The sequence below is a fragment of the Bubalus kerabau genome, chromosome 16, assembly GCF_029407905.1.
Source record: "Bubalus kerabau isolate K-KA32 ecotype Philippines breed swamp buffalo chromosome 16, PCC_UOA_SB_1v2, whole genome shotgun sequence".
Lineage (NCBI taxonomy): Eukaryota > Metazoa > Chordata > Mammalia > Artiodactyla > Bovidae > Bubalus > Bubalus kerabau.
Window position 1 is genome coordinate 64,641,118 of NC_073639.1, and position 286,883 is coordinate 64,928,000.

General features: G+C 50.4%; 1 protein-coding gene and 1 pseudogene across 5 annotated transcripts; both read left to right on the forward strand.

The window, feature by feature from the left end:
• The first annotated feature begins 116,544 nt into the window (after positions 1 to 116,544).
• Positions 116,545 to 237,955, forward strand: RBM19 (RNA binding motif protein 19). Of its 5 annotated transcripts, XM_055549499.1 has the most exons (25): positions 116,548 to 116,716; positions 118,975 to 119,157; positions 119,532 to 119,657; positions 119,845 to 119,883; positions 120,154 to 120,346; positions 121,500 to 121,717; positions 123,376 to 123,474; positions 125,611 to 125,689; positions 126,997 to 127,068; positions 127,998 to 128,201; positions 128,732 to 128,862; positions 129,605 to 129,726; positions 130,168 to 130,264; positions 130,810 to 130,920; positions 135,125 to 135,325; positions 136,941 to 137,069; positions 143,282 to 143,479; positions 144,317 to 144,377; positions 148,488 to 148,567; positions 150,415 to 150,470; positions 153,804 to 153,920; positions 202,142 to 202,247; positions 216,870 to 216,990; positions 236,595 to 236,705; positions 237,380 to 237,955. In XM_055549499.1, the coding sequence occupies exons 1-24, from the start codon at positions 116,681 to 116,683 to the stop codon at positions 236,690 to 236,692; spliced, it is 2,877 nt and encodes a 958-aa protein (XP_055405474.1). In that variant the 5' UTR covers positions 116,548 to 116,680; the 3' UTR covers positions 236,693 to 236,705; positions 237,380 to 237,955. The 5 variants fall into 5 exon arrangements, with proteins under 5 accessions (XP_055405476.1, XP_055405473.1, XP_055405475.1 ...); XM_055549498.1 differs by lacking the exons at positions 236,595 to 236,705; positions 237,380 to 237,955 and adding an exon at positions 219,844 to 220,041 and having other exon boundaries at positions 116,546 to 116,716; XM_055549500.1 differs by lacking the exons at positions 236,595 to 236,705; positions 237,380 to 237,955 and adding an exon at positions 219,844 to 220,040 and having other exon boundaries at positions 116,546 to 116,716; positions 136,941 to 137,070; positions 143,307 to 143,479.
• A 9,204-nt stretch (positions 237,956 to 247,159) lies between these two features.
• On the forward strand, positions 247,160 to 247,330 carry LOC129629750 (60S ribosomal protein L39-like; annotated as a pseudogene).
• Positions 247,331 to 286,883: the final 39,553 nt, after the last annotated feature.

Sequence of the window (286,883 nt, forward strand, 5' to 3'; positions counted from 1 at the left end):
GTCCATTGATTCAGTGATGTTATCTAGCCATTTCATCTTCTGCTGCCCTCTTTTCTTCTTGCCCTCAATCTTTCCCAACATCAGGATCTTTTCCATAAGTCAGCTTTTCACATCAGGTGGCCAAAGTGTTAGAGCTTCAGCAATAACATTCAGGCTTGATTTATTTTAGGATTGACTGATTTGGTTTCCTTGCAGTCCACGGGACTCTTGAGAGTCTTTTTCAGTACCACAATTTGAAAGCATCAACTCTTTAGTGCTCAGCCTTCTTCATGGTCCAAGTCTCACATTCCTACATGACTACTGGAAAAATCTTAGCTTTGACTATACGGACCTTTGTTGTAGTGTGAAGTCAAGTGGGCCATTGACTGGGTCACTTCAAATGGCTTAAGCATCATTGGACCAAAAGAGTAAACTTTGGGATGAACTGTCTCCCACCCCTCCCCCACCTTACACCTTGCAAGACCCAGCTCATGCAAGAGCGGAAGTGATAAAGGAAACAGGTACACTCAGATGGGGCAGGAAGTCCTAGCCAAGAGGTGTGCAATTATCCAGGTCTCTACACACCCTCGGGGCAGAGGGATGGCGAGGAATGAGGTAGAGCTGTTCCTTGTCCGGGGCAGGGTCCCCATCCCAGCAACTCCTGCCATGGCTTCTGAAGCAGAAGGGCCCAACAGAGGTCAACCAGACTTCCCCTCCACTGTCTAGCATCCTCACTTCCTTTCATCATCCTCAGAAACCCTAAACCAGCAGTCCCCAACCTTTTTGGCACCAGGGACCAGTTTTATGGAAGACACTTTTTCCATGGACCAGGGTGGGGGTGGGGGATGGTTTCTGGATGATTGAAATGCATTCCATTTACCGTGAGCTTTATTTCTGTTATTATATCAGCTCCAGCTCAGGTCGTCAGGTATTAGATCCCGGAGGTTGGGGTCCCCTGCATTAGACAAGGCCTAGCATTATCAGCTGGGTGATCGCATTTTCCCAGGTTTGAGAACCAGGGCTGGAGGGTGGGCAGAACACACGTGCATCCTTCCCTTCAGCCATGCTCAGGAAACACATTCATTTCCAACCTGTTGGCAATGCACTGTCAGAGGAGCCACAGCTGCGGGTGTGGGAAGGCTGCAGGAGAAACAATTTCCCAGCCCCAAGCCGCTACGGAAGGAGAAATTGAACACTCGCTGGTAATTGCCCTCCGGAGGCCTGTCGGGGCCTAATCTAAGTAGGCACTTGGGCTGAAAGGGCAAAGACTTGGAAGCCGTGACTTTTTCCAGTGGCCGAGTTCAAGCCCGCCCCCCACACAAGTCTTGCCATAGCTCAGTAACTGAGGTTGCTAAAGTCTTGGATCCTTTCTTGGGGCTGAGTCCCCTCTTCAGTAGTTTTTAATTTTTTTCCTTAAAAGTCAAAAACTGAAATCTGGGCTTGGCTCTTACCATGTGACTTCTGACAAGGTCTTAACTGCTTTAAACGTCAGTCTCCCATAGAACAGTTGCAAAGATGAATGAGACTGGACGTGCAGGTCACAGGCCAGGCCTGACGCATAACCCCCAATAGCCTCTGTGCCTGCTCCTGAGATGAAGCAAGACCCCATGCCCTCCCTGTCCTCAGCCTGCCTTTTATCTGGAAAAACTTTAGCCCAAGAATAAGTTGAATAAGAGAAGTGAGAAGATGCAGAACCAAAAGAAAACAGTCAAAGGAGACCAAATAATAATTTAGTCATTAAGCATAAAGGAAAGGAGGCTTCTTTCCTCCCTTTGAAATGTTTGAAGACCTAAGATATTTTCATTTACTGTTCGTACTTGGATCTGAAGTTCTGTGTCTTTATAGGGGGTTTTCTGAGAGACTGTATTCTTGTATTTAAGGGAGTGTCGGATGAGGACTGCCAGGTCTATGAGTGTTTTAACTCTGTGTTCTCTGTGATTTTTGGCCATTTTGCTTTGTCTGGCTACCATTTGGTTTAGACCTGCTGCCATTTTGTTAGAACTTGATTTTCTTTCCCTGTGCCTTGAGACCAGGGCTCTGGCTCTGTTCTCAGGAGCACTTATCTACGCCATCTCTAATCCCTGAGACTGAGGAAAAATGGGAAAAAGCCTTTAAAAGTTTTACTTATTCCAACTGTTTGTTATAAACTAGTAAATTGTATATTGTAATACCTAATTCATGACTAAAAACTAGAAAATGAAGTGCTAGATCTTGCACTGTGTCTGTCTAAATATGTCTTGGTATGTCTTTGTCTCTGGGTAATATTTTTGAGCCACAAGGGCTTTCCTTGTGGCTCAGATGGTAAAGTGTCTGCCTACAATGAGGGAGACCCGGGTTTTGATCCCTGGGTCGAGAAGTTCCCCTGGAGAAGGAAATGGCAATCCACTCCGGGATTCTTGCCTGGAAAATCCCATGGACGGAGGAGCCCGGTAGGCTGCAGTCCATGGGGTCACTAAGAGTCAGGCACAGCTGAGCGACTTTACTTTCACTTTCATGCATTGGAGAAGGAAATGGCAACCTACTCCAGTGTTCTTGCCTAGAGAATCCCAGGGACGGGGGAGCCTGGTGGGCTGCCGTCTATGGGGTCGCACAGAGTCGGACACGACTGAAGCAACTTAGCAGCAGCAAGCATAATCAAGGAGCTTTAGTTCCTTCTCAAGGGCTATAGATAAGCTGCTGCTGCTGCTGCTCAGTCGCATCAGTCATGTCCGACTCTATGCGACCCCATAGATGGCAGCCCAACAGGCTCCTCTGTCCCTGGGATTCTCCAGGCAAGAATACTGGAGTGGGTTGCCATTTCCTTCTCCAATGCATGAAAGTGAAAAGTGAAAGTGAAGTCGCTCAGTCATGTCCAACTCTTAGTGACCTCATGGACTGCAGCCTACCGGGCTCCTCCATCCATGGGATTTTCCAGGTGAGAGTACTGGAGTGGGGTGCCATTGCCTTCTCCGATAATATTCTGAGCCATTGCCTATGAGTTGTCTTATAGATACTAAAACCACCACCAGGTGGAATAAATAACTACATGAAGACCAGGCTGTAGCCATGATGTGAAGTGAAGTGAAATTCACTCAGTCATGTCTGTCTCTTTGTAACCCCACGGACTATACAGTCCATGGAATTCTCCAGGCCAGAATACTGGAATGGGTAGCCATTCTCTTCTCCAGGGGATCTTCCCAACCCAGGGATCAAACCCAGGCCTCCCACATTGCAGGCGGATTCATTACCAGCTGAGCCACCAGGGAAGCCCGTAGCCATGATGTAAGCTCCCCTGGTTTTGAGATCTGGCCTCAAGAAATGGAACAAACTGACCCTGAAACTGACGGCTAACAGTACTGAATCAAGATGACACTGGTCAGATGACCAATGACCAATTTCAAGTGACCGTCAGAGCCTGGGGTTGCTCTTAGCTGCGCTGCTGGCTACGGGCTGTACCTTAGGGCAGCGGTCCCCAACCTTTTTGGCACCAGGGATGGATTTCATGGAAGAAAGACCATTTTTTCCCATGAACTGGGGTCAGGGGGATGGCTTCAGGACGACTCAAGCGCATCACACTTATTGTGCACTCTAGTCTCATGCTGCAGCTCATCTGACACGAGGTGCCAGTCCGTGGCCCAGAGGCTGGGGACTCCTGCCTATGGAGTCAAGTGTGGTCGTGGAAAGCCTCGCCCTACCATGAGCTGAGTGACCGTAGGCAAGGAGACGGCGTTCCCTGAGCCTCGGGTTCATCTGGAAGCAACACCTGCCTCACAGGACTTCTGTCTAAATAAAAAGTGTTTGACACAGAGCTGTCTGTTCTTTGAGCCCTTTAAGAACTGTCAAGACCCCAACCAGCTTCTAAAAGACAAATAAAAACTCAGCAGTTGAGTCTGCCCTATTTGATTAGAGAGAGATTAAGCCGTAAATCTAGATTTGGCTCAGTGTTTCCTTTTAAATCTTTTCATGCTCAGAACTGTTGCTAAGATCCCATGGCCTCTTCATCCAGCATCATGGAAGGTGGCTGGCCAGGGGCATGAAGGAGATCTAGTAACCAGGTACTCCTTTGTTTTTTGCCAGCTCATGTAAAAGAGGGAGGAGGTATGTTACTTTGTACTCGGTTCATCTAGGAATGATTGTTAAACCTAAAAGAACAATGGCTTAACCAAATACGTGTTGCCTTATTAAAATCTAGAGGCAGTCCCTCTAGGGTGGGCATGATGTAGGGACCCAGCCTCCTTTAGTCTTATTACTCCACTCAAGGCATAGCTTCCTAAACTCACCTCATATTACAAGGTGGCTGCTGGCATGCTGGTCATTGTCGGTATCCCAGCCAGTAGGAAGGTGAAAGGTCCCTCCTTTAAGAACACAGCCTAGAACCTGAGCTCACCAATTCCACCTACATCCTGTTCGCTAGAACCTTAGCAAGAAAATCTTGTCCTACTTGGGGTAATCATGTCTACACAACTAGAAGTGAGAAGATCTATTACTAAGACTGGAACTGATATTTGGGGCTAAATAGACATCTTTTTTAGAATACCAAAGCCCTTGACCAAGCAGTAGTGTCATCGGCCATGTGTCTGCAGGCAAGCTAGTGTGCCCATTTTACAGATGTGAAAGTACCTGTCAACTTCATAGCTTGAGGGTTGACTTCCACGATAGGAGTGTTTCTCTAGTTGCCAGCACCCAGCCGCTACTCAGATCCTTCCCCTAGGAGTTGTGCATGCCGGCTCGCACATTCTACTGATATACCCCCAGTGAAAACCTAGTTCTCTAAAAGTCTTCATGGAGAAATGCAAGTTACATATTGACATCTGGGCCTGATTTAGACAGTCTTTGAGAGATGCACTGTTCTCTGCAAGGCATCCCTTTTGTCAGAGGCCGCCAGCATCGCAGGGACACTTAACGGCTAAGTATAAACAGCTGGCCCACATCTGCAGGATCCATTTTCAACAACTGTATACAGTAGATACTGCTGATAATGAACCTGGGTCCGGCAGGGCTCAGTTCATCCGGCGTACAGATTGGAGTGCGCTGCTGGGGTTGCAAGGTGCAAATGATGATTCCAGATAGCAGGGAGGCCCTGGGAGGCTGTATTGCCTTCAGACTGGGTTTCTTAGTTGAGTAAAGTGAGGCTGTTTTTCTACTAAATGTTCTTGGTTTGTAAAATAGAGTGGAACTGCATGATGGCTGCCCGGTGAGTTGGAAAGCAATGCCCACCCCCACTCACCCTCAAGAACTGATACAAGCAAGATCAGTATCATGAAATGTTAGAGCCAGGAGAATCTATAAACCCACCTGATCTGTCACCCTGCCTGGGCAGGAAGATGCACTTTAGATGTTTGACAAATATCCATCCATCTTGTCGAGGATCCCGTTTTGGTATCTGTTCTTGTCCTGTCTATGACCCCAATAATAGAAAGTGCTTATTAAGGTCTCAGGTGACGGAGATGCTGGGTTGCTTCAAGGTTGAATTTGGGTTTCTGGGAGCTTATTTCTGCACCAGCTCCTCCCCCATGGGCAGCCATGTCTACCACAGTCATCTCCACTTAGAACATGAGCTCAACTTTCTCTTTCAAAGATGCATAAATGCTCCCCACTGCCAGCCCTCCTGACCCTTGCAAACAAGGATACACCTTCCTTTTATCAAGAAGTTGTGATTGTCCTCACAAGGGTAAAGGAAACACATTTAACATAAAAGGAATACGATGATATCGTTTAAAAATGGTTTTCCAACTCTAAAGCAATTAACACTCCTGCCTTTTGACATACATCAGCGCCTATGACCCACTTGAACGTCCATGATAAGAGGCAGTTGGATCAAGCATAGCAGTTAGACTGGGGCTGGACTGAGAGAGCATCTTGCCTGACCATAACCTGTGGACAAGATACTTAACACCTCTGTACCTCAACCTCCCTAGGTATGCTCAGTCATGTCTGACTTTGTGACCCCATGGACTGTAGTCTGCCAGGCTCTCTGTCCATGGGATTATCCAGGCAAGAATACTGGAGTGGGTTGCCATTTCCTCCTCCAGGGGATCTTCCCGACCCAGGGATTGAACCCACATCTCAAGTCTCCTGAATTGGCAGGTGGATTACTTACCACTAGCACCACCTGGAAAGCCCTTCTAAAATGTAGGTGAGATTAGAAATAAGTTTGCTTAGTCCTCAAAATACTTTGAAGTTAAAATTGCTTAGAACCATGCCAGATGTGTAGTAAACTGAGTAACTTTTTATATACTTTTTAAAAATACCAACTTGTTTGTAAAATCGGGGGCTTTTCTGCTGGGGTGTTGCCCAGTCTTCCCCAAAAGGCATTGTTATGAGGAGTTAATTTTGAAACCTGTCTACACAGATATGAGCAGAAAGTTGTAGTGGTATGACTTGGGACTCTAAAATGTCTTTGGTATAAGGATTATTTTAGGCTGGTAATTAAACAGCAGACATGGAAGAAATGGAAAAACTGAGTAGAAACTACCCTTCCTAAAATGCTTATTTGTGATGTTGGATCACATTGAGATTTGGAATCTCCATGGGTTGTCTCCCTCCTATACCAGGGAGAAAATACCCAGTGAAGTGAAAGCCACTCAGTCGTGTCCAACTCTTCGTGACCTCCATGGACTATACAGCCCATGGAATTCTCCAGGCCAGAATACTGGAGTCGGTAGCTGTTCCTTTCTCCAGGGGATCTTCCCAATCCAGGGATCAAACCCAGGTCTCCCACATTACAGGCGGATTCTTTACCAATGGAGCCATCAGGGAAGCCCAGGGAGAAAAGGATGACCTTAATCTCTAGACGTTTTGACCAATGCAGAAGGGAACAACTTAAGCCTGCATAACTGCTTCACTCTTATTTACATGTTTTTCCTGGTCACCTCCCACTGCCTCCCCTGCCCTCAATTCCACTGAAAGGGAAATAAGCATTTGTAGCGTCTCTCTCTGGACTTCACTTTGGGAGCCATATGTAATCCTACTGGAGTGTTTTATGGAACTCATGCCTCTACCTGAGCGAGATCTACCATGATCTGAAGATGGAACAGAAGGGAAGAGGCACCGTGCTTTCTGAGATATGGGAAAAATCATCAATCATGTTCATGATGAACTTTGACTGTAGCTGCCCTGCTGGTGGGGCTCATGTATTTTGCTTCATTAGGAACCTCCTCTGAAATCATCTGCTCTTGGAAAACGAGCTTGTCGGTTTCCTTAACCTACCTTTTCTGGGCCCCTTTCCTGGCCACCATGCTGCAGGGACCACACTCTCTAAACTCCAGATGACTTTTGGCTACCCTGACTTATATTAATATTTTCTCTCAAACAATCAGCTTATCTAAATGGCCAAACTAACTAGATGCTCAGAGTGTTCCAAGCCTGTTGCAACGGAAGGGGGCGCATGCCCCAAAGGATGTATTTTAAGAGAAATCACTTTGGGGAAAACTCAAGCTTAGTCTTCCATGCCACTTACCATTTTTTTCTTCCTATGGGGGCTCTGCATTCACCAAGATGGAGCCTCCCGACTCGGGATCAATTAGTTTCTGGGCCATGATGAGGGACCTGAACAAAGCTGGTCATAATTGCTCAGTGCATGGGGACAAGTAGCATCTCCTGGATCTTAATGAGCCTGAATACTTGGGCCAAGAGGGCCCACCCCGACCCCCTGTGGAGGTGATTACCCCCTCATTGCCATCTTAAGAATGGAAGCAAGGATAGTGGGCTCCTCTAATGAGAGCTGACAGTGGCTCCAGCCTGTGGCTTCGGGAATGAGGGGGAGGCCAGGGGCTCAGGAGCAGGCCATCCCCTGAGTGTCTCCTCCCTGACCCGGCAGAGCAGAAGTCTGTTTCCCTGCTGCTCAGGGGCGGACGGGTAGGATCTCTATCTCTAAAGAAGAAAGCGAGCATGGTGTTTGTTTTGCATCAGCTTAGAAAGGAGGGATTAAACGTAAAGGCCAAACCAATCAGACCCAGAGGAGGTGCAGAGATCAGGGCAACATGCTCTTGGAGGCTGATCTGAGAAGACCAGTTGCCTTAAAGATGCCAAGCCTGCTCCCCACTCTCTGGGGATGGGGTACCTGATGAGCATGTGCTCATGGGAGTCACAGGACCCTTGCTGATGACTTTTCTCACTCCTTCCCTTTTTCTTTTTCAATTTTGTTTTAATTGGAGGATAATTACTTTACAATATTGTGATGGTTTTTGCCATACATCAATATGAGTCGGCCACATGTATACATGTGTCCCCCCAATCCTGAACCCCGCTCCCACGTCCTTCCCCAGCCCCATCCCTGTAGGTTGTCCAGATCACTGGCTTTGGGTGCCCTGTTTCATGCATCAGACTTGCACTGGTCAGCTATTCCCCTCCTTCCCTTTTAACAGCAGGCATTTCAGTAGCCATGATGGAGAAGGATGCCCTGGCAGTGAGCACCACCTGATCTGCTAGTCGCTCAGGAGTCTTCCCCCGGCAAACACAGACTTTGGGAGAGTGAAGGGCACTCAGGATCTCTCCTCTTGCTTTCTGATGCTTTATCTTCTTAGATACTGGATAACTTAAGGTTTATCTTGAGCTTGTTTGGAGCTGGCTCTGTCTGCCCAGCTGGTGGGGCTGATGCATTTGGTTATCCCTGTGAACCTCCTCTCTGGAATCTTCCACTTTTAGAGAACAAGTTTTAGTTCCTATTCCTAGTTACCTCTAGATTTCTATTTATTTCTGAAGCTTGATTTCCAGATCCATCTGTGGACTTGTTTTCTCTCCCAGATACAGAAGTCACAAGCTCCTCTGTTAGCTTAACACTAGAAACGCATTGTTCCCCTGCTGTTCTGTGTATCGGTTCACGGTCAGCAGGAGGCATGTATTCACTCTGAGACCCATTAGTTTTATTTTGCGGCTCTATCACCTAGAGCCTGGGGCATCCTCTGCTGGGGAGAGGGGACGGGCAGGGCAGGGCAAGAGGGTGGGACCAGGACTTTGATTCTTTCACGAGTTAGAAGTGCAATTGGTGGCTGAAACTTCTTTCTGCCTGGAGCACTCTTGACTGTGAAACAGACCACCCCTCTGAGATCTCCTACGTGTTTGCCCAAGGCGGAGGCGACCTCAGAAAACAAGAAAGAGGAAGCCAGGGTAGCAGCAGCAACCAGGCAGGAGGACAGTAAGGCAGGCATCCTTCAACCTTCAAACTTCTGGGTCTAGATACCTCATGGTGTCTGGCACCTCACCAGGCAGAACTTAAGGTCCCAGGAGCTATTCAGCAAGTTGTCATTACCACCCCTTCCTAATTCCTGTGTGTGTGGAGTATGGGGAGAAAGCGTGGCTCAAATGCTCTGGGACAAGTAGGTGACAGTCATGTCAACGTTGGCACACCTGTAGCATGCTGTTAGCACCAACATCCCCGCAGGCTGCCGGCAAGCTTGGGTAGGTGCATTTGAAATGGCAGGACAGAAGCTTGTGCAAATAGCCCTGCTTACTGAACTGAGAAAACCACTCAATCCAGAGGGGGACACATTGTACCTTGAGGCTGACTCACTTGCTTCTCTGCTCACAGCTGTGTGTAGGTCTGATCTGCTTTGCATGTAATAGACACCACTTGGATGCGCTGCCGTTCTGGCTTTCTGAGGTCTCCCGAGGCTGCTGGCTGGTACCTGCCTGGAGAAGTCTTTCGTGGCAGAAGGTGCCAAGGTTTTCAGTTCTCCTGCTCTGGAGCCTGATTCTTGCTTAGCCTCTTAGATTCTGGCTTTCCCTTGAAGACACTTTCTCAAATAGAGACCCTGATGCTTTTTTTCCTCTTCTCTTAACCTGGCTAGCTGTCCAGAGTGACCTTGGGATTAATACCTGTGGAAGCCAAGAAGGAAACAGGATTGAGTGGGTAGAGAAGTTGAACTGTCCATCTTTCTTTTGGTCCAGCAAGCAGTTCTAAAGATGGAAGACTCCATAAAACCCTTCCTGAGTAGGGACAAGCGCATCAGACCTCTCTATCTTGTATGCATTTGTCACCGGCAGGGGTGATGTCAGGAAATGGGCAAATAAGCTGGGAGAAGGCAGTTCTTCAGGGGAAATAATCTCCCCCAGGAGCTGACTGCTAGCAAGTAAAGTCAGCAAAATGAAGTCTGTTGGCTGGCAATGTAAGCTTCCTCAATCGGCTTGCTTTATCCCAGTCTCCTATATTGTCAGTGATGGGGTCAAATCACTTTTTCTACCATTTTAGCAAGTGAAATTTGTGAAAATAGAGATTATGTATGTACCAAGTTGCTTCAGTCATGTCCACCTCTTTGCAACACTATGGCCTGTAGCCCGCCAGGCTCCTCTGTCCATGGGATTTCCCAGGCAAGAATACTGGCGTGGGTTGCCATGCTCTCGTCCAGGGGATCTTCCTGATCCAAGGATCAAACCCGTGTCTCTCAGGTCTCCTGCATTGGCAGGAGGGTTCTTTACCACTCCTGCCACCTGAGAGACCCCAAAATTAGAGATCACAGCAAATTCATAATAGAATTGATTTTTTATACTGAATCTTAAGATCCACATTCAAAGTAGACATCAATGTCTTTGGCTGAATATTGTTACCTCTCAGGAGGTATTTCTGATGCACAAGGCTCTGTTTTCTTGGGCAAAATAGCACTCAAATGCTTTTATGGACAGCCTGCCAAGATGAGTGTTACCACTTATGGAGTCGATGTTGAATGATGGCTTTCTCTATACATTGTCATTGTGTTTGAGTGCCTTTATCTGGTTCTGGGTCAAAAAGGGACATGTGATCCCACCCTGGTATTCCTTATAACTAAACCAGGCTGGATTTCTGAGAAGTGCGAAGCCTTGTTCAGTTTCTGCATAAGCTTTGTTCCTCTTTGCCTAAAACTGGAAGAGACTAAGCAGCTAAAATTGTCTAGACTGTAAAGTTGCACGTTCTTGACTGTCCACCCCCAGCTCCACGTCGTCATGCACATGTGGGCAGTGCCAGGCTCTACCCAACTGACTGGCAGGGTCTAGTTTAGTCACTTTCTGGTCATCAGTCCTGAGTCAGTTGTGGCAAGTGTGTCTCATAAGTATCTCATAAGCCCCATGGAGCCCTCAGATCCAAAGCGGTCATTCAAGGCTTGCTTGTTGTACGTTCTAAGGTTCAGGCCCCCATGGAAGAGACAATGTCTGACTTCAAGTGGAATCTTAACCCTGGTCACCTCTGAGTGTTTCTACCACATGTCCAGAAGGTGGGTCCCTAGAGGAGATCTACACCAGACCCACTCACTGTCTTTCAAAGTCTCATGATGCGTTCATCTGGAATGTCCGATAATCTACAGGACAAATAATTTGGTCTCTTAAAGGCCAATAATTCACCTTAAACCTGATCATGGGAGTCTTACTGTTGGTCCCTTCTGGAAGTGTGGGTATTTCTTATGGCCTCATGTCTGGAGGACATGGCCCACATCCATGGATGCTGAGATATCTCACTCTAACATCTTGGAAAGGTTCCTCTCCCCACTTTGATTCACATGTGAAATAAGTGTGAGATCCTGAATAGTTTTCCATATATTTCACTCAATTCCTGCCCTATATTGATGGGGCTTGTAGCCATGCAGTCTCCTAATCCCATCATTCAGTCTACACCTATTAACGAGCAATTATTATAAAAAAGCAAAGCACAACAATGCAAAAAGCAGATTCAGAGTTCTGTCCAAAGGAATCGCTCATAGAGAAAAGACTAAGAGTTGCCATTCTTTCTTTGAACTAGTCAATAGAATGAACAGATTCAAAGGATATGGGGAAAATATTCTGGAGGGTCTTATGCAAAGATAGCGCTCTACATTCATGTCCTTATTCAAAAATTATCTCATGATAAGTCTTATCTATACTCCGTCTACTTTCCATTCTATATTTTGAAGCAAACATCAGTGTGTATGCATTTCTTTAAACACACACACACACACACACACACACACACACACACACAGAGGTCTACTTCCAGCATGACAGGATAAGGGGTTCTGAGATGGACTTGTTCCCTGGGGAAAATGTTAACCATTCAAAGTGTCAGGAAATGACCCAAAGATCCTACAGCAAATGAACAAATATTTAATCAAGAAAACCTACAATTTAGAACTACAGGGCCTTGTTTTGTTAGTGGTGATGGAGGCAAATTTTTTGGCCATGCCACACGGCACGGGGGAATCTAGTTCTAGTTCCCTGACCAGGAATCGAACCTGTGGCCCCAGCACTGGAAGCATAACGTCTTAACCACTGGACCACTAGGGAAATCTCAGTCTGTGGGTTTTGAACCAGGACCTGCAGACTCCCTTCCCCCTTCGTAGCTCAGCAAGAGTTTAAACTCCACTCCAGCAGGGAACAGCCAGCGACCCAGGGCCCCCTTTTCCCTCAGCCCCTGGCTTTCTTTCAGAGAGAGGCAGGATGTCAGCATTGCTTGCCCTGCTCCAGCAACTTGTTGAAACTAAGTCCCATATGAATATGGCTCAGATGTGGGGAACCCCTCCTTCCACGGGACCCCCACCCATGGGACGGAGATTCTACCTTGGGTTCCATGCTGCTGAAAATCCTGGGACTCATGGGGCAGGGGTTTCATGGTGAGAAATAAGCCAAGGGGATCTGGATTTACTGCCCCCCCACCCATGCACTGAGCTCTAACCTCCTAAAGTGCGGATGTCAGAGATGCTCACCTGATCCCCACCTGTCACTGGAGCCACAGCTCAGACTCTGCTCTCTGGGTCTAAAGTCATAGAGCAGAACTTCAAATCTCTCCCCATGAAATGAACTTCATATGCAAGACTATGGAGACCTCCAGACCCAAGGACATGGACAGCTTCACTGGAGATTGAGGCTGAACTACAGCCTGGCTAGTGCAGCAGTAAATAGGAAGAAGAGCACCTCAGCTAGGAGGGCCCATCTTGGGGGCAAGACAAATCTTAAATGCTTCACATGGGCATCTAGAAGAGAGGCATTGATCTCCCTTGAGGCTGATGGATTTGGGTAACTGATAAACAAACTTCAGATAAGCCCAACGAGTTGTGTCTCCAAAGGTACATCCACCATGCAACACACCTTGATGGATTTAGAGATTTCTAAAGAACTCACAGGACTGGAAAAGGTCAGTTTTCATTCTAATCCCAAAGAAAAGCAATGCCAAAGAATGTTCAAACTACCGCACTCATCTCGCACGCTAGTAAAGTAATTCTCAAAATTCTCCAAGCCAGGCTTCAATAGTACGTGAACCATGAACTTCCAGATGTTCAAGCTAGATTTGGAAAAGGCAGAGAAACCAGAGATCAAATTGCCAACATCCATTGGATCATAGAAAAAGCAAGAGAGTTCCAGGAAAAACATCTACTTTTGCTTTATTGACTATGCCAAAGCCTTTGACTGTGTGGATCACAGCAAACTAAGTGGAAAATTTTTGGAGATGGGAATACCAGACCACCTGACCTGCCTCTTGAGAAATCTGTCTGCAGGTCAAGAAGCAACAGTTAGAAGTGGACATGGAACAACAGACTGGTTCCAAATAGGAAAAGGAGTAAGTCAAGGCTATATATTGTCACCCTGCTTATTTAACTTATATGCAGAGTACATCATGCGAAATGGTGGGCTGGATGAAGCACAAGCTGAAATCAAGATTACCAGGAGAAATATCAATAACCTCAGATATACAGATGACACCACCCTTATGGCAGAAAGTGAAGAGGAACTAAAAAGCTTCTTGATGAAAATGAAAGAGGAGAGTGAAAAAGTTGGCTTAAAGCTCAACTTCAGAAAACTGAGATCATGGCATCTGGTTCCATCACTTCATGGCAAATAGATGGGGAAACAATGGAAACGGTGAGAGACTATCTTTGGGGGCTCCAAAATCACTGTAGATGGTGACTGCAGCCATGAAATTGAAAGACACTTGCTCCTTGGAAGAAAAGTTATGACCAATCTAGACAGCATATTAAAAAGCAGAGACATTATTTTACCAGCAAAGGTCCGTCTAGTCAAAACTATGGTTTCTCTAGTAGTTCTGTGTGGATGTGAGAGTTGGACTACAAAGAAAGCTGAGTGCAGAAGAATCGATGCATTTGAACTGTGGTGTTGGAGAAGACTCTCGAGAGTCCCTTGGACTGCAAGGAGATCCAACCAGTCAATCCTTAAGGAAATCAGTCCTGAATATTCATTGGAAGGACTGATACTGAAGCTGAAACTCCCAATACCTGATGCAAAGAAATGACTCATTGGAAAAGACCCTGATGCTGGGAAAGATTGAAGGCGAGAGGAGAAGGGGATGACAGAGGATGAGATGGTTGGATGGCATCACTGACTCAATAGACATGAATTTGAGTAAACTCCAGGAGTTGGTGATGGACAGGGAAGCCCAGCATGCTGCAGTCCATGGGACCACAAAGAGTCGGACACGAGTGAGTGACTGAACTGAACTGAAAGAACTCAGAATGGGGTTGAATAAGTTAGTCCATTGCAATTCTTTTAACAAATTTACTCATGTCCTTTAAAGATCTAATTGGTCTTAATCAAAAAAGTTGTCTTCTGGCGGTGTCTTTAATAATAGACGAGATATCCATGTTGCAAGCTGAGATTGTCTTCATTTTTCTAGGGTACATTGGAAAGAGATTGTTCTACCCATACTTGGTTATTTTTAATGGAAGTTATTAGGTCTTTGCAAGATTGGAGTATCTCAATCAAAAGAGGCAGGAGCCAAGGGCACTGGGCCTCTTGGGACTATCTCAAAGGGGGAGAGTTATTGAGTTTCCAAAGGGGTGGATCTGAGATTTAGAAGGACCAACAGTAATGCTTTTGGCCAAGGTAGTTGGAAGACCTGTAGAAGTGTTGCCCATTGAGTCTTAATGTCCTTAGTGCATTTACCAGGGCAGAAGATTGAGGGCAGTAATCAACAGTGAAAGTGTTGTCAGACCAGCCACATGGTGCAGACTTCAAGTTGAAGTACTTACTGAAGTACTCAACCAGTAAAATGGGTGCTCAGTCATTGAAATTAGATAGGAATGTCCCAGGTAGGGATGGTCCTTTTAACAAAAGGACATTAACCATGCAAGAGATAGTAGCCTGTCTGCAAGGGAAGGCTTTGGTGCAGAGTAAAAACATGTTGGCCATGACTAAAATACATTTATAGCCACGAGATTGAGGAAGCCATGTGAAACGCATTTGCCAGACATCAAAGGGTCCGTTAGGCATGAGGGTCCATTAGGCTGCTAGTGACTGGGAACAACACAAAAGACTACCCCAGGTTGTATTTTGCACAAGGGAGGTAGGCAGTTTTCCAGTTTCATTCATTTCCTCACCAGTACTCATGAACGTTATTGTCAGTAGACCAATGGTTTAATGTGGGTACAGTGGTGAGGGGTGGGAATCTGAGTCTCTTGTAACTCTGGTTTGGACTAAATAACCCAGTTCTGTTGTTGACCAAACCAACAATGGAATGGTTGCATTTCCCAACTTGTTGTTTTTGTTTTGTTTTGTTCCTGTAGAGAAGCCCGACCAACCTCAGAGCCATTTTTTTTTTAACTTATCACTTGGAATATATCCCTCTGGACCATGACAGAAATTTGGCTGCTATTGGTTCCTTTAAGGGTAGCATTCTTTGTGGAAATGTCAACAAGGCGATTTCCCTTAGCTTCCGGAGAGTCAAGTTTAGAATGTTCCAGAATCTTATAGCTAAAGCAGCAGGTAAAAGTACTGCATCCTAAATAATTCCTAAATATAGGGTTCCTTTTAAATATTTCCACTGGAAATAAGGAAGCCACATTGCTTCCATGACATTCCCAAACCATGAGCTTTTCAGAAAGCATGTGTGTGCATGCATTCTCAATGGCTTCCGCTGGGTCTCTTTGTGACCCCATGGATGGTAGCCCACCAGGCTCCTCTGTCCATGGGATTCCCCAGGCAACAATATTGGAGTGGGTTGTCATTTCCTCCTTCAGGGGATCCTCCCGACCCAGGGATCAAACCACATCTTTACAATCTCCTGCATTGGCAGGCAGGTTTTTCACCACTAGCGCCACCTGGGAAGCCCCGTATCTATTATCAACACCAATATTGGCAATTTTGCCCTTGGCTACAGTACAAGCCTATGTAAGAGGATGTAGTTCAGGCTGTAGGGCAGAAGTATCCAGAGGGAAAGGTGCTGCCTCGATATCCAAATGAATTGCAATAGCACATCCGGCACAGGACTTGCCACTGTCACCTTCTAAGTAAGAGCCACCCGTGAACACGGAGAAAACAGCATCACCCAGAGGATTTCTCTTCAGATCATCACAAGGTGTCAGGAGGTGATCTGTCAGGATCAGGCAGTTGTGAGGCACCTCACTGGTGACAGAAGAGTACCAGGGTTAAGGTTATTGCAGTGGAAAAGTTACGTAAGGAGAAGTTAACCAAAGGGGCTACTTAGGAGGTAAGGTAGGTGACTGAGAAATGTTGAGTGTGGTGAGAACTCAGGGGGGCTTCTACTGCATGAGGTACAAATACTGTGAAAGAGGGTCCCATGATTTTCTCAGTGGTCTTAATTAAATGGGCAGTGGAAGTAATGGCTCTAATGCAAGGGGGATCTTCCAAGTCACAGGTCCCCTTGCTGGCTCTAAAATCCTGTGGATTGATGGTGGCCCCTGTGTGTGTTGAATGAGTACCCCAAGGGCATTCTCTTCTCATATATACAAAGGAAAAAAGAATCATGACAATCGGGATGCCCAAGAGTCGGTGAATTCATCAAACCTGTGTTGTCCAGATTTTTCTCATAAAATTCTGTAGAAGTGAATTCTGTAAAACTCTGTAGATGATTCTCTAGTTAAAAAAAACAAACAAACAAACTAGAGGTTTGGCCATAAGAGAACGTGGAATGCAGACTCAGCAGTAGCCAACTAACCTGTGAAAATCTTGCAGCTGATGTTTAGTTTGTCGATCCTAAATGAAACCAACCCTGAATATTCATTGGAAGGACTGATGCTGAAGCTCAATACATCGGCCACCTGATGCCAAGAGCTGACTCACTGGAAAATGCTGTAATGCTGGGAAAGATTGAGGGCAGGAGGAGAAGGGGCAACAGATGAGGAGATAGACAGTATCACTGACTGAGCAAATCTGTGCAAACTCCAGGAAATAGTGAAGGACAGGGGAGCCTGGCATTCTGCAGTCCATGGTGTGGCAAAGAGCTGGACATGACAGTGACCAAACAACAAGATCCAGACAGGCTTTTAGGCATTCTAAGTGTAGCTCTTCTTCTGATATAAGATGCCCTAAATATCAAACCTGGGTTTGGGCAAACTGCAATTTCAATGAAACCACTCCCATTCCAAAAGGAATTAGGCTGAAGGCTAACACAGTTCCAATTGGAACAACCTGATATCAAGAGTCAGGTTGAAGTGCTAAATGAGTACTTGCAGATACAGAAAGCCTTAACCGGAAAAGATGAAGCCTTAAAATAGATTCTGAATAAGACCTGGAGAGCTTCAAAATGCAAAGAGGGTGGAAACTTGGATCCAGGAAAGAGACCTACCCTCAAACCCCAGGGTCCATGAGAAAAACAGTGAGCGTGAATTGAGATATTGTGGGAACTGAATCTGTTTGCTTGCCCACCTCGGAGCCGTCAAGGGTTTTCTCTGGATCTCTATACAGGCCATCAAAATGTTAGTCTTAACTATACTGCCAGGGATTGCTCCAGAAAAAAATGGGTTTATTCAGGATCAGTGTACATGTGCGCTCAGTCGCTTCAGTCATATCGGACTCTTTGAGACCCTGTGGACTATAGCCCGCCAGGCTCCTCTGTCCATGGGATTCTCTAGGCAAGAATACTGGAGTGGGTTGCCATGCCCTCCTCCAAGGGATCTTCCAGACCCAGGGATTGAACCTGAGTCTCTTATGTCTCCTGCAGGTAAGTTCTTTACCACTAGCGCCACCTGCGAAGCCCTACTCGGGATCAGCATAGACGTGCAATTCTGGGTTTGCATCCATGGCACAGCACTGCAGGTCCCGTGCAACAAGGAGAGAACTCTTGTAGAGGTAGAAAGGAAGTTGGGAGGGCCATAGAAAACAGTCCATTGGAGGAATTGAATGACTTTTCATTAGCTGAGTTATGAGAGTCTCTCACTGGCTGAGCTCTTGCCAGGCAAAAAGTGTCCTTCCTTTTGGGCTGTACTATCATTGTAGGGCAAGAGAGATTCCCCTTGTGGTGCCCCAGATCTAATTGAGATTTTTTTTGTTCTTTGTTTTACCAGTAGGAAGGGTCTAATTTTTCACATTATGATCTCCAGCTTTTTAAAAAATTATGTATTTTTGGCTGTGCTAGGTTTTTGCTGCTCTGCATGGGTTTTTTATAGTTGCTGCCAGTGGGGGTTTCTCTCTAGCTGTGATTCGAGGGCTTCTCATTGAGGTGGCTTCTCTTGTTGCAGAGCACAGGCCAGTCATACCTACATAATGAAGTCTTGGTAAAGAATCCATCTGCCAATGCAGGAGATGTGGGTTTGATCCCTGGGCCAGGAAGAACCCCTGGAGAAAGAAATAGTAACCCAGTCCAGTATTCTTGCCTGGAAAAATCCCATGGACAGAGAAGCGTGGTGGTCTACAGTCCATGGGGTCACAAAGAGTCAGACATGACTGAATGAGTAAACAACAACGGAAACCCCAAAAGAATAGTATTAGACATCCAAATCGCTAATTCTAAATTGGTTCTCCTGGCAACCGGCTCTCAGTTTGAGTTATCCAGAAGTCACACCATTAACATAACAGTATGGTTAAAGGGGGCTTGTTATGAATAACAAAAGACACCGCTTTACCTGTGTAGCTCTACAACTACTCAGGAGCTGGAAACAAAACTAAATACTACAACAAAAGATGCTCCAATGACTCTTGTAGTTTCTCCTAGAAGGGTTTTAAAAGCTATGTGTTAGGATGAGGATTAAGATGGAATGCATATTTTTATTATGATAATCACAGGGCTACCTTTGCAAGATATCAATGTAGACTTTTCAAAATGTCATTGGTTCTTCCTTCCACAAAGGGTTCAGCAACAATTCTTAGAGAGACCCCCATATCAGAGGCTGGAACGCTCTATTGTACATTTTAGGCTTTGTCTTAGAAGAGCTTCTTGTTTTTGCTATTGCTATTTTATCCTTTACTGGCATCTTTCTCCAGCTTACCTGGCTCCGTGGAGAAACTTGGAGAGACCCCAAGAGAAGAGCCAAGGGTAAGCTTTGTCAGGCCAAGTAAAGCCTTTCTTTATGTTAGTGGGAAATGATTGGGGGCATTTCAAGGTCAAACCCAGAGAAGGTCAAGTTGGTGATTCTTCCATGTCTGCAGTGCTGACGATTTATGGGCAGAATAAGGGGTCAACTCCGAATGGGTGGGGACTTGACTCTGCAACTTGATCCTGTTGTAGCCTTATCTGAGTGCACTTTTGGCTATTTGTACCTGATTTCTTCTGTGTTCTCCTTTTCTTATTAAAATCTAGTTTCTGAACACAAAGAGCATGTCATACCATCTTTAGTCTGGGAGAGCGGGGATCACCTGTGGGTAAATTCTTCCAGAATAATCTATTTCCCTTGATGCTAGATTGGTCTAGTTACCTGGTAATCAGATTTTAGGTGGACTCAACCATCAGAGGCTTCTATTGTATAACACATGCCATCTTGGTCCAAATTCCTAAATGAAAAACTTAGAAGGGGTACTCAAACTCAGAGGCCACCACTATTTGGGTATTTCAACCTTCCTTTTTTTTTTTAAATATTTATTTTTGACTGTTAGGTCTTTGTTGTGGTACACGGGACCTTTCATTGTGGGGCATAGGCTCAATAGTTATAGCACTCAGGCTTGGTTGCCCTGAGGCATGTCGGATCTTAGATCCCCTGACCAGGGATTGAACCCAAACCCCTTGCACTGGAAGCTTGGAGTCTTAACCACTGGACTTCCAGGGAAGTTCCCATGTTTCTATTTGAGTCTAGTAACCAAATAATATAAACACTACACCCCTAGTTATTTAACATTTAATGATCTACTTAATGTGTATGTGTGGGAAGTCCATAGTGGTGCAAGGGACTGAATCTGTTATGAATCATGACTTCCTTCTGTATTACAATAAAAATACTGCAGATCAACAATAGTGATGGTAAAGCGAAGAACACACATACTTCAAAGTGAAACTAGAGGCTTAATAGAAAGTAGAATGGAGTCTATCAGGATTTCTGTGCAGGTAGCTGAAGAACCAATGAATAGTCCATGACCAAGAGTCAACCACGTCTGAAGCCAAAGAACTGAGGGACTATCTTGTGGGCCAGAGGAGATGTGAGCCACTGTTTGAAGCCATAGATGGAGCAATAAAATGAAAAACTCAGAGAATGCCCATTTTGTCCTCCTCTTCACTTATAGTTTAAAGGTTAAAAGACCCCACGTGCCCTTGCAAGTGAGTGAGAATGACAAGAGCAGAGAAGTGGCATTTAACCTACAATCACTTGGCAGTTTTTAAAGACTTGGCCCTGAGACTCTGGCTCTTTCATGATGAGTGTTGGGTGAGTTCCTCATTGGCAATTTCTTGGCTCCCACTGAGATGACTGCGTGCTATGTGCTCAGTCGTGTCCAACTCTATGTGACCCCATGGACTAGACTGAACTGAAGCATTGAATAGTCAGCACTACTTGTAATTCTGCAAACTCTGGAGTTTTCAGAGGGGTTGGTAGGATTTTCCAGAAGCAGAGGGAGAGACCGCACTTAGAAAAAAATGAAGGAACAGAAGTCAAAGCTTATCATTCTCTAAGTCACACGAGGAGTGAGCTAACCTTAGAAGGTACTAAGACTTCAAACTCGGGCCAATCCTGCAGGAGTGTGGTGAAGAGAGTGTAGACCCAAGTTCCCAGGAGTGGGGCCTTGCTAGCAATGCTGCTCACAAGTGAGGTTAGGCTTCTTGGCAGGACCTAGGGAATCTCTTCCTCTGCGATCCTGTGGGGCCCAGAATGGTCCTCAGTGGGCCTGGAAATGGACTCTAAATAAATGACTCCTCTGGCTCTCTGCCTGGGACCCTTCCCAGGGTAGATCAGGAGGATGAACTTGCCTTTGCAATGAGGCTTGGACAGGAACTCCTCTCCAGAGAGTCTCCTCCCCCTAAAGAGGCTAAGTCTCTTATTAAGGAGATTCCTGCATTTCTTCAATTGATGGAATTCTTGCTCTCCCTGGAGAATCTCAGATTTCTGAACTATGTTCCCACGTACCAGAGCTTTCATCCTGATTAAGCTGGAAGAAGGACCCCCTTTGAGTCCCAATTTCTTCATGCAGCTATGCCCTATTCTTCATCAAAAAGTCTGCAGGTCTATGAGCTGACCCAGTCATCATAGGAATCCACTCACATTATGACCTTCTCTTACCAGCCTGCACACTACCAGCCTTGAATCCTGAAAACTGAATGTCCTTCCCCATAAGAATCCCAACTGGAGACAGAATCCATGTCAGATGACTACTTATAGACATGGGATGCATTGAGAGAACCAATGAGACTCCCTCCATTGGAGTCTCGGGGTTCATCACTCCCAGAACTGAAGGGACAGGGAACACAACCAGTGCTCACGGCCACCAACTGAACTGGAGCTATGAAGTTGCAGTCTGAAAGACATGCAGCCACTGGCTGAGGGGACTAATTACCCCAACCACTCTCCTCTTGTCTATCATTTACTAGTAACTCGAGTCCATCAACTGATTCTTTTGCCCTCTGTCTTCCAGATGAGTAAAAACAAATGATCCTCTAAGAATCCATAACCAGGTACAGAATGCTAGAGTGGATCTCTGGAGGCAAAGCAAATAATCAAGCTGATAGCAGGATTTGAGTGGGTGTGTTTTCTTGGTTTATGCTCAACTCTGAGGACTGATGGTTTCTGATATATGGAGCAAGGTATGGTCCTCCACTGCAGGCTGGCCATGGCATACTTGGGGCATTTTAACCTTATAGTGCTCTGGATGACCCAGTCATGAGGAGATTGTCTCCAGAACGCTTCTAATACTCTGCCCTTTCTGCTCCTGGTACCATTGTTATCACAGCAAGCCTTCTCGTGTTTCTCTCAGGTTCCCACGGCTCTCACTGCTATTGCCATTACCTCCACACCTGCTCTCCCTGACAACAATGAAGGTTAGGAATCAGGTGCATAGTACATCTTGCAGTAAGATTATCCCTGGTTCTTAGTTTTCACAGAATATCCTTCTTTGGCTATAGTTCTCAGCACAATGAAAGACACATGTAAGAGAGCAAGGCTCATCAATGGCTCAAAAAGCTGGTGGAGCAACAGGGATCTGGACTCCCAACCCCAAAGTAGCCTTTTCATGAACTGTAACAAATTATCTAGCATCTCAGAATTAACTTCAATCCCTGTCGTGTGTCCTAGAGGGGGCAAGGCAGATGCTCCAAGTCAGTCTCTCTCCTGGGATCTCTTTGCCATTTTCATGCCCACTGGCTCCTGAGGCACTTCTAACAACCAACGTCTGCATCTTAATAACTAGAACTCAGGAGGTTCAGTCAGCACACACGTGAAGTATAAACACCTTAATGACCGGTGGCAGGAGTATAAATACCTCAGCTCCCTCACTACCATGAGGCCAGCTTGACATCATATATGTGATCTCCAGATTTCACCTGTAGAACTTAACCAGTTACCTTTTGGGAGACTAGACTTGGTATCCAGTCTTTAATACTTAGAAGCCTCCCTAGTCCCATTTCCTTGCTCCCTGACTGGCAGGTCCTGAGGCCACGTCTTAACAACTTCCCTTTCCTAATAACATCCCCTCTGAGGTTCAGGTGAAAGCTAAGACCATAGACTACCTAGGTTCTCCACGTGGTCTTTTGGCTTGGAATGTAGCACTTTGGAAATTAAGTCGGGGGTAGATGCAACTGTCAAATTCAGTGCTCTGAATTTTAATACGGGCCTAGGGCTTTTAAGACAAGAAGTGGAGATGGGCTTCAAACTTGGAATTCTCTAGATCCTGGCATCACATAACATGTGTGACAGGGTTGAGAAGAAAATGGAAGTGAGGCAGCATCAGGAGATGGCAGAATTGCTGACTAGAATGCCAAAGAATCCTAACTCCAAGCAACCGCAGGATGTGACCAACTCTGGCTTCTCTGTCACTCCTGCATCAGGTGGCTAAAAACCTATCAAGTAAGTTAAATAAACTGGGTGAGATTTTCTGCATGTAGGAAGGAAGTCTATGGTGAATTCTCCTGGAAAGAAGACCTTTAAAAAGAACACTCAAAAAAACCCACTCATCTCAACACATAAGGATGACTTGCTTCAGTTCAGTTCAGTTCAGTCGCTCAGTCGTGTTCGACTCTTTGCGACCCCATGAATCGCAGCATGCCAGGCCTCGCTGTCCATCACCAACTCCCAGAGTTCACTCAAACTCACATCCATTGAGTCAGTGATGCCATCCAGCCATCTCATCCTCTGTTCTCCCCTTCTCCTCCTGCCCCTCAGATAACCTCAGATATGTAGATGACACTACCCTTATGGCAGAAAGTGAAGAGGAACTAAAAAGCCTCTTGATGAAGGTGAAAGTGGAGAGTGAAAAAGTTGGCTTAAAGCTCAACATTCAGAAAACGAAGATCATAGCATCTGGTCCCATGACTTCATGGGAAATAGATGGGGAAACAGGGGAAACAGTGTCAGACTTTATTTTTTTCGGCTCCAAAATCACTGCAGATGGTGACTGCAGCCACCCAGCATCAGTCTTTTCCAATGAGTCAACTCTTCGCATGAGGTGGCCAAAGTACTGGAGTTTCAGCTTTAGTATCATTCCTTCCAAAGAAATCCCAGGGCTGGTCTCCTTCAGAATGGACTGGTTGGATCTCCTTGCAGTCCAAGGGACTCTCAAGAGTCTTCTCCAACACCACAGTTCAAAAGCATCAATTCTTCGGCCCTCAGCCTTCTTCACAGTCCAACTCTCACATCCATACATGACCACTGGAAAAACCATAGCCTTGACTAGACAAACCTTTGTTGCCAAAGTAATGTCTCTGCTTTTGAATATGCTGTCTAGGTTGGTCATAACTTTCCTTCCAAGGAGTAAGCATCTTTTAATTTCATGGCTGCAGTCACCATCTGCAGTGATTTTGGAGCCGAAAAAAATAAAGTCTGACACTGTTTCCCCTGTTTCCCCATCTATTTCCCATGAAGTCATGGGACCAGATGCCATGATCTTCGTTTTCTGAATGTTGAGCTTTAAGCCAACTTTTTCACTCTCCACTTTCACCTTCATCAAGAGGCTTTTTAGTTCCTCTTCACTTTCTGCCATAAGGGTGGTGTCATCTGCATATCTGAGGTTATTGATATTTCTCCTGGCAATCTTGATTCCAGCTTGTGCTTCTTCCAGTCTAGCGTTTCTCATGATGTACTCTGCATATAAGTTAAATAAGCAGGGTGACAATATACAGCCTTGACGTATTCCTTTTCCTATTTGGAACCAGTCTGTTTTTCCATGTCCAGTTCTAACTGTTGCTTCCTGACCTGCATACAAATTTCTTAAGAGGCAGATCAAGTGGTCTGGTATTCCCATCCCTTTCAGAATTTTCCACAGTTTATTGTGATCCACACAGTCCAAGGCTTTGGCATAGTCAATAAAACAGAAAGAGATGTTTTTCTGGAACTCTCTTGCTTTTTCCATGATCCAGAGGATGTTGGCAATTTGGTCTCTGGTTCCTCTGCCTTTTCTAAAACCAGCTTGAACAACTGGAAGTTCACAGTTCATGTATTGCTGAAGCCTGGCTTGGAGAATTTTGAGCATTACTTTACTAGCGTGTGAGATGAGTGCAATTGTGCAGTAGTTTGAGCATTCTTTGGCATTGCCTTTCTTTGGGATTGGAATGAAAACTGACCTTTTCCAGTCCTGTGCCACTGCTGAGTTTTCCAAATTTGCTGGCATATTGAGTGCAGCACTTTCACAGCATCATCTTTCAGGATTTGAAAGAGCTCAACTGGAATTCCATCACCTCCACTAGCTTTGTTCATAGTGATGCTTTCTAAGGCCCACTTGACTTCACATTCCAGGATGTCTGGCTCTAGGTGAGCCAGACCAATCACACCACCGTGATTATCTTAGTCATGACGATTTTTTTGTACAGTTCTTCTGTGTATTCTTGCCATCTCTTCTTAATATCTTCTGCTTCTGTTAGGTCCATACCATTTATGTCCTTTTTCTAGCCCATCTTTGCATGAAATGTTCCCTTGGTATCTCTAATTTTCTTGAAGAGACCTCTAGTCTTTCCCATTCTGTTGTTTTCCTCTATTTCTTTGCATTGGTCGCTGAGGAAGGCTTTCTTATCTCTTCTTGCTATTCTTTGGAACTCTGCATTCAGATGCTTATATCTTTCCTTTTCTCCTTTGCTTTTTGCTTCTCTTCTTTTCACAGCTATATGTAAGGCCTCCCCAGACAGCCATTTTGCTTTTTTGCATTTCTTTTCCATGGGGATGGTCTTGATCCCTGTCTCCTGTACAATGTCATGGACCTCATTCCATAGTTCATCAGGCACTCTATCAGATGTAGGCCCTTAAATCTATTTCTCATTTCCACTGTATAATCATAAGGGGTTTGATTTAGGTCATACCTGAATGGTCTAGTGGTTTTCCCCACTTTCTTCAATTTAAGTCTGAATTTGGCTATAAGGAGTTCATGATCTGAGCCACAGTCAGCTCCTGGTCTTGTTTTTGCTGGCTGTATAGAGCTTCTCCATCTTTGGCTGCAAAGAATATAATCAATCTGATTTCAGTATTGGCCATCTGGTGATGTCCATGTATAGAGTCTTCTCTTGTGTTGTTGGAAGAGGGTGTTTGCTATGACCAGTGCATTTTCTTGGCAAAACTCGATTAGTCTTTGCCCTGCTTCACTCCGTATTCCAAGGCCAAATTTGCCTGTTACTCCAGGTGTTTCTTGACTTCCTACTTTTGCATTCCAGTCCCCTATAATGAAAAGGACATCTTTTTTAGGTGTTAGTTCTAAAAGGTCTTGTAGGTCTTCATAGAACCGTTCAACCTCAGCTTCTTCAGCGTTCCTGGTTGGGGCATAGACTTGGATTACTGTGATATTGAATGATTTTCCTTGGAAATGAACAGAGATCATTCTGTCATTTTTGAGATTGCATCCAAGTACAGCATTTCAGACTCTTTTGTTGACCATGATGGCTACTGCATCCACTTAAATTCATCAAGCTCTGTACTTATGATTTGTGCACTTTTCTGTATGGATGGGATAAAAATTTATAGTAAAAAATATAGATTAAAAATACTGACTTGGGAATTCTGCCCACAATCTTATTGCTGCTAAAAAGGAAAAACAGGGTCCAGGATTCAACTATGGATAAGAGAGTGGGACCTCATATGTTGCCTTGTCATGCCACTGGCCCAAGCTTTGCTCTCCCTCTTTTCGGGTCAACCGACTTAGGGGAGAAGTGAGGAGGATGCAGAAAAGACTGGTTTTTGCCCTAAATACTGGGTGGGCCAAAAAGTTCATCGGGGTTTCTCTATAAGAGGGTCTGGGAAAACCTGAATGAACTTTTTGGCCAACCCAGTGAGAGCTTGGTCTCTGTCCTTTCCCAGGCATCAGCAAAGGCTGCAACTTTGAAACCACCTCCCTGATGAAGCCCATTGCCTCCAGGCCAAGAGGGGAGGCTGCCATTTCTCTTGAAGCAGTTTCCTCCCAGGCAACCAGACGCAGCGGCTAAGAACTAGCCAGGCATCTGCTGGTGAGGCCATAAATCAGGAGGCCTCAGGTGGGGTCAGGCCTGGTCAGATTGCTGATGGCATTAGGGTAACGAATGGGGAGTGGGCTGTTTATGTTGGTTTTGGCTCAAGTTGGGGAAAGAATGTCAGCGTTTAACTTCGTGATAAACTCAGCACCAATGCATCCCGGGTCAGCAATTTATGTTTTAAAGATCCCTAGGGAGGAGCTGGGGCAGAGCCTCTGTGGGAAATCGTGGCCACCCGAGCAGGCCTGCCCTGATGTAGGAGGTAGACAGGGCCTGACATGGATGGAGGGAGACGGGCTGGAGTGTGGACTGGAGTGCAGATTGGGCAAAGGCACCTGTAGGGAGGGTGGGCAAGGCCAGTGTGAAATAAATGAGAGGAAGCAGAAGCAGGCAGAGAGCCTCAGATCCCAGTGAAGATGGGATAAGGGCTAAACTCCATGGGCGCCCCTGAGAAAAGACTGTCCATTTGAGAAGTGCCAGAGAGGGTGGCAGTGGTCAGACCCCTGGACCCCACAACTCAACCAGCAGCTGGGGAGCCCTGGAAAGACCATGGCAACAGCATAGGGAAGCCGTGATGGGTCCCCCATCGCATTGCTGCTGTGTCCACTCAAAGGGGGCTGGGCCTCCATGGCTGTCACATGGAGGTCTCTGTACACACCTTTATCCTTCCAGGAATTCAGGTTCTTTGGAGAACCTGGTTGATGCATCCAGATAAAGTGACCATTTAAATTAGGCCCTCGGAGAAAATGTACCTCTAGCTCTTTACAACTGTATCTGCCATCCTAGTGGTAGGCATAATTTTTTTTAAAGGCAGCAGACTCTGTACCTGGTGAAGGTTGCTCTTTTCTGAAATTTATTTTTGGCTGCACTGGGTCTTTGTGGTGTGACCGTTTCTCACTGTGGTGGCTTCTCCTGTTGCAGAACATAGGCTCTAGGGTGAGAAGGCTTAGTTGTCCTGAGGCATGTGGGATCTTCCAGGACAAGGGATCAAACCCCCATCTCCTACATTGGCAGGCAGATTCTTAAACACTGGACCATGAAAGAAGTCTGGCATGCATAATTTAAGAGGTACCTTAGTCACCTGGTCAAACAGCTGCAACCCCACCCCCACTTATAACTCCTTGAAAAGCCAAAAGTCAAAGTGTCTGAAGCTATGCCATTTGCTAAACCTTAATATCTTCAAGTGTCTGCTTTGAAGACCCAAAAAAGCATAAGAGGGGCAATGGGAAGGAGGCAGAAAGGTGACCTGGTAGTTAAGGTTGCACGCATACATGCTAAGTCACCTCAGTCGTGTTCAACTCTCTGCGACCCCATGGACTGTGTCCTCCCAGGCTCCTCTGTCCATGGAATTCTCCAGGCAAGAATACTAGAGTGGATTGCCATGCCCTCCTTCTCCAGGGGATCTTCCCGACCCAGGGATCAAACCCAGGGATCTCTTATGTCTCCTGCATTGGCAGGTGGGTTCTTTATGACTAGTGCCACCTTGGGAAGCCCAGTAGTTTGGGTCACCCTCTGTCAAATCCCAGTGCTTTCAGGTTGGTGCTGAGTGCTGGCTCAGCCCAAAGCCCAGCAAGGCAGAGAAAGGTGCCAGGCAAAGAGGCAGAGATGCCAGTGCTCGATGTGGCCAGCTGAACTAAACACAGGACATCGGAGTGACAGGTCGCATTTTCCCAAAATGATTGTAATAATACTTCCTGTCTGTCTTGTCAAACCCAATCAAGAGGTGGGATCTGTTAATACATCCTTAATCCTGAACCTAAAGCAGTCTTTGACACATGTATGCTTGATACTATATATAAAATAGATAGCTAATGAGGACTTACTGTATAGCACAGGGAACTCGACTCAGTGCTCTGTGGTGACCTGAATGGAAGGAAGTTCAAAAGGGAGGGTATGTATGTATATGTATGGCTGATTCATTTTGCTGTACAGTAGAAAGTAACACAACACTGTAAAGCAATTATACTTGAAGAAGTTTATTTTAAAAAAGCTTTTGTGGCTGCCCCAACTGATAAAATACGGCTGAAATGACCATGTGTCTTCCAAGACTAGATCACAAAGGGAGATACAGCTTCCACCAGGCACTCTCTTCTAGGATGCTTGTTCTTAGGAACTGCAGCCATGGTGTGAGGAAGCCCAAGCCTCCCTGAGGAGAGGGCCATCTGGAAAGCAACCGATAATCAGCACCAACTCACCAGCCATCTAGATGGGGGGAAAGAATCCACTTTCAAGACTGTTCAATCAAGTTGCCCCACCTGATGCCATGGGAGCTGTTGGTCCCACCCTCAGCCCATACATGCAGATCCATAGACAAAATCAGTGGCTCCTGTTTCCTTAAGGAGCTCAGTCTGGGCAAAGGATTACAAAGAGCTTTCCAGCTTTGAAATACCAATGGTGAGGTCTGGGAAAAGAAGACCTCATTTTACAGATGGATAAAGGTTCAGCATCTTGGACACTTTCAGAGCTGGGGGACTCATCTTTTGGGGTTATATCTTTTGGGCCTTTTATACAGTTCAGGATGTTCTCATGGCAAGTATACTGTGGTGGTTTGCCATCCCCTCCTCCAGTGGACCACGTTTTGTCAGAACTCTCTGCTGTGACCCATCCATCTTGGGTGGCCCTGCACTGCATGGCTCATGGCTTCATTGAGTTATCAAGCCCCTTTGCCATGACAAGGTAGGGATCATTCATCCCAATTCCCAAGAAGGGTAGTACCAAATCCCAAGAAGGGTAGTACCAAATCCCAAGAAGGGTAGTACCAAATCCCAAGAAGGGTAGTACCAAATCCCAAGAAGGGTAGTACCAAATCCCAAGAAGGGTAGTACCAAATCCCAAGAAAAGTGAAAGTGAAAGTTGCTCAGTCATGTCTGACTCTTTGCGACCCCATGGACTATACAGTCCTTGGAATTCTCCAGGCCAGAATACTGGAGTGGGTAGCCTTTCCCTTCTCCAGGGGATCTTCCCAATCCAGGGATCGAACCCAGGTCTCCTGCATTGCAGGCTGATTCTTTACCAGCTGAGCCACAAGGGAAGCCCAAGAATACCGGAGTGGGTAGCCTATCCCTTCTCCAGCGGATCTGCCTGACCCAGGAATTGAACTGGGGTCTCCTGCATTGCAGGCAGATTCTTTACCAACTGAGCTATCAGGGGAGCCCAATTCCCAAGAAGGGTAGTACCAATTCCTGAGAAGGGTAGTACCAATTCCCAAGAAGGGTAGTACCAGAGAATGTGCTAGCCATTGGATAATTGCACTCATCTCCCATGCTAGCAAGGTCATGTTTAAAATCTTGCACGCTAAGCCTCAGTGTTATGAAAACCAAGGACTTCCAGATGGCCAAGCTGGGTTTAAAAATGGAAGAAGAACTGGAGATCAAATTGCCAACAGTCATTGGATTATAGAAAAAGCAAGGGAATTTCAGAAAAACACCTATCTCTGTTTCATTGACTACTCCAAAGCCTTTGACTGTGTAGATCATGACAAACTATGGCTAGCTCTTACAGAGATGGGAATACCAGACCATCTTACCTGTCTCCTGAGAAACCTGTATGCGGGTCAAGAAGCAACAGTTAGAACCCTGTATGGGACAACTGATTGGTTCAAGATTGAGAAAGGAGTATGACAGGGCTGTCTGCTGTCACCTGTTTGTTTAACCTATACACTGAGCATATCATGAGAAATGCTGGGCTGGATGAGTTACAAGCCAGAATCAAGATAGGTGAGGGAAACAACAAACTCACATATGCAGATGATACCACTCTAACGGCAGAAAGCAAAGAGGAATTAAAGAGCCTCTTGACGAGGGCGAAGGAGGAGAGTGAAAGAGCTTGTTTAAGACTAAATATTAAAAAACGAAGATCATGGCATCTGGCCCCATTACTGCATAGCAAATAGAAGGGGGAAAAGGTGGAAGTAGTGACAGATTTCCTCTTCTTGGGCTCCAAAATCACTGTGGATGGTGACTGCAGCCATGAAATCAGAAGATGATTGCTTCTTGGCAGGAAAGCAATGACAAATCTAGTCAGTGTGTTGAAAAGCAGTGGCATTACTCTACCGACCAAGGTTCGTATAGTCAAAGCTATGGTCTTCCCAGTGGTCACATATGGTTGTGAAAGTTGGACCATAAAGAAGGCAGAATGCCGTAGAATTGATGCCTTTGAACTGTGGTGCTGGAGAAGACTCCTGGAAGTCCCTTGGACAGCGAGGATATCAAACCAGCCAACCTTAAGGGAGATCAACCCTGAATATTCACTGGAAGGACTGATACTGAAGCAGAAACTCCAGTATTTTGGCCGTCAGAATCAAACAGACAACTCATTGGGAGAGTCCCTGATTCTGGGGAAAATCAAGGGCAGAAGAGGATGTCAGAGGATGAGATTGGATGGCATCACCGATGCAATGAACATGAACTTGGGCAAACTCTGGGAGATGGTGAGGGACAGGGAGGCCTGGCATGCTGCAGTCCATGGGGTCGCAAAGAGTCACACCCAACTGGGTGACTGAACATCAACAACAAAGTTTCGGTGTTGTGATGTCATATGTTTGAAGTCACAGGACTAGTAAGAGAAAACTAATATTCGAAGCCAGATCAGCCTTACCCTAAACACTGTTCTTCCTCATGCTACTAACAATCCGATTGACTGTCTTCACAAACAGAAGTCAGTCAATGTCACGTTTGGCACGCAAAGTATTGGGTTGGCCAAAAAGTTCATTTGGATATTTCTGTGAGATGGTTAAGAAAAACCCAAATTTTTTGGCCAACCCAATACCCCTTGGCTTCTCAAGCAGGGCTTCTTAGAACAGAAGATATATGAAAGACACCCTCCCTCTGTGTAGACCTCATGTTACTAGAGGAGACACCAGTTTCTACAGTTGCTCAAGCCCCAGTAAGACACAGGATTGCTGAGAAAGATGTGTGTGCATCATGCAAGCTGTGAATCAGAGGTGCTTCATCTTCGAGACAGAAGACAGACAATGCCTGCCCATCTCCTAGCTGAGCCTTAGTTTTCTTGGCTGTAAAATGGGGGTAAGGAACTTGCCCATCTACAGCATTCTGGAAGGACTAGTGACTAAGATCCTGACCCCCTAATCCATTGCTCTTCCTGGCACACCAAGAGCTGCCCCCAGTGCCGAGTAGAAAGGATGTGCCAATAACATGAAACTTACTTCTACCTTGAGCCCCAGAGGATCTCAGCCTATAGCTTGCTAACAAAGCCACGGGATCCTCATTGCCAGATCAGACCCCAGGACTGGTCGCTTTCTCTCCTACATTCAAGTCCCTGCAAGCACAGGTATCTTGGTATTGTTGAAATGGAAGTGAGGCCACCCCAGTGCTCCGTGATGGCAAACAAGCCACACCCCTTGTCTCAGATCCTATAATCTTTACAAAAGGGTATGCTGGCTCATCAAGGGGTAGAACCTTCCACTGTAACAGATGGTGGTCATGAGGTCTACACTGAGAAGCATGGAAAGGATCTGTATGTATCCACAGTCCAGGGAAATTCATAAAGATGGGACATGAAATGACACCAATGAAACTAGGTAACAGCTATTGATTGGCTGCTGGTGTCCATCCCAGACTCGCAGGTACCCTGGAGCTTTGTAAGTGGAAGGCCAAGTCAGTGACCCACCCTGGGATCAGGAATGAGATGGAGATAGGCCAGCCAAGAAATCGAGAGCTGTGTTGACTAGTGCTTGAGGAGATGGGTTTAGTGTGAGACCCTAGCTTGCCACTTTTTTTTAAGCCCCTAGAAACTCTTGACTTTTTTTTTTTTTTTTTTGGCTGTGCTGGGTCTTCACTGTCGAGCAGGCTCTTTTCTCTCCTTGCAACAAGCGGGGGCTCCTGTCTAGCATGGTGCTCAGGCTTCGCATTGCGGTGCTTTCTCTTGCTGTGGAGCATGAGCGCTAAGGAACACAGGCTTCAGTAGTTGTGGCTCCTGGGCTCGAGAGCCAAGGCTCAATAGTTGTGGCACATGGGCTTAGTTGCTCCTCAGCATGTGGGATCCTAGAGGATTGAACCTGTGTCTCCTGCATTGGCTGTTGTTTGTTGATTGAATGGGCTGCTTGTGCTCAGTCGCTTAGTCATCTCTGACTCTTTGTGGTCCCAAGGGCTTTAAGCCTGTCAGGCTCCTCTGTCCATGGGATTCTCCAGGCAAGAATACTGGAGTGGGTTGCCATTTCCTTCTCCAGGGGATCTTCCCAACCCAGGGGTCAAACCTTCGTCTCTTATGTTTCCTGCCTTGGCGAACAGGCTCTTTACCACTAGTGCCACCTGGGAAGCACCCCTAACTTGCCTCTTGTATGGCTAGGAAACGCTGGACTAGCTACTTGATTCCTTTTCCCCTCGATCTATAAAGTGGGAGTAAGTAAAGTTACCTAACTCCAAACACTCTTTGCAAATCTCTGTAATCACATCAAGTCCTTATCAGACTGCCTAGCATGCCGGATGCTGCATAAACCCTTATCGAGGCTGCAACCGTCTACTTGTTCATGGGTGCTACTATTTACCATGGACTGGGACAAATAACATCGGAATATCACAGGCTGAGTTTCCTAGAAAATGGACTGAAGTGAGGTTTAGAGCATCCAGCCATCCCCAACTGTTTTGGCACCAGGTACTACTTTCATGAAAGAAAATTTTCCTTGGACTGGGGAGAGGGGGATGGTCTCAGGATGATTCAAGCACATTGCATTTATTATGTACTTTTATTCTCTATTATTACATCAGATCCACCTCGGATCATTAGACATTAGATCCCAGAGGTTGGGGACCCTTGTTTAGAGGGTGACCTTGGGATCAACCCCTGGGAAGGAGGGAGAATTGATCTCCACTGGGAACCAATTACAGGGTCAGCCAATCCCATGGGGGCCCTGGCTCTAGAATGGCCATTGTGAGGTATCCTGGAATGGTCTGGCCTTTATAACCCTGCACAAGTTTGTCCCTGGTTGTGAGCTACATATACAAGAACATGACCTTGGGTTAAGGAGCTCTCTACAGTTGATGTGATCTATGAAAGGGGATACCTCCCTGATATCTGGAGTTGGGGTGAGCCAGGGAGGGCTTCCTGGAGGAGGTGGCATCTTAGCTGAGTTCTTAAAGATCCTGGAAGATTTGGCCAGTTGAAAGATCTTGAAGGGAGAGTCTGAAAAGACATCACAAGTGAAAAGTGGGGGGCAAGTGTGAGAAGAAAGCAGACATACCAATTCCATTGGTGACCTTGGACATACAAAGCATGTTCCTATTTCAAGCCTCTGCCCCCGGAACTCATTTCTCCTAGATGCCTGTATGGCTCACTCCCTGTCTGCATTCAGGAAGCCTTTCTAAGGAGGCAAACTTCAAGCTGATGGCTCTCTAAAATGGCTCCTGCTGCCCTCTATCCCTTACCCAGTTAGGCTTCCCAGCTCTCACTGATCCCTGATAGGGAGGTAACTTGACCTGTCTTTTCTGATGCTTATTCTCTCCAAGAAGAGGAAGCTTCCCAAGGGCACTGCTTGAGCATCCACTTCGTGTTTTCAGCATCCCCAGTGCACACACATACTTGGCTGAAGTCAAGAGTTTTGACCGAGTGAGTGAAGAGACTGGAGAGAAGCAAGGGCTAGGTGGTAAGCTGGCAGGTGACGTCAATGTGCAGGGAACTTGGCGTGGTGGAGCTTTTTTAGAAAACTCAGTTCAATCAGATGCCTTGCCAGGTGTGCTGACACCTGGAATGGATGTCCTGAGAAGGACAGGGGGACCTTCCTCCCAGAACCCTGGAGAATCAGGGACTTTCAAGGCAGCTGATGAGGTCCATCTGCCTGTCTCCAGGCCAGATGGTACCGTAAGCCATGCCAGGTGTGGACCCTGCCAGACTCCCCCAGAGAAGCTGCTTTCAGAGGTCTCTCATCAGCTCGCCTTGAAGTCTCACACCTTCCCCAGGCAGGATGTTCCTTTATTGCAAACTCCCCAACTGATTGTTCTCAGGACCAAGGCCTTTGATGGTTTTATTGTCCCTAAATTCACACCAGGCCCCAATAACTTCAGAGCAGGTAGAGAATGCAGAGCAGCAAGGGCACGGGAAGTGAATGGCGCAGGATCAAGGCAGGAGATTGCAACCTATAAATCTGCGGGCACCAGACTTGCCTCTGAAGGCTTCCACGTGTAGGGTGGAGGCGGCTTCTACAATCTCCAGTCCAGGATGGCAGGGCTAAGTGGATCAAAGTGGTCCTTACCTTCCAGAGCTTCTGAGCACACCTGGTTTGGCTGTGTGGGAAATGGTTGGCCCACTCAGTCAACTGCCATGATCAGCTCTAGAACCAAGTGTCATCGGAGACTTGAATCAGCAAGGCTTTGAGTTCATTCCCCTACACCAGGATCATGCCTGGACCAGCTTAGCCAATTTGCCAGCAAAAGGATCTGTTTGAGGGGTCCCAGACTGAGACAGGAATTTGCATTTTGCAATCACATTTTCCTCCCTTCTCTGTCATATTTCCCCACTCCATTATGCTTTTTAGAATGACCTTCCATTAAAGGGGCTGTTAATAAGATGACCACTCTGGGAAACTGGGGTTTATCCTATTGGGAACCTCTCATGAAACTGCTTAGACCAAACCTCAGGATCCTTCTCTAAGAAGGAAGCTGGGAACATTTAACCACTAACCCCAGGCTTTTATTGGCTCAGAGGATCCTCTGGGTATTAACTTCTCAACACTTCTGGACTGTTTACAATTTTTGTGGTCAGAGAAAGCCCTCCGAGATGCAGGAGTTTTAGAAGTGGGAAGGCCACGGGAAGAGAGCTGTCCATTGACGTTGCAGGTGAACTTTAGGGTGGGCCAGGAGGATATACGTAATGCATGCTACATTTGGAAACGGGTTGATGAGTTCTTGTGTAGGATTCCAGGTCCACGAACTCCAGCTTGGACCATTTTAGCAGCCTTCATTTGTTCAGCCCACAAATACTGAGGCAACAGCTATGTTCCATCACTGTTTGAGGTACTGAGATTGTAGACCTAGAGACTATAGATGGGATCTCCTATCTTCAAGAAATAGCCCCAGTTTTCCTGACCCAATAGTATGTAGCCTCACTTCATCACACCAGCCTACTTGGCCTCCCTAGATCTTCAGACAAATAAGAAAATATCTGAGGTGGCCTCCTTCAGCTGATTAGGCTGAGATCTGAAGAAGAGGAAGGCAGATAAGCCAAAAGAAGGTGTGAGGAGCATTTCAGGTCAAGGGGACAAAGAGGAGTAGAGGGTAAGAGGTGACTGGGTTTGTCGTCATACTGTGGGAAAGTCAAATACGGCTGACAGAGGGTGGCTGGGGGATGTGTTTGGAAAAGACAAAGGGGGTGGACTGTGTGGAGCTTTGTGGGTTAGGGAACGGAGTTTAGCTTTAATTTTTAGGCCAGTGGGAAACTAGTAGAAGCATTAAGGTGAGATTTTTTTTTTAAGTTTATTAAATTTTTTTAAAGGTTGTGTGTTGCATTTTCATTTTTTAAAACGCAGTTCAAGAAATTCTTTTTTTTTTTTAGGCTGTGTGGCATGTAGGATCTTAGTTCCTGGATCAGGGATTGAACCCCAGCCCCCTGCAATAGAAGCATGGCATCTCAACCACTGGGAAGCCAGAAACCACTCAAACCAGGGAAGTCCCAAGATGAGATTTTAAAACACCATCATCATGGGTGAAGCTACCTGGTCTTCCTACATCCTCCCTAGGATAGTCAACATGAAGGAAGTGGGCAGATTCAGGGTGTATTTGAGTTTGTGCCCTGTGAACAGATGGAATGTGGGAAGAGAACCTCGTAAGCTAGAATTCTCAAATCTTGTTAGTTTGGTCTTTCAGAAAGTTAAGCAGAGATGCAGTGGAAAGGGAAAAGTGGCTTATTTAGGGCAATTCCCAGGGATACGCTGTGGCTGACATCACTTCCCAACTCTTCGTTCAGCGATGCCCAACAGATAGGCTCAAACTAGTTGGGGTGGAAGTATTTATGCCAAAGAAATCTGGCAAGCACCGTAAGTCAGAGCCAACAGTTAACCATTTTCTGTCACACCACAGATAAGCCTGGGAAAGAAGAGGGGGGAAGAAGAATTGGCAGGGAGAGCCTCAGTCTCCAAAACAGAGCTGATGAAGTATTAGTTAACCTAACAGGGAGCTTGAGCGAAGACTGCGGGATGCTTCTAGTAGCCAGAAAGGGCCAGTTACCCTAGCTTGCTGGGCCATTGTCAATGAGCTGCCCAGGAAGAGCATGAAATCAGCCTGAAAGTTGAGGCTGACCCCCAAACTGTCAGCTGAACCACATTTCTGCAGCTGAATGAAAGTTTGTTTTGTTTTGTTTTTTTTTTTTGAGACCCAGGAGATGCATCTCCACTGTGGCTCTGCTCTGTGTATGTGTGTGTGGTGGGGGTGGTTGTCAAGTGAAACACACATACACAGACCTACACACTAGGTCCTGCTATTGGACAACTGGGTATCAATCCCCATGTCTGTATCTCCACGTCCTCTCTGGACTAGATTGCTTTCACTTTCTTCCTGTGCTGGTTCCGCTCTCTTCTTTTGCATCCTATGGAGTCCAGTCAGTGGAGGCAGGAGATGAGAATGTGAGAGAGGTTGGGGTCATTGACGATTCAAACAGCAGAAGTTGCCCCAGATACTAGCATGGTGTATGCTTGTTTCAAGTCTTTAGTCATGAGTCCTTTTCTAGGCATATTTTAAATTGATACCCTATGCACCCCTCCTCCTCCTCACCTCCTCACCTCCTCACCTCCACCCATGTTCCTGCTTTATTTTTCTTCATAGCTCTTATCACCAACTAAATTTGCATTTGTTTGGCTGACCTGTCTCCTCCAATATAGGGAATATGAGCTTGGAACATGAGCCCCACAAGGACTGAGATTTCCTTGTGTTCACTGCTGTGTTCCCAGCACTCAAAGCTATAACAAAGAATAGGTCAAAGTGGACATTTTTTGTGAAAGGTGCCTTGGGTGTGTGCCAGGTACACTTGCATGGCCTAAGAGGGTAGACCCATCAGCAAGGTCCCATGGCAGTGGGGGAAGATGCCAGATAATTTAATATAGAAAATCCATTTCAAAGCCCCTAACACACTCTAGTATTCTTGCCTGGGAAATCCCATGGACAGAGGAACCTGGCAGACTACAATCTATGAGGTTGCAATGTTGGACACAACTGAGCACACACACACACACTCAAAGTGTTACTTACCCTGTTTGCTCTAGCAAGACAACTCAGGCATTAGTGATAGTGGGGGCCCCTCCTGGGGAACATGGAGGGCAGGAGAGGTAGACTTACCTCTTCCTTTGATTGGAGCCATTGGGCTGAATCTGGAAAGGCACTGAATTTCCCCATCAGTGGCTGATGACGGGAAATAAGGACGAGATAACACCTGAGGGAGAAAGGAACAGAGAGAAGTAACCTGGGCTCCCCATCTCCTCTGCTCCCATTGGATGAACCCAAACCAAAGCCAGCTGCCAAGGAGCCCAGGAAGTCTTCAGCTGTCTTTACATGCAGAGCTGAGCAGAAGAAAGGGAGAGAAGTGATGAAAAAGCAAACAGGTAATGATCAGCAAAGCAGTCCTGGCCTTGCACACAGTAGGTATTCAGATATTTGAAGATGGCAGTTTCTATTCTCTCAAAGAGGAACAGGATGGAGCAGACTGCCTGGGACGAAGAGGGCAAGGCCATGTGGACACAGGGAAATGGAAAGTAGCCTCTGTCACTGACATCTTCTGACTCCTAGCAAGTTCAGACATTTCATTTCTTGTCCTTTTGAGATTGAGATCCACATCCTTAAAAAAAAAAAACCCTCTCCCTCCCCCTACTTTTTAAAATTGTGAGCTGGCTTGAATGAATGTTTCTAGCAGCCAAAAAAAAATCTTGATTGGAACAGTTTGATTCCAAAAAGACAGTGTTTGGGGGGAATACTCTTGCTCAACAACCTTCTATGGCTCACTACTACCTTCAGAATCATGTCCATTCTTTTTTTCTGAAAGGCCTCCTATACAGGTTATTGAGCTCAACTCTGTGGTTCAAGCATGATTTCTACTGAGTCTAGGGACTCAGCTGGGTGGGTATTTTGGTATTGCCTGGGCCCACTCATGCATCTCTCATCAGCTGGGCAACTCTGGGCTTTCTCGTGTATTGGCGTGTGTGTATGCTCGGTTGCTTCAAGCATGTCTGACTCTTTGTGACACTGTGGACTATAGCTCTCTAGGTTCCTCTGTCCATGGGATCCTCCAGGCAAGAATACTGGAGTGGGTTGCCATGCCCTCCTCCATGGGATCCTCCCTACCCAGAGACTGAACTTACATCTCTTACATCTTGTGCATTGCAGGCGGATTCTTTACCACTAGCGCTACCTGACAAGCCCCTCATGTACGGGACCAACTGGTTATAGGTTGACCATGGCTGGGACAGCTGGGCCTCATGGTCATTCTCTGAGGTTCATCCACACCATGGTGGCATGTCTACTTCAGCTAAAGTAGTAGATGCCCCAGTGTGCCACCCAGATCTCCCCTTTCCAAATGGAAACATTCCCCTGGGTGCTCTGAGTTTGGACTGCTAATAGCTCACAGATCAATTGTCGTCTGGGAACTGACTTCTGGCCAAAGAGAACTCCTCCTCCTAACATCCGCTACCATCTCAGAGGCAGTCTACCTTAAATGGCTAGTCTATGAAGAGCACAAAGCTCACCTCTTCTCCACTTTGAAACTGGGATGGCTTTTCACAGTTGAACCAAATCTCCCCCATGGGGTCCACTGAGGCCTCTGCAGCTGCATTTCAGTCCTGTTTCTCCCAGGAGAAGCACAACCCTTCTTCCTTGGCTTCCACAGGTACTAATGCTAAGGGTTCTCCCCAGGATGAAAATCCACCTGCATGCAAATCCCAGGAAACAGCTGACAACACATGACTTTGTTACTACCTAATTGAAGAGTTCAACACCCATCCTTAACACCGAGCAGTGTGCCATTAGTTACGTGTAAACAACCAGCTCTCTGGGGGAAAACGTTCTGATGTGTGTGTTTGCCAATTTCCGTGCAGTAAATGCTCCCACCATGACCAATGTCAGATTATCATTTTGAAGTCATTGAATGTGGGCTTGGCACAAGATGGGCAAAGGTGTGTAGGAAGCCACCTCCAGGCCACAGCATTCCCATACATGTGTGCATATGTAACAAGTATCTTGGAGCAGTACCCACCCTTATTATATGGAGGGATTCTGATTTCTCTACCACTTTTTTAAAGCCCATCTCAAATCACTGAGTTTTAAGTCCTCTAGTGAGTCCTGATCATAACATCTGGTCCCATTACTTCATGGCAAATAGATGGAGAAACAGGGGAAACAGTGGCTGACTTTATTTTGGAGGGCTCCAAAATCACTGCAGATGGTGATTGCAGCCATGAAATTAAAAGATGCTTACTCCTTGAAAGGAAAGTTATGACCAGCCTAGACAGCATATTGAAAAGCAGAGACATTACTTTGTCAACAAAGGTCCATCTAGTCAAGGCTATGGTTTTTCCAGTGGTCATGTATGGATGTGAGAGTTGAACTGTGAAGAAAGCTGAGCGCCGAAGAATTGATGCTTTTGAACTGTGGTGTTGGAGAAGACTCTTGAGAGTCCCTTGGACTGCAAGGAGATCCAACTAGTCCATCCTAAAGAAGATCAGTCTTGGGTGTTCATTGGAAGGACTGATGTTGAAGCTGAAACTCCAGTACTTTGGCCACCTGATGCAAAGAGCTGACTCATTTGAAAAGACCCTGATGCTGGGAAAGATTGAGGGCAGGAGGAGAAGGGGACGACAGAGGATGAGATGGTTGGATGACATCACTGACTCAATGGACATGAGTCTGAGTAGACTCTGGGAGTTGGTGATGGACAGGGAGGCCTGGCGTTCTGCAGTTCATGGGGTCGCAAAGAGTCAGACACGACTGAATGACTGAACTGAACTGAGTGAGTCCTGACCTGCAGTCTGAAATGTGTGTGTTAGGAGTGGGTAGACCTGGGTTCGATTTATGACTTGGGAAGATCCCCTGGAGGAAGAAATGGCAACCCACTCCAGTATTCTTGCCTGGAGAATCCCATGGACAGAGTAGCTTGGCAGGCTACAGTCCATGGAATTGCAAAGAATCGGCTATGACTGAGCAACTAACTCTGCTTGTCAGAGTGTGAAGGAGGGTTTGGGGACAGGAATCTTCCCACCCCTCCAAGGTCATCCAAGATCTCTTTGTTCAGGAGGTGGGGAGAGAAGGATGAGTGGAAAGTTAGGTTTTTTTTTGAAAGTTGGGTTTTTTAAAGCATCGAAACTCTTGCAAATAACCTCTCTTCTTGGTATGAGTCCTTCTACAGAACTGGTTCCTGCTGGACAACCTGATTCTCCCTACCTGCAAACATGTTTCTCAGCACATTGAGACTGAAGTGAAGATTTAATTCCCCAAAAGTATCCAAGTCTTTCCCTCATCCAGTACCATCTCGTCCCCTCCCCAGTTGTATAAAACTCTTGGGTTCAACGCCATGGGTTAGGGAAACAAGCCAGGGGTTCACTGGATAAATAAAGCCACATTCTGCCAGTAATGCATGCATGCATGCTCACTCAGTCATGTCCAACTCTCATGACCCCGTAGACTGTAGACCTCCAGGCTCCTCCATCTGTGGGATTTTCTAGGCAAGAATCCTGGAATGGATTGCCATTTCCTCCTCCAGGGGATCTTCCCCACCCAGGGATTGAACCCATGTCTCCTGCTTTGGCAGGCAGATTCTTTGCCACTGAGCCACCTGGGAAGCCGCTGCCATTCATATCCTGGCATTAACTGAAGTCACCTCCCTCAAGATGGTGTAAGGCTTCCAGTACCTTCAACAACTGGCCAACTGGTTACAGCAGGGCTCTGATCAGGGGCAGGCACGTCATTTGGCTTGTGCAAACCGGGGAAACTGGACACAACAACCTGGAGTTGGGCTTCTCATGAGCAGAGCCTGGCAACACTGAGCCTGAATTCTTGCATGGCCAAGACCGGATGGAGACATAAAAGCCAGGAGAGGGGCGTCTTGAGATCAAAGCCTGGCAGTGGTGCGTCTGTGTTCTTGCCTGGTAATGACCTGATGGCCTTCAACGGGAACTCTGCCCTGAAGACCAAGATCCTGACAGGGAGCAAGAGTTTGAGACCCCAAAAGAACAGGGGTGAATGTCTGGGGCATGACGACCCTGGGGTAGATGGGAAGTCAGCCCCTTTCCGCAACACATGGTGGGATCCTGAAGCGCAGCACCCAGTGGGCAGCAGCTGACTGAGTTCGGCCGGAAGAAAGCTTGTTCCCAGCCCAAGTCGGTCCACCAGCTGCAGCCCTCGCTTTAGCTGTTTGCAGTTGATTAGAAATGATGCTGTCTGCCCCAGAGAAGTTTCTCTCTTCTCCGGGCAGCTGAGCCTCCTCTATCTCTTTGAAGATTATGGGGCTTTAGCCTGCCTTTAAAGTGAATTTTTCCCCCTGTGTTTTATTATAATTAATGACCAGAAAACTCTTCTCTCTTTTCCCCCCCGCCTTTATCTCTTAAATATGTTTCTTTCCTCTTTAAAAACGCAATATTTCTTTTAACCCAGGATATAGATGAGCCTGTCCCTAGCAGGGCAAGCCCGGCTTCATCTGTCAACTTGATTATGCAAAGCCTGTCTCTTCAGCTGGCATCCGAGGTGGATTTCAAAGCCATGACTCATGTGCGCTTCCAGGCTCAGGACCGGGGCGCAAGCTCCAGCAATGAGCCCTCCACACAGGTTTCCCTTCTGGAGAGAAGGTTTCCTCCAGGGCCCTGGGTGGCTAAAGGATCTGGAAGGCTCTCTGAGTACACATGCGGGCAGACACACAACCATGTGGCAGGCAGTTCTGCCCACCTGAAGCAGCTTTCCTGTTAGCCGTGTTCCAGGGTCCTGTCTCTTGAATCCAAAGAACACATCTGCAACAGCTCAGACAACTGGGATTCAGTGGATAAATGTGCAAAGATGTAGGTAATAGGCCTGAGATTATTTCCAGTTTTCTACGATGCTCTATGGGATGTGCATTCATCAGAACAATAGACAGATGTCCTCAATATTAGGTGTAAAATAGCAGAACTCAGAAGAGTTAGAGTGCAGATGCCCACATCCAGGTGCACAGAACAGATCTAGAATGAGGTTTCTCCATCCCAGCACTAGAGGTGTTGGGGACTGGATAAGTCCTTCTTTGGGGCTGTTCTGAATGTACATTGTAGGATATTTCACAGCATTCCTGACCCCTACCCACTGAGCCCAGTGGCAGCCTTCAGGTGGATCTCTAGGCATTGCTGAATGTAGAATAGTGGTTATCTTTAAGATATTTATTTTTTTGCCACTCCATACAGCATGCAAGATCTTTGTTCCTGAAACAGAGATTGAACTCATGCCGCCCTGCAGTAGGAGTGCAGATTCTTAACCCCTGGACCACCAGGGAAATCCCAGAATAGTGGTTCTTGTGTGTGTGTGTGTGTGTGTGTGTGTGTGTGCTTTGTCACGTCGGTCATGTCCCACTCTTTGTGACCCCATGGACTTTAGCCCCCTAGGCTCCTCTGTCCATGGGATTCTTTGGGCAAGATTACTGGAGTGGGTTGCCGTGCCCTCCTGCAGGGGATCTTCCCAACCCAGGGACTGAACCTGAGTCTTTTAAGTCTCCTGCACGGGCGGGTGGGTTCTTTATCACTAGTGCCACCTGGGAAGCCCATAACAATTCTTAATGGGGGTGATTTTTTGCCCTGGAGACAAAGATACACACCAAGATATCAACAGTGAATTTTTTGGGGGTAGCAGAATTAGGTGAGTAGGATATTTTACTAATTGACTTTTTAAAGGTTATATCGCTTTGGTTTGGGAAGAGGGAGAGATGTTGAGACATTTGCATACTTGATTTAATAGATATAATTTAAAAACTAAAGATCAGGTATTTAACAATGCAGAAAGTCCACGTACTTAAAGGTTCTTGCCCACACTATTAGTATCCAAATGTATATGTTACTTTTGGGAGAATGTGATTTCCATACTGAGCCCTATGCATAGGGCCCTTGAAGTTTTTATTCAGGGCCCAAGTGTCCTGAATACCAGGCAAAATGACTATATACATTAGTCATACTGTGCACTCGACAGGCACGCACTTGACAACAAGCTTAACTTGGGTGGAGGGGCTTTTACAAAGTTGAATCTTTTATATTCTCTCTGCAAAGCACCATCATTTCATCCTCATTGTTTGTTCCATAGGTGGGCTGCAGTTTTTCATCAATACATGTTTGGGACTTCCCCGGTGGTCCAATGGCTGAGACGGCGCACTGGACTTGTCGACCTTAAAAAGATGTACAACATGAGAGTTTTGACTTAAGTTTTATTTGGGGGCGAAATGAGGACTGCAGCCTGGGAGCCGGCACCTCAGATAGCTCTGAGGAACTGTTCCAAAAAGGTGGTGGGAGAAAGTCCATATATAAGACTTTGGTGAAAGGGGAGTTCAGTGCAATCAAGCACTTACTTTACAAAAGGTTTTCTGCTAGTCACAAGGAGCTGATGTCACCATGAAGGGATTTAGTGATTTTCTAGACATTGAAGAGATGCAAAGATTGGGATCATGAAATCAGTTCCTGAGAATATCTGTTCTCTAACCTGTTCTACCATGTTCCCTGGACCACAGAGTGCCTCATTCTCCACCCTAAATTCCCCTCGGGGGCGCTGAAGGTCAGCAGCTGCAGCAGCACAGGGTCAATCTCTGCAAAGGCAGATGGCAAATGCCCTTGTTGTTCAGTCGCTGGCAAATGCTCTTGGCAAGGGCCAATTCACAGTTGACAGACTCCAATGCCAGGGGCCAGGGTTCAATCCCTGGTTGGGGAACTAGATTCCACATGCCACAACTTAGACTCAGGGCAGTCAAATAACAAATAAAAATATTTTTGTAAAGTGACATATTTGCTCTGCCTGCAGTAGGAAACCCTTAGTGGGAAAAGCGATGAGAGGCATGCCTCAGTACAGGAATAACGCCAAGCAGAGGTCCAGTCCACATGGCACACTCAAGGAGGCGCCTCTTCCCAAACCACTCCTTGAAAAGACTCCTGTAATCTTGGGAAATATATCCAGCATCATGGCTCAAACAGGCTTTGATCCGTCATTTGGGAGATTGTAAAAATCCAGAGGCCAAAGCCCCATTGCTGGAGACAAAGATTTCACTGGGTCTGGAGCGGGGCCCAGGCCTCTGGATGCTTTAAGAGCATCCCAGGAGATACTAATATAACCACACCCCATGTCTTGTGGGCCATTTTCTGCCCGAGCCTGTGGTTAGAAGCTCTCTGTGATAAATGAGGGGTGGGACTGAAACCACAATAAAATGTTCTTCCGCTATGACAAGCCACATTGAGGGTGCCCGGGGTTGGGAGTTTTACGGGTGGCCTTTGGCCATCTCAAAAGATGGATCAGGGTGGAGGGACCGCCTCATGCATGCTGGGCAGTCAGCAACAGCAAACGTGCTTCTGGAGGGTTTGCAGACCCTGTATCTGAGCCACATGGATGAATCGCCAGCTGAATTTGATCAGAAGCACAAAGATCTGGAGGTCTGAAGCTTCTAGGCTTAGGGTTTCTCAGCTATTAAGTCTTACTGGGTCTAAAACTGTGCTCCCTGGAGCAGGGAACATAGGAGGTCTCCAGCCTAAACCAATGATGGCTCCCGTGCCCCACCCCCTCCAAATCCTGCCCAGTCCTTAAGGCCCAATTCTAATCTCCCTCTTCCAAGAAGCCTTGCCTAATTCCTATAGCACAGAATTACAAGCATATCATTACCCCAGCAGCTGAGACTACAAACACCAGGATCGCTCAGCAAGGTCAGGTCACAGCCTGGCTTTGGACAGGCCTGGGTTGGCGAACACAGTTCCCCAATACTCCATCCACCCTTTGTAAAATGGAGCAAATACCTACACACCTGAGCCTGGTCCATGGTGGGCAGTGATAAGGACAAGACAGGGAACACTGCTGAAATCCAATTAAATTCTGGTTTTCAGTTAATAGTAATAATGTAATGTGCCCTGCTGCTGCTGCTAAGTCGCTTCAGTCGTGTCCGACTCTGTGCAACCCCATAGACGGCAGCCCACCAGGCTCCCCCGTCCCTGGGATTCTCCAGGCAAGAACACTGGAGTGGGTTGCCATTTCCTTCTCCAATGCATAAAAGTGAAAAGTGAAAGGGAAGTCGCTTAGTCATGTCCAACTCTTAGTGACCCCATGGACTGTAGCTTACCGGGCTCCTCTGTCCATGGGATTTTCCAGGCAAGAGTACTGGAGTGGGGTGCCATTGCCTTCTCCGGTAATATGCTCAGTCATGTCCAATCTTTGCTACCCTATGGACAGTAGCCCACCAGTCTCCTCTGTCCATTTTTCATACAAGAATACTGGACTAGCTTGCCATTTTCTCCTCCAGGGGATCTTCCTGATCCAGGGATCGAACCTGTGTCTCCTTGCATTAGCAGGCAGATTCTTTACCACTGAGCCACCTGGGAAGCCCCTATAATGGAAAAGAAACTGAAAACTTGATATAACTGAGGGCTTTCCAGGTGGGGCTAGTGGTAAAGAAACTGCCTGCCAATACAGGAGATGCGAGAGATGTGGATTCGATCCCCGGGTCGGGAAGATCTCCTGGAGAAGGGCATGGCAACCCACTCCAGTATTCTGGCCTGGAGAATCCCATGGACAGAGGAGCCTGGAAGGCTACAATCCATGGGGTCAAAAAGAGTTGGACATGACTATAGCAACTTAGCACACATGCATGCATGAATGACTGAATCACTTTGCTGTATACATAAAACAACACTGTAAATCAACTATACTTCGATAAAAAATAAAAATGTACTGATGGTTAAAACACATTAGGTAAAAATGTGAGGTGGTATGTAACCTACAATATTTATCTCCAACTCAAGGCATGTATTTAAGTATGTATCAGTATTTGTAGGAAAATACAGCAAAAGATCTAGGATAACGCTGTTTAACAGAACCTTAGGTAATAATAGAAATCTATATATACCTCTGCTGCCTGGCGCCATGGCCACTAGTAACATATACTGTTGAGCACTTGAAATGTAGCCAGTGTGACTGAGGAATTAAGTAGAATTAACATTGAAATGGAAATTGCCTCGTTGGCAAGCGGGTACCATATTGAATGGCAGAGGTCTAGAAGGTATAGAGGAAACCTAACAGCATGGGGGCAGGAGACCAGTAGTCACAGGGGAATTTTCCCTCTTTTTTCCTCTGGCTGATTTAGGAAATATACTACAGTCCTGTATTATATTGCAATGGCCAAAAAGTTCAGGTTTTTCATAAAATGTTACAGAAAAACCCGAACAAACTTTTTGGCTAACTCAGTACAAACGAACACTCTTCTAAGTGTCCTGTAGTGCCCTGGATTGGATCCTGGGATGAAAAAAGGATAGCAGTGGAAACACTGCTGAAATTTGAATAAAGCCTGGAGTGAGTTACCATGAATGGACCTGTGGTTTTCAGCTCTAACAAATGTCCCGTGGTGATGTGAAACGTTAAGGAAAGCATGTATGGGGCATGGGTCTCTGGACTATTTTTGTAACATTTCTGAAATACTAAAATTACCCCCAAATAAATGCTGTTGTGTCCAGCTCTTTGAGACCCAGTGGAGTAGCCTGCCAGACTCCTCTGTCCATGGGATTTCCCAGGCAAGAATACTGGAATGGGTTGCCATTTTCTACTCCAGGGGATCTTCCCAACCCAAGGATCAAACCCTCATCTCTTGGGTCTCCTGCACTGGAAGGCATGTTCTTTATGACTAGCACCACTTGGGAAGCTATCCCCAATAAGCGTTAGTGGATCAGTCATGTCTGACTCTTTGCGACCCCATGGACTGTAGCCCTCTAGGCTCCACTGTCCAGGGAATTCTCTAGGCAAGAATACTGGAGTGGGTTGCCATGCCCTTCTCCAGGGGATTTTCCCAACCCAGGGATTGAACCTGGGTCTCTTGCCATTGCAGGCAGATTATTTACTGCCTGAGCCAGAAAGTTTACAGAAAACTTTACTTATCCCCAGTAAAGCTTGTTGTAATACTGGTAAGTTTGGTGTTCAGTCTTTCCTAGATGTTAAAAAGTTAGACACTTGCAGCTTCTCTGATCAAGGAAAGAACACACACGAGAACCCTTCTTGGTTCTGGGCTCAGGAAGTTTTGGGAACCTTAGCTGAGAAAGAGGGAGGCTGTCTGACTGCTCAGGAGCTTGGTGGAAATTGTGGTACCTGCTTCTGCCAGAAGGCTGGTCTTACACCCCTACAGTGGTTACACAGAGATGAGGGTGAGAACCCAAGACACATTTGTCCTGATGGGCACACTGCCATGAAAAGATGCCACCAAAGCTGGTGGTCCCTTTTAGCTCATTCTGAATGTACCTCAAATTATGAAAAAGCCCTGGATGTGGGACCCCACCTTCATCACCTGGGTCCTCGTCAGCATGACCTGGTGGTAGCTGTGAAGCTGTTTCGCAGCTTCCATTCTAAGGAAGAACTAGAACCCCATCACCTCTCTGAGCCTCCAGATCCCAGGCTGAGATCTCGTGCGTGAGCTCTCTTGTGTCCACCACTGATCCACAGTGTGGAAGACAGGCTAGGTCCCTGCCCTTCATGGAGTTACAGGGTCAAGAATTGCTGGACTTCGGGATGCATCCTCTGCAAGGATGTAAGGATTTGGGGGTAACTCTTCCTCAGGAGCTTCTGGGAGCCTCCGTCTTTTCGCAAAATGTGAGTGACGATGCTCACAGCCACTGGGATAAGAATTCACTGTGATTAAAAGGAAAGCATCAATTTTTAAGACCCAATCCATCGTGACTGCTTCCATTTCTGACACCCACCCTTATTCCCCTAAGTGGGAAAGTCCTGAATCACATCCCTTTCTGGAAAGTTGCCTGGTTGAGCTAGGAAAAGGGGAAGGAAAAGGCTGTGACTCTTGATGACTTAATTTCTGACTTGATCCTCAAAATAATGTAGCAATAGTAAACTCAAACCTGAGAAACACTGGAATCTAATTCGAGTCCCAGTTTTGTCATTGGTAGCAGACCGGGCAGATCCCAGTCGTCAGACCTCAGAGGTGGATTGTTCAGTCTGGAAGGCGGCTGGAGGTCCGTATTTTCCTGAGAGGAATAAGGACATCTCCTGAAAAACTTCTGTTGCAGTAGGAGCATCATGGGGATTTAACGAGGTCTTCCAGACACATCGGGACCATCTCGTAAAGTGGAGGCAACATCGTGACTTTCTGGGCTGGCAGAGCTACCGCCCCCCCACCCCAGCCCGTGGGTCACGTGACATCTGCCTTCCCCAGCATTGTTTCTGCCGCAAGTAAATGATGACTTTTTAATCAAAACCAGACCCGGCCTCTCGCCTGACCGAGCACCTCACCAGCACCAGCTTTCCCCCGACCCCCGCCTGGGGGCTTTTGGGCCGGGGGTCTTTGTCCTTCAGGGAGCTGCTTCTCACTCGTTTCCTCCTTAGCACAAAGCAGCTGGGCTGAGGATCCATCTGCTCATCACCGCTTCACAAAGTGGGCTTCTGGCCATGTCTTGTCCTGCTGCTTCTGCAAGGACGATCCCAAGGCTGGGATTAGATGATGCGAGATGTGAATAAGAAAGTCTGAGATGCATTTGCTCCCATGGTTCCAGGAATACCCATAATGGCAAAGAAGATTGAAGACATATATGTCTGTTAAAAAAAAAATACCATTGACTCCACAGTGCTAAAATCTCTTGACTTGATGCCAGTGGGTTCTGTTGTCCTGGTATTGGTGGCAGGCTTGTAGGGGAAGCCAGGATGGTGTGAAGCAGGTCCCAGCTCTAGGCCACTCTAACCAGAAACTCCAACAACCCCTCCAGCTCTGGGAAATCCCTTGTCCCACCCCTAAGAGGTCCTAGCAGGTCTCTGGGATCTGCTGGATCACCTTCCCTGCTGCCTCTGAGAATGAAGGACCCAGGACTAGACCTGCTTCTCTCCTGAGGAGCAGCCTGACAGCACCTGTGTATCCCAGGGGAGCCTCCCTTCCTCCTGGCTCCCTTGTGCCTCTGAAGTCTGACAGTCCGGATGTGGCTGGTCCCAGCCCTTCCAGCGGGACTCTGGTCCCTGCTGCTGCACGAGGGGAAGTGGACAGGCTGGGTCACCTCTTCACTGAGACTTGAATTTCCAACCCTCATCTTCTCATCACCAGTCCACAGCAGAGGACCTTTGCAGCCTCCTATGCCTCTTTCAGGGCAGCTTCCCTGATGCTTCAGACAGTAAAGAATCCGCCTGCAATGCAGGAGACCCAGGTTCAGTCCCTGGGTTGGAAGGATCCCCTGTAGAAGGGGATGGCTACTCACTCCAGTGGGGCTTCCCTGGTGGCTCAGTGGTAAAGAATCCACCTGCAATGCAGGAGCCATAGGAGATGCAGGTTTGATCCCTGGGTCGGGAAGATCCCCTAGAAGAGGGCATGGCAACCCACTCCAGTCTTCTTGCCTGGAGAATCCCCATGGACAGAGGAGCCTGGAGGGCTATAGTCCATGTGGTCCCAAAAGAGTCAGACACAACTGAGCGACTAAGCGCACGCACACAACCTCTTCCAGAATAGTCCTCTCCCCCTCCTGTTTGTGTCCCCAAGTGCCCTGCAGATAATAGTACACATCTCAGAGGCTTGTTCTGAGGATTAAATAAGCAGATATTTTATCAATCAGTGAGAACACAGCCTGGCGCATCATATTCTACAAAGATTTAATATTTAATAAACTATTTTTAGTTTATTTATATATAATATTTAATAAGCTATATTTAATAAACTCCCCTCGAGTCTTCACAGAAACCTCACAGAGGAAGCAGATAGCATCTCCCACTTACCAATGTGGAAGCAAGAAGCTGGGGGCTCCGTGCCTCATGGGTCACACAACCAGCCCACGGTGGCCTCCAAATTTTGAAGCTTGGCGACCTGACTCTGGTCTTGGCCCCAACCTCCAGCTTCATGCTGCGTTAACTGATTTGGTGACTTGACCCCAGATGATTTTTCTCCTTGAATCTGGGCAGTTTGTGTTGGTAGCCTCACTGACCACCTTCTTCAACACTATCCATTCAAATTGCCGGCTTTTTAGCCCACAGCTTCTCAGACTATTGTCTTATTGAAATGGCTTATGAAATCTAGTCTTAAGCTGTCTACCAGTTAACTATAAATTGGGGGTGGGGTGGAGAGAGCTGATATTAGCCAACCTCTGGGTTTCTTTTTAAAATTTTTTATTGGAGTATAGTTGCTTTATAATATTGTGGGTATTTCGGCCATATGGAAAAGTGAACCAGCTATGGGTTTACAGACGTCCTCTCTTTTTTGGACTTCCTTCCCGTTTAGAGTCCCCTGTGCTATATGGAGGCTCTCATCAGTGATCTGTTTCATACATAGTGGTGTATGTATGTTGGTCCCAATTCCTCCTGCCTTCTCTTTCCTCTCTTGGTGTCCTTATGTTTCTTTGCATTTCTCTCTCTCTTTCTACTTTGCGAAGAGATCCATCTGTACCATTTTTCTAGAGTCCACATTTATGTGTTAATATATGGTATTTGTTTTTCTCTTTCTGACTTATTGGTTTTCAAATCACATTTATATTGGACCTCCCAGGTACTGAACACACATCTAAGTTCTCTGCACGTGTTAACCGCTTTGAACCACCGTTTCCCCATCTGTAATGTGAGGAAGGAGAGTTGTTTTGAGAATTAAAAGAATTTGCTTGCCCGTGATTGCTGCAAAAGCTACTAAGAGAACCAGCATCTGAAGCCCAGAGTTCTGGCCCCTGACCTGTGATCCTCACCAGTGCTCTTGAAGACGAGGGGCCAAGAAGATGCTCGGCTCAGCCGGAGGCTTCTCTGAAAGCCAAGCGCACCAGGGGGCGGGAGAGACGGGCGCGCCTGGCGGTGGGCAGAGTGCGTGCCAGTCCCACTCTACCTTCTGGAATGAAGGCCTTTGGTCTACAGAGGACGTTGAGTAATAACCAGAGAAAGTGCCGCTCTGGTTCCCAAATAAACAGGCTCATGAGTGATGAGGGGATCCCCTCCCCGCTCCCAACCCCCACCCCGCCCCGGGCAGCCGCCCCGCCCGCACTGTGCTCACGTTTCGGACACGAAGGCGAGTAAACACCACCAGGACCCACTTCAAAAGGCTCCGTGGGCAGCCGCGGCTGATGGGACCGACGTGCCTTTGGGGGGCTGGGGTGGCCTCCGTAACAGACGGCCCCAAGATGTCCAAATACATCAGCGTGGAGGCCTCAAAGGCCCAGAGCCGGAGAGCAGGAAAAATAAATAATTTCGTTATCTCTGATGAATTTTTGCCTTTGATCTCACACCCGTCCCCCCCAACCTCCTTCCATCGCTCTTTCTCCCCACCCCCTTCCCTGATTTTTCTCTCCTCACTACCTCTCTCTTTCTTTTTTTTTTCTTTTCGTTTCCTCCTCATGGTTTGATTTATGCCCCAAACCGCTCGGTGAGGCTGACGTCCCCTGATGAATTGATGGGGTTGTTCTGTTCCTAGACCCCAAGCAGGCGGCTGGGAAGGGGGCAGGGGAAGAGCTGGAGGGCTCATTGTGAACAGGGAAAGACCTGCTCCAGCGGGAGGGGGTACCATGTAGACACATGTGGGCACATGCGCCGACCTGTGGTCCATTGGCACGTCCGGGAACCTGCAGCTGGGGCAGCCTCTGTCTTCCTCTTGACTACTGGGTTTGAGGCCACCTAGGGGTGGAGAAAAGGATGCTTTCCTGTCTTCTCTTCCTCCCTTGAGGGCTATTCATTAAGCCATGGAGTGCTTACTGCGTGCAAAGCCCTAGGAACTGAAGGGCAGGGCAGGACAATGCCCAGATCTCAGGCTCTGGGAGCCGGGCTGCCCAGGTTCAAGTTCTAGCTTTGCAATCCACTAGCTGTGTGACATTACGAAAATGACTCAACCTCTCTGTGCCCCAGTTTCCTCATGTGGAAAACAAGTGATAAGGTCCACGTCATAGTATGAAAGTAATACTGAAGCCCCTGAGCAGCAACTACTGGGTGCCAAGCACATTTCTACGTCCTGTGAGCAGGGGAAGCCCCGGAAAGAGTGAATGATGCCAACATGGTTTCCAAAACAGGCTGGACATTCCACCCACAGTTTATGAGAACCACTCATCCACACCTCTGCCAACGCTTGTTTGCTTGGAAGCGACCGGTTACTCTATCTCAGCAGGTCCTACACTTTTTTTAAACTCTTCTTTTAAATTCTTAATCTCTTTTAATGTTTGGCCATGGAGAGCCACACACAAGATCTTAGTTCCCTGACCAAGGATGGAACCCACGCCCCCTGAAGTGGAAATGCAGGCAGAGTCTTAACCCCTGGACTGCCCTGGAAGTCAATACTTTTGATACCTTCTCCTGCATAGCCCTGAACATACCTTCCTTCCATGGTCTTCATTTTATCCCCAAACTGATCCTCGTAAGGGAGGAGGAGTAAATAGCATCCCCATATCATGAACACACAAACTGAGGATCAACCCAGGTCACAGTGATGGGAAGGGATCTCATTTCAGTAACGATCTCAGCCTTCAAGAGATCACAGTCCCTTGGCTGCATACGAGCGTCCTCTCTACCACCCTGGAGTATATAGCACAGTGGTACCTTCTCCAGGTAGGCAATAACTTTCATGCTAGGAGCTGGCATGTGTGCCTAGTCACTCAGTTGTGTCTGACTCTTTGCGACCCCATGGTCAGCCCACCAGGCTCCTCTGTCCATGGGATTTCCCAGGCAGGAAAACTGGAGTAGTTGCCATTTCCTTCTCCAGGTAGGAGCTAGACTCCATTCTAAAAGCTTGTGGTGGTGTGGTTTCAGAAATTCCAGACCAAGGCTAAAATCCCACACTTCAGACTATCAGGCAGGCATCCAGGAGCCGTGAGGAGCTCACACTTTAGAATGAGACTACGTGATAAGTGCTGCCTCCGTTAACGAGAGCCACGTGACTCTGGGCAAGTTTCTCAACCTTGCCGAAGCTTCTGTCTCCATCTGAAAACGGATACACACTTTGCTGCTAGAGCCAGTGTGTAGGTGAGACACGACTGTGGCACGCGGTATATTTGCAGATGTCAGAAACTTTAATTAGGATCTCGGGATCATGTAGGATACAGCACCATGACCTCGACAGAGAGAGAGAAGGATATATTTGAGAAAGTAATCTAGTTCCAGCAGTTCAAGTATAAATTCTGAGAAATTTGTCTTCTTGATAACTCAGATCCCGCAGAATTCTGAAGAGAGTGTGTGTGTGTGTGTGTGTGTGTGTGTGAAGTTACTCAGAGGTGCTGGGCCACCTTGATTAGAGTGTGGACCCTCCTTGCCGTGGTCACCTTATATCCACACTTCCTGCCTGCTGCTCCATCAACTAAGAGTAAAATTCTAAATGGGTGACATTCCAAACAAAGGATAAAACAACCCAATTAAAGAGGCGGATAAAAGTAGAAGAGGTTAAAATAACAAAATTAGAGTAAAACAACTTCCTTGAGTGAGTTAAGACCCTTAGCTGTAGGTTCTTAAACACCCACACTCCCCTCACTAGAACTCCTCATGGTTATAATGGACGTATATTTGCTGACCCCTTCCTGGTGCCTGGGGGAGGAGAAATGTAGGGACAGCCTGCCGCCTTCAATGTAGTATTCCACACAAAGATGCTAACTAGGCATCTTCACAATTTCTCTGCCGGCAGCTTTATTCAATGAGCCCCCGAGACCCAAAAAGCTCCAACAAAGGATAAGCTAGAGCTTAGAACCTGATAAGAGGTATAAGCTAAGATGACAAATGATGCCATTATGGTCTGAAATAAGGAGAAAATGGGTGGAAAAATTCTAAATTTAAGAAGCTAAGAACTTAAGGGACTTCCCTGGTGGTCCAGCGGCTAAGACTCCTCGCTCCTAATGCAGGGGACATAGGTTCAATCCCTGGTCAGGGAACTAAGATGCCACACGCCCCAGCTAAGAGTCCACATGCCCCAACTAAAGATCCTGCATACTGAAACCAAGACTCAGCACAGCCAAATAAATACATATTAAAAAAAGAAGAGCTAAGAACTTAGTCAGCTAAAAGGAAGCGTGATGTCAGTCTTGAGATCTTTTCCCTTTGTGTGCTTAAGCTCATGCTGCTGCTGCTGCTAAGTCGCTTCAGTCGTGTCTGACTCTGTGTGACCCCAGAGATGGCAGCCCATCAGGCTCCACCGTCCCTGGGATTCTCCAGGCAAGAACACTGGAGTGGGTTGCCATTTTCTTCTCCAATGTATGAAAGTGAAAAGGGAAAGTGAAGTTGCTCAGTCTTGTCCGACTTAGCAACCCCACGGACTGCAGCCTACCAGGCTCTTCCGTCCATGGGATTTTCCAGGCAAGAGTACTGGAGTGGGGTATGATCATCTGGGTTCAGATACCTGGATGTCTTCAGACCAAGGTAGCTCGACTCCAGAAGGGAAATGCTTTTACTTACCCATCTTCCCTGGGTTAGAGTTGTCAGCAAGAGGCCACAGAAGCTCTTTCCCCTAACTTCCGGTAAGCGGGACCCTACACCACTCTCACTTCATGCCCAGGAGTGAGCTTGGGGGTCAGACTCTCAGGCTTGGCTTCTGAATGGGGGAAGAGAGGTCCAAGAGGGAGGGGATATGTGTATACATATGACTGATTCACTTCATTGTACAGCATAAACTAACACAACATTGTAAAGCAATTCTATTCCTATTTTTAAAAAAGAAGTACTATTTCTAATATTCAAAAAAATTAAAAAATAGGCACATGCTCACAATTCTTCAGCATAGCTTCCTTCCAGCAGCCTCCCTTCTATAAAATCTCTTGTCCTCCCTTCCTGATTTGGTTGGTGTAGCCTGTTACAACTATTCCCTCTTTAAGAGATGTTTTCCCACCTGAACCAGTTTGCGCCAGCCTCAAAATGTCCCTGTGGTTTCTAGGGGCCATATGTGTGGTGTCTGGACTGGTCAGAGCAGAAAGATGAAGGAAGAAAGGTAAGTTGGTACGTGACCCCATAGGATCTGCTATAGCTAGGCATCCAGAATCGTTCATCCATGAACACCAGGTGGCCCCACAGGAGAAAGACCTTAATGTTGGAGGCCCACTGACCATGGTCTGCATAGGAAGGTTTGATGGTCAAGGATGATGTAGGGCACAGGTTCAGGTGGCTGCAATTTCAACCAGTCTTTACACCCACCAGCAGTTTGCTCTCGGACACATTTGATATCCCTGAGCTTTCTTCTCTCCTGTAAAATAGGAATAACTGTACCATGACATAGTATGTCTTGGGTCAGGAAGATCCCCTGGAGAAGGAAATGGCAACCCACTCCAGAATTCTTGCCTGAAGAATCCCATGGACAGGGGAGCCTGGCAGGCTACAGTCCATGGGGTTGCAGAGAGTCAGACACGACTGAAGTGACTTAGCACACACGCACCTGTGAATGTTGGGATTAAAAATAAATTCAGAGACAGTAAAGGGTTCTGAATCCCCCTGTGCTGTGAACTTTCTAGTATTCATTATTATATTATTGTTCCTCTTGTGCTTGACATCTGCTGGCTGTGTGACTTGAAAAATAAAAGTGACATCCTGAGAATCATATCATATGGGGAGGGTCCATTCCTCCCGCCACTGGTATCACCAAATTACTGTAAGGATGAGGCAAGTTTACTCAGACCTGCCTCATGTACAGACCTCAGAGTTCATGGTGCTATGTTTGGACACTGGACCCTCACTGTGCATAGCTTTGGGCAATGACTCTGCCTCAGTTTCCTCACCTGTAAAATGGGAATAATAAAACCTCAAGGTGCTGCCCTAAGGATTAGCGGAGACGATGCTGGACAAACATAAAAAAGCTCTGCAAACATAAGCTGCAGTTAAGTGCAGGTAAGAACTTTTTCTGAAAGTGCAGTAATGAAGACTTATGATAATGCTTCAGGCGTTATAGTCATTAAGTGTGTGTTCTGCTTTTTCCTCTCTTCTCTAGGGAGCTCTACTCCACCCCATCCTGTCCTGTCATTGTCTTCCCTTTCTCTCTGTTCCTTTTCATTGAGAAAAAAGGGATACCGTCCCAGAAACTCCCAGCCCATCTGTTTCAAAATTCAGGGAAAGATGCCAAACAGCCTCCCCAGCTGGGGACTGGCTTGCCTCTGATAAGGATGGAGAGAGGTGAATTCTGAAAAATTAAACAAATCCCGGTGCCTTTGAAAGGTCACCCGGCTCTAAGGTTGGCCATCTTGTTGGTGACAGACTGCAGGGCTGGCCAGCCGGAAGCAGGGAACCTCAGGAGCAGATGAAACCAAAGTCTGGGGCGGCCATGGGGGAAGAAAGTTCCAGAATGTCACTCTGCAGGTAAGCTGCCCAGAGACGAGGGAGGGAGCTTCCAGGAAGCTGGGTGTTCCTGCTTTCGTTTGGAGCACCTACATCCAGACACAACAAATGTGGGAAGGGCTCACTTTCTAGCAGAAAGTCAGCACTTTTCCACTGCCTTGAGGCAGACAAGAGTGCTGCCTCCAGAGGTGGGGCTTCAGATCTCTCAACAGCAGCACAGAGAGTGGTGCAGAATTGTGTGAGACTCACGATGCCCATTGCTTCCTGGGGTTGGACGAGGCAGTGGGGCCGTGCCTTGTGTGCAGCAGCCTTGCCCCCCGAGGACAGATTAGAGGGTGGGCTCTGAGAGACCTGCTGTGCTCAGGGGGTCAGGGTGGAGAATGGGGACCATACAGGCAGAGCAGGGAGCCCTGCTCTTGGCCACAATGCATTGAGAAGCTCCCATACCCATAATGAGGTATCTAGAACAACAGATTTCCTTCAAGAATGTTTCCTTTGCATTTACAACTTGGCCACCTGTTGGGCCAAAACTTGTGCCAAACTTGGCTTCAGATGTGCCTTCCTCGCTAAGCTTGGGGCTTCCCCTGTGGCTCAGATGGTAGAGAATCTGCCTGCAATGTGGGAGACCCGGGTTCAATCCCTGGGTTGGGAAGATGCCCTGGAGAAGGGAATGGCAACTCACTCCAGTATTCCTGCCTGGAGAATTCCATGGACAGAGGGCCACAGTCCATGGGGTTGCAAAGAGTCAGACACGACTGAGCGACTAACACTTTCAGGTTCCTCGCTAAGCTAATCGGTCCTTGCTTTTTATCTCAAGTGAGAGGCATGCAACTCTGCCTTTCACTTGAACGTGTAGAGGCCACCATAGGGTTATGAACTGGCCTAATTTCAATATTGTTGTGTCTTGAGGAATAAAGAGACCCAGGGAGAGGGAAAAAGACCAGGTGGGTGGAGAAGTCAGAACAGACAAGACATTCATCAGTTAAGTTCACCGTCGTATATGGGTGGGGACTGTGGCTCCCCAAAACAAGTACAGTAGGAACACCAAAGATCCTGGATCATCATAATAAATAGAATAAGGATATAAACATTTGAAATACAGAGAAAATATCAAAATGTGACACAGACAAGAGAACGAGTAGGTGCTGTGGGAAAAAACGTGGCCAATAAACTTACTCAAATGCAGAATTGCCACAAACCTGCAATTTGTTTTTTTAAAAAATGCAATTATCTGTGAAGGGCATAAAACAAGATGTGCATTATATATGTGTATGTGTTATATGTATGTATTATATATGCTATAGTCATGTGTGTATATGATACACAACACAACATGAAATATATGTGAATGTATATCCATACACATACATTCATATATACACATATGTATGTGTAACTCTGGGCTTCCCTGATAGCTCAGTTTGTAAAGAATTGAATCCACCTGCAATGTAGGAGACCCCAGTTTGATTCCTGGGTCAGGAAGATCTGCTGGAGAAAGGATAGGCTACCTACTCCAGTATTCTTGGGCTTCCCTGTGGCTCAGCTGGTAAAGAATCCACCTGCAATGTGAGAGACCTAGGTTCAATCCCTAGGTTGGGAAGATATGCTGGAGAAGAGAAAGGCTACCCTCTCTGGTATTTTGGCCTAGAGAATTCCATGGACTATATAGTCCATGGGGTCACAAAGATATATATATATATATATAAATCAAAGATATACATATATATAAATACATGTATAAGGCATTTATATATTCATTCACAGGTATATCATACTTATGAACACATGTATATTCATATGAGTCCGTGCTAAGTCACTTGAGTCATGTCTGACTCTTTGTGAGCCAATGGACTATCCTCTGTCCATGGGATTCTCCAGGCGAGAGTACTAGAGCGGATGCCCTCCTCCAGGGGATCTTCCCAACTCAGGGATTTAACCCACATCTCTTATGTCTCCTGCATTGGCAGGTGGGTTCTTTAGCACCATCTGGGAAGCCCTCCCTAAGTTTGAGACTTCTCATCTGGGATGTAGACTCATTGAGCATACAGCATCTACCTGGATCATTCTTTGAGGGACAATGGGAACACCATGATCCTCCTGCTTGCTGTGCTATGAGTAAAAAGTCCTTTGTAACTCAGGAGTCCCATGACCTTTGACAATAAGTATTCAAAGTATGGGCTTCCCTGGTGGCTCAGCAGTAAAGAATCCGCCTGCAACGCAGGAGACCCAGGTTTGATCCCTAGGTCAGGAAGATACCCTGGAGGAAGGCATGGCAACCCACTCCAGTATTCTTGCCTGGAGAATCCCATGGACAGAGGGCCCTGGAAGGCTACAGTCCGCAGGATTGCACAGAGTCAAACACAACTGAAGCAACTAAGCAGCAGCAGCAGCCTTCAAAATACAGCTTGGAAGTAGCCACTGTAATAATTACCATTTGTTTCCCATTGCAGATATGGCCAACCTGAGACAGTTTTCATCCACAGAGATGGACATGTGAGGTTTAATTCATGCATCCCTTGCGGATTTCCTTTGTCCTAATGATGGCATCTGGTCCCATCACTTCATGGCAAATATATGGGGAAACAGTAGAAACAGTGGCAGACTTTGGGGGCTCTAAAATCACTGCAGATGGTGACTGCAGCCATGAAATTAAAAGACACTTACTCTTTGGAAGGAAAGTTATGAACAACCTAGGCAGCATATTAGAAAGGCAATGCCAAAGAATGCTCAAACTACTGCACAACTGCACTCATCTCACACGCTTGTAAAGTAATGCTCAAAATTCTCCAAGCCAGGCTTCAGCAATACATGAACCGTGAACTTCCAGTTGTTCAAGCTGGTTTTAGAAAAGGCAGAGGAACCAGAGACCAAATTGCCAACATCCGCTGGATCATGGAAAAAGCAAGAGAGTTCCAGAAAAACATCTCTTTCTGTTTTATTGACTATGCCAAAGCCTTTGACTGTGTGGATCACAACAAACTGTGGAAAATTCTGAAAGGGATGGGAATACCAGACCACCTGACCTGCCTCTTGAGAAATTTGTATGCAGGTCAGGAAGCAACAGTTAGAAGTGGACATGGAACAACAGACTGGTTCCAAATAGGAAAAGGAGTTCGTCAAGGCTGTATATTGTCACCCTGTTTATTTAACTTATATGCAAAGTACATCATGAGAAATGCTGGACTGGAAGAAGCACAAGCTGGAATCAAGATTGCCGGGAGAAATATCAATAACCTCAGATATGCAGATGACACCACCCTTATGGCAGAAAGTGAAGAGGAACTCAAAAGCCTCTTGATGAAAGTGAAATAGGAGAGTGAAAAAGTTGGCTTAAAGCTCAAGATTCAGAAAACTAAGATCATGGCCTCTGGTCCCATCACTTCATGGCAGATAGATGGGGAAACAATGGAAACAATGGCTGACTTTATTTTTTTGGGCTCCAAAATCACTGTAGATGGTGACTGCAGCCATGAAATTAAAAGACACTTACTCCTTGGAAGAAAAGTTATGACCAACCTAGATAGCATATTCAAAAGCAGAGACATTACTTTGCCAACAAAGGTCCATCTAGTCGAGGCTATGGTTTTTCCATTGGTCATGTATGGATGTGAGAGTTGGACTGTGAAGAAAGCTAAGCATTGAAGAATTGATGCTTTTGAAATGTGGTGTTGGAGAAGACTCTTGAGAGTCCCTTGGACTGCAAGGAGATCCAACCAGTCCATTCTGAAGGAGACCAGCCCTGGGATTTCTTTGGAAGGAATGATGCTAAAGCTGAAACTCCAGTACTTTGGCCACCTCATGTGAAGAGTTGACTCATTGGAAAAGACTCTGATGCTGGGAGGGATTGGGGGCAGGAGGAGACGGGGACGATGGAGGATGATGGCTGGATGGCATCACTGACTCGATGGACATGAGTCTGGGTGAACTCTGGGAGTTGGTGATGGACAGGGGGGCCTGGCGTGCTGTGATTCATGGGGTCACAGGGAGTCGGACACGACTGAGTGACTGAACTTAACTGACTGAGACAGCATATTAAAAAGCAGAGACATTACTTTGTCAACAAAGGTCTGTCTAGTCAAAGCTATGGCTTTTCCAATAGTCATGTATGGATGTGAGAGTTGGACTATAAAGGAAGCTGAGCATCTAAGAATTGATGCTTTTGAACTGTGGTGTTGGAGAAGACTCTTGAGAGTCCCTTGGACTGCAAGGAGATCCAACCAGTCCATCCTAAAGGAGATCAGTCCTGGGTGTTCATTGGAAGGACTGATGTTGAAGCTGAAACTCCAATACTTTGGCCACCTTATGTGAAGAGCTGACTCATTTGAAAAGACCCTGATGCTGGGAAAGACTGAAGGCAGGAGGAAAAGGGGATGACAGAGGATTAGATGGTTGGATGGCATCACTGACTCAATGGACATGAATTTGGGTAAACTCGGGGAGTTGGTGATGGACAGGGAGGCCTTGCATGCTGCAGTCAATGGGGTCACAAAGAGTCAGACATGACTGAGTGACTGAACTGAACTGAAAGGATGTTTTGAACCTACATACTTCCAATTATCTGTCATTTACCGAGAATCAAATTTATACCCATAAAATGATGGTAAAGGGATCATGAGGTGTTGAGAAGAGTCTGTCCCTTTGGCTACTTGGGTCAATTAGTGGAAAAGGAAGATTTCAACAAATGAGTCACAGATCTGTATCTGAAATATTATCACAAAAAGCTCTGTAAATCGGCTTCCCTGGTGGCTTGGTGGTAAAGAATCGGCCTGCCAATGCAGGAGACATGAGTCCAATCCCCGATCCTGGAAGATCCCACAAAGCAACAAAGCCCATGTGCCACGGGCTATTAAGCCTGTGCTCTAGAGATGGGAATGGCAATTACTGAGTCCTCACACTGCAACTACTGAAGCCCAAGCACGCTAGAGCCTGTGCTCAGCGAGAAGAGAAGCCACTGCCAATGAGAAGCCCACGCACCACAACTAGAAAAAAAGCCCACACAGCAATGAAGACCAAGCTCAGCCAATAAATAAATATTTAAAAGGGGGTGAAGTCATGCTCTGTTACCAAAACCTAGCCCTGCCACTAACAAGCTCTGTCACCTAAGTCATAGCACCTCCCTCAGCCTCAATTTCCTCAAGTATAAAGGGACCCAGGGGTCGAACCCAAGTCCCCTGCATTGGCAGGTGGATTCTTCATCAGCTCTGGGTCCTAAGAATAGGAAGATCGGAAGGGAAGTAGTTTCTGCTCACCCAGCCCCTCAGTGCTTTGGAGAAAGAAGCTCTGGACAAGTGGTGAACTAAGGAAAGAGATGCCTGGCTTTCTGTGGCAGCAGCTGCCTGCCCCTGGTCTGTCCCCCAGCATCAGATCACTGCCCCAGTTCCCCTGGCCAAGCCTGACAAGCTTGTACGTTAGCACATTTCAAAAGTGGTGTCCACTTTGGGAACGGTGCTCGGGCCCGAGAGCAGTCACTTCCTTTGACAAATGCCAGTGCTGACAGCTGGATGGTGTTTTACAAACCCTGGCCTCCTGCTGCTCCCCGGGTGGTGCCGGGCAGAGCAGGAAGGAGCTCAGAGGCAAGTCGTTCACCAAGGGCAGTGATACTTGAGAGGACATCCACTTGGTGGAACTATGAGCACGTGGATGGGGGTGGACAGTTAGCAACCAATGCCTGACAGTCCTTGGGCTGCCCATTCCCCAGCTGTGTCCTCTTGAGCAAGTTAGTTCACGTCTCTGAACCTCACCATCCTCACCCATAAAATAGAGGCCGTTATCTTGCTGCATAGTTATCTATAACTGATGACCAGGTTGTTGCAAACCCAGCTTAAAGTAGCAGATGTTTATTCTCTCAGTTTCTAGGGGGAATTGGTAAACTGCTAGGCTGAATCGTCGGGGACAAGATCTCTGGCAAGACTGCAAAGGGTCAGCCAGAGCTGGGGTCTCATCTGAAGGTTCGACTGGGGAAGGATCCACTCCCAAGCTCCTGTGTTGTTGGCAGGACCCACTTTCTTGAAGGTTGTAGAATGGATGGCTTCCATTCCCGACTGGCTGTGGACAGGAGGCTGCCCTTGGTTCTTGGCCACGTGTGCCTCCTGGTGTGTCCACTTGCTTCATCAGAGGCAGCAAGGGAGAAAGTCTGCCAGCAAGATAGGAGTTACAATCCATGTAACATATCACAGATACAGCATCCCATCCTCTTTGCCCTGTGATATTGCTCAGAAATAAGTCCCAGGTCCTACTTACACTTAAGGGGGTGGGGTGGTAGTTTTACAAGGGCATAAACACCAAGAGGTGGGGATCACTGGGGTCCGTCCTAGAGCCTGTGTGCCAGGCCTACCTCACTCACAGTGAGGGAATGAAGCAGCTGATGTATGTGAAGCACTTAGTGTACAGGCTGGGTTGTCTAATTCTCCTAGCATTCAGGATCCTGGCAGGACACAGAAGGCACACTCAAATGATTAAAATTTCCCCCAGAGAGGTGGAGAGGGAGCATAGAAACAAAAGTCTGGGGTGTGAAGTACCCCAGGGCTAGCATCAGCAGGTGCTGTTAATGCCCCCATACCTGAAGAATATACACTTGTAGACTGAATGATTTTATCCCTGCAAAATTCATGTGTGGAAACCTAACGCCTTAAGTGATGTTATTAGGAAGTGGGGCCTTTGGGAGTTGATCAGGCTATGAGGTGGAGCCCTCATGAAAGGGATTAGTGCCCTTATAAAAAGGACCCCAGAAGGACTTCCCTGGTAGACCAGTGGCTAAGACTCTGTACTCCCAGTGCAAAGGGCCCAGGTTCAATCCCTGGTCAGGGAACTAGATACTTCATCCCACAACTAAACATCCCACATGCTGCAGTGAAGGCCGAATGAAGATCCTGTGTGTTGCAACTCAGACCTGGCAAAGCAAAATAAATCTTTTGTTTTCAAAAAAAAAAAGGGGGGGACCCCAGAGCACTCCCTCACCCCCTCCATCATGTGAGGTCACAGTGATCAGATGGCAGCTGTGAACCAGGAAGGGATTCCCACCGATCACGGAAACTGCTAATACCTTGATCTTGGACTTCCAGCTTCCAGAACAGTGATTAACAAATGTCTGTTGTTCAAGCCCCAGGTTGATGGTATTTTTGTTACAGCAGCTAGAACTGACTAGGAGGGAGGGTGAAGTTCCTGGAACATGGAGGAAAGAGCCATATGGAGAAGGCTGCTTGGTGGGGGCTGTAGCCTTTGGTGAGGGAGCAGCCACTGGCCACCCAGTGGCCCAGCTTGGGGGAAGCCCAGGGGGAAATACAGGGCCCTCTCTCCTCCTCTTCCCAATATGCGGCCTCACCTTCCAATAGCAAAGCCCCTATGGAAGTCAGAGAGGAAGGGAGCCCAGGTGATCAGACCCCACTGGTAACCTGAGCAAAGAGGTGCAGAGCAGATCTGGGGGCCAACAGAGCGTCCCCTGCCGTCAGTCACACCAGCCCGTTTCCTTGGCAACAAGTGAATGGAAGGCGAGTGCGAGTTTCCTGTTTCCAAAGATTGAAGCACAGCTTGGTTCTAGGGCCATGGAAATTCAAAGCCCAGCACAGAATAGTTCATAATCTAGTACAGGGTCAACATACAACAGCTGGTGGCCCAAATGTGTTTCTTCAAATAAAGCTTTATTGAAACCCAACCATGCTCACTCATTGATGTCTTGTCTACGGTATCCCTCCACTACAGCGGCAGCATTGACCGGTTGCAATAGAGAATGTACAGCCCTCAAAGTCTAAAATGTTTACCAATTGGCCCTTCACAGAAAAAAATTGCCAACCCCTGGTCTAGTGGATAAAACATATTATGATTAGTAAAATAAGTTTAAGCTGTTGAGAGGACAGGGGTAGGGAGAAATTAAACATAATCCCTGTTTTTAAAGGTAAGCGTATGGTAGGTGATTAATAACGTCCAGTGTTTGAATTAACTGGAACACAGTATGAAAGCCCCTACGTGACACTCTTTTAGAGGAAAGAGTGCTTGTGCACTTCAGAGGTTCCTATTTTATTTTTATTTTTGGCCACGTGTCACACCTTGCAGGATGTTAGTTCCCTGGCTAGGGATTTAACCTGGGCCCCCAGGAAGTGAAAGAGCTGAGTCCTAACCCCTGGACCACCAGGGAATTCTGCGGCATCTATTTTAAAAGGTAAACATGATATGGTTTCATTGAAGGCATACTGAATCCCAATATCTGCTTAGCACACGCACACACACAGCCCTGGGTGATCAGTGACAAGCATGGGAGACCCAGCAAAATCTCAGAATGCCTTCTGAATTTACCATGAACTTGGTTTTACTAAAGCCACCGTGTTTCTATTACCCTAGCTTCCTTGAATAGATTCCCCATCTTGTCTTAGCAAACTCATTCTTATCAATAGTTAAAATGGGAATGAAGAAAGTCTACATTTAACTCACTCATCAAACATCTGAGCATCTTTTATATGGCAGGTACCAAGGCAGGTGCTGGGGAGATTTAAAGCTGGGGAGATTTAAATCTCTCAGAGACCTGAACTTGGAGGTGACTCCCCCACCTCTACACATGCCCTTGGTTCTGTTCCTTTCTCTTCCAGCCCGCCTACACAGTGGGTGCATCAGAACATTCTGCACAGAGTCAGGATGGTCTCCTGGACTCCTGACTCTCAAGCGTGGTACTTACTTACTAGATGTGAGATCGAGGGCCAGGGATTTCACCCCAATCCTAAGTTTCCTCATCTCTACAATGGGACTAACATTCCCTGCTCCATTTGGTTCAGCAGGCAATCATGAAGCTGGAAAGAGATTCCGGAAGAACAGATGCTGTAGGATTCCACTCATATGAGGTTCCTGCTGCTGCTGCTGCTAAGTCGCTTCAGTCATGTCCGACTTCCAGCAACCCCATGGACTGCAGCTTACCAGGCTCCTCCGTCCACGGGATTTTCCAGGCAAGAGTACTGGAGTGGGGTGCCATTGCCATCTCCTATGAGGCTCCTAGAGGAGTTAAACTCAAGAGACAGAAAGTGAAGTGGTGGTTGCCAGAGGCTGGGGAGAGAAGGGGGTCTAGGGGGTTATTCTTTAGTGGGTACAGAGCTCCAGCTTTGCAAGATGAAAACATTCTGGAGGCAGCTGGTGGTGATGGTTGGGCTATAGAGTGTAGGTATTGAATGCCATTGAACTGCAACTGTACACTTAAAAAAAAAATTTTTTTTTAAGAGATAATGGCGGAGTAGTGAGCTTTTGTGAACACTGCTGCGGAAAGAGAGGAAGGCCTTCTCTCTCGTGGTTGTTGGGCTCTGCTGCCACCCACAGTGGACTCTTGAACCTTGAGCCCTTTGCTCCTTGCAGCTGTCAAGCGGCCTCCCCACCCCAGCTCATCCATCACTGGGTCCCGGCTCTCAGCCGTCTCCTCAAGGTCATCCCAGGCACCACGCTCATCTATCAGTGGTGCTGATACCACCCGCCTCTCGCCCACCTTCCCCAGCCCTCCAACCCTCTTCCAGTCTCAGGCTTGTCCCTGAGCCTTCTTTCGGCTCCACCTGCCTCTCCCCTCTTACCTCTGTGACCCTCACTTCGGCCCTTCCTAATCGTCTCCTCCAACTCAAGTCACCAGAGCCAGAACTATGGCAGGTGTGGCAGTGACAGAGACGAGACCACCCTTACTTGGAGCTGATCCCCCTGCCCAATTCCTCTGGGCTCTGGGATTCTAAGACAGCACTTCTCAAATCATGGACCTGTGTCCCAGTTACCTTGGGTGACTCGTTTGCATGCAGAGTCTGAATCAGGCAGTCTCGTTGGGGCCTGAGATGCTACATGTCTGACCAGCTTCCAGGTGATGCTGAAGCTGGTCTAGAGACCACAGTGGAAGAGGCCCCATCTAAGATGCTACCAAGTTCCCCCTCGGATGCCTGACCCCAGATGGATTTCTGGGGACCCTGAGAAGGAGCTCGGGGAATATTGGGGTTCTTGCTTGAGAGCTTTTGAGGAAACTCCAATCAATCAAATTGAATGAAATTGGAGTGTGGGGTGGTGATCTTCAATTCATCAAGCATGCAGTTATCCATCATGGAGAAAGATAGGTATTTTGGTGGAATTTGAGAAATTCTCTTTTCACAAAAGTGATTGATGAGGAAAGTGGGACAAACTCAGATTACAGGAGAAACCAAAGAATAAGAAGTAGATGCCTTACTGTCCGGGAGGTGGAGTTTAATCCCTTCTCTTTCCTCCCCCCGACCTTCCCCACAAATAAGAGAATGTGGGAAGGAGGAAAATGGTGGCATTACAATGAGGAAACCCGGTGGACACCACCTTGACCACGTGATGAAGGTCACCGCCACCTGAGAGGGCGGGTGACCGATGGGGTTCCCACGGCTGGGGTCTTCTTCCGGGAAACCCATTGCCCCAGTCTGATTGTGAGAACAGTGCCAGAGAAGCCACAGTGCAGGGACATTCTACGAAATACCCGACCAGTGAGTGGCGCTCCTCACATCGGCCAAAGCCACAAGCAGTAGAAGAAGACTGAGAAACTGCCACAGATTGGAGGAAACAAGATGAGTAAGTGTACGTGTGAGCCCAGATGAGACATTGATCAACCAAAAAAAGGAAATATGATTGTGTAAAAGGTGTGGAATCTGAATTAAGTTAGGATAACTTTTTGATAACAGTGGAATGCCGAAGTTGGTTTCCCAACTTTGATGAAAGTTCCATGATGTCAAAAGATGCCAATATAGCACTGAGCTGAGCTCTCTGTGCTATACAGCTGCTTCTGACTAGCCATCTATGTTACACATGCTAGTGTGTGTGTGTGTGTGTGTATATGAAAGGCGCTCAGTTGTGTCCAACTCTTTGCAACCCCATGGACTGTATAGTCCATGGAATTCTCCAGGCCAGAATACTGGAGTGGGTAGCCTTTCCCTTCTCCAGGGGATCTTCCCAATCCAGGGATCGAGCCCAGGTCTCCTGCATTACAGGCAGTTTCTTTATCAGCTGAGCCATAAGGGAAGCCCAAGAATACTGGAGTGGTTAGTCTATCCCTTCTCCAGTAGATCTTCCTGACCCAGGAGTCAAAATGGGGTCTCCTGCATTGCAGGTGGATTCTTTACCAGTTGAGCTATGAGGGAAGCCTATATATATCTATATATCTATATATCTCAATGCTACTGTCTCAGTTCATCCCACCCTCTCTTCCCCTCACCACATTCACAGGTTTGTTCTCTATGTCTGCATCTCTACTTAGCTCAGTGCTCTGTGATGACCTGAAGGGGTGGGATGGGGTGGTGGTGGGAGGGAGGCTCATGAGGGAGGGGATATTTGCCTACTTATAGTCGATTCCTGTTTTGTACAGCAGAAACGAACACAACATTGTAAAGCAATTATCCTCCAGCTAAAAATAAATTAAAAAATAAAGTTAAAGAAATAGAAAGATGTCAACATGAGGGGTGAGGGGATATGGCAATTCTGTGTATTATCTATGCCACTGTGATATAAATCTAAAATAATTCCAACAGTTTAAAAAAATTCTTTAAAGAAAATAATTAACCTCTAAGATTGTAGCCAGAAATATAACTTGGAACCAATACTGTATTGGAGAGGGTGGTATGCACAACGGCAGAAAGGAATTATTTTATCAAGGACATTGTTTTACCATCTCCTGCCAGCTCCTCTCCAAAATACTGTGTCAATCACTGGAACACTGTTGGGGGCTGAGGGAGGGGTGCGGTGAAGTGGCTGCCTCAGGCAATAAGAAGGCACATGTATCTGTAAAGAAAAACAACAATAAAATCGATGAACAGTTGGTCTGATTTTTTATTACTGCTATATGCTGGTAGTTCTAAGCAGCCATACTTTTGATGCAAAAAATTCACCTTGCAGGCATTGAATATTGAAACCAACATCAATTGAAATGCTGAGGCCAAGTAGAAACAACCCAGTTGCTGATTTGGGGACATTGCCCCTAGAAGAAGAGGCTAGATAATGTACTTATCAAGACAATTTGCACATCAAGATTCACCCCAAATCCCAGCCTCGCTGTGTTCACCCATCCAGAGCCATCACGTCATCAACTCTACCAAATGTCAACCCACTTCCTGCCTTCCAATCATCCAGCCCAATGTTTAAAACCCTATCAATACTCTGCCGGACTTCCCTTTTGAGACATGGCTAATATCATCCCTTACTGCGGTCAGTCTAATACACTTAGCCTTCTTGGTTTTATATCTTAAATCAACAAGGACCTACTGCATAGCACAGGGAACTCTGCTCAATATAATATCCTAAATGGGAAAAGAACTTCAAAAAGAATGATGTACGTCTATACTATAACTGAACCACTTTGCTGTAACCTGAAATTAACACAACATTGTTAATCAACTACACTCCAATAAAAAGTAAAAATTTAAAACGAACTTGGCCTTCCTGGAAAAATATCTTAACATCACTTATATGCAGAATCTAAAAAGAAATGATACAAAATGTTTGTAAACTTATTTACAAAACAGAGGGTTTCCCTGGTGGCTCAAATGGTAAAGAATCGGTCTGCAATGCAGGAGAACCAGGTTCAATCCCTGGGTCAGGAAGATCCCCTGGAGAAGGAAATGTATTCTTGCCTGGAGAATCCCCATGGACAGAGGAGCCTGGTGGGCAACAGTCCATAGGGCCGCGGCCATACTTACAAACAGATTTACAAACTTAGAGAATGAATTATGGTTGCCAGGGGAGAAGGATGAGGGGATGGGATAGTTAGGGAGTTTGGGATCAACATGTACACACTGCTGTATTTAAAATGAATAGCCATCAGGAAATTATATTAAGCAGCTACTTTCAAACTAATCTTAACTCCCTTGAGGAAATATTATGACTTGGCTATTTCTATTTAAATTAAGAAATAAAATTCTTTCTCCCCAAAAATCTAGAATTAGAGTTAAATTGAAATACATATATAATACATGTTGTTTTATATTCCTGCACATTATCCTGGGTGCTTATTTCATTTAAAAATTTTTAAAAATCAAACGATAAACAAATGAATAACCAATAAGTTCCTGCAGTATAGCACAGGGACCTCTGTTCAATGTTATGAGGCAAGCTGGATGGGAGGAGAGTTTGGGGGAGAATGGATCCATGTATACGTATGGCTGAGTCCCTTTGCTGTCCACCTGAAATTGTCACAACACTGTTAATCGACTATACTCCAATACAAAATAAAAAGTATTAAAAAAAAAAAACAGCTTTCTTGACCTATGGTTTTCTCAGGGGCTCTTTAGGGGGAGTCAGCAGATGTATTATATAAAATGACGACCACAGTTGCACAAAGAAAAACAAGCATCAGATGTTCACACATAGTATGACTTCCAGTGGAGAAAGTGGGTAGTAACCTAGGTGTCCATCTGAGGGGGAGTCATTAAATGAACCCTGACTACTGAGTGGTATTTCACAGGACAGAAAGCTAATGGAGCCATAGGTATTGATGCTGAGATGTTCTACCCTATTCTGAGATACATCACACAAAAATCACTAACTTGAAAAATAGGTAGAATATGATCCATACTTCCCAGATTATCTAGGTGTACATTTATGTTTGAAATATAAAAACTCTCCAGAAAGACTGGAGAGGTACCCAAACTAGTCCCAGGGGTAACCTCTGGAGAGGGTCCGCAGAAGCTTTTTCTTTATATTTTTGTTTGGCTTTCTCTTCTCTTTCATTAAAACTATTGCTGCCTTTGTTTTGTTCTTTTTCATAGATTATCTGATTTTCTCTTCTGGTGGCTCAGACTGTAAAGAATCTGCCTATAATGCAGGTGATCTGTGTTCGATCTCTGGGCTAGCAAGATCCCTCAGAGAAGGGACTGGAAACCCATTCCAGTGTTCTTGCCTGGAGAATTTCACAGATAGAGGAGCTTGGAGGGCTACAGTCCATGGGGCTGCAAAGACTTGGACACGACTGAGTGACTGACACTTTCACTTTCTCCTGGCCCTACATCTGGAATGTCACTAGGTTGTCCTCTTGTGCCCAAGTGATCCCAAGTGTGAGTTATGACATGACCGAGAACCTACTCCAGGCAAGGCCATGGACATAACTTTCCGTTTAATGTTCGTGACAGTCCTGATGAGTAAAAGTCCTCCCTGTCCGAGTACCAACGCCTATCTCTCCTGTTTCCCCAAAATAACCAATGCTAAGAGTCCTTTATATTCTTCCAGGAAAAAAAAATCCTACTTAATAATATGCCATCATATTTATTATGATGATGGCAATTAATAAGAAATTGCCATGAAAGTGAAAACGAAAGTTGCTCAGTCATATCTGACTCTTTGTGACCCCATGGACTGTAGCCTGCCAGCCGCCTCTGTCCTTGGAATTCTCCAGGCCAGAAGACTGGAGTGGGTAGCTGTTCTCTTCTCCAGATTTCCCTGGATCTGCCATGCACTTTCATGTAAATTTCTTATTAATTGCCATCATAATAATAAATATGATGGCACTTTATTAAGTAGGATTTTTTTTCCTGGAAGAAAGTAAAGGACTCTTAGCATTGGTCATTTTGGGGCAAACAGGAGAGGTAGGTGCTGGTATTTAGACAGGGAGGGCTTTTACTTTGAATTTATTTCCCTTTTGTACTGATATTCTTAAAATTAACAAGAGCATCAGAAGGTGTAAAAACCCAGTGTCAGCAGGGTTACCCAGGTGATGTTACAGGGCTTGGTTCATGGTAAGTGTTGACAGTTTATTAATTCCTGAGTTTGGAAACATAACTGCCCACCATGTGGTGAGCAGGATCTACACCAGCATTTATTTAGAATTTACTCTTTACCCAGGCCCTGGAATATAAGCGGTGAAATGCATTATCTTGTTTAATTCTCACTGGCTTATGATATAGACACTGTTACTGTTCAATTTCACAGATGAGGAAACTGAGGATTATAGAGAATGAGCAAACTGCTCAAGGTTACCCAGCTAACAAGTGGTGAGCTGAGTGACAGCTCTTTTTTCAGTCTGCATTCTTAGATGTAGGATAGCAAGAGCCTGATGCTGGGGAAGATTGAAGGCAAAAGGAGAAGAGGGTGGTAGAGGATGAGATGGTTAGGTAGCCTCACGGATTCAATGGACATGAATTTGAGCAAACTCCAGGAGATACTGAAGGACAGGGAAGCCTGGCATGCTGCAGTCCATGGGGTCGCAAAGAGTTGGGCATCACTTGGGGGCTGAACAACAACAAAGAAAAAGAGGGATACAGCCTTTAATTTTCCTGATTCACACTGTCAAACTCGCTTTGAGAGACTGACTCTACCCATTCTGCTGCAGCAGAGTTTGAGATCTGGAGTTTGGATGACAGTAGAATGGAGACATTGCTCCCAACAGAGGGCTTTGTAGAATTGCTATTGTCCCCATGCCCAGGTCTGCAGAGCCCAAGACAAGACTTGTGTGCCAGGCATTTATTAATGGACTGTCCCCAGGAGAAACCTGGGAGGAGAAGCAGAAAAGGGGGTCCCCTGAGGATGCAACTTCAGGCGAAGTCTCAACCCGATCCCACAGGGCATTCTGCAGTGTGAACTATGCCTCTGAATTTGTCCCAGCTCAGGGGAGGGAGCTGGGTTTCTCTACCTCCCACCAATCCATCACAGCCTAAGTAAGAGCTGCCCCGGGAAAACAAGAAGTTCCAGAATATTCTCTCTCTCTGCCAATGAGGACAGAGCAATTCCAGTGCCCCAGGGGCCACCTCCCAGAGGGAGGGAGAGATTCAGGCTAATAGAAGAACAAGGACACAGACACCAGCAGCAATGGGAACTCAGGCAGAGTAAACGGCACCCCAGGGACCTGGGGAGGGAAACTCAGGGTCTTCTCCACAGGGCAACATTCACTGCTTCCATCCTGGGCATCTTATCCACCGTTTGCTTTTTTTTTTTTTTTTTAGCCTGCCCACAAGGCATATGAGATCTTAGTTCCCCAACCAAGGATCGAACCCATCACCCCTACATTGGAAGTACAGAGTCTTAACCAGTGGACCACCAGGGAAGTCCCTCATCCAGCCCTTTGGATCGTCAAGTTGATGGCAACGCACACCTGAGCCCCCCACCCCAGGCTGCGTCCCTTCTTCTGGACACCACTGGCCTAGTCACAGGGTCAGGTCATTCCCCTTTGGATCACAGTCTCCTCTGTGATTGGCTATGTGACTACAATACCATGTGACTTCCCTGGTGGCTCAGATGGTACAGCATCTGCCTACTATGTGGAAGACCGGGGTTCAATCCCTGGATTGGGAAGATCTCCTGGAGGAGGCAATGCCACCCTACTCCAGTACTCTTGCCTGGAAAATCCCATGGACGGAGGAGCCTGGTAGGCTACAGTCCATGGGGTCCGAAGAGTTGGACATGACTGAGCAACTTCACTTTCACATTACCATGACTTTTATCTTCTCCCCTTAAAAATGGCAGAACCTTTTCTTTCAAAGGCATATGACATAAAAGTCTTAAATATAATTTTTCTTTCCATTTTCAGGTTTCATCTACCAGATTTATTGATCCTAGGCATCCTCGTCTCCTCCCTCACTCTCTCCCACCCTCCCTCTCCCTCTCTCTTTCTCTCTCTCTCTCACACACACACACAGATAACACTCAGGCTGTATAGAAACACACACCTGAGCAGACCATTGGAGGCACTGTGAATCGCAAGAGCCCTTATCTTATGATTACTCAGCCACTAAAAAGAATGAAATAATGCCATTTGCAGCAATGTGGATGGACCTAGAGACTGCCATACTGAGTGAAGTAAGTCAGACAGAAGGATGCTCCTATGACATCCCTCATATGTGGACTCTAAAAAGAAATGATACAAGTGAGCTTACAAAAGAGAAAGGGACAGAGAATGAACTTATGGCTGCTGGGTGTCGGGAGGAAGGATTCGGGGAAGGGATAGTGAGGGAGTTTGGGATCGACATGTACACACTCCTATACTTAAAATGGGTAACCAACAAGGACCCACTGTATAGCACAGACGTTGTTATTCAGTCGCTCAGTCTTCTCCAACTCTTTGTGACCCCAAGGACTGCAGCACGACAGGCTTCCCTGTCCTTCATCATCTACCAGAGTTTGTTCAAACTCATGTCCATTGAGTCGATGATGCCATCCAACCATCTCAACCTCTGTCATCCCCTTCTCCTCCTGCCCTCAACCTTTCCCAGCATCAGGGTCTTTTCCAATGAGTTGGCCCTTTGCATCAGGTAGCCAAAGTATTGGAGCCTCAGCCTCAGCATCAGTCCTGCCAATGAATATTCAGGATTTATTTCCTTTAGAATTTGGGGGAGAATGGATACATGTATATGTATGGTTGAGTCCCTTCACTTTACCTGAAACTATCACGACATTGTTTGTTAATCGGCTATACTGCAATACAAAATAAAAAGCTTTGGGGGGGGGGGTGGGAAAAGAGCCATTATGGCAAGCAATATGATAAAAATCTACTAGAATTCCAAAATTCTGTGGTGTCTGACCCACTTCTGAAACTCTAGAAGTAGCAGTCAGGGCTCAAGGAACACATACGTGGGGTTTGATCATAGCACGTTTTATAACATGCAACAAAGCTGGTGTGACCTTTTCATCCATCAGTTGGGAAATGTCTGAGTGATGGTACAGCCACAGCATGGAATATTATGCAATGCCTAAAAAGAATGAGGCAGACCCAGACATTTTAACTTGAAATCTATCCAGGGCCTATCAGTGATAAAGGCACGCTGCAGAGTAACAATGGGGTGTGATCTAATTTTTGCAAAAGGGGGGAATCCTACATGTCTGTATGTTTCTTATCTGGAGGGGGAAGAAAGTGGGGAAGATCACATATCGTCATTCTTGTTGTTTAGCTCAGGGTGAGAGGATGCTAGAGTCCCTCTACCTTTCTCATTTTTCTTTAAAGATCGTGAGCGCCATTCAGACTTATAAGATGAAGTGTTGACCCTAAAGCCTTGGGGACTTCCCTGGTGGTCCAGTGGTTAGAACTTCGCCTTCCAATGCAGGGGTACAAGTTCGATTCCTGGTTGGGAAGCTACGATCCCACACGCTTCGGAGTCAAAAAACCAAAACCATAAAACAGAAGTAATATTGTAACAAATTCAGTAAAAACTGGGCCAAGTCAAAAAAATCTTAAAAAAAAAAAAAAAAAAAAAAACAACCCTAAAACCCAGAAGACAGCTGGTAGAAGGAGCATGAAGAGGGGCAGGACCAGCCTCCCGTCTGCCCCTCTGCCCTCATCTGCTGTCCCAGGCTGGATGGTGGATTGCAGGGCAGGGTCTCCCCACCGCTCTGCCACCCCCTGAGCCCACCCCACCGGTTCTCCTGGGATGTCTCACGTTGACAGGCCCTCTGCCGCCCAGCCCTCTAGCCCCTGGCAGGCCTGCTGCCCCGGCCCTGACCCCAGCCCTCCCAGAGGTTGAAAGGCCACCGTGAGATAACCCAGCTCCGTGCCCCCACCCACAGAAGGTCAGTTAAAAAAGCATCAACCTGGAGGAACACTCTAGGCTGCGTCTCTGGACCCTTCAGAGCCTCCCAGGGTAACAGCCACCAGGCACTGAGCCCTTGGGTGCCAGGGACTCTGCTGAGCCCTTCAATGCTTCCCTGGGTCTCAGTCTCCTCTGCAGAGCGCACAGTTAAGAGCTTGGACTCTGAAGACAGTGCTGATGTCTCTGGGACTTTGTTTGCTCATCTGTGAAATGGGATGATGATAATAGTACCTTCCTCAATAGACTGTTGAGAGGATCAAAAGACTGTGTGTCAACCATGAGACACAGCCCCCCCAAAAAATGCCAGGAAAGAGTAATGAATAACATAGTGCTATCTATAGTGAGATTCTAAATTACTCTAAATTACATTATCAGACTCTAGCCCCTTATCTTGCTTTATTTTATTCATAGAAAGTATTATTCATTGTTATTAGTAAAAGTACAATCAAACATTTTTTAAAATTTGTGCATGGGGTGTAAGATGATATCTGTGCTTGCATGCTCAGTCATGTCCAAATTTTTGCAACACCATGGACTGTAGCTCGCCAGGCTCCTCTGTCCATGGAATTCTCCAGGCAAGAAGTCTGGAGTGGGTTGCCATTTCCTACTCCAGAAGATCTTCCAGACCCAGAGATCGAACCTGCATTGACAGGTAGATTATTTACCAGTGAGCCACCTGGGAAACCCTAAGATTATATGTATACATGTATTCATATATTCATTGATCTAACCTTTTAGCTATAGCCTCATATATAGATATACATATGTATTTATATATATTCGCTTACCTGGATTTCTCAGGTGGTACTAGTGGTAAAGAACCTGGAGACGCAGGAGACACAGGTTTGATCCCTGGATCTGGAAGATCCCCTGAAGGAGGGCATGGCAACCCACTCCAGTAGTCTTGCCTGGAGAATTCCATGGACAGAGGAACTTGGCGGGCTATAATCCATAGGGTCACAAAGAGTCAGACATGACTGAAGCAACTTAGCACGCAAGCATTCTCTTATTTATATTTATATACATATGTTTTTTATATATTATATATATTTCATTAGCTCTTTTCTAATGTATCCAATTTATATATTTTATTTATAAATATATTGTATATATTTTATTTAGATAGATTAGAGCAGAATCAATATAATAGAGAGATAAATAGGTATATAAAGAAGAGAGCCCATATTTATTAAGTACTTACTCTTTCCAGCAATTCTCTTTCAAATAGTAAATAGGACAGCTTGAGTTGAACTCAGACTGGACCTGGTCTCAAACCACAGCTCCCTCTTAGATAATAACCAAGTCTCCTCAGATGATTGCCAGGGGGAGGCTGGGAAAGTGTTCCCCATAGTGCTGCCCCTTGGAGACCTGGGGTCAGGTTGAAAGTGTCCCTGCAAAATGAGGGGCCACTTGGATGAACTTTCCCAGCAACAGAAGAGGGTGTGGGCAGGACTGTAGATGGAGTTGCGATGCTTCAGGGTGGGTACCTGGTCTTCTGTGGGGTGGGCAAGGAGCTGGGTCCTTTTGCAGCACAGCTGTGAGGGGCACGACTTACACTGCATGCCTTGGGCGGGGGGTCTCTCAGTGACCTTGGGGCAGCTGCTGCTGTTAGGGAAGCCAACACGGGAGGACGACCAGGACATTTTTCAGCAGGTGCCACTTGCCAGTGAGCTGAGAATGAGACGGTAATGGGAGATCAACTCCTAGGCCCCCAGAAAGCTCACTGCCCCATCTGACCTCCTGTCAAAGGCCTAGCCTAATTTATCTCCTACATTTTTCTGTAAATGGGGACATTAGTAGACTAGGACCGTACAATAATAAAAACAACAATATTATTTATTAATGGTTAAAAAGGTAATGGGAGATTCTGGTGGCTCAGACGGTAAAGAATCTGCCTGCCAAGCAGGAGACCTGGGTTTGATCCCTGGGTTGGGAAAATCTCCTGGAAAAGGGCATGGCTACCCATTCCAGTATTCTTGCCTGGAGAATTCCATGGACAGAGGAGCCTGGCAGGCTACAGTCCATGGGGTCACAAAGAGCTGAACATGGCTGGGTGACTTTCACTTTCACTTTCAAAAAGGTAATAATTCAATCAACTGAAACTCTTGATTGGGTACATGATGTGTACTATCTCATTTAATCCTGCCCATGACCCCCATGAACTGGGGACTCTTTTAATCCCCATTTTCCAAGAACTGAGCAGCAGAGCCTGTTATGAAGAGCTGCCACTGATCTAGTGCCTACCCTGCACCGGATACCACACCGAACACTTTTCCTGCAAGGCTGCTCTGATGCTTAGATAATGTGGTTAAAAGGGCTGCTCTCCCCAGTTCTCAGTCAGGAAAGCAGAGGGGTGCAGAGCTCAAATCCCTTTTCCAAAGCTTTGGGCAGAGCAAGTGGCCGAGCTGGGATGTAAACCAGAGTTTCTCGGGCTCCAAATCCCTTCTGTTTGAAACAAAGACTTGCTTCAGCTGAAAGAGTACGAGGGACCTCTTGTGGCAAAATTTCGCCTCACGTGAAAACAGCTCCCAACAGAAAAGTGCAGGATTGATGGGGAAGAGGCTGAGAGATGAGCAGGAGGGACTTCCCCACCAGGCACACACTGTGGGGAGAGAAAGGAGAGACTCCCACGAAGGCAGCCTCAACTATTTCCCTTGGCATCTATAAGAAGGTGAAAAATGACAACAACCTAACCAGCCACCACAAGAGATGGGTGAAATAGATTCATTTATCTGATGCAATTCAAGAGGCCGTTCAACCCCATGTCACAGATCGTTAAGGATTTGGAAAGAGGATTTCAAGAGGTTCATGAAAATTCGGCCTGGACAGGCATACGTACGTGTACACACACAGCACACGTATAGTGCACACACATAGACAGAGCAGGGGCACGCACACGTACACACTTACATGGATCCATCTGAGGTCGTCTAAAGAGCACTTCTCTACTTTTTGCATAATTGCCGAGAAGACTCCTTGTCCCTTATTCAAACAATAAAGTAGAGGAAATTTTCCTCTTCACATTAACTTATTCATATTTTTTTCTTTAAACAGTGTGAATTAGCACAGTGCCTGACACTTAGTAGATCTCAGCAAATGAGAAAGGGATAAATGGAAAAAAAAAAAAAGAGGGCTGGAAACAATCATTTTTCGGCTGATCCATCTTTAACAGACACAAACTACATTTTACATCCTTTGAGTCATATATTAAATCAACGTTGCATGGTTATACCCGAATGGTAAGATTAATTATAGGCAAGTTTTATGAGTTTTCTTACTTGCATTTTCCATATTTAATAAGCCTGCTGCTGCTGCTTAGTCACTTCAGTCGTGTCCGACTCTGCGACCTCATAGACGGCAGCCCATTTGCAATATTTTTCCTCTGGAGAGAAACACGGTTCTACAAAAAGATTAAAAATGCATTTTATCATACTATTAGAGAAGAAAATCTCTACTGGAGAGGGCTCAGTATACCCACCTTTAAAATGAGGTTGGACTAGATGACCTTCACACAATCAGTTGTGTCTTACAGAAGGTGAGTCACTGGCCACATGCGCTCTGGTTCCTCCAAGCTCGCTCATGAAGAGCAGCTAAAAACCCTTGAAAGTAGGAACTCAGAAGCCCTTGTTGGACATGGAAAGGCAGAATCATCTGGGGACATTTTTCTGCGGGCTCAGTCAGTTCTCTGACCTGGGTCAGTGCTGCCAACTTGACGAGAATTTCTAAATCTTATAGACACATTGTGCCTTGATGTTGCTGTCTGTCAAATGGGCAATAGTTTGCCTCTTGAATCCTACCCACTGTGAGGTGAAGGAAATAGGCAAAACTACACTGTATGTGGCTCAGGGCAGGTACCAGTCCTTCCTCTGAGCCTGTCCTTCGGATCTGTGCAGAATCTGGGGAGAGGTGGGAAGTCTGAAAGCCCCTATGGGAAATACTTGAGTGCATTTTTGAATGCCCCCGCCATGGGGCTGAATGGGTGAAACAGGGATGAGAGAAAGCCAACTCAAAGGTGCATTTCTGAGCTGGGTGCCACTAGGGATGCCTGGGCTCTGTCCCACCTGGGCCCATCTGTAAAACCACATAGAACACACCTCAAATGCTTTCCCCCAAGATACGAAAAGAGAGAGTGGGAAATATTCACCCACCAGCTTCTGATCCCATGAGTCAGGGTTTTCCCAGAGAATCTTCCAAGTATGTGTAGGTGTCCACATGGTAGAACTTTTTGCTGTGGACAGAGAAGAAAGCAAAAGTTAGGAAATACAGATGAGGTGAAGTTCTGTCTGGCTACTGACATATGCAGCTGGTTTCCATGGCAACAGGATGCTGGCGCAAAAAGAGATAGAAAGGAAACGAGACGGGGCTAAGTTGCATTCTGTACAACATAGGTAGGTGAGTCACTGTGCTCTAAGAAGACTTAGGTTTAAACCCTAGCTTTGTGTCTGGATGGCCATGTCCCCGAGGGTAAGACACATCACCCCTTTTCTGCCCCATCTGTTATATGGGGATGTCAATGGTGCCGGTTTCATGAGGTCATTACAAAGATGAGATGACATGATGTATGTTAAGTGCCCAGCAGCATGTGTTTAATAAAAGGAAATGTTTGAGGATGGAAGTCAGTAGTAAGGAACCTACCTGCCAATGCAGGAGGTGCAGGAGATGCAGGTTCAAGCCCTGGGTCAGGAAGATCCCCTGGAGCAGGAAATGGTAACCCACTCCAGTACCCTTGCCTGGAAAATTCCATGCACAGAGGAGCCTGGGTGGGCTACAGTCCATGGGGTCACAAAGAGTCAGACACAACTGAGCACAAGCGCCAAAGATGGAAGCAGCTAAATACACATATTGAACCCGGCATCTGGAAGAGGATCTGTGTTTGCTCCTTCCCTTTGGAAATATTCACAAAACGGACCTCAGTTTCCACCTCTGTAAAATGGAAATAATAATAAAACTTACCCTCTAGGGTTAGAGTGAGGAGGAAGAGAGATAAAGCATGGACACATTCAAACAGGTCCTCAGCACATGGTGAGTGCCAAGCCTTGGCACTGTTGTTAACACTCTGAGTTGATTACAATAAGGGTCAGCTTCAGACAGCGAAGGTACTGGGGCTGGGTTCTGTGTGTGAACCAAAATAAGCCCCAGACAGGGAAAGGTTCTGACCCAGACTCTGAGGTGTTGGGGACACAGCAGGCAGGGAACAAGGAGCTGATGTTGCCCTCTTGTCTCACATCTCTAGTGGAAGCTGAAAACCCAGGCAGTACCTACAATAGGGTCCAGCTGTGTTTAGAAAGGAGCTGTGGAGGACCCACAGGGGACGCCTCTGTCACTGAAAGATCAGAATCCCAGTCCCTGCTCTGCCCTGCCCCTCGCTGTGTGACCTTGGGGAAGTCGCTGCCCCTCTCTGATCCAGCATTCCCATCTGAACAGTGAGGCTGTTGATTGCAGAACTGCCCAGGATTCTCCAGCCAGAGATTCCATTTTCTTCTCTCTCTTCCCTGCCGTCCATCTCTCCTTCCCTGGATGCTTGTCTGATCCGGGGTGGTCTCAGATACCGGGAGCTTCGGCACTGTCGGGTCCCAGCAGGGTTTGCCCATTTGGGGACTGTCACCTGGCCACCTAGTCTTCTCTACCCATCTGTCTGATTGGATGTGGTGCTCTTAGGTCATCTAGTGGCTCCTCCCTCTTGATTTCCTTCCTTACCCTTTCCCCAGCCCTTGGCTAGTGGACAAGTGCCACCTGGGGGAACTGCAGGGACATTAGAAACCCCCTGACCATGTTTATGCTAAGTAGAATTTAACCAGACCTCCACCTGGCCTGGGGGCAGGTCACCCTGCCTTCCATGTTTCTCTCTGCAAGAGGTAGTCATCACATTTTAAAATTTGCTGTATCTTCTGATGTTTTGACATCAGGGGTGGGGGTGGCGCATACTTATTCTGGACAGACCACCCCTCCCAGGGATAGCTGATTCCTAGAGCTGGAAAAGGACTTGCTTGTAAGTGTTTCTATGCAAACCAACCAATCCAGAGCCTATACCCCAACCTCTTCCTTTACTGGGCTCTCACAGACCAGGTGATCCCCAGGGGCCAGGTACCAGGCAACTAGGGACAGCCTGTATGCCCCAGAACCTGCTGGAACCTGTCAAACTGGCCAAACTTTAACCTGCCTACTGTGGTTTGCTTTTCCTGCAGAAGTCACTAGAAAGGCTCTTGCCCATCTTCTGCTCTGCCTCCCGACAGATCCTGGTGCATCCCATGGCCTTGCGTGCCCTGCTGTGCCTTCTGCTTCTACGTGTTTCTGAGTATAACTGTTTTCCTTCATGGTAGTCATGGCTGTGTCTGCATGTTTTACGCATTAGTTTTTTAGTCGTGGCCGACTCTTTGTGACCCCATGAACTATAGCCCTCCAGGCTCCTTTGTCCATGGAATTCTCCGGGCAAGAACACTGGAGGTGAGAGCCATTTCCTTCTCCAGGGGATTTTCCCAACCCAAGAATCGAACCTACATCTCCTGTCTCCTCCATTGGCAGTCAGATTCTTTACCACTGAGCCACCCAGGAAACCCGTCTTTCGCCTTATATATGAATTATCACAGAGTCCTTTTATTACAGGACCCTTCTCAACTCTTATTTTGAACCACAAAGTATTCTTGGGGGACACAATAGCCTAGAAATGTGTTTCTCAAGCTTTGGCAGCACCCCGGAATCACCTGGGAAACTGAAAAATTCTGATGCCCTAGTCACACGTGCAGGGAATCTGATACAACTGGTCAGGGATGGAGTCCAGGTACCATGATTACTCAGAGTTCCCCCTGTGAACCTAATGTGCATCTGAATCTGAGAAGTATGGGTTGATGACAAAATCAGTCCCTGCAGATGATGCTCGTGGAAGTCACCTGGTATTCATTCCTCCTCATTTACTTAAATCCCTAATTCCAAGGGGGATTCAGTAACTATTCCCAGGAGGATGTCTTCAGCATGGCATATGTTGGATGTCACAGGCCAGAAGTCCCTTTAAAAAACATTTTTTTTTATTGGAGTATAGTTGATTTACAATGTTATGTTAGTTTCTGTTGTACAGCCAAGTGTATAAGGTATACATATACATATATTGACTCTCTTTTAGATTCTTTTCCCATATAGGTTATTAGAGAGTATTAAGAAGAGTTCCCTGTGCTATACAGTTGGTCAAGTCTCCTAATGAAATAAAGTGGCTGCATTGTAGAGGATAAACATACCCCCAGGGAGGAACTGGAAACTCAGCCATCCTAATATGGGTAAAAGGGTTCCCATGGCTTGCGATGCAATTTCCAGTGTCAACATCTGTTACGGATGGAACTGTGTCACCTTGAAATTCATATGTTAAACTCGTAATCCCCTGGACGTCAGAATGTGCTGCTGTTAGGAGACACGGAAGAGGTAATTAAGTAAAAGGAGGTCATCAGGGTGGGCCCTAATCCACTACGATTGGGGTCCTCATAAGAAAAGGAAATGTAGACAGATACACACAGAAGGGAGATTAAGGTAAAGACAGAGAGAAGATGGCTGTCTGTAAGCCAAGGAGAGAAGCCTCAGAAGAAACCAAACTGCTAAGACCTTGATCTTAAACTTCGAGAACTGCCAGAGAATTAATTTCTGTTTAAGGACTTCGTTATGATAGCTGGAGCCAACTAACAATACCATTGTTGTTGTTCAGTCGCTCAGTCATGTCCGACTGTGACCCCATGGACTGCAGCACACCAGGCTTCCCTGTCCTTCACCATCTCCCAGAGTTTGCTCAAACTCATGTCCATCGAGTTGGTGATGCCATCCAACCATCTCATCCTCTGTCGTCCCCTTCTCCTCCTGCCTTCAATCTTTCCCAGCATCAGGGTCTTTTCCAATGAGTCAGTTCTTTGCATCAGGTGGCCAAAATACTGGAGCTTCAGCTTCAGCATCAGTCCTTCCAGTGAACATTCAGGACTGATTTCCTTTAGGATCGACTGGCTTGATCTCCTTGCATCCAAGGGACTCTCAGGATATCATACACATATTCAAACAACACTGCATTTCAGACAACTTAGTTTTGTTTCTAACACGGGGCTGTCCAGTCACCAAATCGAGGCTTTTAATGATGGGAAAGGAGACTGAAAGAGGGATTCTAGAGCCTCAGGCTGAAATGGAGCAGGATCCTATGGTCCTTGCCACCTGCCCCCCGACCCCTTCCCCTGCCAGCCATGTCCTCGGCCTGCATTTTGTCTGTTGAAAAAATTTATCCAAAGAGTAAGTTTAATCAGAAAAGTGAGAAAAATGCAGGAACAAAGGAAAACGGTCAAAGGAGACAAAATAATCACAATGTAGTCATTAAGCACAGTCGAGGACCTTTAAGCTCCTTCTCAAAGGCTATAGATGTTAATAATATTCTGAGCATATTCTGTGAGCTGTCTTATAGATACTAAAACTCCCACCAGGTGGAAGATGTTCACTGCATGATGACCAGACTGTACCCAGACATGAGCTGCCGCAATTCCAAGAACTGACCTCAAAGAAATGGAAACTCTGGAACTGAAGATTAATTGTACCTAAAATAACCAAGATGACAATGGTCGGGCAACTAATGACCAATTTGAAGATGACTGTCAGAGCTGACTGTGCTGTTTCTGCATATAGCCCCCTCCCCCCCATCTCTAAAAGCTCTTCCACCCTGATTGTGGTGTTGAGGGGGCGCAGTGTGGAGAAGTCAGCCCTTGGATGGACATCGGCCCTTCCCACCCCTACCCTCGGTTGTCTTTATCCAAAATAAAGCAAGCTTTCCTTTGCACCAACCTGGCCTCTCTATTGGCTTTTGAGTAATGAGCAGCAAGACCCTGCTTTCGCTAACAAGGCCTGATTCCCTGCCTGACCAGTTGCAACTTGTTCAACACCCTCCCCTTGTCTCAGGGCTTCCTAGTATCACCTCCCAAACATCCTTCCACTTGATCCCTTGGCTCAGGGTCTGCTTCTGGAGCCGTCCAGCCCAAGACACCTCCCAACTTGGGAATTTGAGTCTTTGATCCATCCTGACCAGGGGCTGAGGTCACTTTCATGTGTGTGATGTGCTTGGCTGGCTTGCCTCGACCACAAGTAGCTAATATTAGGAAAGGATGGTTTCCCAGGTGGATATTCGAAGCTGCTCAATTTGACCACTTTGCTCTGCAGCAAAAGCCAGCCTTCCCAGACCCTGTTTCATCTCACATGGGCAAAGGGCCTGCGGTTCTGGACTTCATGGCCTCAGGTGCAGGCTCTCAACTGTCATATCTCACCTGACCCAACGTGCTACATTGCTGTGACAGGCAACTATTCAAATTCTATTCAAAAGGAAGGGACCGTTAGCTGCAGAGTCTTTTTATTTACTTATTCATTTTTGGCTGTGCTGGGTCTTTGTCTCCGGGAAGACTTTTCTCTAGTTGCGGTGATTGGGTGGGGGTGGAGAGTGGCTCCTCCTTAGTTGCAGTGCTCTGGCTTCTCACTGCAGTGCCTCCTCTTGCTGCAGAGCACAGGCTCTAGGGCACACAGGCTTCAGTGGTTGCGGCACGTGGGGTCAGTAGTTACAGCTCCCGGGCTCTAGAGCGCAGGCTTGGTAGTTGTGACGCATGGGCTTAGTTGCTCCACGGTGTGTGGGATCGTCCCAGACCAGAGATCAGATCACACCTGTGTCTCCTGCATTGGCAGGCGGATTCTTTACCACTGAGCCACCTGGGAAGTCCAGCCGACAGAGCCTTACGGAGGAGAGGGGATACGCTGGGATCTAGAAACCTAGAGATCACTAATGTGACAGAGAAAGACAAATTTCTGATATCACTTATATGTAAAATCTTTAAAAACGATACAAACGGACTCATTTACAAAGCAAACTCAAAGACACAGAAGACAAACTTATGGTTACCAAAGGGGAAGGGAGGGATAAATTAGGAGTTTGGGATTAACAATACAAACTACTATATAGAAAATAGATTAACAACAAGGACCTACTGTACAGCACTAGGAACTATATTCAGTTTCTTGTAATAACCTATAATAGAAAAAAATTTAAAAAAGAATATCTATATATACACACATGTAAAACTGAGTCACTTTGCCATACACCCAAAACTAACACAACACTGTAAATCAACTATAATGAGAGAAAGAAAGATAAGCTATTAAAAAAAAAAACTTTCTAAAAATCCCATGGACGGAGGAGCCTGGTAGGCTACAGTCCATGGGGTCGCAGAGTCGGACACGACTGAGCGACTTCACTTTCACTTTTCCTAAAACTTGACATCAGAAAACCAAATTGCTGTCAACTTGCTTACATTTAGAATGGATAAACAAGGTCCTACTGTATCGCACAGGGAACTGTATCCAAACTCTTTGGATAAACCATAGTGGAAAAGAATATTTTAAAAAAGAATGCATGCATGAGTAAAACAGAGTCACTTTGCAGTACAGCAGAGATTGGCACAACATTGTACATCAACCGTACTTCAATTAAACACACACACACACTAAGAAGAAAGGGGGAAGTCTCTCTTCAGCAGCTTGCCTGTGCAAGGGCGGTCCCCAAGCAAGAGGCATTGCCTTTGGCTGGGAGATTGTTTTCTGGGCTCTTTTTGGAAAAGAAGTCAAATAAGGTTTTTGAAAATTGTCTTCAAAGGCTTCCAAGAAAACTCAGTCCTCTGACCAGAGCAGGAGGTGCTGTGGCCTTTGCTGGGCAGGAGCCACCCGGGAGCTGGGGAAGGAGTCAGGCCAGCTTTGGCATGAGCTAGCCGAGCCCAGGGCAGAGGAGGTCAGGCTCTTGGAGATGCCAATGGACCACCCCGGGCAGGCAGGGCTGCCCTGCGGGACTCACAAGTGGCTCATTCTCTCTGAGATGGCTGGGCACCAGGCACAAAAGGAAAGGTTGGGGACTGTGTATCTTGGCAAAGCAGGGAAGAGGGTCTGGGAGATAGCTGTTTCACACGGTGGGCATTTGCGTCTGCCATCTGTGTAGGTGAAGGAGCGATTCCAGGAGAGCCCCCAGCAGACTGGAGCCATCTGTGGGGCAGAAATCTGAAAACTTCAGGACCTAAGTCAGTCAGTCTCTCCTTTTAGAGAGAAAGATAGGGAAAGAGAGAGAGAGAAAGAAAGGGAAAGAGAGAAAGAAAGGGAAAGATAGAGAAAGAAAAGGAAAGAAAGAGAAAAGGAAAGGGAGAGAAAGAAAGCAAAAGAGAGAAAGGAAAAGAGAGGTAGAAAGGAAAAGAGAAGAAAGAGAAAGGGAAAGAGAGAGAAAGGAAAAGAGAAGCAGAAAGGGAAAGAGAGAAAGGAAAAGACATGTAGAAAGGGAAGGAGAGAGAGATTCTGGGAAGGGTGGGAGACGTGATATCTGGAAGTCAGGATCCTGCCACTGTCCAGACCACAGTTAGAAAGCGGAAGCAGGAGGCCACATGACGTGGGCACAGGAGAGCTTAAGACTTGGTAAATATCTCCCCCTCTTCAAAACTAGGGCCTGAACACAACACCATGAAACCATCATCTTCTGATGCCTTTACAAAGAAAATTAGGCCACGTCTGGAAAATACGTCCTGCTGCTCAGTTTATCACCACCTGAATATTAGAAACAGACTGTGTAAAGGCATGTCACTGGCATGGAGTCTGTAGGTAAAGCTTATTTTATTATGATCCTATGTATTAAAGTGTTAGTCTCTCAGTCTTGTCTGACTCTTCACAACCCCATGGACTATAGCCCACCAGGCTCCTCTGTTCGTGGAATTCTCCAGGCAAGAATACTGGAGTGGGTTGCCATGCCCTTCTCCAGGAGATCTTCCCAACCCAGGGATCGAACCCAGGTCTCCTGCTTTGCAGGAAGATTCTTTACCATCTGAGCCACTGTGGCTTGTTACTTTTCACTAATAGGGTGACTACTGCCTGGAATGTTCCTGGGTTTAGCCCTGAAAGCCTCCTGTCCTGGGAAACACCTTAGGCCTGGGAAAAGCGGCTGGGCTGGTTAGGCATCCCAAACACACACACACACACACACACACACACACACCCCACTCCTATGCCACCCCTGATCTTTTTAAGGATTTCAGTGGTTTAATTGCAAAACTTGGTCCCACACCCTTTTGGACCTGTTAGCAGCCATGAGGAGCGCTATGTACATTCCATAAAGGTGATAGATGTGGCCAAAGCTCCGCCCACATCCCCGTTATCCCTGATGCACCCACTCCCGAGTTGCTTCAGGAAGCTCACAACCACACAACCTTCCCTGAGAAACTGAACTGGACTGAGTCAAGCCACTTCACCCAGAGATGGACACCCCTGGGAGGCTCCACTTCCTTCTACTGGGGGCAGCCAATAACTGGTGGATATGGGGGCAACTCTGTAATGCAGGTGATGCTCCAGAGTCCCCCGAGGGTCAGGCCGAGGCCAGACTTCACCTGGGACCACACCCTGGCTGGGCCCCTGACCCTGACCCCTCCTCAATGCCTCACTCCCCCTCCCCGACCCCTCAGGCTCTGCTTCTAGAAATCCTGACCTGGGACCATGCCTATGGCTGGGTTCGTGAACTTCAGTGTCATCTTTCTCACCACAGCATCTCTGGAAGCGCTGCCCTTCTTTCCGTGGCTAAGACCAGCTCCGAGGACACCAGCGTCCCTCACCTGCCCGACCACAGGTCTGCTCCTCGGCCTCTCTGCCTCCACTCCTGCCCTCTGCAGGTCACTCTCCTGTAAATGGCCAGAAGGGACTTCTAAAATTAAAAAAAAAAAAAGTAAATTTCTGTTCAAGGTGGTCCTCTGCAATTCTTCTGGAATTCAACACCCTTTGTGGGTGGTGAGGGGGAGAGAGGGATGGAAAGAAAACATCCTCAACCTGATTACAAGAAACCCTCAGCAAGTGTGAGGCTTGTTGTTATTCAGTCACACAGTCATGTCTGACTCTTTGCGACCCATGAACTGCAGCACGCCAGGCCTCTCTGTCCCTCACCATCTCCCGAAGTTTGCTCAAGGTCATGTCTATTGCATCCGTGATGCCATCCAGCCAGCTCATCCTCTGACACCCTCTTCTCCTTCTGCCCTCAATCTTTCCCAGCATCAAGGACTTTTTCAATGAGTCGACCAATGATGAGGGCTTAATGATGGAACACAACAAGCATTCCCTACTCTCCCTAAGATCTGGATTAAGACAAAGATGACAGGACTTCCCTGGTGGTCCAGTGACTAAGACTGTGCGCTCCCGATGCAGAGGACCCAGGTTCAATCCCTGGTGAGGGAACTAGATCCCACATGCCACAACTCAAGATCCAGCACAGCCACACAAATAAATATTTTTTTGAAAAAAAAAAAAGAGGAATGGCCACTCCTGCTGCATCTATTCAATACTGTACTAGAAGCTGCAGCCAGGGAATTAGACAAAAAGAAGAAAGAAAGGAAGAAAAGAAAGGAGGGAGGGAAGAAGAAAAAAAAAGGAAAAGAAAAGAAAAGGCAACCAGATTAGAAAGAAAAGCTGTTCTACTTGTGGATGGCATGCTCTGGTGGGCTACACGGTGGATGAAGTCCTAATCTGCAGCACCTATTGATTTCTGTGGCCAATTTCAAAGCGTCAGTATGACCTTCCTGAGTCTGGAACTGGGAACAACAATGTCATATCGGGAGATGACCTCACCATTCATTGTGATCCTTCCTCTGAAAGTTCTTCTCCAACTTTCACTTACACAGTGTCTGGCACAGAGCAGATGTTCAATAAATACACATCGAATTGAAGGGAAAAACACTTCTATGGCTTTCCGTTGCTTTTAAGTTAAAATCGCGTCTTTACTGCACAAGCCCCTGCGTGATATACGCCCAGCCCATCTTCATCTGGAACTCCCTCCCCCCTTGCTCACTGCTCTTGGCCACATTAACCTCCCTTCTTTAACCTCCCTTCTCTTTCTCCGATAATCCGAGTCCTTCCCACCTCAGGGCCTTTGCACAGGCTATTTCCTCTCTTCAGAATGCTGCTTTCCATTGAGCTAAGTCTTACTCAACGCTCAGGTCTTTGTTTAATGCAATGGTTCTCAATAGAGGGCATCTGTCAATGTTTGGTGGAGAAGGCAATGGCAACCCACTCCAGTACTCTTGCCTGGAAAATCCCGTGGATGGAGGAGTCTTGTAGGCTGCAGTCCATGGAGTTGCTAAGAGTCGAACACAACTGAGCCACTTCACTTTCACTTTTCACTTTCATGCATTGGAGAAGGAAATGGCAACCCACTCCAGTGTTCTTGGCTGGAGAATCCCAGGGACGGGGGAGCCTGGTGGGCTGCCATCTCTGGGGTCGCACAGAGTCAGACATGACTGAAGTGACTTAGCAGCAGCAGCAGCAGTCAATGTTTGGGGACATTCTTGGTGCTCGCAATTGGTCACTAGCATCTAGTGAGAAGAAGCCAAAGAGGCTGCTCAACCTCCTCCAATGCCCAGGACAGCCCCTCAATCCAAAGAACTATCCAGCCCCAAATATCGGTAATGTCGAGAGGGAGAAACTCTGCCTTCTGCTCAGACCTCCTGCCTTGATCACTTTATTAACAGAAGGGCGTTTTCCCTGGTTAATCTCTCATAATATTATCTCTAACTATTCTTTCTCCTCTTATTACTTAAGCAAAATTTGGATCAAGCCCACAGGAGACCATCCAGGCTATTTGAGAAGGTACTTGGGATGCTCAGAACGGACTAAACCACCCCCACTGACATCAGGTTCGCAGAAGCAGGAAAGGACACTAGAAGTCTCCTGCCATGTGATTTATTAAGGAAGTGCTCCAGGAGGAAGCAACAGGTGATGGGGGAAAGCAGAAGGGGGAGAGAGAAGAAGCCAAGTCAGGGTGAGGTCTCCACAAAGCCCCAGCTTAGCCTGATCCTGTGGGGAGCTCGGGAGCATAAATTTTGCCTCACAGCTTGCCTCAACTCATCAAGGCAAAGAAATCGAGCTTTCACACTTCTGAACCGGTCGGTTGATAGCTAAGGGTGGTGCCCAGGGTGTAGTCTATCTCCTGGTGTCTCAGCACTCTGGGTTTGCAAGCAGAGCAGTGGGTAGCCTGGGAGCAGACTTCCAAAGACAGCTCCAGGTGCAGCTTTGAGGAGCAAAAGTTCAAGGAAGCCAGAGGATGTTCGCACAGAATATGCCCAAAAAAATAAATAAATAAAATGAAGGGAATCTGAACAGGGCATTGAGGGTGCAAATCTGCTGAAAACCTGGCGATCTGGTTGAAATGAACAGCCCCATGTAATTTTTTCTGGTCTGCAAGTGCTAGATCCTGTTTATACGTCCCTAGCTTCCAGGGGCTGGCAGAAAGGGACCAGCATTGGAGAGCCTCTCCTGGGAGCCGGAAGCTATGACATGACTCAAGGGGGCTTTATTCACGCCAAACCCTTGCCCACGGTTCTTGCCGTTCACACTCCTTCCATCATGAAAGGTTTCGGGCTTCTCTCTCTTCTCATGATTTATGTTTCAACAAAGGTCGTTCATACAAAGAACATCTGTAGATCAAATCTACTGGACTTAATCAGCTCGGGGATGCTTCTTCATGTCTGCCTGAAACTGTTCTCCTCTGAGCAGTAACATGTCTCCGATATTCAAGAATTTCCAAATCTTGTTTCCAAAATGCTCCCTGCACCTGAGATTTTTGTAGAGAGGATCTGTCATTTTGTTTGATGATTTGCATGGCCCATGACCCAAAACACATCGGAAAAGAGAAGTTCCTCTCCTTGGCAGCACCGAAATTTTCTATTTTAGGGTGTTTATTAGTCTGCTAAGACTGCTGTCACCAAGTACCATCAACGGGGTGGCTGGTACAGTAGAAATTTATTCTCATGGTCCTGGAGGTTGGAAGTCCAAGATCAAGGTGTCAGCAAAGGTGATCCCTTCTGAGGATATGAAGGAGGGCCTGTTTGCTCCTGGCCTCTACCCTGGCTTCTGGTGGGTTGATTAGCAATCTTCAACATGCCTTGGCTTGCAGACATTTCACTCCCATCTCTGCCTTCATCTTCACATGGTGTTCATGCTGCATGCATGCCTATGTCCCCTGTTCCCCTTTGTAGAGTACAACAGTCATACTGGATTGGGGGCTCGCTCTGCACCAGCATGATGTCATCTGATTATATCTGCAGTGACCCTATTTCCAAATAAGGTCACATTCTGAGGGACTAGGGGTTAGAATTTCACAATGAGAATATCTGCAAAATACATCTCAAGAATGTCTTTTTTTTTTTTTTGATCGTGCTGTCTTTGTTGCTTCATACAGGCTTTCGTCTAGTTGCAATGAGAGAGGGCTCCTCTCTCGTTGCGTGGCTTGGGCTTCTCACTGCGATGACCTCTCTTGTTGTCGACAGGCTCTAGGGCGCTCAGACTTCAGTAGCTGCAGCACGTGGGTTCAGTAGTTGTGGTGCATGGACTTAGTTGCCCTGTGCCATGTGGAATCTTCCCAGACCAGGGATCAAACCTGCCCTGGCAGGCAGATTCTTAACCACTGGACCACCGGAGAAGTCATCAAGGATGTCTTAAAGTCAGGCAGGGGCCATCTTGTGTTGTCAGAGATGGTGTCAAAGCAAAGGATGGAGGGAGTGAGTTCACTTGGGTGGAGAGTGGGAGGGGGAAGGACAACAGGTGAGGTTGACCAGTTGGCTGTGGAGAGCACCATGCCAGCCCCAGCCCACAGATTCTAAGGGGAGTGGCATCCAGGTTCTCAGATTCTTTGTGCACCTCTTCTATCTACTCAAACCCACCTCTTACCTCTGCCACTGATGTGGGGACTGGTTCACCAATGAACAACCTAAAAGTGGGAGGCAGTTAACAGTCATGAGGTCACTTTGACCAATGGCGGATGGGAGACAATGGAGAAATGCTTCCCTCCTTCATGTCATGCACAGATGCTCTGAGAGGCATTCCATGAGGCTTCCTTGGTCCTGCAGCAACCACACCAGTTGCCTATGCATGCATGTGTGCATGCTAAGTGGCTTCAGTCGTGTCTGACTCTTTGCAAACCCATGGACTGTAGCCTGCCAGGTTCCTCTGTCCATGGGATTCTCCAGGCAAGAATACTGGAGTGGGTTGTCATGCCCTCCTCCAGAGGATCTTCTCGACCCAGAGATCAAAGCTATGTCTGTAAACAGCTGCCTGTAGCCATGGCCAAATCAGTGACACATGCCCACACTGGCTCTCCTTCCTTCCCTGCCCCTCATTCCTCCTCCCTGGCATCACTTTCCAAGCCAAATGCCTGTACATGAACACTTGCCTCAAGCTCTGCTTTCAGACATAGGCTGAGACCACAGGGACAGGGGAGAGGGCTTCTCTCTGGTGCCATCTGCATGTCCCCTCTATGAACTGATGAAGCTCTTGGAGGAGAGAACTGGTGAGAGGAGTGAGGTCCGGCGGCTGTATCCAGTCCCTGAAGGCAAGCCACTGACCACAGCTTATCAGGAGCTCAGGAGCATCAGTAAAAGCCCTCGGAGCCACTGAAATAGGAGCAGCTCTATTTCCTAAAAGTCTCGATGTGTTTCACAATTATCATATGTAAGTTGCTTCTTCCCTAAAACCCCTTCTCCTCCAAAAATCAGAACTACTCTCTGTACGGACCAGGCTTCCCTGGAGACTCCAATGGTAAAGAATCTGCCTGCAATGCAGGAGACCCAGAAGACCCAGGATCAATCCCTAGGTTGGGAAGATCCCCTGGAGAAGGGAATGGCTACCCACTCCAGTATTCTTGCCTGGAGAATCCCAGAGACAAGAAGAGTCTAGTGGGCTACAGCCCATGGGGTCGCAAGAATCGGACACAACTGAGTACCTACCACTTTTTCTGTACTGACTACTTCCAAGAGCATCATCCTTCTAACAGCAAGGGCTCACAGTCCTGCAGCCAGGGCGTGAGATTTTGAAGCCTCACTGACCAGTGTGTGACCTTGGGCAAGTTCCTTTGACTCTCTGTGCCTCTGTTTTCTCATCTGTAAAATAGGGATGTTAACAGGGCAAGCTTCAGAGTATTGTTGCAAAGTTCATGTGAGGCCAAGGCCTGCCAGGCGATTTCCTGTCTCTCCTAGCTCCTGGTGAGCATGCAATAAATAAAAACAATTTAAGCCGTTTCCATGGAGAGGGTTAGTGACCGGAAGGGCACAGAGGGAGTCTCCAGAGTGGGGGGAGGGGGCTGCTGGGAATGTCTGCTTCTCCATCTGGTTGCTGGTTCCATGGGTGCCTTTAGTTTGGGCCCGTTCAGTGTGTTGATACATGCATTCTGCTGTGTGTATGTTGTATTTTAATAAGACACTGAAAACCAAAAATAATATAAAATAAAGACTTGCGTGGCGGTCCAGCGGTTAAGACTTGGCCTTCCAATACAGGGGGTGTGAGTTTGATCCCTGGTTGGGGAGCTAAGATCCCCCATGCCTTGGGGCCAAGAAAGCAAAACATAAAACAGAAGCGCTATTGTAACAAGCTCAATGAAGACTTGAAAAAATGGTCCACATCCAAAAAAAAAAATCTGGATAAAATAAAATAAAAAATAACCTGCTGCTGTTGGTAGTAATGTTACTGAACCCAGCCTGCAGGAGATAAAGGGAGAATTCTTGGCTTGAGCAAAAATCCCAGTGGCTTTGCATTGGGTCCATGGAGCAGCAGCCCAACCCTCCAGTTAGGACCAGTTCCCAGATGGGTAGATCCTGGGCTCTTTGCTGGTTGCAGGACTTCACATCTCCAGACCTCAGTTTCTCCACTAATCAAATGGAAAAGCAATGTGTGCTAAGTCGCTTCAGTGGTGTCCAACTCTTTGCAACCCCATGGACTGTAGCCCACCAGGCTCCTCTGCCCATGGAATTCTCCAGGCAAGAAGACTGGAGTGGGTTGCCATTTCCTCCTCCAGATCTTCCCGACCCAGGGACCAAACCTGCATCTCTTACATCTCCTGCATTAGTAGGTGGGTTCTTTATCACTAGCGCCACCTGGAAAAGCAATAATCCTTGCTGAATTTCAACATCTTGTGTGGTTCTCCATTTTACTGATGGGGAAACTGAGGCTTTAAATAAATCATTAAAAATCAGTAGGCACTGGGACTTCCCTGGTGGTCCAGTGGTTAAGGCTCTTCACTCCCAATGCAGGGGGCCCAGGTTCAGTCCCTGGACAGGGAACTAAGATCCTGCATGCTGCAACTAAGACCTGGCGCAGCCAAATAAGTAAATTAAAAAAAAAAAAAATTAGTAGGCACTAAAGCTTTGGAGAATATGCAGACGCTCAGTCCCTCCAAGATCTGGCTCTAGGAATACCAGCGGCCCTAATAGCGGCAAAGACAGCTGACATTTAAGAGCTCAAACTGGGAGCCAAGCTTCTGTTCTAAACGCTCTTCCTTTCTCAACCCATTTTGTCCTCACACTAATAATCCCCATTTTGCAGAGGAGGAAACTGAGGCATGGAGAATCAAGGTCCCAGAAGCAAAGCCCATGCTCCTAACAGCCCCTGCAGCCAAGCCCTCGCGGCTGGGTGGGTTGCTCCTCGCTCCCGCCCTCCGCCCCGCCGGCCAGCCGACACTCCCCCCGGCCTTCCTTCCCCTCCCCCATCAGTGCATTTAGCCAGGCTGGGTCCTAGCCAAGTCTCCGCTGTCACAGCGTTCTCATCTTTGATCACCAGTCAGCGTTCTTGAAGTGCCGAGTCTCCCAGATGTTGGGCTGATCAAAGGCAGCTGTTGCCCAGGACCCTCCCCAGAGCGCAAAATTATAGACGCGCACGGAGGGGAGAGGTGGGTGGACGCGAGGGACGCACACGTGACGGAGTGAACTGAGCAGCCCGCGGGGCGGGGCTCGGGGGGTCGAGGGGGGACCCCTGGCCACTGTCCCCGCAGGTCTCAGAAGGGCCCGGCGCTGAGCAGAGATGTCGATGCTGGGGACAGATCGGCGATGGGCTTAACTCTGAAAAGGCAGAAGCTTCAGGGCCCCGAACCTCCGAAGCAGATCAGAGGCAAAAAACTTCAGAGATTAATGTGGAGGTTGCCAGTAGATTTTATAATGACAGTAATTCCCTGCAGTTACATGACTCGCACCATTGACTCCATCTTTTCTTGCAGGTCGTCGAGAGCTGCATTCTGTGTTTACAATTAATTAAATAAAACAGAGCATGAAACAGCATGTACCAGATAGTCCTGTGAGGTTTTTTTGGTTTTAGCACCCCACTCCAGTACTCTTGCCTGGAAAATCCCATGGATGGAGGAGCCTAGAAGGCTGCAGTCCTTGGGGTCGCTAAGAGTCGGACACGACTGAACGACTTCACTTTCACTTTTCACTTTCATGCATTGGAGAAGGCAATGGCAACCCACTCCAGTGTTCTTGCCTGGAGAATCCCAGGGACAGGGGAGCCTGGTGGGCTGCCGTCTATGGGGTCGCACAGAGTCGGACACGACTGAAGCGACTTAGCAGCAGCAGCAGCAGCATAGCAACAGAGTAGAGGCGCCTACACCAGAGAACTTACAGTGGTCCCATCTGGGTTGGAAGAAAACATTTACTTTTCATCTTCTTTCATCAGTTCAACAAAATGGATGGGCGTATTCTCAAGGAATAGTACCTAAGATTTAGTAAACGCTTGCTGAATTCCAGAGACTGGCTTATATCTATTTGGCAGAGTTAATATATGCCATTTTTATAATAAGAATTTTGGAACTTAAGCAAATATAAAATCGTGTCGCTACTTGGATAGAAATTTCCTAGAAGATAATATAACTATATAGATGATAAGGGCTTCCCAGGCGGCTGAGTGGTAAATCATTAGCCTGCAATGCAGGAGACCTGGGTTCGATACCTGAGTTGGGAAGATCCCCTGAAGGAAGAAATGGCAACCCACTCCAGTATTGTTGCCTGGGAAATTCCTTTGACAGAGGAGTCTGGCAGGCCACAGTCCAAGGGACTGCAAAGAGTTGGACACGACAAAGTGCACATACAGTCAGATGATTGAGATAGGTGATAGATAGGCAGATAAATGGATGGATGGGTCGATGGATACATAGATAGATAGGTAGACAGACAGACAGATAGGCAGATAAATGGATGGATGGATGGGTGGATGGATAGATAGGTAGATAAGATATATCAGGCTAGAAAAAAAATGAGCTGAAATGCACAAGGAGCCCCCAGCACGTGGCAATGTGGCAGGTGGCAAACCCCATCTCCCTGCCTTGTCACAGTCTCTGTTTCCCGTGAGAGAAATAGAAATGTATGCTATGTTAGAAAAGCTTGTGTCCCCATCCTCAGAAACCCCAAGGCCACAAACTCTGAAAATTAACTCCAAACCATTCACTTCCTAACTGTCTTAGTACATCTTGCTGTTATACATGTTCTTGTGGTTACTTCTACCTGGTGAAAAATTTTAAATTATTAGTTTCATTAAATCTTCACCCTAGCCTACACCTCTTTTTTTTTTTTTTAAATAAAGTCATTTAAAATTTTTATTTATTTATTTGACTACACCACACAGCATGCGGGATCTTATGGAACACATCCCCCTCATCCCCTGCCCCGCCCCTGCAGTGAAAGTAGAGTCTTAACCACTGGACCACCAGGGAAGTCCCTGGCTGGTGGAAATTTTATATAGTGGGGTGCTACTGTGCATCTCGTCCCAACTCCACATGCAGTGACATTGGTACACACCAGCCACTAGGGACACACACCATGGTAGCTGGCACACGCTACGTGACAGGGTTTTGTTTTTTTTTTTCCCCAAGAGCCATTGTGAAATGTTTACCGGCACACACTATAGTCAGCGATAGAGCCAGGATTCGAAATAGACAAGCACAGAACCTGTGCTCTAACACCTTCATTGAATCGCAGTTACCCCCACCCCAGTCAGAGTTTCACACCATGACCTCTAAGCCTGTTTTCTAAGCCTATGGTGCTACATCTTCCAGGAACATAAAGAAATAAAAGGCAAGTTTCAAGTAAGCAGAGAGAAATCATTCTATGGGGAATGAAAAGTACATGAATTGCATCCTGTTCTATTGATGTTGCAGGCTTTCAACAGCGGTCCCAGCCCCGACCCCAGCCCTCTCGGGGGGATGGATGGCTATTGTCACAGCTGAGAACTGCCCGATGTTTGAGAGGATTGTGGAGCATGGAGGTGTGCCAAGCAATGTGCAGAAGAACCCTGTAAGAGAGTTATCTCACAGATGCCCCATGGCACATGTTTGTCCATTCAAATATATTTAGGAAAACTCAGCCACTTCATTTTTCTCTTTCCCCTCATCAAGACCCACCCAAACATCATGTGAATCCTGAGCCCTGAGAATAGACGGGCGAGCTGAAGCCCACGCCTTGTTCTTCCTCACTAGGTATTGTATCTGCCTCCTGTCCCCAAATATTTCCTAAGACGTAAGCACAGCTGTAGAGATGTCACTGCTGCGTAGTTTGGAACATGAGAATGACGTCCTGGTGCAAGCAGCTGACGTCACAGGGTGCGGGGAACCATGTGTGGTCGACGGGGGTTGAAATTAGATCTACCATACCACTTTCCTGCCCCAGATCTCGGTGGGGTAGCCCAGAGCCCTTTGGTGAATGTTTAAACACCCCAGCAAAGTCAAGGTTCACTCCAAGCATCTCAGGCACTCAAATGCCATGTCCTTCCGCTTCTCTGCTCAACACACACACACACGGGTTATTGACCATCCCTAGAGGTTTATCTTCTCTGAGCTGCCTGGAGAGGTAAGGTTGTCCTCTGTCCACCAAAAGAAGTGATATTCAAAATATCTAATTGACTAGTCAGAATGGCCATCGTCAGTATACAAATAACAAATATTGGACAGGGTGTGGAGAAGGGGTAATCCTCCTACACTGTTGGTAGAGATGTAATATTGGTATAGCCGCTATGGAGAATAATATGGAGGTTCTTAAAATTAAAAAACAACTAAAACTAGAGTACCACATGATCCAACACTTCCACTCCTGGGCACATATCCAGAGAAAACTCTACCTCAAGACGATACACGCACCCTAATGTTCATAGTAGCACTGTTTACAGTAGCCGAGACATGGAAGCAACATAAGTGTCCATTGGCAGACGAATGGGATAAAGGAGATGTGATACGTATATACAATGGAATATTACTCAGCCATAAAAAAGAATGAAATAATGCCATTTGCAGCAGCAGGGATGGACCTAGAGATTGTCATACTAAGAAAAGTCAGTCAGATAAAGACAAACTTTATATGATATGGCTTATCAGATCAGATCAGATCAGTCGCTCAGTCGTGTCCGACTCTCTGCGACCCCATGAATCGCAGCACGCCAGGCCTCCCTGTCCATCACCAACTCCCGGAGTTCACTGAGACTCACGTCCATCGAGTCAGTGATGCCATCCAGCCATCTCATCCTCTGTCGTCCCCTTAAAAACTGATACAAATAAGTTTATTTAACAAACAGAAATAGACTCACAGACATAGAGAACCAACTTACAGTCACCAAAGAGGAAAGGGTGGGGGAGGCATAAATTTAGAATTTGGGATTTACAGATACACACTGCTATATATAAAAGAGATAAACTACAAGGACCTGCCGTATAGCACAGGGAACTATATTCAATATCTTGCAATTACCTGTAATGAAAAAGAAGCTGACAAAGAAAATATGTAAGCTGAATCACTTTGCTGTACACCTGAACATTCTAAATCAACTGTATTTCAATAAAAATTTTAACTTAAAAAAATCTAACCATCAAGCCTGGGATAAACACCCATCAAAACTGACTTTGACTCAATCAGAAGGGAGTAATTCTAGCATAAACAGCCAGGCTGCCCATACCAAGCATCCCCTCTGCCCAGCCCTGCCTCTTCACAGGGCTGGACCACAGGGTCTCTTTCTCTCTCTGTCGCCACATGAAGAGTGTGAACAAGTGGAGAACAGGAACCATGCCCCACAGACTTGCTCACTCAACATCTGCTGTGTGCCGAGTAGAATCCAGTCTCTCTAGTGAATAGCTCTCTGCTCTTAGCCTAATCTGTGAAATGGGTCAATAAAGACACATGCCTTGTGATTTGGCTTAAAAGGAGCAATGCATGTGACATGCTTAGCATGGTTAGCATAATCCATTAATAACTGGTAGTTTCTCATTATTATTTTGTGTTTTGGCTTTCTGGGCTCGTTGACTGAAAAGGGAGTTTTCTCCAGGATGGAAGAGAGATGAATTGGGAGGTGTCAAGGTACCAGCTTGGTAGCCCACTGCTCAGCCTTGATGCTCCGGGGCTGGAGTCTACCCACCCCTCCATCCTGCCCTCCCCCCCGAGAGCATGGGACCAAAGAGGAGGCTGATCAATCACCGGGACTTGAAAGGCCAGTCGGCTTTCATATACCGCGTCCTCCCAATGTTTCTCTTAGCTCCATGCTAACACCCGTTTGTTTAGAACTCGCAGCAAATACATCTCAGAGCGGACTTTGATCCCTGGCAGCTGTGTGAGTGAGGCGGGGTCCCAGGGGCAGACAGAGTCTGGAGAGGAGGCAGGCTGGCCTTGCCTCTCTCATGCCCTCTGGGCTTGGCACATCATCCCCTAAGCCCCGCCCCAGCATGATGTCTTTGGAGGCAGAATCAAGGGCAAAAGCCCAAGCTCCAAAAGTCAGAGAGTCTCGGGTTCAAATTCATCTCTGCCACTTTCCAGCTGTGTGACTGTGGGAAAGTCACTCAACCTCTCTGGGCACCACTTCCTCCACTATAAAATGGGCATAACCAACGGTAGTTCTTGAAGCCAGTAGTTTGCACAGGGATAAATAAGATCATGAATGGAAAGCACTTGGGGTGAGATAGGAGCTTAAGGAGCAAATATTTTGCTTCTGCTTGTGAGAAAGACAGCATGACATTGTAATTCAAAGCACAGGCTCAGGTGCCAGAGATAATCCTACTGTCTAGCTGTGTGACCTTGGGCAAGCCACTTCCCCCTTTTGAGCATCAGTCTCCTCATCCATAAAGTGGGAATCTTACCATGGCCTCCCTAGTAGGGAAGGTTCACATGAAAATAAACCAAGACAGCTCCGTAAAGTGCTCAGAGTAGGCCTCAGCACGTTGTGTACACTCAGGAAGCGTGACCACTGTCCTCATGGTGTGGAAGAGTAGTGTCAGGCGACGCTGTGTGACCACGGCCATTGCAACCACCTCTCTGAGCAGGTTCCTATCATGAAAGGATGATGATAATAACAAAGAACTCACAAATCTGAGTTCTTATCACAGGGGCACTGTGATAAGGCAATCCCACAAGGATAGATGGCACAATGGGTCACAGGTCGTTTAGGGTTAATTTCTTTTAAAATCAGGAGAAAAGGGGACTTCCCTGGTGGTCCAACAGTTAAGACTCTGAACTTCCATGGCAGAGAGCATGGGTTCAATCCCTAGTTAGGGAACTAAGAACCTACATGCTGTGTGGGGCAGCCTAAAAAAAATTTTAATTATTAATAAAAATAAAGTCAGGAGAAAAAAATGAACATAATAGTAATGAATATAAAGTTGTGAATCCAGCCTGGGTTATATTTATCTTTATACCAACACAGTCATAAAATAGATATATGACTACTGCAATAATTATATGACTAGGTATAATGTTACATATCATACATGTATAACATATATATAACATATGATTGTAGATGTGTGTATATATATAACATGTGTGTGTGTGTATATATAACATGGTATGTGTGATATGTAGCATACTTAGTCATATAACTATTGCAATAGCCATGTATCTATTTTGTGACCACATTTATGAAAGTGAAAGTGAAGTCACTCAGTCATGTTCGACTCTTTGTGACCCCATGGACTGTAGCCCTGCCAGGCTCCTCTGTCTTTGAAATTTCAGGCAAGAATACTGGAGTGGGTTGCCATTTCCTTCTCCAGGGGATCTTCCTGACCCAGAGCTAGAACCCAGGCCTCCTGCATTGCAGGCAGATTCTTCAGAGTCTGAGCCACCAGGGAAGCCACTACATGTTATATGTATACATTGTATATAACATATAATTATATATATAAATATATGTATCTTTAATTATGCACAGGATATATATATATATATATATATATATATATATATATACACACACACACACACACACACACACACACATATATAGGGGCTTCCCTAGTGGCTCAGACAGTAAAGAATCCGCCCGCAATGTGGAGGACCTGGGTTCGATCCATGGGTTGGGAAGATCCCCTGGAGGAGGGCATGGCAACCCACTCCAGTATTCTTGCTTGGAGAATCCCCATGGATAAGAGGAGCCTAGCGGGCTACAGTCCATGGGGTTGCAAAGAGTCAGACATGACTAAGCAACTAAGCACGCACACAGCATACATATATAGAGATACATGTATATATATATATATACACAAACACACACATGTGTATATATATATAATTGTATTAATGGGGGGAGCAGTCGTCTTACTGTGTCCAAGTCCCAGAGGAGCTAGGAGTCCTGAAGTGGGCCTGATGCTGGCGTGGACACTAAGGCTCAGCCAGGCTGGAAGTATCTGGGCAACTACATAGATCACACCTTAGAGATGTCCTCACTCCCCAAGGGACAGGGAATCTGGGACATGTATCCACCCACTTTGCTGGGTGAAAGTAATCACAAAAGCCTGCCTAGTGCCAGGGTGTGTAGGGCCTGAAGCTGTAGGAAGCTCTCGGAGGGGAGACAGGGCTGCAGAAGCAGTCTAGCAGGTATCAGCGCCCAGGGAGTGTGGGCGGACCTCAATGCCCTCTGATCAGAACATCACTGCTTTCAGTTTCTTAGGCATCTTCCCAGAAGTAGTCTATGCATATATAAGCATATGTATGTGTATTTGATATATTGTTACACAAGTGGTACCCTCATAAAAAAAAGATACATTTTTAAAAATGGATGCATTTATGAAGGCATCATCAAGACACTTGTTATAGTAAAAATAAACATGTATATACAGTATGGTCTTTAAACCAAAATGGAATTATAATCTACATACTGTTTGGAACTCTGCTTTCTTCCTCCACTGAATATATATCGAACATCTTTTCATGGCCTTCTTTTTAGGAGTTAAGTGAATATCCTTGTGTAAAAAAATTTCAGAGTTTTAAATATTTTTTCTTAAAGTTTTAAACAATTCTTGATGGTTGGCCATTTCTAGAGCTTTGATTTTTCACTATTATAAACAACACATACTCAAAGCTTTAATACGTGGGTGAAATAACTTCCTAAAATAAGCTCCAAGAACTGCAACCACTGTGGAAAAGTCTTCTATGTGGTTTTGCACCACTTCTATCAGAATATTATAGAAGGTCCATTTCCCAACACCATCACCAATACTGATTATTACATTTTTTAAAATTTTTGCCAAGTCAGAAATAAGTTAATCAGTAAAGATATATTCCAGAAATGTTCCAGAGGCACCATCGTGTGAAGTCTGTATGTTGTCCTGTGAAAGAGAGGAAAATCCACCAAATTATGGGGCCCGTCCTGCTGCTGCGGCTAAGTCGCTTCAGTCGTGTCCGACTCTGTGCGACCCCATAGATGGCAGCCCACCAGGCTCCCCCGTCCCTGGGATTCTCCAGGCAAGAACACTGGAGTGGGTTGCCATTTCCTCCTCCAATGCATGAAAGTGAAAAGTGAAAGTGAAGTCACTCAGTCGTGTCCGACTCTTAGCGACCCCATGGACTGCAGCCTACCAGGCTCCTCCATCCATGGGATTTTCCAGGCAAGAGTACTGGAGTGGGTTGGGCAATCTGGGCTGCAGGGCACAGACCTGGCCGGCTGGTTATGGTTCATTGACTCCCAGCCCCGCCCCCTTATCCGTCCTTCACCTGCCTGTTGGACTCAGCCAATGGGAGGCATCATCAGACAATCGGAGGCGGGTCAAAGAGCAGAGAGGTCCCACCCACGTGCAGCCTGCACAGGTTCATGAGATAGTGGTTGAGTCTCACTGTGCCCATAGCTCCCCTTTAAGTAGTTTGTGGTCGCCTCACTCCCTCTACCTCTTCCCTCCTGCAGTACCAATATCTCTGTATTAGTCTCCTATGGCTGCTGTTAACAAACCACAAACTTGATTTAAAACAATACACATTTACTCTTTCACAGTTCTGCAGATCAAAAGGTGAAAAGCTGGGGAGACTGTCTCACTGGGGAGACAGTGAGGTATCTGTTGAGTCGTGCTGCCTCTGGAGGCTCTGGGGAGGTTCCGATCCTTTCCTCCTCCATCCTGGGGGTGAGGGGTGCTGCCAGCATTCCTTGGCTTGTGGCTATATCGCTCCCATCTTCAAAGCTGCATCTTAAAATCACCCTCTGCTCCATCTCACATTGCTCATCTCCTCTATGGGAATAAAATCTCCCTCAGCTTCCCTCTTCTAGCTTCACACAGAAATCTAAAAACACTTAATAGCTGAAAAGACACTTTTTTTTCCCCACTATATTTTTTCCCCAATAAGGTAGTATTCTCAATTTGCAAGGATTTGTTGTTGTTCAGTCGCTAAGTTGTGTCTGACTCTTTGCAACCCCATGGACTGCAGCACACCAGGCTTTCCTGTCCTTCACCATCTCCTAGAGTTTGCTCAAACTCTGAGTTGGTGATGCCATCCAACCATCTCATCCTCTGCTGCCCTCTTCTCCTTTTGCCTTCAATCTTGCCCAGCATCAGGGTTTTTTCCAGTGAGTTGGCTCTTCGAATCAGGTGGCCAAAGTATTGGAGCTTCAACAACAGTCCTTCCAATAAGTATTCAGGGTTGATTTCCTTTAGGATTGACTGGTTTGATCTTCTTGCAGTCCAAGGGACTCTCAAGAGTCTTCTCCAGCACCACAATTCGAAAGCACCCATTTTTCAGCACTCAGCCTTCTTTATGGTCCAGCTCTCACATCCATACACCACTACTGGAAAAACCATAGCTTTGACTATACAGAGGTTTGTCGGCAATGTGATTGCAAGGATCAGGGCAGGATAGCTAATCGGCAGGGCCATTTCTCAGCCTGCCATGGGCTCCACTGTTGCAGCTCTGGTGCCTTTGGTCTGTCAACTAAAAATAATAGTCACAATCTAATAAGAGTTGAGAGTTATGTTTCATTCAGCAGGAATTTGGGGACTTCAGGACCAAGAGAGTTGCTCCAAGGGGGTAATGGGAGAAGATAGGTTATATAGAAGTTTTGCGACAAAGGGCAGGTAGCCTGCATGTCAAAATAGTATTGTCAATTAAGGAAAATCAGTTATCTTAAGGAATTTAGCCTTTTCTATGTATGGAAAGGGCTTCCCATGTGGCTCAATGATAAAGAATCTGCCTGTTAATGGTAGGAGACACAGGAGACAAGGGTTTGATCCTGGGTCGGGAATATGCCCCTGAAGGAGGAAATGGCAACCTGCTCCAGCATTCTTGCCTGGCAAACTCCATGGGCAGAAGAGCCTGGTGGGCTACAGTGAATGGGGTCACATGGACGGATGACTGAGCAACTGAGCATGCATACTCGTGTATGGGAAGATGCAAGAATCTGGGCTCACTGAAATCATGACTTTGTTATGCGCCCCAGCTATCTGGGGCCAGTATCCTGTGTTTTCACATCCTGAGTTTCCTCGGGGCTCACCACTCAAGGGAGTAGATACAGTCTGATGGCTGCTGCTGCTGCTGCTGCTAAGTCACTTCAGTCATGTCCAACTATGTGCGACCCCATAGACGGCAGCCCACCAGGCTCCATCCCTGGGATTCTCCAGACAAGAACACTGGAGTGGGTTGCAATTTCCTTCTCCAACGCGTGAAAGTGAAAAGTGAAGTCGCTCAGTCGTGTCCGACTCTTAGCAACCCCATGGACTGCAGCCTACCAGGCTCCTCAGTCCATGGGATTTCCCAGGCAAGAGTACTGGAGTGGAGTACCACTGCCTTCTCCAGATGGCTGCTAGATGGCAGTTATTATTTCCTGAGTTCCCTCAGCGCTCACCGGCTCACTTCCAGTGGTGGAATCACTGATGGCTGGGATATCTTTTGTTTACTGATGTGGCAGGAAATATTTCATTTATCAGATCCTTGGCATCTCCTAACCCTGCCCATGAATCTAGTTGGTCCCTGTATCCAATGTCTTCAAGACCTCCAGGGTCTTTTCTCTGCTTGCAACCCTGACTATCAGTGTCCTTTCTTTCCTTCCCAGACAGAACGCTCCCTCTTGGAGTCTGCATTTAGACAGCTTTCCTTCACTTCCTCTGGATTCAAACCCATTTATATATCCAGAAATATTTACTGACAAACGCCAGCCGCGCTATTGAGCAGGCTTCCACTGGCAAGGAGGCAGTGTTCTGTCTCCCTAATGAGGCGAAGTCAGGAATAAGCCCCATCCATTGTGACCAGGTTAGGCCCATATGTCTAGGGCGCCTGCCGCCCAGTGGACCGTGTCCTTGAAACCTCCCACTTTGAATTCAGGTTCACAAAGATTTTCCCCCTTGTTCCCGTCGCCCTAAACGTGTTTGCACATGATCCTCTGGCGCCACTTGCTGGCCAACCTCTAGAACTGCAGACAGATTTCTAAATGGGCAACGCAAAGACTAGATGAGTAGAGAAGCCACTTTCTTGATTAAGATGGGCTTCCCTGGTGGCTGGGTTCGATCCCTGGGTTGGGAAGATTCCCTGGAGAAGGGAAAGGCTACCCATTCCAGTATTCTGGTCTGGAGAATCCCATGGACAGAGGAGCCTGGCAGGCTACAATCCATGGGGTCGCAAAGAGTCGGACAAGACTGAGCGACTTTCACTTCCCCCACTGGCTCAGTGTAAAGAATCCACCTGCCAATGCAGGAGACGCAGGTTTGATCGCTGGGTCAGGGAGATCCCCTGGAGGAGGAAATGGCAATCCACTCCAGTATTCTTGCCTGGGAAATCCCGTGAACAGAGTCCATGGGGGCCACAGCCCATGGAGTCGCAAAAAGTTGAATGCAACTAAAGCAATTTAGCATATGAGGGATCTTAGATCCCCAACCCACCAGGGATGCAACCCACACCCTCTGCACTGGAAGGGAGAGTCTTAACTACTGGACCTCCAGGGACTTGCCTCTTCTAGCCTGCTGATTCCTCATCTAGTCTGATGGTGGCTGGATCACTTAGGCTCCACCTCAGTCATCTTGCAAAGTTCTCCCTTTGTGTCTGTATTTCCACGTGGCTTCATTATAAGGACACCAGCCTTTGGAATGAGGCCCCACCCTATATCTTAAAAGAATTCATCTTGAGATCCTTCACTTAATGACATCTGTAAAGACGTCAGTTACAAATAAGGTCACATCTGCAGGTTCCAAGGATGTCAACATATCTTTTGCGGGGGCCCAGGGGTGGGATGGGGGAGAACATGATCAAACTCCTGGCAGGTAAGAACAAGTTGGCACAGGTGAGAAGCAGAGAGTGGCTGACGTGGCTGGAGCTGAGTGGAGAAGGAGCAGTGGTCAGTGGAGGGACCTCATAGGACCTTGAGGCCGATGTCAGGAAATGAACTAGCTTTTCAAGCCATGCCTTCTCGGTGATCCTCTTGGGTAGTCAGGTAGCTGTAAACGGGACGGTGGAATGACCAGGCTGTGTGTCTCTCCTCCTGCAGGTTGACCTGGCCTTGTCCTCAGGGTGGGAGGGGCTCCCAGAGAGATGGCAATGTGTGAGCCTCCTATCATCAAGGCTCAGACATAGTCCTGCCGCTTCCACCCCGTTCTGTTCATCAGAACCAGTCCCCCAGCCGGCCTGTCCCAATGCAGGAAGGAGAAACGGGCTTTCTCTTGATGGGAAGAACTTTGAGTCTCCACACTGAGGATGGGGAGGAAAGAGGGAATAACCGAGGTCATCCTTACACTCGCTCCATCACAGCCAGATTAGAATCGTGGCTGCGTAACTTCTGAGCTATGACATTCATGCTTCTCTTCACTTCTTTTAACAGATAAACATGGATAGTAGCTAATTATCCATGGCTCAGGGGGCTGCTTCTCAGGTGGCGCTAGTGGTTAAGAACTCACCTGCCATTGCAGGATACATAAGAGACACAGCTTGATCCCCGGGTCGAGAAGATCCCCTGGAGGGAGGGCATGGCAACCCACTCCAGTATTCCTGCCTAGAGAATCCCATGGACAGAGGGCTGGGCAGGTTACAGTCCATGCGGTTGCAAAGTGTCAGACACGACTGAAGGGACTTAGGAACAGCATGGATCAGGGATCTGGGACCATGTCCAGCAAAATGCAGAGGTTCAGCTCTTCCTCTTCAATTTAATCACAACATTGCCTTTACGTCCCTTCTTTGCATTTCAAACACATCAATTGTCAGTTATCAAGGCTCACTGCCTCCAGGAAGCCTTCCCTGATTGCACACTGACCCACCTTGACCAGGGCACTACCTTTGGAAAGCCCTTCTAAACAGTCAAATAATCAATGCCTTAAAAGCCTTTGGGCATTACTGTTTTTCTTTAGACTTAAAATGTTTCAAGCACCTGACCCATGGCCCTGAAAGAGCCCAACTTCCTCTTCAACAGTGCATTTGGTAAATGAATTCAATTAAAAAAAAATCAAATTTGCACCCAGCAACAATTGCCCCACCTCCCCCCAGCCATCCTGTTCTCTTTCCTAGAGGAAACTTACCAATTTCTCATCTATTCCCCCAGAGCAAATGACAACCCACTCCAGCGTTCTTGCCTGGAGAATCCCAGGGACGGGGGAGCCTGGTGGGCTGCCGTCTATGGGGTCGCACAGAGTCAGACACAACTGAAGTGACTTAGCAGCAGCAGCAGCAGCCAAGCACTGGCTCAGCAAATATTTTCTGTGAAGAACCAGGTGGCAGTCCCTAGATTCGGTTTTGCAGGCATGTGGCCGTGGTCACACTGTCTCATCTCTGCTATCGTCACACAAAAGCAGCCACAGACATGACATATGTGAACATATTGGACTCGATTCCAGTATAATTTTACTGATGGACACACAAATGTGAATTTTACATTATTTTCATGGGTCACACAACACGGATTTTCTTTTGGTATTTTTTTCAACCACTTAAAAATGTGCAAACCTTGGGATTTCCCTGGCAGTTCAGTGGTTAAGACTCTGCACTCCCGATGTAGGGGACATGGGTTTGATCCCTGGTCAGGGAACTAAGATCCTATAAGCCACATGGAATCACAAAACAAAATAAAAATGTAAAAAGAGTGCAAACCCTCCTTAGCTATGAAGTCATTACAAAAACAGTGACGGAACAGGCCAAACCCAGCCCAGGACACGGTTTGTTGCCCCGCATTCAGCAGTGGTTGTTCAGAAAGACCATACCACCGCCCCCCCCCCCCAGTTTTTTTTCTACACCAAGGACAACATCCTTCTTCACCACTTTTTTTGCCCTATATAATATGTCTTGGCGATTATTCCACCTCTATAAATACTGATTGAGTCAGTATTCATCCTTCTCTTTTAATTTTCAAAATATCTTTTTAAAAAGGTAGTTAATAGATTATTTTAGAATCATTTTCGATATACAAAAATGAGAGAAGATTTGAGCTCTCATGCACCCTGCATCCAGTTTCTCCTACCACGAACATTACTCTGGTACGTTTGTCACAGTGAACCAATCTACAGTGACATGTTGCGTTGGCCAAAAATTTCACTGGGGTTTTTTCATCAGATCTTAAGAAAAACCCAAATGAATTTTTGGGCCAACCCCATATTATTACTAATAAAAATCTGCGCTCTGTTTGGACTTCCTCAATCACCGCCCCGCCATGTCCTTTTTCTTTTTCAGAATCTCATGCTAGATGCTACATTCCAATTGGTCAACCCGCAGCCTTCAGTTCCTCCTGGCTGTGATGGTTTCCCAGATGTCTCTCATTTGGGTGACCTCGACAACTTGGAGAGTTCCGGTCAGGGATCTTTGCAGGCTGTCCTCTCATTGGAGTTTGTCTGATGTTTTTTTCATAATCAGATGCCTCGTGTGCAAGAAATCAAGGGTCTAACTCTCTCTTTTCTCCATCCTCCAACCCTTCTGAGATCTCTCCCCACCACTGGCCCCTCCCTGCCCAGAAATGAGTTACTGCGGGGTCTATACAGACTTCTCACTGCCTGAGAACTTTTGTGAAGGCAGTGTGATTGATGGGAGTCATCTTAGATTTATCTGCCTTTTTTCTTTTTAATCCCCAGGTGCAATCAGAGAGGCCAGCCTGGTAGGATCCAGGTGCCCCTGGCTTATATCTGCTGGGAAGGAAAAATAGGCAGCAGACAGAACAAGAAGGCAGGAAAGCAGGAAGACTAATAACAATGTTGCAACATAGCTGTTTATTAAATGCATCGGGATATACAGGTTCTTCCTTTCCTGGACATGTGGGGACCATATTTTTCCAGTCCAGAGTTGGGCCGTGTGATTAGCCTAGAGCATTCCATTTTCTTTTAAGACTTTTGAAAGGCCTTCTGATTTGTGAATTTCTTGAGAGAAGGCTACATTTAGTTGCACATTTTAATAAAGGCAGTTCATGAAAATAATAAAAGAAAAGTACATGAAACCAGGCCTGGCTGGGCAACCCACACTTGCCCTCTCATAAAAGGCTAAGATCTCAGAACTCCCTTGTAAAGCCTGCTCCGGCCGGGCCCCACCAGGGCTGTGGAGTGCAGAAAACAGCCCCCTAATTGTCATTTAATTAAAGAGCACTTTCATACCCATCAATAAATAACTGTTGAATAAATTGAATGTCTTGGAAACACAGTTACCCGTTGTCACCTACTCTAGACTTGAGGGTCCATTTTTACATTGAGGTGTCTGTTTTCTTTGAAACACACAGTATGTCTTATGTAGACAGGACGTAAGACATGGAGAGGGTGAAATATGACCTTTGGAGTAACCTACTACCAAGCAAGTAAATCCTCAAGTAATAGGTTAAACAGACATGCCCACCTCCTACTCCCCAGAACCTGTAAACATGACCTTACTTGGAAAAGGGTCTTTATAGATATCAACCAAGGAATCCTGAGATGAGACCATTCTAGATTTAAGACAGGCCCTAATAAACATGTGGACACCAAAGGAGGAAAGGGGGATGGTGGGATGAATTGGGAGATCGGGATTGACATATATACACTACTGATACTATGTATGAAATAGATAACTGAACCTACTGTATAGCTCAGGGAACTCTAAATGCTCTGTGGTGACCTCAGTGGGAAGAATATCCAAAGAAGAGGGGATATGTGTATACATGTAGCTGATTCACTTTGCTGTGTGTGAGTGCTCAGCCGTCTCCTACTCTGTGCGACCACATGGACTGTAGCCCACCAGGCTCCTCTGTCCATGGGATTCTCCAAGCAAGAATACTGGAGTGGGTTGACATGCCCTCCAACCCAGGGATGGAACCTGTATCTTCTGCACTGCAGGCGGATTTTTTACCACTATGCCATCTGAGAAGCCCGTCACTTTGCTATACAGTAGAAACTAACACAATACTGAAAAGCAACGATGAGTGTGCGCTAAGTCACTTCAGTCAGTCCAGCTGTTTGCAGTCCTATGGACTATATAGCCTGCCAGGCTCCTCTGTCCCTGGGATTCTCCAGGCAAGAAAACTGGAGTGGGTTGTCAAGCCCTCCTCCAGGGGATCTTCTGGACCCAGGGATCAAACCCACATCTCTTTACATCTCTTGAATTGGCAGGTGGGTTTTTTTAAACCATTAACATCACATAGGAAGCCCCCGAAAGAAACTATACTCCAATAAAAATTACTTTTAAAAGAAAAAAGATGGGCCCTACACCCAGTAGCAGGTATCCTCATGAAACAAAAGAGAGGGAGATGGATTTGATTCAAACATGAAGATGGAGGCAGAGATGGAGTGATGCAGTCACGAAGCCAAGGTTCCCCTGGAACCTCCAGAAGCTGGGACACTCAGGAAGGATCCTTCCCCAGAAACTCTGGGGGCAGCCAAGCCCTGCAGACACTTTGATTTTGGATGTCTGGACTCCAAAACCATGAGAGAATACATTTCTGTTGTTTTAAGCCACTGAATCTCTGGAAATTTGTGGCAGGTGGTAGGAAACCAATACACCCCAAGATCCTATGTCCACTGGCAAAAAAATGCACAAGCTACAAAGTAGAAATTGTGTTTTATTCGAAAGACTTACTGAGGACTTAAGCCAAGGAGCTTAGGGCTTCTCAGATAGCTCTAAGTCACTGTTCCAAAGAGGTAAGGGAGGAGCCGGGATACATAGGACTTTTTGACTGAAAAAAAAAGTTGACTACAAATGATTACTGATAATCACAAAAACAGACATCTTAAATTTACAATTTTAGCTATTTTCTATGTATGGAAAGATGCAAGAGTCTGGGCTCATGGAAATTATTCCTTTGATATCTTGGCCACCTAGGGTCAGGATCCTGTTTTTCTCCATCTTGAATTCCCCTCAGGGGGCACCTTTTGGGGGTAGCTGCAGTAGCTGATGGTTTGGCAGCTACAAACACCGTCTGTTTATTGAACTGGCAGGCAATATTCCTTGTCCACACCTATCACGTAATATAACAATATTTAACAGCCACACTGAAACCATAATCACAGAAAACTAGTCAATCTAATCACACTAGGACCACAGCCTTGTCTAACTCAATGAAACTAAGCCATGCCGTGTGGGGCCACCCAGGACAGGCGGATCATGGTGGAGAGGTCTGACAGAATGTGGTCCACTGGAGAAAGGAATGGCAAACCACTTCAGTATTCTTGCCTTGAGAACCCCATGAACAGTATGAAAAGGCAAAATGATAGGATACTGAAAGAGAAACTCCCCAGGTCAGTAGGTGCCCAATATGCTACTGGAGATCAGTGGAGAAATAACTCCAGAAAGAATGAAGGGATGGAGCCAAAGCAAAAAGAATACCCAGCTGTGGATGTGACTGGTGATAGAAGCAAGGTCCGATATTGCATAGGAAGCAATATTGCATAGGAACCTGGAATGTCAGGTCCATGAATCAAGGCAAATTGGAAGTGGTCAAACAGTAGATGGCAAGAGTGAATGTCAACATTCTAGGAATCAGCAAACTAAAATGGACTGGAATGCGTGAATTTAGCTCAGATGACCATTATATCTACTACTGCGGACAGGAATCCCTGAGAAGAAATGGAGTAGCCATCATGGTCAACAAACGAGTCCGAAATGCAGTACTTGGATGCAATCTCAAAAACGACAGAATGATCGCTGTTCATTTCCAAGGAAAACCTTTCAATATCACAGTAATCCAAGTCTATGCCCCAACCAGGAACGCTGAAGAAGCTGAAGTTGAACGGTTCTATGAAGACCTGCAAGACCTTTTAGAACTAACACCCAAAAAAGATGTCCTTTTCACTATAGGGGACTAGAATGCAAAAGTAGGAAGTCAAGAAATACCTGGAGTAAAAGGCAAATTTGGCCTTGGAATACAGAATGAAGCAGGGCAAAGGCTAATAGAGTTTTGCCAAGAGAATGCACTGGTCATAGCAAACACCCTCTTCCAACAACACAAGAGAAGACTCTACACATAGACATCACCAGATGGTCAACACCGAAATCAGACTGATTATATTCTTTGCAGCCAAAGATGGAGAAACTCTATACAGTCAGCAAAAACAAGACCAGGGGCTGACTGTGGCTCAGACCATGAACTCCTTATTACCAAATTCAGACTTAAATTGAAGAAAGTGGGGAAAACCACTAGACCATTCAGGTATGACCTAAATCAAATCCTTTATCATTATACAGTGGAAGTGAGAAATAGATTTAAGGGACTAGATCTGATAGATAGAGTGCCTGATGAACTATGGACTGAGGTTCGTGACATTGTACAGGAGACAGGGATCAAGACCATCCCCATGGAAAAGAAATGCAAAAAAGCAAAATGGCTGTCTGGAGAGGCCTTACAAATAGCTGTGAAAAGAGGAGAATGAAAAGCAAAGGAGAAAAGGAAAGATATAAGCATCTGAATGCAGAGTTCCAAAGAATAGCAAGAAGAGATAAGAAAGCCTTCCTCAGCGATCAATGCAAAGAAATAGAGGAAAACAACAGAATGGGAAAGACTAGAGATCTCTTCGAGAAAATTAGAGATCTGCCTCTTGATCTGCCTCTTGAGAAATCTGTATGCAGGTCAGGAAGCAACAGTTAGAACTGGACATGGAAGAACAGACTGGTTCCAAATAGGAAAATGAGTATGTCAAGGCTGTATATTGTCACCCTGCTTATTTAACTTCTATGCAGAGTACATCATGAGAAACACTGGGCTGGAAGAAACACAAGCTGGAATCAAGATTGCCGGGAGAAATATCAATAACCTCAGATATGCAGATGATACCACCCTTATGGCAGAAAGTGAAGAGGAACTAAAAAGCCTCTAGATGAAAGTGAAAGTGGAGAGTTAAAAAGTTGGCTTCAAGCTCAACATTCAGAAAATGAAGATCATGGCATCTGGTCCCATCACTTCATGGGAAATAGATGGGGAAACAGTGGAAACAGTGTCAGACTTTATTTTTCTGGGCTCCAAAAATCACTGCAGATGGTGACTGCAGCCATGAAATTAAAAGACGCTTACTCCTTGGAAGGAAAGTTATGACCAACCTAGATAGTATATTGAAAAGCAGAGACATTACTTTGCCAACAAAGGTCTGTCTAGTCAAGGCTATGGTTTTTCCAGTGGTCATGTATGGATGTGAGAGTTGGACTGTGAAGAAGGCTGAGTGCCGAAGAATTGATGCTTTTGAACTGTGGTGTTGGAGAAGACTCTTGAGAGTCCCTTGGACTGCAAGGAGATCCAACTAGTCCATTCTGAAGGAGATCAGCATTGGGATTTCTTTGGAAGGAATGATGCTAAAGCTGAAACTCCAGTACTTTGGCCACCTCATGCGAAGAGCTGACTCATTGGAAAAGACTCTGATGCTGGGAGGGATTGAGGGCAGGAGGAGAAGGGGACGCCAGAGGATGAGATGGCTGGATGGCATCACTGATTCGATGGACTTGAGTCTGAGTGAACTCCCGGAGTTTGTGATGGACAGGGAGGCCTGGCGTGCTGCGATTCATGGGATCGCAAAGAGTCAGACACGACTGAGTGACTGAACTGAACTGAACTGAACTGCAGGGAACATTTCATGCAAAGATGGGCTCGATAAAGGACAGAAATGGTATGGACTTAACAGAAGCAGAAGATATTAAGAAGAGGTGGCAAGAATACACAGAAGAACTGTACAAAAAAGATCTTCACGACCAAGATAATCACGATGGTATGATCACTCACCTAGAGCCAGACATCCTGGAATGTGAAGTCAAGTGGGCCTTAGAAAGCATCACTATGAACAAAGCTAGTGGAGGTGATGGAATTCCAGTTGAGCTTCAAATCCTGAAAGATGATGCTGTGAAAGTGCTGCACTCAATATGCCAGCAAATTTGGAAAACTCAGCAGTGGCCACAGGACTGGAAAAGGTCAGTTTTCATTCCAATCCCAAAGAAAGGCAATGCCAAAGAATGCTCAAACTACCACACAATTGCACTCATCTCACACGCTAGTAAAGTAATGTTCAAAATTCTCCAAGCCAGGCTTCAGCAATACATGAACCGTGAACTTCCAGATGTTCAAGCTGGTTTTAGAAAAGGCAGAGGAACCAGAGATCAAATTGCCAACATCCACTGGATCATCAAAAAAGCAAGAGAGTTCCAGAAAAACACCTATTTCTGCTTTATTGACTATGCCAAAGCCTTTGACTGTGTGGATCACAATAAACTGTGGAAAATTCTGAAAGAGATGGGAATCCCAGACCACCTGACCTGCCTCTTGAGAAACCTGTATGCAGGTCAGGAAGCAACAGTTAGAACTGGACATGGAAGAACAGACTGGTTCCAAATAGGAAAATGAGTATGTCAAGGCTGTATATTGTCACCCTGCTTATTTAACTTCTATGCAGAGTACATCATGAGAAACACTGGGCTGGAAGAAACACAAGCTGGAATCAAGATTGCCGGGAGAAATATCAATAACCTCAGATATGCAGATGACACCACCCTTATGGCAGAAAGTGAAGAGGAACTAAAAAGCCTCTTGATGAAAGTGAAAGTGGAGAGTGAAAAAGTTTGCTTAAAGCTCAACATTCAGAAAATGAAGATCATGGCATCTGGTCCCATCACTTCATGGGAAATAGATGGGGAAACAGTGGAAACAGTGTCAGACTTTATCTTTTTGGGCTCCAAAACCACTGCAGATGGTGACTGCAGCCATGAAATTAAAAGACACTTACTCCTTGGAAGGGAAGTTATGACCAACCTAGATAGTATAAGAAAAGCAGAGACATTACTTTGCCAACAAAGGTCTGTCTAGTCAAGGCTATGGTTTTTCCAGTGGTCATGTATGGATGTGAGAGTTGGACTGTGAAGAAGGCTGAGTGCCGAAGAATTGATGCTTTTGAACTGTGGTGTTGGAGAAGACTCTTGAGAGTCCCTTGGACTGCAAGGAGATCCAACCAGTCCATTCTAAAGGAGATCAGTCCTGGGTGTTCTTTGGAAGGAATGATGCTAAAGCTGAAACTCCAGTACTTTGGCCACCTCATGCGAAGAGCTGACTCATTGGAAAAGACTCTGATGCTGGGAGGGATTGAGGGCAGGAGGAGAAGGGGACGCCAGAGGATGAGATGGCTGGATGGCATCACCGACTCGACGGACGTGAGTTTGAGTGAACTCCGGGAGTTGGTGATGGACAGAGAGGCGTGGCGTGCTGCAATTCATGGGGTCGCAAAGAGTCGGACACGACTGAGCGATTGAACTGAACTAAACTGAACTGAACATTCACAAGTGATGCTCAGTAAATGATTCACGGTACCTGGCAGCCTGTCTTAGCCTCAGCCCATGTCTCAAAGACAGGCAAGATTCCCTAATCCTGACCCCACTCACAGGGCCAGTTAAAAGCTGAATAATAATAAAATAAAACAGAAAAGATAGCTAAAACGATTTCTGCTTAAGTACAGTTCAAACACTGCTCCAGCCAGTCAATTCCCAGCCAATGTTACGGACGAGCGCCCCCTGCCGGCCTAGCCATTACAGTGTCTTATCCAGGCGCCGCCAAACAGCCTGCGCCTGCGCAGGATGCAAGCACTGAGGCCCGCCCCTTAGAGGGTGTAACTTCCTTGGGTAGGTCTTTGGGCACGCCTACTTCCGTAGAGGCGGGCTACGTCTCCAGCACGTGACTTTGTTCCGGCTTGCCAAAGATGGCGGCGCCCACAGCGGTAGCGTGAAAGTTGGTGGTGGTAGTCGCTGCCTATTCGTGCTGAAATCAAAGCAGTGGGACAGTTCGCCATGTCGCGACTGATCGTGAAGAACCTCCCGAATGGGGTGAGTACAGAGACTGGGTTTGAGAATCTGAAATTGGGACCCAGCCAGAAGTTGGAGGTTGGGAGGGAGGTGACTGGGGATACTTGAGGGGCTTTCTCTCTCAGGCAGGGTTCCTGGATGATTGCGCAGGATTGTCGGCAGATTGATTTGACGGTTGGGAGAGACGGGTAGTGCCTCTTAAAGGTTTTACATCTGGCTCCTTGGTACCCCAAACCTCTTTCCCAGAGAGATGCTAGTCCCCACGTCGTGTCGAATGCCTTGCTTGTTCGATCACTTTTTTTTTGTTGACTTCTGACTGAATTAGACGCTGCACCTATATTCCTCTTCCATTTGGGATACTGTCTGGGAGAAAAATGGGGTGTAATAGGCTGGGTACCTGCGTTATAGTTCCCGGTTCTCGCCTTGAGGGCAGTAGGAATGAATAGTTTTAAGAAAACTGAGTGACTGTAAAAGGCTTTAAACCACTTAATTTCGTAAGTGGAAAGGGGTGGCCCAGTCATACTTGTCTCTGCCTAGAGCCCACAGAACCTGGCACTGTGGTAGGCATGCAATAAAAGCATCCCGAATAAATGAGTGAAAAAATAGCGTGTCAGATGGCTAGATGCCTTCTGCCCCAGAGGATTGTCTGTACTTATTTAACAGTGACCTTTCCTTGGGTGGAGAGGGCCCTCCACCTCTCCTGTGGCCAGTAAGTTCATTCCCCAAATACAAAATGTGCCATGTGGATGGCATGAGAGATCTGTACTCCTTAGAAAGAGTAAGAACATAAAGACATTTCTGTTTCATTTTTGTGGTTTTTTACTTTACCTTTTTTTTCTCCGTGACAAGTTGGGGATAATCACTTACCGTATGATTATTAAAATTCAGTATAAAATGAGAAGCAAAATCTTTTTTTTAAGGGTCTTTTAAATTTTTTTATATTTATTTGGCTGTGGGATCTTTAGTTGTGGCATTTGAACTCTTAGTTGTGGTATATGGGATTCAGTTCTCTGACCAGGAGCCCCTGCATTGGGAGCACAGAGTCTTAGCCACTGGCCAACCAAGCAAAGACTTTTGTTCTGTCCTGTCCTCCATCTCCAAGAGTAACCATTTTTATGACTTGGCGTCTCTTGGCAAGTTAGTTATTTCAAAATCCTTAATGTCATCATACAGTAAGCCTGCAAATTGTCAGCTCCTACTACAACTGTTTGTAACTAATTCTTTCATTTATCAGACAAGATGTGCAATAGGAAGAGATAGGCCATACTGAGAAGCAAAATGAGATGGTAGTTAGAGGGAAGAAAGGGTCACCGTGCTAAAATCCTCATTCATCAGAGCGAGACATCAAGAGATGCTGTCTAAAGCTAAGGGATGGATCAGTAATAGATGGGTTTTTTTTAAGATTTTTTAAAATTTATTTAGTTTTGACTGTGCTTGGTCTCCATTGCTGAGTGGGGGTTTTCTCTAGTTGCAGGGCAAGTGCTTCCCACTGCAGCGGCACCTCTTGTTGCAGAGCACAAGTTCTAGAACAAGGGCTCAGTAGTTGTGGTGCACAGGCTTAGTCCTTCCACAGCATGTGGGATCTTCCAGGACCAGGGATTGAACCCGTGTCCCCTGCATGTCAAGGCAGATTCTTAACCACTGGACCACCAGGGAAGCCCCCAATAATTGATATTTTTAAAGTAACCTATTTAGGGTAAATGATGAAAGAATTAAAAACAATAAATAACAGAGACTGGAAGGGAGGAATGGATGATGTAGGTTTCTTATCTTTCATAGTGGAAGTCAGCAGGTAGTCTTTGGGGGTATAAATAGGCCAGGAAAAAAAGTTGAGAGCTGACTGTTGGGACATAGAACGGTGCTTAATGAGGAGTCCTGAAAACAAGCTGTTCTTACTCCTGTCTACCATGATCAGCAAACACTGTGTAGTTTACCATATTCCGTATTTCACACATCTACTGTGACAGCATTTGTTAGATGTTTACATTGTAGCAGCTACCGTGCTGGGCTCCTGGCACAACAGGTCTCATTAACCTCCTAGCAGCCCACAGGCCTGCAGGATTCTGAGTCTTGACTTCCTCACTGATGAAGGGACTTGGTTAAGGCCACACACAGACAAGTGTTGGAGTTGGGTTAGAACTGGGCACCAGCCACAAAGCATGCTCTGCCACTGCCCTGCCTAAGGGGAGGAATCCCGGGGTCTCAGGTTCCCAGCCCATTTTGTCCCTTTGGCTCCGAGGCCTCCCAGCTCCTCCCTCACCATTCCTGTCCTGTCCTAGATGAAGGAGGAGCGTTTCCGGCAGCTCTTCACCGCCTTCGGCACACTGACGGACTGCAGCCTCAAGTTCACCAAAGATGGCAAGTTCCGCAAGTTTGGCTTCATCGGCTTCAAGTCCGAGGAAGAGGCCCAGACGGCGCGGAACCATTTTAACAAGAGTTTTATCGACACGTCCCGGATCACGGTGAGCGGGCGTGGACTTCACCCCCACCTGCCTGTCGCCAGGGATGCCCTGGCTCTTTCTCTCCACGTGCGAGACCAGTGCCTGGCCCCTTCCAGACCATGATGCCTTTGGTCTTCCTCACTGTTCTCAGATCCTCGTGCTTGTTAATCCCCTGCAGCATTTGTGGAAGCAGTTTTCCCCAGAGTCTCTGATTCCCTGTGTTGGGGGAGAGGAGCCAAAAATTTGTGTGTCTCACAAGCTCGCAGGTGATGGTGTTGCCACTGGTCCCAGAATGAGAAGCACTGGTCTACAGTATTCATCCACTGCCCCGGTCAGCACCCGCCTGTGCTGGGCGTGGTGGCAGGTGTCATCACCACGCTCTCTGTCTCTCACAGGTGGAGTTCTGCAAGTCCTTTGGGGACCCGACAAAGCCTCGAGCCTGGAGCAAGCATGCTCAGAAATCGAGCCAGTCCAAGCCACCCCCAAAAGACAAAGACGCCATCTCCACAGAACCTACGAAAGTGCGTGGACAGTCACTCCCGGCCATATCCCGGGTGTCAGCGGAGCAGTCAGCCCGAAGGCAGGGTAGTGGGAGGCAGAGGGATCTGAGAATCCCTCTTGGATGGTTCCCGAAAGCAGCCCTCCCAGGGCAGTGGGCTTCCATCTCCTTTCATCTCTGACCCTCACACCTGTGCCTTCTGTTTACAGGACGACAAGAAGAAGAAGGTCGCAGGTGAACTGGAGAAGGTGGGTCTGTCTTGGTGACCACGCAGAGGGTGGGCAGCAGAGACGGACCTTGCTGCCCGTCTCTCCTTGCCATATCTCTGTGGCTTCTTCGTTTTTCTGTCCAGTGCCACCCTCCCCAGGACCAACCCATCTGGCCCCCGGGAGCCCTCTAGAGACTGGGGGAACATGGCCTCAGAGAACGTGGTTACCCTCCAAAGAGTTAGCAAGGTTGAGCCCTCCCTGACCTACTTTGCCTGTTCTCTCCTCTTCCCGCTTCTCCGGCGCCCACAGCTGAAAGACGATAATGAGTTCCAGGAGTTCCTGTCGGTTCACCAGAAGCGGACACAGGTGGCCACTTGGGCGAACGATGCCCTGGACGCTGAGCCCTCGAAAGGGAAGAGCAAGCCAGCCAACGATTACCTGAACTTTGACTCTGACTCAGGGCAGGAGAGCGAGGAGGAGGAAGATGGGGAGAACTCGGAAGGTGAGGGTATGCCCCCGCTATAGTGTGCGCCCTGCACCTGCCCGCACCTCAGCACGAGTGACCTGGGACCCCTCCAGGCTGGACCTGGGAGATAGCAGATCAGATGCTGCCCCACAGAGGGTTGATTATCCCAACCATGGGTACGTCGGACTTGATCGATCCTGGTCTCTTATCCAGTCAGTGGATTACTCGCTCAAGAATTGATTGAGCGCCTACTGTATGCCAGGCAGTGGTTGTAGCAGTGAGCAAAAGACGAGAGTCTGCTCCCGTGGAGCTGTCGGTCTGGTGGGGAAAGAAACAGTAAAGGAATCAGACTGACTCCTTTATTCGGTATTCAGTACATGATGTGAACATGAGTGCTGCAGAGAGAAAGCAGGAAGTGGGGGGTGGGAGAGGCCCTGGAGAAGGGTGGTCCTTGAATAGAGGCGGTGAGGGATGAGCCTCTGTCCTTAGAAGGGGCTCACAGTGTAGCCGTGAGGGGCTCAGCGTGGTAAGTGCGGTGATTGAGGGGTGGAATCAACTTCGGTTGAAAGGCAAGGGAGTGAATTTAAGGTGAGTTTTATGACTGGTAAAGTCTCTGTGCAAAGCTGGGATCCAAAGGACTCAGTGGGAGTTGGGGGGACTTAGAGAGGGTGGAGGGTGAGGAGGGGCTCCAGGCAGAGGGAAAGGCGTGGCAGAGGAGTGGGAAGAGCAGGAGCCAGGGGGTGTCCACATGCTCAGGGTGGCTGCAGCAGAGAGGGCTCGTGGAGAAGCCAGTGAACTCATCAGACCCCACGAGGAGTTTGGATTTCCCCTGAAAGAGCAACTGGGGTAAAACCCGAGCTCCTTGTTAGGCCTGGGAGCCACCGGCAGGTCTGGCTCAAGGAGTAAAAATCCTCTCTAGGGTCTCAAAAAGTCGTGCAGCCTCACACTTGGCCAGTGAGAGAGGCTGGTGAGAGAGCCCTGAAATTCTCCACGTGGAGTGTGGAAACTGTCAGAACGCCGTCATTTCAGTTATTTATCCAAGGGCTTGCTGGGCACCAGGGGGGCTTGGCAGGGGCTCCTGGTCACCATGAGCTTGGCACCTAATGTGTCACACCACCACGCTGTCTGCCACCCCAGCCCTCTGGTTTGCTCACAGCCATCACCAATTCCAGCCTTTCCATCTTTCCAGAGGAGGAGGATGGCCTCAAACCCAAGGAACCCAAGGCAGCCGTGCAGAAGGAGCTGTCCGACATGGACTACCTGAGGTCCAAGGTGGTGGCGGCTGAGTCACCATCCTTGGAGGAGAGTGAAGATGAAGCTGTGAACTGTGAAGAGGGGAGTGAGTCAGAGGAAGAGCGTTCCTTTGCTGCCCCCGCCCAGCAGGACAGGGAGGCGGCCCCAGCCAAGGTGTGTGTGGATCTGTGAGGAGCCTGGGGAGGGAGACCTGGACCTCGCCTACCTTCCCTGCAGCCCCTTTGTGGGGAGTTTAATATTAAGGAAGGATAGTTCAGCAGCCTGGAGACCTGCCTTTAGCTCTCAGCCCAGCTTGCTTGCTGTATGACCCCAAGCAAGCACATCCGTCTCTGAATTTGGTTCCTTTTGCTAAGAGAGAGGCTGCCTGCCCCTCCAGAGTTGGGGGGGGGGGGGGTGTAAACAAGCTGAAAAAGGGTCTTGAATATACTATACTTAGTATTCAGTAGGAAGGTAGGCCCATGTGAGCCCACAGTCGGCAAGAGTAGATGAAATTAATTGAGCGTTGACTACATGTGAGGTTCAAAGCCAGGCATGTTGTTTTGTCACTGAATCTCATGGTAGTTGTGGGGGAATGGAGCTTCTTGTCCCATTTTACAGGTGAGGAAACTGAGGCCCAGAGAAAGGAAGTGACTTGCCCACAGGCATGGCTGGGTAGTGGTGGAAGTCAGAACCCAGATCCAGGTCTGCCAGGCTCTGGAGTCTAGATTAAAACGTGGGCACTGCCTTCCAGGACGGCCACCCCGTCTCCCACATGAGGGTTCTCTTTGCTCAGGACAGCGTCCCACGTCCTTTGGGTCTTCATTCCCTCTTCTCCTTCCTCCTCTTTCTCCTTTCTCTTCTCCCTCCTTTCCTTCTCTGCCCCCCTCATAATTGCTATCTCCTGTTCTCTTTTCCTAAAATACATACTCAAAAGAGATAGTCAAGTGTGGCTAAGTCAGAGAACTGCGTTCAACTCCAAGCTCTGACCTGGAACAGCCATGGGTCCCAAGGTGAAGTGCTTCTCCTCTGGCCTCTGACCTTCCTGTGAGATGAGGCTCAGCGAGCCCTGGTCCCTGTGTCTGATTCCCAGGGCTCGCTGAGCCTCATCTTAGATGAAGGTCAACCCCCGTGCCTGAGTGTGCACTGGAACTCAGAAGTTGCAGGCTTCAGGGATGTATCCCACAACTCACGCAGGGCAGCAGCCCACAAAAGCACATGACTCTTTCTGCAGTGATGTTAGACCTGATTGCTCATCTACTTGGGATAATTGTAAACCTTAAATTGTGCCGGAACAGCTCAGAGCAGATTTCACCAGCAAATGAGTCCAAATCAGGGCAAGTTTTATTACCCAAGGAATTAACCCCCAAATTAGGTTTTTTTCAGAGCTGTTTCAATTCTAAAATTACAGAAGACATCCCGAACCTGTAACCTCTGTAAGACTGTTTTACAGATTCAGGAGGATGGCTGTGTCTGCACAGTGCTTTGTGCGATGTCTGGCATAGAGTAAGCCCTGACTCCATGGTGGCACATGTTACCTCAGGGCTCCTTCCACTTCTCTTGCTCCTCCGTGTGGCCTGGGGCCCCTGCGAGCAGACCCCCCGTGAGCCAGGCTGTGGTTCTGGCCCTCATCTTGGGGCCACATGGAGGCTTGGCATCTCCTCTGCCAGGCCCTGGCCAGACTCCGCATCCCTGGCAGGCACGATGCTCCGGGCATTGCCCATTCGCCTAGCGGCAGGGGTTTCAGCACACTCACAGGGACGCCCAGGTCGGCTCCTCCTGCAGCCACACCTGGGAGCTCAGTGCGATCATTTCTGCTCTCTGCCATCACTCAGACCGAGAAACCCACTCAGACCGAGAAACCAGCCAGCCAGAAGGAACCCACCACCCCCCACACTGTGAAACTGCGGGGAGCCCCATTCAACGTCACAGAGGTGCGTGCCAGGAACCGGGTGAGGCAGGGAGCCCCTGGGAAGGGGGAGACAAAGCTAAGGGTGCCTGGAGCCTCTGTTGCAGTGGGAATTCGGGGCCGGTTGAGGACTTGAGCTGGAGGGAACTGGGGGCCAAAAAGGCTGAGACACAGAATCTCGGGCATTGTCAGGCTCAGAAAACAGACGGCTATACCGAGACAGAGAAAGACTGAGCTCCCTCATTGATCATCTATACTAGCGGTGGGCAAACTTATTTCTGCTAAAAATTTTTTAAAAGGGACCAGCTAGTAAATACCTAAGGCTTTGTGATCAGTCTGGTCTCTGTCACCACTATTCAACCCTGTTGTAGCAGAGGCAGCCCTAGATGACAGGTAATCCAGTAGGCATGGCTGTGTGCCAGTAAAACTTTATTTACAAAAACAGGCAGCGGGCCGCATTTGGCCTGCATCCTATAGTTTCCTGGCTCTGAATCTACACAACAGAGAACACTTTGTAAGTTTCCCTTCTTATGAAAGTAGTATAAGTTCAGTGTAGGAAGTTTTGTTAGTGTAGCTAAACAACAAAGCAAAAATGACCTATTGCTGGGATGACTGTAGAAATTGCCAACCCAACTGCCTGGAGAGAGGGGAGTGGTAACTAGAGAGGATCCTCGGATGCAGGACTAATGACCTCCAGGTCTGGTTACTATAGGCAGAAAGACGGACCTTCCCAGGCAAATTGGAGCAGGCTCTTCCAAGTCCCACATCTATATCCCATTCACTGACAACCACTAATAAATTCTGGGTGTATCTTCTTAGAGATTTTTTTTTCTTTGTATACAGACACTGACCTATGTCTTTTCTTTCTAAAATGCAGTTCTACAGCAGGAACTATTTTGAAACTTACCCCCCCATCATATTATGTCATAAATATTTCTGAATAGTGAATATTCTGCTGCAACACCATTTTTCACGTTGCATGCTCTTCTTTACTTGGCTGTGTCACGTCTTAGTTGCAGCATGAAGGCTCAGTAGTTGTGGCATGTGGGCTTAGTAGCTCTGGGGCAAGTGGGATCTTAGTTCCCTGACCAGGGAACGAACCCAAGCCCCCTGCATTGCAAGGCCAATTCTTAACCACTGGACCACCAGCGAAGTCCCCTACGTGCTATTCTTTACTCTGGATGCACTGTGTTGGATTCACTGCTGCTGCTGCTAAGTCGCTTCAGTCGTGTCTGACTCTTTGCAGCCCCTGGGACTGTAGCCCGCCATGCTCCTCTGTCCATGGGGATGCTCCAGACAAGAATACTGGGTTGTGTTGCCATGCGCTCCCCCAGGGGGTCGTCTGGACCCAGGAATCAAACCCCACATCTCATATGTCTCTTATACCCAACCCCCTAAACTGAGACATGGGTGTTGTTTCCAGTCTTCTGCTGTTTTGAATAATGATGCAGTCAGCACATTTCTTGAGATCAGAGGTCAGCAGGCTTTTCTCTATCGACATCAGTTGGTGCACATTTTAGGTTTTTGTGGGCATATGATCTCTGTTGTACTTTTCTTTTTTTCTTATAATCCTTTGAAAATGTAAAAGCCATTCTTAGCTTGTAAGCTGTGGGCAGTATTTGACCTGTGGGCTATTGTTTGCCAGTCCTGGCTTGTATTTTATACAAGCACCTGCATGTACATTATTAAGGCTTGGATACAGAAAGTCAGTCACTCTCTGGAAGCTTGGCCAGTTTATGCTCTCTTCAACAGAGTATGAGAGTGCCTGTGAACCCTGGGCATCCCTCTTTATCAGTGTAGCAGGTCAAAATGACATCTCATCTTTCTGAGTAATTTGTGGAACTCAGTAGTCATAAGAAAAAGATGGATTAATTGGCTAGATAACATTTAAAACTTCTCTAAGGCAACTTTGTACCATAAAGTCAAAAGGCAAACAGCAGGCATTTACAACACAAACAACAGACAGAACTCGTTTCTTTAACTTACAAACAGGTAAGTAGAAATCGGGAGCTATGGACGACAGAAAAGTAGAAGCGAGGATATCTTCTAAGAGAAAGAGTTCAAATAGCCCAGAAAGATGCTTGAGTTCACTGGTAATTAAAGAAATACAGACCAAATCTGTATTGAAATGGGGAACAAAAACTTTTTCTTCTCCTCACAGAAAAATGTCATGGAATTCCTGGCACCTCTGAAACCCGTGGCCATTCGAATAGTGAGAAATGCTCATGGGAACAAAACAGGTGAGGCGGGGGCTGTTTCCGGGGGGGCTGGAGAGGCAGGTGCCTGGACCGGAAGGTTGAGACAGTTGAACTGTGGCGATGCTTTGAGGGTAGTCGCTGTCCTTCCTCCTTGTGGCCCCGTCTCAGTGAATGTGACAGTCTCAGGACGGAGTCTGCCTCCTGTCCCCCGCCACGGGCATGCGGTGTGCAGCTGTGGGAGCAGGGCCCAGCCCCCGGGCCCGGGGGCTCAGTAATGACTGTGGCCTTCAGCCCAGGGGCTGGGGACCCCCGGGGACTGAAAGCAGAAAGAGGCCACGATCAGATTCAGGATGGCCCTCTGGCTGGTGAGGGGAGGGTCTGGGGCAGGGCCCGAGGAGGCGGGTAGGCTGGGCTGGAAGCTTTTGCAGTCCCCAAGGGGAGGGTCTTGTGACACAGACCAAAACCCTGGCCTTTGGCGCAAATTACGGCCCTGCCACCTGCTAGCCATGTGTCCGTGGGCACATCCCTTAACTCAGGTTCCCCAGCCCTGGACCACAGATTGGTACACGTCCATGGCCTGTTAGGAACTGCACAGCAGGAGGGCAGCAGCTGGCGAGCAAGGGAAGCTTCGTCTGTATTCACAGCCACTCCCATTGCTCAAATTACCACGTTATCACAATATAATAATGTTAGAAATAAAGTGCACGATAAATGCAGTGCGCTTGAATCATCCTGAAAGCATCCCCACTCCCAGTCTATGGAAAATTGTCTTCCACGAAACCAGTCCCTGGTGCCAGAAAGGTTGGAGACCTCTGTCTTAGCACGCCTCTAGGAAAGTGGGGAGGGGAGGCCCCTCTGCGGCTGTCGGGGTTGAGGCCCCGTGAGGTCGAAGCCTCTCGTTCTCGGAAAGACTCCTTGGAAAGGCACCTCCTTGTCTGTGCCAGTCAGAGCCACAGGCGGTCACTGTGCAGGTGGCCCCTCTGGTGCCAAGCTGGGCACAGCCCTGCCACCACAGACACTTGTCTGGAGAAGGCCAAGGAGCAGGCACTGGTCAGCGCAGGGTGAGGCTGGGAGGGAGACCAAGATCGCCTATGTTTGTGACTCCTATGGTCCAGCACTTTCATTCCAGAAAGCCAGCCACAGGGTCAGAACTCTTCCTGCAGAGGGAAATTTGCCTTGGGGAGAGGGGAGTGGAAAGAAGAATCTGTGGGATTTGCCAAAAACTGTAGGTTTCCCACCACCACTTCCTGCTGCTTCCCCCAAACACCTAGCACAGCGTGAGTGTTCCTCGTGGCGCCCACTAGTGTCTGCAGCCTGTGGACCTTACCTTTGTTGTGGTCCTTTTGCAGGGTACGTCTTTGTGGATTTCAGCAGTGAAGAGGAAGTGAGGAAGGCCCTGAAATGCAACAGGGAGTACATGGGTAAGGATGCCCGCACGGTGGCAGGGGCTCTTTCGGTCAGTTACTCCGTAAGGTCATGTCGGGGGTCTGCTGTGTGCTGCTAGGCACTGAGGATAAGGCCCCTGCCCTCCTAGGGCAGAGATCAGGCTGAGTTTCCTATAGAGGAAACTTACATCGAGAGGGGAGAGAGAGGCGGTAACCAGAGGGGCTGTGCTGTGGACAGATGCAGGCAAGGGTCGGGATTGGAGGATTTAAACAGGATCGTGTCTGCTTGGACCACGTTGAGCTGGTGACATTGGAGCAAAAGCTAGAGAAATTGAGGGAGCCAGCTCTGGCTTTGTGGGGTGGGGCCATTCCGGTACAGGGAACAGCCAGGGCGACGTCCAGACTTGGGAGGTCTCTGGACTCTCTACCAGGACGTGATCTCTGACCCCTCCCTGGTGTGGACAGGTGACTCAGATCCAGCCATCAACCCCTTGTGAGGACATGAGTTCTCTTAGAGAAGGGAGTAACCTGAGGAGTCTTGCTCGCAGGCCAGGTGATAGGATTTATTGAGTGCCTACTATGTGCGTGTAGAGGGAAGGTGGTGGTTGCAGTCTAATCAGGCACTCAGAGCGATGCAGGGACATAGCTGAGCGGCACCACCAGGGTGGGGCTGTCACCCGAGATGATTCCCAGGGCAGCGCCAGGGACCGGGCCCTGGAATCGGGAAGATGCAGCCCCGTGACCCAGGCCAGCTCCCCCAGGGCTGAAGCCGAGCTCGCAGGCCGAGTGATATTCAGGCCCGGCTTCAGCTGGGGCCGCCGCCCTGGTGAGCAGAGCCTGGCAGGTGGTGCCATCCCCAGCCGCCTTCGCCGTGGCCTCTGGAAGGCAGCAGCAGCGATGAGTCTGGAACCTGGGAGATTCCGGGCCTCCCCCCAGCCGGGCCCTAACGGCCTTCCCTTGCCCAGGTGGACGCTACATCGAAGTGTTCAGGGAAAGGAATGTCCCTGCGGCCAAGGCGCCCCTGAAGAATGGTGCCAAACCCTGGCAAGGCCGGACGCTCGGGGAGCACGAAGAGGAGGAGGACCTGGCTGACTCCGGGAGGCTCTTCGTGCGGAACCTGCCCTATACCAGCTCTGAGGAGGACCTGGAGAAGCTCTTCTCAAGATACGGTAGGGGGGTGGCCTCCGGCTTGCTGCGCGCGCCCAGGGCAAGTGGCCTGAGTCCCTGTCTGCCTAGGCTTAACCTTGGCCTGATGACGTCCCTTGCTGGTCTCAGTTTTCTCATCCATAGATTGGGCTTCATCATCTCTGAGCTGCTATCAGTCAGACAGGCTGTAGATAGAGGAGCTCGAAGTCCTAGATAGCATCACAGCCACCTTTCGTGGTCTGAACCCAGGCTCCCTTAGCTCTTGCTCATTAAAACTCAGAATTGACGGGGTTGGGTATGGTTTTCTGAGATATCCCTGGTGTCCAAACTCTGACTTTGGTCTTGGAAGCCCACTCACTGTGTGTGCAGATATGAAGTGCTCTCCAGTCTGAATTCTGCTGTCTAAATAGTCCTGCTGTTTAGTCCAGCAGCCGCCTCAGCTCCACGCTCTCACTGGTTAAAACCCCTCCCCTGACTAGTGCCCAGAATTTTCCTGCCCAGAGCTCATACCTGGCCCCGGCCCACAGAACACTGACGCCCTTCCTGCCCTTAGGTCCCCTGTCGGAGCTGCATTACCCCATCGACAGCCTGACCAAGAAGCCCAAGGGCTTTGCCTTCATCACCTTCATGTTCCCAGAGCACGCCGTGAAGGCCTACGCCGAGGTGGACGGGCAGGTGTTCCAGGTGATGGCCCATGGGCTGGCGGGCGACTGGTGGGCTCAGGCGGTGGGAGGAGGCCGTGAGTGTGTGCACATGCGCGTGTGCAGGCATGGACGTGCAAGCCAGCTTCTAGGGCCACGCACCCGATGCCCGTGAAGCCACCTTCTGATCCGAGCTGCTGGGAGGGTCCCCCCCCGAGGGCAGGGTCTGCTCAGTTCTGGTCCCTGATTTAGTGCCTAGAGGAGCGCCTGGCACATAGTAGGCCTTTAAAAAGTGTTTGTGGATTAAATGAATGTGCTCTCCAGTTTGAGAAATACCACTTGGAGGAGGAGTAAGGAAGGAAAGAGTTTTGAACCGGCATTGAAATGGCCACAGTATAGAATGTAGGAAGCTTCTCTTTCCAAGTAACGTGCTCGGTGCACGCGCCTCCCTTTTCTGTCATTCACTCATTCGTTCATGATCTGTTGATCCCCTGTGGGTACCAGGCCGGACCTGATCCTTGCCCACATGGAGTGCACATGCTCGCAGGGACAGGGTGGGGTGGAGAGCCTACAGGCGTTACTTACAAACTGCTCAGCATGCTTTTTGAGGCAGTGTCAGACCCCTGTGCTAACCTCGTGGGTGTTACGCCTGCAGCCCCTGTCTTAAGACAGAACTCTCAGCGCTGGTCCAGCCCCCGCGTGGAGAGGCCAGCGTCCCCCGGGCAGGATGTAGAAGCACCAGCCCCCTGCCTGTCCTTACCTCCTTCCTCTCGTCCCCACTCCAGGGCAGGATGCTCCACGTGTTACCATCCACCGTCAAGAAGGAGGCCAGTGAGGATGCCGACGCTCCGGGATCATCGTCCTACAAGAAGAAGAAAGAGTCCAAGGACAAAGCCAACAGCTCCAGGTCCATACCCGCCTCCGACCCGGGCTTCCCTGCCCTCGTCCCTCCTCTCCCTGCCCCCTGGGCTCCCGGCTCCTCGTGGTGACCTTAGCCCCTCATCCGTAACCTTGTTGCGCCTCAGTTTCCCCATGTGTAAGATGGGGAGAATCAGAATCAGTGGTGCCTCTCTTTCGTGGTGTTGTAAGGACCAAGTGAGTTAGTGTAAGCGAAGCACTTGGTCCCTGGAGCTGAGTGAGTGCTTGACGGACCTGAGGGGGGCGTTAATATCATCGTGGCTCTGTTGTCTGCTGGCCCTGGGGGTTTGGCCCACACCAGGTAAGACTGAGCAGGAGGAGGCTTTGGGGACTTAGGGAGGCAGGCCCAGGAGCTCCTTTCTTACAGGCTTTGCATCTGAAAAGCGCTTCTCCCATTCACCGTCCGTCTGATCTCTCTGTCCTTCCTCAGCTCTCACAACTGGAACACGCTGTTCATGGGCCCCAACGCCGTGGCCGACGCCATCGCCCAGAAGTACAGCGCCACCAAGAGTCAAGTGTTCGACCACGTGAGTGGGCGCCCCGTCTGACGTGTCCCCTGCTCTGGGCAGGGGAGGGGCGCTCTGGACCTGCTCTTGGGGAGTGGTTCTGGGCGGGAAGGCAGCAGGGCCATAAAGGGAAACAGTCCAGCTCTTCTTGCACCTTCCAGCAGAGGAGGAGATGAGGTCATTAACCAAGGTGCCCTGCATTGGGGTGATAACTTGAAGAAAGCTTCAGCCAAGTAGGGGCACAGAGTGAGAGTGAGCAGGCCGCTCAGGGGTGAGACATTCTAGCATAAATTGAACAGAGGGTGGAGCTGAGTCTGTATAGAAGCCCCGAGGTATAAATGAGCTTGACATGAGACCCTTACCTACGAGTGGAGGGGTGAACTTGGGGTCCTTGATTCACCCCGACAGACGTGGAACCCAGAACCATCAAGTCAGCGGGCATCCACGGGGAGCATCCATAGGGTCTCGCTCTATCCATGCCTCCTCCTCGGACTGTTAGGAGGTGTGACAGCTGACCTGTCGCCTGCCCAACAGCCAACAGGGCACCTTCCCTTTCCCTCCCGCAGGAGACCAAGGGCAGCGTGGCCGTGCGCGTGGCCCTGGGGGAGACCCAGCTCGTCCAGGAAGTGCGGCGTTTCCTCCTCGACAACGGGGTCTGTCTGGACTCCTTCAGCCAGGTGGGTGGCCTCGGGGGTGGGGGTCTCAACATCAAGGGACGTGGGCAAGGGTTGGAGGGTCGGGTCTGTCAAAGGCGTTGACTTTGCAACTGTCAGTTAAAGTAAGAAAGATCATTGGCTCAGACTCTTGGCCTGTCGGAGCTGGATGGTGTCTCTTGGGGGCTGATAGGCAAGAGTTTCTGCACACAGGTTGGGTGTGTGTGTGAAAGTCGCTCAGTCGTATCTGACTCTTTGCGACCTTTTGGACTATACAGTCCGTGGATTCTTTAGGCCAGAATCCTGGAGTGGATAGTAATCTTTCCTTTCTCCAGGGGTTCTTACCATCCCAGGGATCAAACCCAGGTCTCCTGCATTGCAGGCGGATTCTTTACCAGCTGAGCCACAGGGGAAGCCCAAGAATACTGGAGTGGGTAGCCTATCCCTCCTCCAGCGGATCTTCTTGACCCAGGAATCAAACCAGGGTCTCCTGTATCGCAAGGTGGATTCTTTACCAACTGAGTTATCAGGGAGGCCCTTACACAGGCTGCGGGGGATCCCTAGGCATCCTTCATCCCGTCTCTCCTCTGCCCCGCTAGCGCCTTACCAGGAGCGCCTGTGGTGTGTTTGGCGGCTGAGACCTTTCTCGAGCCACGTAGGGAGAGGGCCCTCCACGTGCTTCTGCCCCACTACGTAGAGGTTCTTAGGTGTCTGGACAGTGAAGTCTTTGAGGGCCTGTTGAAATACGTGACATCAGCACCACCACCCCACCCCCACCCCCCCCACACACACACTTCATTTTACAGACTAGGAACCTGAGGTCCGGGGGCAGAGATGGGAGGACCAGAAGGTCAGACGGTGAGTCTGTTGTAGGAGCCTAGACTCAGTCTCAGGGCTTTACACCCCCAATTTGCAGTTTCCTCAACTTCACCAAACCTTAGAGTTTCACCGTAAAAGAATGGTTCAGGTGGAAGGACAGGTAGCTAGTAAAAGGATAATTAAATGGTTGGATGGTAAGTGGGTGCATAGAAAGTGGGAATGATGGGTAGGGGCATCTCGTGGGTGAGTGGATGGATGAATTCAGAAAGTGTGCTAGTATGTAATGTTCACTAGGGCTCCCCAAAGCACTCTTCTACGTTTATGTGCTTTATTAATTCTTTCACCCTCATTACAACCCCAGAGAGGCAGCACCATGTGCTCCCATTGTACAGAAGGGCCCACAATCACAGATTCACTCATCTTGGGTCACAGTGGAGCTGGATTTGAATGCAGGCCCGAGAGTCCATGCCTCTTAACAGTGCGCTCTGTGACCTGAGTTACACTTAAGCACCCAGTGGTGCCCAGCTTTCCCCCGCTGCCGATGGCTTCTGTCCCCTTCTCCTCACTCAACCCTCACAGCAACCGCGGGACGCCTATAGCTAAAAGGTGGGTGTTGCCATTAGCCCAGTTTGGAGATGCACAAACTGAGGCCCTTCAGAAGAAAACAGAAGCAAAACACTCTTTGACATAAATCATAGTGGTATCTCTTTGGATCTACCTCCAAGAGCTATGAAAATAAAAATGAACAAATGAGATCTAATTACACAAGAGCTTTTGCACAGAAGAGGAAACCATGATCAAAACAAAAAGACAAGCCACAGAATGGGGGGAAATATTTGCAACTGATGTGATCAGCAGGGGATTAATCTTCAAAATAAACAAATAGCTCATGTAGCACAATATCAAAAATTAAATATCAATATCAGCCCAGTCAGAAAATGGGCAGAAAATCTCAGTTGACATTTCTTCAAATGAGACATAAAGATGGCCAAAGGCACATGAAAAGATACTCAGCATTGCTAATTATTAGGTAAATGCAAATCAAAACTGCAATCAGGTATCACTTGACACTAGTCAGAATGGCCATCATCAAAAAAATCTTCAAACAATAAATGCTGGAGAGGCTGTGGAGAAAAGGGAACCCTCCTGCACCATTGGTGGGAATGGAAATTGGCACAGCCACTATGAAGAACAGCATGGCGGTTCTTTTAAAAACTAAAAATTGAGCTACCATATGATCCAGCAATCCACCCCTGGGCATATATCTGGTTACTGCTGTCCAGTCACTAAGTTGTGTCTACCTCGGTGACTCCATGGGCTGCAGCACACCAGCCTCTTCTGTCCTCCACTATCTCCTGGAGTTTGCTCAGGTCCATGTCCATTGAGTTGATGATGCTATCCAACATCTCATCCTTTGCTGCCCCCCTCTCCTTTTGTCTTCCATAATTTGAAAAGATTCATGTTAACATTCAGTGAAGCACTATTTGCAATAGCCAGGACATGGAAGCAACCGAAATGTCCATCAGCAGATAAATGGATAAAGAAGATGTCCGCATCTGCAATGTAATATTACTCAGCCACGAAAAAGAATGAAGTAATGCCATTTAGAGCAACATGAAGGGACCTAGATTATCATACTAAGTGAAATAATTCAGAGAAAGACAAATATCATATGATACCACGTACATGTGGAATCTTTAAAAAGTTATGTGAGTTAACTTACAGAACAACAGATTCACAAACTTCAAAGAAAAGCTTACATTTACCGGGGCGGGGGATGTGGTGGGGAGGGATAAATGAGGTTTTGGGATTGATACATACACACCACTGTATATAAAATAGACAATCAACAAGGCCCTTCTACTGTAGGACTCCCGGGTGGTCCAGAGTGGTTAAGACTGCATGTCCACCACAGCAGGAGTGGTTTTGATCCCTCGTTGGGGAACTAAGATCCCAAGTGGTGTGACCAAAAAAATGCCAAAAAGTACCTACTAGGGACTTCCTTGGTGGTCCAGTGGTTAGGCTCCATGCTTTCTCTGCAAGGTGCATGGGTTCGATACCTGGTCTGGAAACTAAGATCCCACCAGCCACATGGCCAGAAAAGAAACACAATTAAAAAAAAAAGGGGGGGACCTACTGAAGAGCACAGGAAACTCAATATTTTGTAACTGCCTATATGGGAAAAGACTGAAAAAGAACGAATATATGTATAAATGAATCACTTCACTCTAACCTGAAAACTAACACAGAGTTGTAAGTCAGCTGTGTTGTTAAGCTGTACAGTCATGTCCAACTCTTAGTGACCCCCCAGGCTCCTCTGTCCATGGGATTCTCCAGGCAAGAATCCTGGAGTGGGTTGCCATTTCCTTCTCCAGGGAATCTTCCAGACCCAGGGATTGAACCCGCATCTCCTACATTGGCCGATTCTTTACTGAGTATACTCCAGTATAAAACAAAGGAAAAGAAAATAGGCCTAGAGGAAAAACACTTGATCAAAGGTTTCAAATTAGACCAGTGGCTGAGTTGAGACTTGTACCCAGATAGACCCCATGCCTGGAATTCTTCCTGTTAATTTTTTCAGCTCTTGCACTCCATCTGCCATTCATTTTTAAGAAAATAATTTCTAATGTTAGCCAGCTCATACTGAATCAGTTTGCTTATGTCAACTTGATAGACTCTCTTCCTGGAATGATCCATGAAATGGGTGTTGTGTCCCCGGAAAGGTGATCAGCTGAGCCATAGCCGAGGGTATGTCTCAAGGTCGGACACCTGGTATCTTGGTTTGGGTTCTTCAAAAGCCAGTTCAGAGACAGATTCAAGCGCAGGTAGTTCATTGAACAGAACACACAGGCAAGAAGGGGCAAGGGGGCAGATGAGCCCAGTACAGGCTGTGCTGCTGGGGCGGCAGGCTGAGGCTTTCCCGGGGGAAACACTCACCCAATTCACATGGGAGTTGTCCCACCCAAGGGACTGGGGATGTACCAACTCCAGAGGACCATGTGCCACTCCCACCCGGTGTTAACTCCTCACACGTGAGGCAGCAGGCGATCTTCAGTTTCTGGCAGAGGCCCTGAGTGCAGGGATTCAGGTCCCGGCCCTGGCTGGAGTGTTGCAGAAGGTCCAGCTGTGGTGAGCCGATGTCAGAATCTGCCTCGCCTCAGAAGTGGAGGGGCTGGAATTTGACCCGGCGGGGGAGGGGGGTACAACCCTGGAGCCCTCACCTTCATCCCCGCCCCTCATCCCCCTCCAGAGAGGGTAGGGTTTCCTGGGCCAGCTTCCTAAGGGCCTGGTACCCCTGGTCTCACATGGGCGCCTGGTGTGGGTTTATCCACCTGTCACTTGCTGCCAGTGGGGGTCCAGTGACTCCCTTCCATCGTCCCACCTGAGCTGTCTTGTCCCCTCCCTGCAGGCTGCTGCCGAACGAAGCAAGACCGTGATCCTGGTGAAGAACCTCCCTGCGGGCACCCTGGCAGCTGAGCTGCAGGAGACCTTCAGCCGCTTCGGCAGCCTGGGCCGCGTGCTCCTGCCAGAGGGTGGCATCACAGCCATTGTGGAGTTCCTGGAGCCGCTGGAGGCCCGCAAGGCCTTCCGACACCTGGCCTACTCCAAGGTAGGGCCGCCCGAGCCCTGCTTCCGGGAGGGGACAGGGAGCTGACAGATGGGCCGTGCGTGTGCTGGAAGCCACCGTCTCTGCCGGGGCTGCAGCTGTCACCCTGCGCCTGGGAGCGCCTTGGGACGGGAAATGTGAAAGGCAGGCTCCAAGCATCCCCTGGAAGCCTGCCCTGGTTCCCTGCCGACCCTGGGCCCCTCAGCTTTCTAGTGCCCGTGAACCTGAACCATCATCCATGCTGCTGTGAATAGCTTGTACCTACGATTGGTTGAAAGCCAAAAGGCAGGCTTCCTCCTTTTGGTGTATGCTAAGTCACTGCTGCTGCTGCTGCTGCTAAGTCACTTCAGTCGTATCTGACTCTGTGCGACCCCATAGACGGCAGCCCACCAGGCTCCCCTGTCCCTGGGATTCTCCAGGCAGGGACACTGGAGTGGGCTGCCATTAAGTCACTGCAGTTGTGTCCAACTCTTTCTGACCCCGTGGACTGCAGCCTGCCAGGCTCCTGTGTCCATAGGATTCTCCAGGCAGGAATACTGGAGTGGGTTACCATGCCCTCCTCCAGGGGATCTTCCCAGCCCAAGGATCGAACCCGTGTCGCATGTCCGCTGCATTGGCAAGCAGGTTCTTGACCACTAGTGCCACCTGGGCAGCCCTTTGGTAATTACGGAAAAAATGTATTAGTATATTAGTCTTAGTGTATTCTTTTCTGTGGTTGCCATGATAACACTAATTTAGTGGCTTAAAGGAACAGAAATGTTTTCTCTCACAGTTCTGGGGGTCTGAACGCTGAAATCAAGCTGTTCAGGGGCCAAGGGCCGTGCTCCCTCTGAAGGCTCTTGGAGATGGGGGCACGGATCTTTCCTGGCCACTTCCAGCGTTTTGTGGCTCCAGGCAGCCCTTGGCTTGTGTCTGCATGACTCCAGTCTTTGCCTCTGTCCACACAGCTTTCTCCTTTTCTTCAACTGAGATCTTCCCTCTCCTTTTCTCTTACACGAACTCTTGTCATTGGATTTAGGGCCCTCCCAAATAATCCAGTGACCCATCTCAGAATCACTTACTTAGCAAACACTTTTCCACATTCAGAGGTTCTGGGAGTTGGCACATGGACTTATCATTGAAAGGGCCACCATTCAACCCACTGCAAGAAGCTACTGTCTATCAAGCACTTCAGTGCTTTGCAGACTGTTTGTCTTGTTTATCCTTAAAAAAAAAAACAAAAAACCCTCTGCACGTACACGTGTGCACAAGCACTGTCTGTGAGTGTGTCTGTGGAAGGAGAGAAAGCCGGCTGTCCCACGGCCTGTCGTACTTCCTCCAGGGGGCTGCCCTGTATCCATGGTTCTGCCCCCAATTCTGCTTCCCATTCACACCCCGTTAGAGAAGGTTGAGGGGACACAGATGTGTCCAGTGACAGCAGATGCTCTGACCTCTCCCCTGAACCCTGAGGTGCAGCAACGGCCCCCTGTTCTCAGGGCTCAGGTGGCACATAGGGCTCTAGGCTGTGCCCCTCCTCCTGACTCCACTCCCTGGGGTCAGGGGAGAGAGTCACCATACTCTGAGCCTCAGGCTCCTGGTCTCTGTTGTGGACTGAGTCCCTCTCCCCACTTCTCTGCAGTTCCACCACGTCCCCCTTTATTTGGAGTGGGCTCCAATGGGCGTCTTTTCCAGCCCAACCCCCCAGAAAGAAGAACCCCAAGATGCACCAGCGGAACCAGTGGAAACGGACAGGATGGAGCCAGAGACAGGTGAGAGCTGGGTCTGAGATCAGGGTGTCCTGAGGCAGCAGGCAGGGGAAGGACGGAGGGCTGGGGGCAGCACCAAATAGTATATCAGTTATTTGGTTGAAAGTTTTTTTCATCCTGAGACTGGTGGGTGGGTGCCCGACTCTTGGATTTTATAGGTATGAAAAATGTCCTTAAAAAACAGAACATAAAAATGATGGGTATGGTTAAGGTAGGCTGACTTTTTTTGATTTGTCAAATAAAGGTTATGAAAGGGAAAAAAAGGCAGCTAGAATCTATTAGGAGCGATTCAGAACAGAGCAGGAGAAAACAGCCTTCTAGTTCATACATCTGCCAGGATAAGTGAGCCTGGTTGTTGGGAGAGATACTCAGTCTCTGGGTCCTTGGGATGGTATGGCGCCCTCTGGTGTCCAGTGACTGCAAAAGCAAGAAAGGGGAGGGACCTGAGACCCCACCCGCTTCACGCTTGGGTGGGGAGGGGGCGCTGCTGGCGCTCAGCAGCACAGCTCTTCCTTGTCAGCCCTGTTGTGCAGATTGAATTGTAAGACATCTTGTTGACCCTGCTCCCTGAATGTCAGGAGTGTCCCCTGTAATTGCAATGTCCCCTGCATGCCAGGTGTCCTCTAGGGGACAGTACAGCCCTCGATTGAGAACCACTTGGTCAGAGGCCCATGATTCCATCCTAGAATCTGAAATCTTTAGACGGGACCTGGCAGCCCCTTAACCACACAGTAAGATCTTGCCCGGGGACCTCCCTGGTGATTCAACGGTTAAGACTCCAGGCTTCCACTGTAGGGGGCATGGCACAGATTCTATCCCTGGTCAGGGAACTAAGATCCCATGTGCTACATGGTTTGGCCAAAAATAGATAAATAAAAATGAGAAACAACTTTTTAAAAAAAGATCTTGCCCATCGGTAATACTCCTCCTCCTTACCATCAGGTTACCAGTTTATTCGAATAAGGATTAAAGGACTGCATCTCCCATCTACGCCTTAATAAAAGAATGGGTGTTATAGGAGTGGGAGAAGTGAGCGGTGGGAAACAAAACTCTCAGATGAAAGAACAACCCTTTAATTGAATAGACCTCGCTGGTCACAAACCTCCCTAGGCTGTCTGCATTTCCCAGTTCGCCTGGATTGGTAAAACCGCCTTCAGGACTGGCCTGGTCACTACAAGGCGTTGGGAGCCCCTGGACAAGAAGCCTCGTTTCCGTTAGGAAGGAAAATTCCTCAGTCTCTGCTTTGTAGGGCCCCCAAAGCACCCCTCCCCATTGGGGTTACCAACCATGGATACAGATCTTTCAGAAGTCCCTCACTAGCCCCCGTCTGTGAGTTATATTTGTCTACAGATTGGATTAGCCTTCTCTTCCAACCTGCTTATGCTCTCTTCAAAAGGAATTTTCTTTATGTAATCATGATTTCTTCTTAATCAGCCATCAGCCTCAAATTATCGTCAACTTTGATTTTCACTTAAGTTATTAAACTTGGATGTGACTCTCGTTTTTTGGCCAAAAGCAAGTCCTCCTTTAGAGCACGGATTTGCCAGGAGTGAGAGTCCTGGGAACAGACCAGCGGAGGCCTCTCCCTGCCCTGGTGGGACCACCGAGCGGTGGCTGCTGCCACGTGGCCGCGCCCTTCCGCACCTGTCCTGGTCCTCCCCTCCTGTCTCGCCATCCTTTTCTTCTGTGGCGCTTGTCACAGTTTGTATTTATCCTGTCTATTCATTTGTTTCACTTGCTTAACGTCCATCGCTGCTGGAGAGTGAACCACGAGGGCGTAGAGCCGCCATCTCACTCGCTGCTGGGTGCCAAGCACCCGTGGGGCCCCAGGCATAGGGTGGCTCGATGAATGTGAGTCGAAGGAGTGAATGAATGCAGGAAAAAGGGTTTCTGTGCTTCTCTATCTCCCCCTGTGAAAAGTAGGAGCTGGGTCATCCTTGTCCTTTGTCCCGAGCCCCAGCACGTAGTAGAGCTTGGTGACGTTGGAGGATTTGTGTTCCATTGTTAGTTCAGCCTCAGCATGTGGCACCATCCATGGCAGTCATCACCGTGGCTCCCCTCATGGGTGCCGATTTGCACCCACCCCTTCACCTCCCTCTTTATTTAAAATTAATTAAGTTTTGGCTGTGCTAGGTGTTGGTTGCTGCGTGCGGGCTTTCTCTAGTTGGGGCAAATGGGGGCTACTGTTCATTGTGGTGCTCGGGCTTCTCATCCCTGTGGTTTCTCTTGTTACAGAGCACAGGCTCTAGGGCCTGTGGGCTCAGTAGCTGGGGCTCATGGGCTTAGTTGCCCCGAGGCAGTATGTGAAATCTTTCCCGATCTGGGATCGAACCCATGTCCCCTGCATCCGCAGGCAGATTCTTAACCACGGGACCACCAGGGAAGTCCTCACCTCATTCTTAACTTTGTTGCAAACACTTATCACATTCAGATGTGCATTGTTACGGCTTCGCTTCTTGTCTGTCGGACTCCCTCACTGGACTCCCTCACTAGCCGTCCATCCCACAGGGCGGGCGCCGCTTCTGCGCACTGCTGTACCCCAGCTCTTGGCAAAGCAGTGCCCAGTGTCTGGTGGGAGAGCAGGAAGTGGTTGATGAGCAAGTCCACGGGCCAAAGCCTCATTTCCTTCCCGCCAGGCCCTGCACTAAGCACTCCGGGTCCTCAGGATGTGAGACTTATGGCTCCTGGGGAAGTCTCTGTCTTCCTTGTCCTCTCCTAGCCCTGTGACCGGGCAGGCCACCAGCCTTCTCCGAGGCTGTTTCTGCATCTGTACATTGGGCAGGAGGCGTTTGTGAGAGTGCGGTGAGAAGCCGCCCGTCCATCACCATTACTCTGACCCGCGTCCTGCCTAATTCAGCACCGTCAGCTGAAGCGGATGGTCTCGAATTCAGCCCTGAGCATCAGCCAGATGCCAGCTGCTGAGCTGGGGTGACCAGGATTTCCCCCGAAGCTCCCAGGCTGATGGGGGGACAGGGGGAGCTTTTAGGGGGTAGCTGAGATGTCACAGTCATAGAGTGGGCCCTGGACGCAGAATGTTCTGGACCCTTCAAGGGGAGGCTTTGCCACAATAGTGTACGCTGGTCAGAAGGTAGAGGACTGCCCCGCCCACCCCCAGAGTGCAGGTGTTGAGCATCCCAGACCAGGCCCTGCCTCCTCCGAGGGGCTGCTGTCCAAGGTCCTGCCGCCACTCACACAGAGGCGGCCTTGGCGCAGGGAGGAGGGAGCCTAGAGCTGTGGCAAATACAGGGGATTTGGGGCCAAGAAGTTGCGTGCGCCTGTGCTGATTTGAGGCCCCACTGAGTCCCGCGTAGTCGTCAGGCAGATCCCCACAGAGCTCATCTCCTGGTCTCCGTTCACCCTTTTTTGTTCCCTTTCTTACTCATATCACATACATGGTCCCTGAGCTGTTCATTTTCACCTGCTCCTCCCCCACACCCGCCCTCTACACACTGTCCACGAAGCTCCCCCAGCTCCCCGTCCCCTCGGCCCTGGGGACTCAGCCAGCCCCCAGCCCTGGATTTTCCCAGGCTCCCCAGGAAGGCATGCAGGAGGGGAACGGATGGAGGAGTTTTTGTTCATTGCCCCCCTCTCCCCTCCCCCTGCCCCCGCCTTCTTTTCTGCAAAGCCCTCCATTCTCTGTACCCGTCTCGAGGGAGGGGGACAGTGTGTTTTATCTCTCCACAACCAAGACCCTCACCTCCAGATAAAGGGCTCCGAGTGGGGGGAGGTCCTGAAAAGCTGCTTGCAACTGATAACAGTCTGTGCTGTCAGCCTTCCGCGCCCAGAGCCGGGAAGGGGAGGGAGCCACCGTAAATTCTGCGGCCCGATTATAATAAAGCCCCATGTGGCGACGCGTGACTGGATTTTATTGTGCCAACCACAGATGGAAGCATACCCCCTCACCCCCCGCCTCTCCCAGCCCCCTTCCACCCCACCTTGCTTTCCAAGCCTCCCCCCTGGTCCCCAGCACCCCCACCCCCACCCCCGGCCCCATCCTGCTCCTGCTTCTTCCCTCTTTTCCTTGATCCTGGTGAGGTTGTTGGCAAGCATCTATGTGGTTCATGATACATCCTTTCTCCTTCCCCGTCTTCCTGTCCTCTGCCCACTGGAGGTCAGGGGAGGAAGCGCGCTTCACAACGACCTCTGGCTTCGTCCTTGGCCATTTGCGCACCTCTCTAGATGCGGGCATGGGCCACAGCAGGGCCTGGACACCCGGGGAGGAGGAAGCCCTTCCCAGGGACGTGGCCGGCAGAGACACAGTCCTCTGGACTCAGAGCTGTGGCACCTGCTGTTCTCTACAGCCTGCCATGGGCCAGCCTGCTTCTCAGGGCCATGGGCCTTCAGAGTTGGGGATTTACAGCGTTTCCCCCTGGCCCACTGTTCTAACTGGGCTTCTGTGCGTTAACTCTCGTAACTGTGTGATTGTTCTTCCCCTTTTCTGAATGGAAAGAAGGAAGCACAGAAAGGTTGAGTGACTTCTACCAAGTCCCACATCTGAAAAGAGCCAGGCTGTGCCCCACAGCCACCAGATCCAAGGTCTGTGCCCTTAGCCATGAGCCTGCAGCTTCTTGTGAAAGCTCCGAGCACCCGTCCATAACTTGGGTCCATCTTCCCACATGGCAGCCGTTAGCTGGTGCCAAGAACAGGCTGCCACTTAAATGGCCGTGAGCTCTCCTGGTCACCATCAATCCCACCAGTCTTTTCTGCAGAAGAAAATTATTTTCAGTTAGTCTCCCATGAACCTCTCTCCCAACCTGAAGATGCCTGGGGTTTCGGGCTCAGATGCAGTGACTTCCAGGACTTTCTTCGGGCCCCTCCCGTCTATGGTGAGGTGTCACTGTGGTCAGCAATGGGATAACGTCCTCACAGTGCCTGGCCCAGCCCATGCACGCAGTGGGGCATCTGATCAGCATCTCTTCCTTTCTCCTTTCATCTCCAAGACATCGGGCACAAGGAGAGCCAGTGGGGCGGGTGTCCTTCAAAGCTGAAGGTCATGGTCTTCTTTCCAATTGAAGTTCTCATTCAGAACCTGGAGTCTTAGCCTCTCTGCATAGCTTTCTTCCCCGTCATTAACAATACTTTTTTTCCACCCCGCTTTGCTTTGAAAGTTGAGTTTTGAGGACAAATGGCCACCCCACGGAGTCACTTGTTGGATAAATTGTGTGAGTTTCTCGGGTAGGGGAGGGAGCCTTCATGTAGATTTCTTCTTTTTTGTCCTGGAGCGAGAGTCTAGATTCTAGGTTCACCTCCAAGGGAGTGCCAACAGCAGAGGCTGCCGGTTCAACTGATGTAGAACGGCAAAGTCCTCACTGTTGCTGTTTCCATTAGGACTTGAAAGGGTTGTTTCATGACAAAGTGGTTGAAGTTTAATTAGGACTGGCCGGCAGTGGGCTTGCATCAGAAAGGGCCAGGGAGATGGGGATGGCTCTGGTGCTCAGCATGAGGATACAGGGGACGGATTTGAAACCCCAGCAGCTCCCTTGGGCTTGAACTACTTGAATGCAAGTATTCATAAGAGAACGGAGGGTCCCCATTGTGTGCAGGGTTCAGACCTGGGGTGAGGGAGGGAGCCTTGGAGAGGTGGTGATGAACTGCCTTGGAGAATGGCTGAGATGAGGTTTGATTTCCCCGGGGTGGTGGTGGTTGGCGGGGCTGGGGGTCGGTATGGGAGGAGCCTCCAAAATCTGTATGTGGGGGAAGGGTGATTGTCCCTAGACCCTGATCATGAAAGAAACTAGGGAGGTTGACCCAAATAGAATACATTTCCCAGCAGCATAACTTCTCAGGAGGTCCTGATGCGATTCTCAGCCTCAAGAGGCTTCCACACTCACCACCAGGGCTGACCAGTGGCGCAAGTTGCAGCCGTACGCCCACTCTGTAACTCACAACCTCACGCTTGCCCTTCCCTTCCCCTGCAATGCTGTTCCTTCAGACGAATGTTGATTCATCTAAGTTAGGGCTCCTGGTTTTTGGTCTGTGCTGTGTACTTCTTTCTCTTGAAGACAGGGGCAGGATAGTTTCTCCCCTCCCCCACTTTGCCCCCCAAGAGTTGCTAAAACCCAGCATGAGCCAGAGTCTCCGAGTCCTGTCCCTTCCTGACACTGGCCACTCAGAGACAGAACCCTCTTGATCCCCCTTGGTCTAGCAGGTTCTGTGCTTTAGGTCCTGGTGCTTAGGCAGGTAAGACATAATTTAATGGATTTCTTTTGTTGTGGGGGGGGGGCGGTTGGCCTGTGCAGACGGTGAGACCCCAGAAGGTGAACAGCCAACGGATGGAGCAGCACACGACGCTTCAGCAAAGATGGACAAGGAGGAGGAAGAAGAGGAGGAGGAGGAGGAAGAGAGCCTTCCCGGGTGCACCCTGTTTATCAAAAATCTCAACTTCGACACCACTGAGGAGACGCTGAAGGGAGTGAGTGACTTCTTGGCCCAGAGGGAATGGGTGGGGGCGGGACTTCCAGTCTGCTGATCTATCTCTGTGGTCCCTGCATCTGCTTCCCACTCCCCACCCCCTCGCCTGGAAGCGAGACCTGCGGCAGCATGTAGATTAATAACCTACAGCCACCCGCTTGACTCTTTTGCTAGGCTGTGTGGTGGACATCTCACCCAGAGATTTGAGCCGTGGCCAGACCAGTGTGGGGGCTGGGAGGGGCGTCCGCACGCACATGAGACACAAGAGAGGGCCTGTTGGGGCGTCTGGGGAGGCGTACGCGGTGTGAAAGCTGTAGTCAGAAGACCAGGCCCCTCCCCACATGGTGTCTGCGAGGTTGACGTAAACGCCAGGCCAGCACAGTCTCCTGTCTTGGCAGAGCCAAGCAGGGGCTCAGCAGTGAGCACGTCGGGGGCAGCCCTGCCAGGAGACCCTGATGGCCGAGAGTGTTGCATTCATAGGAGGGGGCAGAGGGGAAGACAATGGGGAACTCAGCAGCCTCTGCTTTTACTCTCATCCTGCGCACGCCTGCGGTGACCTGGGTCCCTTCCGGCTTTCAAGTCAGCGGGCCCAACGTTTTTGACACTAATGACCAAATTTTGTGAAAGACAGTTTTTCCATAGACCAGGACAGGGGCCATGGTTTCGGGATGGTTCAAATGCATTTCATTTATTGGGCATTTTTATTTCTGATCTAATACCGCCGCTGATCTGACTGGAGATACCGGTCCACGGTCTGGAGGTTGGGGACCCCTGTTTCAAGACGCGTCTGCACCAGTTGCAGGATTAGCTGGTGACACATGCCAACCTTCTCTTCCAGGTGTTTTCCAAAGTGGGTGTGGTGAAGAGCTGCTCCATTTCCAAGAAGAAGAACAAAGCAGGTATTCCACACAAGAGCTCAGTCAGAGAGAAACAATTGTGAAAGAAATGGTGTTGCTCTGGGTAGGGGGTGAGGGTGCCTCTCGCCTCCTCATTCTGAAGGTCTCCTTTCATTTTGGAGCATTGCCAGCCCCACACTCTCCTGTCTGGCTCTTCCAAAATGGTCCTCCTTTCTGGGTCCGTGGAGACTCACGATTTCCAACGGGAGCAGCCATGCACATCAACTTCTCCTGAGTCGAGACCCTTTGCCACCCTGGAGTGTTAGGGGTGGTTTCGGAGCAGGGCTTTTAGGGGGCTGGCAGGGTTGACTGTTCAGCGGCAGACACGTCTCCATCCTCCCAGCATCTCTGTGCTCCTGGAGGATCTTCCCTCCAGGGAGGAGCAGGAACCGAACCATCTTGGGCTTTCCCGCTTCCCTCCCAAGACCAACCACCCAGATATGGGGCACCTGAAACACTCCACTGAGTCATCAGCCATGCCCCTCGCTGGCCTTGGGGTGCCTGGGCCAGGCAGACACCACCTTCATCCCTCCAGTCCACCTTGGGCATTCTCACAAGTCCCTTGGCCTCTGGTCTATTTTTCTTTTCCAGCCCTGGCTTCTTACAGATGATGAACAGGCCCTCGGCCCTTGGGTTTGTTTTGTTTTGTTTTGTTTTTTGCAGTCACAGAGTCCCCGTCCCTTCAATTTGGGGTATTTGTAGGGATACCACCCCACTCTGGTACTCTTGCCTGGAAAATCCCATGGACAGAGGAGCCTGGTGGGCTGCAGTCCATGGGGTCGCTAAGAGTCGGACACGACTGAGCCACTTCCCTTTCACTTTTCACTTTCATGCATTGGAGAAGGAAATGGCAACCCACTCCACTGTTCTTGCCTGGAGAAGCCCAGGGACGGGGGAGCCTGGTGGGCTGCCGTCTAGGGGGTTGCACAGAGTTGGACACGACTGCAGCACCCTTTATGTTTTTATGTGGGTCAGCCCATGACTGTGTCCTAAGAAATAAATGAGCTAGTGATGAGAGCCCGAGGGACCTGGCTGGACAGGAGCCCAGCCAGGGGTTCTCCATGTCAGATCGAGACTCAGAGAGGAGGGAGACGGAGCAGTTAGTGGGGTGTGTGGCTGAAGGAGGCAGCAGAGGGCCGTGGTAGCAGGTAGGGAATGTACCGAAGGGGCAGAAGATGCTCCTGGAAAGGTAGGCGGATTCCACATCACAGAAGGCTTCCTGCTGGGGACAGGAGTCTGGGCTTTTTCCCAGAGGCGCCTTGGAGGGTTTGAAGCAGACACGTGGCACAGGCTTTGGGGCATTCCCCCGTATCGGTTTGGGCTGCCGTCACAAAGCACCAGGAACCAGGTGGATTCCACTGCAGAAGTTCACCCTCTTGTTCTGGGAGCTGGAAGTCCAGGATAAAGGTGCAGGCAGGGTTGCTTCATTCTGAGGGTTGTCAGGGAGGATGTGCTCCAGCCTCCCAGCTCAGCTTGCAGGGGAAGGTCTTCATGTTCACGCGGCATTCTCCCCATGTACACCTATCCACTCATTCCCATCACCCCTTTTCTTTCTCATAATGACACCAGTCTTAACTGGATTAGGGCTTAGCCTGATGCCACTAAGTCACTTCAGTCATGTCTGACTCTTTGAGACCCCATTGACTGTAGCCCACCAGGCTCCTCTGTCCATGGTATTCTCCAGGGAAGAGTACTGAAGTGGGTTGCCATGCCCTCCACTAGAGTATCTTCCCGACCCAAGGATTGAACCCGCATCTCTTAGGTCTCTGGCACAGGAGAGTTCTTTACCCCTAGCACCACTTGGGAAGTCTGATGACCTCATCTTTAACTTGGTTATCTCTGTAAGGAACCTGTCTCCAAATAAGGTCACATTCAGAGAGGCAGGAAGTAGGACCTCAGCCTACACATTGGGGGGTTGAGGGGTAGGCCACCATTCAAACCATGACATCCCTGTTCCCCCAAGAACTGCATACATAGTTTAGGCTACAAGGAAAGGCTACAATGTAAGCATCAGGTGAACAACATGAAGGCTCTCTTGTGCCGATTTAGGAAAAGAGGTGATCCCTGAAGTCTGGGGCGTGAGTCATGCTGGCAGAGGGGTCGCCTGCTCCACCTGAGGCTGTTCCTGCAGGTTTTGGTGTCACTTTGCCCCTCTGGAGCCTGCCTCCCAGCCCCCCAGAACACCCTTCAGCTTTAGAGCAGTTATCTGGTCTTCCGGTGTCGTGAGCAGCTCTCAAAATCTACACTGTCTTTCAAGAGTCTCTGAGAGCCCTGCTCTCTGGGGCTCATCCATCAGTGTCTGTTAACAGCAAGGGGCTCCAGAGGAACCAGAAAGCTGGCTCAGCTGGGGTCATCAAGGGGACAGTTGTAATGAAGGAGCCAAGTGCCTGGACGTGGGCTGGGCTGAGACCCACGGGATGCCGAGGCAGTGGGTCCTGTGGGAGAGCACCCCTCCCCAGCTGAGCCCAGAGGCTGTGGGGGAAGGAGTCGTGTGACCAGAGCCGTAGACGAGGGGCCCCCAGGGACTTTCCTGGGGATGGAGGGCGGGCAGGGGGTGAGACTCCATGCTTCCAGTGCAGGGGGCTGGGGCTCGACCTGGTCAGGGGATGAGATCCCCCATGCTGCAACTAAAGGTCCTACATGCCGCACCTAAGACTGAATGCAGCCGAATAAAGAAGTACTCAGAAAAGAAGAAGAGCCACCAGCAGAGCCAAGGGTGTGGACTGGCCACTGGTGCTGCCAGAACACACCAGAGCACGGAGACAGTGGAGTGCTTGGAAAGAACCAGGGCCCTCAATGCGCTCTCCTCCGCCCACCCATTTCAAATCAGGGCTTCCCATTGGCTAAACCAGATACGAAACTAGAAGGCCAGGGAGCCCAGGTTGTGCTGTCTGTGGCCGTCAGCCTCCCAGGGCAGCAGAAGGGCAGAATGAATCTGCACAGCGTCAGTGACTCGGTGACGAGCTTGACTTCTTGTACTTGCCGTTTGCACCATCTCGATGCACTTTTTAAACAGCCTGTGTGCACAGACACCCCTCACCCACCACCCACACCCTTGACCCTGAGAACAGAGCTCGCACAGATCCTCTGACACACAAATACTGGAAGTCCCCACAGGGCAGTGCAGCCCATCAGCCAGCAGTTCCGTCTGAGCCTCCCTGGTGTTGCCCAGAGAGCCACGCACATTTGGGCTGTTTGTGGAATGCCTTCCTGCCTTGGGCCCCCTTGTTGTGACAACACGTGGTTGTGAGCAGAAATGCTCACACGCAGGGGCATGTGGCAGAGACGCAGCCTCACAAAGAAGAAATGCAGAGATGAGGACCACTGAGCCAGTGATAATACACCTTGGAACCTCCTTTGAGCCCATCAGCCTTGAGCCAGCCCTCTTTGAGTGAAGCTGTGAAAAAGAATACAGAATACAGTCAGTAATCGGCATCCCATTTTGTGTCAAAAGGGCGAGCTGTCAAGAGAGAGGTTATTCGTATGTCCCCGCAGTTATACACATTTACGTACAGGAAGCCAAATTCCCTATAAATGGTTGCACTGTCCCTGGCTCTCTGAACTCTTTGCTACTCACGCCCCAGCAGTAGGGAGCCAGAGAGGGTCTCATAACACAGTCGCCCTCCCTGTCCCAAGCTGATGTCTGAAACCTGGGAGCCGGAGGTCCCTGGACGGTCAGGAACGCTTTGGAGAGTAAGCCCCTGGCACCCTTGACTCTGTTGCATGTGTTCATTCTGTGTGTTACGTACGGAAGCAGGGGACTGCCTGGGTACAGTTTTTTGCTGCTTGGCCCAAAGGCGGTCATCCCTCCCTCTGGAAGACGGGATTCTATCACAGAGTTAATTATCGTGTCTATCATCTGTTAATTAATAGTCCGCCAGGCCTCAGGTGGTGGCTCTGTAACCGCGTTGGCTGATTCTTCAAGATGACCAGTAATAAATGGCAGACCGGGGGCTGGAGTCTTTCTGGGAACCAAGAGGGGCATGAAGAAATCAGAGGGTTGAGGGGACGTCCAGGGGGCCCCTGGGAGCCCTTGAACTTGGTCCGTCCCAGCTTCTTCGTTTTCCTCCCTGCCCGGCGCCCTGGTGCGACTCCCAACTCTGTCTCTTTCAGGAGCGCTGCTGTCCATGGGATTCGGGTTTGTGGAATACAGGAAGCCAGAGCAGGCACAGAAAGCTCTCAAGCAGCTCCAGGTAAGCGGGGAGTCTTGGCCGAGGTCCCGCAGAGGCGGCGCTAGGCAGGTGGTGGGGCGGGTATCCTGTCCAGCCTCTGAGACGGAGCAGGCATGCAGGCAAGTGCACATCTTCCAAGGTCCTAGACAACAGTGGCCTGAGGCCCTGCGGCGTCCTCGGCTCTCCCAGTCCCTGTGGTGCTCTCATTCACTCTCTTGATAAAGAAGAGCCTGGTTTGTGCCATGCCTCGGGGAGACCGGTGAAGCAGACCTCTGAAGAAGTAACACCAAGACCAGGTCGTGAGAAGGTCTCGGGTTTGCTGGCAGGAAGAGAGCAAGGGGCAGTATTTGCTTGTGCACCTCCTTCTTTCTGGAGACCCCCTTGCTCCCCGCTATCACCTGCCACCTCTCCTGCCATGTGGGGTTGTGGCTGGGGTTGGGGCACTGCGGACAGGCTGGGGGCTCGTGCTCGTGCCTCTTGAATAGGCTTCTAAGTGCAGGGAGCATGGAAGGGCCCCACAGGGGTCCAGGATCCCTTTGAAACCAGTATTTGGAACGGCCCACGTCTGTCTAGGCTGGGCAGGCTGTATGAGATGGAGCTGACTAGGGTGACGTTTACAAGCCAGGGCCGCGCCCCCCAGCTCCTCACTCTGAGACATGTGCTGGCTGGACTCTGGGTGGTAAGGGCACCCATACGGGGCCACCTCTCTGGGGAGCCGGACTTCATCATAGGGACCCTCCAGGCAACTGAGTCTGTCCCGGTAGAGCTTGCTGGTCAAGAGAAAGGCCTTAGGGATTAAAGGAAGTGGAACTGGGCGCTTAGCCCGTTTGATTGTTTTTGTAGACAATTGTGTAGCCTTTTGACGACTCTCTCCTTGGCCCAAGGTGACTCCCAACAGAGCTGAATTGGGTTTCGGTGGGGGGGTTGGCCTCTGCTTCTCTGCTCTCCACCTCAGGTGCCCACGGGGCCAGGGTGGCCATGTAAACTAGCCAGGGGCTGGATCACCCAGAGCAGAATTGGGGTGCCCCCCATCCAAAGGGGCCACGTCTTGGCCTCAGCCAGTTACTGCCTCACGGGCAGGTGGGGCCCAGCCATACCACGTCTTCTCTGGTTTTTTGTTTTGTTTGTGGTTTTTTTCAAGAGACACTGGAAATCCAGCTGTGTCGTTAGGTGCCATGTACTCCTTTAAGTGGATTTCAGCTGTGCATGCCCAGTGGTGCGTCTTTTCTCGCCCATGTAATGCAGAAGTCTCAGATTTCCCCTGCACACGGGAGAGTTACATTCTGTGCCTTGCTGTGTGCTACATATGAGCATGTTGCCTGCCACCCAGAACCGTTTCTACAAGGCTATGTGTGCTGTATTTTATGGGAGATTTAAAGGATTTTCAAGGGTAATTTTGCTAATACACCAGTTTTGCCTAAGGGACCCATGTTAGAGCCTCGCTTTAGAGGCATCTCCGCTGTGATTTAGAATTCTTTTTTTTTTTTTTTCCAAGAGCCTACAATTCAAACCAAACTCTCTCTCTGGAAACCAGACTGAAGGGGCTTACTTGGCCTGAAAATGCTTATAAACAATGGAAAATTCTGTGCCCCTCGAATGGCTTAAAGGTCAAGGCCATTCTTGGCTCGAGAGGACTCGGAGGGCTGGGTCTTCATCACCAGCAGCTGCTGCCCACGCTCGGCAGGAGCCACTTCCGGGAGAAACCCTCATCGGTCCTTGACCCCAGAGGGCTTCTCTGCCCTGAAACAGTCAGCCCCCCCTGGTGTTGCCATTCCCCTTTCTCAGCCAAAGCCCGCTCCAGCAAAGGACGGGGCTACAGGCGCGTGTTTCTAAGACAGAAGGACAGGCTGTGTTGTCTGCTCTCGCAGGGTCACGTCGTGGACGGCCACAAGCTGGAAGTGAGGATCTCGGAACGAGCCACCAAGTAAGTCTCCACCTCCCACCCCCCGGCCCTTCCCTTGGATCTGAACCTGTCCCTTTAGCCCTGATGCTGGTGCCGCAGAGGGTGTCTCATGGCCCTTTAACATTCTCCCCGACCCGACCCCTCTCACCCCTGGGGCCCCTTCCTGATCAAGGGGGTGCCCCATGTGCCAGCTTCGATGCCCTTTCCCCGGTGAACTGGGACAGTGCCAGTCCCCGGAGTAGACACATAGTACACATTCATTACAACAGAAGGAATACGGGCCAGAGAAGCAAGCAAAGCCTGCTTGTTCTTGCTGGTATCAGTGAGCCAAGGTAGAGTCAGTTGCAAATTGTTGGCACTTTGATGAACCAAAAGCAGCAGTAAGACCTAGACGTCTTATTCTTTCTGTTTTATGGGGCTTTCCTTCTTGGAGCCAGACAACAGTGCCCAGAGAGCCTCTGCTTAATTCGAAAAGAGGTTCAGTAGGTGTCAGAGATGGAAGCAGACCACTGCACTCAAAGACCAGTTTTCGTGAGCTAGTGGAGGTCTTCTCGGGGTTTAGTGTTGTCCTTGCACCTTCACCCGCTCGCACACCCTCGTTGAATTCATACACCAGGAGTGCTTTGAACAGCGGCCGGCACGTAGGGATCAGACGTTCTGGTCGTCGTCCTTGTCAGAGCCACCTGCCCTGCCTCATTGTGGTTGTTGAGCAGATTGGTTGCTGGTGAGCTCACCTGAAGCTGCTGCTGTTTCTTCCTTCTCTGTCTGTTTTTCTAATGCTACCTGTGAAGCCTGCCTAGGCCACATCTGGTGGTCTCGACCCATCCTGGTCCATGCCATGCAGAGCATCTTCAGCCAGAAGCAGGCTTGGTGCGGGAGCCCCCAGAAGCTAACAGAGGCTCCTGAGCCATGACTTAAGAGTGAGAGTCCAAGCTTTGAGCCCCGCAGCTTTGGGTTCTAATCCCGGGGGCTCCATGGCCTTGGGTAGGTGACTTTGCCCATCATGTAAAATGTGAGAACTGGAGATTGTGTGCAAAGCATTTAGCACATGCCCTGCACATAATCACTCAGCTAGTGGTGCTGGTCTTTTCTTCTCAGTCCCCTGACTCCAGGGAGTCAGGCTGAAGTCATCTTGCAGGTTCTCAACTCCTAGGCTGTGTTTAGTCTTTGTTTCATTCAACCAAAAATTACAGAAAGTCTGCTGGGAACCAGACAGTCTTCTCAGGAGCTGGGGAGGGAGAATCCTTGGGTTTCTGAAGCGGTGCTGTTTGATAGACCCTTCTGCAGGGGTGGGAACACCTGTGACGCTCTCTGCACTGTCGCTACGCGTGGCGTTTGAGCGCTTGGGGCGTTGCAGGAACCGCTGTGTTAGTTACCTGTCACACTATACCTGAGTATCCCCAAACTTGACAGATTAAAACAATAAACGTTTATTATTATTGCACAGCTTCTGAAGTTGAGGAATTCAGGAACAGCTTAGCTGGGAAGTTCTGCCTTGGGGTCTCTTAGGAGGTCACAGGCAAGATGCTGGGCAGGGCTGCAGTCTCATCCGAGGTCTCAACTGAGGTTGATGGTTTCGCTTCCACAGTGATGCCCTCACACGGCTGTTGCCAGGAGGCCTCAGTTCCTCACCACGTTGGTCTCTTCCCTAAGCCTGCACGAGTGTCCTCACGGCACAGCAGTGGTTTACCTCCGGAGCAGGTGATCCAGGAGAGAACAGGGAAGACGTGGCAGTGTCTTGCAGTGTCTGTTATGACCTGGTTTCACAGGAGAGCAGGAGGGGCATAAATACCAAGAGGCAGGGGCCATTGGGGACCACCTTGGAGGTTGGATGACCCAGCAGCTGAGGAGTTGAATGTTTTAATTTTGTGTCATGTTAATTGCGATTTACTTGTTTGCCACGTGCGGCTGGTGGCTACTGTGTTGAACAGCACAGCCCTAGAAGACAGACAGCAGAGAGACACAAGACTAAATATGTAAAGGGACTTAAGACTCCGTGCTCCCAAGGCAGAGGGCCCCGGTTCAATCCCCAGTCAGGGAACTAGATTCCACTTGCCACAGCTAAAGATCCCATGTGCTGCAACCAAAAACCCTGCATGCCGTGAGGAAGATAGAAAATCCCTTGTGCTGCGGCTAAGACCTGGCTCAGCCAAGTAAAAATAAATGAAGTTTAAAAACCAAAAAACCCCAAGTGAATTTTTTTGACAGTAACGAGTGCCAGGAAGAAAAACAAAGCCAGGGGGTGGAGTGGGTTGCTGTTTCAGTGGTGATGGGGAGGAGGTGATGGTGGATCAGACTTCAGATGAGTCAGAACAAGTCATTTTAATACCAGCTGCTGTTTATGGAGGGCTTGCCCTGTGCTAGGCACAGCGCAGAGTGTTTCAACACATCTTTCTCTCATTAGAACCTCAAACAATCCAACAAGGTTGGACCATTATTAGGCCTGTGATACAGCCAAGAAAACTGAGACCCAGAGAGGCCAAGTGATAACTTGCTCAGAATCACACAAATTCTAAGTGGCCACGAGACTCTGACACTCAGTTGGTCAGCTCATGCCCTGCTCGCCACCCTCCCCTGCTGCCACGGAGCGGAAGGTCTCCCTGGAAGAGCAGGGCTCCAGGGTCCAGGTGGCCTTGAACCTCAGGTGGAAAGTTTCCTCTCGCAGCCCTGGCCGGCCTCCGTGGTTAGAAGCTGCTTCAGGCCCCTCATAGCTCAGTTGATAAAGAATCCGCCTGCAATGCAGGAAACCCGAGCTCGATTCCTGAGCCCAGAAGATTCCCTGGAGAAGGAAATGGTGACCCACTCCAGTATTCTTGCCTGGAAAATCCCATAGACAGAGGAGCCTGGCAGGCCACAGTCCATGGGGTCGCAAGAGTTGGACACGACTTAGTGACTAAACCACCACCACCACCAGGCCCCTGTATGCTGTGCTTCCAATCAGTGATGAAACGTCTCCAGCAAGACCTGGGGAGCAGCCAGAGTCTCTCTGGGCACGTGCAAAGATATGGAGGGCACTGGGTTTGGGGAGAAACTGCCCCCTGCTGCCCCCATCAGAGTTCTTTTCTCGAGTGCCTGCTAGTCCCAGATGAAGGGCAGCAGACACCCCCTGGGTAGGATGTGTCACTTGGACATCCACAGCTGCAGCGGAGACGAGAATTAGGCTGCATGACACCCAGGGAGCCCTCCTTCCCTTCCCCTTCCTCTCAGCTGCGTCCACACTGACTCGGTGAGTCCCTCACCTGAGCAGAGGAGGAAGGCATCAGGGCTGGTGGCAGGGGGTGGTGGTGGAGTCAGCGGAGGGCAACAGCTGTGCCGAGGTCCCAAATAACCCGAAGCCTTCCCCCGACCCTCCAGGCCAGCCCTGACATCGGCCCGGAAGAAACAAGCACCCAGAAAGCAGACAACCTCCAAGATCCTGGTGCGGAACATCCCCTTCCAGGCTGACAGCCGTGAGATCCGAGAGCTCTTCAGGTGAGAGGCAAGGCTGTGCTGGGTGGGAGCTGGCTGGGCCTTCAGGTCCTCGATGGTGAGCTGAAGGCCATCACAGTGGCCTCTCAAAGGTCATGTTCTTGCCGCCAATGATGTGTCTCCCTTAATGTCAAACACTGCTGTCTCAGAGCACTGGGCAGAAAGGTATGCAAATGGGATGATCAGTTTTTCTCTATCCACACTGGTGACCTACAGGAGGGGCAGGAACCAGACAGACTGAAGCCCAGCTCCTCCCTTGATGGGCCCGAAATCCTGCCACCCAAGTCACCCTTTGGTTTAAGCAGGCAGTCCACTGCTGTCTCTGCACATGTGAATCACCTGGTGACTTTGATAAACACACCTTTGCTCAGACTCCACCCCCAGAAAGTTACATTCCTTTCCTTGGGGGTGGAGCCCAGACATTGGTCTTGGGATCAGAGCGCCCCAGGGGATTCCGATATCCTGCTGGGGTTGGGGACCCCTGGTCTACATTGCTGTCTGTAGAAATCCCCTTTTGAAATAAGGGGAGATCGTGTACCTATATTATGTAGTCCATTGCCAGCTGCTAACACAGGAATCAAAACTCAGAGGTCTCTCAGAGGCCAGGCAGGAAACAGCCTGGGAGAGCTGGCAGGTGGGAACTGACGGGCTGGAGGCCAGCGGAAATCTAGGTGTCTCAGGTGCTTCTCTTGGGTTTAGAGAAACTGGCAATCTGGATCCTTGGGGAGAATAAGTTGGCAACTAAAAACGCACTTTCTAAAAACAGTGCGTGTGGGACAAAGTCTATGCGTGGGCCAGATAGAGCCCGGGGCCACAGGTTTGCAGCCCTGTGCTGGAACATTGCACCAGTTGGTTCAGGTAAGTTAGCTACCACCCAGTACCAAGCCCTGGATGAAGTGTCTTTAGGGAAAGGGCCTAAGGGGGAAACGTTTAAAGCAAGCACGCTGTCCAGGTGTGTGCCATGCAGCACAGCGAAGAAGCCACTAAGCTCTCAGAACCTAAGGGCAGGTGGTGTTGGCCCCAGCCTAGCAGACCATGGAAGCCTGGCTGCAAACTTAGAGTGGTCTGGGAACCTGTAGCTCCTTGGCCTGCACGTGGGGGGTGGGGTGGGGGGCATTGAGGATTCTGTGTATTAGACCTTGTTTGTTGATCCCGCGTTTGTCCAGTTCTGGCACAAGGATCGGGAGAGCTAAGTCCCCGTTAGGGTTACCCATTAGCTTCTTGCCAGGTAAGCTGTGGATGGAAGATAGAAGTCCTAGATTTTGGAGACTAGAAAGGATGTATCATCGTTGTGTGAAATCTAATCTCTTTGCTCTTAGTGGTTTAAAGAATGGGAAGCCACTTGAGGGATTTCCTTTAAAAACTCCTGTCCTCCTTCCCACGATCTAAATCACACAGTGGCGTGCCGTTCGTTACCAGACGTGGTCAGCACGGTGCCGATGCAAAGATGCTGGCCCTGTCGGTTTCTGAGTAGTAGGGTCTTAGTTATAATTTCTGGTAAGGTGGAGTCACAATGCAGGCACTGGTTTCCATCTCCCGGTATCTGGGGAGACAAGGCAAGAAGAGTGAGCTTGCCATCCCAAGAAGGTACGTACCCTGAGCCTCTCGTGGCTGCTGGTTTCAATGAGCTCCTGCTTTTTGAGAAGTCCAGTTTAAAGAACTGCCAGATCAAACCAGGATTGTACATGTGGATCGAGAATCGCATCTCGCCGAAATGACAGCTTCTCTTGGTTTTGCAGTCTGAGAAGTGACACTGATCCAGGGAAACAAAAGACCGAGATGGAGAAGGAAAAGCGCTGTCTGGTCTCGCGTTTTATGTTTGTTTTGAGAAGACAGGAAATTAGTGTCCCTCCCCGAACATCATTACGCGTGGCATCTCTTCTTCCTGCCATTCCCGGCAGTAGTTTTCATCAGCCCCTGAAAACCCAGAGCCTTCTTGGAGCCTGGCTTTGTTGTGTGTCCCGGCCGGGAGTTTGAGACCATTCCGAGCATGGGCAGCAGGGGTCGCTGTGAGTCTTCTCAGAGAGACAAGCTGGGCCTGGAAACCAGACCCAGTTTCAGACAAAGCCAGCAGCCCACAAGGGTCAGAGGCAGGGGAAGATGTCAAGGTTCAGGGGAACCAGTCCAGTCCATTTTGATGGGCAAGTTTTGTGGGCTTATCCTACCAGGTGTGACCACAGCTCACTGCATGTTGGGCCCCGCACCATGCTTTCCTGTGCTGTGTCTTGTTTTTTAAGCAGCAGAGCAGCGCTGCAAAGGAGGGGTGCTGTTATCCCTTCTGTACCCAGAGGGACACTGGAGACCTGGAGAGATGAGGTTTCTAGCCCAGGACCACACGGTTGAGCTGGAAGTGGGGTGTCCTTGGTCTGACCCAGAGCCCTGGCTTGGAACTGCTCCTCTCTGGGCCTTGAACCGTGAACTGCACCTCCTTAATCCTTCTCTTGGGTCTTGAAGAAGTTACCGTCCCCCAGATCATTTTAGTAGAACTGCCATGCCGCGAGGGTGTGTCGTTTGTGCCAGGCACTGCGCTGGTTGCTGGGCACAGAGCCGTGTCAGGAGAGACGGGCCCCTGTTCACGAAGGACCAGGGAAGAAAGTGACAGTGACACACAGTGACACCCTCGGGGCGCCAGCCGGGGCGCAGGGCCGCGGCAGAGTGTGGCCTGGCTCTTGAGACCGCCTGCTGAGAGGCAGCAGCTCCCCCCCGGGGGGACCCTGCCCGTGAGCTGGGGGCAGCAGCTTCTCGGCTGAGGCAGTGTTGGCCTGGGCCTTCCTGGAGACCACCAGCCTTCCATCTGGGCTTCGCTGCACCAGACCCCAGCCTCTGAAACCCAGCCTGATGGGTGCCCAAAGACCCTGCAGATCCACGCCTCCGCCGGATTGTCCTCTGGGCCAATTCAAGGCTCGCCCTTTAGAAAACTCAGGGAGGTGGGACCTCCCTGGTGGTTCAGTGGTTAGGACTCCCCCTTCCAGTGCAGAGGGGTGTGGTTCAATCAGGGAGCTGAGAGGCCAGGTGCCTCAAGGCCTAAAAACCAGAAGATAGACAGCAGAAGCAACATTGTAACAAGGTCAATAGAGATTTTAAAAATGGGTCACATCAAAAAAAAAAAAAAGTAGAAAGTAAATGGAGTAGCACTTCCCAGGTCCCTCCCTGTTGCCCCCTTCCTAGACCTCAGTTTCCGCAGGCATGAAATAGCAGTCCTCATACTGCTGGTAACGTGTGCTGTGCATTGCGATAACGATGCCACAGGAATAACACTAGCGTCTATCCCGATCCCGAAGCAGACTTTGGGAGCCCGACCTCTGCGCCAGGCACCGCAGAGTGCTTGTCATCACTGTCTCCAGTGAAGAAACCAGCTCCGGAGCCCAGAGTCCTACCACTGGGTCGTCAAGACGGCTCGGGCTGGCACCCGGCTCCCTCACCACGTGGCTGTCTCAAGGGCTGTTAAAAGGATTAAGTGAGATTATGCATGTGGGGCACTTAATACAGCGCCGGGTACGGAGCGGGTAGTTAATCAGTGTTCGCTGTGGTTATTAAACAGCACAAAGCCAGTGGCTTCGGGCTGGGAACCCCGGGCAGGGCTGACTCAAGACAGAGCCTGTGTCTTTGACAGCAGTGCCGAATCCTTGGAAGTTTTCTGGAGTATGTCCATTTTAAAAAACTTTTATTTATTTTATTTTTGACTGTGCCTGGGCTTCATTGCTGCACAGGCGTTTCTCTAATTGTGGAGAGCCAGGGGCTCTTCTCGAGTTGCGGTGCGCGGGCTCCTCGCTGTGGTGACTTCTCTTGTGGAGCATGAGCTCCAGGCCACACGGGCTCAGCAGCTGCGGGTTCTGGGCTCCGCAGCTGCGGGTTCTGGGCTCCAGCACACCAGGTCCATAGTTGTGGCCCATGGGCTTCGTTGCTCTGTGGCGTGTGAGTCGCTCCCGGACCAGGGATCGAACCCCTGTCTCCTGTCAAGCGGGCGTCCCCGCTGCTCTCTGGGTTGGCTCTGGGGTTGGTCTGTGGTTCACTGTGGAGGCCACAGGCCCCTGGTGCATGGATGGTTCCCAGTAAATGTGTGCTGAGCACCTGGATTTAACTGCAAAGCTTTCCTCTGTGGGATCTGATAAAGACAGGGCATGAGACACGGAGAGGTTAAGGAGTTTTCCCAGGGTCACACAGCTCTGCAGTGGCATAGCCGGGTGGCTCTCACTCTAGACGCCCCCTCCCTCACCTGCCCTGAGGTTAGGATGTCAGGTGGCAGAAACGCAGCCACCTCGGGCAGGCTGGGCCTTCGGCCCCAGGCTGCAGATGGACGCTTTTTCATCTGAGCAGGTTTTTTCCCTCCTCAGAGGTGCGAACCACCTGCCAGGGGTGTGAATGGGTGAGCTCACAACAGGTGTCTAGAGGCCTTAATTACTCGGCTTGCATCTCCTGTCCCCAGCACACCTGTTGTGCCCGCTTTGTGGATGGCATCCATCCATCCCCGGCCCCCTCTCCTCCTCATTTCCTCTCACGGTGACCATGACCAGGACCGTGGAGGGAAGGCCGAACACAGCTGGCCTGCCGAGTTCCTCTCTCGTGTTCCACCCCCAACCCCCGTCTCCCCTCACCCAAGGGCGGGGTCACTGCCGGTTTAACTCCTGGTGGTCCGCAGTACTTTTCCAGAAGCTTTGAGCCCTGTCATCTGCTCTCCACAGACTCCCAGGAAGATGCCTGGGGCCACTTCCCCTTCACCAGGAAGAAGCCCTGCAAAAAACAGCTCAGGTCGTTCGAGAGAGCCAGCCTGGACCAGTCCTGAAGGCGGCGGGATGGTGGGGTAGAGAAAACCCTCAGCCAGGTTCTGAAGGGGCGGGGTGAGGAGGGCACAGCTGTCCCCAGGTCACCCCTCCACCCACCCCTGTCATCTCCTGTCAAGTGCCACCCCCGCAGAGCAACCCTGAAAAGAAGGCTCTGCATCCACTGATCAGACCTGGCCATGCTCGTTCATGGTTTTGTCCACGGCTGCTCTCACCTGCAGCAGCCTCAGAGTTGGGTGGTTATGACCAAGACAAGATCCACAAGGTTATGGAATACTGACAGTCCACCCCTTCATGGGGAAAGTTTGCTGAGCCCCGGACTAAAGGAGATCGTGGGGCCTGCAGGGAGACGGGGCATGCCCTAAGGGGCTTTGTTTCTGTCTTCTAGTTTTAATTATACACAGAAAGTAGTTTTTTCTTCTCCCTCTTATAAAAAAGACAAACATGACAGGTAATGCTAGAGCCCTGCTGACCCCTCTGAAGACAGGATGTGAGGTCTCAGCTCAAGGAATTGCGGTGTCCATTTCTGCAAACTGCACCCAGGCCATTTTTTCCATCAGTATCTCTGCGCCTCCAACTTTGCTGAGTTTTTTTGTTTGTTTGTGTGCTTGCTTTGTTATAGGACCGTTTTTTTATGAGCAGTTTTTGGTTTACAGCCAAATTGAGAGGAAGGTTTAAACGTTTCCCACGTACCCCTGGCTCCACCTATATGTACATGGTCTCCCGAACTAGCAGCATCCCTACCAGAGTGGGACATTTGGACTCTGTGACTGTGTGGTCTGCGGTGTTTTCTCTTTTTTGAATAACAAATGCTCCTGGGAACATTCTTGTGTATGTCGGTAGCCATGTGCCTGTTTTTCTGTAGGGTGTACCCATAGGAGTGCAGTTGCCGGGCCATGGGTGAGCGTATGTCAGCTTCAGTAAACATTACTGAGATGCTTTCCAAATCAGTTTTATCAGTTTGCACTTGCAGTTGCCCACTGACCTCGCCAGCACTTGGTAGTGTCTGTCTTTCTCTTTTTAGGCATATCTGGTGCATATATAGTAGCATCATCCCATGATTTTAACTTGTGCTTCCCTGATGGCTAAGGAAATCAAATCCCTTTTCATACTTCTATGGTGATTTGATCATGTTGTTCAGTCGCTAAGTCATGTCTGATTCTGTGACCCCGTGGACTGCAGCACGCCAGGCTTCCCTGCCCTTCACCAACTCCCAGAGTTTGCTCACACTCATGTCCATCAACTCGGTGACATCATCCAACCATCTCATCCTCTGCCTCCCTTTTCTCCTGCCTTGAATCTTTCCCAGCATCAGAGTCTTTTCCTGTGAGTTGGCTCTTCACTTCAGGTGGCCAAAGCATTGGAACTCCAGCTTGAATATACCTTTGTGGAATGTCTATTCAAATCTTTTGCCCATTTTTTAAAAATTGGGTTGTCTGATTTTTTTAATTAATAATTTTCTTAGTTACTTTTTACATAATTATGCACATTCTGGATTCCAGTCCTTTGGTGGATGTAGGATTGCATGCCCTTCCTCTCCCATTCTGTGGGTAGCTTAGCAGTGTCCCTGGATGAACTGAGTTTCTTAATTTTAAACATTGTCAATTTGTCATTTCTTCCCCTTCTTGGTTAGAACTTTCTGGGTCCTGTTTAAGAAATCGGTGCCTCCTCCAAGCTTATGAAGACGGTCTCCTATGTTTTCCTCTGAAATCTTTGACCCTTCGTAGTTATGCAATCCATCTGGAATTGATTTTTGTGTATGGCGTGAGGTAGAGATCAAGGGACATTTTTCCCCCACATGGATATTCAGTCGGCCCAGCATCATTTATTGCAAAGGCCATTCTTTCCCCTCTGCTCTGCAGTATTGATTTTGTCATAAATCAGGTGACTGCGTATGTGAGGGGCTGTTTCTGGACTCTCTAATCTGTTCCATGGGTCTATTTGTCTCCCCTTTGCCAATACCCCCAGTCTTAATTACTGTGGCTTTGTAATAGCTTGCTCTGCGGTGTCTTTGTTCCTCATGACGGCCTCGGCGGTTCTCGGCCCCCGTGCTCTTCGGGTCTGTGTGTTTTATTCCTCAGCAGCTGGAGGTTCTGAGCAGAGGGAGTGGTGGGATCTGACATATCTGTGAATGATCTTGTAAGGAGACTCGAGAGGTTTCTGTAGTCCCCTCGGCTAGAGGTGACAGTGGCTGGGACCAGGTGTCAGCCATGGAAGTGGGGTGCCATATGTGTATGCGGGTGCATTTTCAGAGTCCTGCTGATGGCTTTAATGAGGACTGCGATGCAAACGGGAGTCAAGGATGACCCCTGTATTTAAGTCCTAAGCAACGAACTGGATGGTCTGGGGGCAGGGCGGTCCAAGGGAGGATGAGCCCCACTCCGCACACCCACCGCCTCCTCGCCCATGATCCAGCACACATAACAGGGGCCAGAGAGCGCGGCTCAGTTGGCCTGTCCACTCATGTGCATGTGTTTGGGGGTTCGGGGCCACCCGTTAGCTGCGTGGTGTCAGCTGTCGCAGCGGCATCGCTGTGTCAATATCCCTCACTGGCGTGCTCTCTGCCGTGAGAGGGAGGGCTGTTGACAACAGTCGGGTGTTCGCACAGCCTTTACCAGCAGGCCCTACGGGGGCCTGAAGTGCCTTTGTGCTCACGATTTCATCTGTTCCTCCCCCCGCAAGCCTGGGGAATGGCCGCTGATAAGGCAGATGGCCATGCGGCCATAAAACCCCAAGCAAGCGGCAAAGTCGGATCCGTGCTCTCAGTCATTCTCTTTCTCTGCTGCCTTTCCCATTACAGAGTCGGGGACAGAGACGCTCCTTGTCCCATGTGCTCGTCTCATTTGCTCAGTCGTGTCCGACTCTTTGCGACCCCATGGACTACAGGCCACCAGGCTCCTCTGTCCATGGGATTTCCCAGGGAAGAATACTGGTGTGGGTTACCATTTCCTTCTCCAGGGGATCTTCCCAATCCAGAGATTAAACCCTCATCTCCTGCATTGGCAGGTCGGTTCTTTACCACTGAGCCACCAGGGAAGCCCCCATGTATCCATGTAGCTTGTATCTATTAAGTCCTTATACTATGCCCATGATTTTCCATGTCCGTGATGCTTGTCAAGGCCAGTCTGCAAATACTTAACATGTGCTCACTGCAAGCTGGGTACTGTGCCCATTTCATTCAAAGAGCCTGCTTCTGTCCCTGGGATCACTACATTCTAAGGACATGATGGGCCCACCTGGGAAGGTGATTACAGTTATGAGGCAGTAACAACAACAACAAAAATACAAAGGTATCTGTTCTTCCACTGAGGGACTGTCCCAGAGACAGAATGCAGGAGTCCTTGCCTGACCTCTTTTTATTTTGAAAGAGATCCAGGGTTCTGAGTGGACTCCACAAACCAGCTGTAGAACACAGCTCAACACCCTTACATGGTCCAATCCCAGAGGTCCCACCCAGCCCAGCCTATGGGGTGACCACATCTCAGCTCCAGCTTTTAATGCAAGGGCCCCATGGTATAGAGGAGAGAGGCATGAACTAACCAGGCTATAACTGATTAGAGGAGACTCCAGGGCAAGACTCTCAGCAGATGTTACTGGGCATCTTATTTCTGCTCAGGGGAAAACCAAGCAAATACATATACCTGTCACCATGGCTAAAAGAACAAAATAACAGTAATACAAAAAGCCAATGAGGATGCAGAGAAACTGAATCAAACGCATTGCTGTTGGGATGTAAAATGGTCCAGCTATCCTGGAAAAGTGTGTGGACAGTTTTAGACAAATGAAACAGACACTTATCACGTGACTCAGCAACTGCACTCTTGAGCATCTGTACCAGAGAAATGGAAATGTGTGTTCATACAGAAACATATATGCAAGACTCCCATGGTAGTCCAGTGCTTACGAATTCACACTTTCACTGCCAAGGGCCTGGGTTCAATCCCCGATCAGGGAACTAAAATCCCGCAAGCCACACAGCACCGCCACAAAAGAAAAAAGTTGACACATGTCTAACCACTGATGAGTGGATAAACCAAATGTAATCTGTCTCCACACTGAAATGTTACTCTGCCATAAATAGGAATTAAGTACTGTTGGCTGCTACACCATGGGTGAACCTCAAAAACAATATGTTAAGTGAAAGAAGCCAGACACAGAAGACCCCATATTACACGATTTCATTTATATGCAAAGTCCAGAAGAGGCAAACTGAGAAAGGAAGTAAATTAACGGTGGTTTAGGGATGGGGCTGAGATTGCGGGTGACGGCTAAGGGATGTGAAAGCTGATGAAATTTTCTAAAATGGCTGCAGTGATGGTTGCACAACTCTGAACACACTAAAAGCTGTGGAATTGTACACTTTGGGCAAATTGTGTGATATGTGAATTGCATCTTGATAAGCTGTACTCTTGCCTGGAAAATCCCATGGACAGAGGAGCCTGGTAAGCTGCAGTCCATGGGGTTGCTAAGAGTTGGGCACGACTGAGCGACTTCCCTTTCACTTTTCACTTTCATGCATTGGAGAAGGAAATGGCAGCCCACTCCAGTGTTCTTGCCTGGAGAATTCCAGGGACAGAGGAGCCTAGTGGGCTGCTGTCTGTGGGGTCGCACAGACTCGGACACGACTGAAACGACTTAGCAGCAGTAGCAGCAAGCTGTTGGGAGGAAGGGAAGAAGAGGCACACACAAGTTCATACCTGTTTCATTCATAATGTCCTTCAGTGGGCACGTAGTTAAACTGCAATGCATTTGGATGGTGGAATACGACTCAACAATAAAAAGGAACAAACCAAGAGACCCTGGTGTCCCAGTGGTTAAGAATCTGCCTGCCAAGGCAGGGGACACGAGTTCAACCCTTGGTCCGGGAGGATTCCACATGCTTCTGGGCAACTGTGCCCGAGCTCTAGAGCCCGTGCTCCGCACCAAGGGAAGCCACCACAGTGAGAAGCCCATGCACTGCAACTAGAGAGTAGCCCCCAGTCCCCACAGCTAGAGGAAGCCTGTGCACAGCAATGGAGACCCAGTGCCGCCAGCGCCCCCAAATTCATTAGTTAGTGAATTTGTTTTTTAAAGAACAGATCGGGCTTCCCTGATAACTCAGTGGTAAAGAATCTGCCTGCTAATACAGGAGACACGGGTTCGATCTCTAGTCCGGGAAGATTGCACATGCTGTGGAGCAACTAAGCCCTTGGCCACAGCTACTGGAGCCCACGAGCCGAAGCTACCGAAGCCTGCATGCCCTAGAGCTCGTGTTCTGCAGCGGAAGCCACCGCAGTGAGAGGTCCACACACCACAACTCGAGAAAAGCCCATGCAGCATTGAAGACCCAGAGCAGCAAAAACAAATACATAGACTATCGACACAGGCAGCAATCCAGATGGATCTCTAGAGAATTACACTGAGTGGAAAAGCTTATCCCCAGAGGTTACATACTGCCTGATTCCGTTGCTCTAATGTTCTTCAAATGACTGGATGACAGAGGTGGAGAGCAGATGGCTGGTTGCCTGGGATTGGGTAGGCAAGAGGGAAGGATCCTGTGATGGGCCAGCTCTGTGTCTTGTGTGGGCAGACGAGTCTACATGTGATAAAATTGCACAGAACGGAATATTCACACACATGGATACATGCAAAACTGGTGTTTGGGAGCATTGGGAGCACGGAGTATCGGCCCCTGGACCACCACGGAAGTCCTTTGTGATGTGCTAAGTTGCTCAGTCATGTCTGACTCTCTGCGACCCTGTGGACTGTAGGCCGCCAGGCTCCTCTGTCCATGAGATTCTCCAGGCAAGAAAACATGAGTGGGTGGCCATGCTCTTTTCCAGGGTATCTTCCCAGCCCAAGAATCGAACCCAGGTCTCGTGTTGTAGGCGGGTTCTTTACCATCTGAGCCACCAGGTTTATGCATAAACTTGGCTGTGGAAAAATAGTAGGCTTAAGTTGTTTGCAGTGTGAGTGAACAGGTTAAGTGTTTTTGCACCCTTTTCGGAGAGCTAGGGAACCAGCAGGTAGGTTCCTTAGGCTCTTGTCCATCTGCAGATCCATCTCCAGGTCGTCAGTCCTGCAGGCTAGGCAGGGAGCCCTGAGGGATCTGGTTGACTTGTGAGCTGGGTGATACTCTCTTCGTTTCAGAGGCCTGCTTTGCAGAAAATCCACGCCAGACTCTGCTGTTTGTTTTTCTAATGACCCTGTTCCGTCTCTGCCAATAATACATCTACTCAGGGGCAGTCTGGAGAAGGCAATGGCACCCCACTCCAGTACTCTTGCCTGGAAAATCCCACGGATGGAGGAGCCTGGTAGGCTGCAGTCCATGGGGTCGCTAAGAGTCGGACACGACTGAGCGACTTCCCTTTCACTTTTCACTTTCCTGCATTGGAGAAGGAAATGGCAACCCACTCCAGTGTTCCTGACTGGAGAATCCCAGGGACGGGGGAGCCTGGCGGGCTGCCGTCTGTGGGGTCGCACAGAGTCGGACACGACTGAGCGACTCAGCAGCAGCAGCAGCAGGGGCGGCCAGAGGCTGTAAAAGTGACTGCAGCACTTGCCCACAAGAGGTACTCGGGCCACCCGAGCTCTCCTTTTCCACACCGTCCTTGTCCCCTGGTCATCAGAAGTCAGCCGTGAGCTTGGAAAGGAGCCAGTGTGGTTTTCCAAGTGAGAACGCCCAGCCAGGGAGTCAGGAGAATTCTGGCTCAGCTCCGCCAGCACCCGCTCCATAACCTTGGGCACTTGGTGACTTCTTGGAGAGTCTGTTTATTGAGTGACTCAGTGATGGGGTTGGACGAGACCAGCGGAGCAGAGGGCTTCCTCCTCTTGCAAGCCACCGCAAACCCGTTGGTCATGGCTGCTGGAGTTCGGTCTCAGAGGATTGTGAGGCTGCCTGGGCTCTGCAGGAAACGGCACTGTAATTGACTAGCGATGTCTGCCACAGACGTGGGCGCGGCATCTGTGATAGGCGAGCGGCTGCAGGTATCCTCGGAGGCATATGGTATTTATCACCCGTTGCTGGAGCTCTTACATTTCCATCTGCTGGACTGAGTGGTAGTGCAGTTCCAAACCCCAGCCTGTGTGAAAGCCTACTTCACTCGCCTCTCTAAAAAAATAAGAACGAGCTGAGAAGTTGAGAGGCTGTTTCTTCCTGTGGTTGTTCTCCACCTTCCTTTGCGATTCTGTAGATCTGGTCTTCCAGCGCAGCCAATATTTCCTATCTCTCCATGCCCAGACTCATTTCAGAGTAGGGTGAGGAAGCCCAGACAGTGGAATGGGGCACCCTGGGGAGAACCACGCGGTTCCGAGGTGGGGGGGCAGGAAGGAGGCTTTGTGCACTGGCTCCCGCCCGCAGCAGCCCGCCCCTACCTCCTCTCTGCGCATTCGGTGCCTTTTCACTTACAAGGTCTCGGCGCTTTGTCTGGGTTTGCAGGAGGGCGGCAGTCGGCTCATTGTTACCTCGGGTAATTGTGCTCTGTGTCTCCTGCACCCTGGCGCTGAATGGCAGCGGGGAGGGAGCCCTAGGAAATCTTGGGACGCCTCAGAGTAAGAGCAGCTTCTGAATCCTCTCCCGTCTCGGAGCTTTCCAAGGAAAGGGGGTCCTGCCACACTGCATTTTAGTTAACAAATACCTCTTGGGTTTAGCAGATATTTACAAAGCGTCTCTCACGAGGCAGGGACTGTGCCAGAAACCATCGTGAACTCCCGAAAGGGAAGGGACTATCTTGGTTTAGGGAGAAGTGGATCCAGGGTTCACTCCAGTAGAACCCTCATAGCAGAGGGCAGGTCATACACATGGTTGGTCTGGTGACTCAGCTTCTCTAGGGCTCAGTGTTCATCTCTGTGCATGGGTGTGTGCTAAGTCGCTTCAGTTGTGTCCAACTCTTTTGTGACCCTACTGGCTGTAGCCCACCAGGCTCCTCTGTCCATGGGATTTTCCAGGCAAGAATACTGGAGTGGTTTGCCATGCCCTCCTCCAGGGGATCTTCCTAACCCAGGGATTGAACCCAAATCTCTTGCATTGTCTCCCGCATTGCAGGCGGATTCCTTACTGCTGAGCCACCAGGGAAGTCTGTTCATCTCTGTAGAATGGCAAGATTAACTGCTATTTCCAGTTTGCCATAAGGACAAGGTCAATGCTATTGGTGAAGCACTTGGCCCTTCTCCAATCCAGAGAATGCTGTATCTGGTACCCAGAACTCCCACAGTACACTGGGAGGGCACTGCTTATTCCCAGCCCTCCTCCTAACTAGCCACACGCTCTTAGAAGACTTACCTTATCTCTGTGCTCCTCCCCAAGGATACTCAGAAGTGAGGGAGCTTAACAGCATGAAGGTCTCCAGAAAGGTTTTACATTCTAAAGGAGCATTTTGTAAAATCACGGGCCATAGTCTTGTTTCTCAAACTTGAGAAATATATAAACAGCCCTCCTTTTAAAAGAAAAATGTCATGGCCCTTCCCCCCCACAGCAGTGATGCAAATATTTTTACTGTGATGTTACTTAACTGTGTACAAATGTAAACCCCAGCATCAACCAACGACTTAACACGGTTCTCTTAGGACCATATAACCAAACACATTTTCACATTAAATACAAACAAAATTCAAAATCAGTAACATTCAGATTAACAACATTTTATTTAGTGTGATGGATGATGTTGTTTTGTGGAAACCAAATTCAGAATGTGGGTTTTAATATTAGGAAGATGTTGCCACAGGTCCAAATCTGTAGTCGGTTTCCCTACTTTTCCGTCAGTCGTACTAATGTGGAGGATGCTTGTTTGCATACGTAAGTACGGGCAGGAGGGGAAGGATTTATTTGCCAGTGCAGCATAATCAGACCTCCTTCCTATCAGAATCTCAGCCAGTCATCAGACGTCCCTTTTCAGGCAGCATCACTCAGTGGTTCTGTAAAGCCATCTCCATCACTTAAAAATAAAAGTTAGCATTATAGCGTCACTGAAAATGTCAATGAATAGGACAACCAGTTTCTTGTTGACTTGAGGACAGAGAAGTGTTTCATTGTTCCTTCCGGCTAATCGTTTTCTTGTTGCAAGTTGGGGCATGTAAAGATAAGTTCAGCACGAAACAGCATCTGTTCTTACCCCAAGTACTGTCTACCCTGGTACAGGTCTTTTGAGGTTAGCACTCTTGTACCAGGACTCTCCATAGCACTGTTACAATTCACATATGTATGCATATATTAAAAATTACAGAGTGGGATGGGTTGAGAGATTGGGATTGACATATATACATACATATGAAATAGAGAACTATTGAGAACCTGCTGTACAGCACAGGGAACTCTGCTGAACACTGGATGGCGACCTAAAGGGGAAGGAAATCCAAAAAAGAGGGGATAAATGTAAACATATAGCTGGTTCACTTTGCTATACAGTGGAAACGAACACAACATTGTAAAGCAACTATACCCCAATAAAAATTAATTTAAAACAAATTACATTTTTTTGAATACAAAGAGAAGATTTTTTAATTATCCTACAGAAGTAGCTAATCTTGCCCACATCCCTGCCCCTACTATCGTACATGTCCCCAGGTCGAACTGAGAGGCAGCAGACCTTAAAATGAGAAACTCAGTTCTATTAAGTAGGCTCTTACCATAGTACAGATTTCAGGTCCAAGGCACTTGTGGGGTCCACTTAGACCTGTAGATCTTTTTCTCTAGCGAGCCCGCTTACAGTTGAAATGCTACTGTTTTTTTATGCAGTTCGTGCAGAAGTCACTCACTTGGTCATGCAGAGTTCATTGAAGCTTTTGGAGCTCTGTAGCTTGCCCTCCCTGCTCCGAATTTGTTGGGAAAAGATGGGGGCCAAGACAATTGGAGATGTTAAAATTAAAGCAAGAGGCTGCTCAGCACAGAGGCTGTCAGAGCTGGAGGCTTGTGCCAAACCCATCACCGCCCGTTAGCTTCATAATGCAGAGCGCCTCACACCGTAGCCTGTGGCACTTCCAGCGTTGTGCAGTATTCAGCCTGTACCACTGTCGGTGGCAACCCTGGGAGTCCATCAGGTTGCAGTTTCACTGCTGGCCCCTTCATCACCAGCTGTCAGACTTGAACAAGTCATTTAAATACCCACATCTCAGTGTCTGCATCTGTAGAATGGAGACCATAGTACACACCTGTCAGGGTTATTGAGAGGATTCAGTGAGGGGATAAAAGTGAAAGTGACGTGCTTCCCAAACTGTGTGCCGAGGCTCTTCAGGGTGCCTCAGTGACTTCAGAGATGCACTGTGGGTTTTTCAAGAAAAACACAGCGACATCATCAGTCATGGAGCCCACTGCAGCTTCAGTTGTTTATACCTATTAATGGTTTATGGGCTTCCCTGGTGGCTCAGACAGTTAAGAATCCACCTGCAATGTGAGAGACCTGGGTTTGATCCCCGGGTTGGGAAGATCTCTTAGAGGAGGAAATGGCAACTCACCCCAGTATTCTTGCCTGGAGAATCCCCATGGACAGAGGAGCTTGGCAGGCTACAGTCCATGGGGTCAGAAAGAGTCGGACATGACTGAATGACTAAGCAAAAGGCACATTAATGGTTTAGACTGTTAAGCTATTATAACGTCCTCAGCTTGGTTCAGTTCAGTCACTTAGTTGTGTCTGACTCTTTGTGACCCCATGAACCGCAGCACGCCAGGCTTCCCTGTCCATCACCAATTCCTGGAGTTCGCCCAAACCATGTCCATTAAGTTGGTGATGCCATCCACCCATCTCATCCTCTGGCGTCCCCTTCTCCTCCTGCCCTCAGTCTTTCCCAGCATCAGAGTCTTTTCCAATGAGTCAGCTGTTTGCATCAGGTGGCCAAAGTATTGGAGTTTCAGCTTCAACATCAGTCCTTCCAATGAACACCCAGGACTGATCTCCCTTTGGATGGACTGGTTGGATCTCCTTGCAGTCCAAGGGACTCGCAAGAGTCTTCTCCAACACCACAGTTTAAAAGCATCAATTCTTTGGCATTCAGCTTTCTTTATAGTCCAACTCTCACATCCATACATGACCACTGGAAAAACCATAGCCTTGACTAGACGGACCTTTGTTGACAAAGTAATGTCTCTGCTTTTTAATATGCTATCTAGGCTGGTCATAACTTTCCTTCCAAGGAGTAAATGTCTTTTAATTTCATGGCTGCAGTCACCATCTGCAGTGATTTTGGAGCCCAGAAAAATAAAGTCTGACACTGTTTCCACTGTTGCCCCATCTATTTCCCATGAAGTGATGGGACCGGATGCCATGATCTTCGTTTTCTGAATGTTGAGCTTTAAGCCAACTTTTTCCACTCGCCTCTTTCACTTTCATCAAGAGGCTCTTTAGTTCTTCTTCATTTTCTGCCATAAGGGTGGTGTCATCTGCATATCTGGGGTTATTGATATTTCTCCTGCCAATCTTGATTCCACCTTGTGCTTCATCCAGCCCAGTTTCTCATGATGTACTCTGCATATAAGTTAAATAAGCAGGGTGACAATATACAGCCTTGACGTACTCCTTTTCCTATTTGGAACCAGTCCATTGTTCCATGTGCAGTTCTAACAGTTGCTTCCTGGTCTGCCTACAGGTTTCTCAAGAGGCAGGTCAGGTGGTCTGGGATTCCCATCTCTTTCAGTGCTCAGTCATATCTGACTCTTTGTGACCGTGTGGACTGTAGCCCGCCAGGCTCCTCTGTCCATGGGATTTCCCACGCAAGAATACTGGAGTGGGTTGCCATTTCCTTCTCCAGGGGATCTTCCCAACCCAGGGATCAAACCTGCATCTCCTGTGTCTTCTGCATTGCAGGCAGATTCTTTACCTGTTGAGCCATCAGGGAAGCCCAACCTGTTATAACCAAACTATTAGGAGTGTCTTTTGACCTAGGAATGCCCTGAGAAGATTACTGAAGTGCCAAGGACACCAGGCATGAACCAAGAATGTTTGGGAAGCTGTGGCCTACTGTTTGGTACAAGTCACAGCTCGATAAAGAAAGGAGATTGTTTTATTATAATTTAACCAGAAAGGCTGTGCCAGCCCCACACTTCCATTTCTTCTCAACTCTTCATGCGTTGCACATGTGGGATTGGTGTCCTTGATGGCTAAGCTTCCCTTCCTGCCTCCCTTCGCTCCACCTCTGCTCGCTTGTAAAATGCATTTCAGAACATTGACTTCCCAGCTGAGATTTTTTGAAAAACCCTGGGCTGCCCACAGTCATCTCAAAGGGGTATCATGAAGCGTCCAAAACATAAAAGTCTTTAGAAGGAAATGCATTCACTTGAGTGTCCATGTGCCTCACAGGGTTCTTGGCAAGGGCCGGTACCCGAGGTCTCAACTCCAGGGTGGGGGAGAGGGAGTGGCCTTGACCACTTGACTTGTGCAGAGGATGGCCTTGACACCCTAAGCCTTTGAATTGTACGTGCTCCCCTGGTTGTGGAATCCCCTGCGCTCCCACAGCAGCTTTCCCTGCTTTGGGATAGGCGAACACAGCACCCTGCAGGGAAGGTTTGTGAACCCAGGGCCCAGCATTGTGTGTGTGTGTGGTTTGGTGGTGGTGGTAGTGCTGTTCAGTCACTAAGTTGTGTCCGACTCTTTGCGACCCCACGGACTGTAGCAGGCCAGGCTTCCCTGTCCTTCACTATCTCCCGGAGTTTGCTGAAACTCATGTCTGTTGAGTCAGTGATCCCATCCAACCATCTCATCCTCTGTCGCCCCGTTCTCCTCCTGCCCTCAATCTTTCCCAGCATCAGGGTCTTTTCTGATGAGTCAGCCCTTCGCATCAGGTGGCCAGAGTATTGGAGTTTCAGCTTCGGCATCAGTCCTTCCACTGAATTGGTTTGCTGTGGTTTGTTTTAATTCTCCTCCTCCTAGCCACCTCTGACCATCTGGCAGGACTGGGGGTATGCTTTAGCGTGCAGATACAGGGTTAAACTCTATGAGCATGCTAATATGTCAGTTTTGACTGACAAAAACAACATTTTTACTTAGTTCAGCCTAAGTAATTGTTCATCCTTAATTGAATACCTTCCATGCAACCTTCAGTTCCATGCACTCATGTTTGTGATCTCCCTTTTTATTAATTTTTTTTCCCCTAAAAAAAAAATTAGTTGCACAACTAAAACAGAAATGTTTTCCTTGTTGAAAGAAAGCTTGAAAGCCAGATGTTTAACCACTGCCACCCCAGAGAAATTTACATGATCCATTTGGCCACCCACCCACCCCTACCCCCATCCCCTCTTCTAGGTCTTTTCTCATGCATTCTATATATATGTGAACCCTGGTGGCTCAGACGGTAAAGCATCCGCCTGCAGTGCGGGATATCCGGGTTTGATCCCTGGGTTGGGAAGATCCCCTGGAGAAGGAAATGGCAATCCACTCCAGTACTCTTGCCTGGAAAATCCCATGGACTGAGGAGCCTGGCGGGCTACAGTCCATGGGGTCGCAAACAGTCGGACATGACTGAGCGACTTCACTTTCACTTTCACTTTTCAGAGACAGACTGCACAATTGCATTGGTCCATTTAGACCAAAACGGTGCCGTGTTTCATGTATCATGAAGAGTTTTTCCCTCCTAAAACGTATCTGGGCAATCTTTCCAACTTAGTCCCTGTAGCTCTGCCTCGTTCTTCTCAATGTGCTATGTCATCATCGCTTTACTCCGTGGGAATCATGCAGCCCATTTTACAGATGATTAAAGTGGAGTTTAGAGTGGAGACAGTCACAGAGCCAGGAGGTGGCAAAGCCACTTCTGACTCCCCAGCCCAGGCTGGATTTCCTCCCCCCAGCAGCCTGCTCGGTCATCGTTTACAGACTGATGTATAACTCCCTCCAACCCAGCGGGGCTGCCAGGCACTCCCATCATTCAGGTAAATGGAGAATTACCACTGATAGCATAGATGGCCAATTTCCAAGGAATTAGAATAGAATCATGTTGGAACTCCACGGAGTGTAATTGAATGTTTGATGATAGGGGCCTGCAGGACCCTGGGTCATCATTGCAGATATCAGTTGTCACTGCGCGCTGGTAGAAACCTTAGTTCACAGGGCATCCTGGCTGCTGGCCTGAGTGACTCTCATTGTGTGCCCATCCCCTGTGACAGGCCTTGTCCTCTGGCCAGAAAAGCAGGCTTAGAGAAAGAGACAGTGCTTGTCCAGCATTGGAAAACTCAGGGACGTTGAGGGTGGTGGCCCCAAGCTTGGCCTTTAACATCCCCCCACCAGATGTGTCCCACCTGAGCTTCTGCAGAGCCCCGTAGCCAGAGTTTGGACTCTGCGCTCAGCCGCCACTGGCCTTCGTCACAGCCCAGACCTTCACTCATTTGAAGGAACAGATGTGCAGTTTCTTCCTTTTTTTGGGAAAAGGAATCTCTGAGAGCTGAAGGAACTTCAAAGTGCCAGCGGCTTGCCTAGGAATCTATAAAGGGACCTTGTCTTTTTCTCTCTATTTACAAGTAGATTTCTCACCCACTTGCAGAAGGAGTAAGACCTTAGTTCAGTCACTGCAGAAATGTAAGAAAACTGTCAATTGAAAGGAAATTATAGTACAGTTCACATACTGGGGAGTCCTTCAGTAAAAAGGTACTCAAGTCTGAGCTCCGTAGCAGTCAAAGCAAAAAGAGGAAAAAGCACCAGCGCCTGCTAATTCTTAAGCTATTGTCCAGCCCTCTAAAGAGATACTGCTCCCATGGAGGGCTCCCACGGGACTGGCAAGATGAATTTTTTTTAAATTTATTTATGTTTTTGCACAAATTTACAGCCCTGTTCTGGAATAGAATACAGAGTTGACACAGAACGTTAAAATGAGCACAAGACAACTTTGAATTATATTCATGGAGTCTTATCTCGTCTGACCTTTGGGATAACGTGCATCACTGAGGCGTCTTGAGAAGTCTCAAGTTTAAGTGGAGAGAAAGGGCTAGAAAGAGGGGGATGAAAGAAGGAAGATGGTGCCAGGTCAGGAGGAGGCCCAGTGCCGAGCGTGTGTTAGCGCACCAGCCCATGCTGTGAATGTGTGGTGCGTTCTGAGGGCAGCATGGTCCTGTAGAACTCTCTGCGACCGTGGAAATGTGTCCACTCTGGTGACCATCAGCTCCATGTGACCACTGAGCCCTTGGAACACGGCCTGTGCAGCTGAGGAACTGAATCTCAGTGTTGTTTAGTTGACCTTAAATAGCAAATGTTTTTCCTCTCAATTTGAAGCAGTCACATGTGGCAGAGGCTGCCATACCGGACAGCACAGTATGGAAACGTTCATACCTTGTGATCTGGTGATTATGTTTCTATAGTTTTATCCTAAAGAAATGATCAGAGGTAGGGACGAACTTGCTACACAGGGATCTGCCATGAAGGATTGCTCATGGCAGTGAAAAACTGGAAACACTATTAATACCCAGCAGTGAGAGAGGGTGGGTTGAGTAAATTTTTGAATGGAATGCCAGAGAGACATCAACAGCATTCATAAAGAATGCAGACTAGAGGGGAAATGCTTTTGTCCAGCAATTAAGTGAAAGACGCAAGAATCCAAATAGGGTACAGTATGATCTCCAAGTAAGCATGGGGAGAAAAAGACAGGAAGGAAGTGCTCCAGAATAACAGTCGCTGTTGGTGGGTTTATTGTCACTTCTTATTTCCATCTCTGCATTACTGTGCGTGCGGCAGATTGCCTACATGAGCGTGAAGGTTGCTTTAGATTCAGAAGGAAAAGTAGTTCTTCAAAGTAAGACAGAAGAAGATGGCTATCCATTGCTCTGAGTTTCAGGGGCCAGGAGGGTGGAGGATATTTCTTGAAATAGTCTGGTCAAACTCAAAACCCAGTTAACTTATAATAGATCCTCTGAGTGGCTCCTAGCTTTCTCTCATTCCCCATCTCTGTTCCCTATTGCCCTTGAACTCCAAAGCCAACCCTTTAAAAAAAAAAAATCTATTTGCATTCAGTAGAGCCAGGATAATATACCACTTAAGTGGGGTTTTCTTTTTTTTTTTTTTTTTCTCAGCACTGTACAGAATTTCAAAACTCTTTCATATTCAAAACTCTATTGCATCTTTCTCTATTATTAGTAAGGCAAAGTTGTTGTTTTGGTTGCTCCGGGTCTTCGTTATGGTATGCGGGATCTTTAGTTATGGCATGCGGAATCCTGGTTCCCCAACCAGGGATCAAACCGGGGCCCCCTGCATGGGGAGCTCGGAGTCTTAACCACTGGACCACCAGGCAAAGTCCCAAGGCAGAGTTTTACTCTTTTTAAAATTCTCTCTTCTGATTAGAAAAGTCACCTCATTCCAGAGCCTTTGGAAAACCGAGCACAAGCCAAAGAAAACTGCCCCCCTCCCCCCATGAGACACAGCAGTTGGCTTGGCGGGTGCCTTCCCGCGTCCTCTTTCATACGGCTCTGTAGTCAGGGCAGGTATTAATATCACCGTCTCACACATGAGGAGACAGCGGGTCAGCGGGGTTAAGTGCCTCGCCTGGGGTCTCGTGGCTGGTTAAGTGGCAGAACCAAGCCCAAGCCTGAGTTCTAGTCTGCGTCCTTTCCCCGGCTCTCTAGGTGAGGTTTGACGTGGCCCCCAAACAGGCTCCTCACCTATTCACGGGACGTTGAGAGCCTCTTGTCCTTCCGAGTGCGGCACTTAAAAGCTTCCTATAATGGCTCAGCTCACAGAGTAAGTTACACCGGGCTGATCCTTTCTTTATGGGAGTTTACTCTTTAAAGTAGGCACGGGTGACACAGACGGGGTTATTCAAGACGCGCATTGTCGCACACACAACGGAGTAAGCTAAATGTTTACCCGACACATGGACGGGGGAATAAAGGCTTTCTGCAGAGAAATGAGTGGGAAGAAAGAGAGCGAGTCATGTGGAAGAGGTTTTAATCCAGGCAGCATGATTGCACTTCCCTGGGACAATTATACTCTGCCTACCTTGAATTTAAATAAAGTCCCTTCAAGTCCCTTCAACGGCTTGTTCACAAAAGCGCTTTCTTTTTTTTATTTCACCCCAGCCTGAGCCATCACCTCAGCTTCTCTGAATATAGCCAAGCTCAACCCAGAATGGTTTAAAAAAAAAGTCACAGTGGATTTCTAAGGGCCTCCAGAGTGTGGCGTGTACTCTGGAATTTTCAGAGGCATTCCATATCCTCAAGTGAATGAATTACGGCCTCTGCCTCCTCTCCCACCTGGAGGATCCCAGCCCTGCCTTAGATCCCAGGCGAGGGCTGGTCCTAGCCAATGAGAAGGGAGTTTCAGATCCTTTCTAAGCCCCCTCCATCCTAGGGAACACAGGGAAGTGCTGACCACGCACTTTGTATTCCCCGGGGCTTATTTGTGCTTTTCTATACAAGCTGTGTTCCTGTTGGCTTCCCCAGGGGAGTAACAGCCTAAGTTTGAAGGAAAGAGTTGGCTTGATAAATAAAAACACAGCCCAGCAGATGGTGATGCAAGGGGGCGGGGGGGCGGGGGTGTGAGGCATCCCAAGAAGGAGCCTCCCCTTCCCTGGCTCTCTCCCTGGGGCTTCTGACTCAGCCTCCCTGTACGGGTGGACAGAAAAGAACCCCCCACCACCGGCACATCCAGTCACATCTTGGAGTGGGCAGCATTCCCTTTGGGGAAGGATGGTGGACCCGTTCTGAAATCCTGTGGGACCCCCTTTAAGGGGAATGGAATGGGGACCGTCTTCCACGTCTTGGTGGTTTGGGGTTTTTTCCGTAGCCCATCTCTCCTCCCCTCGGGCCAGCACTCATATCTCTAGCATCCCTGACCACTCCCCGCTGCACCCCGAAGCCCGCGGGGTGGGGGGACAGCGGCACATCCCCGCTCACGAAGTCACTCGTTTGCATCTCATTTCCGAGTTGTTATCGAGCCGCCAGTCGTGAGAGTGTTTTGACAGCAGCTGTCAGCAAGGGGCAGGCAGCTGCCATCGCCTCCGATTGGCTGAAGACACCTATGGCAGCGCGCCGGATCACACCCGCCCCAGCCAGGGACCGCGGAGCCCAGGGCGCCAAGGGGAGAAAAAGCAAACACAAGAGCAGAGAAGGGAGACCACGCCAGCCACTCAAGGCCCCAAGGCAGCCAGCCCGGTTCTCAGCTAGTCAGCGTCCGGAATCCGTAGCATGTTTTCCGACTCCCGCTAGAGAAGACGGCCGTAAAAGACTCAGATTGTGTCTCGCGTTTTGTGTAATTTATTTTATTGGAGGTTTTTGGGCAGCGAGGGTGGGGAGGATGAGAGAGGATCCATCCAAACAACCATTTAGGCTTGTCAGAGTTCATTTATTGAATTAGCGAGGTTACCACTCCCGGGCTCCCAGCTGCCAGCCCGCAAAGCTGGGCTGGATGCAGCCTGGAGCCTGGAGCAGAACCAGGCGCTCCGATCAATTACGGTGGCTTTTTTTTTTCCTACCTCCCTCTGCTCAACTGAAGTGCAGAGGAATGTGTGTGTGTTTTCCCTTCTCCCCTGAAGAGTCTCCTTCTCTCTGTAATATCAGTCGTTCCACGTGTTTCTTTCTAAGCACCGTGCATCCAAGCAGGGAATAAATAATGCTTTGTATTCACTGCCTTTTACCTAAGCAGTTTAAAATTCATTCTTTTCTCTTCTTTTTCTTTAAGTACTGGGGTGCGGGGCGGGGGAAAGAAAAATGTGAGCGACACCAGAGAGCAGCTGTTTCGTGATCAGGAAGCAAGCTCGCTTCTGCCTTAAATCGAGGGCCCGTGGGGTAGTCGCAAAGACGCAGTGACCGCAAGAGAATGTAATCTTTATGTACCAGGCAAGGGAGCCCGTGTGTCATCCTTGTTTCCTCCCCCCAAAAAATTCCCACATCGACTCAGACTTCCACGATGGGGGTCTCTTACTTTGGGTTTCTGCCGCTGCAGTCAGACTTGGGGCTGAGATGGTTTGGGCGTTACAGCCGGGTACCCTCCTCCTCCCTGCAGAGTTCCCTCACCCATTGGTACCCAGAGAACTGAAAAGGGCTACATCCTCAGGATGCCTCTGTTTATCTCTAGCACAAGTGGTCACGGGGCTTCGCTGGTGGCTTAGCGGTGAAGAGCCCACCTGCCAGTGCAGGAGATAGGGATTCCGTCCCTGGGTCGGGAGGATCCCCTGGAGAAGGAGATGGCAACCCGCTCCAGTATTCTTGCCTGGAGAATCCTATGGACAGAGGAGCCTGGCGGGCTGCCGTCCATGGGGTTGCAAAAGAGTCTGACATGACTGAGCAACTAAACTGAACAACGGCATCAGCAACGAGTGCTCACCAGGGGCATTTGTGCCCACTGGGGGACGCTCGGCAGCGTCTGCAGTCGTGTTTGGTCATCACAGCGTGCAAGGTGCTAGCGGCCTCAAGCGTAGGCCAGGCATCATCCGGGGCACAGGACGGCCCCCCCACAACAGAGTATCCTGCATGAGACGTGGGTGGTGCCTTGGTGGAGAAACCCTGGCCTGTAGGGAGAGGGACCTTATTTGCAGAGGAAACAGCAGAGGAGCTGTGAGTGTACCAGTGTTTTTAAATAGGGCTGCTGTCGGCATGGGGTGAGGGGCGTCTGAGGGATGTTTCATCTGTAAAGCTGCCACTTAATCAGTGCCACTGATGTCCCCGCCTTCATTGTGACAACCAAAAGCAGCCCCCTTCTGGGTGAGGGGTGCCTCTTTCCTTAAGAATCCCTTCCTTGGGGGCTTCCCTGGTAGCTCGGTGGTAAAGAATCTGCCTGCCAATGCAGAAGACAAGAGTTTGATCCCTGGTCCGGGAAGATCCCACATGCCTCAGAGCAGTTAAGCCCACGCACCACAACTTCTGAGCCAATGCTCTAGAGCCCAGGAGCCGCAACCCCTGAAGTCCACGTGCTCTAGAGCCCGTGTTCCACAACCAGAGAAGCCACCACAGTGAGAAGCCTTTGTACCACAGCTGGACAGTATGCCCCGCTCACTGCAACTAGAGAAAGCCTGAGCAAGCACGGAAGACCCAGAGCAGCCAAAAATAAAACTAAAAAAAACACCTGCTTTAGTTTTGTTTTTAGTCATGACTGTGTGCCCAGTGCCAACCTAAAGTCTTACGTATCCTTTTTTTTAAATAAATGTTTCATTTTCTTGGCTGCACCACACTGCATGTGGGATCTTAGTTCCCCTGACTAGGGATCAAGCCTGAGACCACTGCATTGGAAGCAAGGAGTCTTAACCACTGGACTGCCAGAGAAGTCCCTTTGCACATCCCTTTTTATATTTAGTCTACCACAGTCCCAGGAGGTTGATGTTCTACCTCCATTGTAAAGATAAGAAAAAAATGAAGACTAGAGAGGTAACAGCCCTTACCTGCAGCCAAGAAGCAGGGAAGACAGGGTTAAAACCCAGACCTGTCAGAGGCCAAAGTCTCAGGCACTCTGCTCACCGATCCTCTCGGAGCCTCCGTCTCCTCACCTGTTAAATGGGTGGAAGTGATAACCATTCTCCCATCTCAGATGTTTTCCTGAGAATCATAAGAGAGAATGCATGCAAAGGGCCTTTGGAAAAGTACAGGGTACAGATGTAAGGAAATTGTAGTATTGTTGTACCTGCCAAGAATCTAAAGCCGTCTGAACAGTGAAAAGTGTTTTTCGTGAACCCATGTCATCAGCTGAGTCAGTGGCCCCTGGAATGTGAGCTTTGAAGATTGCCCTTAAAGCTAGATGAAGTTGGGGCTGAAACATGGAAAGTGGCCACATGGCTGTCTCAAATACCCTTTGGGTGATCAGATGCTGGCTTCTTCAGGACTGTTACGTGCTGTGTCATTAAACAAACTGGTTATATAATGGTATTTCAAGGGGGATGTTTTTTAAAGCATTGAGTTTATACAAAAAGCATCATGGGTGTAGTGGTTAAGTACCCACAACCCAGAATCTCAACAGAGCAATGTTCTGTGCTGTCTCTCTGTCCCCAGCTTGGATGGGTGATGGGGGGGGTGGTGGGCAGTAAGTCGGGGAACCAACAGCAGGGTGGGCTGCACATCCAGATCATCTTGGGGGCTTTTAAAAGTGGGGAAGACAGAGCCTCATCCCAGCCCAATTAAAGTGGAACCTCTCGGTACTGGCATTTTTTTTTTTAACACCTTAAGTAAGAATGTATTTTTTCAAAAACAGGGCTGTTTTTATCATTGCAGTGCAGTTCTCAAAAATCATGAAATTATCTTGGATGCAGTCATCTTATCTAATCTACAGACCTTATTCACGTTTTGTTAGTTGTCCTAATAATGTCCTTTATTTGGGGAAGGGGCGGAGGGGCCAGGTCTGATTCAAAATTCAGTCCAGGATCACATGTTGCATTTCGTTTACTCATCTCTTTAGTGTTTGTCACTCAGTCGTGTCTAACTGTTTTCGACCCCATGGACTGTAGCCCACCAGGCTTCTCTGTCCATGGAATTCTCCAGGCAAGAATACAGGAATGTGTTGCCATTCCCTTCTCCAGGGGATCCTCCCGACCCAGGGATCCAACTTGAGTCTCCCACATTGCAGGCAAAGTCTTTACCATCTGAGCCACCAGGGAAACCCAGTTTCCTTAATTTTGGAGACATTACCTGGCATTTCTTTGCCTTCCGTGACCGTGACAACTTTGGAGCAGCCAGCCAGTTGTCTTGCAGATGTTCCCAGTTGTGGCTGCAGGCTGCTTCCTCAGGATTAGATTGGATCGAGGCTCTTTGGTGGCGATAACCTCAGAAATGGCATCCTCTGAGGTGCTCAGCATCAGAAGGCACCTCCGCTTTGTCCCACTGCTGATCATGTTATCTTTCCTTTTAATTAACTAATTGGTTGCACAGGATCTTAGTTGTGGCTCGAGGGCTCTCGGGTTCAAGGGCTCAGTGGTTGCAGCGCACAGGCGTCTGTCTAGTTGCATTACAAGGGCTCGGTTGCCCCGTGGCGTGAGGAAGCTTAGTTCCCAGGTCCTCGTCCCTCTACATTAGAAGGCAGGTTCTTAGCCACTGGACACTGGGTGATGTTATCTTTGATCACTTGGTTAAAGTAGTTTCTGCCAAGTTTCTCCACTGTTAACCTATTATTGTTCCCTTTGCAATTATCAATATTAATAGTAAATATCTCATCTCAGGAGGTGCTTTGGGGCTCTGCAAATATCCTGTGTCTGGGCTCGCCATACTGCGGTTAGCATCACTAATGGTGCCTGAATTATTCATTGCTGTGCTGGCTAACAAATGGTGATTTTGTAATTCATTCATTGCCCACATTTATTGGTTGGTAGTCTCCTGGGAAGAGCCTCTCTGCCCTCTCTCCCACCCCCCGCCCTGCCCATATTTATTTTTTAAGTTTTTATCAGTGTAGGCTCAGGAATTATTCAGTGAGTCAAAACCCATGATCATCATTATTTATTATGTTATTGAAATTGTCCCCAGTTTGGCCAGTGGAAAGTCCTTCAGGCTGGGGTGTATCCTTTTGACATGTCTCTCTTTTTTTTTTCTCTTTGAGTACTTCCTTATCTTCTGGCGTAACAAGATACTGCAGACTCATCTTGTACTTTTTCAGCTCCAGCCCTGGAACCAGCCGTGTCTCCAAGGAGCCCTGGTTCTTTTCGGTGGGTGGTGGTATTTAGATACCAAGATCTGGGTGCGGGTTGTGCTCAGGGGTCTCACGGCCTCTGGACCAGGATTTTAGCTCTTTTAGGGCAGGATAATTTTCTGTAATAGAGGCTGTCCTACATATTGTGGGACACTTAACAGCATCCCTGACCTTTAGTGCTAGATGTTGGAATTTTAGTGTCTGGAAGCAGTGGCGGTTACAGAATTTCTCCAGTGGGAGAGACGGGGTGTCTGCAGGGACTCAAGTGGGAGCTGTAGTCACACGGTAATGAAGCATATGTCTTACTTAGAGAGCAGGTGGCATAGGGACAGTTGAAAGTCCTGAGGGCTAAGGTACCCCCAAGTCACTCCTTGGAGCTGTCTGTGGTCTTGTCCAGCTCCCCTCCCCAAAACTCTCCGAGCCTTCTCATCTCCCTCTGCCTAGAGCTCTCATTTTAAATTCACCCCAACCCCAGTGCCTTCTCGCATCCCTCCTGGTACCAAACAGGCTTTGTCTTGCAACTCTTTTTTAGTATGACCTTATTCAAGATAAAATGTGCTGGTCCTGGTCCTTTGCCTCTGAGGCAGAAGTGTGATACTAGAACACAGAGTGATGACGAGTTGGGATGAGGCTTTACAGTCTGCAGAGCCCTTCTGTGAACCCCTGTGGTGGTGACCTGGCCTGGAGGCCAGTTCACACGTGGGTCAGTGCCATGGCCACCCGCCCAGAGTCCCACAGGCCAGGCTGCCGATGTCGCTGAACAACCTGTTAAAACGTGAAGAACCCGGCAGCCTGGTAGTCTGTGTATTCCAAGGGGAGTGAAGATTTTCTTCTTCTTCTTTTTTTTTTAATATTTATTTAGTTGGCTGCACTGGGTCTTAGTTGCAGCATGGGGGATCTTTTCGTTGTGGCATACGAACTCTGAGTTACAGCATGGAGGATCAAGTTCCTGACCAGAGACTGAGCCCAGGCTCCCTGCCTTGGGAGCCTGGAGTCCTAGCTACTGGACCACCAGGGAAGTCCGGAGCTGTTCCTTCTTTTCCCCACAAGCCAGGAGACACCCCCCTCCCCAGCACTGCATCTCCTCCTATATTACTGCCATTCGGTGTTTGGCACCCCAATTTCAGAGCTTCCTTCCCCGACACATCCCCAGACAGCTCCAGGCTGGACTTCCCAGGACCCCTGCCCGCTGATGGGCCCTGGAGGTTTCACGGAGGGAGTTGCAGTTATGAGAGGCTTAGCAGCTGGGGTGCTGGCCGCCCGCTGGGTGTGGTCCTGGACACACCCTCGGGTGGAGGGTGTCTGCGTCACCCATGTGGGCGGGGTTGGCTTCCATCCAGACAGATTGGTCACCTAAAAGAGCCATTCACCACCCCCAGAGTTAGTGTTGTTTCCAGAGTCAGTGGTGTAAGGAGCAACGGTGGTTTGTAGAATGAAGGGTTTCTCCAGCTCCTAGAAGCAAGCTCCACTCAAGTCAGGGAGACAGGAGGTCACAGTGCCACAAACGTGGCTCCCTTTCTCGTCCACGCCCTCCGTCCACACTGCCACCTAGCATCCTGACCATCCTGTCCTCTCCTGTCCCCACCTTCATCCTCCTCCATCCACGGGCCCCCAAAGGAGGGAGGAAGCCACTCAAAAACTTTGACAGGCAGTGGCTTTAAAGAAAGCTTTCCAGGTGGCACAGTGGTAAGGAATCCGCCTGCCAATGCAAGAGACATGGGTTCGATCCCTGAGTTGGGAAGATCCCCTGGAGGGAGAAATGGCAACCCACTCCAATATTCTTGTCTGGGAAATCCTTTGGACAGAGGAGCCTGGTGGGCTGCAGTACATGGGGTCGCAAAGAGTGTGATATGCATGCACAGCTTTAAATAAAGACCCTTGAGGCTCTGGATATAAAAGGAACGTAGCTGACAGCCGGAGAAAGGCACAGTTGGGAGTGGATGTCCCCACAGCTTTTCTAATTCACTCGTTTCTCTGCTGCAAAGGTAGATAGGGAAGGCATGCCCACCTGGGTCCTGGGAAGAAATGTTCTCAGCCTCCCATCTCTCCAGTCGGAAACCTTCTCTAGCTGCGGGTGCTTCGATTATTTTTTGGAGGTGGGGACATCAGGCCACACGACACTCGTCCTCCTTCCTCCGTTCCCATGACAGATCGTTAAATTATTCCACAGGAGCCAGCGCTCAGGCTAAATGACCGCAACAGCCGTATCATGGCAACTATACCTGCCTCCGGTTCTATCTCTTTCTTCTGCAGCCGCAGCTGCCGAGAAACTTGGTTGAGCAAAGTCATTCTCAGTGCCTGGCGGGGAATCCAAGACAATAAGGTTCCAAAGCTCCGTCACGTGTCCACACACCCTTTAGAGCAATGCCCCAGTTAGGGCAAAGCTTGCCCGTGTAACGAAGCAGATTGAGGGGATGGGCGTTTGGGAGGTGATGTATGTGCTTAGGTTGGCAGGCTAAAAACTAAAGGGTGTTATTTATTTATTGATTATTATTATTTGAGGGGGGTGCTATGCTGAGTCTTCGTCACTGTATGCATGCTTTTTCTAGTTGCAGCGAGCTGCACTCTGGGCTTCCCAGGTGGCACTAGTGGTAAAGAACCAGCCTGTCAATGCAGGAGACAGAAGAGATACAGGTTCGATCCCTGGGTCGGGAAGATGCCCCTGGAGGAGGAAATGACAAGCCACTCCAGTATCCTTGCCTGGAGAATCCCCATGAATAGAGGAGCCTGGCAGGCTGCAGTCCACAGGGTCGCAAAGAGTCAGACACGGCTGAAGCAGCCGAGCAGGCACGCCCTCTCTAGTTGTGGTGCTCGGGCTTCTCGTTGCAGTGGCTTCTCATTGCAGAGCACAGGTCTCGGGCGTGTGGACTCACTAGTCAGGGCACATGGGCTTAGTTGCCTATTTCACGTGGGGTCTTCCTGAACCAGGGATGGGACCCATGTCCACTGCATTGGCAGGCAGATTCTTAACCACTGGACCTCCAGGGAAGTCCAACCAGGTGACATTTGATGAGGTCCATGGGGCAGCAAAGAGTCGGACACAACTGAGCGACTGAGCACAGAGCCACAGATATCTTCATTTGGTTCTCCCCACACCAGAAGCTTGGAGAAAGGATGTAGGTATAGAGGGACTGGCAGGTGACCCGGGAGCACCGAGGGGAGGTCAGGAAGGAGCAGTCATACACAGGGGGGCGGCCAAGGCCACTGCTGTGTCACCAGGGCCTGATCCCACGGAGACTCCTGAGATGGGCACAGAAGGCCTTTCCAGAACAGTCCACCTGAGAGCCCGCACCCTGCCAGCTGAACTACCCCCCGGGGCCAGGGCTGCCTTCCACTTGGGATTGAGCAGGCACCGGGAGCAGAGTGGGGGCCACCGGAGGGGGGCGCTGGCAGGGCGGGGGATTGGAGTCCTCGGGGGGGCCGGCCGCCACACGCCAGCGCTGGGGAGGGGTGTGCGACACAGAGTCTGGTCCCTTGAGCTGCTCCCCACAGGCAGCCGCTGTAGCTGGTGGCGTGTGCTTCTCTCCAGAAGTGGTGCTGTGAGCACATGCCCTCCCGCGTCCTGCCGTCTCCCTGCTGGGTTTTGTTTTCTTTTTTTAACTCCCTGGCACCTGTTTTTTGGTTTTGTCTTCTTTTGTGCTGTCTTCCACTTAGTTGACTATCTTGGCCAAGTCTGATTTGGGAGCAGTTTTCTAACATTGCACCCAAGGGGAGTGGGGAGAAGGGAGAGGGGAGTGCCCTGTTCTGAGCACAGCGTTCTCTCCTCCAAGGACAGAGTGTTCAGGTGGATATTGTCTTCTCGTAGTCCTAGAAAAGCTGAGTTGGGGGCTGCTGGAGTGTCTCCAGGCCCAGCCATCTGCAATGGCAGGCTCCCGGGAAACCATCCCCTATTAGGGTCTCCTCCAGTGGATGTTGCCTTGGGAGGGCGAGGGGGGGAGGCCTAATGATACTTTCTGCAAACCTCCCTAATTACCAGCCGACATGAATTTTCTCATGGCCTCTGATAGTGCCCCCTGCTCATACAGGTAGACCTCGGAGATACTGTGGTTCAGATCCAGACCACATCAATCTGGAGATTCACAATAAAGCAAGGCGCACACACATTCTCTTTGGTTTCCTAGCACACGTAAAAGTTATGTGTTCATCCTGCTAGTAAGAAAGTCTATGAAGTGTGCAACACATTGTGTCTAAAACAATAATGTACTTACCTAAATTGAAAAGTACCTTCCTGAGAAGTCCCTGGCAGTCCAAGGGTTATGACTCAGTGCTTTCACTGCTGAGGGATCCAGGTTCAATTCCTGATGGGGGAACTAAGATCCCACAAGCCACTCGGCGTGGCCTAAATAAATAAATAAATAGTTCCTGATTGCTTAAAAATACCAAAATGATTACAGTCATCACATCCAGGATCACCGATCAGGGACCACCACAACCAATCTAACAGTGATGCGAAAGTTTGAAATGATTCAAGAATTACTAGAATGTGATGCAGAAACACAGAGCAACCAGATACGGCTGGTAAAAATGGTACCAGTAGACCTGCTCGATGCAGGGTTACCGCAGATCTTAAATTTGGTCTGAAAAAAAGTTCTGTTGTATTTACAAACCACAGGAAAACGAGGTCTGCTTATGAATACCTGATCAGGGAAAACAAATAACGCAGGAAGGAGCCAGGAGGTAGACACCTGGTTTTCAAGGTGATGTGAGGAGGACACGGCTGTGCAGGGGGAAGGTTCTGAGCTGGGGTGCGGGGCGGGTGAGGGCGGGCAGTGACGGTGTGATGACTGAGGGGAGTGGGATTGGGCCAGAGGATGAGATTGGTCTGGAACTGGGGTTGTCAAACTTCTGTAAAGAGCCTGTGATGGTTAATTTTAAGCATCAACTTGGCAGGGCCACCAGGTGCCCAGAAAGCTGGTAAAGCATCATTTCTGTCTGTGAGGGCCTTTCTGGCAGGGGTGAGCATTTGACTTGGTGAACTGAGTAAAGGGCAGGGACCTCACCAGTGTTGGGGGGTGAGGGACGGGCACCATCACGGCCTTCTGCCAGAGCCCGAATAGAACAAAACAGTGCTGGAAGCGGGACTCTGCTCTTCTGCCACCAAACATAGCTGCTCTCGCTCTCAGGCCTTGGAACTCAGACCAGACTCACGCCAGAGGCCCCTGGTTCCTGACCCTTTGATATGGGACTTAAACACCATTGCTCCCCTGGTTCTCAGACCCTTGGACTTGGACCAGATCTAGCTTTCCTGGGCCCCCAGCTTGCAGGTGGCAGACTGTGGGGGCCAGTCTGCCTTAGTAAATGTCTCTCTCTGTATGTACTGGATTGGCCAAAAACCGTATTCACGTTTTCCCTACGATGTTGTGGAAAAACCCAGATAAACTTTTTGGCCAACACAAGATATATAGATAGATAGAGAGATAGATAACCTATTGGTTCTGTTTCTCTGGAGAACCCTGAGCCAGAGAGTAAATATGTTCGGCCTTGTGGGCTGTGTGGTCTCCATCACAGATACTCAGCTCCGTCTGACTCGCCAGCAGGCCTAAACAGACTGTAAGCAGCCAGGCAGAGCTGTGCTCCATTGAAACCTTACCCAAGAGAGGTAATAGGCCAGATTTGGCCCGTGGGCCATAGATTGCCAACTCCTGGTTTAAAAGAACTAGTCACTTTTTCCTCATCAGAATAGACCTGGATACTGGAGAGCAGGTGATGTCTCTGCTGCAGTAACTGACCTTCCACCCCACCCCCCAGTCCACCCCATACACCACCAGTCAGTATCCCCAGAACACAGTAGTAATGATCACTGTCAGAGCTGCTCCCCACCAGGGAAATCACACACACACACCCCTGCAGAATCCTAGGGTCCAAACCACACCTGTGCACAGCTACCCTGTTTCGCATTGGAGAGGATGAACTCTGGCATCCCCGGGCCCTGGGGCAGCCCGTCCAATGAATAGAGCATCGAGCATCAGTCTGTGCATGCTGAGCATCAGTCTGGGGGTACCAGTCCCATCTCTGACCTATAGAAGGGAGGTGAGGCCAGGGGCCTTCCCCCTCTTTCTCATCTGGAAGGTGGGTTGCAGTCCTGGCACAGGACTGATCTGCATTGGCTCAGAAAGTCAGAACTTGCCAGAGAGGAGCACCCTTACCCGCCTCACCTGGTCCCCTGCATTGACTCTGTCATCCTCCCCTTCATCTGTCCCTTGTGCTCTTAGCATGCACTAAGGGCACAGCTGTGTGTGAAATGCTTTAGACATTATGTCTCCTTTAAGCCCCACCACAGCTCTGTTGAGTGTGGGGGATTGTTATCCCCATTTTTACAGACTTGCAAGCCAAAGTAGAGAGTTGGGGAGGCAGCTTGACCCCCAAGCTTGTGTCGTGAGCCCATGCATCCCTTGTAACACCACCATGCCTCCTGACTTCTGATGTCTCCCACGTTGAGTGGTTATTATTTAGTCGCTCAGTCACATCTGACTCTTTGTGACCCCATCATGGACTGTGGCCGGCCAGGCTCCTCTGTCCATGGGATTTCCCAGACAAGAATACTGGAGTGGGTTGCCATTTCTTCCGCCAGGGCATCTTCCCGACCCAGGGATCGAAGCCTCGACTCTTACATCTCCTGCATTGGCAGGCAGGTTCTTTACCACGGAGCCACCTGGGAAGCCCTAGTTTGACTGGGGGCCACCCCAAACATGGGGTACGAACTCATCCTTTGTCTTTGAAGGAACAGCTCCCCACCAGGGGTTGGGAAACAAGACATCTGATCTGTTTAGAATTTGTTTCACTGGGGGATGGGGTGTGGCTTGAATGGAGCCAGAGAAACCAAGCCTGGTTTTCTTTTCTCTCCCATCTTGCCCCACAAGGGCGTGAACACCTTTGATTGTTTTTCCTCTCCCAGTAATTCCCCACGCCCACCCCAAGGTGCACATTGCCCCAGGTCTGCTGCTTCTGGAAAAGCTGCAGCCACACTTCCTGTCTTCCAAATGAAACAGGGGCAGCCGTGGGGGACGGGAGACGCGGCCAAGATCCACACCCCACGTGCCGAGAGGCAGCCGGGAGATAAAGCACATCCAGGGCTTTGTACGTTGCCAGAGACAGGATAATTTACTCTTCCCTCCTCTCGAACTTTGCAAAGGATGCTCTTTAACTCGCTGGGGAGATAAATAGTGTTTGTTGCGGAGGGGACCTCTCCCTACTGATGATTGACTCTTCCCTTTCTCTTCACCCCTGCCTGGGGCTCGTCGGTTTTCTTACACCCTGAATCCTATCTGGCCCTAATTGGGTTTCTTATCACAGAAAGACACCCCCCCGCCCCCCGCCTCAACCCGAGACACCTGTATACACCAAGATACACCCCACGGCAGGACCCATGGTGGCCTTCACGTCCAGACTCTCTCCCTCTCCTCCCCCCAGAGCCACTGGAACTGGCTCTCTGGAGGCCATTTCTCTCTGTCCCTGACTCCAGACCCCACCAGCTCTCGGCTCCCACTGGACCCTCAGCTCCTAAACTTCCTCTTCCCTCCTGTAGTTGAACCAGTTGAACCTAGCTCTGCGCTGGTTTATTCGGCCCCAAACAGATGGCTCCCTCTCACCAATCCATTTCCACCTCTCCCTGCCTCTGAAAACTCACCAGCCAGCCCGAGCTTGGTTTGTTTTATTGTCATTTTCTTTCCCAGGCTTTTAAAAATCCTGTTTGTCCCAGTCAGTCAGGGTGAGCGTCCCCCTCCCGCTTGGCGCCGGCAGGGGACTGTCCACTCCGTGTGTCCCGCCGGCCCCTGGAAGGGCCTCCCAGGCCTTCCATCAAAGGCCCACGCTGTGGATTTGCATCCCACATCGTCTGCAAGGGTGTGTCAGCTCTCCTCCCCCTGGTGACAACTGCCGGCTTTTCTTGGAAAGCTCAGATATTGAGGCTGCTCAGTTATCTGAGGCACACTCCAGTCTGAGCCCTCTGGACCAGAGAAGGGGGTCCCTCCCGGGTGTGAGGTCTCGGTCTGGGGGCCTGCCTGGCAGACCTGGCGACCACACTGTCTGCCTCTTCCCAGCCATGAGTAGGGCTCGATGGATGCTCAGGAAGCTTGCTAAGGGGATGGAGAGCTTCCTGATGCTGTGGGGGTCCTGGGGCGTTCCTTCTAACGGCAGGTGTCAGAAGTTTCTAGGATGCCGAGCTCTTTAGGAGCTGCTTTCCGTATCTGTCAGCATCTCCTTAGCCTCTTTTTCTGCTCCCTCCCATCACTCACCTAATGGTTTCCCAGTGGCTGACAGGCTCCAGCGAGAACCCGAGAAGGGGGTGCAGGAGCAGAAGTGGGTTACTACAGTGGCCTGGGGACGCAGGACAGCAGAGGAAGAAGTCGGGGAACTCCACGGTCAGGCAGCCCTGGACATCGCCCCAGGGGTTCAGACAAATGGCCCTCAGGGTCACATACACTCTGGGAGCTCAGCGTCCATGGACCTTGCTCCCAGCAGTGAATGAGAGCAGCAGTGTCCACCCTTTTTGGCACCAGGGACCAATTTCGTGGAAGACAGCTTTTCCCTGGCCCGGAGGTGGGGGAGTGGGCTTGTTTCAGGATGCTTCGAGCACGTGACTTTCACTGTGCACTTTGTTTCTAATCTAATGCCGCCGCCGATCTGACAGGAGGTAGGGATCCACGGCCCAGAGACTGGGGACCCCTGGATGAGAGCTTCCTACCAGGCCCCAGGCACCCGTTTACCTCCCTGAGCTGTGTTTCCTGTTTCTGGCATCGAGGACCTGGGTCCTAAGAGGGACCGCACATGGTTTGTTCTGCTGCACACCAGGCGCCGTTAGCCCCATTCTGGGCCCTGGCCACACAGTAGTCCAGCAGGGAAGAAGGACCTTAAGCAAAGAGAGAGAAGATACAGGGAAGGATGGAAGTCGGTGACATCCAGGAAGAGGCGTGCTTCAGGTGATGGCAGAGGCAAAGCTGGTGTACGTCAGCGGGCCGGGTGGGAAGCCTTCGGGATCCTCCACCTGGCAGTCTGTCCCGCTCGCCGTTTTGTGGGGCAACAGCCAGGCTTATGGGTCTGTGTTGATCTCCAAGTCACTGAGCCCAGGACATATCACAGTAGGCGTGTCAGGGCTGTGTAGACACGTCTGCCGTTTGCCCCTGCACCTGATGGCCCCGGGCTGCTGTGCTCGGCCAGTTATTTTAATACCATGTTTTCGGTTTTTTGGATTCACACAGGGGTCAGCAAACTAAGGCGCACATGCCAGTCCCCTGGGGCTTCCCAGGTGGGGCTAGTGGTAAAGAGCCTGCCTGCCAATGCAGGAGATGCAAGACACGCAGGTTCGATCCCTGGGTCAGAAAGGTCCCCTGGAGGAGGTCATGGAAACCCTTTCCAGTGTTCTTGCCTGGAGAACCCCATGGAGGAGCCTGGCAGGCTATAGTCTATGGGGTCGCAAAGAGTCAGGCACACTGAAGCAGCGTGGCACAGCCCCCTGCCTTCGTTAGTAAAGTCTCACTGGCACACAGCTGTTTGTTGACATGCTGCAGTGGCAGAGCTGAGAAGCTGTAAAGGCAAAACTATAGACTGTCTGACCCTTCGCAGAGGAAGCGTGTGAACCCCTCGTCAGCCCTCACTTCTTGAGGCCTTTTATTAACCTCTTGGCCCTTCTCAGCTGCTCTGGGACAAGAAATTAGATCAACGAGTTTGCAAAGTAAAAGCAAACAGGCTTTCAGTGGGAGGGGGCAGGGTCAGGGGCCCTCCCATGGGTGACCGGCGGAAGCTTAGGGGGTGGGCTTCCTGGCGTCATTCTCTTTTGCCCGTGGGACTCTTTGCTTCCTTCTGGAGTCTATTTGAACACGCGGCAGCATCTCCTCCTGCAGGACGCAGGAGCTGTGTGGCGCGGATGGTGTGCAACTTGCCATGCTCTGAGCCCCCTGCTCTCCGCGCCTCTGTCCTCGACCCCTAAGTGGTGGCGTTGACTCGCATCCCATCGGAGCTCCGGTTCCTGAACCCGGGCAGAATGCTGCTATCGCCTTCCAGCCCCTCTTCCTAGAGATGCTGTGGGGACACCAGAGGCTTGTCTGGGTGCTGAGTTGACGCCTCGTGCTTCTCCAGAGAGAGGAGAAGAGCCGGGCCTGCAGCTGTGAGGCGGGCGTGCTCACTGCACGCCCTGGTGGCCCCGAGTCGCCCTGTGGGCCGTGTTCAGTCTCCCCGGGATGCCTTCCTCTTGATGCATCAGGAAGTGGGAGACGCTGTTGGCAGCTGTGGGCTGCTGATTGGCACCACAATGGGGGGACCATCAGTGGAGAGTTTCTAATCCCCCCAGTGACTAGAACTTTTCTACTTTACCACGTCTGCCCCTTAAGATCCCTTCAAAACCTTACAAGCTCAGTGGAAGTTCTCCCTGTATTTGTAAGATCTGGTTTGTCTTTTTCTTTTTCCTTCACATCCTCCTTCGTCCACCCACCGTCCACAGTCCCCAGTTAGGACCTTGTGGATCACTGGGAGACCTGTGCCCTTAGCTTGAGGTGTCAGAACAGGCCATGTTAGTTTGGGAGAGTGGTGTGGGCCTGATGGCAATCAACCAGAGGTCATCTGGCGTCATGACATGCAGTCCTCCCTAGGGTTCTGAGCGTTAAGATGGATCCAAAAGAAATGATGTTGAAGGGGCCCTTCTGTGTGTGTATGGATGTGGCAGAGGAGGGGGCAGGCACTGAGTGGAGGTGCCAGGGGCTGAGAAGTGGAGTGGCCCCCCTTCATTCAGCCTGCTCAGGAGGTCTGGCTGTGACCTGGCAGCGGGCATCATGAGGGCTGTGGGCCAAGGGGCAAGCAGCATCTCTCTGCCCAGCACACCATGCCCACCCTGCATAGTGGGTCCAGCTGCCTGCCCTGTTTAGCATGGGAACTAACCGTACCCTTTCCTGCCTCATAGAGACCCCAGGAGGGTACAATTCTAATCCAGTATCAGAGGACTCAGAGTCTGGTCGTGAGGGGGGTGCCTGGGAGTGGTCCTTCTCTGAGTGAGTAGCAGTAGCGATGGGCAGAGGCACCAGGTATCAAAAGGCATCAAGTTGTACCCACGTTTAACCCCAACTTCAGACTTCCTGGATTCTCCCACCCTCATTTCCTATTTTCTGCAGTTACCATGGAAATATTGGGCACCACAGAGACCATTGCAGGAAGTCAGATACACAGCAGATTAATTCTTTAATCAGATGTAAGCCCACCAGAAAGAGGCTAGGTCTTAGAGAAAGTTTTTTTTTCTTTCTTTCTCATTTTTTTCTTTCTTTCCTCTAGAATATTTTCTGTACTGAGACTAACACCAAAGGGTGTTAAACTGGTTCTGAATGTCCAGCTCTGGCTGCCCACATTCTTGTAACGATTTCATTAGCCTGAATTATCCACTTTATTTTCTTGTAATGGGATTAGCTGTACTTGAGGCAGCGGAAGACCAGAGGGGGAGAAAGGTGGTGGGGAGAGCATCCGCCACGTATTCCATTAGCTCAACCCAGCAGAGGCGTGCAACCCACCAGAATGCACGCCCCCAGCCGGCGGACGTGTCTAGGACCTCTCCTTCTGAGAGGAAGAGGGGACACGTGCTGCCCCAGTGGGCTCGCTCGGCCCGAGGAAGATGGAGGAGCCTGGGTCTGGCTGAAGGATGCCTCCTTGGGGACAGTGCTTCTGATTATCTTGTAACAGCGGTAGGACATGTGGAGAGGATGGAGCACTGCTGCTTTCTTCAGGGCTCCAAGAATCACAGTCACACCTGGCCCTCTTAACCTCTTCTCCTTGCAGGAAACGCCTAGGTTCCCCTCAGGAGGGGCCCTGACCCGCCCCGCCTGCTCCTTCTCAGCTTTGACCTGGCACGTCGTAAGAGCTTGGGAAGGGTCACTCTCTTGGCCCCAGTACAGATCTGTATGGAAGACAGGGGTGTTACTGATAAGACAGCTTCCCTTTCTTCCTTACGTGTGGGAACCATGGCGTCAGCAGCCCCTGTATGGTGGGCTAATTATTCCCATTTTACAGATAAGAAAACTGAGCCTCAGAAAGCTGACGTCAGGTGCAGGGCTGGAATCTGAAGCCACGTCTGACTCCAGGCTTAGATTCTTTCAGCGATGCTGTGACCTGGCCCCTCATGGTCAAAACTAGACTCACTCTGAACATTCCCCCACTTTGCACAGTCCCGGGTGAATTTGAGGTTTCACCCAAGTGTTCAAGACAAAGGCCTTTCATCTGGGGGTGTATGACTCTCTTACTTCTCTTTCTCTTCCAAATTGGACTTCCCAACTGTGTTCAGTGGAATACCAGTGTCTTGGGAGATGCTCAGGAGGAGAGATTCAATGACTGGATGAGCTTGAGAAACGCTGTTTTCTTTCTCGCACTTCCAGATAAATCCTCCCTGCTTGAGATGTCTTAAAGGCACTGACAAGGTCTGCAGCCAAGAAGCTTGCTGTGTTTTGTTTAGCCAGATCTCTCCTACATGTATTTAATTTCAGAAGTCTTCTTACACAAAATACCTATAAACATCTTTCAGGACAAATTTGAAACATGTTGTTTTTTTAAAAGTTACCTGCTATTTCAAAAATCTTGCTTTAATGGCATTTTCTGCCTGAAGCCTATACTTGGATCTAACAGACAGTGTTCAGTCTGGGGCTGATCCTGGAGAATGGTGAGGGGCAGTTCATTGGCTGTATGTGTAGCCACCCACGAAGATGTCCGTGCCTGGTTAGGTCCTGCGTGGCAAATGCAATGGGAAAACCCTCTCTGTCCTCAGGGAGCCCAAGGGGGCCAGGAAGGGTAGGGCAGGGGCCCAATCTGGGGTAATAAAGAGCAGAGGAGAGTCAATCACTTGGGAAGTAGACCAGCACTTCTGATCACTTAGGATCAAATCAGAACAGAACCCACATGTGGGGATGCTAAAAACTCAGCACTGAAAATGTTTCGGCTTTGTTACCAGTATTTGAAAACTCCATTTCTTCAAAGAGTCTGGACTGCAGACCTCTTTAGAAAAAAGATCTCCCAGCTGGCTGTTTAAGATGGGGCCGAGGGGTCCCTGCCCACTCTGATAGAGCAGTGGTCCTCAACCGGGGCAGGCACACCCTCACCTGGAGGGCTTGTTACCACCTGGACTGCCGGGTCTCCCCCAGAGATTGCGATTTCAGAAAGAGAGGAGTGGGCTGAGACTCTGACAAGCCTCACAGATGACACTGATGCTGCTGGTCCAAGAATCGCCCCGAGTTGGGACTGTGCCAGTTTACCCCAGCTCTTGGCCCCCTCCTGTCGTCTGTCTGGCCCCAGAAATTTTTGACTCGAGGGCCAGCGTTCTGTCCCTTACATTGTCCTGGGCCTGGCACATCTGAAGATGTTCTTATACACCTTCCTCCCTTTCTCTCTGTCTCTCCCCTGATTATCAGTCCAGCCTGGAAACAACTCAGCCAGGGTCACACAGGCAGCGAGCGCAGAGCCGGGCCAGGGCCCCTCCACCAGAACCTCTGAGGAGAATCTGGGCTCTGCCTGGAACACAGGCCCTGAATCTGATTCAGAGATGCCATTTAACTGCTCATCCCCAAGAGGGTCACGCCTGCCTGCAGAGGACCCTGTGAAAGGCTATTGAGAAAAGCTAAGCGCTATCCTCCACACCTCCTTTCTCCCTTTCTTGGAAACCAGGCCATTCTCAGCCTTCAAGACGCAAGAATGAAAGGCCTAGTGCGCCGATGGTGATAAGGTAACCTTTCTGCATCCAGCTCTCACCGCGACAAGCAGTGCGTAATTGGAGAAGTTCACTCTAAAAGGCACTCTTTTAACAGCGAGCGAGAACAAAAGAAGGAGGAACAGCTCTGAGCTTAAATATGCCTCCACGAACCCGCCCCCTCCCCACCACCACCCCCCATGACAGAGTAGAGGCTGACTGGGGGTCAGCACACACCTTTATAACCTTCTGGGGGAGCATCACTGCAGGTGGAGCCTCGCACCGAGACCCCCTGCGCCTGGCTGCAGCTTGGCCAGGGTTGTCTGGAGGGAATGATGTCTTGCTCTCCAACCCAGCAGGGCAGAATTCTGAACCCCGTTGTCTGGGCTCTGGTCCCTTGGTGAGTAATCCTGCCCCCCCACCCCCACCCCGGTTTTGCCGCTGTTACTCACTCCCTGCAGTTGAAGGAATCCCTGTGGCTACTTTGGAAGGAGCGTGGACCTCCAGGGGCCAAACACTCCCTGTGATACCGTGTGGTTGTGGAACATGAGAGAGCATCCTGAGGACAGAAGGACTGCGTGTCCTGGCCTGGCCCCAGACGCGCCAGTGTCCTTCACATTAGTGTATGCCTTGTGTGAGATGATCAGAGCGAAGGAGGGGGACCTGGCGCTCACCGAGGACTCGGTCAATGTCAAGTGCGTGTTTTTGTGAATGTTTACGGGGTGTTTTCTGTGGGCTAGGCGCAGGCCACGGTTCCGCAGACGCAACAGAGACTCGACCCTGCTGTCTTAGAATGTTCTTTCCGTCTCTTGTGGTTCTTTCTGAACGGCAAGGGAAAGACAGGTAAACAAGGCATTCCAGACAGTGCTCAGAGGTGACAGAGAGTGGCTGATGCGGCAGAGGAACAGCATTAGAGTCTGGGTTCTGCCTGGAACGCAGAAGGCCTCATTGAGAAGGTGGCATTCAAGCTGAGACTGGATGACAAGAGGGTCGATCATGGGAATAGCTCAGCACTGAGAGTTCTGGGTTATGGGAAGAGCAGGGTCATAGGTTCCGAGGCTAGGCCAAGCTTGGTGGCTTCAGGAGCAGGAGGAGAGCCAGAGTGGTCAGATTAGCCTCTGTTTCCCAGTTTATGAGGCCGGAGGATTGGACGAGGAAGCCTCGGCTAAAGGCTTTGCTCTGTACACATTCCAGAAGCTGGAGGTTTGGGTGATGGCTCGTGTTGCCCGGCCTCCCTCGGTTGCAGAAACCCACCTGTCCTAGATGGAGGGATGGATTTGTCCTTAGGTGTCCATTCAGCCCGTCTGTCCCTCCATTGTGTCTCTGCTGGGGCCCTTAGCATCGTGGCGACTCAGTAAGGAGAGGAGCCTTGAGATGGGACGCCAGGCGAAGCAGCTGCCGACCTGCCACATTCACTTACCTGGTGGGAACTACTCTGTGGGTCTGTGAATTCATAGACTCTTCATCAGCATGCGGGAACAGAGGGAGAGCAGTGAGCAGAGATCAGAAGCCCCAAGCTGTGGACACTAAGCAGTTGAGATGGGGAGGGGATTGATCCCAGAGTCCTCTTTTTGGACCCTTGGGCAGTGGTGGGAGAGCTCACCACCTGCCTGTAGCTCTTCCCTGCCAGCCCAGAATCCCTAAGAACAAAGTTGATGTCTGGTCCACCCTCACCTCTCACCTGGCACCTTGCACAAAGAGCCCTTTGGCCAATTATTGATAGACAAGACAGACCACGCAAATGTCCAGTGAGCAGAGGCTCAGGGACAGACTGCCCACTTGGAGTTCAGCCTGGCTCATGACCACCTGTGGGACCTTGAACAGGTCACTTCACCCCCTGTCGTAGGTATTGACTCAGGGGGTGACCTTGGAGAAATCACATAATTTGAGCCTCAGTTTTTTCCATCTATAAAATGGGCACAGCAGTACCTAGATCATGAGGCTGTTGTGAGATCATGTGCAGCCCATGTTTAACACGCTGTAGGGCACGTGGCCCTGAGAAAGACCATAGGGATGGATGGATACGTCATGTGTGTTAGAACATTGCTGGTGGCAGTGGTATACTGGAAAGGCTTCTAATGCCAAGAGCTTTAGCCCTTTTTTTCTTGGCTCTAGAAGAAACAGAAAGAAGCCTACAGTTTATTCTTATCACAAAACCAGCCCTTCATCTCATTCCTGTTCAGACCACAGTGTTGTTCCAATTCTGGATCCCTTGGGTGGCAGCTGATCCCCCCCCCCCCCCCTCAGTAATGCCTTGAGCACCGGTGGAGAGATGTCAGACTTCCCCCACGTGACTCAGCACTTCTACTGGGACCCTGGTTCCTCCAGTGGATCCAAATAGGAGAGCAGTAAGGACTTGTGTCCTGGGAGCAGAAGGGCTGAGGCTCCCTAGGCTGTGCCTGACCTCCACTTGGTGTCAGCCTGCAGGCCGGAAGGTTAGCCTGTGCATGGAGCCTCCAAACCCAGGCATCAGAGTAGCTACAAAATCATCAGGTTCGGCATCTCTGGAGGGCTCTCTCTCTGTCTCCCCGTCACTTCCTTCCCCTCCCCAACCCATCCCATCACTTCAGTGGAGGAGAGAGAGGCTGCTTCATCCTTTTCAGTAGCAGAGCCAAAAATACCCCCCCACCCCACCCCCCGAGCAAAGTTGCCATCCAGAACTGCAGCAAGTCTGGTCACAGAGTCTCAAGGGAGGGGATCCCTACACACACAAACGCGCGCGCACACACACACGTTGTGTCTACATCCAGACCTTGTGTGCAAACAAATTTGCATGCCTGGACTTGTTTATGAGGCCCAGGCATAATTGGCTTGCCTCGCTCCACACCTCAGCGCCCCCTCCCCCCTGCCCTACCCCCTACCCCCATCCCTACCCCCGCCGCACCTCGACAGAGATGAGAAACGTGACAACAAACTCCAGTTGTCGAAAGCCCACGAATCCCCTACCAGTCATGCGCTCCCCCGCGTGGTGGAGACGGGGGGGTGGGGCTGCGGCGTGGGGGAGTGATGGGTGAACCCGAGGTGAATGAAATAATTGGAAAAGTGAGGTGTGAGTTTGTTACTGAAGTGTGAGCGTGGTGGGGGAGGGAAGGCGGGCCATGTTTAAAAGCCCGGTATGTCCTCTTTATTCACAGCTTCTGATACAGTAATTGCTATTTTGTGGTTTCTATTATCTACACAGTGGGGAGCATCAATGTCTCCTTCCCAAGCTGTAGTCTGGGCTTGGGTAGGGGCGGGTGGGAGGGTGGGGTTCCTGGGTGCCCTGTCATCTTCTCCCTCTCTGGTTCCCTGGTGGCCCTGCCCAGCCTCACCCAAGCCTCTGCTCCCAGGAGACACACACAACTTCCTGCAAAAGCCGCTCTTAAACATGGCTCCGTGGGCTTTGCTGCCAGATAAGAACCTTAATAATGGTTGGTATTTATATATCGCTTATCTCCAAGGAGCTAAAGGTACTTCATTGATTTTCTCCACCACCCCCCCCCACCCCCCATCCCACCACACCAACCTTCTTTCTTTTTCTATTTTAATTCTCTCTCAATATCTCTGAGATCATTAGTGTCGGCTTTATTTTCTCCCACACAGTAGTTTCAACCAAAGCCATCCACGTCCCCAGCATCCTTTCTCCACCAGGAGCAAAAGCTGGCTTGGATTTCACGTCCCGGGCCGTGGGGCTTAGGCGGGCCACTTGGCCTCTGTGGCGCTTTAAGTTTTCTCATCTGTAAAAACAGGAGGCAGCGACTTTTAACCCACAGTTGTTGTACCTGGAAACGGTATGTTTAAAAGCCCTAGCACGTCGCAGGCACGACGACTCTGTCGTCAGCCGCTGGGGTGACAGCCACAATGACAGTGTCTTGACGCTCCAGCCGTTCATTCTGGGGCTTCGCAGGTAGCGGTTCTAAGATCTAACCCTAATCTTTCAGCCGTTTCAGAAGCCCGCCCTCTCTCTCATCACATTCTCAGAAGGAGGGAACAGGCGGGCCCACCATCACCCCTTCCCAGTCCCCCAAAGGGTGCTGTTGTTAAGTCTCTCAGTCAGGTCTGAGTCTTTTACGACCCCATAGACCGTAGACCACCAGGCTCCTCTGTCCATGGGATTCTCCAGGCAAGAATACTAGAGTGGAGGGCCATTTCCTCCTCCAGGGGATCTTGATGGCCCAGGGATCAAACCTATGTCTCCCGCATCGCAGGCACATTCTTTACCATCTGAACCACCTTGGAAGCCCCCATCCCCCAAAGAATAGTTTTGGTTTTGTTTTTTAAGCTCCTCGGGTCCTGGGACACAGCATTTCCTTGGCCTTTCAGATGTCTGTCTGGACATCTGCACAGCCCAGATGGGCTGTGACCTCCCCCTTGGCCCACCGTCTCCCTGGGACAGGACCCCAGCTCCCTGGTCCCTGCCCTCATCCATTATGGACTGAGGCTGCCCTTCCATCCAGGCTTTCCCCGCCGAGCTCTCATATCCCACTTCTCCAGGCCACGTGAGCATGGCTCCTTCAGCTTCTCCCCATCAGCTTTATTCTCCACCTTTTAATTATTTTCCTCGCCTTTCTCCGGACCCTCAGCTGCTTACCATGCATAGGGCATCCACAGCTTGCAGTGTTCTGCGGAGAGGGAGGAATTAACTTCACCAGTCTCTTCCTCTGTCTGCCACACACACACACACACACACACACACACACACACACATTTGTGTGCGCACGTGAGCTCCCCTGAAAGGAGCCAGGCTCAGGAGCCCTGCGGGCAGAGGCAGGGGGTTTGCACACAGTACGGAGGTGGAAGGAACTGGAACTCAGTCAGCCGTCCTCACTGCGATCTCAGGCAAGTCACTGGACCCCTCAGAGCCTACACGAGGCAATCCTTGCCGCCCCCTACACTCGGCCTTCCTGCTTCACGCCAGATGGGGCCATGCCCCAGGGACAGAAAGAAAGTCCCCGCTCCTGAAAGTGGTCCCCTCCAGATAACTGAAGGGGGTGAAACACTGGGCAGTGGAGAGAGCTCCGGGTTCACGTCAGACACTCCCTGGCTCTCTCTCCAGCCCTACTGCCTACTCGCAAGAAGCACTTGCCTCCCTGAACCTCAGTTTCCTCATCTGTAAAATGGGCATGGTGAGACCAATGATAATGAACGTTTGTGCTGTTGGTGTGTGTACTCAGTGGCCTGGTTCCTCCACCCTCCAAGTGTGGCTGTGATGTCCCAGTGGTCGTGTCCCCCTTCCACTAGGGGTACTGTTTCTTCATTCCAAAACTACCTTCAGACATCCACTCTGAGCCAGGCCCAGGGCGCCTTGCCACAGATCCAGTGGTGAGCAAGATAGATGTGGTTTCCGCTCTCACAGAGCTGGGTTCCAGCCCCAAGGGGAGGCAGAGAATTACCTGGGTGTCCATATGGCAGCACCCTGAAGCACAGTGGGCCCTCGAACCCCAAGCAGATCAGCCAAGGCTGCTGCCTTAAGTCAAAGCCTAAAAGAGCCTGGAAGCCGGGGCAGGAGTGGAGGGCCGGGCGGAGAGACCAGCATACCCATAGGTTGTGTCTGTCCAACACCCAGCATGGCCTGGACACATAGAGGTGCTTGCCAAGGCCCCCCTGTGCCTAAGAGCCTTCTCAGACCAGGTTTGGATCCATCCGATGCTCCTGCCCCTGCAGCCGCAGTGGCTTTCTGAAGAACTTGGGGCCAAAAGGCCGCTTACATTTACCCAAAGGGGTCTACCAGAAAGTGTGTGTATCCCCTGCCTTCCATGTCCAAGGCCAGCCCTGGAGGAGGCGCTGGGGCTTCGCTGGAGAAAGAGGTGGTGCATCTGTCGTGGGGCGCGTCGGCCTTTAGGTGGCAGAATAAAGCAGGGTTTGTGGACTGGGCTCCACTGGGCGCTCTTCCACCTCACCTTCCTGCTCATCCCCACCTGCCCAGCCTCCGGGCCCTTCCAATCGGCCATGAGCCCCAACTGGGGGTGGGGGTGGGGGTGCTGGGAAGACTGACAAGGTGCCCCCTAGCCCCTCCCCTCCCTGGCAGGCCGGCCTCCTCACCAGCAGCAACCCCCCCACCCCCTGCTCAGAGAGAGGCCAGGAGGGGGAGCGAAGCGGCCGGGTGCGCGCCAGGGAGACGTGCAGATTCATTTTGAGGCCTCATAATGCCGCATTTACACACCATCCTGCCTCCAGAAATTGGGCTGGCCGATGCCTGGTCATGCTGGCAGGGCCGCGGGTTAACTCCTCGGATTTAGCTTAGATCATTTCACAAGAGCTTACGGCCTTTACTGTGTTTTTTTCACCCAATCGGTCTCTGGCCCTGAGGCGTCCTAGACCATCGTAGGTAGGCGCGTATGCCCCCGCACCCGCAAGTGTGTGTAGATTTTCAAATAAAATAATACCTCTCTTCAGATGCCACACACATTAAATATTTATTGGCAGCAATCGCATGTATACGTTTGATAAATGGACCTGAGGATGGGGTGGGGGCGGGGGCGGGGGCAGTGGGACGGGGTAAAAGCAAGGGAGGCCCCATCCTTTTGTCCCGGAATTTCTCAAAGGTTTATCCTTGAGGGGCAGGGGGTAGAAAGGAGGGGAGGGGCCGGGGGGATGGCCAGGGACCGTGTTTACCTGTCTGATCCCTGTTGGAAGGGGGCGGGGGGGTGAGCCATTTTCTCCCCCAGAGCTTGGCCTGACTTCGCTTAGCACATACCAAAATCCAGAGGCAGGCGGGAGAAGTGGAGCTCAGAGGGCATGGCTGTGTGTCATTCAAGCGCCAAGCGCTGAAGAAGCACTTCAGGTCCCGTGTCTGGGATCAGGGACTCATCCTGCTTACACAGTGCAGCCGTGGGGCCGATTTCAGGTCAGGAGACCGTGCTGACCCCGAGTCTGGGGGCCCCCGGCGCGCACACACGAGCAGGCACTGGCCCTGGCCCTGGCCGGTCAGGTGTGCAGGAGGCTGGATCCCCGCCCCCCACTTGCTGAATATTTACCCCTGCCCTCCAACTCCCCAGGAGCAAAGGCAGGATGAGTGTGTCCGCCCATTAGAAAGGAAGGGAAATGTCTCCATCAGCGGGGTTGTCCCCTTGCTGCCCGGCGTGATGACCAAGGCCTGAAGGGAGGAGGCCACCCACGCACCCCCGCTGGGGCACATGCTGGCCAGTGGGGAGCCGGCACCGACACGAGTGCGTGCACACCTGTCTGTGCACACGTGTGCAGTCTATAAGCACCCCACTCTTCTGACTGGCAAGGATCAGCAAGTGTGGATCAGTCCTGGCCCACCCTCATATCTGCCCCCCACCCAGCTCCAGTGCAGGCAGTTCTGAAACTCGCATGTTTTTGTTCCAGCACCTTCGGGGAGCTGAAGACTGTCCGCTTGCCGAAGAAGATGACCGGGACGGGCACGCACAGAGGCTTCGGCTTCGTCGACTTCCTCACCAAGCAGGATGCGAAGGTGAGACCAGGGTCCCTCCCACCCGGCCTCTCCTTTCTGGGCCATTTTGCCAAAGAAGCAACAAGGCCCCTTAACAGATGTGGGTGCCCCTACCCGCCCCCCGCCGACGTGGGTTTCCTCTTCCCTCCTCCATGCAACCCTGCTAATTTGTATGATGTCCTTGGAAGAGAAGACCCTGGGTTTTTCCCGGCTACTGCAGGTCAGACAGCAAGCGTGGGAGACAGTGTGGAGAGTGTGGAGGGAAGCTGGTGGGTGGTGCTCAGTGAGGAGGCCACCAGACAGCCCAGTGGGAACCCCTGGGGTCACCTCTATCCCTACTTCTTCCCACTGGTGCCTGGGGCTTCTGTTTTGTGCTGGCTTCAGGTCAGGCCAGGCAGGTGCTGCTGTGTATAAGCACGGGTGCAGAGCTACTTGGAGAGAGCTTTTATTTTTGAAGCAAGGCAGCCTCTCCGGGTTTGGGGCTTGGTGCACGGGGGTCCTGAGTCCTCATCCTCTCTCCCTAGCAGCAGAGAGGGGCAGAGGCTATGTGACCCAGGGTTCATTCAGCTGTGTCCGTGGTCGCTGGGCTGTGGCGCCGTCACCGTGGGCTCCCTCTGTGAGCCCGTGCCACAGCCCGCCCACCCCCACCCTGGCCTGTCATCCCTTGAGGGCTCAGTGCAGCGGGGGAGCAGCTCACACTGAGGGCTGGCACGTGCCCTGCCTGCGACGAGGCATCTTCGGAGAAGCAGGGTGTTGGTTGGGAGGACACCCATTGGCCTGCTGCAGGGCTGGGTAGAGCTGGAGGTGGCAGCTCAGGGACACAGCTGCGGCCTTTGTGGGCCCTGGGAAACACGCACAGGCAGAGAGGGCGCCCTGGGACCCCGGCAGGCCTGCCAGCCAGCCACCTTTGTCTCTCAGCGTCTTGAACTCAAGTGCCTGCTTTGTTGACACGTGGCCATGTTTGTCCAGACATCTGCTCCTCTTTCTTCTTGCCTGGCAGCCCTTCCCTTGCCTCTCATCCTCGTGGCAGGAGAGACCGCACCCCCTGCTTGCAGCCAGCCCATGCATGGCCTTGACACTCACCAGTAAGGGGTGCACCTGTTGGGGTCCCCACGCTGGCTGGGCGGGAAGCCGGGAACAGCATGTCTAGAGCACGGCTCCTAATGGCTGGCCGCTCTGCTTTCCCAGCTCTGCCCTGTTCCTCAGTCTCCTCGTCTGTAAAAAACAGGGCAGTGACAGGTCCCATGGTCACGGAGTGAAGGCAGATGGTGACACGGGTCCTGGCACACGGTGCTCATTCACGCCAGCCCAGGTCCCTTCGGGGCCACCAGCCCTCCATCCGCGGACAGGAGAGGAGAGGCCTGCAAAGTAGTGCTTTCTCCACTGCATCCATCGAGCCCTCAGCTTCCATGTCTGTATAGAACCACCGTCGTCTGCTCTATGTCAGGGAGACTGTGACCAGAGGAGAAATGAAGGGGCTTCACTCCTGGTCCCTAAATCACATCTTTTATTCAGGTACAGTTGGGTTTCCCAGGTTGCTCAGTGGTAAAGAATCTGCCTGCCAATGTAGGAGATGCAAGAGATACAGATTCAATTCCTGGATCAGAAACATGCCCTGGAGGAGGGCATGGTAACCCACTCCAGTATCCTTGCCTGGAGAATTCCATAGACAGAGGATCCGGTGAGCTACAGTCCATGTGGTCGCAAAGAGTCGGACACGGCTAAAGCTACTTAGCATGACACAGCACAGCCAGGGCTAGCTGTCAGGGCACAGACTCTACAGCCGGGATCCTAGCACTTACCTGCAGGGCGACCTTGAGGGGGGTCCTACATGCCTCAGTTACCCCCCATATAAAACAAGAACGGGATTTTCCTCATCCTGTTATCGTGAGGTTTGGATGAAGTGATCGTCTCAGAGTGGGATTTGGCCTCTGTGAGCTCTGTGTGTTAGCTGCGATGAGGAGGATGGTGAGGGTGGTGGTGGTGGTGATCTGAGAAGAAGGCATAGAAGGAGCAAAGAGAAAAGTTGTCAGCACTCCTCCAGCTGGAAGCCGAGGCCTCTCCCCAGAGCTTGACAGCAGAATTAACGTGGCTCTCGGGGCCCAAAGGGTGGGACCAGACGTGAGCTCCCAGCCTTGAAATTCCACGTGCCCCCATCCCCAGGACACAGTCAGTATCTCTTTGTTCCCTGGGATCATTAGAATGGGGCAGGAGGGCAAGGGTCCACAGGTGGGCAGGGCAGTGCCAGCTCCCCGCACCGGAGGCCAGGCTGCAAATGTTCTCTGCCAAGCCCAGCACAGCCCTCTGCCGATTCATGGAGGTGGCACCTCCCCCCCCCCAACCCCCACCCCCGCCCCTTCTCTCCCTTCCATCCTGGGCTCCAGGAGGAGAAAGGGCAGCTGAGGACAGCAAGGACGCAACCCCACACCCCTCCGGGACTGGCTGTCACTGCCCCTCACCTCACACAGGCGGCAGCCGGGCTCCTGAGCTGTCCGAGCCCCGATGTCCCCATCTCTCTCAGGCACTTTGTGCTGCCGAGGAGCGAGCTGGTCTCCTGTAAAGTCTGAACCCGCCAGGAGCGCGCCTCTCCTGCAAAGATCCCTTTGCTCTTTTTGCTTCCAGGAGAAGCCGCCGTGCCTTCTCCCTCTCCTTCTACCCGTCTGCCTGAAGAACTTTATTGTCTCCCGAGTGGAACATTTAGCGCTCTCCACTGACCCATAGCACCATGCGTGCTGCATGCTGGTGAATAGGATTCTGAATATTGTAAATACCTGGTTAGCTCAAGGGTGGGCGTGAGTTTGAAGAGGGAAAGCAACGCTGGAAGGAGACACTGAGTTAGAAAACCCCAGGGATCCTTTTTTTTCCTTCTCCAAAGACAGCACTCATGGGAATCCCAGGGCTGGCAGAGGGGCCTCCAGGACCTCTTCCCCTCCCCCATTTCTCAGGGCAAGCACCCTCCTGACCCCCAGAGGTTCTCCCTTTGAAGATCTGCTTTAGAAACCCTTTCCAGGTCTTTACTGAACCCTGACCACTCAGCTCCCTCACCAAGGGCTTCATTTCATCCCCGTTTTTTTCCCCCACGTGAAGATGAGCGGTCAGGCACTGTCTTGGCGTCAGCAGCGACTGAACCTGGAGATGTAAGCCTCCCACGGGGACCCCAAGAAGTCCTCAGACAGGAGAAAAGGCAAAGAGGAGGAGAAAAGGGGGAGGAGGACTCCTACAAGGGGCGGAGGCAGGGAGGAAGTAAAGGCCGATTTCAGCACCTTGGGTCTGGAGAGCAGTGAGGAGATAAGGTCTGTGAACCCAAGTGTGTGATTCCGGGCACAGGGCTCCTCCCTGGCACCAGCTGGTCCATTTCACCAGCTGGCAGAGGAGAGAGTTAGGCTCCTCGGTCAGTCCCCGGAGGTATCCCCACAGCACCCAGGTCTCTCTTTGGGCCCTGAACACCGGCCATCTGCGTCCTCCCCACACCCAGGGATTCTCAGTCTTCTGACCTTGCTCCATGACCCCGTGTTCCAACCCAGCATATCCTGGGGAACTCCATCATCTGTCTGCCCCCCACTCCCAGAGTCAAGCACAGACCCCCAAACAGGAAAAAGAATGCTAGCACAAGGCTCCACGGAGAGCTCAGGGTAACCAGGCAACTGAGGACAATAGTCAGAGGCTCCAGCGACGGCCGGCAGGCTTTGTGTGTGACACATACTCGGCACACGCATTGTCTCGTCCCAACCTGCGGCAACCCCGGAATGCAAGCGAGATTTGCATTAACTCGCTCCCTGGTTTCTCCGAGCACTGGCTAAGCTTTGTGCGTACAGGGCCGTGGGAAGCTGGGACCTGGCTCTTGCTGACATGCTAAACTGGGGGTGGGACCTGGCCTGGCCATCAGCCCCTATCACAGGCTCCCGGAACTGGCAGGTTCTCCCAAACCTAGGGTGTTTTACCAGCCCCTGATGCCCCAGGCATAAATGTCAGTCCCTCTGAAAGGGCTGCTTATTATCTGAGCCTCCCGGTGCAATGAGTCTGCCTGTCTCAAAGAACCTTCCCCCACGTGCTGGAAAGAAGCAGGGATAAAGGTTGGTGAGAGCAGACGGGAAGTCCCAAATTCAGTGGTCTTCTCCCATGGCCTGGGTCTGCCCTTACGTGTAGGGGTGTTTGTAGTGTCTCAGGCTCACACAGTTCTCTGGGCCCTGATGATGTTTCTAGAAGGGGAGCCCCTTGGCACCAATTTAAAAAGCACATCCACTTCTAAAAGCCCATCTGGGCGTTCGCATGCATAGGCTTAAGGAAGCCATTTGACAGATGGAAAAACTAAGGTTCAAAGGGATGGGGCCACTTGGCCAGAGCTGAGAAACCCCACATGTCCATCTGATTCCAAAACCCATGTGTTAACACTTCCTTCCTTCATTCACATGTTCACTTAAAGCGAGTGTTGGCTGCAACCAGACGGTGTGCCCAGCCCCTCTGCCCCACACCCCCAACCAGCCCCAACCCCTCCCCAAAGAAAAGGACTCACCAATTAGACATTTTGGAGGAAGGCCAAAAGGCTGGGCCTTAAAACATCTCTTGGGAACAGGCCCAGGATAGAATCAACTCCTCCAGGGGCCCCAGGGAAGTAGCGGGCATCCCTTTAGCAGCCTCCACAGCCCCAGTCTCCATCTAGCCCTCCCAAGCAGCTTTCTACCTGCACGGGTGACCTGGGATTCCAGACAGCTGTGTCCCCACCCATTGGCCAAGAGGCCACCAATAGCCATTGGGATTCCATGTAGAAGCCGCCACCTTCTCCGTCTTTACCTGGACTGCTGGTCGGTCGCTGAGGAAGAAGAGCAAGACTTGAGGCTCAGCAACCAGAACATTCGTTTTTTTTTCTTTTTCTTTTCCTCCCCATGCATGCGCCTTTAATTTCTCCCTTCTCCGAGCCCACCGAGCCTTTGTACTTTTGCAGTTGCAGCTGTTTTTATTTGCCGCCGCTGCTGTTGTTTTAAAAGGTCTATTTTCACATGGAATGTTATCCAATTAGCAGAGCAATGTGTTGGCTTAAATAAACACTTGGGGGGAGCCGGCAGTAGGGAGATGGGATGGCGGGCGGGTTGGCAGGCAGCGTTCTTCTCACTGGTAAACAGCCGCAGCTTTAATTGGGGGGTTGCACCAGTTGACGTCTCCTTTCCCACTTCTCACTTTTTGCACGCTGCTGGCGGAGGGGGCGGGGGTGCAGGGAGGGGTGATGTGGGCACACAGCCTCAGGCCCACCGCAGTTGGGGTGATGCTGAGCATCTCGTAGGGGGAGTCCCACCTGGCCTCTCCGCACCTATGGACTTCGCCTTGCAAATTCCACCAAAACGAGACTGGTGGTGGGAAGAGGCGATGGCGAGCGAGCCAGACAGAGCTTCTCAAGGTGGAGACAGCCGCGTCCTGCTGGCCGTGGTGCAGGCGCCATCAACAGCGATCGCCGTCAGGCTAGTGATGGTATGCGGTCTGCACACATTTGCTTATCCAAGTGCAAGGACAGCAGAGAGTACAGCCTGCTCCATGGCCCCGAGAGAGTGCAGCCAGGGACTGAAGGGGACATGGCCCCATGGGAATGAGGAATCCAGGCTGTGTCCTCCCCCGGGCGGCCCATGTTCTAGAAAGGCAGGGTTGCACAGTGGTTAGCAGCGTGGCCTGTGAAATCAGAGCTGCCTCCTTCCATCTGTGTGAATGTGCACAAGGGATTTTACATCCCCACACCCCAGGTTACTCATCCCCACAACCAGAAATAATAGTACTACCGCTTGAGGCAGCTGTGAAGGTTAAATGGAAGGATGCGTGCTAAGCAATTGCCATAGGCTTTGGCAGAGGGCAGCAGAGAAGGAGAGGCAGTGGTGTGCTCTGGGCCCCTGTGAAGTGGTTTCGCTGCACTTTGGAGGCTGGGGTCAGTTGTCTTTGTTTCCTTAACTGGACGCAAATCCAGGAATTAGGGTGCTGTCCCCACTGGTCTACTGAAGCATGTGTGTTAAGTGTGTGCATCCATATTTGTGGGGTTTTTATTTATTTTTAGTGTTGATTGCACTGAGTCTTCATCGCTGTGTGGGCTTTTCTCTAGTTGTGTCGAGTGGGGGCTTCTCTCTAGTTGTGGTTCGAGAGCTTCTCATAGTTGTGGCTTCTCGCGTCTCTTGTTGTGGAGCACGGGCTCTAGACGCATGGGCTTCAGTAGTCGTGACATTCAGGCTTGATTGCCCCACAGCATCTGGGATCTTCCTGGACCAGGAATCGAACCCGTGTCTCCTGCATTGGCAGGTGGACTCTTAACCTCTGGACCAACAGGGAAGTCCTCAGGTTTGTACTTTAATTGCAAGTTTTGCCTAGTTCCTATCATCGGGGCCCGGGGCTAAAAGAAAACACCTTTGAATCCTGAGCCTTGCACTTGAGAGCAAGGATTTGGACTCAGCCAGCACATCTATGGGCTGAGAACCCGGGATCAGGACAAGCCGCCTTCCTGCAATGAGCAGATGTTCATCCATCACCACCAGGCATGAGTGGTCCAAAGCGTGCCCGTGTCCTTCTGTCCCTCTGTATGTCCTGAAGCTGCCCCACCTCTGTGGGGTCAGAGTGGAGGCCACGGGGCTCTACCGCTCTGAGAAGGGCCCGGGTTCAGATGTCCTTGTCTCCGATTTACTCAGCGGTCTAGACCAGTTCCCAAGGAAAGGTAGCCAGCCCAGCTGAGCTGACCAGCCTTTCTCCCTCCCAGTGGCACAAAGTTATCATCATCTTAAAATCAGATTACCAGGAATTCCCTAGCAATTCTGTGCTTAGGATTTCAGGCTTTTGCTGCCGAGGGCCCAGGGTTCAGTCCCTGGTTGGGGAACTAAGGTCCTACAAGCCGTTGTGGCATGGCCCAAAAAAGTAACGATGAAACTACACCACCAAGGGCAGAATCACTGGTCCCAGCAAGCACAGGCCCTGAGTGTGTGCCGGGCGCTGGATTAAACGCCTAGTCATGTATTCTCAGCCTCAGGAAACCTGAAGCTCCACCACTTTGTAATTGAGAAAGTGAACACCGAGAAGTTTCTCGTCAGATCAAAGGCAAGAAAGCACCAAGACCAAGCTTTCCATGCCACTGTGAAGCCCAAGGCCATCGCCAGACCCCACCGCCCCACTGCCTGGTCACTCTGGGCCCTCGGCTCCCTGGGGGGGCCTCTTTCTCTAGTGGCTCTTTTCTCCATCTCTGAGGTCAGAGGTCATGTGTCACCTTCCTGTTCCCTGGTTCTATCCCTTCATTTGGGCTCTTAGTAGGTCCTCCAGTGATGTTGAGTAGAGTTGAGCTGTGTGGATGGATGGATACAAGGTAGAGACATCTAGTCATCTGAACGATTTAGACACAACAGCCTAGAAAATGGGTCCCTGAGCATTCCTTAGAAAACTGCCCTCAGCTCCACGATATCAGACCTCAGAATGGCCCTAGGTACTAAGTGGGGGGCCCCCAGTTGGAGTCACCAGTGTTGTGCAAAGAACCCCACTTATTCAGGGGGGTAGCTCCTCCCCCGTGGAGGCCAGAAGCAGCTGGAAGATTTGCCAAGAGCGCGCATACAGGAGTCCGGGAGTGTTGGGCCAGGGACAGAAATGATGTGTCCCTCAGGCGCACGGTCCAAAAAGAGACAATACCAAACGTTCCAGGGTGGCGGCCCCTCCTCTCTGGAGCCACCAGCCCCTGGTGTCCGACGCCCTCGGCCGAGAAGGAGCCGAGCTCCCAGCAGGGCCAGCACTCCGAGCTCACGTGGTCGTTCTTGGCTGGCACAGGCCATGATTCCTCCAGGCATCGGGGGCACAGATGGTTTGGGACAGGTTGGCGGCATCCGTGTTCAGGTGGATCTGGCATGTGCTGAGAGATGCTGCCCTCCCTCTCGGCAGGAGACAGCAGAGGGGCCGAGAGATGCCCTGGTCTTCTCAGGACAGGAGGCCTGGCCTGGGTCCCTGAGATGGGAGTCCTGCCAAGGGCATCGAATGGGCCTTTGTTGCCAGGAGGCAGAGGCCTGTCTCCAGGGAAAGCCAAAGAAAGACCTCCTAGCTGGCACTGGAGGCCAGGGCTCTCGGGGCCTGCAGTTGGTGGCTTAGGTCAGAGGAGGTGAAAGAGGCATGCTTCTGGGATGGCCGGGGCAGAGAGCCGGATGATGGGGACAGCTCCGGACCCAGGCCTGAGACCTGCTGTCTGAAGCGGGCCATCCATCTGCCCGGGTCAAGGCAGAGGGGACTTCAGGCGGCCATCTGCATCAGCAAACAGAACCCAACCCCGGATGGTTCAAGGGAAGAGAGATTCATGGAGGGGTAAGAAGGGCTCAGGGGCTCACCAGGGACCATGCAATCCACCCCCCTCCCAGGGCCAGTGACAGTGGGAGCTGCCGCCACCTCAGGCTAAGGGACCTTGAAGGGACAGGTGAGGGCTTGAGCTGTCAAGGGGGAGCCACCAGCAGGAGCTGTTGTCCTTGGCGGAGGGAGCAAGGGAGAAAGTCCCCAGACCTCTCTGATCCCTCCCTCCAGCCTCCCATATGCTTGTCCTAAATTGAACCCAGGGCCCATGAGCCCTGGGTATTCCCTACAGGAGAGTCACCCCGGAGAAGGGGTTGCAGAGGAAGAGCAGAAATAACCAGCACGGGCACATGGGATCGTGGCAGGAATGGCCCCGAAGTGGCCCAGTTAGGGGGGTGTCTTGTCATCCGTGGCCGCCTCCTCTTTGCCAAACCACTACATCCTTAGAGTTCTGTTCTGCATCTTCAGGCTTCAGCAGTTACCCTACCGGGGGACCGATCAGGTGTTCAGCCAAGTCCTAGCGGCCCAGGGGACTTCCCATCCCGAGGTCCCGTAGTCACGCATGTTGGGAGCGGGGTCTTCTGTCCATCTCGGTGCCATACCTAGGAGTGTGTGTATGTGTGTGTGAGGTCTTGGCCTAACCAAAGGCGGAACCTCGGGCTTGATGGGCCAGATGTACTCATTTTCCTGCCACCTGCACGGACTGAATCCAGGGGCTGGGGGAGCCAGGGCAGGACCCCTAAGTCCCAGGCAGCCCTCCGTCTCCAGCCAGGACCAATCTCAGCGTCCCTCCCGGTCTGGAGATGTTTTCAAGACCCTCGGTGAAGAAGACTCCAAGGCTGTATCTACTGATCATGTGTTGCCCCGAGCAGTGTGCTGAGGATAGCAAGGATAGAGACCTCCCTTGGAGGTCCAGGTCAAGCTGGGGAGCCTGGCACACAAGCAGATGCTGGAAGACAGCTGGGGGCGCAGGGCACAGCATGGGAGGTGCTGGAGTCTGTAGGAGGGGAGCAGGGGGCCACCAGCAAGTCGGCTCTGACAAGGGGAGCCCTTCCAAGGCTGAGGAGAATGTTATGAAGGCTCAGGGTTGGAACCCGTAGAGGCGAAAAGGATAAGTAAGAAGGACATTGTGCTGTGCTGTGCTTAGTCACTCAGTCGTGTTCGACTCTTTGCAGTCCCATGAACTGTAGCCCACCAGGATCCTCTGTCCATGGGGAATCTCCAGGCAAGAATACTGGAGCGGGTTGCTGTTCCCTCCTTCGGGGGATCTTCCTGACCCAGGGATCATACCCAGGTCTCCTTTATAGTCTGAGCCACCAGGGAAGCCCAGGAATACTGGAGTGGGTAGCCTATTCCTTCTCCAAGGGAATTTCCCGACCCAGGATTCAAACCAGGGTCTCCTGCATTGCAGGCAGATTCTTTACCAGCTGAGCTACCAGGGAAGCCCGAGAAGGACCTTGACGTGCCTACAAACTTTGGCCTCAGTTTTCCTTTCCTTGAAATGGGAGCATGACCTGTCTCCTCATGAGTAGGCTGAGGTCATGTGCTTAGAGTTCTCTAGAGCCCAGGAGATCTGTAATCCTGGGTTTGCAGCCCCTTGGATGGCAAGGGAGGAACACAGGCACCAGAAGCAGGATTTGGCGAGAAGCAGGGAGCTGGGAACAGCTGACTTTCCACTTCCTCCTCCGTTGGCACACCCAGCCCTGCACAGAGCTCTGGACAGCCCGCCATGACTGAGGCCCCATGGGCACACCATGCCTGGGGCTGAGGTCTGGGAGGCTTTTCTCTGGGGAGAAGGTGGCTTGGATTGGGAGGAAGCTGCTATCAGATAGCAGTCCAGAGAGGCTGGAGCTGTGCCTGGAACCTTCCCCTTCACTGGTCCAAAAGCTCCAAGGTCCGGGGATGGGTCTCCCCCTCACCATTCCCCTGTCTCAAATATATAACAGGCTCCTCTGGGCTCTTTTTTTTTTTAAGTAGATCATTCTTTTAAAATTAATTATTCCTGGCTGCACTGGGTCTTCCTGCTGTGTGCGGGCTTTCTCTAGTTGCGGCAAGCGGGGGCTACTCTTCGTCATGCATGAGTTTCTCATTGCAGCGGCTTTTCTGTGGAACACGGGCTCTAGGCTCGCAGGCTCAGGAGTTTCGGCTCCCAGGCTCTAGAGCACAGGCTCAGTAGTTGTGGTGCATGGGCTTAGTTGCTCTGCGGCACATGGGATGTCCCGGGCCAGGGATCAAACCCATGTGCCTTGAGTTAGCAGGCAGATTCTTAACCAGTGGACCACCAGGGAAGTCTTAACCATTTCTTTTTTTAAGTCCTTACTGAATTTGTTAACAATATTGTTTCTGTTTTATGTTTGTTTGGGGTTTTTTTGGCCCCAAGGCATGTGGGATCTTAGCCCCCTGACCAGGGATCGAACCTGCACCCCCTACAGTGGAAGGTGAAATCTTAACCACTGGACCACCAGGGAAGTCCCCGGGCTCTTTTAAGGAACCCCAAATTACTCGGGATTATACAAGGCCAGTTTTAGCCAGGAATCACTGTCCTTCCTGCCCAGGACAGTTTGAGGCCACCACATTCCAACCAGCAAGGCAATGGGGCTAGAAACACAACCTGATTTCCTACTCACCTGAGGGGATTAGAACCAGGAAGGGTAGTTCTGCTATTTTTAGAAATTCACATATTGTGCTCTAACCTCAAATACAAAAGAGCTTTCGTAGCCTACTTACTATCGTTCCTGCTCTTCAGCGTGGCAATGGGAAGTCGGGGGCACACGTCATAATAATAACAACAGCCAGCCTTTAGTGAGAATTACCATGTGCCGGGCAGTGTGGTGTTAGACTTAATAGTTCATTGAATCTGTGCAACCATTCTTCTCTGCTACCTCTAGATTTACACATGGGGAATCTGAAGTGCAGAGAGGTTAAGCAGCTTGCCCAAGATCACACAACTTACAAGCGATGAAGCAGGGATTTGAACCATAAGTAGGCTTAGACTGTGAAGAATCTGCCTGCAATGCAGTAGACTCGTGTTTGATCCCTGATTCAGGAAGATCCACTGAAGAAGGGAATGGCTACCCACTCCAGTAGCCTTGCCTGGAGAATCCCATGGACAAAGGAGCCTGGGAGCTGCAGTCCGTGTGGCCGCGGGAGTCAGACACGACTGAGCCACTGACACACAGGCGCAGCCCAGATCCAAGCCCCCGGCCTTCACTGCCGCGCGCCCTCGTGTCTTAGAGTGCAAAGCCCTTCCAAAGAGGAGGGGATGAAGATTTGAAAGGGGGGACAGGAGGCTGGGAGACGGAATTTTTAGCAATCCCCACAATGAACAGGGCTTCCCTGGTGGCTCAGCCGTAAAGAATCTGCCTGTAATGCAGGAGACACAGGTTCAATCCCTGGGTTGGGAAGATCCCCTGGAGGAGAAGATGGCAACCCACTCCAATATTCTTGCCTGGAGAATCCCATGGACAGAGGAGCCTGGTGGGCTACTGGGGTGAGCCTGGTGGCCGGTCCATGGGGTCGCAAAGAGTCAGACACGACTTAATGATTTTACCACCACCACAGTGAACAGAGACTGCTCCAGGCTTTGTGTGGCACTGGAATGGAGAGCGGGTAAGAAAGAAACACAGATGTGACGACTGGAGCTAGAAAGAGGCTGGGGTAGGAGCATCATGCCTGGACCCTCCTTCTAGACTCCATTATCACTTCTTCGGACCCTGACTTAACCCCTCCCAGAGGCCGCTGTTCGGCCACCCCCACCCAACCATGTCCCCGGGACCACTGCTCCTCAGGGACCCTGGCACCAGGATGGAGTACCCACCATGCCAGACTTGCAACCAATTTCTCTCCCCCCTCTTAAAACCCCAACTCCCCCAGTCAGGCTGTTTCTCTGCCTTGCCAGCTGAGAACGCGTGTGTTTTAAAGCTCTGAATGGGCCATTTCGGCTCGGAGTCCAGATGCATTTTTATATCTGTGTGGGAAAAAAATGCAGAGGCTCGGCTGGCAGTCAGAAAGAGTTTTTAAATTAACGTTTTAAAAAAAAGAGAGAAAGTTTCCTGCACCTGGCCCCGCTCAGAAAAGCACAGAGAAGAACAAAGGCATTTCTTTAATTTGGCCCCACCCACATTTAATTTTTAAGAGATGACGTGTCCCGCCCAGGTACTTTTCAGATGCAGCTGTCTATCAAATACCTACCCTGTGCCAACCTCCGGGCTCATACTGTGTAAGTCACACACGTAACCCCATTTTACAGGTAAGGAAACTGAGGCTCATAGTGGGGCAGTTGGCTTACCCAGGGTCACAGTTGTCTTCCTAGGCTGCCATGGCTTAAAAGAGCAGTGTTGTCTTCTCTTGGTGGGTGCTTGCTAAGTCGCTTCAGTCGTGTCCGAGTCTTTGCAACCCCATGGACTGTATAGCCCACCAGGCTTCTCTCTCCATGGGATTCCCCAGGCAAAAATGCTGGAGTGGATTGCCATGCCCTCTTCCAGGGATTTTCCCGACTCAAAGATCGAACCCGCATCTTTTATGTCTCCTACATTGGCAGGAGGGTTCTTCATCACTAGCGCCACCTGAGAAGCCCTTAGTGTCGAGGCCAGAAATCCAAGATCAGGGTGCAGAAGTGTTGGTTTCTTCTCAGGAAATCTCTGTTCCACGGCCTCTCCTAGCTTCTGGTGACAGCCAGCATTCCTTGGCTTGTGGACATCACTCCAACGGGCATTTATCCTGTCCATGTCTTCTCGTGGCCATCTCTTGTAAGAATGCCAGTCACCCTGGATCAGGGGCCCGCCCTGCTCCACCAGGTCCTTGTCTTAATTTAACTGTAGCTGTAAAGACCCTCTTTGCGAATTAAGTCACAACCTGATGGAGAGGGTTAGGATTTCCATGTATCTTCTTTGCGACAGGGACCCAATCCAACCCATAACCATCACAGTACAGATGAGGTTAGAAAGGGCTTGGTTCCGGTCCAGACCACTGCTGGGTACGCACTGCCTCCTCGCAGCATCAGAGAAGCCAGAGGGACATGCCCCCACAGCGCCTCTTCTCGTAGCAGATGGCGCTGACTGCTACCCAGAAGCAAAAAGCAAGACGCTGCTGCCAGCCGCTGCTGCTCCCCGGTGCTCACAGTGCCCAGGACCTGCCCTCTTCAAACTCAGTGCTAACCCAAGGCCCCTCTACCGAGAGAAAAAAGAAAAATCAGAGCTGTCTGTGGCAGCAACACCACCTCCAAGAGAACTAGCATCTAATGAGCGCTTGCTGTGTACCCCCAGGCTGTTCTGGGCACTTTGAATGTTAACGCTACTCTAGAACCCTAGAGGAGGGTGCTGTTAAAACACCTGTTTTATAGATGAGGAAACTGAGGCCAGGGAGGTTTCTTTAACTAGCCCAAGACCCTGAGGCTAGGAAGTGCAGGACCCGCCCTGCCCAGGCAGAGTGGCCTCAGAGCCCAAGCTCCTGGCCACCAGGCACCACCAGCTCTGTGTATGTCAGGGATATTTTGGGAAGGGCCCCAGCACAGAGCCGTTTAGCTCTAGACCTGGTGATACTGAAGACAGAACCTGCCGGTGCCGTACAATTCCATTTATATGAAGAACAAGCAAATCTGCAGACCTGGAAAGTGGACTAGTGCCTGCTGAGGCTCTGGGGGGTGGGGAGTGGCTACTGGTGGGTCCACAGTTCCTTTTGGGGTGACGATGGTTCAACGAGCTCTAAATGTCCGTGTCCATCACTGTTCTGAAACAGGTATGGGGACGGTCACATGACTGTGAATAGCCTAAAAGCCGTTGCATTGTAGATGGGTGATGAGTTATATCTCAGTAAAGCTGTTACAAAACAAAAATCAAAAAGAGCAAAGTAGGCAGCGTGCAGGGGAGGGTCAGGAAGGGTGGAAAGCAGGAGGGGGGAAGAGCCGGGTGGATGCTGGCAGCCCTGAGCGTGGTTCTGCAGAGGGCAGCAGAGAGCCGGGGGACGGAACCCCCACGGCCGGCAGAGGACGTATCTGCCACCCAGTGTAAGCAAGGGGCCCGTGTTCTTGTCATCGAGGGGCCAGACCAGCTCGGCTTCCTCAAGAGGCGGGAAGGCCAGCCGACTAACAGGCTCGCCGTCCCCAGACGGGCTGTGACCCTGGAGGGGAGCTGGCCGCCTGGCCCAGGCACCAATCACAGGCCGGGACAATGGCTGTTGTGACCACCCCACCAGTTGTAGCTCTGCCCTGGTCACGTAATCCCCTAGTGGAAGAGGAGCGCGCAGTGCCTCCTCACACCCCCGCCAGGGAGCGGGTGTCCCGGGGCCAGGGCTGGCCTTTAGCTGTGTGGGGCAGGCGGCCAGGCTGCGGGGAGGTCTCCACTCACACGCTGTGTCTCTCTCCAGAGAGCCTTCAATGCCCTGTGTCACAGCACCCACCTGTACGGCCGGAGGCTGGTGCTGGAGTGGGCCGACTCGGAGGTGAGCCTGCCGGCCCTGCGGCGCAAGACGGCAGAGCACTTCCACGGTAAGAGGACTCCCCCGCCCCTCCATCTCTCTGTACCTACTTTCTGTATTTCTTCTGCTTTCTCCGAGCCGGTGCGGGGTGCTGACCTCTGCGGGTGGCATCAGTGGCCTCCACACCATTGGTGTTTGCCCGTCGAGTCTGGTCATCGGGAGGCCTGGCAGGAAGTCAGGGAGAGGGGCAGCCTGGGTCAGGGTGGTCATCCTCACCACCCCACCCCCGCTGCCTCCCTACCTGTCCGGGTGCTGCGGGCTGGCTGTGACTGCCACCAAAGGCCACAGCTCCCGTCCAGTGGCCCTCTCCACCCAGCAAGTGCTCTCTGTCCAGGGTCCAGTGGCCAAGCCAGGGGCCCCTGGCCCCAGTTTCTCTGCACCCGCTACCCCTTTACTTGTCCGTCCTCAGTTGCCCGTGTACTTCCTGCCAGGACCAAGCCCCGCCTCTCACAAACCTTGGTGGTATCACCCGGCCTCACTGATGACTCAGCCCACCCCCGCTAATTATTAGTGAGCCCCTGTCGCGTCCCGCCCGGCAGTGCAGCGCTGACCCGGGCGGGTGGCCGGGGGTTGGGTCCGGGGGGAAGGTGCTGGATCCAGAAAGGCCTCCCAGCAGAGGCGACACTTGTGCCCACGGAAGGGCTCCCCGAGGTTGTTACAAGTGTGACAATGGAGAAACAGGCTGGCCAGCATGGCGGGAGCAGGTGGAGTCAAAAAGAGTGGCCGGAGGGGCTTACACAAGCCTCGCCTTCTCCAGCATGTCGTCCAGAAGTGGAATGGAAGCCCTGTGACTGTAGCTTCGCCCACCAGACTCTTTAGAACACACCCCCTGCCCAACCCAGGGGCCTCTCCCGCCTAATCCTTTCCCACCCCACCTCCCTCAGAGGTCACCGTCCCCAAATGCCCAGCAAGACACTGACTTTGCGTATGCTCTTCCCTCTGCTCACAATGCCTTGCCTCAACTTTTTTTTCAACCTGGTCAGTGCCTATCTAGCCTTTAAGGTCCAGCACAAAGGATACCTCCTCCAGGAAGCCTTCCCTTTCCCCGTTCCTCAGGTTATCAGTAATGGCTCTGTCCTCTGCTGTTTTCACCGGTGTTCCTATATCTCCTTGCCGCATCATCATGTATTTCTTTACGATTCTTCTCCCCGCTGGACCAGCGCCTTTCCCATGGTGGAGACGGCACCACTGGGCTCACCTTTGTCACTGATGGGCTGATCTCTGAGCCCCCATGCCAGCCGGGGCCTGTCCAAGACTGGGGAATTCATAAGTAAAGGCAAACGAGAAACCAGAGACGTTAGGGCTAAGTACACAGCCGCAAGCACACGACTCAATAAGTCCCCAAATCCTATCTTTATCGACAGCCATTGACAGGCCCAAATGCACCCATCGGCAAATGTTTGTGTAAGGGACTCTTCCGTCCCCCCCACCTCCTCTCCCTGGGGCCAGCGGGCGAGTGCAGGCTCAGCAGTCCGGCCCTGCCTTGGAGAGCAGCCCCCTTCAATAGATTGATCTCCAAAGACAGCCTCCCCTCAGAAGAAAGCCGCAGCTGGAAGTGCTTCTGTGAGATTGGCCATCTCCCCAGGTCAACTGCAGGCCGAGGCCCAGACAGGGACAGGTATTAGGTTGGCCAGAAAGTTGGTTTGGGGGACTTGCCTGGTGGTCCAGTGGTTAAGAATCCACCTGCCAATGCAGAGGACACAGGTTTGATCCCTGGTCTGGGAACTAAGATCCCACATGCCCTGCAGCCAAAAAAAAAAAAAAGAAGGGGTTAGGGTTAGGGCATGTGGGACCGTGCATGCCACCATGCACCACACCTGCTGAGCCCGCACCCCAGAAGCTGTGCTTTGCAACAGGAGAAGCCCCCTCAATGACAAAGCCCGAGTACCACAACTAGAGAGTAGCCCCCGCTCGCCGCCGCAGCTAGAGAAAAAGGCCATGTGCAGCCACCAAGACCCAGCACGGCCAAAATAAATTTTTTAAACAGTTTGTTCATGAACTATCTGGAGAAGGCAATGGCACCCCACTCCAGTCACTCTTGCCTGGAAAATCCCATGGATGGAGAAGCCTGGAAGGCTGCAGTCCATGGGGTCACTGAGGGTCAGACATGACTGAGCAACTTCACTTTCACTTTTCACTTTCATGCATTGGAGAAGGAAATGGCAACCCACTCCAGTGTTCTTGCCTGGAGAATCCCAGAGACAGGGGAGCCTGGTGGGCTGCCATCTCTGGGGTTGCACAGAGTCGGACATGACTCAAGTGACTTAGCAGCAGCAGCATGAACTATCTTTTGAAAAAAACCTGACAGTGGTTTAGAAAAGATGGTATGGAAAAAAAACCAAATGAACTTTCTGGCCAACCTAATGCAATAATAGTGGGAAAAACAGCAGTGAATTTGCATCCATCTTCCCATTCATGCTCTCACAGCGCTACGCAGTGGGTGTGAACAGCCCCATTTTGCAGATGACAGAACTGAGACCAGCTGAGTGTAGAGGGACTCATAACAGCTACTGTGTATTAATAATAAGGACTTCTGTGCTGGGGCACCGTCTGTGTGTGACACGCGTCGTGTCTCTCATCCTCACAGCAGCCCCTGCTGCCGTGGGTACTGCTGTCCCCAGCTTGCTGTTGTTCAGTCGCTAAGTTGTGTCGACCACATGGACTCCAGCACGCCAGGCTTCCCTGTCCTTCACCATCTCTTGGAGTTTGCTCAAACTCATGTCCATTGAGTAAGTGATGCCATCCAACATTCTCATCCTCTGCTGCACCCCCTTCTCCTCCTGCCCTCAGTCTTTCCGAGCATCAGGGTCTTTTCCATTGAGTCAGTTCTTCGCATTGAGTGGCCAACGTATTCATCTTACAGATAAAGAAACAGAGGCATGGAGAGGTTCCGCTGAGTGTCTCCTAGCTGAGCGTCCTAGGACGAGTCCCTGCGCCGCCTGGGGCTTCTGTTTGCCATTCCACAAATAAGGATGCGAATAGTTCCCCCATACGGAGTCATGAAATGATCAGTGGTAACAAGAACAGCACAAGCTGCCTTTTTTTCCCACCCACACAGCGCCCCTAGAATGTTGTTAGTGGCTCAGTCGTGTCTGATTCTTGCGACCCCATTGACTGGAGCCCACCAGGCTCCTCTGTCCACGGGATTTCCCAGACGAGAATACCGGCGTGGGTTGCCATGTCCTTCTCCAGGGGATCTTCCCGACCCAGGGGTCGGATCCATGTCTCCTGCATTGGCAGGTGGGTTCTTTACCGCTGAGCCACCGGGGGTGGATGCCCTCAGTCACCCCGTTTTACAGATGAAGGGACTGAGGCTTGCATAGATGACAGAACTTGCCCAGGGTCACCTGGATAGTAGGGGGTGGAAGCAGAGTTTGCACTCTTGGACAGCCTGACTGGAGCACCCCATCCTTGGAGTGACACCCGCTCCATCCCTCCCCAGTAGGCAGAATGCTGTGGGGGAAGCAGGGCAGACACATCGGCCGAAAACCGGTGCTCTGAAAATGTCAGCCCTCTCACCCACCCGCCCATTGTCTGCTGGATCTCCTTGGGAACGGGGGGGTACCCGCAGCGGCCCTCAATCCTCAGAATAGGGCTGCTGGCCTCCTGCCCTGCTGGCTGCACCCTTTTCCCGGCTCTGCCCCTTTCCCATGGCGAAAAGTACCCAGCTCGTTTATGTCAAAATCCGCATTGTTCAGAGCTTCCAGGGCCCTGGCAGACTTCAAGGACAGGTGGGATCCATGCCCAGTTCCTCCCCCCGGGCCCCGATCTGTGCCAGGAAGGCACTCAGATCTCAGGTGGAGGCCCCGAGCCCCATTTGCCCAACCCGAGCACTGAGGCCACGACAAAGGGCTCCCTGGGGAAGGTGGGCCTCGGAATGAAAGGCCGGCATCTTAACCATTTGGGGGGACCCAGCAGGGAGCTCACTGGTGACACCGTGGCCTCCGAGGTGGTCAGAGTGATGGAGAGGCCCGCCATTATGGCTGGTGCAGTCACCGTGCATCACCCCAAGTTCACCCTCACCTCCGGGGCTCAGCTCCTCCACCAGGCCCGCCGCTCCCCTGGGGGAGACCGTGGGGACAGGGTGCTGCTGGGCCGAGGGCTTCCCAGGCCCTCTGACCAGCTCTTCTCTCCCCTGTCGGTCACTGACAAGCCGAGGTCAAGGCGCACAGCTCCACGAGCAGTTCAGGCCAAGTAATACTCATTACTGTTATTATTCCCATGACAACCTTCATCTGTTAAGCCTCACTCCGTGCCAGGTACTGTCTTTGGGCTTTCACAGGTATTAATCCTGCAGAATCCTGGCAGGTAAACACCGTCATTATCCTCCGTTTCCCAGATGAGGAAACCGAGGCCCAGAGAGGGCCAGTGACTTCCCCAGGGGCGCCCAGCCACTAGTGGCCGAGTCAGGAGTCAGAGCTGGGCCTCTGGCCATCCTGCTGGCTACACATGAGCAGCGCACATGGCCCCTTACGTTTCACCCCAGTCCGTGCAGTGACCTCAGGCAGGTTGCTCTGCCTCGGTTTGCCATCTGTACAGTGGGACTAGGGTGCTACCTCATAGGGGGGGCGGGGGCCGAGACTTACAGGAGATGATGCTTCTGAAGCTGAGGGTGCCCAGTGAGAAGGCAGCAGATACTACATTTTCTCCCCTCCCCTGCCAGGCGCTTACACATCCTGTTTTCCTTGCATTCCTATGGACCCAGGCCAAGGGAGGATACTCTCTGAGCAGAGGAAAGAGACGTAAAGAGGAATCCTAGTTTTTAGAAGCCCGGACAACAGGGAATGTGTGAGAGAGAGGGAGGAAGGGAGAAGGGATGAGAATGAAATGCCCATCAGCTGGGCAGGGCATGGGATGGTGTGTTTGCATCTGATCCTGGATGCCACCTGGTCCCCCTGCCTGGCACACAGAAGGTGCTTTTCAGTACACGGTAACAACAAGGGGGAGGAGATGGATTCCTCGCTGATAAAAATTCGTGCTGTCTGGCCATCCGATGCGATCGTGGGAACTAAATGCTCTCAGCCCCCCGTCTCAACCTTACCACTTACCTAGGGTCCCTCATCAGCAGCCACAAAAGCTCAGAGAAAACCCCCCAGTGCCCCTTCCGCAAGGCAGGGGTGGGCAGTCTTCATTTCATCCACTGGTGTCCCTGATCACGTGGGGCATTAGATAGTCCCTGGTGAATTGACATTTAACAAAACACCCATCAAATGGACCAGCCGAGAGCAGGTCTTTGAAAGTCATTGGAAAAGCTGCCCCGAGTAGGCAAAGCCCTTGACTCCGGACAGCGATGCTCGCGCCCAGGGACGAACACGACCACCCCGTTCCTCAGTCCCGCCTTCCCGTCGTCTCCCTGCCTCCCTTCCTGGACGGAATCAGCTATCTCATCCACAGCTCCGCAGCCCCCCGGCAGGTGAAGTGCTATTCTTCGGTGCCTTGCATGCGGGAGGGTGAAAAGAGAGAGCACAGAGGGAAGAAAGCAGAAAGGCGGCCACTGGCTGCGTCCCTTTCTTCCCGAGCGTGTTACAAACCAGCAGGGTCAGGGCATTGAGAAGCTTTCAGGGCCCCCGCAGGCTGTGGTACCTGCGAGCGCCGCCGACAGAATATAATGGTACGGAAGCAATCCGCCCGCAGAACCCTCTGTTTTCAAGCGCTCACAGCCAGGGAGGCCGGGGCAAACAGGCTTTTTATTTGGCCGGGAGCGCGGCTCTGCTTCCCAGCGTTGTCTTATTCCAGCTGGGAGACTGATGGGCTGTGGTTAGCGGCTGCACCTTTCACCTCTGGAGCTGGGAGCGCAGACATGACCAGCATGGCAAGTGGCTGGCAGCGCCGCCGTTCCCCCACCCGGCCAAGCCAGGCCAGCCTGGGATGTGAGAGCTGCCATCTTCAGGCCCAGGCTGTCACTGGCCTTCAGCATGGTGGCCCTCCCCGCTGGGGAAGTAAGGGGCCCGATTCCTGGGCCCCTGGCTCCGTCGGCCTGACCCACCCACCCGTGACTTGAGATCTCAGCCCAAGTATCAGAGATTGGACTTCTCCCCGACACCTGCCGTCCTGGGAGTTCCCCTGTCACACCCCACACCTCATCTCCCTGACACGTCAATGAACACAGGTTCCCATGCCTGATGCATAGTGAGGTCATACTGAAACATGAGAAAGGTTTATTGCAGGGCCATGCAAAAAGATAAGCTGGCTTCTGACCCCAAAAACCCTCATGCTCCCTTAAGGGTTCCAGCAGAGCGTATTTAAAAGCCTGGTGGGAGGAGGGGATCCCCGGATCCGTGATCAGATCATGCATAATTTTCTGACTGATGGTGAGGTAACAGGGCGGTGTCACAGGGGTTAACTTTATCGGTCCTTAGGTTCCAGGAAGCCTGGGGCTATGAGCTCACGGTCATCAAGTTGTTGTTGTTCAGCCGCTCAGTCGTCCGACTCATGATCGTATGGACTGCAGGACGCCAGGCTTCCCTGGTCCTCCATGTCTCCGGGAGGTTGCTCAGATTCATGTCCCGTTGGGTCGGTGATGCTGTCTAACCACCTCCTTCATCTCATCAGGTAGTTAACACCCTCCATTTGATGGGGTGGGTGTTCATATCTGCGAAACAACTGGAGAAATTTGCATCAATTATTGCTGTCTGGACACTTCAGAGAAGCGCTAAAGCAGAGGATATGGGGGCAGGCCTGTCCTGGGAAGGCCCCATAGGGTCCTGCTCTGTTGAACTTTGTGTTCACCTCTGTGGTTTAACCTGGCTACTCCCCAAGAGACGTGATCCTCCAGGGGACATGGTCCTCCCCACGTCCCCGGCCTCGTCTTAGCATCCAGCACAGAGCAGGTGCTCACCAACAACCCGTGGGGTGACTAAGTGAACAGAAAAGCCCTGGTCATCAGAAGGGCCCCTTTTAATGGAGCGTCTAATGTGTCCTGGACTCTCTGACAGCAGCCCTGTGTGCTGTGCTGCCAGGGAGCCCTAACCTTGACCCTTGAAACCCCACTGGTCAGAAGAGAGGCAGTCAAGTGCCTCCTTGTTAAAGGTGAAGTCAGAGAAAGAGGAGACAGCTTTGTTGAAGATGTACCGTGCGCCGGGGGCGGTGCCAGGTTTCACGCACTGTCTCATTTTAGCCTCAAACTCCCTAGAGAGAGGTGCTGTTCCCGTTTTTCGGAGGTGAAAACAGCCCCAAAAGGGTCGAGTGACTTTTCCTGAGGACACTCATCTTTGCACACTGTAGGACAGCTCACCCTATCACCACTGCCGAGACCCCAGCAGTTCCTAAATCCCTAATTATCCCCCCACCTTTTATCAGATCTGGGTTCCATGGTCCAAGTAGGACCATGGTTACAAACTACAGCCCACAGCCAGATCCAGCCTAAAGCCCATTTTTGTAAATACAGCTGTTTTTTGGCACACAGCCATGCCCATTTTTCACATAAAGTCTCTAGCTGTGTCTTCACACCGTAAGGACAGAGTTGAGTAGTTATGACAGAGACCCTACGGCCCTCAAAACCCTAAAATATTTACTGTCTCCCCTTTTAGAGAAAAAGTTTACAGCCCCTAGGGCTTGTGAAATGGCTGCCCTTCTTTTATGTCTGAAGCCATGTGGGTGGCTAATTTCTCCCACATAACCCCCCTTTCTCAGAGAGTGTACTATTTTAGAGGCATGATAATCACAGTGTCATCCTCCCACCTCGAGTCCTCTGCCTAGGAATCCGCCAGCTTTTCCTGGAGCAGAGGCTCCAGAGCCTTGCTTCCCATTCTGGTCATTCACACCCTCAGTTCCCCATTGATCATCTAATTACCCAGCCTTAACTTGGCAGCAAGGACAAAGCAGCCACCAGAAGAGACAGTCCCTGCCCTCATGGAGCTGGTGTTTGAGTGGGAGAGACTAATGATTTAAAAAGTGATGACAAGAAAGTTCTGATGATCGCAAGCTCTATGCAGGAAATGCAGAAGGCTAATTTATTCTCCTCAAGGGTGGGAGGAGGGAGGAGAGATTCCAAATGTGGTGGTTTTTGTTGCAGGAAGGGGAACCCTTTCCAAGGGCCCAAGAGCAGGCTCTTGTCTAACACTCAGAAATGAATTGTCCAAGGAGACACATGCGCTCACAAAGCAAGAGATTTTTGGGGAAGGGACGCCTAGGTGGGGAGCAGGAGGGTAAGGGAACCCAGCAGGACTGCTCTGCCATGTAGTCTCAGGGTTTATGGCGATGGGGTTAGTTTCCGGGTTGTCTCTGGCCAATCATTCAGACTCCATTCCCGGTGGCACATGCATTGCTCAGCCAAGATGGATTACAGTGAGGAGGATTCTGAGAAGGTGGGTAGGACATATGGACTGGTGTCTCCTCTCTCCTTTTGACTTTTCCCAAATTCTTCTGGCTGGTAGTGGCTTGTTAGCTCCATGTTCCTCACCAGGACCTTCTGTTGTAAAATAATTCATGCACATGGCTCCTTACAGTGCCTGGCCAGGGCGGGCAGCTTCAGTCAGTGTTCCCCTAACAGTTGCAGAAAGTCTTTCCCAGGAGTTGGTGTTTTTGTGTGAGGGAAAGGAGCCGGCCAGCCCAAGAACTGGGGGGACATCCTTCCAGGCAGAGGGAGCCGCAGGTGCAAAGGCCCCGGGGCAGGAGGCTGCTCATAGCAGGCCACTGTGGCTGGAGAAGTCCCGGGTGGAGCGTGGTTGGAAACAAAGCCACAGAGGCCAGCAGGGCTCCCTCGTGGGATCTTGTGGCGTGGGATCTTATGGGGTGGTGCAGGAAGCCTGACTTTTCATCAAGTTACATGGGAAGTCCCTCAAAGATTTAAACTGGGGAGTGCCATGCCTGTCGTATCACACTTCATACTTCATGCTCGCTGCTACACGGGGCAAGAATATGGAATAGGAGTCCCAATGTAGTCATCCCAGCTGACCAGGGCGGTGGTCTGAGCAGGAACGGAGACCAGAGGGGTGGACAGAAGGCAGTGGTTTGAGCATATGCAGTAAAGATAGAGCTGGCCAGACTTGCCTCTGGAAGGCAGAGGGGAAATTAAGGCCAGAATGGGGATATTTGCTCAAAGGGAGCCTCTCAGAGGATGGTGCTGCCACATGATGATGAAGCTGGGAAGAGCGGGTGGTGGGGGGAGGTGATCTGGACACGTCGGGTTTGAGACACCTATTAGGACTCACCGTGGGATGTCAGGCAGATAGATCTATGAGTTTGGAGCTCAGGGGCGAAGTCCAGGCAGAGATATAAATTTGGAAGTCATCAGCATACAGATGATATTTAAAGCCCGCAACAGTTCACCAAACCCTCCCCTTCCGTAACTTAATCATTCACAGGACGGCACATTTTCAAAAGATTGGGGACCAGGAGAGCCTATTATCCCCATGCTAGCCCTTGCAAATGGCCTCCTTGATCTTGGCCATGAAAACATAATCTTCAGGCTTTAAAAATCACAGTCAGGAAAGTTCGAGCAAGTATGTGGAGTTACAGAATTTATTATTCAAAATATCCCTCTGCCATGGATCTTGCCAGCTACCTGGAGACAGAAGGTTCCCATAAGCTCCCCTCACCTCATTTTTACTCTTCCATTTGGGTGTCTCTCATTCCCACCTTAAGGCTTCACAGTGGCAGCCCTTGTTCCAGAGGCCTCAGAGGATCCAGGAGGCGAGGGAAGACTGTCCTGGATTGCCACCAAGGGTCCCAACAGAGTAAAGGCCACCATGGGCCCCGGGGTGCTTTACAGGAGGTGTTTCACCCCTGTTCCTTGGAAGTGGCTGCCCGCCCCTGTCCAGGGTGCTGAATTTAGTTCCTTCTCCTACTCCCAGCCATATTGACGGGCCACAGCAGGAGAGGTTGAAACTGACCAGGAAACACACACTTCCTCAGACACCCGGCCACCCCAGCTGATGGAGGCAGAATCGAGAGAAGAAAAATCAGGAAGCAGGAGCGGTTTCAGTCACGGTGGCTCCGTGATGGCAACTGCTAGCAAGGGTACCAGTGGCTGGGCAGTGGGGAAGGAGCCAGGTTCTGAGAGCCAAGTGTTTTCTCCCTGCAGAGGCGCTGGTCAGGCTGGAGGGGGCTTGGAGCAAGCCAGAGCAGGTGTCTCCCCGGGCACCCCCTCCCCCTTGCTCCCACCCCCCATGCCCCGATCTTCTTTGAGTGGTGTTTTGGAAATATTTCCAAGCACTCCGGCAATATCCTGCACACTGTCTCCACCTTCCCCCGGGAGTGGCTGTCCGTGCGGAGAAGGTACTTGCTCCCAATCCAGCTAAATTGTTATTGACTTGTGTTCTCTGCGTTCTGCAAACATTTCACTCAGCCATCGCCAGCGAGGCCAGGAATCCCTGCTAGGGCTAACGGGGAAACCAGCTGTGCCGGGCCATTTCTCTTGCTCTTCCTCATCGATCACAGAATTAAACTGACAGAAGGAGAATTTCAGAGCAACTTGGGAGGGGAAGGGGCCGAGCCTGGATTGGATGAAGGTTCAGGGACCTGGGGACCAAAGTGCTAGAAATAGGGGCCGGAGGAGGGTGGACTCGCCTCCAGGTCTGTGGTTGGTGGCAGGGGGTGGCCAGTTTGTTTCTGAACCGTAGGCTGGCCCAGGCCTGAGAAACCCAAGGAAAACACACGGACGAGGAGGTTGTCATTACTGCTCAGGACCACAAGTGAAGCTAGTGGGGTCCTGTAGGCAGAGGGGAGAGAAAGAGTGAATCAGGCCGCACTGGTGAGCCGTTGATTAAGATCACGAGTCTTTATTTTGCCTAGAAGATAGGAAATAAGGTGGGTTTTTTGAATTAATAATATTATTAATTTTACTTACTTAGTTTTGGCTGTGCTGGGTCTTCGTTGCGGCACCCAGGCCTTTCTCTAGTTGGGACTCGCGGGTCTCCTCTCCAGTTGTGGTACTTGGGCTTCTCATTACAGTGGCTTCTCTTATTGGCCTCTCTTGAAAAATAAGATCTGACCACTCCTGGTCCTGCACTCACAGGGTAGCCGGGGCCGGGTTACATGGGCTGTTTGTTTATTGTTGTTGTTTTTCCCCCTTTTGCCACAGTTCGCATCCATCCCGGTGGTCACCGCTCAGGCCGATTGACTCCATCACATGCCCCCCTGGCGCCTGTAGGCCTTTGCACTTACAGATCCCGGTACAGACAGCATCCCACCTTGGCCTCTTGAGATGACGTTCCTGATTCTTTTGAGCCTCTACTCCCAGCCCAGGGACTTTGCCAAGAGAAAAGGGACAGGGATCTAGTGCTGACCAAGCCCCCAGAAATGGGAAGATCCCTGCAGGCCCGAGACAGGAGAGTGGGGGGCACCTTCTGCCTCTCCTGGTTTCTTTTCCTTTTTTTTTTTTTTTTTTTTTGGTCCTCTGCAGTGAGTCACCTTCCTTTGGCCTCCCCACTGCCTCCCCAGCCTATACAGGCCTCTCCAGCATCTGTAACTAATGCAGACATGTGCTGGACCAAGCCCCGAAGTCCCCAGGCATAGCCCAGCCCCAAGGCCCTACCAGGGACTAAATCTACAATAACCCAGGCCAGGCAGCTTCACCAGCCCCCGCGGATGGGAGCTCACCAGCCCAGCTACCTGCACCTCGTAGGCGCCCAGGATGCCCAGAGCACAGCAAGGCCGACCTGCGTCCTGAGCGCTGAGTCATCATAGCGGTACTCACAGTCACCAGTGCCCGCCCCAGGCCATTCGCGTCAGCACCTCTGCGGGTAGGGTCCAGGTATCAGAGGTTTTCTAGATGATTCTCTCAGGCTATGGGTTGGGAATCAATAGCAGCTTTTTTTTTCATTGTGCCCCATCTTTGTTGCAGCATGTATAAGTTTTAGTTGCAGCCTGCGAAGTCTTGCGGCGTGTGGGTATCTAGTTCCCTGATCAGGCTTAGGCCCCCTGCCTTGAGAGCTCAGAGTCTTAGCCACTGGACCACCAAGGAAGTCCTCAGTAGCTCCTGGAGGAAAAAACCAGCTGATGCAGGCAAGGGGGAGCTGACACATGGCCTGCGTCTGTTTCACGCCCTTCCTGTCTAGGAGTGCCTTCTGAGGCATCTTGGCCGCTGGCTCCCCTGCAGGGCGGGCAGCAGAGCCAGGGGACACAGGTGTCTCTGGGGTGTGACAGGAAGGCCCCGGGACCAGCCCGATCTGAGCTCAGGGTCCCACGTGGGCACATCTTCCCCAAAGCCCTAGAACAGCTGCTGCTGCATCTGAAAAATGGGGCAGTATCTCCCGGCTCGTGGGAGGCCTGTGAGTCTACGCCCAGCCCGCTGCCTGCAGCCCAGAGAGCTGGGCTCGAGGCCCGAGGATGCAAGGTTCTCTGGGCTCCAGCTCAGCCCATTGGCTTCCCCGTTTCCTGAGCACTGCCCACCCTCCAGGTGTTCTTCGAAGACACCTGTGTTTTTACGCTTCTGCGTACCTGGCACTGGGTTGTGGGTATCCACACCTTATTTGTTGACTCCTCTGCAGTGGCCACTTCGGTCACGCCCTTTCTACAGATAGGAGCACGAGACTCAAGTAGATCAGAGGTGACTGGGGTGACTACTGGTGTGAGTGACAGAGGTGACTCCTAGTGTGAGTGACAGAGCTCACAGCCCACCTCTGCCAGCACCGGGACCCCAGCGTGGCCTCTGTGGCTGCTGGTTCGGTTTGTCATTTGTGGTTTTCTTGGCAGCTGATCCCTAGCACCAGGCCTGGTACAGTGTGTGTGTGTGTATTCAGTGACTGCTAGGGGTGTGTGTGTGTATGTGTGTGTGTGTGTGTTCAACGAGTACTTGCTATGAATGACTAAAGGCTGGAACCTTCAAGGCCTGAGATCAGGAGAGCAGGCACTATCTCCATTTAACAGATAGGAACACTGAGGAATGGAGTTAAGCGATTCCCTTAAATCCTTGAGGTGGCAGAGGTGGGCCTGGGGCCCAGTCTCCTGCCTACTGGCTCAGAGAAGATTCAGATCACACGTGCTTCTTTGGGGACCAGCTGTGCTTTGAAAAGGTACCTCCTTGAAACAGCCTCCTTGTACCAATAAAGTGCCACTGGTTTGGTCATGGGAGCCAGGCTGGTCCTGTCTACACACTGCCCATTATTCTGTGAGCATCTAGTGTGCGCCTACTGTGAACAGAGCCCTGGGATGCAGACCTGTCTAGGAATCGGAAGATTTTGCCCACGGGGTCTGCAAGTCTGGAGCATGGGAGGCAGGGCTCCCCAGAGCGGGCAGCCTCAGACGCTAGGCCAGCCTTTGGGGTGTCCAACCCCCCCCCGACCCCCGCCGACAGGGCCCACACCCTGTGTGTCCAGCGCCTCGTGTGCCCGATGGCCTGGGGCAGCAGGCCATCTGAAGGCGGTGGTGCCCTGTCCACACCTGGAATGCCACCCTCCACTCCCCACCCCAGCCTCCTTCCTCTTCTCCCCTCGAGGGACAGACGGGAGAGGGTTACACCTGCTACCCTTTCCCGCCGCCCCCAGCCTGTTGGAGTCGCCTCTGTTTCGGGTTTAATAGGGAAACCCGCTACACGGGCCTGCACTTCATAGTTTGCCTCACCTGCCCTTCGTCTTGGGGAGCAGCGAGCTTCGGGCCTCCCGGAACAGACAGAGAACACCCAAATGAGTGAGGCCTCCATCTCCAGGGGCAACCTGCACACAGCCCATCAGTTACCCTTAGGTGGGGACATGGGCCCGGTGTGCCCAGGTGAGCCAGTTTCAAGAGAAACTAGAAATGGAGGCTCTTGTGTAGCCTTTCCCGTTTTTCCGTATTGGTAACTTTTTTTTTTTAATCAATGATGTCAGCAAATCCAGACGCTCTTCAGTGCGCCGGCCCCGTGAGGCCCTGCTTCGTGCCGTTTGGTCACCTGTAGACACAGTGTCTGCCGTTTGCGTGCCTTAGTTTGGGTTCCCCGGAAGCAGCCCCCGAGATGTGGGTAAGGCTCCCAGCAGAGCAGCTGGGAGGGGAGCCGGTAAGCAGTGTGCGTGCAGTATGCAGCCCGGGGGGACCCCCCTAGAGCTGTGCTGCTCCGAACTGTCCCCCAGAAGTCGAAGGAGCCGGGACATCTCTTCAGGGGGCTTCAGTCCCCATCACTGCCAGCCTCCCCTGTGCCAGGGCCAGGGGTGCCCTCATAGCCAGAGAAGGCCCCTGGCCCTCCATGTGGGTAGGGAGCCGTTAATACGTCCCCAGGTTGCCCGCTGACGCCGTGGGTGACCCCCAGGAGGGGGTAGCCGCCACGGCCACTGTTACCTGTCAAGGGCTGGTGCCGCCGCTCTCATTCGTCTCATGCAGGAGGGAGGTGGCCGGCCCACGTGTTCCCGGCCACTGCACCCGCTGATAATGGTCGGGGTTGGCGCCTTCACCGCGTGCCTCGTGGCACAGGCTCTGTTGTAAAGGCCTTCAGCGCCTCTGCCCCGCTGATGGCTCTTCGGCCCCTGTGAAGCTGGGTGCTCTTCAGTACCTGCCGAGATGGAGCACAGAGCGGGGAGGCCAGGCCCCCGGTGGCCCAGCGGGGACAGCAGCCTCACCTGCGATCCGGGCAGCCTGGCTCCAGCCAGCCACGCCATCGGTCGCAAACCCCTTGTCCACGACTGGTCACACTGGGCTCCCTTCCAGAACCCCCTCCTCCCTGACCAGCCATGAAGCTTCCTCTCCTCCTCCCAACAGCCCCCCGCCCCCGCCCACCCGCTCGCACCCTTCCCCCTGCCTGCCCCCCGCCTTGCACGCAGGGCGACAGTGCCAGCCAGGGACGGGAGAGAGATGCGGGCTGGCATTCTGTCAAGGAATTAATTGAAAAATAAAATCATTAGATGGGGAACTCCAGAAATGCAAAATGGTAGTTGGAGGGTGGTTGGGGGGCGGTGGGGGGGGACGGGGGCAGGACTGGGGGGTTGTTGGGGGACGGCTGAGCTCTTTGTCAAGTTAATTTCTCGGGTATTGATGTTTGGTGACATTCACTTGTTGTTTATCTTCGGGTGCAGCTGTAATACGGAAAGAAAACGCACAGCTTGTTTCGTTTATTTATTTTACACCTTTCTCCGGCTCTGCATTATGTTTGTTTGGTGAAAACCCACTGAGGCTTTTGATGTTGGGGAAATAGGATTTGAGCAGCTGTTCCCGGCAAGCGGGGCGCTCCGCATGCGGGCAGGGCCAGCAGGGGGTGCTGGGTGTCGCTCGGTGGGGACTCGGGACCTGACACGTCCTCGGGGAGGGCGGTGCTGGGGGCCCAGCCTGAGCCAGATATGCCAGGCCCCCCCGGGTGCTGAGCCCTCAGGGTGCCAAGCTCCCATAAACTTGCTAATCCTCGCCACCGCCCCAGGAGGTAGATGAGTCCTGTGCCCACCCCCAGTGGACTGACGAGGCAGCCGAGACCCAGGGAGCACAAGTGACCTGCCCGAGGTCACCGAGTGCGCAATGGCAGCGCTGTGACCTCAGACCGTCTCACTTCTGGGCCATGAAGTCGGCTGGTTGCTAATGACTTCCCCCACCCCTCAGCCCACAGCCCCCAGGGGAGACCCCTGCACCTCCGGTTAGTGACTGAAGGAGGTGGGGATTGGGTTGTACTTGCTTTGGCCTTGATGAACCAAATCACTTCGTTCCTTTCCCTTTTATTGATCACCTGCTATGTACTGGCCTTCCTATGACAGCACCCCCCCCCCCCACCAGTGGCGCTCCCTGGCCTGATGGTAGCCCCCCCACCAGTGGCACTCCCTGGCCTGATGGTAGCCCCCCCAGTGGCGCTCCCTGGCCTGATGGTAGCCCCCCCAGTGGCGCTCCCTGGCCTGATGGTAGCCCCCCCCAGTGGCGCCCCCTGGCCTGATGGTAGCCGCCCCCCAGTGGCGCTCCCTGGCCTGATGGTAGCCCCCCCCCCAGTGGCGCCCCCTGGCCTGATGGTAGCCCCCCCCCAGTGGCGCCCCCTGGCCTGATGGTAGCCCCCCCCCCCAGTGGCGCCCCCTGGCCTGATGGTAGCCCCCCCCCCAGTGGCGCCCCCTGGCCTGATGGTAGCAGCACATGTTAAGTCAGCACCTCTGACGTGAGTGAGAGCAGCAAAGGCGGTGGCCTCGGCGCCGCCGTGGGGCCCTCGCCAGGTGCTGGTGTCGCTCTTTTCTCTCCTTCAGTCCTTGCCGCAGCCCCAGGGTGGGCAGTCCTAGTGGCCCATATTACCGATGAGGATACTGAGGCCCGGAAGGGCTCAGTCTGCGGCACACAGCCTCCAGCCTCCAGTCAGTGCTTGGGGCTGCGGGGTCAGTGCCAGCTGTTCCTGAGCTCAGTTATGACAGGTGCTGGGGACAAATCCAGGGGCTTTGAGGGGTTTTCAAAGGAAGGAGGAGCCCTCACCCTCAGGGGAGGTCAGGAAGACAACAGAAGGCGGCTGCAGAGAAGAGGGGTAGGAGAACAGCCATGTCCCCCCATTTGATACATGAGGGGTTCAATCCCGGACTGGGCACGTAACCTGCCCAGGGTCACCCAGCTTGGGAAGAGCCAAGGCCAGTGCAGCCAATCCTCAATCCAGACTGTGACCACCTGCCCTGTCAGAGTCCTGGGTGACCTGGGCCCCTCCACACATCCCTGCTCCCCGGGGGGCCTGTCAGAAGACGCCCCTCCCCTCCCAACACAGAGGATGTGTGTTGCAAACTGGACTGTCTGAGGTGGAAGCCAGGGGCTGCCACGTGTCAGCTGGGGGGCCTTGGGGGGCACGCGTTTCCCTGCACCTCTGTTTTCCCATCTGTGAAATGGGGGCAGTGGCCTCACACCGGGGGCGGGGGAGCTGTGTAAGGCTCAGGTGCGGCCCCGTTTCTAAAGTACATGTCCTGTGTGTCTCCTCTTCCAGCCATGCCCCGCCGGGCCTCAGTTTCCCCAGGATCAGCACCTCTTGTCCCGCCTCTGTTTAATTATTGTCCTGACAACTGCTGTTTTATTATTTCGAAGTTCCCCACCTCAGTGCCCAAGAAGGACTTACTCATTCATTTGTCCGTTCATTTGTCCACTCTTGTGTTCTCCAGATGACGACCTACTGTGTGCTGAGCCCTGGGACAAGATCGCCCCAGTTCCCATCTCACAGGGTTCAGTCTGGCAAGGCTAGGCCAGCGTGGTGCTCAGGTGGCACTCAGGTGCCACTCAGGTGGCAGGGGGCCCTCGGAGCCCCCAGGCCCCCGGACAGTGGGCCGTGCTTCTCTGAAAGGTCCCCCAGGTGGGCCGGTGCCCTGTGCTGGCCACTGGGGCACCGGGAATGTAACCCACAGTCACCACCTGCAGGGCACCCCTGGACCAGCTGGATAAGAGGCACCAGTACCTGGCACCGCCCCCGTATCAGTCTTGGAATCATGGGTCAGGCCATGGGAAAGAAGAAACAATTCTGCCAAAGTGAAGACGGTAGCTGCCACCGTCAGGACTACTGCTAGCCGCCACTAGCTACCCCCTGGGACCCCAGGCCAGCGCAGGAGAGCAGGGACGCGCCGTTCCCAGCGCTCACACCCGCCCCGTTGTTAGTCACTGGCAGGGGGTGTCATTGACAGGCCTGCAGGCTCTCTTTGCTTCCATTTCCCGGCTCCTGTTACCTGCCCACAAATTCAATTTCCAGAGGCCATTGTGCACCTCTGGTGATTATGAGGAAACCCGGAGTGAGGAGAGGAAGGGGCTGACTGCCCTGCAGGTGGCCACCTTAGCTCCTAGCCCATCCAGTCCCCTCTCCCTCCTCCTCCTCGTGACTTAACGATGCTGGTGATGCTGGCGTGGGGCTCGGGCCATGCGGGCCCCCCACCCCTTCTTCACTTCCCCCAAGGGGCCAGCTCCACCGCATCGCCCCTTCCTGCCCCATTTGCTCAGCCTCCCTTTCAACAGCTGCTCATGGGCCCCCACTAGGTGCCCAGCAGTGTGCTGAGGCAGGGGACACGGCTATAAACGGGACAGTTCTTTCCCGAAACGAAGAAACGCATGCCATCGGTGGTGAGAAGCACTTCGAAGTGAGGGGGTCCTGTAGACGATGGCCAGCGGGTCCTCACTGGGGAGGAGGCGTGGGAAAGGGAGTCTCGGGGTAGGAGCATACCCGGCAGACCCAGGGAGGGGCCTGTCCAGTGATGCCCTAGGACGGCCTTTCTGCACTCAGCTGAGCTCCCGGAGCAGAGCAGGAGCAGAAGGATCCGTTGGGCAGCCGTTGGGGGCAGGGTAGATGGCCACAAGGGTGAGCACAGAGGCCAGGAGTCTGCTGAGAAGTGGGAGTGCTCGGGTCAGGCAGGTAGCCATGGAGAAGAGAAGGGCCAGTGATGGCGTCCGTTTCGTAGGAATGAGATGAAGAAATAATCTCAGAGACCAAGTCACTCTCCCAGGACCACCTGGAAGAGACCCAAGATGCTCCATCTCCAGGGCAAGCGTTGGGCTGGGCCCTGGGGAGACCCGCCGCCTGCAGGAGCCCCTGACCCAGCGGGGGAGATGGCCGCTAAGAGTCATGGGGGCCATTAGTTCTACCCGGAGAACTTCACAGAGCCAGAGGAGGAGAGGGGATTGGGACAGCCTCTAACAGCTGCCTCTAAACAAGCACACCATGAATGAGTGGTTAGATTAGCAGGAGACAGACAGTCGATCTAAGCTCGGAGCCTAATGTTCCCCCATGCCCGCAATTCCCCTCCTGAAGGGCCAAGGGGACCGGCACATTCTCTCGCCCTACGCTTTGTCTCCCTGGCGATCTCTGGGCAGCACCAGAGACTTAGGAAAATAGGAAAGACCGTGGGCTCTGCTGTGTCTTGGGTCCTGGCTTCACCGCTTCCTGGCTGCATGACCTCAGGCTTAGCTGCCTGCACTCAGCCCCCGCGCTTGTGCAGGTGATGACAACAGCTGCCTGTGGGATCGCGGAGAAGACGAGCCGCGGTGCACAGCACGTCATCAGTAGTGTGTGGGACCCAGAAGACACATTTTGCTGAGCCTACCATGTCCGTCCTTCTACACTGTGCATCTCTGTCCCCTTCCCCATCTTCTCACAGAGAACTCCTCCACACTCTTCAAAGCCCAAGTCAAATAACCCCTCTTCTCTAAAGCCACCTCTTATTCCGTCCATGTCGCCTCTGGAGTCCTTGAGCATCTCGTCACCCCGCTTTTCCTGAACGCCTGCTGTATGCCAGCTGCCCACTACCCCATTGAGAGTCCATGACCTCCAAGCAAACAGGAATAGTTCCTACTTGTTCCCTAACCTCTGCCTGCACTTGATTCTGCCCCTCTGGCGCCCTCTACACCCCGCAGAGATGCTCTAACCTCTGCCCCCGCTGGAAAGGGCTTTCCTCCATCTCTTTCCTGGGTGGGTGGATGATGGGCAGGAATGGCTGGCAGGACTGGGAGAGGGACCACCCCTGGACGAAGCAGAGACTAACCCTCCATGTTTCTGTCTTCCTCTCTGTGCTCTCTTCCCCTTTCTCATACTCCCTTTGATCCTCCTCCTTCCCACCCCCCATTTCTTGTCTGGTCTTATTCCTTCGGCCTCCTCTCTCGCCTCCGTGTCTGTATCTGCTCTCCCGTCTCCCGCCACTTCCCTGCCTTTCTCAATTTCTTCCCCCCTCCTCCCCACCCTCACCCCCCGGCTTTCCCCTCCCCCTCCCTCCTGCTCTCTGTCCCCGCTGTCTTCCCGCCTCCCATCCCTGTCGGCTGTTCTTTCCTCCTCTCTTGCCATCTGGGCGCCCACAGAGCCCCCGAAGAAAAAGCGGTCTGTGGTGTTGGACGAGATCCTGGAGCAGCTGGAAGACAGTGAGGACGACGGCAAGGAGCAGACCCTTCAGCTGTGAGCTGGCACCGAGGGTACGTGGCGGTGGTGCCCTGGGGACGGGCTCAGCCGCGCCAGCTTCCGCACCCCTACCATGATGGCTACCCCACGCTCCACTGGTCCAAAGTCAGAGGGGACGAGGGTCTCAGCTCACAGCCCCAGGCATCCTGGGCACTGACTGCGCCTGCCCTGTGCCCGGCATTGGAGGCCCGGAGAGCAGCCGGGGCACCACCATGCTGGGGCGTCCCGCGCAGCAGCACAGGGACCCAGAAGTGGCCAAACCTCCCAGCCCCGAGTCCCCCGGCTCGCTCCTCCCAGCAACCCCGAGACGCAGGCAGGGCCCCATCTGCCTGGGGCGAAGGTCAGAACACAGAGGGACTTCGGGGTGCTCACTCCAGGGCGGGCAACTGCATGGCAGTGAGGACCTTCAGGCCCCACTGCCCACAACCCCAGAACAATCCCCAGGGTGACGGCCACTCTGTGGAGCTGGGCGTGAAGCCCCCCACCCCACCACACCCCGCTCCGGCCAGCACAGACCAGGGACCCCAGCCGAGTCAGCTCGCCTCCCTGGGCCCAGCCTCCGCCTCACTAACTGGTTCCCACCACGTAGGGCTTTAGCAAGAAAGAATCAGATTCATCAAAAAGAACGCAGACACGGTGCCAAGCATGTAAGGCAGCTCCAGCAGCTTTTCTTCTTGTCCCCTTCTAGGGCTGCTGAGCTGGAGTTCCCGCCTCCGTCTCATCAAGGGATGGACGGCTCAGAGTCCTGGACATGGACTCTGTCCTGCCCCTTCCTCACCGCTCGGACTGCGAGCCATGGTTTAGTCCTCCGTCCATCCACGCTGACCATGGGGCCACTCACGAAGCACCAGGCTCCGAGCCCAGACACCAGGTTGTTGGTGGAGCTCAGCTGCAACCACTAACGGCAGACACCCTCTACTCACGGGCCGGGGACCCCGTGAAATGCGAGCAGGTCCCCAGTCCTGGCCAGCGGGGTCCCAAGGCTCATCCCAGACTTGGGGCGCCCACATGCCCACACCTACTGGAGATCCCAGCCCAGCACACGCCAAGATGGGGGTGATGGACAGGAAAGAGCAGTAGCCTATCTGCCCTGGGCCTGAATCCCAGCCCAGCCGCCCCCAGCTTTGTGACTGTGGACCAGCAAGGTTCCGTCTGAGCCTCGGCTTCTCTTTCTGTAAAATGGGTGTGATCTTGTGCCTACCTCACAGACGGTGCTGGGACCACACCAGTCAATCCAAGTAAAGCCCAGAGCAAGCACTCATCAGCATTTTCATTTCCCTCTTCATTTGCAGGGCTGGGGGCCTCTGAGTCAGAGCCCTGGGGTCTTCTGACTGACTGTGTAAAATTTGCTCTGTGTGTTTTTTCTGGGAGGACTTTCTGATCCACATCTGGCAATTTCCAGAGTGGCCTGGAATCCAGGCAACACCACACAACGCTGACCGCCCTGCGAGGCTGAGCTTGTCCCTAGTTCCCTGGGAGGCAGGTGCCTCCTAACCCATCCTAGCCCACACCAGGAATGTAACAGAAGCGAAAGACACAGATCCAGTGCGTCTCATCCAGTCTTTATAGTGGGGTATCCCCCAGCCCCAGCATCAGACCATGGCGTCTGGGTAGGGACCCTCAGTGACCAGGCTCCTACATTGCCATGGGTCCCAGGAACGACAGGGCTGAGGTCCATACCCTCCCTCCCCACTGCTCGTCCTGTTACAGGCCATGTGGATTGTCCTGAAATAAGATTGCAGGCCTGACACGGAAGGAGGCGACTTTGGCACTGATCTCACTGACCCAGATGAAGGTACTAGAACATCCCCAGGGAGGGGTTTGCCACCTTCTGGTTTTGCTGTGCCAGCTCGGGCTCTGCGTTCAGACCATTCTGAGTTCCTAGTGAGTTCCTGAGTTCCATCACTCACCAGCCTCATGAGCGTGGGGCAGTGAACCTTCGATTCCTCAGTCTCCTCATCTTTAAAATGGGCTGGTGCTGACAGCGCCTCCGTCACAGGGGTGCTGTGAGACCCAGAGGGCTTCGGGGATCCACAGGATGAGACTCCGTCTGACGCCCAGGCCTCGAGTCTTTCTTTGACCTTCATGCCTTACTGCCTTCTCTGTGTCCAAGAGAAAAAGCTCGCAATCCACAGACCAAGCCCAAGAAAGCTGAGGAATAGCATGGAAGCAGGGGGATCAGGAAGCTCATGGTCTGAGGGGGCCGCAAGGGAAGAAACAGCAGCCACTCACGCAGCCGCACACAGGGAGACCACGGCCCCTCCCTGCCTGCCTGCCCGCCCCAGCCTGGCCTCTCTGCCTCCCACCCTGGGGGCTCCCTGTCTGGAGTAGAAGGGTCCCCCCACCATAAACAAATAGAAGCAGTTGCTTCCACACCCCTAGAGATTTCAGGGTGCCCCATCACCCCAGCTTCGTGCCACTCCTGGCTCTCATAGATGCCAACAGCAGACTCCACCCTTACCCAGAAGCACTGTGTTCTCCACACACAGCCATAAACTGGATCATCAGATGTACAGTGGCAACCCCCACACCACACTTAGAATGAAATCACCCTCTTCACCAGGACAAGAAGGCCCTGTCTCACCTGCCCTGCCCCTGACTCTCGGCCCTCTGGCCCACACAGCACAATCTATCCCAGGGCCTTTGCACTTGCTCTGTTCTCTGCCTGGGACATCGCCCTTCCCCCACTTTTTTCCAGACTCTGTCCTTCCCCACCCCCACCTTACCTGCCACTTTCAGATCTTAGTCATAAGCTTCCCTCCCTCACTCAGAGAGTCAGCCCCTGACCACCTTATCACAAGCAGCACACACAGCTGGTCTCTCTGCCCAGCCCCTACCCCCACGTCCCTTCTCAGCCCATCTTGCCCCTGAAAGGCACGGGAGGGCTTGGAGTTTGAACAGATGTCTCGGGAGTACTGAGCCCCATCCCCACCCCTGCAGCGGGTCTTCGCTGTGGCACGCAGGCTTCTCTAGTTGCAATGTGCAGACTTAGTGGGATGTTAGTTCCCTGACCAGAGATCAAACCCTTGTCCCCTGCACTGGAAGCGGGTTCTTAACCACCTGACCACCGGGGAAGTGCCTGAAAGTAGCTGTTTAAACGGGAACTACTAAAGCTCTCATTTTATCGTAATCATCGTCATTATTATTGTGGATTGTGGAATGAAATGTTACTAGGTAATAATAAATTCCTAGCTGGCCCAGAGGTGGCCCACCTCTTTCCCCTTAAGAACAAGGGACCAAGTGAAAGCATTTTAGGGAAAAGAAATCCATCCAGCGTGTGCTGGGTGAACTGGGAGACTTCATGCCTTTGAGCCAAGGCAGCAGGGAGACTGACGGTCACTGGGCTCACCTGGGAGGTGGAGCTTGGGGGGCTTTCAGGGAGGGCTTCAGGCAAGCTGAATGATCATGGGACGTCACTGCTCCCAAGCCACTGCAGATCTCAGAGAGAGGTTCCAGAAATAAAGCACAGAGGTCACGGCTGAAGAAGGATGAGCCTTCTGATCTTCATGCAGACAGGAGACAGCATCACCCCTTCCCAAAGGGCCTGTGTCCCCCCAGATGGTCCAGGGAGAGCTAGGAAGAGCCCCTGATGGGGGCCAGACTAGAGCAGGTGCCCAAGAGAGGGCAGGTGATGCCAGAAGCCCAGGGAGTGTGAGGGCAGTGGGGCCATCTGTACCTGGACAAGGCCTCTGAGCTTGGGCTGTTGACACCTGGGGCCTGGACAGGAGAAAGAGGGGCGGCTGAGGCGCCTGAGCCTGGTGGGACAGACACCTCTGATGGATGAAGAGGGTCCCAGCCCTGCTCCAGAACACAAGGGGTCAGCCTGCAGGAGGGGAGCGGGGTGCAGAACACATGGGCCCTGAGTCCAGGAAGGCCTGGTTTGGGATCTCAGCAGTGCCACCCACCACCTGTGTGACCTCAGCACCTCTTGCCTTGATTCTCGTATCTTTAAAATGGGTGTAAGGAGAACCAGCCCTGCAGGACTTTTATAAAGACTGACTAGGTCTTCGGTGGGAGATTCCCTGGTGCTTTGACTGCCATCACCCAGTTCAGTCCCTGGTGGGGGAGCTGAGATCCTGCAAGACATGTGATACAGCCAAAGGGAAAAAAGGAAAAAAAGATAATGGATGGAAAGGATTTAGCAAACTATTGGGCTTCCCTGGTGGTTCAGGATCCACCTGCAATACAGGAGACCCAGATTCAATTCCCCGGATCAGGAAGATCCCCTGGAGAAGGGAATGACTGCCCATTCCAGTATTCTTGCCTGAAGAATTCCATGGACAGAGGAGCCTGGCAGGCTACAGTCCATAGGGTCACAAAGAGTCGGACACAACTGAGCAACGAACACTTTCATTTTTCATACCTAGTGAACCGTGAGGAATGGTCATGCAGTCGTGTCTGACTCTGCGACCCCATGGACTGTAGCCTACCAGGCTCCTCTGTCCATGGGGATTCTCCAGGCAAGAATAATGGAGTGGGTTGCCATTCCCTTTTCCATAAGTAATGGTAGTAGTAGTAGTAATTATGATCCTTATTATTCAACAAAGAAGAAAACTTACGGGGCTACACCCAGGAAATGCCTAAGGAAGTCAGTACCTCACGTGTACATGCCAGACCATCTGGGCCCACGCTGGAGGCACAGGCAGGACAGGGTGGGAGTCAGCAGGAGGCAGGGCCTGATGGGAAGGAGCCCTGGTATCCTGGAAGGCAGCCTGGAGGGGGTGCCCTCTGCCCAGCACTTACGCAGTCACTCCTCACACAGAGCCTACAGCAGACTCGGGAGGGGCCCACAGTTGCCCCTCCCCCAGGAGCCACTGCCTAGGTGTTGCTGCGCTCATTCCTAACCCTTGCGATCCTGGGGTCACCCGTGGGCAGCAGCACCCCTACCACTGTCGCCTGTAAGCCAGACTCAGGTCTTTGTGTCAGCGCTTCTGGGCCATCGCACAGACCTGAGCCATTTAAAGAAAGGCCCTGGTCAGCATCCTGCCAGCAAAGGCCCTCAGCCTTGGGGTGATGCCAGGGTGTGAGGCCTGCCTCTTCCCTCCTGGGAGAGCCGAGCTGACATCCTCCAGCAGGTTTGCACACCAGGCAGAGGCTGGCATGAAGGATCACGAGACCAGAGAGAACCCAGGTCCGAGCGGAAGCACCTTGACCCTGGGAAGGACGCCAGGCACCTTGTGGTGTCTCAGGAGAGTATGGGGGTGGGAGGGAGGGCAGAGACCAGAGGCAGAGAGAGGTTGGTGCAGTAAGTCCTCAAAGCCAGCCGCTAATCTTCACCCCGTCATTCATTCATTCATCCATTGCACACTGGGCGTCCCTATGGGCTCAGCTCTGTGCTGGGTGCCCAGGATGGTCTGGATCCAGACAAGGGTCTGTCTCCCAGGCTGAGACACACGAACCAGACAGAAAACAAATCTCCAGCAGCCTTTGCCCCCATGGTTTTTCCTCCTTTCCTTTCACAGCCTTCCTTGGGCTCTTTTGTCTTTTGTGGCAGGACCGGTCCCTCCCAGCGCCCGCCCGAGCTCCGCAGCCTCTAGGAGGGGATTAGTGCAAGCCGAGCATGCAGGCTTTGGTGAACAGAGCCGAGTTTGGTTTCAACATCTAATTCAATTTGTTCTGCCGAGATTGAAATATGAAATGGTTGCCAGTCAAACGTTCAAAGGACGGCGAAGGGAGAGTGAGCGCCTGGTGAAATTTAAATTTTAATGAAAATGACTTTAACCCTTTGGTACTCCTCGCAGAAATGGAACACGTGCTCCCATCCCACAAAAAAAAAAAAAAGCCTTTCAGGTTCTCTCTGCTGAGCTTAGTTAATAATATGCGATCATTTTTTTTAAGCAGTATTAATAATAGCAGATTAATAGAATCCTGGCTTAATAATAATCTGTTCTCTCATGTTGCCCCAGCTGTTGAAATAAGCACCTTCCCCAAGCTGACTTTTTCAAACCCTACGCTGGACAGTCCAGGCTCCCCTGTTAGAATGGCCCTCATACCACCTGAGCACCTTCCTGGCTCCTGTGCTATGCTTAGCTGCTCAGCTGTATCCAACTCTGCGACCCCATGGACTATATAGCCCACCAGGCTCCTCTGACCCTGGGATTCTCCAGGCAAGAACACTGGAGTGGGTTGCCATTTCCTTCTCCAATGCATGAGAGTGAAAAGTGAAAGTAAAGTCACTCAGTCGTGTCCAACTCTTCTCGACCCTATGGACTGTAGCCCAACAGACTCCTCCATCCATGGGATTTTCCAGGCAAGAGTAGTGGAGGTGCTTGTAAATATCTGATGAAGGAATGGATGCCACTTGATCCAGCCACTGTGGAAGGGAAATTTATGAGATGTACAGAAAAGGAGCATCAGAGGGCTAGGCGACATACCCCCAGGTGACAAGGCACAAAAGGCTGCCCGTGGGGCACATGCCGAGCTCCGCACTTTTCTGCCCGGGGCAGCACATGCTCACCAGAGAGCCTAGCCCTGTGCAGGTTGCAAATGCACGCCCTCCTCTCCTCACCCTGTGTCAGGGGTGGATGGCACTCCTGTCCTCATTTTACAGATGAGGAGCTTGAGGCACAGGAAGGAAGGCCAACATGTGCTAGAACTCCAAACCCAACCTCAGGGCAGCTGGAATGAAATCCATCAAATCACTTTCCCCCAGTGAGGCTCTTCTTGCTCAGCATCTACTTGCCGTGAACCCCTAACAGGCTTTTTGATTTTGTTTTTAACACCATCAAACGCCATTGATCCCCAGTACACGGGAGCTTTTTGGAGGCTCAATGTGGCTGTGGAGGGCACCAGGGTAGAGAGTCGGGGTGATGGGGCACCCCCTGAGACTCCCAGAGGACGGTTGGCTCCTGAGGGCAGAGCCCATGGCCTCATCCCTGGGGGCTCCTGTTGCTGAAGAGCCAAGGAGAGGACTGAATCCGGAAGACCTGGGCGCATGCGTCCCACAGGTGTTTACTAAGGCGTCTGTGCACCACGCCCAGCCCTGGGTGCTGGGGGCAACCCTCCAGGATCCCCAGGAGCTGTCAGTGGAATGTGGAGAGACGGCAAGCAAATGTTTTCTCCTTTGGTGCCCCTGAGGCCTCTATCCATGCAGAGGTGTCTGGAGGGGCCGAGGGAGGGCTCCCCGAGGAGGTGGTGTGAGAGAGGAGGGGGTAAGTGGCAGGGCAGTGGAAGCAAGGTCCCTGGGGTGGGAGAGCCCACTGTGCAGGCTCATTTTGGTTTGGGGAGTTGGGTACGGCCCTTGCAGTAATCCAGGGGAGATGTGGCAACTTTGACCAGCGGAAGAGGTGACGGTCCCAGAAGGTGGAGCCCAGCGGACAGAATAGAGGTCTGGCTGTAGGCTCTGTGGAGCCATGTTTGGGCACTTTAGCAACTGGAAGAAAGAAGAAAGAAGGCAGCATGTGCTGAGACAGGCCAAGTGCAGGAGCTGGCCCAGAGGGAAGCCAGGAGTTGGGTTTTTGATGCGTTCGGTTGGAGACAGCCATCAGGTGGAGATGGAGAGCTTCCTGGTGGACGTGTATCTCTAGTTCGGGAGAGAGGGCTGGGTCAAAGGCGTAATGGGAAATCATGTTTTTCCCTTGAAGAAATCCAAAAAGCAGCATGGTACTCAGAGCCCCATGCAGGAAGAGCTGGGATGTCCTCGCTCAGAGCTCACCAGTTCCTAGTTCATTTTGAAGCTACTTTTATAGGGTTCCAAACTCTTTGGATCACAGGACCCCTTTTCCCAAGCAAAAGCCTCGGGCAGAACCCCAATAGAGAAAACAGAGAAAGTAGAACGGCTGCATTCAAAGTCAGGCAGGATACAGGGTGTGGCCCCCACTACCTGAGTGGGTAGAAAACTACTGATATATATGTCTCATGAAGCATTGGCTTCCCTGGTGGCTCAGATGGTAAAATGTCTGCCTGCAATGCGGGAGACGAGGGTTCAATCCCTGGGTCGTGAAGATGCCCTGGAGAAGGAAATGTCGACCCACTCCAGTATTCTTGCTTGGAAAATCCCATATGGAGGAGCTTGGCGGGCTACAATCCATGGGGTCGAAAAGAGTCATACACGACTGAGCGACTAACACTCACTTCGGTGAATCATGAAATACAGGCTTCCGTGGCATGAGTGCTAAGTTACTTCTGCTGCTGCTGCTGCTAAATTGCTTCAGTCATGTCTGACTCTGTGCGACCCCATAGATGGCAGCCCACCAGGCTCCGCCGTCCCTGGGATTCTCCAGGCAAGAACACTGGAGTGGGTTGCCATGCCCTCCTCCAGGGGATCTTTCTGACCCAGGGATTGAACCCATATCTTCTGTGGTTCCTGCCTTGCAAGCGGATTCTTTACCACTGAACCACCGGAAAACCCCTTCCGTGGTACACGAGATGATTTTAGACAGTCCATGAGCTTTTATTTTTTTAACTTACGGGTTTATTTTCACATGTATGTTACAATTAGGAATACCCAGCTAGCTCATCAAGCCAATGGTTTTGCTAAACTGTAAGGAGCAGGTTAAAAAAAAAAGTGAATTTGTGTAAAGAAAATCCTTAAGAACATGAATGTGATATAAAGAAGTGGTAGAGAAGGAACATGAGTGACCTAAACCGGGAGTTTGTACACTGCTGCCCGTGGACCAGATCAAGCTGCTGCCTGTTTCTGTAAATAAAGTTTTATTGTCACACAGCCACACCCATTGGCTTCCAGATGGTCTAGACTGCCTTCCTGCTGATTCAGTAGAACTGAGTAGTTATTAATACAACAGAGACTGTATGGCCTGAAAAGCCCATAATATTTACTCTCTGGCCCTCTACGTCAAGTTTGTCTGATCTAAAGCAAGCCCTTCCAATCTTACAGCTCAGCAAGCCAGCGCCAGAGAGGGTGAGTGGCTTCCCCAAGGTCACACCGCAGCATTGCTCCCCATTCTGTGCCTTTCTTATCCTGCCGCCTCTGCCCAGACCCCTCCAGGCTCCCCAGGCTGGAACCCACCTCTGCTGCTTACCTACAGCACAACCTTGAGCTTGCTCCTCGACCTCTCTGAACCTGTCTTCTCATCCATGAACTGAGAGCGACAGCCCTACGACTCCCGAGGTTGAGAGAATCAAACGGGTACAGTGTGATCCCTGCCACGTGGCAAGCACTAGACCAGCGGGCACTGTCGTTACCCCATTCCCCTAAGAGCAGACGTGCCCCCCGAGCCTGGGCAGGCTCTCACCATCACCCACCACCCAGCGCAAGCCCCAAGCCCAGGACCTTCTGGCTCAGCGGCAAAATAAGAGGGGCCTTGCAATCTAACTAGAGCATCGCCAGAAGCCAGGGCTACATCCCCTCCAGCTTCCTTAATAGACCCCATTTCCCCTTAATTGCAGCTTTCATGAAAACGATCCTCTGGGGCTGCAGTGCCCCATCCTTGGGCTCAGGCCAACAGCAAACATTTCTCTCTGGTCGTGCAGATTTCTGGATGGCAGCTGCTCCTTCGTTCCCTGGGAACTGTCAGGAGCCCTTCCCTTCTCCTGGTCCCCCCAGAAGATTCCAGGCCATGATGCTTCCACCACCTTGCACATCTGGGTGTCGCCCCGCAACACAGGGCTGAGTCTCGTCTGAGACGAGGCAGATGAGGAAACAGGCTTGAGGACTGAAGGGAGCCTCCCACCCCTAATACTCCAGGAAGGTGCTGGAACAAGGCAGGCCTCCTTCCCTCCAGGCATCTACACTGGCCACTGCCCCACAGTCAAAGTTTTGACTGCTTGGAAGAAGGAAGGACGCTTGAGAAGTGGTGGGCCACAGAAGACATAGCCTAAAACACTGGCTCCTTTAATGATTCTCAAACTGGATTCCCCAGAGGAGCTAGGATGTGGGGCTCCTCCTGCTCCAGGATTTCTGCTCTTGAGTTCCACGCCCAGCCCTTGTGGAATAAACATGTCACCGCAACAGTTTTGAGCTGCAAGACCTTCTGTAGACCCTGAGATGCTTAGCCAGCTTCTCCTGGTGCTCAGCTGAAGAATAGGAGCCAGATAGGAATATAGCCAGCTGTGGTGACCTTGAAGACAAACAGTGTAGCAGTTAGAGTATATGTTCCCTTGTTGTGACAAACCCCAAAATCCACGGTTTTAAAGCAGATGGAGGCTGACTTAAGGAAGCTGTCTTCTCGTCTCCGCCACGCTGTGCTCAATCGCTCAGTTGAGTCCTACTCTTTGCGACCCTGTGGACTATAGCCCGCTAAGCTCCTCTCTGTCCATGGGATTCTCCAGGCAAGAATAGAGGGATTCTCTACCTGTCCGTGGGATTCTCTATCTGTCCATGGCATTCTCCAAGCAAGAATAGATTCTCCAGGCAAGAATAGAGTGGGTTGCCATTTCCTCCTCCAGGGGATCTTCCCAACCCAAGGATTGAACCAGGATCGCCTGTGTCAGCAAGTGGATTCTTTACCACTTGGCCACCTGGGAAGCCCCCTGGCCATCCTATGTATGGCTGAATTTGCTCCTCACCATGTCTTCTCACAAGACTTTCAGGTGATTCCTGGCCAGGAACCAAAAGCAGAATCATCCCATTCACCAGTGGATTTGAATGAATACTGGTAATAAAATCAGGCATGACCCCAAGAGAAGACACTGGAGAAGAACCAGGCTGGGTCTACAAGGAGACTCGCATATGAAGTGACACCCATGTATGTGGTGTCGAGGTCGCTTGTGTCTGATCACACCACAGTAGAGAGAACGTCACTACTGTCTGACAGGCACATGTGTCGTATGGGGCAGATGGGAAGGCTGTTTCTCTTGTCAGTGTTGCTCAACGAGGGCTTTGGCTTAGTGATAGACATGTGAGAGCTTTTGTGGGGAAAAAAAAAAGGAAGCCTTCGAGAGCTTGTCCGCAAGTGACTTGGGGTTCCCACCAAGTCACTGACCTTAAATTGAACTCATGTAAACTAATACTACTACTAACTACTACTAAGTCACTTCAGTCGTGTCCGACTCTGTGCAACCCCATAGACGGCAGCCCACCAGGCTCCCCCGTCCCTGGGATTCTCCAGGCAAGAACACTGGAGTGGGTTGCCATTGCCTTCTCCAATGCATGAAAGTGAAAAGTGAAAGGGAAGTCGCTCAGTCGTATCTGACTCAGCAACCCCATGGACTGCAGCCCACCAGGCTCCTCCATCCATGGGATTTCCCAGGCAAAAGTACTGGAATGGGGTGCCATTGTACCAGGGTTTAAATTCACTTATGTTTATAATCATGTCACATCGGTTCATACATATATTTTGGAATCATGTCATGAGAATTTATTATGTGTAAATTCATCAAAGACGAACATGCCTGTTTGGGCAGAAGTATTTCCATGCTACCAAGTCAACGTCAGTGTGTGGAATTATGTTTTTGCTTGTTTTTTGTTTAAAGCCTTTAATTAATCTTTAAAAATTGTTCTATAATAAATACCCATTTTCATATTTGGAAAAAAAAGGTCATCCCTAGTCCAGCCTCTGGAGAAGCAGGCCATTCAGAGACTCTTAAAATTCCCAAAACCAGGAAAATTCTAGCCAGGCAGGTGAGTCTGGCCTCCTTGATGTGTCTTCTCACTTCAGGAGTGTTCATGCTGCCGAGAGACCCAGATGGAGCTCATCAAGCCCCCAGGTGTCAGTGGACCAGCGAGTTTATAACCTCCTGCCTGGAGGGTCCGGAGAAGGCAATGGCACCCCACTCCAGTACTCTTGCCTGGAAAATCCCATGGACGGAGGAGCCTGGTAGGCTACAGTCCATGGGGCCGCTAAGAGTCGGACACGACTGAGCGACTTCACTTTCATTTTTCACTCTCATGCATTGGAGAAGGAAATGGCAACCCACTCCAGTGTTCTTGCCTGGAGAATCCCAGGGACGGGGGAGCCTGGTGGGCTGCCATCTATGGGGTCACACAGAGTTGGACACGACTGAAGTGACTTAGCAGCAGCAGCAGCCTGGAGGGTCTGTGCTCTTTGCCCTCTGATCGTCACAGCTGGGCGGGCCCCAGCACTGCCCGGGGTCACTGGGAGATTCCCTCTAGCTGGGGGACGCTCGATCCCAATCCTCCTCAAAGGGGAACCAACCCCTCCCCACAGCAACCTGAGCATCCTGTGTGTGGGACATGGTTCCCATCCCCCCATTTTTAAAAAAGCCCCCAGGTTCTTTCAACACCCAGATCCAGTTCATTCCGGTTCCCAAGACTCAGTCCGTTCAAAGCCCGTTTTCTCTGGGAAACATTTGAATTTGAAAATCGGGGTTTGGGGTTTAGCCTCTGCAGCCTGGCTCCTGTCCAATCCCTAGGTCACCTGCCCTGGCCTTTGGAAGCTGGTAATCTAGGTGGGGGGCGGTGGGGGCAGAGAGGGAATGTTGCAAAGTGCTTCCTCCTGGTTCCTGCTCGGAGAGGCCAGACTTGAACTTCCTAGTGTCTAAAAACCATCCGGCTGCTCCCCACTGTCTGCCCGGCCCCTCCTCTCTGCCACCATCCAGACTGGAAAGCCTTGCTTCACCTCCCGGTCCGTCCACGGCCGGGGATGGACAGCTGTGAGTCAGGGGCCCTGCTGCGTGCAGGGCGGCTCAGGTCCCCGTATCCTCAGAGCAGCCGCCTCCCCAAGGCAGAGTCACGTGGCAGCTGACTGAGGTTTCAGACGTATCCACTCATGAATATCAATCAGGCCTGGTAATTCACAGTAAGTGGGCTCCAGATTGACTAATAAGCAAGGCTTTCACCCCAAACTGAGGCCCGGGGAAGGAGAGTGCAGGCAGCAGGCAGGTGTGGTCACAATGTGACCAGAATCGGGAAACCTGACGGCAGGGCTGCAGACAGTAAGGCGGTCCAAGCACGGCCGCTCGCACCCTCGCGGGGCTGCCAGATGACTTGGGGAGTGGGGGTCCCCTTACACAGCAGCCAGCACCCTGGGGGAGCTGGGGGCAGGCCCTGGACCTTGGACCCAGAGCACATGAAAGGGGCTGGGGAGAGGGGATGGGGTCTTTTGAAGATGATGGCACCCACGCTGCCATCATTGAGGGTGGCTGCCAGGCATGGAAGGTGTGGGACCCCAAATGAGAGCTGGGTCAGCCTCTCGGGGATGTCCTGACCATGGTCAGGGGACCAACCAGAGACCCCAGGAGAGACGTTGCCAGGGGCAGACCATCTTGGAAAGATTGAGACGCAACACCAAGTGAGGAAGGCCTGGTTCTGAGAGCTGTGGGCACATCCCATGAGTGCCCAGCTCACCCACCCTCCCCACAGCCCGAGGTCTGTTTCTGAATCAGGCACAACTGAGTGGGAAGGGCCAGACTGCTGGCTGGATCCCAGCTCGACAGCTTACAGTGAACTCTGTGACCTTGGTGCCAAGTGGCCTGGTCTTTTTGTGCCTCAGTCTCCTCTTCTGTAAAATGGGGATGACAGGAGCACCCTACCTTGGAGGTTACAGAGAGCAGGCCTTGGTGGGTGATCACCCCCCTGTGTGACTCAGGCTGGACACTGAACCTCTGAGCGCTGACCCCATTTGTAGGCTGAAAGATATATAAAGCCCCTGGCACACAGTGGGCCTTGGGAGAAGATCCTTCCTTCCTTCCCTCAGCCTCCCCCACTGTGGTCTTGGCTCATCCACCATCCTAAGTGACCATCAGCAGCGCTGCTCTAACAATGGATCTGTTTACTTAATCCTTCACCACCTCACAAGATGGGCACCATGATCACCATCCGCATCTCCAGTTGAGGAATCAGAAACCCAGAGAGGTTAATTGCCATGCCCAAGACCACACAGCTCCAAGGTGAGCCAGAGTTGGAAGCAGGCGGCCGACTCCAAGATGTGCTGTTCACCACCCAGCCTCCGTGTCTGCCTCTGCCTGCTATTTCTCAAATGTGGGAACACAGCCCCACCTGTCTGAGAAAGCCCTGGTGAGGCTCTGAGCCTCCCTTCCTGCTTGTTCCTGTGAGCTGGAATCTTCCCTCCAGCCAGGCTGATGGCAGCCAGAGCCCATCCCTTTTCCTCTTGCACCTGGAGTGTTTAGATTATATATATATATATATATATATATATATATATATATATATATATATATTTGTATATATGGTCATGCAAGATCTTTAGTTGTGGCATGCAGGATCTAATTCCCTGACCAGGGATCAAACCCAGGCTCTCTGCATTGGGAGCGCAGAGTCTTAGCCACTGGGGCTTCCCAGGTGGTGCTAGTGGTAAAGAACCTGCCTGTGAAGGCAGGAGACTCAAGAGATGCAGGTTCGATCCTTGGATCGGGAAGATCCCCAGATCGGGAGGATCCCCTGGAGAAGGGCATGGCAACCCACTCCAGTGTTCTTGCCTGGGGCAGAGGAGCCTGGCGTGCTACACGATCCATAGGGTCCCAAACAGCTGGACAGGACTGGAGTGACTTCACACACACAGTGTTACCCACTGGAGCACCAGGGAAGTCCGAGTGTTTGAATTGTTAAACAGAGCTCGTGGAGGCCTGCAGAGACTACATCCTTCACTTCTCTGGGGTCTGCCACCTTGGTGCCACAGTCCCTAACTGTTAGGATGCAGTCTGTTCAAGAAGCAGCACCTGCCCTCCTGCCCCCTCTTCACCATGGGTGTGGGGGCGGCATCGGTGTTCAGACTCCCATCGAGAACCTGCGCTCTGTCTCCAAAGGCAGTCAGTTCCATCAGGGATGGTGGTCAACCCAGAGTAAGGACTTGAGTGATTTGCAGCCCACATTAGAAGACCCTGAGCCTCCCGGGCACACCTGTGACAGAGTCTCGGGGCTGAGGTCTGAGTCCTAATGACTCAGCCATCTTTCTTTAAGAGCTCAGCCCTGGACCTGGGGATTCAATGATCCAGTTCAGTCCAGTGATCAATGACTGAATCCTCACCACAGCTCTGCGGCCCACGGGCACTGCTCTTTCCCCCCATTTTGCAGATGGGAAAAGTGAGGCTCGGGGCTATGTCAGAGACATCCCCGGAGTCTCCTGGCTCCTTAGAGGCTGGGGTGTTCCTGCCGGGTCTTCTTGACATTCATCCACGAGCCCCATTAGCCATTAGCCCCATCCACCATTAGCCAAGGGCTTTGAGAGAGAAGATTGGCACTTTCCCCAGGCCGGGTCCCAGGGACCACGGAGAGGAGGGGCAGACATAGCCTCCCTCGGGGCCCGCGGGCTGGCCAGGAGCTGATGGTTTGGACTGTGGCAGCTGAGACTGCTGAGCAGGGGGACACCCTGGGGACACTGGGGATCTTCCCAGTTCTGATGAGGTGTGCGTGTGTCTGTGCGTCCAGTGTGCAAAGGACAGGGAAGCCAGGCACACACACTCTGCGTCGTCCAGAGCTTAGCTCTGGCTTCAGAAATCTGTGTGCCCTGCACAAGCTGCCGCCTCTGCTGCCCAGACAGCAACCAGGACACGTTTCCAGCATCCTCTGGGCCCCTGCCCACCACTCTGATTGAGGCTGTTTCTCTGCTTCAGGACAACAAATCAGTGGTTTACAGACCACAGCCTCTGTGACCCAAGGAGGTGAAAAGGTCAGATGCCTTCGTCACAAACAAAGTCTGGGTCCATCTCTGAAAGGCCTGTAATATAAGATCAGGCAGAGGGAAGGGCTGGAGATCAAAGCAAAGAGAGGACACTAGAAGTGGGCAGGCGGGACGCCTTCACACGGGCTCGGGGGCCGGCTCACTGCTGAGGCAACAGTCACCCACCTTCCCCGGGTCCTTGTGTGGACCGGCTCAACCGACGATCACCGGGGACCTCAGCTCAGTGGCTGGCATGCAGTACGTGCTCAGTAAACGGCAGGGTTTGGGGGGCGATCAGCGGTGTTCACTTCATGGTCGATCCCATCAATTCTTAAGGAGATGCCAGGTCAGCTTCAAATTCCCCAGTTGAAAATGCAAAGACGGGCGATATTCACGCGGGCCCGGGGAATAGCTGAGCCGACTTGCTGCTGCTGCTGCTGGTTTTCATTTGCATCTCAAGTGAGTCTGCAGGCCTCCAAGCTGCAGGGGAGCTCCGCGTGGAGGCTGCGGGTGCTGGGACACCTGCCTCCTGGTCCCAGGGCTTCCAGTTTTCCTCCCACTTCTTGGGGAGGGGGCAGGGTGAGGGTCGGCCATCGGGGCTCGGGAAGCCCAGCCCACTGCCTCCCATCAAACACTGGGTAGTTTCTCATTTTCCCCTTGAGCAGTTTCACAGCCCAGTTAAACCTGCGGCGAAGGCTCGATGGGATGGAGACCCAGGCCTGGGTAAGGAGGAGGGTGAGGGAATAAATACGCCCAGCACGGCGCCCTGCCCCCACCAACAACAAATGTGAAATACCCAGGAAGAGCTCAAGGGAGAAAGTGATTTACAGACACTGGCCCTGGCCCCTCCCCAGACCCACTATGAGTATTTGCCAAATACATAAATATTCCCAGCCTATAGATTCCGCTTTGGACATTTATTTTGCCAACCAGGCGGCAAACCGTACAAAGACACCCTGTTCCAGCTCTTTGAAAGCAGAGGTTTGTCCCCTAGTTCATCCCCCTAAGTGTGGTTCAGTGCCACCTTCTTTTGCTCATAGACATACTCTTTTGGAGAAGGCAATGGCACACCACTCCAGTACTCTTGCCTGGAAAATCCCATGGATGGAGGAGCCTGGCGGGCTGCAGTCCATGCGGTCGCTAAGAGTTGGACACGACTGAGCGACTTCACTTTCACTTTTCACTTTCATGCATTGGAGAAGGAAATGGCAACCCACTCCAGTGTTCTTGCCTGGAGAATCCCAGGGACGGGGGAGCTTGGTGGGCTGCTCTCTATGGGGTCGCACAGAGTCGGACACGACTGAAGTAACTTAGCAGCAGTAGCAGCAGCAGAGTCAGCCTTCAGAGCCCAGAGTCTATCTGACTCCATGGCCAGTGCTCTTCTCAAAAAATACCCTGATGGGCAGGAGCAGTGAGGGAGAGAGGGGTCTTTCTGGGCCCATTATCTTGAAAAGGGTCCCACATCTTGGGTCCAGGGAGGCACAGACCAGCCACAGTCCTGACAGCATCATCTTACCTTCCAGCTCACTGAGCCCCTTTGCAACTCACTTTCAATCAGCCAGCCGGAGCAGCTGAAATGAGATCCCCCAGCAAGTGTTGGCCCAGGCCCGCCAGCCATGGACGGGCATCTCCAAACACTGTTCCTCCCTGTTAGAACCAGAATCAGATTTAACCAGGGACTGTCCAAGCTCAGTTGCATTGAGGCTGGCCTCATGGGACCTCGAAGCATCAAAGTCTTCAGGAGTCTAGCCCCGCCATATTCTTGCCTGTCTTTGTCACAGTCTCCAGCCTTGTGATATTTCTCAGAACAGAATCATTGAGCTGGGCCCTTGGGGCTTCGCTTTGCAGCCCCTCTGGTGAGCATTCCCTGCCCTCGCTTCCTTCAGGAGGCCTTTCCTTCCACTGTATAAAGTAGCACCACTACCCAACCCACTCTTTGCTCTGACTCTGTTTCATTTTCTTCCTGGCATTTAGCACCCTCAGACATCCTTTTTGATGATTTATTATTCGTCCCTCCTCCCTATCAACTAGAATGTTCCCGGAGAGCAAATGCGTCCTCTTGGCCACTGGTAAGTCCTCAGAGCCCAGCACATCACTTGGAACAACAGCGTATGGATACCCTGCAAAGTAATCAGTTCTGCAAGTAGCCAGAATGTTCTTTCTCCTTCAGTCGGGATGGCTCTGCCAGGCGAGTCTTACCACCACTTCACAGATGAGAAGACTGAGGCCCGAGAGCCCTCCCAGGCACAGAGAGCCCCCTGTTGTTTCGCCCTTCAGCAGCAGCCAGCCACAGGACCCTTTCCCCTCCGTGAAGGAGGCATGTCCATCCAACTCTTGGCAAGCTGCTTTCTGAAAGTGACAAAGGGGAATACAATCAGACAAGAAGTTAGAAAGTTGAGTTGGCCAGAGGGGCTCCGGGCGGGGCCGCAGCCGCTGTCTGCGCCAGAGCCGGAGCGGCCACGGGGTCTTGGGGTTTGCTGGCAGACGGCCGGCTGAAGGCTCGCGCCTCCACTTAGTTAGAATGCAGCCGTTAGATCGCTCCCTTCTCTCTGATGGCAGCGAGTGATTGACACTTACAAATTACCCAGCCGAAAGTGTCGAGTCTTTGACCCCTGAGTAACATCTTTGGCAAGCCTGAGATTTGCCAGCATTTTGTCATCTAATTACTACAAATCCCTTGAAAATTCACTGGCTGGTGAATTTTTAATGCGGGGCAATTTCAATGTGATGCATTGCCCAGATGGGTTCTTGTGTTTCTCACCTCTCTCTCCCTCTCTCTCCCTCTCTCTCTCTCTCGTGCTCACTCTCCATCCCTCCTCACTTAACTTTAATAATCTCACAAACTTCTGGATGAGCTGGCAGCCGGACCCCAGCCTGAGTCAGGGCAGAGCTGTTGGAGGCTGTGCTGTCTGCCCATCTGATCATGTCTCTGCTCTGTTCTTTGGAAATGGCTATATAACCAGTTCTCAGAAGAATGCTTCATTCCTGTCTCCCAGCCAGCTTGTGGATCTCTGCCCTCTCCCGCTCCATGTCCCCAACTAGCACAAAAGACTAAGCTATAAAGTAAGCCAGCCTCCTTCACGACACGCTGTGTGAGTGGTCACTTACCCCTAGCAGAGGGGCTGGTAACTCTTGGGCAAAGCAAGCATTTCAAGACATTATTTAATTTTTTCTCCCTAGTTCTTTAGACCCTTGAATGATGGCACTCACCGAGGCAGGGGAGAGAAGCTGCCTTTTTTTCGAAGCAGAGGAGAGATTGTACCTTCCACTCCGTGTACCCAGACAACCTCCTGCCTTCCCCGACCCCAAAAGGATGCCTGATTTTCTGCGTCCAAGCACCACAGTGACCCACCGGTGCTCAGGATGAACTTGGACCGTCAACCGCCAAGAAGCCAGCACTTAGAGCTCGCTCCCCACAGGAGCAGAGCTATTGTCAAACACGGTTGAGAAGTGGCCGGTGAACAGGAAACCCGACTCCGTTCTCTCCCCAAGAATCGTTCTCCTGTCGTGGCTCAGTTTTCAAATATTTCTTACTCTTTTTTTTTTTTCTTTCACCTTTTCTATCTATATCAGATTCTTATTTTTAATACAAAAACAAGATGGCTTTTAAACTTCGCCCCCAGAACAGCCCACAGTGGTAAGGTTTTCCAAGCTGACAATGCAGAGAGTGAAAACCACAGTCGCATCCGTGTTCTGGTTGTTGACCTCTTGCAGATAAGTCCCTTCCAGCCACCCCGCCAGCCCTCTCCACCCTCACCCCCCTCCCCCTATTCAGGGAAATGAGCTTTTGCTTTTCAGCCCCACTTCTGCTTACATATGTACACGGCTGATAAAATATTCCACTTCACCCCTTCTCCCCATGGGACCCGCCGTCTTACGGGAAGAGGGTTTGTATGACAGCGACCGCGACAGACCGCGTGTCGCCTGGAAACAGTGGTGGTGGGGAGGGGTGTGGGCAACTCTTTCCTTGCGGCTCCTTTTTATTCAGATTCCTTCCTCTGCTTCTGAGAGGGCCATTGCTGGAGAGAAGAGCCCTGAGCCTCCTCCGTGGGCTCCGGGCAAGGCCCAGATGTCCCCCGCTCCTGTCCCTCTAGTCCTTGGAAGGAGAGATGCTGTCCCAGCCCCGCCCACTCCCTGCCTGGCTATAGCCCCCTCCCCTGGACATCCCCCGGGGCCACCCAGACACGCAGAAAAATCAGCTCTGCCCCAGCTGTGGCTGTTCAGTGTCCCAGGTCCCCCTCCGTGGATGCCCCCCAAATGTTAGGGGGAGCAAAGTCGGGTGGCAAAGTTGGCTGGACCAGAGGGGACCCAGCAACTGGAGAAGGAGCTGAGCCTTGTCCACAGGGATGAGGATGTCATGGCCAGCAGAGGTTGTCCAGGAAGGAAGGAGACTGAAGAATGGTCCAGGAGTCCCACCCACAGAGGCCCTCGAAGGGATGTAACGCCACACTGCAGACCCTGATCCCTGCTCCCCTCTCTGCCCACTTGCTTCTCTTATGTCTCCCTTCACTGATGTTCTCAAACCCAGAACATTCCAGAGGCCAAAGCAGGAGCTGAGGGAGACATCCCCAGGCTTCTTTCTAACCCCCTTTTACAAAAAGCTCCAGCTCCCTTTGCTCTGTGTTCATGGGACCAGGGACTTGCACCCAGCATTCTTCTTCTTTTTTTTTTTTTTTAATATTGTTTAATATGCCATAGTGCAAGTTCAATTACTTTTTTTTTTTTGGCCACACTGGGTGGCATGTGGGATTTTAATTCTCCAACCAGGGATCGAACCCAGGCCCTCTCGGTGCCAGACACCAGGGTGGCAAAGATGACAGACGTGCTCCAGGCCTCGAGGGGTTAAAGTTTACGGGGAATGACCTCTCATGCAGATGATCCCTTAGAAGGGGGACATCAGGTAGCAGGTTGCCAGGTGGAAGCCAGGGCAGCTACAGTGGTCTTCGTGGGCCAGGAACCACTCCTGCCTTGAGACCCTGCTAAGCCTGGGCTGGGTGGTTTTCAGGCAAGCTTTTTTCAAACAAAGGTGCCCCACATGCATTTTGCATGAAATAAAGCCCGGTCCCTCTATGCTGTGGTCCAATTAGCACAAGCTAGCAACTCTGGGGCCACGTGAAAAGAAATGCATTGGGGCCTAAAAATAAGAGAGCGCTGCAAATGATTAGTTCTATTTATCTACCCATGGATGCTACCTGTCATCCCCCTTGTGGTCCTCAAGACAGGAGTGAAGCAAAAAGGCTGATGGCAAGTATGAAGGTGCCTTTATTATGATTCAAAATTCCTTTGCTTTTTTCTCCTTTTGTTTTATTTTGGAGTGTGTGTGTGTGTGTGTGTGTGTGTGTGTGTGTGTGTCTACACGCATTTTACTCCTAACAAAAGTACTCTCATTTGAAGGTCTGGTTTTATCTTAACCATAGTCTCCACTTGCCAATATCTGCCAACAGTTCTGAGACTATCGACATTTTTTCCCTCCACCTTTTCATTTATTCATTCAGCCAATATTTTGGGGAGCCTGGCACTGTGGTTTGCATGGAGAGACATACTGCTCGAACAGAAAGTCCTGCTCTCCCTAAGTCTCATGAGGAGAGAGGTGATAAGGCAAATCATACAAATACATGGATGATTTCACGTAGGGATGAGGGTTAGTGAAAGGGCCAACTTTGGTCTGGGAAGGCCATGCTGAAAAAGTGAAATTTAAGCCAAGACTTGAAGATTGAAAAGAAACCACTCATGCATGATGGAAGTGGAGGTGGGACACAGGATCTTGGGCAGAGAAACAAGCAAATCCAAAGAAGCAGGGGAGCCTTTCTTTGAGGACAGAAAGTTGGCCAGGGTTCCTGGAACAGAGTGGATGATATAAAGAACGGACACGGGAGATAATTAGAGGCAACTGTCGAGGGCTTGCCGTTCTCTCAAACAGGAAAGACATAAAGGTTCCAACAGTGACGTGGGGGAGGTGGGGTAGAGAAAAGATGCGGCAGATGCTGGGGATAAACAGTTGTTTCCAATCTCCTTCACCTGTGCTGCCCTCCACTTGCTTTCCCAACCCCCTTCTCCCCATGGCAGCTAGAGGCATCTGAGAGACAGTAATAGGCAATCAGACATAAGCAGAAATCTGCTAGAAGCTTCCTAGGAAAGTTTGTATTTTCCTGACAAAGAGAGAGTGAAACTGCAGCATCTTTCTTTTTGCCTTTAACTTGAATGTGATGGTTGGTGCTGCAGCATCCGTTTTGCAACTTTGAGGGCAAGGTCAAGAGAATCACAAAGACAGACAAACTATTTATAATCCACACTTCCCTCTAGATTTTTTACTATATAAAAAGAATGCTGCCCTCCCCACCACCCCCCCCCCCCCCGTCCTGTTCATTTAAGATACAGTTAGTTGGTTTTTCTGTTATGTGTTGTCAAAAGCCTTCCTGGGCTGGTACATAGAGTAGGGAATTGGGACTGGAGAGAAGTGAATAACAATATGGATGAGTCTGAGTTCAAAAGCATCAGACTTGGGACCTCCCTGGTGGTCCAGTGGCTAAGACTCCACACTCCCAATGCCTGGATTCGATCCTTGGGCTGGGAACTAGATCCCACATGCCACAGCTGAGTTCTCATGCCACAACTTAAGATCCCCGAGAACCACAACTAAGACCTGTTGCTGCTAAGTCACTTCAGTCGTGTCAGACTCTGTGAGACCCCATAGACGGCAGCCCACCAGGATCCCCCGTCCATGGGATTCTCCAGGCAAGAACACTGGAGTGGGTTGCCATTTCCTTCTCCAGTGCATGAAAGTGAAAGTGAAGTCACTCAGTCGTGTCTGACCCTCAGCGACCCCATGGACTGCAGCCTTCCAGGCTCCTCCGTCCATGGGATTTTCCAGGCAGGAGTACTGGAGTGGGGTGACCTGTCACATCCAAATAAATAAATAAAAAAAAATATATTATTTAAAGCATCAGCCTTGAGATTCTAACATGGAGCACCAAGTGTGGAAGAGCCATCTTTGACAAATGAGCCTACTGTTTACTTGAATCTCTCTGCTTCAAGTGCCATATTTATCAGGAAAGGCTAAGAGGAGATGAATCAAGATCAATACACACCCTTTATTTACATGTGATCCTGATTTCATCCAAAAGCAAACTATCTGTGGACAGACATCACTCTTTCAGAAAGACTGCCTTCTGGGTTTTAATTCATGTATTTATTGAACTTTGATGGCAAAAAAGCCAAAGGAGATGAAGGGTGAATCAGAATGAGAGGAAGAAGATTTTTCTGCACAAGCCCCCAGAGGCCCTCATGCTATTTCCTGGATTTCTGGGGTTTGAGGGACATTGTGACAATAAACATTGCTGTGGAACAAAAAACAAAAGTTATTCAATGTTCTGTGTTCTCAAGAGGCCTAATAAACCCTTGATAAGTGAAGGTATGCCTCAAAATAGAAGTCATATGATGGCCACAAACTTCAGAGTTCCTAGAGTTGAGGCCTCAGAAATGTGACGGTCGAAAGCACAGATGACAAGGATGGGATGAGCACAGAGCCCTGCTTCCTAGAGTCTGGCATCAGGGCCATTCCGATTCTGCCCTCCTAAGCTGGTTCCAGCTGAAATCAAGGTCCAAGTAGACCAAGAGAAGCCATCATGCCTCAGGGGAGGGGACCAACGCTACGGCTCAGATGCTGAACCCACCGCTCTCTGCCTAAGCTTGTGGCACATTGACATTCCATCAACAAACGTGCTGAAGACCTACTATGTCCATACTCACTGGGGTGTTGAAATCATCTGGGTACAAAGGATTATTAACATAAAAGGTGGCTTTCAAGGTAGCTGCCAGGACTGAGAACTGAGAACATCATGACAGCTACGTTCTCTGCAAGAAAATGTGCTTTTAGCTGCCTCTCAACCAGGATGCCCCTGGAGGAGGAAATGACAACCCACTCCAGTATTCCTGCTTGGGAAGTCCCATGGACAGAGGAGCCTGGTGGGCTACAGTCCATGGGGTCACAAAGAGTCGGACACAACTGAGCAACTGAGCACGCAACCAGGACGTGATCATTCCATGCCTGGAAAACGCCAGAAGTGGCATACGTGCTGAGAATCAAACTAATGTTGATATTAGCATCATCTGGAATGTTTTAAGGTACAGCGGTTTGGAGGAAGTATCCCAGGATCTTGGTGTGATTGAAAATACAAAGATTTCAGGAAAGAAGTGAGGAGACATGCAGAAACCCCATGTACCTTGGACTCAACTCTGCTTTCTGCCCTGCTCTGCTACAGCTCAGGCCTTTCTACTGCTGGAGGAATGTGGCCACATAGTAGTCTAACTTTCTTTTTCCCTCGTGCAAACAAATTTATCATCAAAAATTAGACTTGGGGTTAGTTGTGTCCTGTCGTGTCGCAAAGAGTCGGACACGACTTAGTGAGTGAACAACAGCAAACAACAAGGTGAAGGAGGAAAAGAATAAAATATCATTTAAATCAGGACACAGACACAAAAATATCTGTATCAGAATGTTAAACAGCAGCTCAGATTGCAGAGGCTAAAGGCTGGAAACCACCCACATGTCGATCGACAGTGCAGTGGGTAAATAAACTGTGGCGTGTTCACACAACTGAATACTTGTCAGCAATGAAAAAGAAACAAATGACGCACCCGACTGCACGGTGAATCTCACAGACAGCGCATCACGGAGTGAAAGGGGCCAGACACAAAACTGCTGTGACTCCACTTGGTCCAGAGTTCAAGGAGAGGCCAAACTAACAGCTGCTGATAGAAGTTAGAAGAGTAGGTCTCCCTGAAGACTGAAACAGTGACGGAGGGGCTTCGGGAGGTTGCCATGGCTGGTCACGTGTGCACGCGTGCTCAGCTGTGTCCGACTCTTTGCGACCCCGTGGACTGTAGCCCGCCAGGCTCCTCTGTGCATGGGATTCTCCAGGCAAGAGTACTGGAGCAGGTTGCCATTTCCTATTCCAGGGGATCTTTACCACCTAGGGATTGAGCCCGAGTCTTCACATCTCCTCCATTGACTGGCAGATTCTTTACCACTGAGCCACGTGGGAAGCATGCCATGGACTGGAGATGTTCAATATCTTGGTCTGGGTTGTGGTTATGTGGGTGTTTACACAGGTTAAAAATTCATAGCTGTGCATTTTAATTTATGTCTCCATTTAAAAAAAAAAAGAAGATACATAATTAATTACATCTGTGTCATCCAATTATAAAACCTGTTATGTGACTCATCTGCATCTGCCTGCATATTAGGATACCCTGAGGAGTTTCTTTAAAATGCATCCCTGGGACTTCCCTGGTGGTCCAGTGGTTAAGAATTTGACTTCCAATGCAGGGAACACAGGTTCGATCCCTGGTCCAGGAAGATCCCACATGCTGCAGTGCAACTAAGCCCATGCACCTCAACTAGAGAGAAACCTGCACGCCACGATGAAGAGCCCTCAGGTAGCACTGAAAGATCACATACATCACAACTAATACCCAGTGCAGCCGAAAACAAATAAATATTTTAAAAAAAACACAGTGCTTAGGACTTCCCTGGTGGTCCAGGAATAAGACTCCGCACTCCCAATGCAGGGGGCCTGGGTTCAATCCCTGGTCACGGAACTAGATCCCACATGTTGCAACTAACGATTCTGTATGCCTCAACTAAGACTCAGCGCAGCCAAATAAATATTTTAAAAATAAATATTAAACATATGAAATAAATATTTTTTAAAATCAAGTATATTTTAAAAGCATAAGTAAATAAATAAAAATTGGGCTTCCCTGGTGGTTCAGGTGGTGAAGAATCTGCCTGCAATGCAGGAGACCCAGGTTCGATCCCTGGGTCAGGAAGATCCCCTGGAGAAGGGAATGGGAACCCACTCCAGTATTCTTGCCTGGAGAATCCCATGGACAGAGAAGCCTGGTGGGCTACAGTCCAGGGGGTCGCAAGAGTCTGACAACTTAAGGAAGACCCAGGGCAGCCAAATAAATATTTTTAAAATAAATATTAAAAATATTAAATATTTTTTGAGAGAGCACATTTTTAAAACATATATAAATAAAAATTTAAAATAAAAACACATGACTTGATCCCACTCCCAGTGGTTCTGGAATAACTCATCTGGGACATGGGTGATGTTTCAAGGCTCTCCAGGTAATGCTGATGAGCAACCAGGGTTGAGAACTGCTGCTCTGCTGAGCCAATCCGCAGCCACACATGAAGCTTCCAACCTGGGGCTTCTGTCAAGAACAGCCCTATCCTCCCTCCCTCCAGGTGTTTTGCCATCTGTCCCAAGAGATATCAGAAATGACTGAAACCTGGGATGGTCTCTAGCTCCAAAGAATCTCAAGCGAGAGGTTGGCACAGACCTCAGGGGAAAAAAAGGCTTTGTGGACAAGATGGATCTCAAGTTAAACGGGTCAAATGTAAACAGGGGGAGAGTGCAAGGATAAGCATTCCAGGGTGGAATGGCATGAACGGAGGCACAGAGGCAGACCAGCCTCACCGTGAAGGGCACTACCCATCTTTTAGTGCCTAGCCCAGCCGGAATCCTCTCCCTGGACTCTCCTCCGCCTCCTCCTCACCTCACATGACCTTTGTACATCCCTCAACTTACCTCCCTCCAGCAGTAGACTGCCGATTTTGCAAGCCTGGCTCCTTATTAAACCATAAGCTGCCCCAAATACCATCACTGACATATGTGCTTTTGAACCCCACACCTTCTGACCCCATTTCTTGGGTCAGCAGGGAGAAAGGGATAAAGTTTCCAATGGGAAGTCAGGCTGAAGATGGTGTCAAATAAAGATCTGACCCCAAACGGCTCAGCTTGTAAGTGGTAGAGGTTAGCTCAGGATCAGATGCTGGACACCATCCGTTTGCCCAGATGTACTGTCCCCCTGGTCTGTGCCCGGGAGGCTGGGCCAGAGGCAGTGCAACAGTTGCCTGGAGAATCCCATGGACAGAGGAGCATGGTGGGCTACAGTCCAAGGGGTCACAGAGAGTCAGACATGACTGAAGTGACTTAGCATGCACATACACAAACCATAGGCAGTGGTCAAATACAAGTTTGAGAACACAGATGGGCCTTTCTTTACCTGAAATGTTTGAAATTTTCAATCAGAAAGATAACATAGAGATTTTTAAAAAGAAAGTCAATGATACTTTTCTTGCTGACCCATGGAGGTCCTGAGTGTGTGACTCTATGTGTGCTGGTGGATGTGTGTGTGTGTGTGTGTGTGTGTGTTGGGGTAGACAGAGAAACTTCCAGAAAGTCACAAGCTCAGGGGAAAGTTGCCCAAGTGCCAGGCACTGTGAGGCTGGATTACGAAGTGATACCCATTTTGCAGAAGAGCAAACAGACTCAAAGAGGTTGGGTAACTTATCGAAGGCCACACAGGAAGTGGCCGTGCTAGGTGAGGAACTCAGAGAGTTCTGTGTGTGCGTGTGTGTGTGTGTGTGTGTGTGTGTGTGTGTGTATCTGTACTCACAGGTGACTGAGGGCCATGCTATCTTTCCCTGATGTCCTCAAGGTGTGTGCCTACATTGGGGGGTGGGCCTTGGGGGTCCCCCCAGAAAAATCTGCAGCTGCCTCAAACCATTGGAACTTGCTGGAGCCATGGGCCTTGCCCTCCAGGGGGACCACAGTCACCATGTGAGTGTGAACACCCCTCCCCCTGAGGCCCCCCAGAGTTCACAAGGCAGGAAATTCTCATTTTCACCCAGAAGACAGCCTGTCTGTCGGAGCGCTAGGAGCCTCCTTCTGTTTTTTTTTTTTTTTCCTGAATGATAATTCCCCCCCCTTTTTTTGTAGCTAAAAATCACCCAGGCTTGTCCAGACGAGAGGGCAGAAAATTATGCAGTGAAAGAGAAGGGAAGATAATTTCTCTGGGTCACAGGCATTCTCACTTGTCATCCGTCTGCAAGAGGAGAAGCGGAGAGTGGGGGAACCAGCCGGGATGCGAGAGCAGAGGATGAAAATGAAGGCTGGCCCAGATCCATCACTGTCCTCCTAGGCTCTCCCTGGGGGGATGAGCCTGGGGGAGGGCGCGAGGAGGGATGGGGCCTTTGGGCTCTGATCAAGGGGTCAGGAAGAGCGAGAGAGCTTCAGAGGGCCAGAGGGAGGGCAGGCCTGCTGTTCCAGCCAGACAGGCCCCCACGTCCCCCTCCTGGGGCCTCAGTTTCCCTGTCAAGAACCCCCTCCTCCACTTAGCAACTGCGCCTCTCACCCACGCCAGAGATAACAGATGGGAATGTTCTGGAGAATGTGGACCATAAGAATACAAAGTCCGGGGACTTTCCTGGTGGCCCAGTGGTTAAGAATCCACCTTGTAATGCAGGGTAAGCAGGTTCAATCCTGATCACCGAACTAAGATCCCACATGCCCCAGGGCACCTACTTAAAGTTTAAGGACTGCCTTAATACTCCATGTTTAATTGTTAATTGAGAGTTTAAAAATCAAAACTGCCAACTCTGCCTTTGATGAGATGGAAAATTATGCTGCTGTAGAAGGTAACATGCCCCAGGACAACTAAGTCTGCGTGCCACAACTAGGGAGCTACAGTGAAAGATGTTCATGTTGCAAAGATCTTGTGTGTAGCAACCAAGACCTGATGGATCCAAATTTTTTAAAAAGACACAGGTGTGAGAGGTAACATCACCGAAGCTCACCCAAAGCAGATGAACCTGCAGGCTACAGGTGCGGAGTGAGTTCAAACCCCAGTGCTGTCCCAAGGAGGGCTTGGGCAAATCACTCCCTTGTCTGAGCCTTAGTTTCACCATCTGTAAATTGGGGATAATAACACAAGCCATCTCACTGGGTTATTGAGAGGACGAAGGGAGAATTAGAAATAATGCCTTTGTCATATATTAATCTCTCAATTATAATAATATGCTTCCCTGGCGGCTTAGCAGTAAAGAATCTGCCCGCTGATGCAGGAGACCAGGCTTCAATGCCTGGGTGGGAAAGAACCCTTGGAGAAGAAAATGGCAATGCACTTCAGAATTTTTGCCTGGGAAATCCCGTGGACAGAGGAGCCTGGTGGGCTGCATACAGTCCGTGGGGTGGCAAGAGAATCAGACCTAGCAACTGAACCACAACAAATTGTAGTAACAACAGAAATGATAAAAAATTACAAGAGAAATGGGAAGGAAATCCTCAAAAAAGGAGATACACGAATATGTATAGCTGATTCACTTAGCTATACAGCAGAAACTAACACAACATCGTAAAGTTAACTGTACTCCAATAAAAAATCAAGGTAAAAAAATCACAAGGGAATGACTGACAGTCGCCCATTGCATGATGGGTGATGCCTTAGAGTCTCAAAGTCTCCTGTGTGTGTGTGTGTGTTTTAATATCTCCTAAGCTTTTAAAGAGAAACACGGAATCTATTGTCAGACAAACCGGTTTGAGTCTTAGCTCTACCACACACTGTGTGACCCCAGGCAAGTAACTTTACTTCCGTGGGCCTTGGTTTCACCATCTGTAAAGAGCAGGTTGTGATACCTCTCAGGGTCACCAGGAAGATTATAAATACTGAGTGAGACATGCCTAGTCTAATCATGACTGCAGGTCTCCAAAAGTGCCAACTCTTCATCATTTCATATTAGTTCTTTCCCTCTCCTTCCTCTTCTCCTCCTCCCCAAAACTCCTCTCCCTCCTGATTTAAAAAAAAAAAAAAAAAAAGGAAGGAAGGATTTTTTTTTTTAAATGATCAAAACCCCTACTCTGACTTCTCCTCATTTCTTTGAGCTTATCATGTTCCTCCTGTCTCAGGGTCTCAGCATCTACTGTTCCCTCTGCCTAAAACACTCTTCCATGCCTCTTCACCTAATCAATGCCTCCTCACCCTCAGCTCAGGTGTCAAGAATCCTTTCTTGACAGCCTGCCTCTCCTGCCCTGATATTCTCCCTCAGAGCATGGAGAGTTTATGATTTGATAGCATCACCTCCTCCACTGGATGGTAAGCCCATGTAACTTGATTCATTCATTTTACAGATGCTGATTGAGAACCTCCCATATGCCAGATTGAATGGTGAGGAGGAACAGGAAGCAGGAAAAAGCTAGATCCTTACAAGAAAATGAGTGCACAAAGCCAAACATGGCTGGAACAAACTGAAGAGGAAAGGAAAGAGCAGGAAGAAATGAGGCGCAGGGGGAGGTTGGATGAATACGGAAGGCAAAGGGATGCTGTATTAGTCAGCTACTGTGATGATAATGCTGCAGAACAAATAACCCAACATTCAGTGGCTTGAAACAAAAAGCAGCAAGTATTGCTTCGAGTCTATGGGTCACATTCCTGGCTTTGTCTGGGCTGTCTCAAGCCTCTGTGGTCTGCCGCGGGTCAGGCAGGTAGCTCTGCTGATGGAGACTAGCCTCTCTTACATGTTTGAGGATCAGTTGACTGACAGTTGAGCTAGAATGGCTTCCGCTGGGAGGACTCCGTTCTCTCCCATGGGTCACTCCAGCAGCAGGTTTTCTTAGGCCCGTTCTCCAGGTGGAGGCAGGGCTATGAGAGAAAGCTGAAACTTTATGGTCTCTTGAGGTCTAGGCTCAGAGCTGGTGTAGCATAACTTCTGCAATAAACTCTTGGCCAAACCAAGCGTAGAAGCCGGTTTGGTCCACCATTTATCTATGTCCACAATAGCACAGCACCAGGCATAGGTGAGGAGCTCGGTCAATATTTGTGGGATGAACGGACAGGTGAAGGAATGACGGATGGATGTTCTTGGCCTTTGGCTGGGTCAGAATTACGGGGGTCAGGGCAAAATCCCTCTGCCCGGATAATTAGGAGCCCCCGCTCCCCTCCCCCAGGGCTGAAAAGAGGAGAGGAGACAGCGTTCTTCCTACCCAAGTTTAATTAAGTGATCTGCCTCCACGGGGCTAATCCTGTTATCACTGCACAGAACCGACCACAGGGGCGGTGTAAAATGTCAGCTGTCTGGAGGGCCTGGTGGGGAGCTGAAAGCCATTGGAATTTGGGGACTGGCAGGGGGTGGAGCGGAAGCCAGAGCCCCCATGGGGACAGAACATCCGCTTTCCAGATGCAACACAAAGGCGCAAAGCTCAGCTTCAACCCTATCCCAGGAGGAGGTGCAGAGGAGGGAGTTGGCTAAGAAGCTTCTGACTCAGTGAGTGGACTTTGCTGTGGCCGCTGCCCATCCCAGGCGGCACATTCCAGGGGGGAACTTCCGGCTCAACATTCCCTCCTCTTCTAAAGAGGTGGACACTCCCTTGTCCTGGACACTCCCCTCTCCTGGACACAAAGTCCTGGGCCAGAGGAGCTTAGGTTTGGATTCTATGTCAACCATTTTCTGTGTAGCCTTGGGCAAATTGCTTAACCTCTCTGAGCTTCCATTTCTTCTTCATCTGTACAATGGGGGTGGTGATATCCATCTTCACATGTAGTGAGTGCTCAGAAAATGCTGTGCAGGGGCTTCCTCCCAGTGTTATAATCATACAACAAACGGTTCCTTTGTCTCCCCTACCTACCTCTGGGCTCTTGGGAGCAAAGACTGTGTCTTAGACATAGGGCCACTACCCTGCTCCTTCAAGGCCACCTATCACCTAGTGGCTTGTGACCAACGCCCCTGGAAGGTGTCCAGAGCACATGCTCAGTAACCTTACCAGGCAGCTCGGCTCAGGGCTTGGCAGGTGTTGCCCCAGCTTTTCACATGTGACTCATTCATTCATTCATCAACAGATACTGGTTGATACCATTCCCCTGCCTATAAAATGAGCTGTGGGAACACAGGCAGGGTCATCTGACAAGACTGTTCCTCTTTGCTCTAACGTGTGGTGGTTTTGCTGGGGGGACTTAGAACTCCTCTTTTTCCCTGAATATGATTCCCTAAGCTATGCTGGTTTCCAGTCATGAAGACTCAGGATACCTGCCAAGGTGGGAGTGTTTAAGAGCAGTTGCTATTTGAGAGAAAGGAATTAAGCTCCCAGGATGGGAATGGGGAGGAAAAAGCAGAGCCCAGGGAGGCAAGGACCTGCACTAGTTCCCCAAGCTGACCCTGGAGTCTCCTTCATTTATTTATTTATTTTTTATATTTATTTATTTGACTGCATCGGGTCTTAATTACAGCATGGGAGATTTTCATTGCATCAGGCAGGCTCTTTCATTGTGTCACCGGGACTTTCTAGTTATGGTGCGCAGGCTCAGTTCCTCTGTGGCATGTGGAATCTTAGTTCCCCAATGTGGGATTGAACCCATGTCCCCCTGCATTGCAAGGCAGATTCTTAATCACTGGACCATCAGGAGAGTCCCTGGAGTCATCTTTATAATAGTCACCAGCTTGTCCCCAGAGCTTTCCAACCATCATATTCCGCCCTAAGCATTTATATCCCATCCTCCAAATAACCTGGGAAGCAGGTACTATTTTTACTCCCATTTTACAGATGAGGAAACTGAAGCTCAGAGAGGTGGTTGAAGTCACACAGCTGGTACATGGGGAGCCAGGCTACCAATGCTCTCGGAACCTCTGTTTTCTCATCTGTAAAATGGGGATGAGTCATTATGCCTACCTCCTGGGGTGATCAGAGGATGACAGAGCTGTGTGTGTGTGTGTGCGCGCCCAGCACAGAGGCAGCAGGTCAGGGAGTCAACCCCACACGTGGCTGCTACCCGGTTCGAGTTCACGGTAGTCACCAGCCGGAGATCGGAAAGAGGACTCGTCTGCCTCACGCCACCGTGGTCTCCAGAAGTCACGCAGAAACAGCAACCCCAGAGAACTGCATAAAATCCAAGTGGTAGTTAAGTGGGACTCATGAACGAACAGGAGTAATTAGTGCACTTCACTCAGAGAGTAAAACCCAAATGTCAGACAATGCCGGGGCCATTAAAGCCGGTCTCCACTGCAGCTCCCGCCCGCCGCTGGCTGGGTCTCCACCTGGCCGCTGACCTTCTCGAAGGCCGCAGACAGCATGGCGGGGAACTAGCCAGGCCGGGGACTCGACTGCTGGACACTGGGCCAGCCATGCAATCTACTCATCTCTGGGACCAACAGAGCCTCAATGTCATCTGTAAAATGGGTTGTTTCTGCCTCATAGAGTTGTAGGGAGAATTAGATGTGGTTACGGGTCTGGAATGTGAGTCACGTGACACTCACTCCCTGAGAAGTTGGTAAATACTGTGAGGGCGGATACTGCCTGACACATTGTAGGTGTAACAGATGCAGCTGGTAACCACCCTCCACCCCAGATCACCTTTCCCCAACACTGGTCCCCCACTATCAAGGTGGCTGCTAAAGGCTTCCAGGTCCAGAGACGTGCCCTTGGCCAACGGGAGCTGCCCTTGAGTAGCTGGTTTTGTCACTCCATCTCCCAGGGCAGCCTGCAGCCAATGCTTAGTTGATACAAGAATACAAGAGCTCAACTATTTGCTTCAGGAGCTGGGGCAACCCTATGATACCATTCAGACACACCCCAATCCTGAGCTCCCCAAGGGACTCTAGCTAAAACCACTTCTTCACCCAGCGCGTTCCCCTGCTCCATCTTGCTCCCCTTATCTCTTACAGATTTCTTCTGCAAATGCCTCCTTTGATAAAACACTTCCTGTGAATCCCCATCCCAGGCCCTACCTAAAAAGGGAGTCACTTAAGCCCATGCTGCTGTTGCTGCTAAGTCACTTCAGTCGTGTCTGACTCTGTATGACCCCATAGATGGCAGCCCATCAGGCTCCCCAGTCCCTGGGATTCTCCAGGCAAGAACACTGGAGTGGGTTGCCATTTCCTTCTCCAATGCATGAAAGTGAAAAGTGAAAGTGAAGTCGCTCAGTCGTGTCCAACCCTCAGCGACCCCATGGATTGCAGCCTACCAGGCTCCTCCATCCATGGGATTTTCCAGGCAGGAGTACTGGAGTGGGGTGCCATTGCCTTCTCCACTTAAGCCCGTAGGTATTCAATAAAGACTTGTTGAACAAGGTATTGTTTGCTATTCCAAAGCAAGCAGGGTGCCTAGGGTGTACAAAGGGTACACTCATTCCTAGAGTTGTGCAAATGCCCAGTGCTGCTAAAAAAACTGGAAATTGATTATACATTGATCCATCAATAGTCAGCTGGCAGGGGGGCTTCCCTGGTGGTCCAGTGGTTAAGAATCTGCCTTGCAATGCAGGGGACACAGGTTCGATCCCTGGTTGGGGAACTAAGATCCCACATTCTGCAGAGCATCTAAGCCCTCGTACTGCAATACTGAGTCCTCACTCCACAACTAGAGTCCATGGGCAGCCAGGAAAGATCCCAAATGACTCAACTAAGACCTGAAACAGCCCAATAAATAAATAATTATTTTTTTAAAACCAGCTATGTAAATGATGGAACACGCTGAAAGTTCGTGGTTTGGAAATTGATCCTTGAGTTGGTTGCAGATAGACCTGAGTTCGAATCCTGATTCTGTTACATCGTAGCTGTGACCTCGGGCAAGTCACCTTGCCTCCCTGAGTCTCCATTTCCTCATCCCTCTTTCACAGGGCTGTTGGAGGATTTGATGAGATTATGTTAATATGCTTTGCTGTGAAGGTGTCCGAGGTGGGATGTCTCCTTCCCACGGCTGCCCTGTGGTCCCATCCAAGACTGCTGCTGGTCTCCTCCATTCCAATTCTCACGTACTGTACAGTAGAACAAATGATTAACTTTTAATAATGCCTACATTCCCTCTGCTTCCCAGTGGGCAGCTGGATCGATGTCTAAGGAATATTTCAATCATAATTATGATAAAATGAGGTATGCATAGGGGCACCTCCTTCTATGAATTGGAAGGAAGGAAGCTAAAAGTGGGACTTCCCTGGTGGTCCAGTAACTAAGAATCCACCTTCCAACGCAAGGAATGAAGGTTTGATGTCCGGTCAGGGAACTAAGGTGCCACAGGCTACGGGGCAACCAAGTCTACATGCTGCAACATAGATGCAGAATAGCTAACATTTAATAAATAAATAGCAGTTGCAGATCTGCAGTTCACTTTCCCCTGAGGGGGCTTCACAGGTGGCGATACTGGTAAAGAAGTCGCCTGCCAATGGAGGAGAACTAAGAGATTTGGGTTTGATACCTGGGTTGGGAAGATCCCCTGGAAGAGGGCATGGCAATCCAGTATTCTTGCCTGAGAATCCCCAGCCTGGAGAGCTACAGTCCATGGGGTCATAAAGAGTTGGATATGACTGAAGCGACTTAGCACGCATGCAGGCATCCCCTAAGGACCAGAAAGGAAAGGCGGGAACAGTGGCCAACAAAAGAGGCCTCCAAAAAATCTGTGGGAGAAATGAGCTTAAAATCAGGAGATGCCATGCTACGGCAGGCTATGGAGCACTCATACTTCAGGAGGGTTTGTAACTCAGCTCTGCCACTGACCAGCTTGCTGTGTGGCTTTGGACAAGCTTGATACCTCTCTGGTCCTTACTTTCACATCAAAAAATGGAGATGGTCATCCCTGCCTTCTAGTGTCAGGAGGAGGAAAACTGGCTGCATCCAAGTCCCTCTTCTCCATTCAAGCTGCATGAATCCGGACACCTAATGTTCCCATTTTGTGCCTCAGTTTCCTCAGCAGTAACAACAGAACCTAACTCACAGGGAGGTTGGAAAGAGGAGACAGTTCAATTAATTAAATGCTAGGAACCAAGCCTCAATTTAACAGGCGCTCAATGTATGTGGCTGCTGCTATTTTCTGCTACTTCTATATTAGTATTATTAGGAGGAATATTAATATAATGTCAAGCACACAACACAGAGCCTGGGGGACTGTCGGTCCCTTTCTCTCCTCCGGATGAGCATCCTCGCGGTGTCCACCGGCTGACCCACCCCAATTAGGTGGCTCTCGTGGTAATATTGACACACAAAGGAGCCAGCTGGTGACCTCTGAACTCAGCTCGCCTGGGATCACAGGCTGATTCCGGACCCGGCCCTCAGCTCTGACAGCAGGACTCGTAATCTTCTTTGACGTCAAAAGGAGCCGGCCTCACCCTGACCTTTGCTCCCCAGCTCCCTGAATTCCAGTGTTCCCGACAGGAGTCACACTGCCCACAGCACAGACGTGGCCTGGGCCGAGTGAAGGCAGAGCTGCAAGAGCTGGTGGTTGCTGCTTGGAGAAGAGAGAACCTTTTGAAACAGGAGGTTAAGGGAGCAGGGCACAACCTTTAAAAGAATGGCAGAGCCATAGGACGTGACATCAACTGATTAGAATCAAACAGGTCCAAGATGGCAGACGAGTGGACTTCCACTGGCCCTTAAGCCTCGGTATATGCTCGCTGTAACACATCAGCAAGCTAAGTGACACACTCACAGGCACCGTGATAGTTCCAAGGCTGACCATAATCAAAAGGGTTTTTTTTTGGTTTGTTTTTTGCACTCAGAACCGCTAGAACTTTAATGGACATTTAATGGACATTTAGTAACTTCCCTGAAGCTCAAACGGTAAAGAATCTGCCCGCAATGCAGGAGACCAGGGTTCGATCCCTGGGTCGGGAAGACCCTCTGGAAAAGGGAATGGCAACCCACTTCAGTATTCTTGCCTGGAGAGTTCCATGGACAGAGAAGCCAGGCAGGCTACAGTTCGTAAGGTCGCAGAGTCGGACATGACTGATCGACTAACACACACACAGTAACTTCTCAGCTGAAGGCCATTTTCCAACTTTTCCCAAAGGGCTCAAGCTCCCTGCATGGCCACCCCACTGAACACTGGGGGGATGGAGGTGAACAGGGTGAGGAAGCAGTGCCCTGACTTTGCAGGCCCCTGAGCAGGGCTAGGATCAGACACTGTCAGCTGCCAGACAGCGGGCAATTCATGGCCGGGCAGGACTGGCAGCGCTAAGATGGGTCTAGGGCACCATGCTCCCCCATTTAAAGGCAGAGGGCACCTGGCAGATGTTGGCATAGAAGGAGACGTCTCTGATTTCAGTCAGGTAGCAGTGAAAGTTGTTCATGAAAGTCCACTGGAATCCCAGGGACTCCAGCAACTGCCAGATCTTTTCCTCCAGGTAGTGGGTGCCTTTGATCTGGGGCCCAAAAGTCTTGGGGATACCCAGGTTCGGGCCCATCCTGGAATTCCCCACCCTTTCCCCAAAAGAGCTGGAATACTCCTTCCATAGGCTAATACTCATTAGCCAGTGAAATTACTTATCTCTATATAAACTGACAATCCCATCCTCTGGCCCCACTCTCAGCTTCCGAGATGGGCCATTCTGTCTGTAGAGTGTGTTTCACTCTAAATAAATCTACCTCTTCGTAGCTCAGCTGGTAAAGAATCTGCCTGCAAAGCAGGAGACTCTGGTTCGATTCCTGGGTTGGGAAGATCCACTGGAGAAGGGATAGGTTACCCACTTCAGTATTCTTGGGCTTCCCTGGTGGCTCAGATGGTAAAGAATCCACCCACAATGTGGGAGACCTGGGTTCAATCCCTGGGTTAGGAAGATCGCTTGGAGAAGGGAATGGCTACCCACTCCAGTATTTTGGCCTGGAGAATTCCATGCATAGAGGAGCCTGGTGGGCTACAGTCCATGCGGTTGCAAACAGTCGGACACGACTGAATGACTTTCACTTCACTTCACCTATCACTTTGTCTCTTACTGAATTCTTTCTGCTATGAGGCATCAAGAACCTGAGCTTCATTAAGTCCTGAGACCAGGGGTGTGCTCTCAGTTAAAAGATCGTGGATTCAAGCCCCAATCTGAGTTGCACAGTTTCACTTTGACTCAAGAAAAATTAGCTAGCTTCTGGGTAGAACATGGCTACGTGGGGGCAGACTGCCAGCCGAGGAGCCCAGTTAGGAGATCTCTGCAATCATCCTGCGGGGAGATGCTGATGGCTGAATTTGGGTGCTAGTTGGAAGTGAAGCATGGATAAGACAGAAACTGGGAAGGTGGGCGCTTCGGGCTCATGGAGGAGTACTGGGAGGGATGGTCTAGGAACAAGCTCTCTTCCCAAGTGCACACACACAGGTAATGTTTTTCTCACCAGACAGGAGATCAGGCACCTCATTCACTGCCTGTGTCCCTGCCATGAGTGACTTGTTCCGTTGCTCAGTCATGTCCGACTCTTTGCTGCCCCGTGGACTCGAACCCGGCAATTAGAAATTACTAGTAGAAATGGCCTTGCGTCCCTAGCCTGCTGTCTCGACCCACATCCAGCACTGGCCTCAGCCCCGCCTACCCCCGACAGGGAGCCCAGGAAACAGACCCAGAATCTGGTGATGCCCAGGAGGAGTTTCCATGGCAACAAGCATGCTGGCACAGCAAAATGGGGAGTTTTACTGACCCATACCCAGCTCGCTAGCTGCCCTGTTGACAGAAGTCACGAACTGTCAACTCTCCTTGGAGCTGACACTGGAGAACTTGACTCTGGATGTCCCCTCAAAGGAGAGGTTTGCCCGTGGTTGTGACTGGACAAAGAGCACCAGGCCACCTAGATGGAGCTCTCTAGGTCATTCCAGGGCTTCCCTGGCAGTCCAGTGGTTAAGACTCTGAGCTTCCACTGCAGGGGGCATGGGTTCAATGCCTGGTTGGGGAACTAAGATCCCACATGCCTTGCATCATGGCAAAAAATAGTCTCTGGGTCCTTCCAGATCTTTCTATGATGCCTTTGATTATGGTCCCTTCTGGAAGACAGTCTGCCTCCATTTTCTCCTTGGACTTCTCCCCTCCTGTGTTGATGGGAGATGATGCCCCCAAGCCCTGGATTGACTGACATCCACCTGAAACTCCTTTCTGTGATGGGCCTGGTGTTCACAGAGGGTGGACAGGGATGGAAGAAGTGTCAAAATAATTAAAATTAAGGGTGTGGGCTCTGGCCTCTGTGTGTGCTTGATCTGACCCCCTCATTCACTAGCTATGTGACTTTGGGCGGTAACTCAACGTCTCTAGGCCTCATTTTCTCATCAGCAAACTGGGAGTGATCACTCTAGCGCTCATTTTATTGAATTGAAGTGAGCATTAAATGAGATAATACTGGACAGTTCCTGGCACAGTGTAAGTGTGTTCAATTCTCATCACTCTTTCCTTCTTTGAAATCGCTTGTTCTCAGGAGGAGGAGCACATATTGCTGGCCACAGAGCCACGGAGAGTCAGAGCGTTAATAAAATTGTAAAAGAGTAAACAAGTCAGAACTAGGTGTTCTGAGAGATACAAAGAAGGGTGCTTTTAAAATATTATCTGAAAAAATAAAATAATAAAATAAAATATTATCTGCACTAGACTGTAAGCTTTCAGGAGGTAACAAGCAGTTCTGTTTGATTTACCCCAATCTTCCCAACACCCAGAACAGGGCACAAACTCTTATTTTCAGATATGCCTCTTACAATGCATCCATTTAATTATAGTACTTTCTGCAAATAGATGTGGGTATTATATATGTACTATACCCTAGTTTCAACATGCTAAAAAGAAAAAAAAAAGAAATTGATCTTAAAATTGTGGAAATAAAGTAATAGGTCAACAATTAATAGTAACTGCCTGTATGAATGAATGAATGATTGCAAAAGCAATACAAAGGCATATGGTTAAATACCATGCATCACCAATATTGGAAGATTAAGGAAGGAGATATACCATCACAAACAGAATGTATCTGGGAAGGCTGCCTGGAAGAAGTGGCCCATGAGTGGGAACAAGCAAGAACTTACCCCATGCAGGCAGAGGAAAAACGGTGGGGGAGGAACATCTTGATAAATCAGGAAACCAAGTGACTGTCAACCTCACCCCTTTGGTGCCCCTCTCTAGGCAATGGAAAATGGCAGAATTATCCAGGGAGGTGACTTCTATGTCAGCCCAGAGGAGTCAAGACCAAAACAGATACAAGTCCCAGGATATGGGCCTGCATCAAGCTAAACAACATTGGGGACTTCCCTGCTGGTCCAGCAGTTAAGAATCCACCTGCCAATGCAGAGGACACGGGTTTGATCCCTTGTCCAGGAAGATTCCACACGCCGTGGGGTAACTAAGCCTGTGAGCCACAACTACTGAAGCCCATGCACCTAGGTAGAGCCCATGCTCCGCAACAAGAGAAGCCACTACCATGAAAAGCCTGCAGACTGCAACGAAGAGTAGCCCCCGCTTGCCGCAACTAGAGACGCCCACACGCAGCAGTGAAGACCCAGCACAGCCAAAAATAAATAAATAAATAAAATTTTAAAAGAAACAGCAACCAAAAAAAAGAAAAAGGGGGACTTAAAATACACAGGCGTGTGTGCTCAGTCCTGTCCAACTCTGTGCAACCCCATGGGCTGTAGCCCGCCAGGCTCCTCTGTCCACGGAATTTTCCAGGCAAGAATACTGGAGAGGGTTGCCATTTCCTTCTCCAGAGGATCTTCCTGATTCAGGGATCAAACCCGCATCTCCCGTGTTGGCAGGCAGATTCTTTACCACTGTGCCACCTGGGAAGCCCCAGTGTATGGGCACTGGTGGCAAAGAAGCCTGGGTTCCTTAGCTGGGCAACCCCAGGCTGATAACTTGGCTTCTCTGAACATCAAGTCCCTCACCCAGGAAGTGGGGAGACCAACAGGGCTCTGAAGTCAGGTAGGCACAGATTCAGGTATGCAGGAAGTGCCTCACAAACATTAATCTGAGAATAAATAGGATGAAGGAGGAGATTTGGGATTAAAGGCCACCAGCATGGAGCCAGGAGACAGACCATCCTGTCTGCTGATTCCCCTTCCAGCCCTGGAATTAGAGAGCCCCAAGCTCTTCAAATGAGTTACTTTCTCCCAACCCACCAATATTGATGAGTATAGACAGAACTGGGTATTTTGCAAGGCCCAGTGCAAAATGAAAATGTGGGGTCCTTTGTTCAAAAATTATTCGGGACTTCAAAAGGAGGACAGCCGAGCATGAAACCAAGCAGAGGGGCCTTCTAAGCACGGTGCTCTGTACTATTACAAAATACGAACCCATGAGGTGGGCACTGGCCGGAGAAATGTGCCCTCCAAGTTGCCTCTCTGGGCCTCTCAGAGGTCACCCAGCCTCCAGCCATAATCCTGCTAAACACCTGGGAAGGAAATTAACATTCTACAGCCCCCACCGCGGACTGGAACACACTTAATCAGAACACAGCCCTGTAAAGTAGGTAATATTATTATTCCATGTTACAGATGAGAAAACTGAGGCACACAGGGACAGGCCACCAGGCGGGCCGCCAGAGGGCGCACAGCTGACTAGTGGCTTAAACCCAGGTCTTTGGGAACCCGCGCCCCGGGGATCTGGAGGAACCTGACCTTCACTAGCTCATTCCTTCCAGAAGATGAAATATACATTTCCGCCGCCACCCTACCGAACCCCCCACCCCCACCCCCCGCTCCCTGCCCAATGCTAGCACTCTCTGATGAGGTCAGATTTTTAATCCCAGCCTCGGTGGGTACCTCCTGTTCATTGCACCCGTTTCCTCCAGCAGGGAGCCCCCTGCCTCCAGCCAAGTTGCTCCCCGGGCCGAGGCCAAGAGTTAACGTCGGAAGGGAGCCGGGAGAGTGTGCGAGCGGAAGGACATGTCAAATCAATCATATTTAAACAAAAGCCTCTCCCGCCCAAGGGCCCTTTTAAAAGCTGCTTATTTAATTAAAAGTCCCATTTTCCATATTTATGGCCCTTATTCAGTTAAATATTAACCGCTGGGGCCAGGGCTGCTGTGTGCTTTGCGAGCGGCGTGTGGGGAGGTTCATTACCGAGGCCGGGATTTCTCCGATGGCGTCGCGGCCGCGGGATCAATGCGCCTCCTTGGACAAACACCCGCTCCGCCGGCTCCGCCCGCCGCCCGGCTGCGCACGTATCCCTCGCTCCCACCGCTGGCTCTGCCTGGAGCCAGAGACCAGGGACCGTGAGAGACAGGGAGAGACCCCCCTCCGCCACACACACACACCCAGGGACGGAGAGCCAGAGCTAGAGGGAGATCGTGAGAAACAGGGAGAGAAAGACATGCAAAGAGACGCGAAAGACCTAGAGAGACAGTGAAAACGCTAGAGAGACAGTGAAAACGCTAGAGAGACAGTGAGGGACTCAGAGACTCAGTGAGAAGCTGAGAGACAGAGACCAGGGAGACAGTGAGAGATACAGAGAGAGACTCAGAGAGTCAGTGAGAGACGGAGACCCAGGGAGACAGTGAGAGCTTCAGAGAGACAGAGACAGTAAGAGATACAAAGAGACCCAGAGAGACAGAGACACAATGAGACCCAGAGAAACGGCGAGACAGAGAGTCCCACAGAAAAAGTGAGGGACTGGAGAGACAATGTATCGGTTTTTCTCGGTGTCTCCCTGTGACTCAGTCAGGACCAGGTACTTTGTGGGGTCAGTGAAAAATGAAAATGTCCAAAGTCAAGACTTGGAAGACGTTCCTGCATGACTGCACGGGGTGTAGGGGGCGGGAGGGGGCGCCCTGATGTCTGTCAAGAGGGAGGTGTGTGCTGGGTGCCAGATGGCAGAGGTGCCGGTCCCCCCACCGGGGTGAAAAGGAAGGTCCCACGCTGACCCCACTCACTGCTCTTCCTGGCCTCCACCTCACTGGGACATTGGCCAAAAAGAGGGAAAGGGAGAAACTGGCATCTCTTAAGTGTTTGGTTCCCAAAAGCTCAGGGATAGGAGGTGTGGGGTGGGCGGGGTGGGGGGGGCGGTCCCTGGCCAAATACAGCCATTACAAAGAAAGGAACCTTGGGGGGAGGAAGGTGTCTGCGCCCCAGGAGGGTGCTGGTGACTGCAGAATTGTCATCACAGTGCAGACTTTATCTAGGCTTCCCACGGACATGCATCACCTCAGTCCTGTCCAAGGATTGACTCGGAATCCTCTCTTCCATCCTGTGAGGTGGGTACCAATTCGATCCCCATTTTCCAGATGGGGAAACTGAGGCTTGGGAAAGTTCAGTACAAGTCCAGGATCACAGAGCAAGTGAGAAGCAGAGTTGGGATTTGACCCTTGTCCTCTGACTCTTAAAGGAAACCAACCCTGAATATTCATTGGAAGGACTGGTGCTGAAGCTGAAGCTCCAATACTTTGGCCACCTGATGCCAAGAGCCAACTCATTGAAAAAGACCCTGATGCTTGGAAAGGCTGAGGGCAGGAGGAGAATCGGGCGACAGAAGAGGAGATGGTTGGATGGCTTCACTGACTCAACAGACATGAGTTTGAGCAAATTCTGGGAGATGGTGAAGGACAGGGAAGCCTGGTGTGCTGCAGTTCATTGGGTCACAAAGAGTCGGACATGACTGAGCGACTGAACAGCAACAACCTTCGACTCCTAAGCACACAACAGAAACTTCCAGGTCACTAAGACCAGGCTGAGGGCCACCAGTGCCTTTTATAAGCCCTGGGACCTCAGGAAAATTCCTGACCCTCCCTGAGCCTCAGTTTCCCCATTTGGAAAATGGGAGGAGAAGCTTTTGGGGGCCATTTTGCATCTGGTTTTCAGTCGCTCTACACCGGGTCCACTGCATGCTGCAGCCCCTGGTCACTGCAGGTGGCAGACACACTCAGCCGTGTCCAAGAACCACTGCTCTCCTTCCCACCCACTACCCCTGCCCTCCCTTCCACCTGCAGGTCCCGCCAGCCCTTGTTCTGCCACATGACATGACCTCTGGATGTCTGAGACAAAGCCAGAGTGCTCCATCATCAAGTATTCAGTGCTCAAAGGAGCAAGGCTTTCTCTGCCCACCTTCTGGCCCCACTGCAGGAAGCGACATCATGAATGGAAAAGGTGTGCTTTAAGGCCACAGAGTCCTAGGTTCAAATCCTGCCTCAGCCAACTCAGGCTGCTTCATATCACCTATCTGAGCCTCAGTTTCTCCATCTGCAAAATGGGGGATAATGATAGAACCTCCCATTAGTTATTTCAAGTATTAAAGGACATGATTCTTGAAGAGGGATTGGCTGAGCCTGGCACCTAGGGAGCATCACTGCCAGCCCTGCAGGGCCTGCGAGGGGTGGCTGCTGCACAAGCTGCTGGGCTGGCCCCCTCCCAAGGGTCACGGCTCCGAAGAAAGTTGATACTCCAGTTGCCACGTCCACTTTGCCCATCTCCCAGAGTCCCAACAGGTCGAAGCTTGGGCTCCAATGCTACCTACTATGATCTCAGTCATTAATCATGCCGCTGTGCCTTCTGGGGCCTCAGTGGACCCATCTGTGAAATGGGGATTGGTGGGTGTAGAAAGTCTGAGGGCCATTCACAGGGCTGACACATCTCAGCAGCAGACAGGGTGAGGAACTTGACCTGCATGTGAGAATCTTGGTCAGAGGTGCCCATTTATGTTCTAGAAGGACCGCATGAAGGCAGAGGCAGTGCCCAGATCCTCAGAGGGGTTAGGTGCCCACGCCAGGCTGTGCAAGGTGCCTTCTGCATCACAAACACACAGGCACGCCCATGGACACACACACACACACCGCGTGCACCCACACACCGCGTGCACACACACACACACACAGCCCGCACTTTGGCCCTGTGCTGTACGTCTCTGGGTGCATCCTGTTAGGAGCCTGGTTCCTTCCCCCGCTACCCCCTCCCCCAAAAGAAAAAAAATTCTGAAAAGCCAGATTAGAACTTCACACACGCATCGCCGGGAAAAATCTATGTCACATTTTCATATCTAGCAAAATAAAATGACACCAGAACACTCTAGCAAACCCCTAGAGGGGGAAGCGAGTCTGCCGAAGACGAGGGGTGGGAGGGGGAGACACCTTTCCCAAAGCGGGGAGGCCCCAGGGCCAGAAACACAGGAGGGGGCCTCGGGCCTGGTAAGAGGCTGGGGGTGAAATTGATCAGACCATTTTCTCCTGGGGTTGGAGCAAGGCTGGGGGTGCCTGGGAAGAGCCTGGGTGTCGGGGGTGGGGCTGAATGGGGGGGTAGGGAGAAAGAGAGAGAGAGGAGGAATAAAATCCAGGGGATGGTGGTGTGAGTGAGGGAGCGGGAGAGAGAGACACTAGGTTATCAGAGAAGTGTGAAGACAATAATACAATCTGACATTTCTGAAACAAGACCCCCCGGTTGCCATGGCAACGTCTCATGTGGGAGCAGCTCCCAGGAGACGGCTCCGAGATGTACTATAAATGATGTTTGATTAGAATTTAAATCATTTAGGCAGAGAGAAGATAGGCCTTTTGTCAGCAAGGGGACCTGGGGGTGGGGAGGGAGGGGGACCGGGGGTGGTGGCGGGGGAGGGGGTGCGGCCAGAGACCGCAGGCTTCGGCTCTGCCAGCCTGGGCGTGGGGAGCGGGGATCGGAGGTCAGCCCGGGGGTTGATTACTTTTGCCCTCGGCTTCATTCCCGTTTACAGTAACCTTTCCATGGTGGCCAGAGGGACTTGGAGGGCAGGAGAGGAGAGGCCTGGGGGGACAGGGGGCGTGGGAGGGGTGTGAGTGAGAGTGGCAGAGATGGGGAGAGACAGAGATCATGGAAGAGGGGAGAGAGACAGATGGGGAGAGAAACCGGAAGAGACACAAAGAGAGAGACAGACACACAGACCTGCAGAGGGGTAGAGGCGTGAGAGGCAGAAAGGATACAGACCAAGATATAGACTGAGAGACCCGGGAAGAAGGTACAGAGGGGTAGGAAAGAGACTGGGGGAACAAAGAGGGACAGAGAGACCAAGAAACAGAGAAAAAGAGACACACAGAGACAGAAGGGGTCAAAGCCGAAGCATTTGTTGCTAAAAGAGACAGAAATACTGAGACACGTAGGCAGAGAGACAGAGACCAGAGTGAAAAAGACGATTCCTGAATCCACAATCTGGGAATCACTCTCCAGCTTCTATAAATAAAATGCGTCTTGAATGCAGGGGCCGTGGGATGAGCTCAGCACTTAGAAAAAGCTCCCCTTCCACCTCCCACTCTGGTTTCCCCCACCGACAGGGAAATTCCCTGGGCCTGGGATTCCTGGACAGGGCATAGGGACCCACAGAAGAGGCTGTCTGGTCTCAGAAAAAGAGGTCAGGCTGACCCTCCCCACGAAATCTTAGGCAAATCACTTCTCCGCTCAGACCCTCTGTCTCTTCATCTATAAAATGAGAAGTCTGAGTCAGATCAGCACGTGGACGATGAGTTCTGTCTCATTCAGTTTTGATTTTTAGTTGCATTTGTTGCCAAGGAGATCTCATAGAAAATATTTGGATTTGGGGGTTCTTTAAAAAAAATAGGGAAGTCTAACCACGCTGGGCCTGCACTTCTGCGTGGCAGCCACCTGCTAGAGCTCAGTAGCAGTCTCACTGCTTTTAGGCAGAGCATCAGTCTCCGGTTTGCCAGAGTCCCCACCACTCCCTTTTGTCTTATACCCAGCCACATTTTACTCATTTCCAGGTCCACAGGAAAGGATAATCCTCTTCTGTTTCTGTCTCCACATTTTACTATTCCTGGATATTTTTTTTACTACTGGGAGGTTAGACTCTGACTAGACGTGGGCACCTAAAGAGTGACTCCCAGAAAAGCTAAGGCTGACAGGCAGCCTGGGAGGCAGGGAGATGTCATCTGATCGTTTCTGAGAGTGGGTGGGCCATTCAACATTGCCATGCCAATGAGCTGCACACCTTGAACTGGAACTCCCATTAGGTGAGAGGCCCTTGGGGGCCTGGGGAATTTGCATATCCTCTTTATTAAAAAATGTTTATTTATTTGTCTGCGCCAGGTCTTAGCTGTGGCACATGGGATCTTGGATCTTCATTGCGGCACGTGGGATCTTTACTTGCACCATGCGAACTCTCAGTTGCAGCACGTGGGATCTAGTTCCCTGGCCAGGGATTGAACCTGGGACTCCTGCATTGGGAGCACAGGATCTTAGCCGCTGGACCACCAGGGAAGTCCCCCAGACTATCCTTTCGACTAGAATGGAAGCATAATCAAGATGTTGCTGGTGGTACACTTGGCACAGTGCCTGGCCCCGTGGGGACTGCTTGTGGCGTCTGCCCCTGGGTCCTGGTGTCATGTCGCCTCAGCCCACCTCTCATCAAGTGCAGGTTCTGTGCAAGCAAGCTGAGATTCGCGTCTGTGTTGACAGCATCCTATCTTGAGCATATCTCTGTGTGTCTTTCCTCCCACCCCAGATCTCGTCTGATGCCATGCGAACCCACTCCCGCTCAGCGCAGCCTGGGCATTTAGGTTATAGCTTTGTATTTGTTTCCTGTGACTGTTGTATCAAACTCCTGTGCTGCTTTCACGGGAACCCAAGCTCAGACGGGGCTCAATAAATGGTAGCTATTGCATTGGTCAAGCTGGAGGTGATAGATACAGCCGTAGTGGCTTGAAACAACACACATTTATTAACTTATGGTTCTGGAGGGCAGGAGTCCAACATGGGTCTCGCCAGCCAAAATCAAGTGCCGCGTTCCTTATGGAGGCCCTGGGGGAGGATCACTTCCTTGCCTTTTCCAGCTTCTGGAAGCTACTCCACATTCCTTGGCTCCTGGCCCCTTCCTCCATCTTCAGACTCAGCACCATTGGGTCAAGTCCTTCTCCCACTGCCATCGCTCTGGTTGTCCATCTTTTGCCTCCCTCTTCCACTACATATATGTGTCTGTGTGTGTATATACACATATACATGGGCTTCCAGGTGGCACTAGCAGTAAAGAACCTGCCTGCCAATACAGGTGATGTAGGAGATGAAGGTTTGATCCCTGGGTCGGGAAGATCTCCTGGAGGAGCGCATGGCAACCCACTCCAGTATTTGTCCCTGGAAAATCCCATGGACAGAGGAGCCTGGCTGGCTATGGTCCATAGGGTCGCAAAGAGTTGGACATGACTGAAGCGACTTACGCACGTGCACACACACACACACATATATTAATATATATGTATTTAAATGGGGCACAGTTGCTTTACAATGTTGTCTTAGTGTCTGCTGTACGACAAAGTCAATCAGCCATATGTCTACACATATCGCCTCCCTCCCCTCCTCCGCCCCCCACCCGACTAGGTCATCACCGAGCGCTGAGCTGAGCTTCCCGTGCCCACTGCCTGTCTGTTCTACACATGGCAGTGTGTATATGTCAGCGCTACTCTCCCAGTTCATCCCACCCTCGTGTCCGCACATCCGTTCTTTGTGTCTGCGTCTCTATTCTTGCCCTGCAAATAGGTTCATCTGCACCACATATATGCGTGCATATTCAGTATTTGTTTTTCCTCCTTCCATTTGTAAGAATTCTTAGGATGACACTGGGTCCACCAGGATGATCTAGGATAGTCTCCCTATTTTAAGGTCAGCTGATTAGCAACCTTAATTCCATCTGCAACCTTCATTCCCTTTTGCCATGGGCAGCCCAACACTGCACAGGTTCTGGGGTTTATGACGTGGACAGCTTTAGGGGCTATTATTCTGCCTATCACATCTCTCATGGGGTCAGCCCATCAGTGGAGGACAGAAGCCAGGGGATAATGCTCCAACCTCCTGGTGTTCAGTAGCTAATTCTGGAAGGCATCCTCTGTGCTCCTCAGGACGTCCTGGAGAAACCAAATCCCAATTGTCTGCAGTAGCAACGTCAGTAATGCACCTTTATATCGACTCTCCTCCTTCCCTGAGTCACTCTCCCTGTGCCTCACTCCTGCTCCCAGAGATCAGCTGCCATATACACCATCTGCACCCCAGTCCTCATCTTAAGCTCTGCTTTCAGGGGAACCCAAATCAAGACAGTGCTCAATAAATGTTAATTATTGCTTTGATTAAGCTGGAAGGGGAGGGAGGTGATAGACACCCAGTTCAAAGTGGCTTACTGTGTACTGTACCGTGCTCAGTTGCTCAGTCATGTCTGACTCTTTGCAACCCTATGGACTGTAGCCCACCAGGCTCCTCTGTCCATGGGATTCTCCAGGCAAGGATAATGGAGTGGGTTGCCATGTCCTCCTCCAGGGGCTCTTCCTGACCCAGATATTGAACCCAAGTCTCTTGTGTCTCTTGCATTGAGAGGCAGATTCTTTACCACTAGCACCACCTGGGAAGCCCAAACTGACTTAAGCAAAAACAATTTATATTTCTCATTAAAAAGTTTATAGTTATATCTAGGACTTCAGGTACAGCTGGATCCAGGTCCTGAAACAATGTCATCAAGAATTTGTTTCTGGCACAACATTGTAAAGCAACTATACTGCAAAAACAACAACAAAAATTTTTAATTGTCTTTTTTTCATTTTTAAAGTTGTCCTTTCCTCTGAGTTGGCTTCATCCTCAGGCAGCCCCTCCTCACACTTTGGCGAAGATGTCCTCCAGCTGCTTCAGGCACCAACCACAGGAAAAATGAAAGTGACTTTTACCCAAGAGCGCCAGCAAATACCAGGTATCCTGTTCCTTAGCTCTGATTGGCTCATCTTGGGTCATGTGCCCATGCCTGAACCAATCACTATGGGCAGAGGGAATATGGCCCTCCCATTGGCCCACCTGGGGTCACCTGACTATCCTGGGACCCGGGGGTAGGGTAAGCCATTTCAAGGCCACCTGGCCTGATAGCTAGTAAACTGAGCTTCCATAAGAAAATTGGGCTTATTTTAATGTAAGAAAAAGAAAAACACAGACATCCTCAGCAAGTAAGATCATCGTGTACTATTAATTTTAGGAAAACCTCTGCCAGGGCTGGGAGACAAGATGCTGCGCAGCAGGTGGGGGCCTGGAGCTGGGAGGAAGGGAAGCCAGGCATGGTGCCAGTCAGCATTGCCAACCCGTCCTGGCTGGAGGGAATTCTCAGGATCAGTAATCTGCAGTCTGAGAACTTGTCTATGTTTTTGCAATTTCTATTTTCTTCTCTCCAAAGCTGAGGGAAAGCCAAAGGAAATAAAGTTCCTTTCAGAAATGCCAGGTTATTTGTGCTGTATAAAACGGCATATGAAGAGAGAAAGCACCTTTTGTGGCAGCTTCTGGAGAAAGAAGAGAGGGCAGAGGCCAGTGGTGGCAAGGGAGGGGTATGGGAAATCCCATCCTCTGGGGAAGAGGCAAACAGGGATGGGGAGGGAGAAAAGGGGTTTTTTTCTGCACAGGATGAGTCCAGGGGAAGTTTGAGTGCATTGACTATTGAGAATCACACAGACACTTTATAGTGGTATGGCCTTGGGCATATTTTTTCATAACCTCTGTGAGCCTCAGTTTTCCCATCTGTGAAATGGGGAGGATAACAGTCCCTCCTATGCCTCTTGTGAAGATTAAATGAAATGATACATATGAAGCCATTAGCTTGAATCCATGATGTACAAAATATCACAATTTTAACTAAAGACACCATCTAACTGTACTTTTTTTTTTTTTTTTTTTGCTTCACTCTAATCCTGACTTGTCTGGGATTAGGCTGTAGGCCAGAAGCTAGTTGTTTCTGGGGCACTACAGGTGGGCACAGAACTGTTAAGACTCAAAGCTGGCCTTCTGGTTTGTTATGATGACATATTTGTCCAGGCAGGAGGATAGAACATATTTTATTTATGAGTTTGTTACACCAGCTTCTTATTGTAGTGATTTCTCTGGAGGGCTACAGTCCGTGGGGTTGCAAAAAGTCAGACACAACTAAGTGACTAAGCACGGCACTCTTTTTGCAGAGCATGGGCTATAAGCGCTCAGGCTTCAGCAGTTGTGGCACACAGGCTTAGTTGCTCCGCAGCTTGTGGGATCTTCTGAGACCCGAGGATCAAACCCCCAGCGTTGGCAGATGGGTTCTTAACCACTGGACCACCAGGGAAGCCTTATAACTTTTAAATACTCAGACATATGGCTCAGTTGGTAAAGGGAGACCCAGGTTCAATCCCTGAGTGGGGAAGATCCCCTGGAGAAGGAAATGGCAACCCACTCCAGTATTCTTCCCTGGAAAATCCTATGG

Coding starts and splice junctions, on each gene's coding strand:
- RBM19 (XM_055549498.1), top strand. CDS start 116,681: ATGTCGCGACTGATCGTGAAGAACCTCCCGAATGGG. Junction 119,884..120,153: donor TCGCAGGTGAACTGGAGAAG/GTGGGTCTGTCT, acceptor CGGCGCCCACAG/CTGAAAGACGATAATGAGTT. Junction 137,070..143,281: donor ACAGGATGGAGCCAGAGACA/GGTGAGAGCTGG, acceptor TCTTTTGTTGTG/GGGGGGGGGCGGTTGGCCTG.